The 288358-nt window shown below is 45.3% G+C and overlaps 4 protein-coding genes across 4 annotated transcripts in view; 3 read left to right on the top strand and 1 right to left on the bottom strand.

Moving 5' to 3' along the window:
- LOC119396832 (uncharacterized) overlaps positions 1-2652 on the top strand; it is a 4013-nt gene extending 1361 nt beyond the window's left edge. The window contains exons 2-3 of the mRNA XM_049416638.1: positions 1-1433; positions 2506-2652. The exon at positions 1-1433 is cut by the window's left edge and continues 638 nt beyond it. Of these exons, the coding sequence (XP_049272595.1) occupies positions 1-1433; positions 2506-2507 (1435 nt within the window). The 3' untranslated portion in view covers positions 2508-2652. The remainder of the gene's footprint in view (positions 1434-2505) is intronic.
- A 29178-nt stretch (positions 2653-31830) lies between these two features.
- Positions 31831-57614, bottom strand: LOC119396833 (caveolin-3). The gene is made up of 2 exons (XM_037664169.2): positions 56601-57614; positions 31831-35708 (listed from the first exon to the last, which is right to left on the bottom strand). The coding sequence occupies exons 1-2, from the start codon at positions 56787-56789 to the stop codon at positions 35343-35345; spliced, it is 555 nt and encodes a 184-aa protein (XP_037520097.1). The 5' UTR covers positions 56790-57614; the 3' UTR covers positions 31831-35342.
- A 24038-nt stretch (positions 57615-81652) lies between these two features.
- LOC119396834 (voltage-dependent calcium channel subunit alpha-2/delta-1) lies at positions 81653-194445 on the top strand. Its single transcript, XM_037664171.2, has 18 exons — positions 81653-81926; positions 120786-120836; positions 176814-176895; positions 177716-177829; positions 178299-178358; positions 181442-181577; positions 184051-184182; positions 188157-188217; positions 188472-188522; positions 188979-189078; positions 189669-189737; positions 190681-190770; positions 190942-191061; positions 192190-192268; positions 192553-192602; positions 193283-193366; positions 193455-193511; positions 194335-194445. The coding sequence occupies exons 1-18, from the start codon at positions 81835-81837 to the stop codon at positions 194443-194445; spliced, it is 1539 nt and encodes a 512-aa protein (XP_037520099.2). The 5' UTR covers positions 81653-81834.
- A 76-nt stretch (positions 194446-194521) lies between these two features.
- Positions 194522-220490, top strand: LOC125756202 (voltage-dependent calcium channel subunit alpha-2/delta-1-like). The gene is made up of 21 exons (XM_049417249.1): positions 194522-194592; positions 194680-194751; positions 194838-194909; positions 195397-195458; positions 195562-195629; positions 196151-196199; positions 197490-197578; positions 199814-199907; positions 200803-200865; positions 200968-201071; positions 201842-201934; positions 203007-203104; positions 203770-203844; positions 204025-204095; positions 204344-204419; positions 204838-204896; positions 205072-205098; positions 207438-207611; positions 209897-210012; positions 211191-211267; positions 212002-220490. Exons 1-21 carry the CDS (start codon positions 194542-194544, stop codon positions 212083-212085), a joined length of 1674 nt encoding a protein of 557 aa, XP_049273206.1. The 5' UTR covers positions 194522-194541; the 3' UTR covers positions 212086-220490.
- Positions 220491-288358: the final 67868 nt, after the last annotated feature.

Here is a 288358-nt window from a genome sequence, read left to right on the forward strand (position 1 = left end):
TCCCTCCGCCTACCCAGTCTACTACAACCCTCAGCTTGCTTACAATCCGTACTACCAACCCTTCCCCTTTGCCAACGGCGGTGGTGCATCGGACTCGAAGACGGCCTACAACTTACCATACGTGCAGAGCGTGTATCAGCCTAATCAGCCGAATCAGGATAACTCGGGATACTATCAGCCATCTCCTTACTTAGGTTATGTGCCAGGATTTGGCAGGCCATCGGCATACCCGACGTCTCCAGTGTTTCCTGCCTACCACACGTCACCAGCTGCGGACACCCACCAGACTGGCTCCGCCGTGATGCCTGCTACGAACGGGCCGTCCGTTACCAAGACTACAATGGTCGGCGGTTACCAGGCTTCTCCAGTTGCTTCAATTATGTACCGTGACTCCGCTCCAGCTGTCTCGGGTGATCACGTTGCGCCTGGCGTCGCAACTGCGCACACCACTTACCAGTCTGCTCCAGGAACTGTCATGGTTCACTCCACCCCGGGAGTTACGACTGTGCACCCCCACTCCGCTCCAGTCATGGGTGCTGCCTCGCCCACCTACATGGCTGCTCCCGAAGCTGGTTCCACTCACACCGGTCAAGTTGTGGCTACCACTTACCAGGCGGTCGACCACACTGTTCCTAACATTCACCAAGTTCCCGCTGTAAACCCCTTTCACGCTGTCCCGGCGTTCCCCTCTTACCACACTGTACCCGTGGCGGCTCAAGCGGGAAAAGTCGACTCGTACCAGTCGTCTCCCGTCATTGGCGCTGTTCACCCAACCACGCCAACCGTTACCTCTGTTCACGAGGTTGCCCCTGCAGTGCCCACTCTACATTCAGCAACGCCAGCTGTTGCCACTGTTCACTCGTCCGCTCCAGCAGGAACTGCCGTTCACGAGACTGGCCCTGCCGTGGCCAGCCTTCATGCCGCTTCACCAGGAGTGACGACGACCACACTTCATGAAGCTGCACCGGCTGTTGTGACGGCACACACCTCCGCACCAGCCGTGACCGGTGTTCACGAGGTTGCTCCAGCTTTGGCTGGCGTCCATGCCGCACCAGTCGCATCGGTTTCGCCGGCTGGTGCAACGAGTGTCGGCGCACATCACTTCGTTCCAGCCGTGACCTCTTTTCCTGGTGCTAACACTGGGCTAGCCGTGCCAGGGGCTGTCCACGCGGCTCCTGCGGTAGCCACAGCGTATGGGGCTGACCCGACGGTGACGGGCGTCCAACCCGGGTATCCGTTCGCCGCAGGGTACGGTGTTGGGCCGGCATTCGACTACGTTCCTGCGTATGGTTACGGCGTTCAAGACCTCGGCTACGGCGTGGCTCCCTTCGCCGCTGGACTTAGCCACGCGTTCCCGCACTACGGGCTCAACTACGCCTATGGCCTTGGTCCCATCGACTACAACGCACTCTACCTCCGTCGTAGAAAGAAATGTAAGTAGTGCAATTATTATAGAGATAATTAACTTTCCTTTGACTGTCGAGGTACCAACACTCAAGTGTTGCGGAGGAACATGCAGTATACACCGCTGTAATATTGGCAGTTTCGCTCCAAGGGCGGTTGAAAGCGATAAAAAGGTTTAGTATTGTACTTAGGCTCTAATAATACGTCCGTTCAAGGTATTGGCGCATCGTGTGAGACAACTGCTGCTTCGCAGCAGAAGCAATGTCCTAGCAGCTGCAAGGTGTTCCTCAAAGCTGGCTTAAGTTCCATAGATAGACGTATCTGCGGATCTTATGCATGCATCACGGGGATTACACCATTCGGGGGCCGACATGTGGCCGAATGAAAACCGTCAGAACTCGTATCACAAAGTTATATTCCTTTGCGTTCGGCCCTCGGCATGCGCCACAGTGTGGTGTGTACGCAGCGACTCATTGTTTCTGATCGATAACGTTCATGGCAGTGTCTGATGGTAGAACGCTTCCCTGTCTCTGGCTGCAGAGTCGATTGAGCTGAGGGTGATGGTGCGTCCAATTGGTATCGTTCTCTTCGTTGTCTAACGCACTTCTGGAAACTTCAAGATTACCGTGCACAAGTCATACATGCGCATCGGTACCATGACAACACTACGGCGCGCGCGGCGTCAACGGCGTGATTGCCTCTGAAGTGTGTGCCTATATATATATATATATATATATATATATATATATATATATATATATATGTATGTATATATATTACTATCGCATTAGTATTGCTAAATAGTGTTCGTAAGTCTATTATTGCTAAGCTGGGTTTTGCCTCGTTATCACGACAATTGTCCACTGCATTTAAGGGAGACATCCTGAAGAAAAGGAACGCTTTTATTGTGAATTCAGGTTCATGCACGTTATGAGCCTCTTGATGGTTATGGCTGCCGTTTCTGCCATGAACACAAATAATGCAAATTAACGTTGAATTGTTCATTCAGTATTAGTAAGGCCTCCAATGCTTCTCATTCATACGTCGTAAGATACTTCGATAACCCCCTACAACTTTCCTTCTTCATATTATTTTTTACAGAAACCAAAAATGACATCTACCATCGAAGTCATCCAGATCACCCCGCATTTCACCGTACAGTCTTCAACTACGTGGAAGAAGCTCAACTACCACCGGTTATCAACCAAAACATGCTGCTATTGGCGGTTGAATAAATTTTTACCAAACGTGATTATGCAGATTTTATTTTCCCGTGAGGTTTATTAAAGGTCATTACAGCACTTGCAATATAGAAAGAAGCCAAGATGAAAAGGAAGGGAGGTTAACCATGGACGGATTCGGCATAGACGAAGGAAACACAGCGCCGACCAAAAGTAAAAATATATTCTTAAAAAAGACGTTTCGGCTCCCACACGGGAGCCTTGTTAGGCTCCCGTGTGGGAGCCGAAACGTCTTTTTAAGAATATATTTTTACTTTTGGTCAGAGCTGTGTTTCCTTCGTCTATGTCTTTCCCCGGCCAGGCGGGTTTCCGCCAAACTCTCGACTTCATGGACGGATTCGTTTGGCTATCCTATAACTGGGGAGGGGGATTGTTAAAAAAGAATATATAAGAGAAATAACAAAGTCGGCCATTGCGAAGACACTTACAGATGAACATTCGCTAATAGTTACTATGACTCGCACTATTCGGTTGCCTTCAAGAATTGCAGCAGTGTTTTTGTAACCTTGTGATTGCAAGAACTTTCAGGCCAAGGCGGGACGGATGGCACGTTTACATATGTTGTTCTTAAAATAGTTGCCGTGTATTCGGCCACAAGCAACACATCATTATCAGCAGCCATTAAAGAAATTGTTCAGTGCCACGTTGAGATCCGCTGCTTTATTTCAGCGGCCATAGAGCTCGTCTTGTCTGTTTCCTCTTCCTTTTGTTTTCATCCGCGCTGTTCCTTCACACGATGTGCAAAAAACGCTAGTGTACTTGTATCCAGGTGCGAATTAAAGAAGCCCAGGTGGCCCAAAATATTTCGGAGTTTCCACTCCAGCATGCCTAAAAATATAAAACACAATAATGGTTTCAGCAATGAAACCCCAGAATTGAATTTACGTCGAAAGCCACAGCCCACTCCTTTATCAGTTTTTCGTATTTAAGTAGATCTGTTCGCAGGCATTCCGAAGGTGTGACTCATGTTTGCTTTCAAATAATACGTTTCACCTGCCAACATTAAATAAACGGCTACGAAGTTGGGCTGCTGTGCAATGAGCTGTGAATTCGATTCGCAGTTAGGATGACCTTGTTCAGGAGGGTGGCGGAACGTAGAAGCTAAATGCAAGCGGGATGCCCCAACTCAGCACACGAAGGGCTTAAAAGGGAATAATCATGAAGTAAACACATCCCTCCTCCTGCTGAGGCGGCATGGGAACGCCGCAGTTGCATACGTCAACGTTTTCACTAGTGGTGTCACGGCGGTCGCATTTCGAGGGATGCGAAATGCTAGAGGCCCGTGTACTTAGATTTAGGTGTACGTTAAAGAACCCCAGGTTGCCATATTTCCGAAGCCCTCGACTACGGCGTCTCTTATAATCATATCGTGGTTTTAGGACGTAATTAAACCCCAACCGTTATTAATATATTATTATTTACTAGTGATGCGTTTTTCTAAGGTCGTTGGCGATGACGTTGGTGTAAAGTAGCCCTTTTGTCTAAACGTTTACATTAGAACGAGGGTTACTCGTTCTCTAGTTCTCTCACATTGATTAAGTATGGCACGGTGAGTGTATCGTGAAATCGTCCAAAGGCCAAACTGAAATCTTCAGAGAGAGAGAGATAGAGAGAGAGAGAATAAAGGATGTGCTGGCATTGTAGAGCAAATTTGAAGCTCATACGAAATTATTCTCAAGTACTTCGTTCAACTTCGAAATCGTACGTGCTGCCACAGCAACAAGAAGAATGACAAGACGAGCCCAGCGCGAACGACGGCTAATAACTTCTAGGCACGAAACGGAGCATGACGTGATGGTAAATGTGAGTCCCAGAAGGAAAAGAAAAACCCGACAAAATTGTGCAACCTTGGAAAATCGCAACCCGAATCCCAAAGCAACAAGATTTCGAATCGAGCGTATTCTCGACAAAGAAGAGCTTCTGGTACAAGCAGGATATTTATTTTCAATACTCTTGCATCCTTGTTACCAGTTGCGTGGAGTGCCGGCGCAGCCTCCGTTTTGGTCGCCGGCACTGTTGGCATCGAGCGCGAGAGAGCTTACAAGTGTCGCGTTCAAATGAACTCTCACAACCCATATAGACTTGAAAATTGATTTATGCTGTTGATTATGAGCGCACTTTGCACAAGCGTTCATAAGTGTGCAAACGTTGAAGCCCATATGTTCAGCCATTTGCTTGCTGAACACCTCGAAATTGCCGCCTGCGACGGTTGGCGTTGACGGCTAGTTCGGACTGAAAATGTTTCGATATTTACATATTAGCGACATCAGTGCAAGGCCCGTAAGCCGTACAGTGGGACTCCGGATTATTTTTAACCACTTGAGCTTCTTTAACAAGCAGCTATATTTAAGTAAACGGGTATTTCTGCGTGTCGCTCTCATTGAAATGCGCCCGCCACGATCGGGAATCGAACCCGCGCCTCGTGCTCGGCATCTCCTCATCAAAGCCGCTAAATCACCAAGGATGGGAAAAATTCTAAAACAAAAAAAGCGGTACACTTCGAGTCTTCAGAATCGCAGGCAATTTCACGAGTGTTCGACATCGAGATATGAATTACTTCTGAAAGCACAGCCGTATGCGAGGGGAAAATGCGACCACTGAAGCATTGAGAAGAGTTACAAAATGCTCCATTTCCAGCCCATCATTGTACATCGTGACGCTGGTGTTCCGCGTCTCAGTGCGAAATATTACCTCGCCTATTCAGTTCATTAAAATGCTACGTTACAAGGCTTCGTACGCGTAATTAACGATGTCGCTGGGAAAGAAGTTCGAGGGCACAAAGTAACGACGCGTTAGATTCTACATTTTTCACCGCTCTCCAGTACCTCAGTCTCAGGAACTACAGCACTTGACCTTATAGGTCATGTCCTTGGATGAGAGCAGCCTCAATAGTGCCCGAAGGATGAATATGAGTGAAGGAGAAAGAAAAAAAGAGCCGTGCATTACATTTCCACGGTTATAAATCATTGGCAAGTTGTTTCTGTGTCGGCAGCAGTGGAATTATAAAGCTTGCTCAGAAACTGGGTCATACGTGTCTACCACGCAGTCGCATCGCCATTTTTTTTTTGCAGGTGATCGAATAATGCGACCTTCTTGTGGTTTCCTTGTAGGAGTTGCGAAAAAATACGGAGGTGATTAAGGGCGTCATTTGGAATGAATGGTCGGGGAGTAGAACGCGTGTACAAATAATATACCACCCGTGAGTGTGTGTAACGGAGGTTGATCACGCGTCGATGTGTGTCTCTAGTGTAGCGATGACAAGTTATCGTGAGAAGTTGAAGTAGCTGGCGAAAACCGTCTGGATGTGTCAACTATGTCAAGTTCAGCAGTGCCAAGCTGTGTAGGCGGGGCTCATTAGCAGTCAGCGGCCTGTAGTAGTGTCACAACATTGGCGTAGCCGATGGGTGGGTTTGGGGGAGAGGTTCCAACTCCTCCTCCCTCCCACCCCCACCCCGCCTCCGAAATTCTTAAATTTTTGCATGTCTGTACTCTGTATATACACGCACACATACAAACACACGCTCGAACATAATCCCATTAGGCCTCAAACCCGCCAGGCGTTTTATTGCATCCGGCTGCTTGTGCAACTGGTCACGCTCGCACGTCCTGTCATACTCGACTAATCGTTCCCTTTATAGCAACTAGAAAGACATCATTTCTTGCTTGTTTTTTAATCCACACTGCCGCCTCCATTCGTGCTACGGCTACGTTTTCATTTTCAGTTCGTCCACTCAGTTCGCTGTTCAAGCATAGTTAAGTCAGGGTACGTAGCGTGGTAATCAGACCGGTCCTTATGTGAATTCCATCAAAGCCGCGGTGTAGAATGACTCATGCACTGATGTCGAAGCGCAAAAAGTTTGAGCTTCCACAAAAGTGTGATGTGCCCTGTAAATGACGCCGCTATGGCATTCAAAGAGAAGTGCTTTTTAAACGTTTTAGCGAAGTACACCCCAAGGCAAACTAGTATCGGGAACACCGTAGTGTTGGAATGCCTTTGCAGCAACGTTTTTCAGACAACCCCACTTGGCGAATCAGGAAACGTACAGGCGCCTGTTAGAAAAGGAGGCCGAACACGTCCGCAAACGGAACAGAACCGCGGCAGAATAGGTAGTCCCGAAGACCTCTCGGTGATGCAATAGAAAGAGCCGTTAAGCCCCGCATAATAAAGCGGTGCTTTAAAGAACATGCACAGCAGAGAAGTCCGGATGCCTCCGTTGCGTTTCACTGGCTGCTCTGGAAATATGCATAATCTGGCCGTGAACGTATGCCATTTGCATGGAGGTTGGCACTCGCTGCGCTAACCACTACAGCATTGAAAGTGCCTTCATTTTTGAAGCTATGTAGGCTAATTAGCGGATGTTGTTTGCTGATTGCTTGCCTATGGTCCCATCTACTACAAGGGGGGGGGGGACACGCTGAAGTTTGTTGAAAAACCCCAGTGACCCATCGTGAAGCCCTGACGCTACTTAGTGTTGCATATAAAGTAATTAACTGTATGATAGATTAAAGTCACGCATTACGCAATCATTTCTGCAATTGAACTAATTACGTACCAAATATTCCTGCTTCATTCGTGAGTTGGAGTTTTCCTTATAAGAGAACTTTTTGTTGGCGAGTTGTTCTACGTTCATATTTGATTTAAGGCACAAAAGAACACAATCACGAGAAAGGACAGGCGCGGTGTGCCGTGTCCTTTCTGGTTATTGTGTTCTCTTGCGCCTTAAAAGAAATTTTTCCCTGTAAGGTACAGCTATATTCTTAAGATTCAGTAGTTCCTTATTCACATCGTCTTGACAAAGAAAACTCAACTGAACGGTGCCCTCGTATGCGTTAGACACAGAAAAAAAAAGTAGAATATTTTTTCTTTTTCCTCAAAAGCGCCGGTTTTATGGTTTTAATTTAGCGTTTCATAAAATAAAAAAAAATGAACTTGTTTTTAGATCGAGGCTAATGGAAGGATCGAGGCTAATCGAACACACACAAGCGTCTTGTAGAGCTTGTGTGTGTGTTCCTTCTTGTTCCGTCCCGTCATATAAGTTCTGCACTTAACAATGAATATGTCGCACCAACACGGTCAGAAACCTGCCCTTGCCACAGGAAGCTCTTGTTATTCACATCGAGAAGTTCTCCTGATCGGCTTGTATGCAAATCTGTTTCAATGCCAATGGGGTGGCCCATCGGACTATTTCAGGCAAAGAAGACACACGTGGTACGCGGTAGTTGTGTTTTTGACGTGACTGTGACGCTGGCATTAGAACATCGTGCCGTAAATCGTCGTTTTGAACACGCAGTGCAAGATATTTCAATACGTTGAGCGAATGAAGGCAGTAAATAGGAGGCTTAATGTAACTGAGTACGTGACAAAGCAAGTGAGTATGTTTTATCCGTTGTGGACGATGGACTGTATCTTTGACACTGATAATTTCTGTGGCTTAACGTGCCAAAACCACGATATGATTATGAGGCACGCCGTAGTGGAAAGCTTCGCAAATTTTGGCCATCCGGAGTTCTTTAGCGGGCACTGATATTGCACAGTACACGGGCATCTATAGCATTTTGCCACCACCGAAATGCGACCGCCGCGACCGAGATCGAACCCGCGACTTTCGGGTCAGCAGCCGAGCACCGTAACCACTGTACCACCTCAGCGGACATCCTCGACATTCATGGCATCTAGCGGTTTTTATACAGCATTAAAAATTTTAGAGAAAAGCAAAGAAAAAAGGTTAAGCACAGGCAAAATAAGGGTGCTTCAGTTCAATCTGGCGGAAATTTTCATTACACGCATGCGCAGGATGCTGGCTATTTTCTTTTCTTATACCACAGCATAATTATGATTCCCAAATTTTTCAATGTGCGTAACGCCTTCGTGTCTAGAACTTTTCTCTATCGTTATGCTTACGTAACACACATTATTTTCTTGCCCAATTGCTATGCCAGCCGTGGAAGGGCTAGAAACGTCGTTAATGTGCGGGATATACGTTTGTCTCGAACAAAAAGTGAGCGCTGAGCGAAACGTCGATCGCATGGAATCGGCAGGCGAACACGCTATTTCCTGCCAAGGTCGTGCCGGAACCCGCTTTGTGAGTAAAATCTTTAAATCAGCGCACTGACGAGCTAGGAAAGTTGCCCGCAAAATTGCCTCGCACAAAACCATAATTTATTCACAGCACGTATACCTTCCAGGCTGATGCCATAAGTAACAACTGAGGAAAGAAAAGAAGCTGTCTGCAGAATAGTGCCATATGCCACAGATTTAAGAATGGAAATTGAGAAAGAAAGGAGGAAATACTTAATCTATCTTGATATTGGCCGTGGGAGCGAAGTTAAGCCGCTGACGGGGTTTCGGAGATTAGCATAGCTTAGCGGCGAGGCTAAACGATCAGCTTAATAGTTTGACTATCAATCGCAATGAAAGTCCTTCAAGGCTTCTTTGAAGACACTGCTATTTGTGAAGAGCACTGATTTAACTACGTCGGGTTAGCGGTGGTACGGTCCACCCGACGTAGTTGGACCAGTACACTGTTAGACTTCGTACATGAAACAAATCTGTATGTGTATTTATGACACCGAGTAGGCTAAAAGCAAGCTTTCGAAATTAAAAAAAAAGACAAAAAAAAGAAACTACGTCGAGTGTGTGCATTGTGCTTGTGCGCGCCAAACAATAACGGGCTGTGCTAAAACGAGAACTCTTGAACTCACCGAGCGCAATAGTATATATATTTCTACAATTTCATTTTATAATTAAACGCTAGTTATTGGTTATTTCTAATTATTAATTATTTATTATTGATTCCTAAAACTCAAGTGGAAAGGGGCATCTATTGCCTGAAATGGTGAGAACTAGCTTCTTCATTTATTTTCCTTACAACAAGAAATTGATTATTAGGTTGGTTAGTGCTCTTGCTGTGAACATTTAAATGGTTCTAGTAATGCGAGAGAGTGCAAGCAAATATGATCTCTCCGGCAATTTGCGTGCATGGGTGTGGGACAGAGTGCATGTTAAGACAACGTCGTTTCTGTAACATCTGGTTAGTGAGGGGACATAGGTTGCGTTCACTTGCAGCAGTCTTGCACTATACAATGGATACTGTAGAGGTGTGCCTGGTGCAACGTAACATTTCAAAATTCAAGAAGTCACAAAAGTTAGCACAACAATTTTAAATTTTATCTGAGCACACGTTTAGTTTTGTCTTGCCTCGCACGATGAAATGCACGCCGAAGGCATGCTTCAGCATTTTGTCTTGTCTACAACATCAAGAGCATCCTTCCTCATACGTATTATCGATTTGAAATTTCTCTGCCGGACAGGAATCATTTGTAGCGACACATAGCTGTTTCCTAAGCATCTGTGTAACGTACGCTGAAAGTAAGCAAGCGAGACAACTTTCAGAAAAGCACAAAGCGTACTTTCCCGGTAAATGTTCTTGCTTCATCTACGTCTCGCCAACGGAAATGGTAGACGAAGAAGAGGAAAAACTTTTAGATGACCCGGCTAAACAGGCTACTTCATATCTGCAAAAAATGCTAGTTTTTGTTAATTATTATTATTTCTAAGAAAGCTTCGTTTTTCAACATTTTATCACGCACTTAAATTTCTTCTGCAAGTTCGTGATTATTCTATTCTACAATATGCCCTATTAAGACTTGTATAAAGTTATAAAACCGACGAATTCTTGGCCAATCCCCGGCAGTGGGTGTCAGCAACAGTCTTTAGGTGAACAAGAAGAACAAGGTCGTTTGCGACGCGTCGTTGATGTCAAGACCAGGACTACCCCAACTGGAACGAAGACTTCAACAACTGAGACGAGGCTGAAGGATTTCGGGCATGCGCCTTTATGGAGCAGAGCGACGGCTGCAACTCTCTCCTTACCACTGTCACGTTGTGTCTGGTGAGATTACCGATACATTCAGGCCGAGGAAGGTCGTGCTGCCTCTTTCGTGCAGTCATTACACAACGCAGAGGTCTAGTCTTCGTTCAGTCTCACTACTTGCACAGTTTTATGGGAATATACGGAGATAAACTTAACCAGCACGTACTTCAGATGCTCTTTCCGTGTTCCTCCCTGCATAGTAAATTGTACCGCGTGAAACTAAGGAAGCATTCCTGATGGTGACGTAATCTACCCGGACAAACTTGTTCAGCTTCTAGCTTCCCATGCTATCTGTATTGGCGTCACAGCTATAGAGTTATCTCGAAGATATTTCGGGCATGAACATTTCGTTCAATCTGACACGGGTCGGCATACAAGCTATGGACTGCAGCGTATCTTAGGATAAAAGTCGCGATAGCAATGCCGTCTCTTGATTAACTTAGTAATCGACGAAATGATCACTTTTATCTCGTTTCTTCGCTATTATACGATTTCGCAGTTTTATCACTGGATGGTGATTGGCGTCATCATGGGATTCGTGTTCACCCTCACTTTGGAGCCGGAAAAGATAGGTGAGCTGATAAAAGTGATCTGACTGCTAGACATAAAGACTGAGTGTTTAATTGAATCTTCAACGAAGCGCTTTTAGACTAAGCCGAAGTTTAGCTGCTTAGTGCTCAATCACGACGCTATCGAGCTGACCACTAAGCTTTTACGCATGGGTCACTTAAATAGTTCTGACGAAACACTAAACCACATGTCTGATATATTGCAGAAAAGGAAGACTATTTCGTCTTGATACTGGGTAAGTAAAATGATCAGATGCAGTGACTGACAACGATCGTGTCGCGTACGACGTTTTCTCAGTTCACTGTTTTCTCCAGAAGGGCAACATTTCGGACACAAACTTGGGTTTCTCTGTCGACAACAGCAATAGAAGAAATGAAACATGTACTGCAGCGTGCAGTTAATCAGTCAGAGTGGCGCAGTTGTTTCGCGGTTCCACTTTCGAGGCACTAGGTCCCGGGTTCGATTTTTGGCTTTTGCCGGACGGATTTAAATGAAAATTAAATGGAGAAACTCTCCACTACTTGAATTTCATGTTCAAGCTGTTGACTTCGGAATCTCTCGTTTACGGTCTCAGTGATTTCACAGGACGTTAAAGCCTGCTAATAACTGCAGGCCTACTTCTTATGCAATCTGAGAGTATTCCTGTACGTGGGCAATGTAGACCTTCATTAAATCGGCTTTGTCTATGCAGGAAACGTCCGCAGAACAGAACATTTCAATGGCTGTAAGTACTGAATCCATGTTTAGATGTCTTGGAAGGAAATTTGGTTTTCACTTTAGACGTGCCTATAACGACAGCTTCTTTTTCTCTTGTCGCAGTCCTGTGGGGCATAGCAGTAGTAGGCCTTTCGATTCAAGCAGTCAATGTTGCTGCCACCCTCAAGGTGTTCCGCGCTGTGCACCACGTGAGTAATATCAATCACTCCGGCTTTGGAACGTCACAATGCATTTGATTAATTAAGCGTGAGACACTACAAATAACCTATATTCATGCCTACATGAGCTCCTTGAACTCAAATAGAGTCCTGTGGCCTGTGTGCAGTAGTATCTTTATAATATTAAAAGCCGCCAAAAGTTGGCTATATCCTTAGCTGTGGTTGCTACATAACTGAACTGATTCTCTCGCGCGCGGGGGCACACACACACACACACACACACACACACACACACACACACACACACACACACACACACACACACACACACACACACACACACACACACACACACACACACACACACACACACACACACACACGCACGCACTCACTCACTCACTCACTCACTCACTCACTCACTCACTCACTCACTCACTCACTCACTCACTCACTCACTCACTCACTCACTCACTCACTCACTCACTCACTCACTCACTCACTCACTCACTCACTCACTCACTCACTCACTCACTCACTCACTCACTCACTCACTCACTCACTCACTCACTCACTCACTCACTCAATCCGGCCCGTGTATACGGGCCCTGTTCAAAATAAAACAACTGCTCCTCAAAGGGTTGGTCTCAAACCGTTCATCATTTTTCCTTGCGTTTCGATTAACGCATTAGACTAACACCACACCTTGTGGTGGACGTCTCCTTGTTGCAGAATGCACCCAGAAGCATGAGCAGCGGCGCTGTCCTCCTGGCCGCATCCAACGCCTTGGAAGCCATCTTTGGGCTGGCGTTTGTGTTCATACCGCCTTTCTTGCCCAAATCGGCAAGTGACATTCCGACATCTTTATGCCCGCTGTTGCAGATTGACAAGGCAGGAGTGTATGGCATAAAGAAGTGGTCTGTCTTATTAATCGCTATTGCAATTAAACTTTCAAGAGAATATTATTTACCGCCTGAATAACAAGGGATCGTTTGCAAAGACTGATGTATAGAAAAAGAAAGCTATCATATGTATATATAGAGAACGCTCGCCTTCGAGTTCATGTCTTAATAAGCAAATGTAAATATCTCTGTACCATCTGTGACAAGATAAATGTCATTGACGACTCGTATGCCTATACAGATCTTCTTTCTTTATAGGTAAGAATTCCTACGTTAATCTGGATCTCGAAGCTCCTCATTTCCGTGAGTTCAAACTTTTCTGGATTTGTTACATTTAAGGGAAGTAGAGGGACATATGTGAATACTTTCTTTGGCGTGCGAACAACCTGTGTTGTCCGCCCGCAGTTGAGTTTGCTCAATATAGGAGCTAGAATATGTTATAGGTCGTTTTAAAAAATGTCACATCTCACAAGCGTGTTTTTTCTGTCGTTTCTGTATTGCAGACACCCCTTGCAATCAACGTACTTTACTACGCTAATTCGAAGACAGAAGAAATGGTAAGTATAGAGGAGCGTGCACTGCACGATTCACATTTTCTTGTTCCTACTGACGACCTGTATCTTACTGAGACTACTGAAATATCTTTGCGCGACAGCCACAGAGTTTTGAACGTCCGCTAATATTGGTTCTTTTGAATGAACGAACCGGAAAACGGGAAGGGGGGGGGGGGGGAGATAAATAAAACGGTCTCGCTAGTGCTAATTGCGGTTTCACAAGTAACCTTTGTGCTTTTGAACAATATCTGTGCTTTTGAACAATATCAAAGTGCACCCGCTCGTCCACCTCCGTGCGCTGATCGTACTAGATTGTGCACATGCTCAACTGGTCATGATAAACAACAGCTGCAATCAGTATTGTGTCAAGCGTTCAGCACGGTGTCTTTGTCATGGATTGACCTGTTTTGACAATGTTTGCAAAAGCCAATTAGGTCATCGTCACCATCGCCACCACCACCACCATCGTCGTCATAATCGTCAACATATTCGATACACTGATCAGTATAAAGACTGCGATAAGTATGGAAAGGGTATGCAATATTTGAATTTTTTTCAACATGACCATTGTCCTCAAGATAACTAATATCATAATAATTATTATCACACAGTTTGATGATTATGACAACGACGACGGCAGCTATTCTGAAAGCGGTTGTTTGTTGCAATTCCGCAGATGGCGTGGCTACCACGTAGCATTAGCTACTGCGTAGTACATAACACTTGCTTTTGGAAATTGTTACTTAAAGGGACACAAAGAGAAACAACGAATTGGTTTAGATCGATAAATTGTGCTCTCAGAACTCTAATGGCGTTAATTTCGCCATTATAGGTTTATTAATAGAAGAGAAAATCAAGTTCAAAGTTTCGTTTTTAAATTACGCGCTGAAATCTCCCCGCGTGACGTCATGGATTTCAAAATGTATCGTATTTTGGCGCCATTGGCTCAACAAAATTACCCCAAACTTGGTATGTTAAGTCTATGGCCCCCTCAGAGGACAATGTACTCCATTTTTACCGATTAGGAACTACGTTGTCCCTAGTAGGCGCCGTCAAAACATGTGACGTCACGGCGAATGGTGCGGAAACTTCAAGGTGGCGTCGCCACCCACATTTTGTTCTTGCGCGTTTTCTCGCTTACTAAGCGTCTTCTCGCAGCAAGCGTGGTGTTTTTGGTATCGTGAAAGAGTACTCTACTAATATAAGAAAAATCGTTTTGCTCTTTAGTGTCCCTTTAATTCGTGCACCATTGTGTCCAGTAGAATCGCGCAACAACAAATTATTAACAAACAAGCAAACAAACAAACAAAAAGACACGGACAATAGAGAAGAAGACGCACCCAGCGCAAGTTTTCGACTCACTGTTGCGCTCATACTCACTGTTACGCTCATACTGAAATAGTATGAACTGCGCATGCGTGTACATAGAATAAAAATAGCAAGATTTATGAGCTAACGCATTGGGTGATAGGTGCTTTAGTTCCCGTTGACTGGCCTCACCGACAAAGAACTGACCTTATTAGCGGTGGAATCTTTTAAGTCGTAACGGTTGTTATCTTGATTTCATGCACACGCATGCGCAGACCATACTGCTTTAATATATAAACGGATTCTGTGGCACAATAAATTAGGTTGACAGTTTTGCTCTGGGTGTGTCTTCTTCTGTGTTGTCCGCGTCTTTTTTAAGAGCAAATCTGTTTAAGCCGGGGGTTAGGCCGTTCGGTGTGCGCTGCAAAATCTCGCGATGACATCACCATGCATCGCCGAGCAACGCGTTGCAGGAAGGCAAGGAGGAGGACAGGAGAGGAGAAGTGGATAAGAGAAGAAGAAATAAATAAAACAAAATAACATTCCTTAGCGAGACGGGTTTAGAACCCGGGTACCAACGGTCCGAAGGCGAGCTTCGTAACCACTCGGCTATCCAGGCACGCTAGAAGAAGAAGCATTAATAATAATAATATCTGGGGTTTAACGTCCCAAAACCACGATATGATTATGAGGGACGCCGTAGTGGAGGGCTCCGGAAATTTCGACCACCTGGGGTTCTTTAACGTGCACCTAAATCTAAGCACACGGGCCTCAGACATTTTCGCCTCCACCGAAAATGCAGCCGCCGCGGCCGGGATTCGATCCCGCGACCTTCGGGAAGAAGAAGCATTTATGGGAACCATATGATTGCATTGCTATCGACGAGAGAACGAGAAAAAGAAAGACAGAAGGAAAGACAGATAATAATCGTTGGGCTTTAACGTCCCAAAACCACGATATGATTATGAGAGACGCCGTAGTGGAGGGCTCCGGAAATTTATACCACCTGGGGTTCTTTGACGTGAACCTAAATCTAAGCACACGGGCCTCACATTTTCGCCTCCATCGAAAATGCAGCCGCCGCGGCCGGGATTCGATCCCGCGACCTTCGGGTCAGCAGTCGAGCGCCATAACCACTAGAGAAGGAAAGAAAGAAAGAGAAACAGAGATAGAAAAAGAAACAGAAAGAAAGAAATAAAGAAAGAAATAAGAAAGAAAGGAAGAAATAAATAGACAGAGGGAGAATGAAAGAGAAAGAAAGAAATAGAGTGAAAGGGAGACTCAACTTGACTTTCTTAGGCTCAACTTAGCTTTCCCAAGCTTAACGGCCTCTCTCTATGCTCATGTGGCTAAATCTAGGCTTAACTGACTATCTCTTGGCTGGGCTTGGCTTGTATGCTAAGGAAGGCCGCCCTGCAGCTCCGCTGTTCCTTCACGCTTGGCACCACCAGCGCGAAGCAGCCCTAAATTATGTTGTTGTTGTGGCGCAGTTGTACTGAAGTAATGGATTACCAACTCGCCCAGGATGCTACTCTCATTAAGACATTTGTGCTCTTTCTACAGAGAGCGGAGGAGGAGAGAGAACGTGTCCTGGCGACCGACTATCCTCTGGTGTACCTTCATCCGGACGACGCGAAGAAAGATACCACGGTGCTTGTTGGACTTCCGGTGCACACAGCTCGAACAATGACTCTCGAGTCGACGTTGTCGGACGCTGACGACGATCGGCAAGGCCAGCCTGACAAGATGGCTCCGGAGTCGAAAGCCATTGAGCAGGCAAAGAGAAAGAAGCCGCGTGGCAAGACTACGCTTACTGCAGCGTAGTTCAGGAAGAGGGTGCCACTTGTGGGACGCCATGTCGGGATAGTGGCGTAAAGCGCGTGAAGCGAATGTCGTAGCGTTGATTTTTACTTCTAAGATTTAGTTAAACAGAACGCACTTATGAAGTGTGTACTGTCTGTGTCGGCTGTTGCTTTCGTTTAAGTGTTTACCGCGTGCGATTTCTACAAATCTTCAAATTATGTTGCAATGCCGCAGCTGTGTTTATATTACGTTGTTTTTTGTTTTAGATGCGAAGTATCTCTTGCTCGGGGGTATGTAACGCGGCGTGCTCATCCGCACGCAGCGTTGTAGTCCGCACTCACACTACGCATGCGCGATTCTCCTCCTTCCCTCTCTCCAACAGCTGCGCGTTACTCTCTTCACTTCTCTACCAGCACCTGCTTGCGCTTCTCATGCGTTCTCGCTTCCGCACTCACGGCGCATACGCTACTCTCCTCCTCTAGTCTCCTCTCCTTGAAATGGCAGAGCGCTGCGCGCGTTCAGTCCAGCGCTGGCCTCGGTTGGCTCCTCTGAAATGCGGGCTCGACATGCCGAAATTATCTCCTGCGCAGCGCCGCGATGAGGGCCAGCGCATGCGCGTCCCTCCCCTGCTCTCTCCTCTCCTACGCTGCCTCTCTCTCACGCGCCTGTCGACGTTCCCCGCACGCCCTGTGAGAATTAACGGCCAGGCTAGAGGGAAGAAACGACGCGCGTAGTGTTCCTCCTCGCGTTCCACGACGCGAGGTCGGTAGCATGTCCAGCGAACGCCAACAGAACGCGATCGTGCAAGTGCTCCGGCTTCGCATCGCCTCATGGTCCCCTTTAGCGGGAGAAGGTGAAATTTTTAGGGGGCGAAGCTCCTTAAGGCGGCACCCGTTCGTCCCTCGTAGTCGTAGTCGTAGTCGTAGTAGTCGTAGTGCGTAACCAGTCTTACGCTTTGACCTCCAAGGTAGTGCCGGTGGGAGATTTTTCCTGTGCGTTGTTGAACAATGAAAAATTCGCAGCGTTAGCTAAAAGCCGACTTCTTCTGTCTCTCATTCCCAATAGCAGCCATTCTTTACCTCTAAGGTAGTGCCTGGTGAGATTTCTCCTGTGCGTGATTAAACAATAAAAATTTTGTTCAAAACGCCGTTGATTGATGAAATAAACCAACGAAAGACGCCAGATGTTTTGTAAAAGCAAAACGAAAGAACGCCAGATGTTTCTAACGCAAAACGAAAAGACGCCAGCTGCTTAACGAAAGACGCCAGATGTTTTCTAAAGCAATGGTTTTCTAAACAATGAAAATTCACAGCGTACATGTAAAATTAAAGTGAGCTGCAAGTCGTCATAACTCATCGAACCTTTAGTATAAACGCGCCCGATCTCGCGTCGGTGATGATGTACTGGGCAGAATTCACGGAAGATTCACGGTTTACCGATGAACCTCCGCAGCTTCGCCCACTCATCATCATTCACTCCGTGGATATGCTGTGATTTTTTTTTTTTGTAACACGCATTGTGCTGATAGCTACCTGCGAATAAAGGTAATTTTGTGTACTTCTGACGTCGACGTTCCCGTTAATCCCGATTATTCATTAAAATCTTTTTCAATTATTGGTTGCGTTTGTCCAGAAATCGTAAATTGTTTTATTGGACCAGTGGTGAATAATAGGACTTGCACAATTTCTGTGGCACACACGCGCTAGGAGTTTTCGCGCACAGAGGGCGGGCCAATTTTGGCTTCACATAGCCATGTACAGCTACGCCGTAAAATATCGTGTTTTTGACATTAACGTCAAAGGGACCACAGGGAGGCGTAAAGATGAGGGTCACTACACTCGTCATCAAATTAGCTGTAGCCGTCCCTATTCTACGCAGCAGCAAGAAGCACGCGGAGGTGTGCGCGCAAAAAAAAAAAAGAAAAAAGAAAGAAAGAAGGGAGTATGTGCCAAGATCTAGGCGACAAGACAAGACAAGCGCGTCAAATGACGACAGGGACATTTATGCGGCCTCAGTTAACTCTATAAAGAAAATGAAGTGACAAGAACACCTTTCTCGGTCGCGATTCTTTTATTCGAGTCCATACTTTTTGCGGAGCACAAGGACGTGCCATATGCATTAGCCTGTGGTCCATTTCTGCGGCTGGAAACGGATTTCCTGCTTGCGGAATGCAGACAGTTGCTCATTAATATCGCTCAGTGAGACGGTGTCCGCCAGAGACCGACCCCGCCCAGGCTGGATTCGCGATGTCCGCTGGTGTATTGTGCCCGGTATGCAAGTTTTCTTCTTTGACTCTCCGCAGTGTGGCGCATGATTGAGGACGACGCTGCGAGGCATTACTTTTGCGAGGTGTCCGTGGGCGGTCGTACGCTTGCCCCAACCACCACCCTACTCTGGACGTGTAGTGCACTGACTTCCTTGTCATCTTTTTTTCTTTTTTCAGTTGTATACCAAGCTGCACATTAGTCAGGCAAGAATGTGGGTTAGGGCTGCATCTTGGATGGGTTTCTCGTGCGTAGCGAGACAGGGCAAAAGACGACGCACAAGGACGCAGAGGACAGCAGACGCGACCTCGGGGTCTGTTTCGTCGTCCATTTCCCTGGCGTGTAGTTGTACCATTAATAAGAGCGCGACGAAAGACATTTGCTCACACTATGCAAACAATACTGAACACGTGGAACCAGAGGCGTTCGTGTTCAGAGTCAATTACGAATGACGGCTGCTCACGAGGGTCAGTGCTGCCCCCTACATTTGTTAATTTTTGTGTTGTTTGTCTGTGTGCAAGGACGAAGTCGCGTTTGTAGAAAGGAAACGCAGGGACGTTGTAAAGTTCTTTAGTGGTACACTAGAAAAAATATTACGTTAATACATAGGGCTTAGAATCGGTATAGACGCATCTAGTAGCGTTGATGAGAGATGATTTATATGAAAAAGTTACGCGACTCCCGTCAACGGAACTTTTTCTTACAGTTTGTTTCTTTGCCATCTGATGGCCTTCATTTTGCTCACGTATTTCCGTGACGGAAATACGTCATGAAAGCCTTGGTGGACCCCGGCATAAAACACTTTCGTGTTAAAAATCGCGTTGTTGTTTGCAAAAGGGGGATTTTTGACAACTTTATTGCACTTTCAACAGTATCGTTGGACATATGATGAGGGTCGCTGTTTATGTTAGCCACGCAGCCTAACATGGTCATGCCACTCATTTAACCAATGAACTAACAAAAATTAATGCGTCAGTGAATGCTTATCATTCATTATACCAGTGCTTATTAGGAGAAAAAACCAAACAAGAACAGAATAACCATTTTCATGGAGAGCCGATGAAGTAGCTAGTTCGTGTTTCTTAAAAGTGTCTCACACTACTAAAGGACGCTGTAAGAAATAAGAACAAAATTTGGGACCCTCTAGTTCGAAACACTTCGAATCGATATCTCAGCGCAGTTAAATTACGTGAATAAAAAGGTTGGTGTAGCGACGATAAAAATAAAAATAGCATCCAATTTGAAAATTGCTACGAAGCAACGTATCCTTTTTGCCATGGCTAATTTAATATGACTCAGCGTCCAAGCTTTTACAGTTGATGTCTGTATTTTTCTTTGCCACTCAACACTTGTATTTTGCTTTTCTTTATCGCTATATAATCTTAGCCACCACACTAAGGCCGAATATAATAAGCCATGAAAGACAATGTGGTGCCTGGCTTGGCGTTTCGCCTTCGAAGTCAATTTACATGTTCGATCGAAGGCACATCTCTGCAAAAACCTTACACGAGTAAACCGGTCCGGTTCCAACCGCTCAGAACCGTGTCATGAGTAAATGGGCACGGGGCGCGCGCCGGACAGCACAGGGCGTCGATGGTGTGCGGGGAATGGAAAAATACCCGATGGTGTGCACCCCCGCCACGTCGACGCAAGCCATTGGCCGGCGAAAGGCGCGTGCCACGCCACCCGAACTGAGGTGCGGAACCCCAGAGGAAGGAGCAGGCATTGTTCGGTGGAGTCGCCGAGGAGCAAGGTGGTGGAAGCCAACGTCGCGTCCGCGACGGGAACGGCAGGGCTGAGTTCTGGAGGCAGCGTTGTGCATGCCCCGGGAGGGTGGCCATCGACCTCGGGGTCTACCGAGCGAGGCGTCCTGGGCTTGCGGCAGCCTCAGCACGCAGTTCTCGTGGCACCTGCAGCACTACCACAGCTCGGCAAGATGACGGCGACCCACCAGCAATCACCGGAGAGCCACGTCGACAGTTCGACCCGGTGGCACCAAGGGGAGGCCAGGAGTTAGGCCTAACTGGACGAGACGGATGTTCTCGACGAAGGGCCGGAGGATCGACGACGAGGAAGACTAGCGACGCAGCGGATCGACGACGACGACCCCAAGACGTCGACAGCAGCGGCGACGACTGGGCAGGGCGTCGATCTTCGCATCGAATCGAGGCGACGGGCAACACGAACCGTAAGAACGTTCGATTCGCGTAGCGAGACTGAGGCGCCATAGTGGCCAGACTTTGGAGTGTGTAGAAGTCAAGCATAGCTTGTAGGCGTTGGAATTTGTTAGAGATTGCGCGCTAGAGCGTCATGTTTTCTAACGTTACTTTTTGATGTAAATTTTTTTTTTGGTGTTAACTTCTTGTTTGCAGTGTTGTGTTCTATAAAGTTTGTTTGTCGTGACGCAACGGTTTCCCGCCTCGTTCACTCTCCCAACTCCATTCCTCGTTGCAAGCGCTCCCGAGATACGTGACATAATAAGTGGCGAGCCTGCCAGGATTTTTCCAGCGTTTGGCCCAGTTACGTATCGTCGGGGGTTGCAAGGATGGATTGGGAGAAGTTGGCGGCCGTGGCCAAAGACGTAGGGATGGATAAGGAGGAGACGAAGAGGTTTTTTGAGGTCGCTCAGAAAGAGCATGACAAGGAGCTCGCGCTGCAAGAACGGGCACGCGAAGCGGAGTACGAGCGCGAGAAGGAGCGTGCGCGTGAACAATACGAGCGCGAAAAAGAACGTGCGCGTGAACAGCACGAGCGCGAGAAGGAGATCCTCGAGCTTAAGCTGAAGCTGGCCGAGGTGAACGCTTGTCCGCGCAGCGTCCCAAGTAACGCGAGTACTCCCACGTCAGCGTCGGCCAACTCGCCTATTCCCAGGCCTAGGCAAATTTGCCCGCGTAAACTGATGGCGCCCTTCGATGAGCGAAGGGACGACCTCGATGCCTATTTGCATCGGTTTGAGAGAATCGCCGTAGGGCAAGGCTGGGAGAGAAGCGAGTGGGCAAATGCCTTGAGTCTGTGTCTCGTGGGAGAGGCCTTGAGTGTGTTTGGTCGCATGCCAGCCCAAGAGTCTCTAGACTATGACATAGTAAAGAAGACTTTATTGGAGAGGTTTCGGCTAACTGCCGAAGGTTTCCGGGACAAGTTCCGAACATGTAAGCCCGAGAATTCAGAAACGGGCAAGCAGTTTGCATGTCGCCTATCCAACTACTTCGATCGTTGGATAGAATTGTCCGAGACGGAAAAAACGTACGAAGGGGTGCGCGACAGGATGGTTGGCGAACAGTTCCTAAACCGGTGCAGCAGTCAATTGGCGGTATTTTTGAAAGAAAGGAACTTGCACACGGTGGAGGAGATGGCCAAGCAGGCTGATCAGTTCATGGAGGCACAAGGGTTAAGGAATTTGGAAAAAGACAAAGACAACAGTAAGGAAGAAGGGAGCAACAGTGAGGCCCCAATGGGTAAACAAAGGGCACAGCAGCGGTGTTTCTTGTGCGACAGAATAGGGCACATAGCCATGAACTGCCGCACAAGCACTAGTCGACAAGAATCCCACGTGATATGCCAATTGTGCCAGAAAAGGGGGCACAAAGCAAACGAGTGCAGGAATAAACCGTTAGAGAATACTGCATGTGCAGTAAGGTCAGAAGAGAAGGAAGAGGTAGTCAGTGCTGTGATAGATAGGTCGGAAGGTGTTAATATGCCAGTGGTGGAAGGGAAAGTAAACGGCAAAAGGGCAACGGTATTGAGGGACTCAGGAGCAGATACGGTGTTAGTGAGGAGAAGCTTGGTGAATGAACGAGATTTCACGGGGAGAGTAGGAACAGTGGTTTTTGCAGATGGGTCCAAGGTGAGACTACCAGAGGCCAAGATACGGCTGGATACCCCTTACTTCGTAGGAGAAATTACGGCAAAGTGTATGGAGGATCCAATTTATGACGTGATCTTAGGAAATAGGCCAGGGGTAAGAAGGGTGGATGACCCAGTACAGCGAGCGAAATATGCTAAACAAAGGAAACAGGTAACTGGAAGCCCCGAGAGCATTGAAGCTAGTAGGGGAAGTGGGAATAGCGAGGCACGAGGCAAGGATAAAGTGCCAATGTTGGAGTGGGTAGGTGTAACCTCTGAGGAGTTCTCAAATGAACAGAGGAGGGACAGAACTCTGAGGCACGCGATAGATAGAATTGGCCGTGAACCAACAAGAGAGGGATGTATAGACGGAGTGTCCTACGAATCACTCAAGGAGTTAATTTTCCGTAAGTTTTGGAAAAGAGGGACACTAATTAGACAACTGATGGTGCCCGCACGTTATAGACAGGTCATTTTAGAGCATTGCTATGCGAATGGGTTCAGAGATACACAGAACCTGCGTAGGGAAGTGACGAAGGAGGCATTTTGGCCAGGTATGCAGAAAGATGTCAAACACTTTGTGAAGAGTCACCAATGAAGCGATCGATTGTGACATTGTGTAGTATCGCACCTGGTAGATTATAGTGTTCTGGACAATGAACATGTGGTGTGTAGGTCTAATGATAGTGGTGTTGTATGAACTATGTGCGGTGAAGTAAAGTGTGAGTGAAAGTGCGTGACAAAGTGGGGAAGTGAAGGTGTGCATAGGTCAAGCATGGAAAGAGGAGCACAAGCTACAAGACACTATCAGAAGAGCAGAGGGCCATAACCCTGAAGAGGAGGACCAAAGCAGTTTTTTAAGAAAAAACTCTTCAAAAGGGGGCCCAATGTCATGAGTAAATGGGCACGGGGCGCGCGCCGGACAGCACAGGGCGTCGATGGTGTGCGGGGAATGGAAAAATACCCGATGGTGTGCACCCCCGCCACGTCGACGCAAGCCATTGGCCGGCGAAAGGCGCGTGCCACGCCACCCGAACTGAGGTGCGGAACCCCAGAGGAAGGAGCAGGCATTGTTCGGTGGAGTCGCCGAGGAGCAAGGTGGTGGAAGCCAACGTCGCGTCCGCGACGGGAACGGCAGGGCTGAGTTCTGGAGGCAGCGTTGTGCATGCCCCGGGAGGGTGGCCGTCGACCTCGGGGTCTACCGAGCGAGGCGTCCTGGGCTTGCGGCAGCCTCAGCACGCAGTTCTCGTGGCACCTGCAGCACTACCACAGCTCGGCAAGATGACGGCGACCCACCAGCAATCACCGGAGAGCCACGTCGACAGTTCGACCCGGTGGCACCAAGGGGAGGCCAGGAGTTAGGCCTAACTGGACGAGACGGATGTTCTCGACGAAGGGCCGGAGGATCGACGACGAGGAAGACTAGCGACGCAGCGGATCGACGACGACGACCCCAAGACGTCGACAGCAGCGGCGACGACTGGGCAGGGCGTCGATCTTCGCATCGAATCGAGGCGACGGGCAACACGAACCGTAAGAACGTTCGATTCGCGTAGCGAGACTGAGGCGCCATAGTGGCCAGACTTTGGAGTGTGTAGAAGTCAAGCATAGCTTGTAGGCGTTGGAATTTGTTAGAGATTGCGCGCTAGAGCGTCATGTTTTCTAACGTTACTTTTTGATGTAAATTTTTTTTTTTGGTGTTAACTTCTTGTTTGCAGTGTTGTGTTCTATAAAGTTTGTTTGTCGTGACGCCACGGTCTCCCGCCTCGTTCACTCTCCCAACTCCATTCCTCGTTGCAAGCGCTCCCGAGATACGTGACAAACCGGCTGAAAAGACTTAGCGTTACTTTGATGACAGACTGAAAAGAAAACACAAGCTACGCCAAGATGCGAAGACGGGCCCGCGAAGCGAAGCGCACTTGATCCGACTCAATAAAAGAGAGAATCTGAGTGTCGGAGTGCCAGTCGGCTGTCCTTGCCCGCGAATGTTTGAGGCACACTATTCGCGAAACGTTGGATGGAGCAGTGCTGCACGTGTCATGCCTCAGCCCGGAACGTGAAGTGAATGCATTAACAGATCTTTCTTCGGCAAAAAGAAGATTAGGGTCTATATTTTGCCCCCAGCCGGCCTATTTTATCGCTTGCCCTACCGGTCTATGTGGCTTAGGAATGCAATAATTGGTAGACGCTAAGGAAGCATGCATATTCAGCCGAGAACAGCGGCATTACATACTTTATGGAGATGCCAGTGTTCATACTAAGCATTCTTATAGAGCATTGATAATGTTTTAGCTAAAGACAACCAATCAGATAAGGAATTCATGTACACGTCACGCCAGAGAATAGAGAAAAAACAAAAAAAAGCAAACAAAAAACTGCTCAATAAACACGGACTAGTGAGAGAACGCGCAATCCAAACGCTGTTTAAAGCGTGCACTCTATCAGCTATTCCGATCTAATACGTGGTTCAACTGCCAAGTTGAGTGAGCTTGACTCTAGTCAATACGACAACGCTTACCAGCCATGTTTGAAAGCAGTGCCTGTTTTCACAAGGTCTACTTATTTATAAAATGTATACACCGCAAGTAAACAATTCGTACGTATATTCGTGGCTCGCATAGTGTGCCAAAGAAAGGCTACACGAGAGTGCACGCCTATAAACTGTCTAAAAACAACATATGGACTTGCGACCTTAGATTCTGTCTATCAGTGCTAATGAACAAACGCATCAATTTTCTACAACCATGACCCCTATACGAGTAAAGTACTCTCTGAGATTTTTGAAAAATTTCAGACTTCGACATTGGCTTTTATAGAGATTACCCTCCGCGCTCGACTGCTGACCCGAAGGTCGCGGGATCGAATATCGGCCGCAGCGGCTGCATTTTCGATGGAGGCGAAAATGTTTGAGGCCCGTGTACTTCGATTTAGGTGCACGTTAAAAAAAAACCTCAGGTGGTCGAAATTTCCCGAGCCCTTCACTACGGCGTCCCTCATAATCATATCGTGGTTTTGAGACGTTAAACCCCAGATATTATTTAGAGATTACCCTCCACCTTTGTACAATGTTTCACCGCCATCTTGTACAAGGTTACCGCGGAAACGTATTTACTGCAGCCATCGAGAAGTTCGGCAACCCTGAGGGGTTTTTATATTGAGGTGGGGCATAGAAGAAGCAATCAAGCAGAGTGCAGCTCGTAGAAATCATCAGCCGTGGCACCCGTCCCTTCGCTTTTCTACAGCAAAGCAGTCTACCCTGCGCCATCGTCGTCGTCGTAGTATTAGTAGTAGTAGTAGCAGTAGTAGTAGTAGTATTAGTATTAGTATTAGTAGTAGTAGTAGTAGTAGTAGTAGTAGCAGTGGTATTTAATAATAATAATAATAATAATAATAATAATAATAATAATAATAATAATAATAATAATAATAATAATAATAATAATTATTATTATTATTATTAGTAGTAGTAGTAGTAGTAGTAGTCGTCTTCACGCAGGTCGCGTGACCAGAGGGAGGAGTGGATAAATAAATAAAACGAAATGATGATGATGATAACGATGGTGATGCGCGCGATCTCGCCAGCCAATCACATACACTCGCGCGCTTAGAGCTTCACTGTCCGACGGCTTTCGCGGCGTGGAACTGGCTGTTCTTTTTTTCGTTTTTTTTTTCTGGCAGTCGTGGTGGAGTCAAGTGACCCGCCCTTGCATTTCTCGTCTTGCGACCCCGTCACCGACTCCGGAGATACGAGAATAAACGGTCGCAGTTTTTTGCTATCTCCGCATGCACGTCACCCCTGTTTTATTTGAACCGGATCTGCAGACTTGCCCATTCAAGGTCGTCTGACAAAGATATGATCGATAGCATTGATTTGTCACTCTTTCCTTCCCCCTTCCCCCTCCCCCAGTGCAGGGTAGCCTACCGGGCTCAGCCCTGGTTAACCTCCCCGCCTTTCTTTTATTCTTATTCTCTCTCTCTCTCTTGTTTGAGTGTATACGTTTTTTTTTTTTTCTAAACGAGCAAATGCACATAGGCGTTCCAGCTTTGAGGTCGTACTCTGCGAACCCGACGCGACAGGATCCCCCGATGCTATAAATACAGGAACCCCTTTCGTCCTTATCGTCTTTTGCTCGCTTTGTTTCTTTTTGTAGCCAGTAAGTGACCAGGTCGCATGCTTTTCGAAGTGGCTTGCGATACTACATCCAGGCCGACCGGATATATACGGTCATGGCCAGGCGTTAAAGTAAAGATGCACATTCAGCATGACTCACTGCCTATTTTGTTTTCAAATCGATTCAGGCGCAACACACACGCACGTAAGCAAAAGTATGCAGGCCATGCGGTCAGAAATAAAGCTCCGTGTTTGTAATGAAAACGCACAAATTGACGGATGCATTGGGAAGTTCGCGCTGCAAATCTTAGTACACAATTTTCAACTTCAGGTTACAAAAGGGTTTTCACCTGGGCTTGTTGGTTCATTAGGACGAGCAGTGTAGCGCATAGGACGGGACAAATGTAAGAACAGATGACACACAAAGAGCGCAGAGCACACACACACACACACACTCACGCTGTGTGTGTGTTATCGCGTACTTTCTTTTGTCTCGTCCTGTGCGCAACACTACTCGTTCAAGTTACAGTCTTAGGTGGAGGAACAGAAACTGCTTTATCGTGCAATGACTTATCGTCAGTCTTTTTTTTTTTCGAAATGAAAAACAAATTCCTTACTAAAAATTCTTCTGGGACTTAATAGTGTGCGCCACCACTCTTTTTTCTAACGACCAAAATAATTCCTGTAGCCACTGCTACTCAGCCGGAGCGAATGCTACATATACTTCGGAACTGTGAGGAACAAAAAATGCAGACGTATTGGTGATATGGCCGCGGGACAGCAACACGAAGCAACAATAATAAAAGTTTGAAGTGGTAATGTCCGCATCACATCACAAATATTGGAAGTCCTGATTGGACAGTGAATCAATCGCCTCTTCTAATGATGCCTTTACAATGAAATAACGTGCTTTTTTGTTAAGCAAGAGCAAATGACAACAGCGGCGAAAAAGTGTAGCACGTTACAGAAATCGATTTAGTCAGCTCCAATGGCAACATGTGTTTGATAAACCGCATTCGGCTGCGTTCAGCGGACGTGCAATCGCACCAAAATCACAAGCAGGCTATCTTGTCGATCTCGAAAAGTGTGATGTCCTAATAATAGTATTTTCTTTCGGAGACGTGCCTCATCACAAGTCCTCACTACCCGCAAACTCACACAGCCTTTCTTCAATGAGCTACACACTAGGCTATGCTCAAGCCAAGTGAGTATCGTACCGCAGTTCCCAAACTTCGGAACCTCGTGGCGTCCTCACTCCATTTGCGGATGCCCCACATGCCCTATGATTGAAAGGCACCGTCGAGAGAGAGGGAAACGGAAAGCCGTGGCTGAGAGCAGGCGCAGAGTGGCAACTAACGAGCCTGAAGCACGTACAGGGCGTACCTGCGGCAAATGAAATTGCCCAGGTAATGCTCTGCCTGGTGGGGGCAATAAACCGGAGCGCTTTCTGAACTTTCCTAAAGAAAGAAATACACGTCGAATGAGTCCCGAGTTTTGCCCGGCTTTAGCTTTTACGTGCGTCCGTGCATGATAATTACAGATACATCTTCGTTCGTTGCGTGCCATGGCTCCCGGTGGTCGGTGACTGCCACGCTGGAAGCCAGCGACCCCGTTCCATAGCCTTTTTGTGCTTGTTTCACTAGCGCAAAAGCTTCCCCGTTCTCACAGCACGCGTTCTTGCATTATTGACCCAGTGGTGCTCCGCAGGTAGTGTACGACAATGAGACGATTTGCGCTTACTATATTTTACTAGTGCCTGAACATGAGCAATAGTACGATGCGGTGCATAGTTCTGTACGTGGTCTGATAGTTCCGGCACAGTTGACTTCACAGGTATTCGGTTTGGGTAAAGGCAAGACTTGAGTCCTTGCCGGTATTGACACAGTATTCAGTACGCATACTTACGGGCTCTCTTGGAATGTAGTGCATCGCAGTATTTGTGTGCGCGATTAACCGTAGCCCAGAAAAGAAGACCCCTTCCTGGATTCAACTTTCCAACAAGTACATACGCCGTAGTGGGGCGTATTTTTGACCACATATGGTGTCGTAACATGCGCCTAAGTCTAAGTAAATGTGCATTTTACTATTCTGGTCCCGTAGAAATGAAGCCGCTTAAGGCAAGGTCGAACTACCAGCTTACGCACAGCAGCTCAGTAAGAGGACCGTAACCACGCTACCAATGCTGGCTTCTCTTGTACACTAAATTTTCATTGCTTCAAGTGCTCATTCCCACGTGAAGCCATCACTTTTATCGCAAGCTTTGCAACTTAGTTGACAATGTTTATCAAATTATCTAATCAAGTAACCAGTTAACATTGTAAATTTAATTTCGTATTCAGAGACATATGAGGGGGTAGTCTCTGACGAGTTACCTTTTCATTTTAGGTCCGGAAACCAAGCCAAACGCGGCGTGAACACGTGTACTTCTTGTTCAAGTAACGAGCTTACTATACGGAAAAAAGCATCAAGGAAAAACATGGTTGATCCCTCTGTCATAGGCGTCGGCATAGCACGAAAGTGAAACTCCGGCAACGCGCCGTTGCTAGTGTTGCTCAGGCCGTTCCATTCGCACGGGGTGAGCGTAATCAGAGAAAGCGGTGTGTCAGTCAGAAGAGCGTCGCTGACTGGAATGGTACAGAATTAACATAAAGATCACACAACGGCCGGGATAGAAATATCTAGAAATGCGAAGGGAAACGCGGCGCGCGTCGTGTCTCCCCTCTAACCTGGCCGTGATTTCTCACAGGGCGAGCGAGGAACGCGGTGTGACAGCCAGGCTATAGTCAGGTGAGCCTCGGAGAGCAATTCCTTTAATATGGATGGATGCTATGAACGAGGCTTGGGCTAAAGCCACCATCTCGCGGTGTGTTAAGGCGTTGACAAAATTACACTTCTCATTTTGGAAACGCACCGAATGGAACAGCCGTAGCAATGGCGCGTTGACGGAGCTTATAGCGGTGGCCACGCATTGCTTCACTGTACCGCTTTCAGGTGGTGACACCGCCCCGCGAACCAAGAGCACTGTGAGAGGAAAGTGTGAGAGATAAAAGGTGCGTTCGTGTAGCATCCTTCGTATGCTCGACGGCAGCCTAATGGGTTAAGCACCCGCCAGCCGTCGTCGCGAACCGAGAGGTCGTGGGTGTTCGACTCCCGTCAACGGAACCTTTTCCTCCAGCTTTTTTTTTCTTTGCCATCTGATCGCGTGCATTTTTCTGACGTATTTCCATATATGTCATGAAAGTCTTGGTGGAACCCGGCATAAAACACTTTCGTGTTAAAAGGAAATGCGACGGCACACCTGCCGAAGAGACCACCAGCACTAGCAGTCACCAGTGCTCTTGACCAATTAAGTAAAACGTTGCATTATCGGATCTGTTTTCGACGTCATTTTATCAGTTACAGCTAGAGGGCTGGTTGTTGAGATGAAGAAGCTCGGTCGTTGTTGTTGTTGTTGTTGTCCTCTGTGCATAGCACGTGCCCATTGGAGGGGATTGGCCAAATAATGGGTTAATTTTTCTAATATTTTCTGTATTGTATAATTCCTATATGCGCTAGTTAATTACTCATTGATTTGAAGTGCCAATTATCAGCCCCAACACTCTTAGGTGCATTAGGTAATATCTGCGCACTTTTTTGAAACGTAACTGCTTAGGGTTATTGGAAACCTTGATGACCATGTTCGTATAGCGTGTGAAAAAAAAAAGGAAAACTGCAGGCAAGGTGGCGGAAATTGATAATATGGAAATGCGGATGTAGACAACATAAATGCCGCGTTCATACTGATCGTTACCTTTTACTTGCATACGTGTCTGCGTGCCCGTCTGCTTCGATTGCACTTTCTTTTCTTTAGTAGCACACATCTGACGACAATTTGCGGTTAACGGCGACGGGCAATTTAACGGTGCATGACGGGAAGAATAAGAAAAGAAAAAGTAGTTGTTCCGACCACCTGGTTTTCTTTTTCCTTTATTTCTGTCGTTCCGTCCTCGAGCATGCTTCTCGCCTTCTTAGAAGCCTGCTATGAACAGTCCAGTGAAAGGGAAAGGCAGTTGGTTAATTATTGTCGACTAATTGTTGGCGGTAAAAGGGATAAATGGGACGGCGAATCGTGGACGTACCAAATGGGTGTTCTTTGATCGCCACACCAAAAAAGAAAGAAAGCGGGAAGGAAAGAGAAGGAAGAAGAAGACTGGAGCCACCCTACTGGAAAGTCCCCCAGTGTGGGTATGAGCCATCCTATGGGAACATCATCATCATATATTCTCACCAGGCACGTAGCCAGGATTTTTTTTCGGGGGAAGGGGGGCAAGGCCTAATTGTTCGAAAGAAAGTCTTTCCATGGCAAAAAAGAAAAAAAAAAGTTGCCCGGGAATATAGAAGGCTGGACGAATTTCGGGGGCGGGGGGCCCGGGCCCCCCTGGCCCACCTTGCCTACGTGCCTGATCCTCACCATCATCACTATCATCATCATCATCATCATCATCATCATCATCATCATCACCACCACATTTTAGTCTGTTATTTGTGAAGCTCCTACGTCTGCCTTTTCTTTTTTCATTTTTAACAGCGGAGATGTTAAAGCCGGGCGTAGGGTGTGATTCGTGGACTGGAAAAAGAACAGTTGCAGGTATGCGCAACAGGAATTGGGCAAGCCCCACTACAGAACACAAGCATTTATGGGAACCATATGAATGCGCTGCTGGTGGGAACGGGAAGTGAGGATGAGGAGGAGGGAAAAGAGGAGGGGAGAGTGCAAAGCATAGCATGTCCTTGTATAGTATAGTACAGCAAGGGGGTGGGAAAGAGAGGTAACGGTGAGGATGAGTCATGTGAGGGTGAGGAGGAGAGAAAAGATGAGGGGAGAGGGTGAAGCATAGCATAGCCTTGTATAGTATAGTATAGCAAAGGGGTGGGAAAGGGAAGGGAGGGTGAGGAGGAGGGAAGAAAGAAGGGGAACGCCACCAGCTACGCTGTTTCCTCACTCTTCGCACCTCTAGCGCGTAGCTGCCCCAATTTTATTTCTTTTGCTATGATCGTTTTGTCGACTTGTGGAGCGATCAAGAAACTTGGCGAAATTGCACAGTAATGGCGAATATATAGGTAAAAAGGAAATATTTAGGGTGTCAAACAGGAAGCGTTTCATTTAGATATAACATCCATCTTTATTACAGTACAAATCGCGGCGTGACGGGGTATTTGTTGCAGCAGTATGAAACATGAAGGAAATGGCGACGCAGCTCTGTACACGTTTCACGTACCACACAACGATTATTCTCAAGATTTCTCTTTGTCTTAGACTTCTAATGACACTGACAAGGTAAGTTATCACTCGGTTGAAATTTGGCTTCGTTGGTACATGATCTCTGTGTAGAATAAACGACGGGCGAACATCAACAAAAGAATAACACACAGCGACATTAACGCCGTGTGTCGCTGTGTGTTCTTGTGCCACTGCGCGCCCAGCGCTACTCTCTATGAAAATAATTCTAGAGATTCAAAACATTGTAGAAACGGAAGGTTAAACGAATGGATGGGGTGATTGCACCAAACATTTTTTTAGCGCACCGCTATACCTGTTGAAGGAAGTATATGGGTGTTTGATAATAATACGGAATGAATATAAAGTGCCCTAGTGAACGCGTGTTTGAAATATCTCTGCGCAGAACTCAAAGCAAAAGCGGCTCGCGACTTCTCTTTTTTTATTCAACGGATGTGGGCTCCTTTCCCGAGCGAAACACCCGTGAAGAAAGCCTAGCGCCAGGTTGGGCTTGTGCACATCTGAGAACCAGCGGGTGCCCGGCGGGAATCGAATCGTCGACCCCCCCGCCGCCAAGGCTGACGTTACATTTCAAGACTACAGCTCTAGTTAGTCAAATTGCCAGTTTAACGAAAACGGCTTTGGATTTAGTTGTCTTAAAGAAAAGGAAAGGCAGTCAAATTTTTTGTTACGGCGGCCAATGTGACGCTGTGTTTAAATACTATTAACAACCTACATGAACCCGGCGGATAATAGGGCCAAGAAGATCTCAGGCGGCACTAAATGTAGTTTTTCGTTCATTCCACGGAGAGCGTTTCGACTCCGGTATGTTCGATGCCTTGAGGGAGCATGCGAGGATTCATTGGTCCCCTCCCAGATTGTAAGGTTCCCTTAATACGCGAAGCCATCGGACAAAAGGAATGTTCTGCATTCGGCGCCATGGCTACGAGCGGCGCGGACTAACACTTCCAGGATTGCACGTAGATACACATCATCAGCATCAGCAGCCTGACTATGCACAATGCAAGGCAGATACATCTACCTGTTTCTCCAATTAGCCCAGTCCTGCGCTCGCGGCGGACACGTTATCCCCGCAAATTTCTTAATCTCATCTGCCCACCTAACTTTCGACTGGGGAAGAGGCGCTGTCGTAGCACAATTGGTAGTGCTCTACACGCGTCGTGCGGAGGTTGTCGGTTCGTATCCCACCAGCGGCACATTGCTTCTTCGTACACTTTCGTTTTGCTTCGTGTCACAATTACCACAACTCAATTAAAAAAGAACTACAAACAACGACAGCTGCGATTTTCTTGGTCTCTTGATCTGTCGCTGTGTCCAGCAAAAACTGGCCCATCGATCAATTCCGTTTAGTGCGTTCATCGACACCTGAACACACACAAACCAGGAGCCACGCGAATGCATGCACGTAGCCTTTGGGAAATGCTTCTCCAAATATACATGTATTCTACATTGCAGGGACGGGGCCACGCTTCATAAAGCAGATAGCATTCTCTAAGCTATCATTTGAAGGAGGAATTCGCGCGGGTGCTACATTGAATAATTGATTAGAGGCGCCTGAGGTTCTCATGATACAAGGGAACAGTTTGTGAAGAATGAAGCGACACGCACGCGGTTATACAAATGCTTGGATATGAGACACATCCGCACACAACTGATCACAGGCACATTGACTATATAAACAAAACTAGACACCTGTTCGGGAAAAGACAAATATTTCATAAAAGAAGAAACAACCGTAGATGTGCGGACTTAACCCTGGACGTTTACTTATCTTCGTGCAATTTTGTCTGCGTAGGGCACTTCGACAGGACTACGACTCCTGATTGCGTGATTTTGTGTCGATAACATGAAATATATGTGTTTGCGTTATAAACTTCATACCTGATGTGATAAGAAACGTGACAATGCCCGACAGAAATTTTCTTTCAGCTGCTTCCATCGCAGCAAATTTCGAAGGACATTGCTGCTAAAAATATATAATGTCGAGACAAAACTCAATATGGTTTCATAAAAAAAAAAAAACGCTCTATAGATGATTGTGTTCGCTAGAACTGATGCGGCGACGAACTAATGCTGCTCAGTCCTGGTGCTATTATGTTTGGTCCCAGTGTATAAAACATCTCAGTGCCGTATACTGATTGGTTATCCACGTCAACTCGAAGAGTAGTATGAACGACGACAGTTAACAAAGTGACGACGATACATACTGGCTGCGTTCTGTTTCTGCGTCGGTGAGACTGAAGGCTTAGATACGATGTAGACCGATTTTGTGGCGTAGGAAAGGGCAGCTTGATGACTCTGCATGTGTTGAGGTTGAGAGCATGGATGAATACGGATTTTCAGATGCGCTAATCTTATCCTGAAGCCACTTAGCTGTGTGAAGTGAGGATGTACTTGATTCATTTTTTTTTGCCGAACAGCTATCAGGGGACCTGAACTTGGTATGTTCATTTTGCTTGTAGGAGGATTAGCGACATTCATTTGTTGGGTGTGAACTTCTGCGGACTTTGTGAGTGCAGCTTCTTCAGATTTATAATTAAGCATAGACATGCCTCAACTATGAAATATGGCTCTCCATTCAATTGATGCGCTTACTAGAGCCGAATAATCTGGGAGAAAGAACAGTGTTCTTTCTGTAAACTCAGCAAAGTGTTTCGCCACTGAATTCAGTCAGCTGATTTGTCTATATGCAGCAACAGGGCTGATTTTGCAGTGATGCGGCCGTATCCTGTAGGTAGAATACTGAAATAAAATCATCAGAGTTGTTCCTTCTTTTGTGTACCAGTAAAACAGGTTGGCTGTATCCATATCTACTGGCTTTTCTTGGTATGTACTTGGACAATGCAAGAGAACACGGGAGTCAGAAGGATGATACTGCGACATATCGGCCTCGTCTTCACCTACGCTAAAACTCAACACAGATGGTAGATGGGATTCATGCTGGCGGCGCGAAGTACAGTACAGTCAACACGCTTTCTGATGTTAAGTCCAACAAGACAGGGAATATTTAATTAGAATTCTAAAGCTAAAACAAGCCCTTCAACGAAGTTGTTTGGTCCAAAAAGCTTTCACTGACTTGCGTTAAATGAACACTCTAATTTCAAGGGCAAAGCTTATCTTCCAACAACGTTAGGAAAGCAGCGGGTTAAAAACATGACGTCAGTGACGCCAAGTGGTGCCCGTAGCACAGCTTCGATTATATTGGGCAGCAATGATTGACCTAACGCTAATTGGCTGGTCCCTGTCATGTCGAACAGCGGGGGCGTGTACGCTAGCGTGACTTCCTGGCCAGCACGCGTCTTATACGGAGCCAGCCTAGATGGACTCCATGTGATGCCTATCCCCATTTTGAAGGTGCAGCACGCGGATCCTGCTGAGCACCAGGCCCATCTCGGAGAAGCAGGGCGCGCAGCACGACTCGAGTATGATGCGCATGTACTGGCGCACCACGTGACAGTTGACGCGGCAGTGGCGGATGGCCGGCCCGATGCACCAGATGTGCTGGAAGGACAGGCAGGCGAAGCTGATGCCCACGATCAGCGCCAGGGGCACGGCGCACAAGAGGCTCAATGCCCGGTAGCAGATGTTCTTGGTGTGCGTGAAGGTGACCGTGGCCGCCTTCCACACGCCGTCCAGAGAGTACGTGCCTTCCGGTTCGGCGAACACGTCGTCGAACTCCACCTGCGCGTGGTGGTGGGGATATGTTACGATACCTGAACACTGCATCAAAACTCGTATTCACAAAAACGTCTTGCGATGGAGCTGTTCGTAAGAAAAACTAAGCCAATCATGATGCTGTACATATACCCAGAGGAGCCAGCAAGCCACCGACAAAGAACACTTGCCACACGGCTTTGCGAACTTGGCTCCAGACGTAAAGGCCGGTATCCACAGAGAGCTCTTACGCTAGTTTCTAGGAGCAAATTTCAGCCACTCCTGATGATCGACATATCATTAGTGAATGTGCCCAGCCAATTGGAAAGGTGCCTTACGAATAAATAGCTGCGTGGATTCAGCCCCAGGAGTGCTAAACCAAGGATCACCTCTTCGGCGACTGCCAGGCAGGACAAGGACAAGAGGCCACCACAACACTGTCAAGCCGGATGACCAAACAGAACTCGTCGCTCGCGTAGGTCAGCACATAGCACAGACATGTAACATGGTCTTTCCAATGGAGCGTTAGTTCGTATAAGGTTTCATTACGATATTAATTGCTATAGGCTGCAACGGATCACCTTGTAAGAGAGAGAGAGTGAGTAAGAGAATGAGACACAAAGTACAGGCTGAAATACAAAAGCAAAAATCCTACAATTGTTTGCTCATTGAGGAAAGAAGTACACCAGCAAATATATATGTTAACCTGACTGTTATCGAATTAAATCACATGCAGACTATATGCTTTCCAAGCTCCTAAACGATGTAGCTGTTGGTGTAACAAATAAAAGCATTAAAAAATCTGCTTAAATGTGGCACCACATTTGTTTCAACTTTGGAGTGAACCAACAAGGAGGATCCTTGTTCCTCACGCTTTATCGGTATCCAACATTAACATCTATTGTATAACCAAACATTAAGACAGATGAAACCATTATCAGCAATACCTTAAGTTCGTTGAGAAGACTTTGTTGCGAAAAAAAGTTTCAAGCGGGACAAATATAAAATAACTAAAAGCGACTTGCATGACTGCTAGATAACCGTGTATCGATTCTTTCTGACGGCGAAGTGATAAAAAAAATATGAAGACATCAAAATTTGTCATCACGGGCACGCAGGAATATTGAAACCAATGAAATAACATACACTGCTGGGCGAGCTCTTCATTGTGATATATATTTTCATGGAAACAAGTGACGCCACATGTCACAATCTACATACACATCCACGAGGTCATCCTGCATTATTGATATAAAAGAACTCGTTACAATCTGATACAAAGTGCTTTATTGCGACAGCTTATTGACGGGACTGTGGTAGAATCGACGAGAGCAGCTGCAGAACGAACAAATCGTGACTCGAATGCTATGGAAAAGATTCACGCCGAGGCTACATTACAAATGCGGTCTCGGCACGAAGGTCTTGAGACATTGTGCATACGTTCAGCGTTGCAGCGGATTACGTTTGAAGCGCCGCTTCTTCGCATTTCGTCTCGTTCTTCTGGGTCCTCTCCTTGAAAGATTTATAGAATGAGGGGAAACACACCGTCTGCATGCATTCCACTGCTGACATTCTTTTGAATAACCTCTGCAATGCACGGTGACTTACTCACTCTCTTAATATTCATTCTGGTAATTGCACTCGTAAACGGCACTGGCGCGGGATCTTGTTTCGTGGAAGGACTCGGGAAATAAGGCAGACTCCGTATCGTGATTGGTGACCTCAAGATTCATTAGAATACGGAAAAAGGGCGTTGTCGACTTTTCAGCGGCGCAAGTTACGTACACGGCTTACGACGCGAAAGTGGTGAGACAAAAGAACGCTGTTCTAAACTCAGATGGGGTAAGTCTTCAGAAAATTTTATGAAAATCGACACGCAGTATTGCGTTATCTATAATATTGCATATATTACGAAAGCAAAATCACCATGAAATAGCAATAAGGAAGTACTGGAATCGTAACGAAACCGTACGGACTCTCTTTTTTTCTTCGCTGATTGAGTAGCCGGGAGACCAAGCAGTAAAGGGAGAGAAAATAATCAAGACGAAGTGCTAAATTTCTATGCCTAAAGTAATGTCTGTGGGTGACCAAATGCGAAGAGAATGTGGTATTACTTGTAATCAAGCATCAGTTCCTGGAGTGAGCCATCGACACGTGCGCTTGATATTTTTCAATGCCTACAGGACGGGACAGACTGTGACGCCATAGCGTTTGTTAAAGGACATGACTATTTCAACTGTGGGCGTTAGTTTTAGTGTGGTTTACGCAACCATGGGCGTGGCCAGAATTTTTCTTCGGGGGTGCGGGGAGGGGATCGACCACTCTTTATGTATGTTCCCTCGTGTGTTTGTATGCGTGCGCGTATATATACGCATACAAAATGATACTGTTTTTTTTTTGGGGGGGGGGGGAGGCATTGACTACTTTAAGGGGAGCATTTCACGTAGAAATAGATTATTGTACGATGCAGCAGAAACCTTGCGCTCATCATGCCCAATCATCTTAAACATAATCGCCATCTTCGGTGACAGCGAAAAGGTTTTTATCCAAGTACAGCTCACTGAGACTTGCTTTTTCAGACGACAGTGAGTGTTGGCTTCTACTTTATTGAAGTTCTGCACCTTCAATAGGACAAAGGGCACAACTGTAAAACACTACACCATGAATATGCGCACTTGATTTAATATAGATATTCTCGTGGTGTATATATATCTAGCCAATATGGATGCAAAATAAAAATAAAAGAAGCAACTGTAGGCCTTTTTTTTCTATCCTTGGAGGAAGAAGCCAACCATTTAGTGAACCGCATTGCTCAGGGCTTCGCGCAGGGGCTTATTCGGCCCACGTGAATCCCCAAGACTGCCGAAGCCTTAAACGCGCGGAAATATCCTGTCTTGTATATAAGATCTCCTGGTTATTAAATTACTTATTGCGATGATACATTCAGGCACGGATGAACTCAGCATGGCACTTAAGAGTTCTGCTGATGAGGGATAAAACTAGGAAGAACCAAGGAGCTTGATTCTGTTAGTTCCGGCGGCATGAATCAAACAGCCAAGGAATGCAAGGATATTATAACTGTTTATATTCAGTATGCTGCTAATCGAAAAAAAATTAGCACGCTTCTGATCCACTGCGTAACAAAAATTGCCTAATCCTTTTAACAACTTCTCCGATCTGACGTGGTCACTTCATAAACGCCTACACTGCCTTTTCGTTGCCCCACTCATGTACTACGTAGAACTTGCATAATGACTTAAATTATGCCGTTGAATTATGAGGACTGTAATACCTTGATTTAACTAGCTTAGCGCGTATTTAAAGGAAGAATTGCTGTTCACCTGTCTGAGCGCTAGACTGTCCCAGAGATTCGCTAAATACTGACAGCACATGATATCAACCCCCCCAAAAAATGCTCAGCAATAAAGGTATTTTGCACGCATGGTGGCTCGTAGCTAAAGTTTTTCCTCAATACTCACTGCAGTTTCACATTGCAAGATATTTTCTGAACGCAAACTTCCCCTTGTTAGCAAAATCGTAGAGCTATAGACATAATTGTGCTCGTTTCGCATGATTACATACCTGCTTCCTAACGTGTTTAACATTCTCTCTCTTTCCCAGTTTATGCTCAGAGCATAAAATTAGCTGATAAACAAGAAATGCTCATATACAAAATTAGGCTTTCTTATAAGCTTGCAAACATCGATGTGTACGTAGCTCGCTGCAGCTCAACCACAACATCTTCGTTATCTGGCGCTCTCTTCCTTTTCTAGCGTTAGCTACACTTGCCTAGCCGGAGCCGATTTCGTGTGGAGCGTCATGAGCCGTGCTGCGCATGCGCGAGGATCAGTGATGTCACACAGCTGAGTCACCGGAGCTGGCATTTCACGCGCTCTCCGACACCGCCGCGCGCGGCTCGCCGCTGCTGGTCTGCGCCGCATTCGAGACCAGTGACGTCGTAGACACAGTGGCGCCAGCGCGCGCGCAGCTATTCGCCTTCGCTGTGCAGTCGCCGTCTGACACTGCGCTGAGGCCGCTGATAGTGCCTCTGACTGGCGTTTGCAGGTGGGTAACGCCATGGAGAAGGAGAGCGCAAATGCTGCTCGACGGCGCAGAAGAGCCGAGAAGCTTATCTCATCGCATCCCGAAGTAGTTGCCTGGCAATTAGCGGTTCAGCGTACGAAGAATGAACAGAAGAAGGCTAATAATCCTAGACAATCTGGAAAGCTAAGAATCATCAGCTGAACCTTTGCTAACGCTACGTATATCCTGGCATAGCCGAGCTGAGCCACTGCACATTTTTTTTTGGCCTCGCTAGAAGCTCCCCGAACGCTTCTCTCCTTAAGTATGTCTCTTACTCCTGCCACGACCGCTCGATGAAAAACACACGTTCTTCATCGAGCGGCCGTGCTCCTGCAATCCTAGCGTAACTTTGCTGATCAAGCCGACCTTGCACAGCCTCGTACACCCTATCGCCCACATAAAAAAAAAAAAATAGTGCTTCGCTAAGCTGCTGTAAGCGACGTCGACATGTTTCCGTCAACAGACCTGTCCCTGAGACTGGCATTCAACTTTCCAAGTAAACACCAATGTAGTTCACTGTGATCAATATTATTCTGACACCACGCTCGCGATAAGCGCTTCCCCAAAGCTAGAAATAAAAAAAAAGCTGTGCATAGGTGGCCTGTATCTTGTACATTCTATGATTACATTGTTTTTCGTTGCGTGACTATGAACCAGCCGTATAATGTCGCAAGAACCGTATCAAGCCGACTGCGGCTATAGATATATGGTCACTCTGGCGAGCACATGAGCCCAACGCTCGACGATGCTTGGTTGGCTAGCTGCGTCTAATATCGACGCTTCACTTACGCGATCTTCTATATCTTGTTCGCATGTCTGCGATTTTTCCCGCCGTTTCCCGTATGTCCTAATGCGTTCGTAATGAAGTATCGTCTCTAATAAACGTAAAGTACGTGCCTTCAGAACACGGCTTATTGATTCGACCACAGATAAGGATGACACAGCCTGCAAGAACCACTGCGCGACTAATCGAAACGAACGAAATGACGAATTAAAAATGAGAAAGAAAAGTCGTATAAGAACAGAGGCACAGCACGCGAATAACTGTCAAATATTTTTTATTTTTCTTCAAGTACGAGGCTATCGCGCAATACACGCTACGCAGGCAACCGTACGTGAGCTTCCGTCCCAGCGATGAACATACACACCTTCGCAACACGACCGCATATCCCGAGCAGATAATAGGCTAGAGCTACATGCGGCCAAGCACTAAAACGCAATACAAGATCCAAATATTGCTATAAAGTAGGTCACGCAGAACTGCGAAATCATGTGCTCGCGGAGGGGGCTTCTTTTTATTTCACTCAGGTAAAAAGCAACGTATGCTGGTGGCCTTTCACGTATGTGGAGGTAGTCTAATAAGACCTCTCCTCTCCCACTGCTCCCACCTATGAAGACTTTAGGATTAGTTCCCTTTCCATTCTCCAGCAACACACACTCTCGCCCAAATGAGGTACAAGGCCTCCTGTAAGCGGGCAGCTGGTTACGGGTCACAAAGCCCGCACGGGTGTTACACTCAAAAAGCAGCGGAAACAGCGAGTGTGCTGCCAACAGCTAATACGCAGAAAAGCGCAGCACATCGCTCGTCGTACAGCGCCGATCGATAGAACGGTACGGGTTGGTACACGCTCCAAGAACGACGACGCTTCAAGGGAGTCATTATCCGCAGAATTGCCGCTTTTTGGAACACGGCACGTTTGTTGTGGCCTCGTGTAAGAAATGATATAATACACAGAAGAATCGCACAGAAGAAGAGAATAGAAAGAAGATCTTTATCGCGCTATACGGGCTGTTTTCTGCATTTTGTTTCGTTTCAGCATGGAGGGCATGCGAGAGTAGTGGTTTGTTTACATGTTTTCGTTCGTTGTTTTGCCGATGAATACATACATGGGCGGCCTTCTCAGGTTGGTGCCGGCGCCTGCGGTAGGTAGGCGTCAGGTTCGTCCTTAATTACATGGGCGCTGCAAGAGAGCTATGTCATTAAGTATACCTCTTATCGGGGAGTTTATAGCGCAACAAAATGAACGCATTTTCCCCGCCTCCATTCGAATCTATTGCCCCAGCAGGAGCTTATATATTCTGCACAGAGTACATCTCAGCGTACTTATAACGCCCACCGGCTTGTCGTCAGACTTACTTGACATTTTAGCAAGGTTGGGTCAGAAATTTCGTACATATACGCAAGCAAGAACGTAATTACACCTTCCCATTAATGTTGCTGCCATCCGCACACTATTCATCTTTTGCTCTGTCTACACACGGTTAGCGTGTCGTGTACACTTTGCTTAGACACGTCATGTACGTCGGCGCACACGTCAGGGTATGGGTCGCGAGCCGATACACATGCGCACGGCATCGATTTGACGTTCGAGAGCACTGCACACAACACCGTTATTCCGAGTATAGTATACCAGTCGAAGCTTTTTTGTAAATTGTCGCAGTACCGTGCATAAAACCGGTCTTTATACTTTTCAGTTTCAGCACTCCAAGATACAGCTATATCATGTGTGCTTTACTGCAGCGGCACCTCAAGACAACCGGCGCAATGGGTGACTGGCGGTTTGTGCTGGGAACGCGTTAATGTAGCAGGAGCTATTTTAAGTAACGAGAACAACCATGTAATGTAGACAAATATGTTTAATAAAATTAGGCGAAGAGAGACACAGCATCCCTTCACATAAGCTCGAGCGCATTGGGGTGTGACAAAGTTGACGCACGTGTTTGAAATCACCTACTGCGGGCGCTCAATAATACATAATCTCGCTTGGAAGGGGGGCGGGGCTTTCTGCGTTCACTGGCCCGATGAGAGAAATTCCGTTAAAAGGTCGCATTTGAGCGGGAGCGCAGCGCAGCTTTAAAAAAAGAAACAAAAAGCATATCTACGCACCCAGAGCACACGTCTTCTTTGTGCCCACAGAAGCGCAGAATCGGCAGTTATTTGCTGAACGGCTCATTGTTCTACGTATAATGGCATCAGTGGCGTTTCTAATTTTTTATTTGTACAAGCCGGAACTGTGAAAGCGAACCTCTAAGTGGATTCGCTTTGTTACAGAAGAGTTCACGGTGGGATTCAAAGCCGAGACGAATGAAGTTGGGCTTTGAACTGTTTCTAAGGCGAGTCGGCTGGAAAATAACTTTATATTCTCTAAGGAGGGAGTACATCGGATTGTACTGGACGTAATGAATGGATATAACAATCAATAGTCCTGTCGTTTTACGTGAATAGTTAAGTAATGCTTTTCGTATGAAGTGACGGTGTATTCTGGAAGGCAGGAAGTGCAAAGACTGATACGAAAACGCTCACCACGATATCGAGACCCTTTTCCCGCCTAATCCACAATAGCCTCATCCCCTATAATCCTCTAATCCCCCAACGCCTAATCCCCAAAGTCGTAATCCCCTAATCACAACGTTAAAATTAATTGTTTAATTAACTAATGTTCGTGGCCAGTGTTAGTAGAATGTCTATTTTCGAGTGCCATATATATCCAACAGAACTATATAAGACTGACTTCAGCTTGCTCTGCACCAGGCATCTACTGCGATGTGCGATGTTCATATGTGAGTGCGTGTGATCTATGTGCTATAAGTTTCCTTTTAAGTCTATTTTGCCGTTTTGTGTTCATTTAAGATAGAATGATCCATAGAACGGCGGCGTAAATTCGTGTAAAATGTGTCTTGAGCGTAAACTGAAACACAAACGGGACATCGTTGCTCAAAACACCAGTTACCTACACTTACAGACATTTGCGACGCATAATCGCCCTCTTTGCAGCCCGTTTCTCAGCCCGCAAGGATCTTAAGGGGACGTTTTTAAAATCTAAATTAAGTCACCGTTGCAAATACAAGCCAGTACAGAAAGAAAGAAAAAAAACGCATAGGAGAGATGCCGGAAATGTTTCCTTCGCATATTGTGCTGTGCTAGGCGCTCATGTGAATTTTTTGTTCACTGTGTGCACGCATAAAATGTCTTCCAACCGTAGTTTGCATATTGTTCTCTTTAATAAAGTGAACGCCTCAGATTCCTCATCAAACACGAAAATTTACTGTCGGCGCCAACACGAGTGATGCAAAAAATTATCATCATGTGATGAAGTCACCCTGTGATGTCGTCATGAAGGCACAGATCGACAGAATGTGTGACGTCATAGTTATTGTGCCACATAACATCGACGCTTGGTCATAGGTGGGCCGATCGCGGAGGCACGTGGGGTGCAGGAAGCTTTCGGGGCGGACGGATCAATGCAATCGAATGAAAAGAAAAAAGTCACAGTTTTGCTGCAAGGGTGAAGCAATGAATGCGTTAGCAAGAAAAGCGGCCCGTGATGAACGCGCTGCTACGCTGCAGAAACATCTAACCCCACCCCCCCCCGGCAGCAAATACCGAGCGAGCAAACAGCGGAAGGGCAAGGTTCTCCCTGCGCAAATAGTAGAAGAAGCGAGCGAGCTGGCCGACGACTTTTAAATGCGCTCGTTGCGCTCCTCGCGCCATCTCGCTGGTAATGAAAAAAAGCTTATAAGCGCCTGCCGTCTCCGAGTCCTGCCAGCGGTAAAGGGTGTGTATATAACGCTCGCCGTTAGCTACCTGAAGGATCTGCGCTTTGTGGCGTAGCGGTTAGCGCCACGCGCTGCGGAGCGAGAAGTCGCTGGTTCGATTCCGCGCTTCGGAAGCATTTTTCTGAATTATTTTTCTTTGGGACTTTTATATACATATATATATATATATATATATATATATATATATATATATATATATATATATACGGTGCATGACGGCGGCGGAAAAAACTAGCCGAGACTGTCCATATAATTGCTATCGCAATAAAAGAAAAATACGATGCATTTCGCCTTTGAGTCAACTTAGGCATAAGGGACCCTGTGAGTTTTTGCGCAATATTCAATCGTATTGCACAATATTTATTAAAACTAGCTTGTACTTGCTGTTATTTCTTGCTTCGCAAAGCTGAATTGTGTAGATGTCACGACGTCGTTTGACGACTCCTATCCACGCGTTTGTATAAAATCAATGCAGCCTCTGTGTAGCAGCTTAACAATGTGAACCTGCGGATAAATAAGCAGGATGTTCATATTCAAAGCGCCAGAGTTCGGTGTCAAGGAAAGAGCACTGCTCCTCCCAGACAACACAATGCGTTCAATAACTTCCACAGTGTTCGTTACCCGGGTCCGTAATGAGGAGCAGGTGCAGAGCGGCGCTAGCTCTTTCACTGCACGGCAGAATCGTTAGGGGAATACAATGAAGCCAATTAGCCTCCGCCCAACCCACAGCGTCTCTTCCCTGCCTCCCTTTCCTAACCCGGATCCCAAGCGTTCAATTAACTGGCCGCACGCGCGAACTCTGGAGCGGCGCATAAAAGGAGCTGAGAGAAAGACCGGCGCCGCCGTCTGCAGTGTTTGTCATATATAAAACAAACAGGAGTACTTCGCGAATGTTTTTAACACGTCGAAATGCTCGAGATTTAGCAAAGCGATTGACGATGAGACGCAGTCTAACGCCTATACAACGAAATTACCGGTATAATGAATGATTCCATAAGATCACGACTCTATCGCGAACGCCATTATAGAACGAACTTTCAGGGGCCTGCATAAAAAGCACTTCGAAAGTCCCAAGTACTTTGCTGCCAAGTCGCTTAAAGGGACCGACAGCTGGTCACAACGTGTGATTAGATCGTCGTAAAAGTGAAAAGACAGCGAAATATAATGACAGACTCCAGCATCATTTTCGCGTTGTCAGTAGAATTTATATTTTTAAATCGTGTTTAAAAGTAACAAAAACCGGTATGTCGCGCAGCCTAGCGGAAGAGCCTTGAAGTTGTATTATGGAGTCGATCACATTTTGCTGCACGTAGTCACGTAGTCTCATGCTGTCATGCGCGCCATAATTAGTCCTGAAAATTAGAGTATGTATATTATTATCTATCCCCGCTCTATCTCGTCCTGCTTACGAGGTAAAAGGAGTTGCCCGGTGAGAAGCGGCGCTGCCTTCGCGGCAACCAGTGCAACTTGTCGAGCCGCGGCGCATGCGCGCGGCGTGTACGCATGCGCAGCAAACCGCCTTGCTCGAACACGAACCGCTCTCGCGCTCACTGTTTGCAGCATGTGTTGTCGCTTGTGTTTACGATTCATATCCGCCGCAGATAGAAAAATTCTGATTACAAATGTTTCACGGCGTTTTCCACGTTACCGTTCTGTGATTAGACACTCTCACCGGTAAGCTTTCCGTTGCGCTAAAGAAAACAGGCACCATAAAAATTGGTTCTCGGTCCCTTTAAATTTGTATATCACACAGCTGTAACGCCACCCATTTCTTTAGTAACCGTTTATTTGCTTACGGTGACACCAGCTTTCCAACCGACACAATCCAACTCTCCAACGCGTTATGCTGATGACGTTCAAAGGGAAATACCCAGCAACAACTCACGATGACGAAGTACCGTTAATCTTTAGTTTCTTGCGTAACTAAGCACAAAGCGCGAGGTACAGCGAGTCAGAAATGTCCACGTACGAATATTTACCCGCGCTTGGAAGAATACATAGAAACGCGTGGTATATTATCCTGATCTTATCAACGAAGCTGAGGCCAAATTCAAGGACGTTTTCGTCCTTAAGTGCTATACACCATTGGCTGGCCGCCTTTGCTGACGCATGTCCAGCATCAGGATTGACCGAAATGCTCTATTACGGAGGATTCTAACGTAAGAACACTTTGTGAATACAGATCCTTGTCAGCGGTGACATGCGTCTTAAGAAAAGGGCTGTATTCGCCTAGATATTCGTTCCTAAAAGTCCATCTTCTCAAACGCTTTGCATAAGCAATGAATATCTTTAACCTCCAGATGAATTTGAAGCTGTTGCTGGTTTAAGGAACGGCAGCTGATCTTCACGTCTTACATGCGCTATATGGCTGAGAAGCTGTTGCACTTAATAAAATAGGCAACACTTTAAAATAGTTTAACGTTGAGCGAGTTGGTGTCTTGACATTAAATTCATCATAAATAGCGCTACGAAACGGGACAACAGAAAGGAAGCCGAACGCAGGCGCAGACTTGCAACTGATTTTATTGAAGGCTGATCCACAGGTTTATATATCAAAAAGCGACGCAGATACACCGTTTCAACGAACAATAGATATAATACAAGAAATTACCAAACCAGGCGTGAAAGAAATTTCACTTCTGCATTGCACAGCCCTATCGATATGTCGATAACGAACTCCTGGAAAGTTTTTCTGATAAAAAATACCTCTGAAGTTTCCCGAGCCGTTCCTTTTCTTTTCTTTTTTTTTTGCTTACTTCGTCCAAGAATTTGCGCCTGTGTTCGCCATCCTTCCTGTTGTCCCGCTTCGTTGCGCTATTTACGATGGATTTAAAGGCAACACTGGAATAGATGAATTCAGTATAATCAAATCAATACGGTTATCAATACAGTACGCTGTGCATATTGTATCAGCTTCAATTCTCTGCATTTACGTTTATTCCGAACTCTCATCCAGGAACTGCAGACGAATGATTGTACCAGGTGCCCCGTGTTCAGAATTCCCCCTTTCTTAGCCTTCGAGTGGTTCGAAACGGGCAGAGTTACTCGGATATGCGCGCCACTACTCCGGTTTCGTTTCGGAAAATGACCGACCACGCGCGTCCACGACTCTGAACGATCGGCAAATGACCCACAGCGGGCTCATAGTGCGTTGGACCTTCTTCCGTTATCGACTGCCGCCGTATGCCCCAATCCGAAGGAAGCAGCCTGTTGCTGGTGGTCACATTACGCGGATTTTTCTAACCTGTTTATGTCACACGCGTACAGAGTCCTACGACGTGAGTAGTGAAACAGCTTTTAGCAAGGTGTTTAAAAAAGCTTTGAGAAAGATGAAAAGGTATACGATACAGCGTAAACAGTGGCAAATCCAAAAAGAAAAAGGGAAAGATAGCGTGAAGAAAAGTAGGTAATAGCACGAGCCCTATTGTATGATTCACCTTCTGAGCGTTGCTAGCGCGAAGCTGCCTCGCGTACACAAAATAAAAACAAGCAAACAAAAATAACACGTTGACTGTGTGGAGAAAGCAAGGTCGGCAACAAGAATCAGGCGAAGACGGCGCATGCGCATTGGGGTCGTCAGCTGGACGCTGATCGATTTGTCAATGCGTGTGTTTGTGTGGCGACGTGCTGCTGCGTGGGGCACGTGGTACGCCTTCCAAGAGAGCGCACTCGTGGTGTACATACGGGCGTTCCAGAAAATGGCGCGCAGCACGTGAGCGGCCAATCCCATTACAGGCAAAGCCTTACACCATACGCTGCACACGCACCTTTCACTCTATTGCGGGTGAGGGTTGACGGCGGGTGGAAAGAGGCGTGTGATGTCCTTGGTCCACGTGTGGGTTCACGGTGTGGTTAGTGCACTTTACTGCGGGAGATGGCCGCGTTATTTGCTGAAAGATATTTTGGTATCAAAGCGCATTCGCCGCTGTTGATGCGATGACCTCTATGCTGCGTAAACACCAATAGGCACGCGAGGTCCGAGGTAGGGACAAGGACGCCGCACGTCGTTCTTTCTGAAAAGGAACGTGAAAAGCAACTACGCCGATTGCGGTGGAGGAGGAGGAGGAGGAGGAGGGGGAGCTTGGAAACACTAAGCGGTAAACATTGACAAACGTATATTATACTGCAAATAACTGCGCTTTAGAAGCAACCACTCGCTGTTTGTGCCCTAGGAGATATCGCACCTGCCGCAGTGGTCTAGTTTATATGTTTGTACCCTAGCAGGATGTCGCACCTGCCACGGTGGTTTATTGGCTATGGTGCTAGACTGCTGACACGAAGGCTGCGGGATCGAAACCCGGCCTCGGTGGCCGCATTTTGATGCAGGCGATATGCTAGAGGTCCGTGTGCTTAGACTTAGGTGCACGTTATACGAACGGCGGCTGCGAGCGCGCCGACCGTATAGAAGAAGAGAGCGATGAACGATGGCGCGCTCACAGCTCGCGATCAGCAGCCGCTGGCAGCGGGCAGTCGCGGCCGAGGCTTGGACGAGTAAAGATGTGTCCCTTTGTGCCCCGGCCTCGTCTCTAAAGGGTTCAGGGCTAACCGCAGCCGCAAAACCCTACAACGTTAAAGAACACCACGTGGTCGAAATTTCCGGAGCCTTCCACTACAGCGGCTCTCAGTTATGTCCATAATCATATCATGGCTTTAGGACGCAAAACTGCAACAATTATTATCAGTAGATACTGCAATAATGACGTTCTCGTTCGCTTTCTTTTTTTTAAACCAAGTTGTGCCGTTGCGCAAAGCTCATTCGTTATGGAATACGTCCAACTAAATAAAGTATGATTAAGAGGTTCTCAGGGCTAGGACCATGTTCTGATTACGAATATTGAGATAGCACGGGCATCCGGATTAATTTTGTCCTCCTGAGTCTCTTCAACGTGAGCCTAAATCTAAGTGCATGTGGTTTTCACTTCGCCCACCATTGAAAAGATACAGCCGTGGCTGAGACTGAAGCCGTGAACTTGTTGCGGTCAGCAACCAAACTCTGTACATGTCTTCGATGATTGACTCGGTACACGATGCGCGTGACAGGCAAAAGCCGGCCTGTGCACACGCAGCAACAGGCACGTGGTCTTGCGAAGTATTAGTTATGAAGTGAGATGGCAATTGACATATTTTAATGTCTGGTCTAACCTGTGGTGCCTCTACAGACTCGTCCGTTCTTTCATTCTTCCGCATTCTCTTTCCCCTTCAAAGTTCAGGGTAGCTATCCGGATACTGCCCCTGGTTGTACTCCCCCTTCCTCCTTGCCCCCCCCCCCCCCTTTCCAATCTTTTTCTCTCTGTATAGTCTGAAAATGTACATGCTGGCGTATCACAGGTGTTACAGATTATCAGCATAAGCATGATTACTTTTTAAAAATGACGCTGCAATTAGGAAAAAAAAAATGTTAGAGTTGTTAAATAGTGAGAAGTGTGAAATAATGTTAACTGAGATCCCTATTTCGGTATTGCGGACAAAAAAGATACACTTAGCCAGAAATCTGCCTTCCTCTAAAGCGTTCCTCATAATCATATCGCGGTCTTGGGACGTAAAATCTCAATAAATATATATAACTCTTGTAGCTACTTAGTGTTGGGAATGGGGTTGCGTGGCCGGAGCGCGCACGAGTGGGTATCGCACCCGAAGCAGTCATCAAGACAAGTTGAAGCAAGGAAATCTTTATGTACAGTATTTACATAGTTCCGATCTCTGTGAACAGGCGCCGGCGCACTTTAGTGCGCCAGAATAAATAACATCGCTACAGGGTCGGGGCAACAGCCCTGGCAGGGTCTACAGGTGGAGAGAAAGAAAGAGATAGAATAATGCTACGCTAACGCGACAGGCAGGACGAAAAGAAGAGGAGGACGAAGAGCGCTTGGCTTGCGAGTATCGGTGCCAGGCGGCAGCCATTCAGCCCCTTTTGCCCATCAGCCCATCTTCAAATAAACATCTTTCATCATAACAGTTTGGTGAGAGGTGCGGGGTACGATAACGGCGCTCCCTACGAACGACGACGCACCGACTGAAGAGACGCAGTACGTCGTGATTCGCCGAAGTAGACGAATTGCTGGTCTGCCGCCAGAGATGGATCCCGAAACGGACAACGAGCATCTGGCACCCGCTTCCGGTCTCCCGACACCGGCCGCCTCAGGTCACCCATGGCAACCCTACATCGAGCCACGAACCTTCGCAGGAAAAGCCGGTGAGGATGTGGACGCTTGGCTGAGCTTCTACCAACGGGCAAGTCGGTTCAATGGTTGGAATGCCACCGGTCAGCTTACCAATGTCGGCCTCTTCCTTAAGGGAACCGCGTCTGTGTGGTATGAAAACCACGAGGAGAGCTTGACAACGTGGCCGAAGTTCGTCGACGAGATTAGGAAGTGCTTCGGAGATCCAGCGGCCAAAAAGAATCGTGCCGAGCAAACGCTGATGCAACGCGCTCAGGTTCCTGGGGAAACCTGCACAACGTACATTGAGGAAGTGCTCAAGTTGTGCAAGGTCCTGGACCCTCGGATGACCGAAGAGGACAAAGTGGGTCACCTTCTGAAAGGAATTGCAGAGGACGTCTATCAGTACCTCATCGCGACGGAGAATCTAGAGTCCGTGAGTAACGTCATCCTTCACTGCCGCACATTTGAAGCCTTGAGAGCTCAGCGCATCACACCGAAGTTCGGCCGCTTGTCCAACGTAACGACTGTCGCCAGCGTTGACGTCGCTCCAGCCCCGTCTGACCTCGCGTCAATTATCCGCCAAGTGGTGCGGGAAGAGCTCGACCGACGTGAAGCGGCGTCTGTTCCCTCTCCTCGGGCTCGGGGGCCGGCCTCTTCCTTCGTGCGATCCGAGTGTGACGTCCATCAACGCTGCTTCCGTTGATGCATACAACTTCGCACCGCGTCCAATGGTACCAAGCCCTGCAGTGAACGCCCATCTCGGTTACGAGGGCCACGACGGCTTCGTACGCGGCCCATCTGCAGTTTCTCAAACGTGGGACGGCGGCGCCATGTATCCTCCCGCTGGCAATTTCAGCATGTCTCGTGAGCGCCCCATTTGCTTCCAATGTGGCGTCCGCGGCCACGTCGCCCGATTTTGTCCTCAGCGACGTCGCATGTCAGCCCCATCAACTGAGCGACCACGCACTTTCTATCGGCGCAACAATCACCCTGGTGACAGAGCCAACTGGCCTCCCGGCCCTGATAGCAGGACGCCCTATCGGCTGAATTACCTCAGCGACTCGCCAGCTTCCGTGCGGAGCTTGAGGCCACCGCCTGGACGGCAACACAGGTCGCCGTCTCCTCTACGACGTCTCACGTCCCCACCGCCGGGAAACTAGGCGGCGCGACCGATGGAGGTGAGGTCGCCGGTCATCATCAGCCACATTCCCCTATGCCTCCGCCAGTCACCATGCATCACAACAAGATTAGTGTTTTAGTGGACAATGTTGCTACGTCAGCCTTAGTAGACACGGGAGCGAGTGTATCTGTCATCAGTCTGGATTTCAAAACCAAACTCGGTCGTAAAGTAATGTTTCACTGGGACAACGCTAACACATTTCGTGCTGTAAGTGGACAATTGCTCCGACCCCTTGGTGTGTGCACTGTGAACGTTTATTTCTCCGACAAGTTATATCAAGCCGAATTTGCAGTTCTTGCTCAGTCTACACATGATGTAATTCTTGGCCTCGACTTCTTACAGCAGTGCGGTGCCACGCTTGACTGTGGGACCGGCGAGCTTTTCCTGCCCCCTCTTGCCGACCGACCTTCTACCTGTTCGCGCACCCTCGCCGTCCTTGAAGATGTCGTCCTCCCGGCATATTCCGTATCCAGAGTTCGAGTAGCTGCTGATAGTGTTGACAGTGATGCACTTGCTGCTATTGCCGAACCGGTGTCTTCGATCATAACGAAGAAAAGTGCGTTCATACCTCGATGCGTCATCTCTTTGGCCCGCGGAACAACCACACTTTGGGTGTCAAACGTATCTGACGAGTCTGTTGTGCTACCCAAGGGTATGAGGCTTGCATCGTTTGAAGTGGATACCAGCATCGATATAGCAGCTTTAAATAATGACACATCGCGCGAAGAAGCCCGAGCAACTGATATTAGCCCTGGTGTTCCTCAAGACTCATCACTTTTCCTGAATATGGTTAACAAGTCACTGACCTCCGAGAAGCGTCAAGTGCTGGTCAGTGTCCTCAGGAAGCATGCATCGCTGTTTGATTTTAGCCAGGAAGCTAAGGAAGTGCGCATTCCCAACACACGGGCTCGTCACAGGATCGACACCGGGTTAGCGCATCCAATAAGGCAGAAGCCTTACCGCGTGTCCGCGTCGGAGCGTAAGGTTATCGCTGACCAGGTGGATGACATGCTGGCCAAGGGCGTCATTCAAGATTCTTCTAGCCCTTGGGCGGCACCGGTCATACTTGTGAGAAAGAAAGACGGATCCTGGAGGTTTTGCGTCGACTACCGGCGCCTCAATTCCGTGACGAAAAAGGATGTGTATCCGCTTCCCCGTATCGACGACGTCATTGACTGTCTCCACTCGGCGTCCTACTTTTCATCTGTGGACCTCCGATCGGGCTATTGGCAAATACCGATGCATTCCACTGACAAAGAGAAAACAGCTTTTGTGACACCAGACGGCTTGTTTGAATTCAACGTTATGCCGTTTGGTTTGTGCAACGCGCCCGCGACGTTCGAAAGGTTCACGGACACGGTTCTGCGTGGCCTAAAATGGGAGATTTGTTTATGCTATCTAGATGACGTCGTAATTTTCGGTCGCACTTTTGCAGAACACAACCAGCGACTTGACGTTGTTTTGACGTGCCTCGAACAGGCTGCCCTTACCCTCAACTCAAAGAAATGCCAGTTTGGCCAAAGAGAGGCGCTAGTACTCGGACATCTAGTGGACAAGCACGGCGTACGGCCAGACCCACAGAAGGTTGCCGCAGTGAGCAATTTTAAGCAACCGCAGTCGCAACGCGAGTTAAGAAATTTCTTAGGTCTTTGCTCGTACTTTCGACGTTTTGTGCCCAATTTTGCCGAAACTGCGTACCCTCTGACCTCATTGCTACGCAAGGACACGCCTTTCACCTGGACAACGGATTGCGACTCTTCGTTTCGGCAGCTAAAGTTCCTGCTCTCTTCCGGACCCATACTCCACCATTTTGACCCTTCTGCCACAACGGAAGTGCACACCGACGCAAGTGGAATTGGCCTCGGTGCCGTCCTCATCCAGCGTTTTGGTGACGCCGAGCATGCCGTTGCGTACGCCAGCCGTTCGTTGAGCAAGGCTGAACAGAATTACACCGTAACGGAGCAAGAGTGTCTCGCTGTAGTTTTTGCTGTCCAGAAGTTCCGCCCGTATCTCTACGGCCATCACTTCACGATTGTTACCGATCATCATTCGCTATGTTGGTTAGTTGGTCTCCGTGACCCGTCTAGTCGCCTTGCTCGGTGGGCGCTACGCTTGCAGGAATTTGACTTTACGGTCCGTTACAAGAGTGGCCGCCAGCATGCCAACGCCGACTGTCTTTCGCGGCTCCCGCTACCCACAACTGCTTGTGACGCCGACAATTTTGATGAATTCCTAGCCGCCATTGACGATACACGTTTTCCCGACCTCGCCACCTTCAGGAAAGAACAGCGTGACGACCGGCACTTGGATGCCCTTTTCGACTCAGCTGCTCAGCCGACAAACAACAATGGCTTTGTTATGCAAGATGACCTGCTCTATAAAAAGAATTACGCGGCTGATGGTGCACGCTTACTATTAGTGGTCCCCACCAAGTTGCGACGAGACGTGCCCCATGCTATGCACGATGACGGGACCGCTGGACACATGGGTTTCGCCAAAACGTATCACCGCGTTCAAGGTAGATTCTACTGGCCTAGAATGAGAAGGACTATAGAAAAGTATGTGGCCAGTTGTGACGAATGCCAACAATTCAAGCGCCCGAACACTGCCCCGGTCGGACTCCTTCACCCTTTGACACCACCCTCAACACCTTTCGAAATGGTCGGAGTGGATCTTGTCGGCCCTTTCCCGCGCTCATCAAACAACAACCGTTGGGTCATCGTTTGTGTTGACCACCTGACGCGTTATGCGGAGATCGCAGCAATACCAACAGCCACGGCAATCGATGTTTCGAGTTTCCTCCTGTCTACAGTCATACTTCGCCATGGACCACCTCGCATTATTGTGAGTGATCGTGGACGCCAGTTCGTTGCCGACGTGGTCGAAGAACTCTTGCGTCTCTGTGATTGTCGATTTCGCCACGCGACCCCTTATCACCCGCAGACAAATGGTCTCGTCGAGCGCACGAACAGAACGCTCACCAATATGATTTCTATGTACGTCAATTCAAGGCATAAGAATTGGGATGACATCCTCCCCTTTATTACGTACGCCTACAACACGGCGAGGCATGAAGCCACTGCCTACAGCCCCTTCTATCTTCTTTACGTTCGTCCACCTCGACTCTTCCTTGACACCATTCTGCCATTTCATACTCATGTGGACCTTTCCATTGCCCAGACTCTCTGCCGCGCAGAGGAGGCACGGCGTGTAGCTCAGCTTCGTACGCTGGCATCCCAGGACCGTTCCAAGATCACCTACGATTCACGGCACAAGGACGTATCTTACGACAAAGGCGACATAGTTTGGCTCTGGACGCCGCTTCGCAAGCGTGGCCTGTGTCGAAAGTTTCTGGCACGTTACACCGGCCCTTTCGTCATCGTCGATCGCCTCAGTGACCTCACGTACTCGATAGCTCGTCTCCTAAACCACGGCTACCGTTCTCGGCAGACGCAACTTGTTCACGTCGCGCGCCTAAAGCGCTGTCGTCCGCGCGACTCCGCGTTCACGTAGCCGTTACTCGCGCGGCGGGCTTCGTCTGTGGAGGGAGGAGTGCTACGCTAACGCGACAGGCAGGACGAAAAGAAGAGGAGGACGAAGAGCGCTTGGCTTGCGAGTATCGGTGCCAGGCGGCAGCCATTCAGCCCCTTTTGCCCATCAGCCCATCTTCAAATAAACATCTTTCATCATAACAATAAGAATAATAATGATTAGGGTTTTAGGTCCCAAAACCACGATATAATTATCAGGGGCTCCGTAGTGAAGTGCTCAGGAAATTTCGACCCCCTGGGATTCTTTAACGTGCACTTAAATCTAAGTATACGGGCATCCAGCATTTTCGCGTAGAGAGACACAGAAAGATAACCACAATGGGACCAGCTCAGACGTTAGGACTTCAAGACCCGGTTTACTACGTTGCGATTGAAGATGAGAATAACGGAGGATAAAGCCAGATGACGAGAAAGTACAAGACCATCAAGAAGACAGCAATACATACGCGATATGAATTACATGGTAAAGTGTACTCTCCTTCGCACAAGCTGAAGTTAGCGCACTACTTTCTGGTTTGGTAATCAGTGCGGCCATTTTTTTTTTTTTGAGCACGGAGCGATGATGGTAGTTTTGGGAGCGTTCCCCAACTCAAGAAATGCCATCACAGGTGAAGGCGGTGCGAAAGAGCACGGGGCGTTTCCTAAGTGTGTCACAGGAACTTGGGGCGTCTTGTGGTCGGGTAAAAGCTCGCCCCTGTTTAAATTCCCGTTTTGCTGGAAGCTGAAAACTGATTCTGCAAAATCTCAGAAGTCAGATGGCATATTTTTCAGCCTGTTTAAAATTCCCGTCCCGTGAACAGCTAACGGTGAGCTTCTGTATAACCTATGTTACCCCTCAGACGCAGCTGCATGCTCTGGTGCATGCCTTATAGCCCCATAATGGCAACTTACACTGATACAGACGTTACCGGTGCGATACGATGTGTTATGCTACTAAATATGTTATATCAAGCATAACTTAGAAGAACTTCTTGTTGGGCGATGATAAATTTCTTGCGCAGGTATTGCTTGACATGAGGTGGGCATGAATTCTTTGCATTTTCTCCTTAACCTCTTTGCTTCTGACGTTTGAAGAAGCTTATATGAGCTCTTTCAAGAACGAATAAATCAGTTGATAGTTTGCGCTCCTTCTGTCTACATCGCTTTTCCTGTGTTCGTCCGAGCTTTGCGCACATATCCTACAATAAATCAAGCATAACCAAGAGCAATTACTCGAAGGTTGCTGCTCTGAATGTTCTTGCTGAGAATGACAGGACATGATGAAAAATGCACTAGACGGTTGCGCAAAACCTATTCTGCTAATCTAAAGAATGCTAAGAGCGAGTCCGTTCGCAGTAACGCCGACTTTGCGACATAGGGAGCACGCTCTTTAACCACCACCGCTCACCTGCAGGTACTCGCTGAGTACGTTCGGGTCCCTCTCGCTACCTGCTCCCCGCATCATCGTCGTCGAGGGTCCCCCAGCACCGGCGCGCCTCGCGCCCGCCGCGTCCACCACCATCACACCTCCGGCGTTGGTCGTGGAAGAAGGCGGCGCGGGTCCGGTGCCGACCAGGGTGGCCGCGCTGCCCAGCATCACCTCGGGACGCACCGAGGCCGTGCGCTTCTTGCCGACGGCGGCCGCGACGACGCCGGCGTCGAGCGCGAGCGTGGTGGTCGCGTGCACCGCAGCCGAGAGCCGCTTCTTGGTGGAGCGAGCCGCCGCCGCCGCTCCCACTCCCGTCGGAGGCCCGGAGACCGAGTGGCGCGCTCTGGCTTCGGCCGCCGGTGCCACGGCCAACACTGCCGCCGCCGCGGGCGCCCTGGCCCGCGCGTCCTGACGACGCGACGCGGCCGCCAGCGCGGCCCAGCCGCGGGCCGACGCCCCTCGTTGGCCGTCCGTCACCCCGCCCTTCCTTGATTCCCTTTTTGCCTTCCTTTTCAGCCGCCTCTTCTTCCTTTATTCATAACCTCCCCCGCCGCGGCCGATTAGGGATCACGCACGGGCGCGAAACCTCCAAGACTGTCCCCGACGCACGCACGCACACACGCCAGACCACGTGGGGGGAAAGGCAGGTGGAGCTGAGACGACGACAACGACGGGCGAGCGACGGCTCGAGGCGGCGACCGTGGGGAAAGCCCTTTCCGGCGCTTCCCCCTTTTTCACAGGCACGCAAACACGCTCTCCTTCCTTTCGTTTATCCTCGTGTTGATTCCTCCTTTCGCCCCTACGTCGCTATTCCCTAGGACGCGTCCGTCGGCACACCGTCTGTCTGTCTCCTGGGGTGGGAAAGTGCGAAGCTTATCTCCGACCTCCTCCGCACACTGGGATCCTCCTCGCCGAATGAAATGTGTCCCGGCCGGGTCTCGTTGCAGAGTCGTGACCGCCGGTGTGGTGGCTAGCTGCACGAGCCGTAGTCCGGTTCTTTTCTGCCGGACCCGCCCGTCTTCCCGCTCGCCACATCCGGCTTGTCCAGCCGAGTCGCCCCCGCAACTGAACAGAGCGATGTCCGTGCTCGTGCACCAGACCAGAGTCCTAGCCTCGATTGAAAGTGGAAAAAGAAAAATGCGCCGGCGACCTGGTTGGCAACGGTGTCGCCGCCGCCGCAGCCATTTGCTAAACCTTTTCTCCCCCCTTTACCATCGCTTTTCATACGCACACGGTTGCAGTATATATATGGGAAGGGGGTCACCAGGGGTCCTCCATTTCGCTTGATAATGTTGTTCCACTTGCTTTAAGCTGTTTTACTCTTTCATTTAGGTTTCATCCTTCCTGTGCCGACAGGGTTACCTTCGCTTCTTGTTAGGTGCATGCTTTTTTGACGATTACCTACCTGCCCTCGTGGGTTTATGGATGGTTCGTGGGATCGGCGCGGGGAACGCATAAATAGAACAATAACGGCGGTTCGCTTGCGAAAAAATGGGGCCTTCCGCTTTTTTCTATTGGCACGCTACGAACAAAGCTGTTTTTTGGTCGTCGCTCTTTGCCAATACTTGCCTGAAAACGATAGACAGATGACCCTCATCAAAATTCATTCCGCAAACAGGGGGGACACGGGCGTGGGGGAAGGCGCCGCTGGAAACGAGAGGCGGTTAGCGTTTCATTTTTATTAGCGATATTCATCTTCTCGTCGCGATATGAAACTATGCAAAAAGTTAAAAGAGGGGTATGCCTGTCGTAAATCAGCAATCAGCGCTACTGTCATCAATGTTCGAAATTTCTTATTTTGCGCACCAGGGTACAAGCTCTGTGTGGTGTGGCGACGGGCGCCGTTTATAGGCGAAGGTTTTTGGGTGACCTGTCCCGCGAATTAGGGAGGCGTGCCACCACCGCTGCCATGGAAACAGGGCGATCATGGCTGGCGTCATTGTTTCGCTTTTTTTCGTAACTTGGAAAATTTCGGTGCCTTAATTCTTTATCGTGTGCGAACACGATATATCCGCGAAAGAAAAAAGAAAACGTTGAACGGCATTTTGGAATGCCATCCTGGGGGCTAACACGACACGCCTCGGCCAATTGTGGTCTTAAAAAATCTTATGAACGCAACAAAGTAATATATTAGTATACCGTAAACATCAAAGGAAATCTAATGTACGGTATCCAGTTGCACAAACGCACTCAGTAAGCTCACGGTTTAGACCAAACCCAACCTAAACAAAACTTGTCTTCTTTTCTGCGCAACAAGGCAACAAGGGAAGTTCTTGAAGCATTTGGTATCCACTAGGGGTGTGCGAATATCAAATTTTTCGAATACGAATCGAATACGAATATCCACCTTCGAATATCGAATCGAATATCGAATATCAAAGGAAAAATGCCTCCACAGTAACAATATTTTATTTAACATGTAGCTATTTGAAAAAAAAGAAGCATTAACAGCCTGACTGGCAACACAACATACACTGCTATCTCCAGAACACAATGTCCAGGCTAGCACAATGCACATCACAGCACAAGCAAATATCACGGCACAATGAAAGTGATGACTACATGTTATCATGAAGAAATATGAGTTGCTCCATATGATCAGGCAGCAGGCGCTCCCTTGTAACAGAGACACCCCCCCCCCCCCCCCCCCTGCCACTGAAAAGGCACGCTCGCTTGGAACACAAGTGGCTGGTATAGGTAGTTACACGGGGCAAAGCTTTGCCAGACTGGGGTATCTGAAGGTGCCTACAGTCCGCCACCAGTCACGTGGGTCACTGTCTTTCTTCAGAAGTGGTCCCGCATAGTGAACGAGTGGTAGTGCGGCACGTTACGGCCGCATAATATTGAAAATGTACGGTTACATGATCGCCAACAGCGCTGCACGTCGGAGATGCACCAGCAATAAATCATACGTATTGGGGCGCTCGTCGCAGGCAGATGTCGTGCCTCCGTGTACTTACGATGTTTATCGCTCCTCTCGGCAACCTTTTTAGCGATACGAACGCAGCAGAAATGTGGAAGACGAGTTATTTTATGCATGATAATCGAATCGCACATTCGAATTTTTCGGATATTCGAAGTTATCGAATATTCGAAACTTTTCGAATACACAATTTTCGAATCGAATACGAATATTTCGAATGTAATATTCGACGAATATTCGAAACTTTCGAATATTCGCACACCCCTAGTATCCACATAAATGCTTCTACTTACTAAACAGTGAGTTGGCCCATATTCAGAAATCTATCGCGCTGTGAAGTACGGTGGGGGCTAGGGCTGGTTGCTGTCATGGAGGAAGGTTGATGTCGGTGATCCGTAACTTCGTTTGTGCGCCAAATCAAATTGGAGAAGGACACAGAAAGACGAAGCAGAAAAACGCACGTTTCCTCAATCTTTCTCCTTGACCACTTTCACTTTGGCGTATAAATGAAGTCACGGAGCTGCAAAGTATATTAGCGGCTGTAACATACATGACCGCCTTGACCAGCTATCACCTCCGTTTTGGATCCATCATACCCCAAAGTTATAAAAATTGTTGGGGTTTGACGTCCCAAAACCACGATATGTTTATGAGGGACGCCGTAGTGGAGGCCACCGGAAATTTCGACCACATGGGGTTCTTTAACGTGCACACAAATATAAGTAGACGGACCTCAATGATTTTCGCCTCCATCGAAAATGCGGCCGCCACGACCAGGATTCGATCCCGCGACCTTCAAGACTGCCATCGAATAGGCCAAAGTCCTTTTGCTTTTTTTTGTGTTCTGGTTTTAATCAATGAGACGGCATATTTTTGTGTTTGTTTGCTAAGATTTCGCTCACGCACACGCTCTCGTGTAATGTTTACCTGTTTATTGAAAGAGAAAACGTGGCGGGTTTCTGAGAATAACTTTTTGTTTGAAGTGAGCACTCGTCCTGTCTGGCTCACCGTTATTGTGTGTGTGTGTGTGTGTGTGTGTGTGTGTGTGTGTGTGTGTGTGTGTGCGTGCGTGCGTGCGTGCGTACGTGCGTGCGTGCGTGTGTGTGTGTGTGTGTGTGTGTGTGCGCGTGTGTGTGTGTGCGCGTGTGTGTGTGTGCGCGTTCGTGTGTGTGTGTGTGTGTGTGTGTGTGTGTGTGTGTGTGTGTGTGTGTGCGTGTGTGTGTGTGTGTGTGTGTGTGTGTGTGTGTGTGTGTGTGTGGTGTGTGTGTGTGTGTGTGTGTGTGCGTGTGTGTGTGTGTGTGTGTGTGTGTGTGTGTGTGTGTGTGTGTTATTGCGCTTCGAGGTACGTTCATAGATAAAGGAAAAAAGAAACAACTAAACGCATCTTAGAAGACGTATACGAACAGTGGCCAAGTCAGACATTTAATGTACCGGTCACTCGAATCAATCACGCGCGTACAAATGAATTTCTGCCCCACTCACAGAACAGATCGAAGCTGGTCACGAGAGAACAGTATTGAGTCGTCGAAGGATAAATGCGTCCACAATGGAAATTATGTGCTTCTGAATAATTTCTCCTGCATCATTACTTTAGCTTCGTGAAGCGACGTACTTATGCCTTAGTACTCTACGGAGCCTGTTTTTTATAGCTATATGCAACACTACAGAGTAGTTCGGGCAGCCGACGACACGGTAAAGCTTGAACAGCGACATGAAATCAGGTTGTGCCGGTCGACAGTTCAGAGACCCTAACAGATATAGTGTGCAGTAGAGCATGATGTTTTTTTGAAGTGCGGAGCACTTTAGGGGCCCGGCCTGTCGTATTCTGTCAACGTATGCTGTCGTAGCTTGGCGTAACGCAGGCAAAACCACGAATAGCATAGTCATCTGTAGCATATTGAGCACGCGCTCGCGCCAAGGAGAAGACTTCTTCCCCTTGTTCTTCGAACGCCTTGATGATGATAAATGCCTATCGCTTTAGGAGTCCGGGCTGTCGTATGGTATCGTATGCTGTCGTCGCTTGGCGCAACGCAGGCAAAACCACGTATGAAAATAGAAAAAAAAGGAAGCAAGCGAGAAATAGAAAGAGAGAGAAAGAAAGGGAAAAAATAGTAATCAAAATAGAAAGAGCAAGAAAGAGAAAGAAATAGACAAGGAGAGGGGAAGAAATAAATAGAAGTAAAGAGAAAAAGTACAGAAAAAGAGAAAAAGAAAGAAAAAGAGGAGGAAAGAAACAAAGAAGGCTGCCCAGTTCCGAACTTAGTTCAGGCTTGGTACCCCCATGCGAAGCTGCCTTATTATTTTTTTTTTTCAGATGTTCCTCTTATCGTAGCATATGAACTCTAACATGTATGAAGCCAAGGAATGAATACAGGAAGTGTCTGTTCTTTTAAATAAAGCGTAGAAAGTCATTAAAGACATGAAATTGATCAGATGACAACTTTGAATCGATGGGAGTGAAACCCAATTACTCTTCATGACACGTGCATTGCTCCATACCAACTGGTAATACTAAATGGTTGTTAAATATTTAAGTAAATATATGTGAAAGGTGTAAAGGAAATGGGAAATTTGTACTCATGGCCACACTGTAACTACATAGCTCGAGCAGCTGACACCTGTACGGTGGGCATCAGAGAATTCATTGAGGAAGGAGTAAGAAAGAGGGAGAGAGAGATGCGTTTAAATCGGGGTAAAAAGATTTAAACAAGTGAAGAAAGAAGATAACAAGACAGATGGGGTGATGGCTATTTGCACATAAAGTTCCTTGAGCATTCTTGACAGCGTATAAGGTCCATCACTGAGCATGTTAGCCGGTGCCATTCATGGCCTCTGCGATGGAGGTTACATATTATTTTTGATCACTATCGTCGCTTCAGTATACGTGACAATTGGGAGCAGGTAGCTGACTGATAAAACCATGATTCTTTATGCAATTCCTTATGCAACTTATGCATAATGAATTGGTTCCTTATGCAAATCCGCTGTGCAATTAACGCGAAGAAGGGAGTCTGATGGGTCAAGTTTTAAAGGCTCTTCCACCAAGTTTATGTAACGCGGTATGATGTCCGATAATGATAATGTCTGACCGAATCCAGCAATGGCGTTTACTCGCATAATACCGCCCTTTATTTATGGTGGGTAGTGTTCAAATTAGCCCCGCCTGGTTGAAATCACACCCCGCCAAGAAAATTTATTTTGTTTTAATAATTTATTTCTGGGAGCTCTTGCCGACGCACAGGAAAACTACGAGGAACGCTGGCCACATACTGCTTCACCGTAAAAAAAAAACAAAACAAAAAACAACTTGATGCTTTCTGATGGTACATTAAGCTTACGCACCTCCCGGCGCGGTAGCTTAGCACGTTAAGCGTCGCGCTGCAAAGCTCGAGGGCGCAAGTTCGACTCCCGGCCACGGCGGCCGCAGTTCGATGAGGGCCAAAAGCAGAGAACACCCGGTTGCTTAGATTTAGGCGCACGTTAAAGAACTCCAGGTGGTCGACATTAATCCGCAGTCTTCATCCCTACGACATGCCTCATAATCATATGGCAGTTTTGGCACGTAAAACCCCAGAAATTATTATTAAGCTTACACGCCAACATTCAACACGTAGAAACACGAGGCACACGTACGCTTTCTTCCGTACGAGGACCCAGAAATAATTCTACACTGCACTTCCTTTACCTAGGTTATTCACGCCCATATGTTTTTCTTTTATTACTAAAATGCGCGTCATGAGTGTCGAAAGGTGTGGACTAGTAACAGCACATAAAATGACTGCGTGCAGAACAAGTACATGTGCATGTAAATACATCTTTTTTTGGACCTAGCGTACCAGCAACATTTTCTTCACTTCCACCAAGAAAGGCCGTGTTAACATCCTCTTTTTATGCAACATTGCTCAGCACTGCGCGACAACATGGCGTAGCCAGATGGTGGCACACGGGGCCCATACCCCCCCCCCCCTTCCCCCGACGATTTTTTTCTGCAACAGGATGCAGAGCGCAAAATGACAATCGACCATACTTACCTGCCCGGACCCCATGCCAGATCAAGGACGCCCCCCCCCCCCCCCCCCCCGGAAACAAATTTCTGCCCACGCCACTGCGCGACAAAATAGTAAAACAGTACGAACGGTCGAACGAGGCGTATGAAATTCACTGCAAGAAATGTCCCACGGAAGAAGAGGACCTTGCAACCCATTCGACGTGATGAATGGTCTTATTGACTATACCATACTCCGCTTCCCAGTATCTTTAGGCGGAGACAAAAAAAATACTAGCAACGCATATCGGTTGACACGCACAATGAAGACATTTTCGATCCATCAATCTAGGCACAGAATATGCGTGCGTTTTCTTAGCGGCACGGAAAGCGAGGAAGAAATAAACGAAACAAGCAAAAAACACCCACAAAATTTTCTATGCGTTGAAGACAAAACCTCAAGAGTCATTTCCACCCGCCGCAAGAAACAAAACATTCGAGCCTAACGCTTCACTACGCGGTGATAAGAAAAATTATCATCACAACCGAGGGCACCACTTTGTCGCTTGCCATATATCGAGCCGAGTCGCCATCGAAGAACGGTTTGTCGTCGACTGACACAACGGACCGTTTTTCTGCGGCGCTCGGGTTGGGCGGTCATGTAGCACGTCCCACGCATCGACGGTGGGTAGGGAAAATTAATCTCGGGGGATTCTTTTATGGTGCTCCCTATCCTCCTCACAGTCCACGACCCTTTCCCAATCTCCCCATCAGAGGCAGGTGTTCGCACGTGGAAGTTAGTCCATTTTCCCTACGCTCTATATTGTTCTTTTTCTTTTTTTTCATCTTACGCCCCACTCTAAACGCCTCTGCCTAGGTGAAACAAAAGCGATACAAAAAGAAACGTAAGACACGCAGGCAGCGTTTCCAAGCGTTTTACTCCGATGTGCGCCCACGCCCTGACACTACGAATGAAACGAATGGCGGGAGACGCGGCTGAATTGGAATAAACAGTGTGCAAAATAAAGTGATGCGTTGAACGACTAGTACAAATGCATACTGATAAATTTGAACTGAAGCATGATGCGTGGACAACTATATTGTAGTACTGTGATTAGAAATGCGAATGTCCATTCATGCGTAAATTTTGTATTGTTTTAAAGTTATTGACAACTTCACGATGCAAACTATTGTATAAGAGAAGAGAAGTAGCCGGAGGTACACCTATACGGCAGCAACCTCTCTTTAAACACATTAAAAAGTTTACGATAGACATCTCCGAGGTTCTGTTGGAAAACGTTTAGAAACCGTCAAACCTAAAGGATAATCTGCAGTAAAATTCTGCGTTGGATGTTGCATTCACAATATCGTTACTGCACGTTAAAAGGAAATGTTGCGCAAGCAGACAACTTGAGGTACGCTGTATCTGTTTGCCGTGAGGGATGACATGTGACCATTCAAGTGCACACACTGGAATCCGCCCTTCATAAAAAATTTACCCAGAGATAAACGCTGCCACAAATTACACAAGACTGGAGTTTATCTAGTAGCACAATAGGATTGAGAGAATCGAGAGCCTTAGTGAAGTGCAAATGCAAGCATATCTGTGTTCTGCACGACCTATCCTGCAATTGAAAGCAAAGCTGTTCCTGTTGATTTGTATTTCCTACACTTGTACTAGGCATTTGTTATGGCATCTAATTTGTCAAAAATTATGTCAATACGACTGCACACTAATATCGCAGTCCGTTAGAAAATGTCGGTAGTACTGGAATCGGCCCGTAACTGCTTGTCGAAGATTCGACTGCATCACTTGAAGATTGTCGAAACTCTGGTGTGCTTCATTGCATGAGGAAAAACAAAACAAAACAAATGAAGAGCTAAGTTCAGTACGTGCGCGAAGAGATGGGGCAATGAATGGCAGATAATGTTTTGTCGTTCGCAACGGTAAATTGTTGACGACGAGTGGCTTATTGCTCTTCAGCTCCTTAAACGTGTTGAAGACTTCATGTTTGTAAGTGTAGGCGGAAATAATTACTATCTTTAATAATAATATTAAGGTTCTTCTGGCTGTTGCGTGGAGGGCAGAAAGTGGAACGCCTGCGCTAACGAAGCGTTGGTTAAAATGTTAGATATTATGCAGCTGATTTCAACATCATTATACAATATGCGCATTGGACAGCGGCGAAGCCAGATATCCTTCATCAGGGAAGGAGGGTCCGACCCCCTTTTATGCGTGCGTGTGCTTTTGTATACATACACGAAACATGGGGCGGGGGTTGAACCTCCCAAACCACCCCCTGGCTACGTCACTGGCTTTGGAGCACTTACTATTTATCGAAGCCTTAAACGTTATTGACCGTTATCCATTACGTATGTAGTAATTTGCCGTATACAGTAATGTTTATCTATGGAGTATGTAGAAGTAACGTTTGGAAAAAAGCTGCCCATTATTCGCACGTTTAGGACGTCTTAAGCTCGGCATTTAATTGATTTCTGCAAACCTTCAGGTGCAATTCAAAACGCAGAATTATTTAATACCTTTTTTTCGCAGCCAGGGTGCATTCCACTGTCCTGCTGCAGTATTTTATTAAGGCGAAAGCCTTAGATTCCTCATCAAAGGCAAAAATTGACCCTCGGTGTCGGCGGCGTCAGCGTGAACACGAGTGATGCAAAAATCGCCATCACGTCATGACGTCACATCGTCACGTCATCTTGAAGGCACAAATCGTGAAAATTTGAGGCGTCATCATGACGTCACCATGACGACGTATAACGTGACGTCACGTGATAACGTCATCACATGACATCCTCGCTTGTACAAAGGTGGGTTGATCTCAGAGGCAGAGCGAAACCAGGTGAGGTGCAGAAATCTCGCCATGCCTCCGATCCAGGAGGCAATGTAAAAGCACGTTAAGTGCCGAAAGCTCTAACGGGAAAAGTACCGCATTCGTTTTCTCTTCGCCGCCGCGCCCTTTCGGCTGCTTCGCCACATAAACGGTCCAGCTTGCTCGCCTCGCTAGTGTCTCCCGGCCGCCGACGCACGGCGCTTTAGCGTGCAGGAACATTACGGCATCCTGTATCGTTTTGACGCTTTATCGCAAGCCTGTTGAGGCATCGAAAAATGCCTGGGTACTGCGCTTTTGGGTGCAGCAACCGGCGGGAAACGGGCAAAGCCCTCTTTGCTATTCCTAGCGGGAAAAAGAATGTCAAGCGACGGGCTGTGTGGCTGCACGGAATACGGCGGGAAAAATTTGATCCCACGACGTTTTATTGAATATTCGCGAATGTTGTTTCGGAGAACGTTTGAATCTCCCTTGCACTAGTGCAGCTTGTTTCGCGTGGTTGCCGCAGACGGTTCATGCACAATAACATTGCCGGGCAGCTCTTATTTATGTTTGGCGTAAAACTGACGCCTTCTGGCTCACATATAAGGATTAGCGTGCCATGAAAACCGACTGCTACAGATTGGTAATGCGTGACGCGACTGTATGACGAACATAAATAACAGGTGGTAACATGAAAATAATGGCACGCATGTCATATAAGGCATAATTTACATGTTACCACCTGTCACTAAAGTTCGTCATACAGAAATATCTCGTCATATCAGTTTTGGTGTAAATGCATTTCATTAAACGACCGCGAGCACCCCGAGGCCATGTCATGTAAATCATGTTTTACATGGCATGCCTGTCATGATTTGCACGTTATACCAGCAACTTATGTTAGATAGATAGATAGATAGATAGATAGATAGATAGATAGATAGATAGATAGATAGATAGATAGATAGATAGATAGATAGATAGATAGATAGATAGATAGATAGATAGATAGATAGATAGATAGATAGATAGATAGATAGATAGATAGATAGATAGATAGATAGATAGATAGATACGTTCAAAGTAGCAGAAGTTTGCTAAGAAATCCTTCGTATTTAATAAATGCCGACAGCCGAGCGCGTAAATGCCGCGCAGTTCGCATTTCTTTATCGCGTTAGTACGCGTGCGTTGTTGTGCCAGAGCACCCGCGCTGTTCGGGGAACGTGGAGGGAAGTCAGCACCCGCCTGGAGAGGACACATCACAATAGACTGGTACCTGATTTAAGGCCGTGCCGGTCCGTTGTTAGGGAGTCGCCCAGCCGACTTGGTCATGCTGGCAGTCTCTGTATTGCTATAACCTGCTATACCTGCTATAAACGTTGTTACTGTTTTGCAAACGTTTTGCCTCCTTGATCTGATCCTAAGCTAAAGTCCGATCTTCAGCTTCACCGGCTTGCCAGCCTCCCGGCTTACAACGACACGCAACCCCCATAACAGTGGTGGTTAACACTGGTGGCAGCGGTGGGATACCACGACCCCGTATCTCGAGCGGCGCACCCGAGAGACTCACCCAAACAGCATGCGCGTGTAGGCAAGTGAAAACTGCCGCTATTTCTTTGCTAATCAGTTAGAGAACAGTGGTATGCTTCATTCGGGGCTTCAAAAGCGCACGCAATGCGTAAAACATGCGTTACTCCGTGTGAAATCAACACCACGCCGCTTCGGCCGCGCTGGACCAAATATGGCGGCGCGCAGGACAGTCGCGGTACTTTTCCCGTTCCAGTGACTTTAGATACATCGACTGAGAAGAACAAGAAAAGGAAGGTGGCTTGCGCCTTCGAGTCGCATTGGCGAATGCATAAGGGACCCTATGAGCTTTTTTTTCTTTTGTCAACTTTCAAACGCCTGTTATCGAGTTTTCGTAGCGCTTCTAAGTCTTTGTCGCGCTTTTTCGATCACTGATGAAGCTTTTTCGATATATGATGAAGCCATGAGTGACACTTAGTTTAAGGGTTTGTTGCTGGTAACGTTGATAAATCGAAATGAAGCATATGTTGGCAGAGATTCTTGGTTATCATAAGGAAATTCGTTATGTAAGTCTTCAAATACCAGTGTCTCATCCGCGCTCTAATGATATGAAAATCAACCAGCTTTTGAATTTCACTCAGCGCCGTTATATTTTACGGTTTCGTTTGCATGATGAGTTGCATCATAACGGATACATACCGTCGTTACTTTTACATTCGTTAGGGACAGCTGTATACAGTTCTCCCATATGTAGAGTACATAGTGGTTTAAATATCTCACCGTTTGTTCCGAACACACAGGTAATCAGAAACCGTAAAAGTCGGGATGGCTTACCCCTCTCCTATAGGCACCCTGCAATGCAGTTTCCGAGATACGATGGTAGCGCCAGAAAACACAGCCTAGCGAGTGGACGCAGCAAAATCGAGTGTCTATCCTCCGCATGCCCTATGTTCAGAAACGCTCCTTGACTTGAACGTGACTTGCCATCGCCTCAATGCAGTGAGTTTGAAACGCGTTTGTAGCGTTTCTGCTGCCTTGGCACAGCCTGAAAAGAGCGCGTTCTAAACGCGTTTGTGCTGCATTGAAGGCGGTGGCAACATCCCTGAGGTGATTACGAACGCACGTAGGAAGCGTTCGTTGAAAGAGGCGCCCAGAAGGGAGACACTTGAGCGCGTCGATGTGTCCAGCGAGCGTTTCATTTTCTTGGTATCCCTGGCGGCTGGTGCCCTCAACACTCAGGCGTTCGATAAGAGCTCCATCGCGCCCTCTGGTCAGTGACGGGTGCCTATGTCAGAGTGCGTAGTACTCCAAATAATTCCTATTTGTGCTAAAAGAACACACAAGCTTTAAGGCGAATGCGCTGAATGTGTATGTTCTAATGCCGTAATGCAGAAAATATGGCCCAGAAAAAAAGTGAGCGTGCCCGCTACGCGAGTTCATCGTCCACTTCTTCTTTGCGGCGTCGCGTGAGTAAAAAAAAAAAAAAAATTAGCGCAGCTTGCACTAAGTCGCGCAAGGCTAGGTCACAGTGCAGCTGGTGGGCTGCTAGCTGGTCATGACTTGTTTTACCCTCTCACCTCTCCTACGCCACCCCTTGCTATACTGTACTATACAGGCTATGCTTGCTCTCTTCTTTTTGTCTCTGATTATTTTTATTTCTTTCTGTCTCTAGTTACTTCTTTATCTTTCTCGCTCTTTCCAACACCTTCTCTCTTTCTTCCCTTTCTCTCTCTCTCTCTCTCTCTCTCTTTTTCTCGTTACCTCTTTTTTTTCTATCTCCTTCTTTATCTCTCTATTTCTTTCTCTTTCTTTACTTGATTCTCTCTCTTTCTCTTTCTTCCCTTTCCATCTCTCTATTTCTCTCGCTTTCACTCTATGCTGTGCTTTACTCTCCACCCTCCTCCTCACCCTCAATTCTCTTTCCCACCCCTTGCTATACTATACTACACAAGGCTATGCTATGCTCTGCTAGCGTGTCTGGATAGACGAGTGGTTACGACGCTCGGCTTCGGATCGTGGGTACGCGGGTTCGAATCTCGCTTCGCCAAGAAATTTTTTTTGTCAAGACTTTGTCTCTTTCTCTTTGTTTCTTTCTCTCTCTCTGTACTCGTTCTCTCGCCTATCATAGCTAATGCATCCCACGCCGAACAAATTGGCGCACGTGTTCTGGAAGCGAAGCAGAAGAGGACGAAGATGAAGAAGATGATGAAGAGAGCGCGTGCCAGTTAATGATAATTTTTTAACGGCAAACGTCGAGTATAACAGCTCTGCTTTAAAATACACAAGGACCCTTATGCATTTGCCTGAGACGACTCGACGGTCAAAGCCATCTTGTTCTTTTTATTCTTAGTTGCCCACGTACCCCAAAGCTTTGTAAGCGTAGCGTAGTTTTGCACAGCCTCCGAGACTGGAGGCATCGCAAGCTTTCTGTCCCTCACGTGCCTCCGGGGTCGGCCCAACTACGACCAAGTGACGACGTCGCGTGATCACGCCATCATGTGACGTCACGTTACGTGGAGTCACAATGATGTCACAAATTATGGCGATCTTTGAAGTCATGATTTAATCTGGTGACGTCATCACGTGATGATAATTTTGTGCATCACTCTTGTTGACGACTACGGTCACTTTTCATATTTGATGAGGCAGCGTTGCGGCAACAGTGCGTTGATACATGAGCGTAGGACAAAAAATAACGCTAGGAGTGGTTTCTTTCTCAAGCCAAGTAAGAAATAAAACACTACTTGCACGACTCTAGCGCGCACTTTTGTTCTTCTAAACGTTACCCTCAAATTTGTGTGACTTACAGTCGGGCTCAAAAGCGAAATTAGCATCAAGTTATTTTTTTTCTCAATGTGAAACTACCTGCGCGTTAAAATCTGAGGCACGATAGAATCGTACAAATACTGCATATGGGGGAAAGATCTACCCTAACGTTATGGGTGTGCCATGCCTTTCACCGTCTCTTCGCTTTGGTTGTAGCGCTATCTACTTCACGAGCAGACAATCGTAATGTATGGGTCGCACTTGGCTTGCCGCGTGTGCTGTATTCGATTATTCAGCAACTAGTATTACACGGTCTACAAGCTTTATTTCATGACTCACATACGGGAGGGATGTGGAAGAAAGCAAGCATCGTGTGGCGGCATGCTTTACAAGATAGGATCAGCGCCTGTCCTGTGTCGTTCTTCGTGGCGTGTCGCCGTCTTTTAACAGCGAGCTGTCGGTCACTTGTGCTCCGTCGTAAAACACTATCATCATCATAAACCGGCACGCGCTCTCTTCATTCTCTTTACAGTGAAGCTGTTTAAGCTATCGGCAACTTGTGCTCCATCGTGCAAAACTCCTTAGGTGGGTATGCGCCAAAGGAATAGGGCAAGCCCCACTACCGCGCAGAGCAGCTGCGAGTGTCAAACGAAAACGAACTCGTGAAAAGGAGACAGAGAGAGAGAGAGAGAAAGAGAGAGAAAAAAAAGAGAGAGAGAAAAAGAGAGAAAGCAATAGAAAGAAAGAGGAAGAGAAACTAGAGAGAACTTTATTTATTTATTTATCTTTATTTATTTATTTATTTATTTATTTATTTATTTATTTATTTATTTATTTGTTTGTTTGTTTATTTATTTAACAATACCGCCAATCTCTCCAGAGATTATACCAGGGAAGACACAAGTAAAATACTGTTTGTTTGCACAGAATCATACATGATTAACATTATTAGAAGAACACAATGTTATAACAATTTTAGTAACAAAAAATTAATGGACGAGATTATTGCTGAAAACAACCACAAAAAGATAAAGTATATACTTGTAACATGGCACAGGACGAGCAATTACACATTACTATTGAAAGAACACATTATAATTTTTTTTAGAACAACAAAGTAGTTTAACAATATGTCACTTAAAACAATAAAACCGTAAAAATAGAAAGAAATGTGCGTTAGTAACTTGGCAGACTCATAAGTCATGAAATAAGACTCATAGAAATAAAGGGAATAAATACATAAAAATATAGAAAGACGAAGAAAGACATAGAAAGAGAGAGAAAGAGAAAGAGAAAGAAACATATACAAAAAGAGATATAAGAAACAGAGAGAAAGAGAAAGAAACAGAAGAAAGAAACAGAAAAAAAAAATCACAGCATATCCACGGAGTGAATGATGATGAGTGGGCGAAGCTGCGGAGGTTCATCGGTAAACCGTGAATCTTCCGTGAATTCTGCCCAGTACATCATCACCGACGTGAGATCGGGCGCGTTTATACTAAAGGTTCGATGAGTTATGACGACTTGCAGCTCACTTTAATTTTACATGTACGCTGTGAATTTTCATTGTTTAGAAAACCATTGCTTTAGAAAACATCTGGCGTCTTTCGTTAAGCAGCTGGCGTCTTTTCCTCTTGCTTTAGAAACATCTGGCGTTCTTCCGTTTTGCTTTTACAAAACATCTGGCGTCTTTCGTTGGTTTATTTCATCAATCAACAGCGTTTTGAACAAAATTTTTATTGTTTAATCACGCACAGGAGAAATCTCACCAGGCACTACCTTGGAGGTAAACAATGGCTGCTAATGGGAATGAGAGACAGAAGAAGTCGGCTTTTAGCTAACACTTACACTTCTACTTCTACTAACGTTTCCTACTGGAACATGCCAATGGCTGCTAATGGGGAATGACAGACAGAAGATTTCGGCTTTTAGTTAACGCGCACGCTGCGAATTTTTTATTGTTCAACAACGCACAGGAAAAATCTCCCACCGGCACCACCTCGGAGGTCATGATCTGGTACTAGCGTTACGAGTAGTTACGCACTACTACGACTACGAGGGACGAACGGGTGCCGCCTTAAGGAGCTTCGCCCCTAAAATTCTGTAGTGGAAGATCACGCAACGCCTAGCCAGCCAAAGTGAAGCCAGCTTTTGCTCACCAAAGAGCTCGGAAACATGCTATTTTCTGGTGGTACCTACTAAGAGATCAGATTGCTTTGATCTGTTAGTGTAAATACTACGGGTCGATTCCACGAAAGATCGAAAAAGGGTGTATATTTGATGTTTCCGATTTTCCTGATAATTTTGTATGTTGTGCACATATGACTGCACAGCACGAAATCGCAGTTCGTTTTCAAATAAATTTTTTTTTCAACACAGGAAAATTCGACAAGTGTCGCCGGTTGACGACGACCATTTTACGAAGAGTGCGTTTTCGTAAATTCGCAATCATGCTGGCAGCCACTGAAGCTATATATTACAAATATCTTTCTTTTTGGCGGAAGTAGAAGTAAAGAGGAAATAGCTCTTATCATTTCATGGAATTCTGAGTAAATTATGTATTTTTAAAAATTCACGAAAAACGCTGCGTTTTTGAAAATCAGTCAAATTTGGGACGCTATGGCTACTTCTGTGAACATCTTAGCTTGTTCATATTTGCAGTATGAATAGGCCTTTATGTGAATAATGAACCTCTGCATTTGTATTTCTCTAATAATTTTCAAAGTAGTAAATTTTCATGCTCGAAACACCAAAAAGAGAAAAGTGCTCCTCCATTCAAAAATCTATAATAAAAAAAAACCCAATCTCAATTTTGTTCAAAGTCCCCCAAAATGTTCTCAAAGGACTGCAGAATGATATTATGAAAAAACATGTTGCATCATTTTTATTACAACAAAAGCAGAAAATGTCAAACATTGTGTTTCCAGAGCGTGGTGGCTCCTGCGCAAAGGACATCTCTAGTAACAAGAAGATACAGTAACACGTCTTTTTTTCTTTTCTGAGCTACGCTAAACCGCAGTAATGATCTATGGTCGGAAATTGGGAACTGTTTTGTAAAGAAAAAGACCGTTCCAATTAAATGCATTCGCGTGGTTTGCGACTTCACGCCAGTGTTAGACATCCCTCAGTCCACAGTATGCACTTTCAGTTGTAGCCCCCTTTTCTTGCATCTATTTCAGTTGAGTATAATTCATATCTTGAGTGCTAAAGAACGCATTCCCTCCATGCGTTTCTTATGATGATGTGCTGTGCCAGAATTGAGAGATTGGTATAAAAGCCAAGGTCTCTTCATGAATGGAAATGAATTTCTGGAGAGCGGTCGCCAAGAGGTGTGGTTTTTGTTGGCCCAAATGTGTACGTTGTCAAACTTTATGTGATCAATTCAGAGTTTAAAAAGAATCGATTACGTGAAGATTGGTGGCAGCAGTTCTGGCCACGGACAAAACACGTTTTGTTTGCATTGCATCTGCTTTGTTTTGCATATCCTTCTTTCTCTTGAAGGAGTGCTGGCAGATCTGGTTTCCCTCTTGAATTGAGCGCGCATCCTGCTTCATGACCCTCCGCAAAAGAGTCTCGATCCGATATCTTCTACGTAACGAAAATTCTCCTGCAGCGGAATTTTCTTTTTGTGCACCATGAGGCAGTCCGTACAAAATGTCGGCCATGGCTATAACGCCTACCCATATCCACCTTCAGAGCGTAGGATAGTGATCGCATCAAAGTGAAGCACAATTTGGATGCTTAACTTCTATCTCAGGTGGTGTTTGGCTGACTGGCACAGCCGTACTCATTGCTGTCGTCTGCTCAGGCGGGCGTCCATCGCGCCGCCCTTTGCACCTGTCCGCCTAACGCATGCTACTCCGTTTACACGAGTGCTTGTAGCGCGGGCCACACGATCCGCACGGTGCGGATCCAGAGACCGGGCGGGAGAGCGACGAGCGGTGAAAAATGTATCGTGTAACCAACGCAATCGACACCCCAGCTTTTTCTCGTGCATAGCGACAAAGCCTGGCAAGCAATGTGTGGCTGCTGTGCTTAGGTTGCACTGCGGTACTCGCCGTTCACCACTGCCGCCATTTGCGATTTCTCACATTCTTACAATGCATGATCGACTCAGCTACACATATTTCGCGTTTAGCTTCGTTACTTTTATATAAGCGCATTTACTAAAAAAAATTATCCACAGGAATGAAAATGTCCGTGCTGCCCGTCGACGAGGAATGTAAGTGGTGTCGCAAATGCATTTAATTGGAACAATCTTTTTTTCTTTACAAAACAGTTCCCACTTTCCAACAATAGATCATTACTGCTGTTTAGCGAAGCTCAGAGAAGAAAAAAGACGTGTTACTGTATTTTCTTGTTACTAGAGATGCCCTTTACGCAGTGGCCACCACGCTCTGGAAACACAATGTTTGACATTTTCTGCTTTTGTTCTAATAAAATGATGCAACGTGTTTTTTCATAATATCATTCTGCAGTCCTTTGAGAACATTTCGGGGACTTTGAACAAAATTGAGATTGGGTTTTTTTTATTATAGATTTTTGAATGGAGGAGCACTTTTCTCTTTTTGGTGTTTCGAGCATGAAAATTTACTACTTTGAAAATTATTAGAGAAATACAAATGCAGAGGTTCATTACTCACATAAAGGCCTATTCATACTGCAAATATGAACAAGCTAAGATGTTCACAGAAGTAGCCATAGCGTCCCAAATTTGACTGATTTTCAAAAACGCAGCGTTTTGCGTGAATTTTTAAAAATACATAATTTACTCAGAATTCTATGAAATGATAAGAGCTATTTCCTCGTTACTTCTACTTCCGCCAAAAAGAAAGATATTTGTAATATATAGCTTGAGTAGCTGCCAGCATGGTTCCGAAGTTACGAAAACGCATTCTTCGTAAAATGGTCGTCGTCAACCGGCGACACTTGTCGAATTTTGCTGTGTTGAAAAAAATTTTTATTTGAAAACGAACTGCGATTTCGTGCTGTGCAATCATATGTGCACAACATACAAAATTATCAGGAAAATCGGAAACATCAAATATACACCCTTTTTCGATCTTTCGTGGAATCGACCTACGTTAACTATAAAATAAAAGATCATTGTTGCCGACAAAAGTAACCCGTGGAGAGGAGTATCGGCGATTTATCTAAACTAAAATTTGCCATGACTTTGAGGCTTATTTAAGAAAACTAGTAACACAAAGACACACCCGGAGCAGTATCTGACCCGTAAAAGTTGCCATATTAAACTCGTCTGGCGTGCGAGGAAAGCGCTCGCTTTCCTTCGCCAAACGCTGATGGTTTATTATGCCCCTACTAAGATGGCGGGCGCAGCCGCCATCTTTTGGTGGGCACGGCTTCACTCTTGCGCAATAATCGCCACTCCAGCAATTTTTTGTTTAACCCATAGAGTTTCCTACAATACTTACTAGAGGGAACTCTGGCGCTAGTGTCTATGGGAGCTGCAACGCATGACGCTTCAGCCAGCATGGGAATGATGGGTAGTACACAAATTTGTCTGAACTTCGTACTTTCGGCTTCGTTTGGCTCTGCGTCGGCTGCAGCCGCTTTGTCGCAAAACGAATTTCAGTAAAAGTCAGCAGTTTCACTTCGCCACTTTATCTTCTTTAGGCTCAGCGATTCAAATCTGGTCACGAAGTTCACAACGATCCATTCTTTTATCCGAAAGAAAACCAAAACAGAGCAATAAACAAAGCCACAAGTACGTTTGAAGCCGTAAGCACGAAGACTAGGCAAATTTGTGTACTACCCATCATTCCCATGGTAGCTGAACGATCGCAGCGCCAGAGTCCCCTCTAGTTAATTTTAGGAAACTCTATGGTTTAACCTCCTTGGCCAGAACGCATGGTTTTGTCTGCGTTACGCCAAGCTAGGACAGCATACGGCAGCCCGGGCCCCTAAAGTGCTTTGCACGTATCATCATCAAGGCGGTCGAAGAACAAGAGAAGGCTTCTATTGGCGCGAGCGCGCGCTCAGATGGCTATGCTAGGTGGTAGAAAGCGGACGGTCGCTAATGAAACAACGAATACAGCCCCGAGCAAAAGCTGCTTCGCATCTAAATGTTAACGGACTAACACTTAGGCTAAAGTTGGCTGCTGCTATTGCTGTCCTGATGGTGGTGCTAGTGGCGAATATAACCAGCATGGTGACAAGCGTCTATTACAGTATCACTGGAGAATTTGCCGCACGTTCAGTAAAGCAGTCCCTTTAATATTGAAAACCGGTAGTTTTCCCAGAGGTGAAGAACTGATTGGAACGTTGCGCTGATGGATGAAGGAAAAAAAAAAGGCCAGGAGGTTTTTCTCTTTCTTTTCTTTTTAAAGCCAAGTAAGAAGTAAAATGCCATATTTGCACGATTCTAACGCGCACTTTTTTTTCGCAATATGTTACCCTTAAATTTGTGCGCACTTTGCAATCGCCCTCAAAAGCGGAATCGGCGTCAAGTTTTTTTTTTTTTTCAATTTACTTAATGTAAAATTACGTTCGCGTTACAACCTGAGGCACGCTAGAATCGCGAAAATACGGTATATGAGGAAAAGATCGACTCCTACGTGCAGGCAAGCCGTGCCTTGTGCAATCTCTTCGCTTTGGTTGTGGCGCGATCTATTTCACAAGCAGACAATGGTAACGTATGGGTCGCAAAGCGCACAAGACTTGCCGCGAGCGCTGCATTTGATTATTAAACACATATTACATTGTCTACAAGCGTTCTTTGTGACACACATAAGGGAGTGATGTGAGAGAAACCAAGCTTCATAAGGGGACATGTTTTACCTACGCTACAGAAACTCAGTCTGCAGATGCCGTGGCGCCACCTCGCACAGAGCACGCGAAGAATGGTGGGATATCGATTGCTCGACGCAGTCGGCAAAGAAGCGCCCTCTCATCAAACGATTCGCAAGCTCAGCGCATGTTTCCCGAACTTGACGCTGTGGGACGCTCGTGACTTCAGTCTTCTTGTACTTCCCTAATCCCTCAGTGTAGAGGTAGCGAACCATAAATATTTCGGGTTAGCCTCTCTGTTTTCTGCCTTCCATCCTTCTTCAACATAATCAGAATTTGGTGATAATTTGCTCTACAGTTACATAATATAAGCAGGAAAGCTTCATGTTCTTCGCTGGAAACATTCATAAACAATTCTATTCTTATTGTACAACTTTGAGTTTTATACTAATTTCACGACTTCCGCCGAGCCTGTTGTGAAGTAATAAATCCAAAAGAAGCTAACTATGCAAAATATATTAAAAGTATTATAATTTTAAAGGAAAATATTCAAGAAACACATTCTGTTTAACATTAATAAATTACGCGGCTACAGGGATCCGCAAGAAATTAAGCAGGAAAAAAAAACAACAAAGTTCGATATTATTTTGAAAAGGCCTGTGTTTTTAATACTGATAGGCTACAATAAATAAATAGAGAGAGAGAGAGAGAGAGAGAGAGAGAGAGAGAGAGAGAGAGAGAGAGAGAGAGAATCGTGGCAAGGATCTTTGGCCAAATTTATGCGCCAGTATGGTGCCCTGAAGTGTGTTTTAAGCTGCGGCCCCGTGAAGATCGCGCTTCATTTCATTTAAAGGCAAGAAGGTTATTCTTTTCAAAGGCAAGAAGGCTATCCACTTTCATTAAGCTCTGTATGCTATCTAAAATAATACATATATATTTACTACAATCAATGCGCTGTATCATATTACTTCGCTCGTGACTTCAGTCTCTTTAAATAGGCAGTATTTTTATAGTCCGAGGATATCTCGAGTTCCCAGGATCTATAATGACGTTAATCAACGCACACGCATTTGATGTGTGCGTTTGTATCCATGTTCCGGGTATACAAACCATCACACGATCGTGCCCTAATTAGAGAAGGTGGTAGCTTGCGAGCGAAATGCGTGCTCGTAGTGGTAGTGTTGGCGTGCTGCGTCAGTGATCTCGGAGTCCATAATAAAGAAGGTAGCGCAATGATACCGAGACACAAGCCAGGATCATATACACGAGACGAGCGCTAACTTCAAACTATATGATCCTGGCTTATGTCTTCATGTTTTTGCGCTACCTGCTGTATTATGCATTCTTACAAACTCGCCCAGATTTCCGTTCTCGTAATCTCAGAGTCAATAGAATAGCAGGTGTACTTCTTCTCCTTGTCGACAGATGTCCGGCTAAGTCTACCTGAAGCAGAGGCACCGGGGAAGCGTGATCCTCGCGGCAGTTCGTCAGTTCGGCAGTTTAAATTGCCAAAGGAGCGAACTATCGCTTTGTAGATGGATTTCATGGCCAGGTCTCGCGGTTTCACAGGACATCAAAGTATGCGGGCTTATATCAAAAGTAGTACCGCGTTTATGCAATACACTAATAAAGAAAGAGAAGCCTACATTCTGCATCCTTAAGGACAGGTTTACGAAACGTTTGCTTACGTAACGCGTTCTATTGGTCAGGTCATTTGGCCGCAACATCTTTATAGTGCACAGTACAAAGCCTGAGGCTTAGAGGTCAGACGTTTGCTCTTGTTACCTAAACTTTTCTGGAATTTCTGGCACTGTTCTATTTGGGGGTTGTCCTAGAAAAATACGCGAGTTACTTTATCCTTTTGCAGGAGGGGTTTGAGGTGGCACGATGCACGAGTGCGGGCTTTTGAACTGAAACGTATGAGGCTACTGAACGAGACGCAAACGTAAGGAAATGACACAAGAACGCGTTATTGCTTCCAGTCAGTCGCGGAGTGAACGTAAGACTCTATAGGTCAAATTTCACCACAAGCCTATGTGAACGTAGAGCCTATAGCGTTGCTGTGTATCACATTACAGCTGCTTTGGTGCACATTGCTTCAAAAAGAAACGCGGAAACACGAAGGCTTCAAACAAACAAACAAACAAACAGACAAACAAACAAACAAACAAACAAACAAACAAACAAACAAACAAACAAACAAACAAACAAACAAACAAACAAACAAACAAACAAACAAACAAACAAACAAACAAACAAACAAACAAACAAACAAACAAACAAACAAACAAACAAACAAACAAACAAACAAGCAAGCAAACAAAAATATGAATAAAGCAATCAAACAAATATTTCTTTACGATAAAAATTCTGCGTTGTAAGCCCACCTTTACAGACAGAAAAAAATGGATAAAAAATGTAATCGTTGAGATTAGAATCAATATGCCTTGCTCCACTAATGGTGCAAAAGCGTTCAAGCAAGGCAAATAAACGTATTGATTCAGTTCGTCCTTTCCACGTGGCGCACTTCCTGCCGTAAAGCTTGTTATAAACGGAACCCTATTAATAACCTTTGGAAGCGACCATGTGTCCAGGCAGTCGAGGCCACGGAGATGTATACAACATGATCCTTCGCGGGTTCGGGCCGTAAATACGGGGCCTCGCATGCCTAGTGCCCCGTGTTTCGTCGGCACGTTGTAGCGCAAGCTTGCGGGGTAGAAATAAAAAAAAAGACAGAACGGCTCATGAGGGAGTGGAAGCTTAAGCGATCAGCAAAATTAGAAAAAGGAATGTCGCTTAACTCAATCTGCCCTGACGGAGACATATCTATCTGTCGTAACCTTGTCTTCGGCTAACTTTCTTGTTACGATTTCTGCGAAGCCCACACGTCAGATGACGTCAAATATTGTCAAAAGTATCTCGTTAATCATTATTCCACAGGATTTTTCATGATCTGCACTTGAAAGAGGACTTTTTTGAGAGCCATCTTAACTGTATTATTCTAATCACTGTCATAGAGTTGAAGCCCCTTTTTGTCACAGTAATAGGTTTTTCTCATTTATTGATCCAGGAGACAGACAAGGAATGGAACCACCTGCCCACCCATGCCGTCACTATTGTAGGTGGTTCTACATTTAAATCTGCTATCGATTTGTTTTCACTCACTGCTCCTTTCCTTAACGCCCGCTATACGTTGGGTAAATTAGTGCCTAAAACTCCCTCAAAGCAGCTTCAGACACGTTCTATTCCATAAGAACGTGAAATAAGTTCCCTTCGTCATGACTCAAGAAATGTTAATCTCGACGTGCCATTTCTTGCAAATGACAGGGGTTGCTGGTGCATCTGGAGATGACTATCCGGGAAAATGTGAAGGCGTAATAGGTTTACTAAGGTTGTATTTACAAACACCATTCCCCGAAGATTGGTGCGTCAGTATATGATTGAAGATACGCCGTTCAGTTAGGAAAAAGGCCTTAATAATCGTCTATGTCTCCAGCACAGGTAAGCGAGAGCAGAATAGTCCTATGTATCAAGTGCAGCCAGTCGTATTTCGATTACGCTGTCCACTGACAGGCCCTCTGCAGCTCAAGTTAATTGCATTGTAGCTGGGTTACTTAATGGTACAGCATCCAACATTTAGCTAGTGCGCTAACCTTAAGCGCGCTTTTCCGGTATGTAGGAGTACTCCTCAAAGGCTTGACAGGCCAAAGATTATTTTGTAGAATTAAGAAAGAATTGTTATATCACAGTGACCGATGTAACCATACCTGCGGTATACAAAAACAAAGATCATCATAGCTGCGAAAAATTGCCCAATATCACAGAATTCGAAACATTCGACAAACCGGTGTTGATAATACGACAACTATGCGAACATTTACACTGCGCGGTTTAGACGTTAGAGAGACGGCTACATGCGGTGAAACTCAGGACTTAAGTTGCCCATTATGCGAAAACCGATCATAAAATAAACCTTGGTCACGTTCTTGCATAGAGAACTGTTCACGATGCAATACGGAAGGTAGTCCGAATGCGTGACTTCATATTTTGCTCGTTTCATAATACGACTAACCGGCTGCATTAAAATCAGTTCAGAGGCCTGTTAAGGCGATTACTTATGCCACTTCTATGCTGCCTTCGATAAAAGAAAGTGGTAACTGGATCGAGGTTAACGATTTCTTCCTTTCGCGCCTCTGCTTCCCTCCCCTCGTTAAGCCTGGTTAGTGCCGGCACCTGGTGGTGGTATCAAGAACGAGCTTCGCGCGCAGCCGCAAAAAGAAAAAAAGACCGATGGCGGCAGCGCCACGGCGCCGTTGCGGCCGGCGAGGGCGTCACGAGCCCGCCGCCCCGAGCTTGGACAGGCCTGGCGTCGAGAGTTCGAAGCGCGCGTGCGCCTGGTGCCGAGAGTAAAAAGCGGCCGTCTGGTATGGCGAGATGGCGAGTCTCTCTGGACGACGGTTTGTTCTCTGGGCGATTTTCTGGAGCACGTCGACTCTGGCCGACTTGGATTTCCCCAAAAAAGATTTGTAAGTACACGCCACTCTCGCTGTCCGCATTTTGGGAGGCCTGTTACGCGCGCGTTGTCACACCCTTTCTCGTTTGTCGTGCGGGGCTCGAGAAGCTTTAGCGAGTGCTCGGTGTGTAGACGTTGGGATCCCCGTTCGTACGCCGTTAGTTTCCGCGCGGTACGGGCAAGGGCGAGCCCGATCCCCGTACGGTGGCGCTTTAGGTGCCGCGAAGTTACGAACGCGCTATAGTTGAGAACGGCTCGAAAAATTCAGACCTCTTGGGGTGTGACAGTGTGTCTTGGGAACAGCTTGCTCGTTTAATATGCGTTGTTTCGGAAGTCAGCTGCCCGATAGAAAGCGAAACAAGAGACTATCCGCGAAACGAAGAATTCCGAAAATTTTACTGGTGCGCGTCACCTGCAAAGAGCCGTAACTTTTGATCTTTGTTACCGTTACAATTCTTTTGATACATTGGCAAGTCTGGTGCTATACTAAGCGAGAAACGAAACTGCATTTTCTCGTAAAACGATGCGTCCCAGAAACCGCTGACTCTAAACATGAATCTTATTAGCGTTCTTGGAAGGCGACGGTGGTTGCGTGGAGTACGAGGCACGATCTTCTGCAAAGTGTTTGTTAAATTTAGGCGCCTTAAATTTTACTGTCGCAGTGGACAAGCGCTTTAATTGGGCCTTCATAAGCGTGAAAAGAGCTAAAAAAAGATTTGTTCCTGTAAAGCGTGCTGCGCTGCAAGCATATCCTTATTGCGGGAAAGGCAGCTTACCGTGCGTTCTGGTGTCTGATATTGGACGGATACAATAATGACGGTCGCTCCAAAGAGCTATGGCGTGATCTAGCAAAAAGAGAAAGCGTGGGATAAGGAAATTATACGTGTGAAAAAGAATTAAGGAAGGAAAATGCAGCAATAGATGTCATCTGCCTTTACCGAAAGTTTGAATGGTTCTCTGACAGAGAAGCTGCGACAAAATGTTCTAAATATAAAGGAGTTTCAACATAACTTGCGTTACTTATGTGTTACTGTACTTGTCATAACTTTTTCATGGTGCATACTTTACACTTACGAGTCAGCTGACTGCTCTTACATGGTAGAGTACACATTGAACTCAGAGTCATTAATCTTTTGTTCTGAGCACATCCTTTTCTGAGGAGTTGAACAGTAGGAACAGCTTATCACTTTTCCGTAGCAGAGTGCATGCTTCGCTAATTTTTTTTTATTTTCTAGACACATCGTTATGGCTTCAATGGCAACGCAACTGGGATGCAAAATCAAATTTAGGCACGCTGTTTTCCTCGGTACTGAAATTTGTGACGAACTCACTCAGGTGCAACAATGTGTAGCGAGTAGTTCTGTTGAGAGCACCATCATTGAATGACCTGTGCGAATATGATTTTGGAATGTTTTTCATTTATAAGAAAATTATCTGACCGACAAAGCGAAGGGGGTTGAACGATCTAAGTTGAACGTTTATGATAGCGTCGTCAATGTCAGCTTAGTAAGTGTACGAGATTTTCTGGTAACGTCACCTGAAGTTCTTTGTATGGCGTCTGTGGTTGTGATACCGAGACGGTGTCACAAATTCAAGTTGTGTCTAGAATTAAGATATTTGTCAGGCTGAAGTGCTACGTTCACGCGAAAAGTTGTGTTCGCATGACGAATCAGATGAGGTGGCGATTGAGATGAGGCCAAAAATTATATCCCCAAGGCCTGCTGGGATGAAGAGACACTAGCCACAGGTGGCGACACTGAGCCCGTCTGAAAAGAAGGCACGGAGTTGAGATCGCGAAGGTCGCAGTCGTTTTGAGGCCTTCAAAGCATGCGACATGTTGTACCTTCTTGATTCTTTTTCGTTATTAGTTTATTGTTTATTGGCGAGCGACTTGGCACCGAACGCAGGTACTTTGCAGAACTTGTATTTAGTGATTTAATACAGGCCGTTGAAACCAGAGGTAAGAGATTGCTGCTGCCAGAAAATACCTCGTGACCACTACTTTTTTATTCTTTCCCACATCCTTTAGTTCTGGTTACCTCGCAGGGAATCTGTTCAAGGGCGCTGCATAAAGGCGCGTCTTGCACTGTAGTCCAGTAGCACATCCTATGTTTCGCAGGCTTTATCGGCCAGCAAAAATTAGCAAGCAGTTATTACTTGAATTAGATATCCCTTGGATAGTAAAGACAGTAATTATCGAGTTAGATAATGAATAATAATATAATCAAGGAAATGTTATTAACTATGATAATTATCGGAGAATGCACCAGTGTGCTGTCAACAAAATGCACTATGTCATGGAGCAGTGCACTGCCGTTGCGGAGAGTTGGCGCGGCGCGCAGATGCCCTGTAGTGCGCCTTACAGGTTTTTTTCGCGTAACGGAATCCTCCCTCTTTAAATCTTAACGGATGATAGCTGAGGCAAGAAGTATATTTTTAAACGCAATGTCTTCAACCGCGTCCAATTAAAGATCGAACGCTAGACACAGACGGATCTCTTTTTTGAAAAAATTGTGAAATTTCCTTTCTGATTGATTGCTTTGTAAGCATGTCGCGATTTCAAAAATAAAAACAATAAATACTTGAAGTCTGTGCTCATATAACGAGCGTCCACGGAAATACATATGTTGAGATATCTATCACCAAAAGAGGGTGGTGGTGCTTGCGGAATTACACTTGCTATTTTTTTGAAAGCTTTTCCCGTGTAGGTGTGACAAATAAATTACGGATTACAGCAGTGCGTGCTGTGTAACGTACCGACTACAAATACTTAGAAGACAGTAATTTTGCTCGGTATTTCTGCGATTAAACATATGCACCGACTTTGTTTTCAACAATGTTTGCAATGTGTTCGTTGAATGTTACATAAAAAAGAAAAAAAAAATAGCGAAATATGTTATTCGGGCCGGTAACACCTCACTGATGTAAACCGCCGCTGGTCGCTGGAGAAAGAAAAATATTTTTTTATTTATTAAATGGTTCCTTGGTCCGAGTTGTGACTGCATGTGGATGAAAACCAGCTATATTTATGCTATGACCGCACAAGGCACTGTTATAGCAGATGGCATCCCACTGTAGTAGTCAGGAAAATTACGGCGTGCTGAATAAATAGAGAGTGAACTCAAATACACGAAATCACAGAAAATCTGCTACGAAGGTTTAACCGAATGGTAAGAACACAATAACTGCAGTGTTGAACCTCACAGGACAATGACGGATGACTGTCCGCAGAGACACTTCTATTGCGTTGCGCCGAATGTCTTGCAGTGATTCATTTTTTTAAATTCATAGATTTAGAGCGATTTCATATAGCTGTTTGTAAACTCTCCGACTCACTTGTTCCTCGCGAGACACACGCTACTCTGCCGATATCTATAAATGCATGTTTAAACCTTCATTATCTTTCACGTAACGAATGGTAGATATTAGAAAGCAGGTGACGGCTATGTAGTTCTAAGCTTGCGTACCTTTTCCTATGAACTCTGAGATAACGTAGCATTTTTAGCAAATAATGTCGAAACACGTTAGAGTGGATCTTGTAAGCGTTATTTTGTTTCCTACTACCTGTCACGCACAAAGACACTGATATTTTATTCGTACATCGGCAGGAAAGCCGAGGAATGCAAATTTACAGGTTGGTGCGCAGAGAAAATTGGCAACAAATACTTGAGTACTAGTATTTTGCGGTAGTTTCGCTCGCTCAATAACTGCTACGCTACTGATTCAGCGCCCTTAAATCACCCCTGCTAACTCAAAATATTTGCATAAGCAGGTAATTTCCAGCGAACACATTGTATGTGACAATCACATCTACCTTTGTCGCACGTTCCTGTATGAAAATAGCGCCCCCTCAATAAATGAAAATGGACGCGTACGTGATTTGTCAAAACTCGCCACACGGCTTCCGGTTATAAGGTTTCTAGAATGGCGGGGAGATTAGGACGGCTGCTTAAAAGTACGGGAGATCAATATAGACTAACACGCAAAGGAAATGAAGGAAAGAAGGGGAAATTTTAAGGGCTCGTTTTTATTTGTTATACACAATATTAATGAGCGCAAATGTGAAATTTGCTTTCTGATTGATTGCTTTGTAAGCATGTCACGATTTCAAAGATTAAAACAATAAATACTTGAAGTCTGTGCTCATATAACTAGCGTCCACGGAAATACATATGTTGAGGAAATAAATCTTCAAGGCAGGCTACAGAAAGTAAAACAAAAATTTTGATTGTGTTGACAGCATGTGTAGTCGGCATTCGACGTCGCCCAAAAGCGCGCCCTTGATTAGAATGCCTCCTCAGGCGTCGTTTTTGATTAAGGGAAACGTCACTTTCTTGATAGTGAGTGCAGTGAGTGGCGCTTCCGCGTCTAAACCCACGCTTCTAATTGGTTTTCACGAGGAGCGGCTCCCTGTTATATACGACTCGCCATTTCCACGCGTACGTTTGTAGGCACAGAGCTAGCGGAGAAATATTCTTTGCATATGGCTTCGCCAGTGTTGTCCACAGTATATTTGGTCGTTTTAGTGCTTTTATGCTTCAGTTACTTTACGTTCATCTTGAAGAGGCGTAAGTAAGAAATGGACGTCGCGACCAGAGAAGGCATTCTATTAGTGCTGACATAGGGGGCAGAAACGGAGGATAACAAAGAAACAATAACTGTTGGGGGTTTTTCGTCCCAAAACCATGATATAGTTATGAGAGATGCCGTAGTGGAGGGCTCCGGAAATTTCGACCACCTGGCGTTCTTTAAAGGGACACTAAAGGCAAATATTAAGTCGACGTTGATTGTTGAAACAGCGGTCCAGAAACGTCGTAATGCTACTTTTGAGCCAAGGAAGTGCTGATTTTGAAATAAAATCACGTTTTAGTGGTCCGCATCGCGTTAGCGCCCTTCAAATCACCCGCCTGAAATCAGTCTTTCACACGTCACTGCTGCCGTGCCCAACGTTGCCCGCCTTTACTGCGCGGCGGCGTGTACTGGCGGCGTGCACCATTCGGGCATCCGGTAACATCACATGCATGCGGCATTTTGTCGAACTTTCTGTCAGAGCGACTTTCACGAGCGCGCAAAATACACGCGGCAGTACGTGATACCGAAACGCGACCGCGTGAGCGAAGCAGGGTGCCGGGCGAAGTGCAGTTCGGCGAAAACGAAACCTTTGAACCACGCGCGCCGTTCCCCGTGGCAACGCCAAAGAGGTTCTTTTTTCCATGAATCAAACAGAAACGAACAAACAGCATTTTATTACGTCTCTTGATACACGGAAGGTTCTTTTTTTATTGCTGCTAGTTTGATTACTAGTGATTAATTGTAGACAGACTCTTATACGTCATCGGGATCATTTTGAAAATTTGCCGCTCGTGGCGCTCATCGTGTGATAGATTTAGCTTAATTTCTCGGTAAGTAGGCCACTGCTGTCGATAATATTGCCGTTTTAGACGTTTTCATACATTGCGCTTTCACTCTGACATAAATTGTTATTTGCCTTTAGTGTCCCTTTAACGTGCACCTAAATCTACATCCTCGGGTGTACATGTGCCTCATAACCATATTGCGGTTCTAGCACCTAAAAACCCAGATATTATCGTTTATATTCACGCCTACCTTCTTTCATCGCGAATCCGTACCAACTAGTTCTGTTTTCTGTTGTTCTAAACTTCTCCGGCAGAGGGACAGCAAGAAAAAAAAAAACCGTGGCACTGCATACGCTTTGTGGACAGATGTTTTGAAAGCGAGACGTTGAGTGGACGAGGTCCCTTTCGCGAAGAAGGAACAAACATTCACCCGAGACACGTAGACGCACCGAAACAACTCTGACGTATACACAGCGAGTGTAGCGCACCATGAAAGCGGTGGAGAGCGCGTGGTCTTAGCGGAGAATGGCGGTTATATCCAACTCCGTCGCATTTCTCTTTTTTTTTTCTTCACGTTGTGTCGGCAGCGCCTCTCACACTCCAGCAAAGCGGACACGCAATTTTTTATTCTACGTTCCGTGCAAGACGGCCGCGAGGGGGTCTACTACTACAACGCTCATCGTCAAAGCGACTGAGGTGCGCTCGAAACATAACCACCATCTCGATGGACGCTTTGCTGGATGTACTGAAAGAAATAAAAAATAAACGCAGAGTAACGTCGAAGGAAAAAGCGACGCGCCGTTCGATCGATGAAAGTGTACCGGTATGGATGTGGAAAGGGGATACGGCCTGCGTTCTTACCGATTAAAAAACAAAGAAAAGCGCGCGAAAAAGAACTACGACAATAATAATCAGTCTGTCCTCAAATTTGGTTCACGGATGTGCGGGTTTCCGGAGGGTCCCCCACATTTCGTTTTCCACTTTACGGAAAACAAAGCAAATGAAAATAAAAAAAGGATGCCTAGAGTTTTCGCGAGACCCGGAAGCAAAATCGAGTACACAGTTCTCGGGCGAAATGGAACACGCCAGTGGTGACAGGTGGCAGGAGTACACAAAACTTTCTTTATCATTTACTAGAACTTTGCTTTTATCTTTTTTTTTGGTCGGCTGATGGACGTTGTGTCCGTCCACTTCTGGGTCGTCGGTTCCTGTGTTTGCACCTGTCGCGACAACAGCAGCCAATAGTTAAAAAAAGAATATAAACGAAAAGAGGCGTCTAAGACTTGGTGAGTGGGAAACGCACACATACAGACGTACACGCCAGAAACGAAAGGATAAAAGACGAATGCAATTTGTCGATCGACGCAAATGCGGCGACACAATCCCGGTGCAGCGATTAGAAAAAATAAAATACCGCGGCGACGCTGCTCATCGGGAGATCAATTACGATGGGCGGGCGTTGAGGTATGAGACTATACAGAGTTTCTGAGTGCTTTTGGAAGACGTGTACAATCAACGGCGCAAGCGAATTTATAGAGCAGCTGGAAGCGTAAAAACAAAACGATGACCTTCCGGGACGTTTTGCGAGATTAAAACGAAGACTGCGGACGTGTCATCACCAACATCGTCCTCATCATTAACAACAAAAACGACAGTTGTGCTCTGAAAGCACGGCAACCATAGGTGCACCCCTCAATGTAGAGAGAGGAGTGACCCCGATTCAACGCACACACATTGGGTAGCGTGAAAACGCCGGAAAGAGGAGAATTCGATGTTTTCATTTAATGATGCATCGTTTAAGAAATATACCAGGAATGCAATTTTTTTCTCAAGATATGAGAAAGGAGGGAATACAGCAGACATGAAAGATTTGTTTCTCGTACGACGGGACAAAATTATCTTTATGAAATGCTCGAAATAGCAGATTTCGTAGCAGGGCAATTTTTGTTTCATCGAGAGCGAGCGAGCGAAAAAGAGAAAAGCGAGAGAGAGAGAGAGAGAGAGAGAGAGAGAGAGAGAGAGAGAGAGAGAGAGAGAGAGAGAGAGAGAGAGAGAGAGAGAGTAGAGTCATGATCTAAGTAATGATTCTAATGAACCATAGCTAACGAACCAACTGGCTAATGAACCAACCATTTCTCCAGTAATGAACCAACCAGCTCAGCAACAAGCCCTTTTGAGAGAGAAATAACGTTACAGGAAAGTCAGGATGTTAATTAGAAGAAGCGATATGCCTCGTATTTTGTTTCTTTTTCTGTAGTTGTTTCAATCATCGCTATAATTTCTTCCCTATGTGAGACAAAAGTAGCCCGACAACAATTGCTTCTGGAGGCTAACTGAACTTTGTGCAGCTTGCTACAACACACGTGACGAGAGTAATGGATGCAACGTCGTACGAGCGCCTCTAAAGCACTTGAAGGCGACAGACTGAAGTGCCACTCTCTTGATACGCTTTTACTCTCCTGATACGCTCTCCTGATACGCTGAGACTGATTTAAACTAAGTATCCTTTACTCTCTCTTGCTTCTTGCAAAAAGGAAGGAGGAAGGAAGGAAGGAAGGAACAAGCGGAAAGACAGGGAGGTTAGCCAGTTCTCAGGCCGGCTGACTATCTTGTGCTGGGGGAAGGGGTAAGGGGGATAAAAGATGAAAGAAGAGAGATGTTACAAAAAAAGACAGAAAGAACCTATTGAAAATGAACTGCTGCCATCGCAAATAATAGGCCTGATATGAGTCTTGGCAGGCATCAGTTCATTCAAGCATTTCTAACGTAGTAACGTTTATGTGAATACCGCCGCATATATTTAGTATATTGCTACCTTAATATCGCTGGTTATCTCGCTTAATCAAGTTACGCTTAAAATTCGAGGACGCTACGCGATGGAGTAATTACGTAGAACTTCTTGAGCATTATTTGTATTATTATCTTAATTATTTTGGTACTGATGTTTCGACGTAATCATTTGCGTTCTTTTCTTTGAGCCGCTGTTAATGGAGGCAAGCTCATTGTTCGATCTGTCGAACGACCGCCTTTATTTGTCATTTCGCAGTTTGTCTAGTATACCAATAGAAAACTACTGTTAATTTCATTGGTTCTAATGAAGGGAAGCCAGCTGAGCTATCGCACGTGAAAATTTCACTGATGTGAGTTTCCAGGAAGGCTTCATCTTCATCGGATAAATTTGTGACGTGGTTTGTCTCTGTCACCGCAACCAAAGAATCACCTACCCTACACAACGAAGCTCGCCGGTGGCCCAGTTTTTCATTCGGTCTTTTTTAGAAGGTCAAGGACTCGCTGTCGCAATGAGACAGACAGACGTGCGACAAGTGCATTTGCATGATTAAAATTCTTTTTTTTTACTTCACGTGAAAAGCTCTCGGGGGAGAGAACGCGGTCAGTCGTAGATTCCGGTAATTTCGGCTTATTATCGCGCGTTAAGAAATTACAAGGCCGGAGCATCTACATGCCCTGTATGCAGAACCGCAACGAGAAGAACAACGGTTGATCTGCATAACGGTATTTGTGAAACGTTGGCGCGACGTTGTCGGGCTAGCACTTTGATTAATTTGCTTTGGTCTGTCTCCACGGAGACGAGGTTTGGAAAACGCGCCCCGACAGGGCTGGTTGGTACGAGATATCGAATGCGAATAATTGCAGCGGTCTAAAAAAAAGAAAATAAAAGCTACGGCAACGTACGCCACTTTTTTAAATTGATATATGAAAAACAAGGGAAGGTAGGATAGGTTAGAGCCAATCATCCCATCAACATGGTGTTAATATTGACCTCTGCGACCAACTTCGTCGCGCGACCGGCGCTAGTCGCAGGTGTGAACGAGCCTTTAATGAACATATCTGATAGTCATGTTATATGCAAGTGCAGAAAATATTATTTGTACAGACTCCATTCGCGGTAATCTATGTGATCACCCTGCATGCATTAGACTTCGCCCTTTTTCTCATTGTCTTTTCATTATACAGCTATTGAAGGTCTATAGTAGATCCCCTGTTTTGCTCGTTTCTCTTAGGAGACTGAATGCCAATGTCATTCATTCATTCATTCATTCATTCATTCATTCATTCATTCATTCATTCATTCATTCATTCATTCATTCATTCATTCATTCATTCATTCATTCATTCATTCATTCGGTTGACGCCACAACAATATGCATGATTTTAATGTTTAAAGGCCAACTCCGGCGATTTTTTGGCCATGTCAAAGTAATGGTGCTTTTATGTTCCTGAGACGCTCCTGTTACGGGTCCGATAGCAGAAATACTCGACAAATTGGAGAATAATTTTAAATAAGCAAAAAAGCACAACACCGAAACCGAAACCCAACCGAGTGTACTGTCTACGTATGACGTAGACGTTGTTACGAACGAACCGGAAGTCGTGCAAGGCATTCCGGTCACGCCGGCGCGGAGTATGAAAACTGTGACAGCCGGGATGACCAGCGAAGCGACGGCCAAACCAACGCTGTCTGTCGCCTTGTGCACAGCAGACGCTCGCTGTAGCGGCCTAAACGCCGAAGTTAGCGGTGCCCTCGGCTGCGTCACTTCCGCCGCCTTGCCAACACCGATGTCACAGACGCAATGTTGCCAATAATTGTGGGAAGCCAGGAGGGCGTTTGCAGACAATCTTTAAAATTCATTTGTAAACAATCTGCGCATGTCTCAAGCCTGTAATTTGGCATAAATGACGGAAACGTGCAAAGGAACGTACCCAGCGAATTTCACTGAGATCCATCGATTTCGAAAAATCGCCGGAGTTGGCCTTTAAAGACCTCTGCGCTTGTCCGTTCGTTTCAAACGCGCCAAGAAATTCCCGCGAGGTGGAAAACAATCCTACTCGGAAATGTCGGGAGAAGCAAGCAATCTGAAATTGTAGAAGCGCCCGCTTCCTGCGTCGCGATTATTTCGTATGCACTTGGGATGGAGCCCCGAATGAAAGGAGATTCCTCGAAAAGAAAGGGCTGACGTTTCAGTGCGCATGCACCGTCTTTACCGCAAGGAATTTTCGAGAAAGGTTTTCTTCTTACGAGCGGCTAAATGTCAAACGTTGTTGTCTTCTCAACAATACTCGCTTTGCGTAGCGAAGCTGAAGGAGTGCAGCCGCGAGCAGAGACGTGAAATTTCGCGAAAAAAAAGTATAGTATTCCACACAAAAGAGAGAGAGAGAGAAACGGCACTCTTACGGTAATCTTACAAAAGGGACGCCTTTTATTGTGATTACGAAAAAGCCCGAGTCGCGTTGCGTTTGCATACTCCTCTGGTGTACCTTCATCCGGACGACGTGAAGAAAGATACCACGGTGCTTGTTGGACTTCCGGTGCACACGGCTCGAACAATGACTCTCGAGTCGACGTTGTCGGACGCTGACGACGATCGGCAAGGCCAGTCTGACAAGATGGCTCCGGAGTCGAAAGCCATTGAGCAGGCAAAGAGAAAGAAGCCGCGTGGCAAGACTACGCTTACTGCAGCGTAGTTCAGGAAGAGGGTGCCACTTGTGGGACGCCATGTCGGGATAGTGGCGTAAAGCGCGTGAAGAAACACGGTTTGATGATTATGGTCGTAGCGTTGATTTTTACTTCTCAGGTTTAATCAAACAGAACGCAATTATTTGACCATGAAGTGTGTACTGTCTGTGTCGGCTGTTGCTTTCGTTTAAGTGTTTACCGCGTGCGATTTCTACAAATCTTCAAATTATGTTGCAATGCCGCAGCTCTGTTTATATTACGTTGTTTTTTGTTTTAGATGCGAAGTATCTCGTGCTCGGGAGTATCTAACGCGGCGTGGTGATCCGCACGCAGCGTTGTAGTCCGCACTCACACTACGCATGCGCGACTCTCCTCCTTCCCTCTCTCCAACAACTGCGCGTTACTCTCTTCACTTCTCTACCAGCACCTGCTTGCGCTTCTCCCGCGTTCTCGCTGTTGCACTCACGGTGCATACGCTACTCTCCTCCTCTAGTCTCCTCTCCTTCAAATGGCAGAGCGCTGCGCGCGTTCAGTTCAGCGCTTGCCTCGGTTGGCTCCTCTGAAATGCGGGCTCGACATGCCGAAATACTCTCCTGCGCAGCGCCGCGATGAGGGCCAGCGCATGCGCGTCCCTCCCCTTCTCTCTCCTCTCCTACGCTGCCTCTCTCTCGCGCGCCTGTCGACCGCGTTCCCCGATCGCCCTGTTAGAATTAACGGCCAGGCTAGAGGGAAGACACGACGCACGTAGCTTTCCTCCTCGCGTTCCACGACGCGAGGTCGGTAGCATGCCCAGCGAACGCCAACGGAACGCGATCGTGCAAGTGCTCCGGCTTCGCATCGCCTCATGGTCCCCTTTAGTGGGAGATGGTGTAATTTTTTTATTCTGTCGTGTTTGGATTACAACAACAACAACAACAACAACAACAACAACAACAACAACAACAACAACAACAACAACAACAACAACAACAACAACAACAACAACAACAAAACCTTTGGGAAGTATACCAATGTTATCCTCTAGCATGTAACAGAGTAACGAATAGCTGATGAGGACGATGATGATGATAATGATGATGACGGTGGCAGTGGTAAATGTCGCGGTGGTGGTGTCGTAGGATGATGATCTCACCCGCAAAAGCCACGAACTCCCTCATATTTGGAGATTTCCTGGAACCCTTGTTTGCATGCAGGCTCTGTCGTTTCAAGAGGTAATTATGAAGCATTAACTGCTCGAAAACGTCTAGTTACATTGAGCGGCGCTATTTATAAATTCTGTTTGCCATGCCAATGTCTAGCTCCGAATATATATAGCGTTAGCCGTAGTGAAGGGTTGGGCCAATAGGTGCGTTTTAGCTGTTACGAATCTAGCGAACACGAAGCACACCACACACACAAAAAAGAAAATCAAGCCACACACCGTCGGCGTGTTTTGTCCTGTTTTGTACGTTTTACCGTTGAGTTTCCAATCGCTAATAATAACTGCGTTGCTATGAGCTGTCTGCGCGCCGACAGCTCGTAGCAACGCTTCGTATTTGCGGCGTTCGCGTGACTAAAAAATAAATAAATGAAAAGCGGCGTTTGCGGGATATAAATTGCACGGTAAAATTGTCACACCGGATGGCTTTACCTTTCAAGTCGTCTTAGGCGAATGCATGAGAGATCATGGGAGTTTCTTTGTTCTTTTTCTTTGTGCTTGCAAACGTGACAAGTGCCTTACATGACGCTAAAGCTATGATTTGAACAGCAAAATCACTCACCTGTACGCTTGTCTATCTTTCAGTAAAATATGCACTTATTATCAGCTAGAGGTTTACGGTATAATGGCCGACCGTTTTCTGTTACATCATACGAAACTGCGCACTTTCAAGCGTGACGTTAAGGGTTACAGTCCACTCGTTAATCACGCTCCCGCCCATGCGAGTCAATGTCGGGCGACCTTTAACGAGTTTCCGTTAATTATGCACGCAGCATGTCGTCGACAAAGCACGCGTCCACTGCTGCTCTACAAATACACGTTGACACTGCGCCAGGGCTTAGAATGGGGGCTCCGCATTTGCATATTGAACACGCGCCGTTCTCTGAAGCAGGTCTTGCACGCAGGTTGAACCCCACGTTCAAGTCTGTACCTTCATCGAGGATGGTGATAAAATTGATCGCGCTACGCAATACCATATAGCGATCGTCTTAGCGTCTTTTAGTATTTTTGTAACCACTGCGGTGACAACCTAAGCTAGTGGTAAGCCGCAGTGCGCAACGGGAGACGATTATTTAGTAATGGAGGCCATTGGTTAGACTATATATAGGCGTTTGTCGGGCGTTCACAGCGTTATCGCGAACATGCCGTGCGAACTATTTTGTCAACGCACTGCTCGTTTCATGAACGCGCCTGTTATACAGTTCCTCTGCCGCAGCACGGTGATTGTGTGTGTTTGGAAGGGACAAGAAGAAGTTGTGAAGTCGTTAAATTGATGTTAACCACACTCAAGATTAATGCTAATTTAGAAGTACTTGTTGCTGGTTACTTGGTTCATCGTAATAAGGGAAAAAACTAGACGCCTAAAACACCATAAGAAGGACGAAGGACACTCTTTCCCTGCGCTTCTTCGTCCTTCTTACGGTGTTTTAGGCGTCTAGTATTTTCCCTCATTAATGCTAATTGTTGGGTTTTGCATCCCAAAAACCATGATATGAGTGTGAAAGACGCCGTATTGGAGTGCTCCGGAAAATTTCGACTACCCGGGGTTTAACCTGCAATTAAATCTAAGCACATGGGCCTCTAGCATTTTTTTCTGCGTCGAAATGCGGCCACCGTGGCCAGGATTCAATGCCGCGACCTGCGGGTCAGCAGTCGAGCACCATGACCACTAGACCACCGCGGCGGGTGAGAGTCGTTGTTTCTGTGCACAGCTCTTTATCTGTCAATAATGGCGTTCAAATGAAAATGTAATGACGCTGCAAGGCTGTTTCATTGACGTTCTTGAGCTAATATTGCCGGTGAATGCAAAGCGTTGCTTTCTGTTATAGTGTGCGCTAGTTACAGTGCATCGAAATAGTTGAAGAAGTAAGGGTTATAGATGCGTGAGGCGACTAAGCTGTCTACATAGTGGGTCCTCGTTATGTGGAAAATTGATTTGTTTTAAGTACACGTTAAGGATAGTGATAGTAAATATGATAGTAATATAGAAACGATGGCATACAGCTAGAAAGCGACAAGAAGCTAGATCAAAACAGGAACGGATACTATTTGCATAGATACAAGTTAGCAAGGTGAACATTTTGTTTTTGCAAGTATGGACGACCTTTCGTGCTTTTAGGGGCGAAGCTCCTTAAGGCGGCACCCGTTCGTCCCTCGTAGTCGTAGTCGTAGTGCGTAACCAGTCTTACGCTTTGACCTCCAAGGTGGTGCCGGTGGGAGATTTTTCCTGTGCGTTGTTGAACAATAAAAAATTCGCAGCGTTAGCTAAAAGCCGACTTCTTCTGTCTCTCATTCCCATTAGCAGCCATTCTTTACCTCCAAGGTAGTGCCTGGTGAGATTTCTCCTGTGCGTGATTAAACAATAAAAATTTTGTTCAAAACGCCGTTGATTGATGAAATAAACCAACGAAAGACGCCAGATGTTTTGTAAAAGCGAAACGAAAGAACGCCAGATGTTTCTAAAGCAAAACGAAAGAACGCCAGCTGCTTAACGAAAGACGCCAGATGTTTTCCAAAGCAATGGTTTTCTAAACAATGAAAATTCACAGCGTACATGTAAAATTAAAGTGAGCTGCAAGTCGTCATAACTCATCGAACCTTTAGTATAAACGCGCCCGATCTCACGTCGGTGATGATGTACTGGGCAGAATTCACGGAAGATTCACGGTTTACCGATGAACCTCCGCAGCTTCGCCCACTCATCATCATTCACTCCGTGGATATGCTGTGATTTTTCTTTTTCTTCTTTGCCAACGGACCTTGGTGCTCTGCTATAAAGAGCGAACCACGAATATATAATCACTTCAGAGGAGCACGCCCAGCGAAAACAGTATACGTCTTGTAAAAACGAGGCGGTGCTACTGTAGCCGGGTTCGAGTTTGCCGCCAGCAGGTCTGTCTCAAGCAGTTCTTGACCGCTGAGGAGGAACGCTTAAAAAAAAAATCGAAAGCAAAACTAAAAAACAGGCAGTGTGCGGAGAGGCCATCCAGACCATGGCCAAGGCCGCGGTCGAAAGAATAACAATAACAAACCGCGTACAGCAAGCTGCTGTTTCTCTCGACGTCCAGTCTGCGCACATGGCCCGAGGAAAAACACTCGTGTCGAAGTTTCTCATTTCCTCGCGCCCCCACAGAGCCTGACGAGAAGGAAATGGGTTGAGCGGCCGCTGCCGTGTTGTTGTTGTTTGGCTCTGCCTGTTTTGCCGGTGCCTTGCGAGTTTAAAGCTTCCGTTCGTTCCTTTAACTTTGGCATCCGCGTCAGCGATGACTCTATCTGAATTGCAGTCGTTATTCGTCAGAAGAAGCTACAAAAGCTAAATTGGTATTTCTAGAGCTGTTCGAACTTGTAACGGCGCGCCGTCTTTTGGTCCGTAGTGTGATTCTTCCTGGATTATCACAGCAGCATAAAAGTGCTGTAGTCGCCGCAGCCGTTTGTTCTTTCACGCCGTGGTCGGAGGCGTGTTATTCGAACAGCTAGTCGCATATTGTCACATTCGAACTGTCTCATACTACAGTTCAAATGTGACAATATGGGACAGCAGTCATTGTTCACGAGAAAAGCTCTGAAAGCTGCAATGGCATTTGTAAAGCTATTAGAACTTGAAACTTCGAGCCATCTTTTGATCGAATGTGCGATTTTTCCTGGATTATCACAGCGGTATGAAACCGCTGGGATCGCTGCGCCCGTTTGATAATGGCTGTAAGTGTATTATACATACTTTCACATATCGTCGTATTGGAATTTTCACATAATATCACCGCGAGTCGAAGGGTTTGTACTGGGGACACTATTTTGAAGCAGCGAGAGGGAAACGGGGCAGAAAAATGTACAGCGCGACTAGCGTTTGCTAACAAATAAATTCTATCGAAAAAAGCACGAGTTCTTTCTAAGTCACACTCGGGAGAACAAGCACAACCATACGTCACGACAGGCATTCGGCATACGTGACGCTTCAGTTACAAGAAAAAAAAAAGAACAAGAAGAGAGGAGGATGGTTTTCACAGTGACTGTCGAGCATTCGTATTGTGTCATCCGTCTATATCTTTCACGTGTCTTTTCACTTTACGGGAGACATCATACCTACGCAGCTAAAACTGTTTAATCATTTATCCAGAAATGGCGTATCTTATACTGATTCGAATAATAAAAACGACGACACGCTGACTCATTTATATTTGTCTTGCATCGTATACATTGGAGATGCACAATTTCTCTTTCGATATCGTCTCAACATTGATCTAAGATGTGGTTTCAGTGTGGTCGCATTTGCAAACGGACAATAATGTGGACGGCTTCTCTATGTCCTCGTTTTCCAACAAAAAAGCAGTAAAATGCTTCAACAAGAAGCAGTAAAAGTAAAAAGCAGTAAACAGCAGATGTTCTACATTACCTAGGGGGTCCAGTAGAGTTTTGGAGGCTCCTCCGAGATTTTTCAAGCTGCTTGTCTGAAATTTCTGCTTGATTTGCTCAGGATTCAGGAGAAATTGAAGCTGAGGCATGCTAAATAAAACAAAAAATAAATTGAGGGCGGAAGAAGAGAAGTGGAAATTTAATTAAGCTATATAGCGCGACTCCAAGGAGCATAAGAAGACTCGCACGACCACGTTCGCTAAAGAAAAGAAAGAAGAAAGAACGAGCGTCTCGGGCACAGGGTTCATTCTGGAGAAATCCCAGGAGTGAACCAAAATGGCGCCTAGGCCTGGAACTTTATATTACAGGTACGGGAACGATACGCGGTTTTGCGGATTTTGTTACGTCTAAAGCATTTGCAAGTTCGGGTTTCGTTTTTGCTATGGTCCTCGTAGAATCGCGAATTCGATGTCTTAGGTGTGTACGTGTGCTTCGAGACTGCGTATGTACCGAAAAGGGCGGCGAAGAGGTAATGCGAATCCGTGTCGAAAGCTTTTCTAATAAGCCGAGAGTCGACGGAGCCTTTTTTTTGTGGAGCTAATTTTGGAGAGGCAAAGAATGGAAGCCGCCAAAGTGAAATTGTATATATGCAAATGAAAGCTAAAAAAAAGAAGCATCACAGAAAAACGTGTAAGCCATTTCCCGTGAATGTGGTGCAGATTTTCTCTCCAGTAAAAAAGCGTTTTTTTATTTAAAAGAGATAGAAATGTGCCGTTCACCGTGTTCAGCGAAAGGAGAGACGCGATGGGAGCCGGCGCCTTTAGAAATATAAACGCAACGAATTCGGGAAATGCGCGTAAATCCGCAGATTATAGTTGGTAATCGGATAAGGTTTGTGTACATTGATTTGTTATTTTTTTTTGCTTGTTCGCTTGCACGGGTAAGCAGACGGCGTGAAGGTCGCGCGGTGAGCTGTAAATACCTCGAAATAGAATGGATAATACGAAATCTTTGCATAGGTACTGCGCAACCATTGTCCCATCGGTTGAAAAAAAGACAAAAAAGAAAAGAGAAAGGAAAAAAATACTGTAAGATCTACGTGCGGCGGTAGGCGGAGTGTGAAATTGAGTTAACAGTTGACGTCACTTGCTGTTTCAGATTTTTTGTTTTCGAATGCACAGTATTTACTGCCTGGTCCAGTGCATGTACGCTTTCCTTTTCGTTTCCTTTTCGAGTAGATGTTTTTCCATTAAACTGTTGTTAGTCCCAGTGTGCGTGGTCCTCTTTCTTCTCTTCTTGTGTACGTGTCTGTTGAAGTCTGGGTTCCTCGTTTTCAAGCATGTACGCTGTCCCTTTGATACTGATCAGCAAACTTCTATACGTTGTGTGAGTAAACCAAGAGACAGACTCGAAATGATCTTGACACTATTTTAGGAGAAAAACAAAAACCCTGTCTTTATATTAAGGTACGCGTAAAATAATAGATGGTTAAAATAATGCAGTGTCCCTCACCGTAGCATGCCTCATATCGTATCGTGGTTTTTGCACCTAAAAAGCCTATAATTAAAAAAATACTATGCGGAAATAAACATGGCTCTTAAACTGTATTTGTCAGTTCGTGCCTTCCCTTCGTCCCCGTCCTTGTTTCGCCATACCCATTTTTCTCAAGTAATGAGCCAACTAGCTCAGCAACAAGCCCTGTTATTGCTCTACAAACGCCCATCAACAAGCCATTTTGAAGCCCTTAAAATGGCTCTACAAACGTAGGCCAATTTTAAGCACATATTAGGTTAAAGCCAGAGACCGAAAGGCTGCTCGAAGCCGTATAATTAAGTGCAGTACTGGCGATTAAATGCATCGGCGAGAGACATTGCACAGCTCGAGGTTTCTGTCTAGTATACCTATTAGCGAAACTTCACGTATATCGACAACGTTGTTCTCAATGCGAAGCCCGCTTATGACGAAGTGGGACTAACAAAGCACGTAGAGACCAAAATTAGAGAACGAAACAAGTGCTTCCCATATCCAGAGAATAAAGCCGGGAAAATGTGCGGAACACTGAGTGGCGGAAATGGGAACAGAACTAAAGGTCTCGCCTCTCTAATAAGCGCTCACGCCCGTTTCATCAACGCGCCGGCCTCGCTTGCGCACCGTGCATATAGATCGGATTTCACCGATCGCTACAGATCCAGCCCGCCTGTGCTTCGATCCAGTCGAGCAGCCGAGCCAAGTTGAGCCAGATTCAATTTGGCGAAATGCTGCGAGGCGTCATATTGGCGGGAAAGCACGCTGCTGTGGGAGGGCAGTCACCTCGAGTCGCACGAGTACAACCCTTTCACGCCGTACGACGAGAGCTCACGCGCACGCACGTGCTGACGCACGCACACCGTTCACACGCACACCGTTCACACGCACGCATACGCACGCAGTAGCCGCACGCACGCACGTATAACGTCTGGAGCAAATGGTTTCGATCCTCATTGTGCGCTTGCGTCGAGCGGCTCCTTCGGCAGCGCATTAGCTTTTAGCGACAGTGTGCAACCTTTGTACTAAGCCTCGGGCATTGTTCGGTGGAAGCGGCACTGGTTTGAAGCTGTTACGGTAAGCGGGGCTGCCAGACGCCTCTGCGCTGGCTTAATTGTGCGAGTATGAACGAGCGGCGATAGAGAGTTCGTTGCTATCTGCGTGGAGGACGTTTGTTTCAGGCGGGGCTTATTTCGATATTCCGAACGCGTTGTGCGCCGATGGACGCTCCTGCGCAAGCGCTGGATAAGATTTGCCTTCTTTTTCTTGCGCTCTCTACGTGACAGATGCTGATGAGAAGTGCTAGTCCTTGCCAAATCATTGAAATTCGTCCTATGAACATACGAATTCATCTAAAACCATAAAAGGCAGGACGGGGGCTTGTTCGTTTTTCCAACATTCATGCTTTCAGTTCACCAATCTCATAGCCTGGTCAGATTGAGTTATACGCTTTGACGGTGAGATAAAGAAACTGAAAAAAAAGAAGAATGAAGAAGGAAAGGAGTCAAGGCTGAAGAACAGGCTTTCGCCAACTGTCGCAACGTCTTTGGGAACGGCGTATATCACGGGAAATGACCACCGGTCGACTGTACTTGAATTGCGCAGCGTGCATTTGTTCGTGACACGCCGGAGCCACCAAATGTCGGTAATAAGCACTCGCAGGCACGCCTGACAGCCTTGACGTAAAACGCATTCAAACAAGATAGCGTATCGCAAAATGTTTCTTTTTTTCTTGGAAATAGAACTGTACACGGTGCTGTTTTAACTATTATCTTGGCAGTGGTAGGTGATAAAAAGAAAAATGATGGATGGAACCTTGCGATAGAGATGTACAGCGACACAAGTTATGAACCAATTGTATGCGAGCAGTAGACTCAATCTCTGCGTCATTTTCTAGATCGCGGTCTTTAGCATAATAAATAAAAATTGAGTAAAAATTGTCGTAGCTGTTTTTAAGAAGGATAACTGAATTTTGAAAACCGGCGACACATTGCCCGCTACCTTGCCTTGCTCCATCTATAGTCCTTCCTTAAATGTTTCCCAAGGACACCACCGATTACATTAACTTCTAATGAGACCGTTGTGCTGGATATGATGGTATATTCTTCGGGCTCACCGCAAGAAATAACAAAAAACAAGAGAAGAAAGCGCTGAGGATATGCCGTGGGTAACACAGCGGTCGATCTTATCTCTTAATCACGTATACCGACATCCATGAGTGAAAGAGAAACAAAAACACAACACACGCCCTGCAGGAATGCCTAAGCCCACTTTAAGCAGACATAGAGAGTCTGATGGAGTATGCAGTAAGCAATGAAGAATACAGTGTGAAAAAAGCAGCCACGAATAAACGCAGCGCTGAACAGAAAGCCTCACACAGTGCATAGCAGGCAGAAGAGCGTCGCCTTCACTGAACGCGAAGAAAAATAAACTAACAAAAAATAACGAAGAGGAAGAACGGGATATAGAAAAAGCTGGTTCGCCAGAGCGGAAGGCAGAAGCGGCTATAACGGATATAGCGCACCTGTTTTATGTTGGCCCGCGCTTGTTCTCAATGTTGCTGCCGCGTTTCGTTCTTTTATTTCTCGTCTTCCCAACCAAGCCGTCTTTTTCTGTTTTTGTTTTTGCGTGGTTCAGGCAGGGACCCTCTTACATGCGCTCTCTCTCAGTGGCGAGCGAGATGATCCCTCGGCAACAAGCGTGTGCACGACGAAACGCCGACAATGTCTGCGGGGCCGCATTACGGGGCGACGTGCATCGCTCCGGCAGCCAGCGCCGCAACACGGGGGAACAAGACAACATTAAACGACAACAGCCAAGAAAGCTAAGGACGGGTTGCTAGAAAAAGACAGGTTGGCCAAAAAGAAGGAAAGAGGAAAGGCAGCAGGGACCGAGAAATCCCGTGCAGTGAAACGAGGCGTAAGAGTGCGCGCACCGCTGACGTAAGAAACGACAAGATAGATAGATAGATAGATAGATAGATAGATAGATAGATAGATAGATAGATAGATAGATAGATAGATAGATAGATAGATAGATAGATAGATAGATAGATAGATAGATAGATAGATAGATAGATAGATAGATAGATAGATAGATAGATAGATAGATAGATAGATAGATAGATAGATAGATAGATAGATAGATAGATAGATAGATTAGGTGGAATGTACTGAGACGAACGAACAAGAACAGATATAAGAAAATAATAGAAGAAGCCCATTCGCTGGTAGATTCCACCGATAGATATGATGAACCTATTCATACAGCAAACAACGTTATTGAAGCTAAATAGCTATACAGACAGATCGATTTATAGATAGTCTCGCAGTCAAAATGGGACTCAAAGACAGAAAAGTGGATCGCTAGAGAGAAAGAGAAGAATAAAATAGGAGGAAATGAAAACAACGATAGAGGGATCTGTTCCCTTTCGATGCCAGCGTCAATAAAACGTTACCATCTCTGCCGGGCGGCCAAAGCCGAGGCGTACATATACACGGGGCAGAACTGCGCAAAGCCGGCGGCCATACGAGAGGCGGATAACTCGAAGCATCGGCAGGGTTCCTTCGAAGCGAGAGCTGCCGAATACCTCGGCCAAACTTACACCCGTTCCATGGTATCTATAGGAGGCGAAAAGGCGCATTACCTCTGCTGCTGCGTAGGACGTTGCCATCGAAAGAGAAGTTTTGTGCCCGCATTCTGTAAAAGGCGGGGCGAAAACAGGAGAAGGCTTGAATCGCATTTCTTTCTATGTTTCTATGTCGAAGCGATAGAGTTAACTGCAAAAGGGAGAGAAAGAGAAAGAACGCTAGGCCTAAGGCCTCGCGTATAGAAGGCGGCCTATCTTCAGCCTGTACGGCCGCAAACGTCCCGGACCGAAGAAAATGAAAGAACACCCACCGGTCGTACTTCAAGGGGAGGCCCCCTTCTTTACTGCGTAGCCCGGTCTCAGTCATTGATGGTGGAACGCCAGTAAATAAGCGAAAGCGCCGTGGCTATTTCCTTACCGCCCTTTTGTGATTCTCGTGGGAAAGAAAAAAAGGGGAAGTTTCGTGGAAATGGTAAAATGGCGTCTCGGTTAGACGTCACCGTTCGGCTGGTCACGTGCGGACGGGCGTTATGATATCCAGGAGGCCAGCACGAATGTACGTTTCGATGCCTTCGGGCCTTGTATAATTGCCATTTCTTCACCGTAAATTAGAGAGGATTCATTCGTGCGTTGCGTGAACTGAGAGCAGTGCCCAGGCACACGTGGCTCACTGCACGTTGCCTTCGATTCGTGCTGGCAAATCGAAGATTATACTTGTTCACACGCACAAACGGTAAAGCGTTTAGAGATTAGATAGATAGATAGATAGATAGATAGATAGATAGATAGATAGATAGATAGATAGATAGATAGATAGATAGATAGATAGATAGATAGATAGATAGATAGATAGATAGATAGATAGATAGATAGATAGATAGATAGATAGATAGATAGATAGATAGATAGATAGATAGATAGATATTCTACAAGCGAATCATTTCTCCTAACGCACAAGAGAAGAGTGCGAACGGAAGTAAATGAAAGAAAACAAAGATGCAGAGAAGATTATTATTAGGAATCTTGGTACTCATAATCAAACATATCTGCGACGTAAATTATGGACAAATGAAACTCTTTGGTACGAATAGCTGTTACAGCTTACAGCGAGAGATATAACAATGCTATAAGTAAAAATCAATGCGAGGCATGTAAAGTCAAGTTCAGGTTATAACCAAACTATACGTTATAAGTAGTAACCCGCTTTTTACTGTGGCTCATGCGCACTGCTTGTTGTCGTTCTGATTCTGTTGGGCACGCACGTAAATTCGGAGCAAATACCTAAAGGCAAGGCAATGTCCTCTATCCGGCCGGCTGCTCACACCGCAGGAATAAAAGTAAGGGAGAACACCCACGCATGCAACGCAGAACGTAACGGTTCTGCCCCGCCTTGCTACGCAGCTGTAGTTCTGGGCGCTGCTCCGATGGAGTAGATTATTCAGGAACAACCCGCGGTCCTGACTCTTCTTGTTTTCTCGCCGCAGCGCAGGCAATATCTGCACTGCCGGTGTTCGATATCTCAGGGCGTACGCGCGCCCGTCCGTGCTCATTGCTACGAGATTCACAAAAAAGGACAAAAATAGAGCGTGGTGGGAAACTTTATTATATATATATATATATATATATATATGTTCGTGCCGTCTACGTGAATTTTTGTCATGCGTCTGCGCTTGCATTTGTAGGAGTGATCCATCGCTCTAACGAGACGCACGAAACCACATGCAACTGACGCACATTTATGACGACTCATCGCATGAAGAAAGGAGACGTTCTTCAAACTTTGAAGGCCCGCATCAACATGTATCATTCTGTTTAATTTTCTCGTTTTCTTTTTTGCCTGCTCTGTGAGGGTATGATGGATGCCATGGCCATCTTCATCGCCAACGCCCATCACTTATATTGATCTGTTATCGGACAAGCCGATAACAGATCAATATAATAGCAGAAAAAGAATGCTTAAGCAAAATACGATCCCCTCGTTCAATAAATAAATAAATGAAAACAGGCTACAAGGTACAGTTGTAGACGCAAAGGCCCATCTCACGAGATGAACATTCAGGCGTAATCGCGATCACTAATCCGGAGATGCGGTATTGTGAGTGGATCGCGAAAGAGGGAGAAGAGGAAGGACCCCATTACGAGGAACGCTTGTAGCAGTCTGTTATTCGTGCTAAGCGAACCGATCAGCCAGAAAGGTTTCCGCCTAATTAGATTGCTCTCGGATGTGGGGTGGTGCCGCACTTGTAGGTCGTCCTCGTGTTCTTACGGAGTATACAAGGGGTGGCCAGCAGGAAAGGACGCAGCTGTGTGCGCAGAAAACGCAATTCTCCGGTCACGCTGTCAGTGGCGATCTCGGGAGAAACGGAACGCCTCGCTTGGCTGTCGACCGGCGTTACCTGGTCTCACGCTCCTCGCAGTGTTCTACTCCGTTTTGACACAATGACACGTCCAAAGACACTACAGGTGACAGAAAGGCGTCGCGAGGAATTTCGGTTGTGTCAGTGGCGAAGCACTCCTACAGCGTCGTGTCTGCACGCGTTACACTCCAAAAAACCGTTTGCAGTTTGCGCCTTGCTAGCGTTTCCTTTCTTGAACACTCAGCGCTCACCCCTTTTCTTGTCAAGAATATTATGCCACGCCGATAGCGCGTTGGTTATTCGACGCTGGAAATACCGGACGCGCGGCAATAATGCAAGGAAAGGTACGCGAGATATATAATGATCACCGTTGTGCGACAAAAATACGCCATTTTTTTCTGACTGAAAACAGGTTTACTCCGACGTAACACAAAAATTATTAGCAACAAAATGATGCAGACGTCTGGCCACACATGCAGGCGGCATGCAGGTACATGCCACCCATTCAGGTGGAATATTCGGCATACACTAGCACGGATGAGCGGGGGTCGACCAGTTCACTACTCACACACGTCCTTGCAAACACCCGGTAGGAGGCAGCAGTTGATGTAGCACGCCATTGCGACACGACGGATGAACCAAGATTCAAGGAGTTTTCGTTAGAGTTTACCGCGTTCACTGGGTACATTTTCTTTCTCAACTATATGTTCTTATCACATTGAAGTGTGAACTATCGTACGACAATCTAATCCGTAATTATACGAGCTTGTTCTTTTATTTGTTACAGCGTGTAAGATCTATCGATTATCGAAACTCTGCACTTAGTTCTTTATTTCTTTGCTTCGAGGAGTCTACCACAGCACAGCCAAACCAGGTATTGGGCAGCGCAGTCAATGAAATGAGGATCTCAAATACTCTCGTTGTATCTTCTGCCTTTTTTGTTATTATTTTTTTAGTCAAGACAATTCCGGCGCTCCCATTCCGTGCTGTCACGGGAGTTCGACAAGGCGGCCGAAATGACAGCCGCGGAGGAGAACTGATTGAACAGTCTTGCAAGCTCAGCCAATTGGGAAAACCGAGTTTTATGCAGACACGTTTCGTTTCATTTTACCGACTTTGGGTTTTGCCGATTCGTTACACTCCGTTGTAGGCCCTACCTCGCTGCTTAAGTCTAATTTCTATGCGACGTGTTTAGAAACGGAAACATCCAAAGAGAAAGAAAAGACAAAGAAAGTACGACGAAAAGCATAAAAAATACAGGATACATTACTATAGCGATGCCTTTAATGTCAGGAAGAGGGCGATTCATCTTGAACCACGCAGGAATTGTTTGCTCGTTTTCATCTTCAAAGAAAAACACCGAGGGAAAATAAATCTTTCCAGAATTTACATTTCCTTTTGAGGAAATAGAAAAAAGAAACAAAGCATCAGAAGCCTACATATTGCCTTAGAGCTGCGGAACTTTCTCGTCACGCACTAAAAAACTTGGAAGGCTTTCTAATCATTCATTCAAAGTTCAATCATCCAGAGACGAGGTACGTGTGTTTTCACATAGCATTGTCCATACTATAATTTTCTCCCTGTTAGTTGCCTTCACTTCCTTCCATTTGTTTCTGTAGTGTTTTATGCAACATTGAAAACGAGGATTGGTCTAGCTTTATTCATCAGTCTCATAAATAGGCTTGTTATGCGTCTTCTGGCTTGGCTATCCTCTTCTAAAAAATAAGTGCAACAAATAAACAAGGACGAAGATTCCAGACATAAAAAAGGTAGCGACTACGTATTTAATACCTGGGACAAAAGATAAATTACAGGAACGCGAACAACCTGGCAATAATAAGCAACTGGTAAAATTCACTATGTCATAAGGGCAATACGAGATTAACTGAAAAATGAGGCGCACGTAACATATCATGTTGCAATTCCTATGTATGAACACAAGGTATATTGAGGGCAGCAAAAGTTCAACAGAAAGGCAACATAACTTCTAAGAATTTTCGTAAGGGTAGCGAAGGTCTGTAGAGACGTTTACTGACTTATTGTGATTATCTAAAGCGCGTCTTTCGAGCTGCACTGGTCTTCACTTTTTATCGATACACTCCCGGGACCGAAATTATGATCACGAGATGAGCAGTGCAACCGTATAGTCAATGGGTCAGCACAGCGGGTGAAAGTAATTCACAACGTAGCATCTTCTTTTCTTGCTTTGAGTGCGACACGAATGCGGCTCCTCGGTGCATATACTTCATTTTTAACGCGATAGTGTTAAAGAGCTCGTTCCGCAGAAATTCCGGTGTCGGCGTCGGTGCGGCGCCGTTGGTTGTGAGCAAGAAAACCATCATATTGTATTAAAAATAATAGAAAAATCTTAGGTTCGAGTTAGAATCGAACCCAGGCCGCCTGCTTGGCAAGCAGGAATTCTATCACAGAGCCACTCCATTTTTTTTCTTTATTACCGGTTGTACATCACATAAATGGGGACAACAAAATTATGTTACAAGACACCACAAACAAGTAGGCACACATCTACCGTCAACCACTGGATAAAAAACATTGTGATTTAAAATTCCTTCATAGTAACCAGGGGTTCTACCCTAGCCAACCATGAAGGAACGCATTCTTTTGTTTTTTTTTACTTCAAGAAACCGGGCAATACTTTCTTGAAAATACTGTCTTGCTGGTCTTCTATCCGGATCACAGTAATATCCAGCCATTCGTGAGCGCCATATACTGTGCAAGCCAGTCATCATGATTAGGTCAAAAGGTAGTCCGTCCTCATTGTCTATTGCTAAATACCGAATTCCATGAGGGTCTAACAGAAATTCTTTTTTTATTGTCCTCTGCAACACGTCCCAAAAGTACACCCCCTCCCAACAGTGCAGAAAGACGTGGTCAATTGTTTCAGGTTGGTTACATATTAAGCAATCGGAGCCCCATGGCATGTAGAAACCTCGCTCCTCTAAAAAGGTTTTTACCGGTAGTGTTCCTGTGTGCAATTTGAAGAAGAAAGATTTTGCATTTGGAGGTGCTTCCATTTTTTTGACTCGCTTAAGTACATTCTGACCCTTGCCAGCAGCATATAGCGCTCTGTACATTGGGATGGGCAACACAAGGTCACGTACATCCTTATAAAGCTTTTTCTTTCCAAAAGAAAAAAGGTACTCGTTTGAAAAGCGGACGCTCAAAAAACGCACACTTGCCACAACTTCCTTCATATAGCCTTGTACTGCACCTTTCATCGTTTGAGTGCTGACAAAAAACTCGGGCAACAGTCGACCAAGCCTTATTTGGCACACTGTTAACAGGAAGGGGTCGCTTGCCTCACGGAAAAAGAAAAACCTATTTACCAACTGTTTTATGAACAGATGCGCCAGTCCAAGGCCACCACTCTTTACCCGTCTAAACAAATTTGTACGACTGCACCTTTCCCAGTTGGACCCCTACACAAATGTCGCAAACACCCTATGCATTTTCTGCACGTTGACCCCTGAACAGTACATCACTTGCATCACGTACCACAGCTTAGACACAAAAAACCACTTGCAGACGGTAGCCCTAGCAAACATAGACAGATAATTTGTCCTCCACCTACTCGCTTTTTCACTTATTTCTTTTGTTTGCTGCTTCCAATAGTCATCAGTACTTATGTATAACTCCAGCGGAACTCCGAGATACTTTACTGGCGTTTTGGTCCACTTAATGTTAGCAAAAAAATCAGGGGTTGTAGGCCACGCGCCATGCCAAAACCCCAGGCACTTTCCCCAGTTTATGTGACTTCCTGTAATATCAGCGAAAGATTTAGAAACGTTTAGTGATTCTTCAATGCCTTCATAAGAAGTACTATAATAAAAGACACAGAGCCACTACATTGCTTGGAACTGCACTTAAATTAACTTTAACGCTTCACAAACATACGCGTCCTGTGTACAGGTGCCACAGTACGAGATGTAAAATCGCAGTAAAACGGTGTACAAGCGTATATTGCAATCGGGCGTCACACCATGTGAACTGCATAACGCATTGGTGGTTTTAAGTCGGCCGGCCACCGATTACAAAAGGCACACACATTACTGCGCGTGTACCCTTACGAACACGTAGTGGGTGCATCGCAACTTCGAACAAGTATCACGCGCGTAATTGCCGCTGGTTTAAAGCATGCCACCCATTACAAAGGGCATACACATTAGTGCGCCCCTTCTCTTACACGCACGTAGTGGGTACACTGTTGTCATAAAAGTGCTGTTGAAGAGGGCGGAAACCTTTACCTTTACTATAGGTATGTCGAGTGTGTGTGTGTGTGTGTGTGTGTGTGTGTGTGTGTGTGTGTGTGTGTGTGTGTGTGTGTGTGTGTGTGTGTGTGTGTGTGTGTGTGTGTGTGTGTGTGTGTGTGTGTGTGTGTGTGTGTGTGTGTGTGTGTGTGTGCGCGTGTGTGTGTGTGTGTGTGTGTGTGTGTGCGCGCGAGTGTTTGAGACCGGGCGACTGAACATAATGACAATCGAAACAGAGCACGATGAGGATGGGGCCGGATATCGCTATCGCGTTCAACTCTTAAAGGCGTAGCTTAAGCGTCCCCCAATTTTTTTTGCACTTTGATATATGAATGCGTCTTTCTTCCTGGGCGAATACGCTGGCACTCGATGGCAAAACACGCCCACCGAACCAAATATTCCAGCATCTAAGCGTGCGTACAGCCGCAAAGGAAACCGAGCAAGAAGTCGGCCTCTCTTCTTGCCCTGATTGTCGCTGAGAGAGAGAAAGAAGGAACGAGGGAGCAAAGCAATTTGTCGCAGATTCCGCTTGCTCTTCCAGGCGCCCCCCTCCTCAATCTGTGCGTTTTTTTTTTTCGTTTCTACGGTCTTCATTCTTCGTTGGGAGGGTAACACGTTCCTTATTTCCTGCTCCTCTTCGTCTTTCAACGATTTTCCTTTACAGTCGCTCGCTTCAGAAGGCTGGAAAATGAAATCCAGAAGCACGCGCCGGAGGGTTTCCGTTCTTTTGGATTGCTCGCGATAACAGCAAACGGGATGGAGAAGAAGACGATGCGAACTAACGAAATAAATGAAAAGAAAGCACGAAAGAGGAATTCGGAAAGCAAATGGAGACACTTGGTTCGGCGAAGAGCACGCCACGGATGCTCTCTGAAACTATGCATCTCTATCGTGAACAACTGCGGCGCCAGGGTCGGGAGATCGGTCGAGAGCTGCATAAAGTGGCGGTTGAGGTGAAGGGTTACGCTCGAGTGTAATTGAAAACAAACAAACATGCCGGCTTGAAGATGGCGTCTGGCGTTAAAGGGCGAGTGAACGCAACAACGATATGGAAATAGCTTTGCTGCCAAGAAAACCCTCTACGTCGATCCCTGCAGAAAAGAGAGCTGGAAAGCGCGGCCTTGCTTTGATCATTTGAGGTTCTGCGCAGAGTTAGATAAAAGGTTCGTGCCAGGCCAAGATGCTTAAGGAGAACTCAGAATGTAAATAGGGCGCGCGTTGATACTATATGCTATGAAATTTAAAAAGTAGATAGGAAATGTATTTCCGGAGTGCGTGCATGGCGGGCGCAGAGTAAGTATATCAATGTAGATGGGACGTTTAGCATCAAGTTCATTCATTACACTTTGTTTAACTGCAGGAACTCTGTAATACAATTATTGTTGCGGTCTAACGACCAAAACCACGATATGATTATGAGAGACGCCGTAGTGAAGGGTTCTAGAAATTTCGACTACCTGGGGTTCTTTAACGTGCACCCAAGTCTAAGCACGCGGGCCTCGAGCATTTGCGCCTCCATCAAAAATGCGGCCGCCGCTGCCGGTATTCGATACCACGACCTGCGGGTCAGCAGTCGAGCAGCTTAAACACTAAACCACCGTGGCGGGTGCTGCAGGAACTGTCGAATTCGTTTTAGGACAGGAGATGCCGGTTCGCATGAGCTAGGCAGCACTTTGTTTTATTTTAAATGTTTCGTAATCAGCTACACGCGCATTTATTTCAGCATTAGGACTTTTCATATCGAAATACCTTAAATATGGCTCCTATTGCGTTCATCGTGTTACTGTAGATCTCTCATGAAGATTCTCCTCTTGAAAACTGCTTGTTGACTGACTGCACGCAACAGGGAAAATTTTATTTCTCACCAACAACGAGTAAAAACATTGGAAACCAGGGGCGCTTAAAGATAAGAAATAGCACTCACTCACTCACTCACTCACTCACTCACTCACTCACTCACTCACTCACTCACTCACTCACTCACTCACTCACTCACTCACTCACTCACTCACTCACTCACTCACTCACTCACTCACTCACTCACTCACTCACTCACTCACTCACTCACTCACTCACTCACTCACTCACTCACTCACTCACTCACTCACTCACTCACTCACTCACTCACTCACTCACTCACTCACTCACTCACTCACTCACTCACTCACTCACTCACTCACTCACTCACTCACTAAATAAATAAATAAATAAATAAATAAATAAATAAATAAATAAATAAATAAATAAATAAAAAATGCTTCTCCACTTTCACCGTGAAGCGAAATACTCTCAGAGCCCCGTTCTCAGCTTCGGGGTCAAACGTCAGACTGCGCGGAATGCATTACATCTATTATATGCCCGATGTGCGTGGAAGCGGAGACTGCGTACGCGTGGCCGCGCCCACTGTTAGTTATGAACGCTAGGTGCGCATTAATGGCTCTTCCTGAAGCAAAAGTTTGTTCATGGACGTGTTTTACTTAGACTTTTATTCAAAAATATTTGGTCGTTTAAGCATTTCAAACTTCTCATATTTCTTTATCTCCATCTTTCTTTCTTTGGCCTTTAGTTGCCACCATTCTTAAGCAGTGTAAGGTTAGCCAAAGTGCGCTTTTTATTTCAAGCGCACATTTCCTCAGTCAGAGCCAGTGGCTGGAAAGAAATTCGCAGAGACCACAGACAATCAGACTGAAGAACAGAAGGTCTTTCCAAAATCGTGTCTTCATTGAGTTTATAACGTTATTCTTGTTCGTGTCAAGCAGTACTACATATTTTGCCGTACTTCCACTTATAATGTACGTAGACTATCTGCTTACATGAAACAAGAAAAAAAGGCTCACGGTAACTCATGAACTTTGCCGGGGAACAGGTTTCTATGGCTGTGTCTTTCGTGTAAAGCACCTTGCGACAAGCAGGCGCCATACCACGCCCAGCGAACATAGCGAGTGTTTTTACGCATTCTTTTTATTTTTCTTTAATACTGCAGCCTTTCAAACGATCCTTGGTGTTGCTAGTATCTTTGTTTCGTTATTTTGTTTTGCGGGCAGGTAACCCTTCGCACTGAAAAGAGAAAACAAGAGGCTTGTTGCGAAGTAAGAGTGGTGTTGCGAAATCAACGTCGGCTCCCTGTAGCCACTCCTTTAATCAGTGGCTTCTCATTAACGACGGCCCTCTCCAGGGCACTGATCCGTTGCTGCTACTCGCAAGCGTACACCGTCCGTGTGCCTACAGAATGGCGTTTTTTGCTGTTGCACCGTGCATAAAGGGGTGGTCACTCGGGCGCGCAGAGGAGGCCTATATACGTGACATGGAGCGTCGGCATCACAGTGCGCACGCGTCGATGGACTAACGTGAATACATCTTCTTTTTTTTTCATATTGGAGTGTTTCGAATTGGGAATGGAAAGCTCAGCTTCCACTTGTTCTACGAACCGCGCCGCAAACTGGAGAAATTTGGGTGCGTCACTAGAATTACGGAAGCTTCGATTACCTAAGTTCCGTCGAGAATAGGCTATTTTATCAGTTTGTTGTAGACCTGCTTTTGCATTGTGGCTGTTTTATAAAAAGTATGTACACATCTTTGCCCGTTTATTCGTATTACAGGGCGCGCTTGTTCCGAATAACTGGCTGAAGAACCAACTGTGGATTATGTGGGGGCGCAAAGCCACCTCACGGCTTATAACATTAAAAGGCGTACGGAGCCTTTCCTCTTATTAACTCTGAAATATGATATCATTGGTCTCCAAAGTGATTAGGCTAGTATGCATTCTCAGTCAGGAGATAACTACAAGAAAAAAAGAAGTAAAACATGGTAAAACTCATTGGAATCGAGACACCTTTGCTTAAAACTTTGTTAAGTATTGCCGCGTTTCCTAGACGAAGAATGGTATGCTTCATAACCAGTCACGTTTCTGATGAATAAACGGCTACATCAAATGCCAATTAAACAAAAGCGAGACAGAAAGACAGAAGTTGTTTTTTGAATGCTTCCTTGTCCAAGACGTCGCTGTTGTGGTATAGTTGGGTCCCCGATCTTGGTGCAGTTTCGGTTTGTAAGTGTACATGTCGTCGTCCCCCCCCTTTTTTTTCTTTTTTTTTGAAAAAAAAGGGGGGGAGGGGGGGCTGCCAATATTGCACGAAGTGTAAGCGTATTTCTTTATGATGAATAGTCGAGCTCCCACATCATGGAAAATGGTTCACAGAGTGGGATATGTCTGAGCGTCTTATTTAGGGCATTTCCAACAAGTACGGGGCCACTGGAAAGGAGCAGATATTTTTCGTACAACGCAGAAAAAGAAATCCTTGAAAAGCTTTGGAGGAGCCAGCGCCTTATTTGCGTGCCAACGTCTTCTCAGATAATAATATAAAAGAAGGCACACTGTAAGCTCATGTTGTGAGAACGCCTTCGTAAAGATAACATATTCGAGTGCAGATCAGTATACAAGAATGAAACAAACTCTCATCCCTCTTTACGCAGGAAGAGAGAGAGAAAATATTAGAGAAGGAAATGCAGGGGGGTTAACCAGTTTAGGAAAACTGGTTAACGCCGCCCTGTTCCCCTGCTACCCTACACAGGGGAACAGGGCGGGGGAATTAAAGATGGAGAGGAAAGAGAGAGCGAGAAAGTTAGCACATGACACAGCACAAACACAGGAAGAATTTACCATGGACAATCCGTACAAATTCTGCCACCAGACATTACAGCGAAAGCTCCAGTTACGTTATTAGTGCGGCATAAGTTAAAAAAAAAACGTGAAGTAAGATTAGTTCATATCTACGTAAAAATGTAGGTACGTGGCGGGAACACTATTGCATTGATTCAACATGGCCTGCAGGGCTACGAAACTGCTAAGGCTGCCTCATTATAAGAAGTATAGCGTGCCGCGGGTCGTTGGCTTCCTGTAATGCAGCGGAACATTGAATACGAACGAAGTCAACTGAAATAATAAGTTGAAAAAGGGACACCTACGTGGACCGGAATTGAAGGTCTCTCGTAAGCACTGCTCTCGCTCGCCACTAGAGCGCCCTTCCTTTTTGTCAGGAAGGTCCTGCATATATTATACATAAGGGCCAGGCCTAGTATCGGGTAAAAAGAACAAAAAACAAGCGAACAAACAGCGCCTGGCGTCACCCGAGAACGGCAGAAGCAAAAACAAAACCAAGACGGGAAAAGAGTAAAAACAGCGCGCGCCACTAAGCACGCGCGCACGGCCTATAGACCACACAGGCGTGCCTCTGAGCGTGACAGGTGGAAATGCGCTGTCCGGCAGATAGCTTTTAGTCCGGCCAGGCGTGACTGATCGCCGGCGCGAAGTAGTGACCGTGCGTCGGGCATCTCCTCTCACGCGACGCCAACCCTCTGTCGCCGATGCGACTCGAAACTGGAGGCGGACCGCGCATGCCCCGTTGAGCTAGACGCGAAGCCCTTGTCGTCCTTCACAACCGTGGCCTGCGGGACACGGCACATAGAAATTGAATTGCAAGTGGTAGGTCTATTTGAGACACGGGAATGAACTGTGTTGGATATGAAGGGAGACGAGGATGGTCGGGTGGGGACATTAAAGAAGCACCACCAGGAAGAGGTCGTCATCATCATAGCCATAATCAGTTGACGTCCATGCATCGGTAGCATCGCTTCTCTGTGTTCTATGTGCAACAAACTGTAGGGCCGAGGACTGTAGAATGGTCCTACTGACAGCGCTCAGTTCGATTCGTAATCACTTTTGCGGAACTGTCATTTCAGTCGTTATGAAGAAGAACAACTCAAGTGAGAAACTTTGTTTACCTAAACGTCGAAGGATGATCGCGCACTTATATCAGGAATCAATCAGGAGAAAGGAATCAATAATGTTGGCCTGCTTAACGCAGACATAGTGAGATACAGAATACAGGTTTAATCTTATGAATAACAAAAGAAGGAACGTTTTTTTTTCTCCGCACAAGCTCAGTTTCAGTTCAGTAATAATTGGCCTTAAGTAAAAGAAAAAAAAAAAAAGGTCGCAATTAACCTTACACAAACTCTGAATTGAACGCTGAAATCCTTTTTGTGAAGTATAAAGCTCGTGTCTATGAATCAAAATCGTGAAATACTTTGCATGTTTTCAGACGAGTCACATATAATATCTAGGGTCTAACGTGCTAAAACCACGGTATGATTATGAGGCACGCCGTAGCGCAGGGCTCCGAAAATATTGTCCATCTTGCGTTCTTTAACTTGCACTGATGTCGTACGGTACACGGGCCTCTAGTATTCCACCTCCATCGAAATGTGACCGCCGCGGTCGCGACTGAACCCACGACTTTCGGATGAGCATCCCAGCATCCCAGTATCCCAGCACCGTAACCACTAAAACACGGTGGCGGACCACGAATCGAACCGCTTCAATACATGACTTCGCGTAGAGAGCAAACTTGGTATGGTTAGTCATTAGAAACGTGTACTTTTCGGAAAGTAGCTTTCACTTACAACTCAACTCGGAGCGTCGCATCCTCCTACCCTTTCCAAATGCGCGTTTGTACTTATGTACGCATGCACGCACAAGAAGGCAATAATTACTCGCCGCGTGACGTGTCCACTAGAAGCGTCAGTGAGGCGTACCAGGCTGCTCGTTCGAGCGTTGGGCCACCAGGTCGCGAAAAATCGATCTTCCAAGGTTATTCTCTCAGCCGCGACTGCTTTTCGATGTTCTTGATTCTGAACAAAGCTCGCCCGAACATGCGCGCGCTATTTTTGAGCTGGGGCACTTAGGAACACTCGCACGCACCGGAGGGGCACACGTGCTGCATTTCTTTTTGGTTTCTCCGGGGTTATCATTCTTGAAAGCTCTCATCGAAACTTTTTCAGAGACATTGTTTCGCCATGACAGCGGCGGCACGTAGGAGGTATAGGTAGCATTTTAATACTTCATCTAACTTGCAGTGAAAAACAAACAAACAAACAAACAAACAAACAAACAAACAAACAAACAAACAAACAAACAAACAAACAAACAAACAAACAAACAAACAAACAAACAAACAAACAAACAAACAAACAAACAAACAAACAAACAAACAATTTTTTCACTGAACATAAATCGCAGGTTTAATTCCTGGCAGCAACAGTCGCGTTTTGACAGGGCTATGCATGAAACAAATACACCCGTAAAGGTGCTTGCCATTGGAGTAGCAAGGGGGTGGGGGGAGGGCTGGTTGATAGTGGCGTTCAAACCCTTCGAAATTTTCAAATTTTGCACGTGTAAACACACTCGCGCAAACACGCACACGTACAAACACACGCACGAACATGCACAAAGTAAGCTGAAACATACTGGGTTAGATATCTTACGTGGACATTTAATATGGTGCTCGGGACCTGCAAGTTCTCTTCCTTGCACGTATTCTCTTTCAGTGGCAGAGCAGCCTTAGCAGGAGCAGCAACGAGATGAAATTTCCAGTGCGACATTTCCACATGGACGTTTCAAATAGCTTCGGCAGCGCTACGGGGACAGCGTAAACGAGCAACTGCTATCGCCTGCTTCTCTCGCCCTTCACAGAGTTAGCTAACAGCGTGCGCAGTAGCACTCACCAGACTAGCCATGGCGTGACGCGAATACGAACGAAGAACCCCCTTTTTGTATGTTTGCCCTAGTTTCAACACTCTCCGCGCTTGCTACAGAACTCCTTTCTAATTTTCTATCAATGTTACTTGCCTACTGCAGCATTAGTGCGTCTATCCACTCATTGCGGCACTCAGGCAGTCTCCGTAGCCAAGCGCTCATTTCTCTTTTTTTTTGTTCCCGCTTGAGTACACTCTCATCGCTGAAGCTAGTGGCCTCGATCTACTGACAGCTTGCAGTTCCTATTACGCTTTCGTAACTTCTTTTTGTCAGCAACTGTCTCGCCTTGTCTTTTTAAGCTGCAGCTTATCTATTCCGGAGACGGGAAAGCCTGTTAAGACTGCTACTCTTCCGAGAATCTGCGAACACTGAAACTTCAAAAACCTGCCCCGAAAGTGTTTGTTGCTTTAGTAAGAGGCTGAATCTTCAGTAATATCGAAGAAAGTTCTCGGGAATCACGTAGTTAGCGAACGAGCCACATCTTTCGTAGCTTTTCTTTGTATTTGAGTCTTTTTTTTATTGTCCCTCGTATGAGCTAATCTTGACTTGTGTCGGTTAAGTTATGGCTAATATCGGTTAGCGTTGACCAATGTTGCCTAAGTGATAGTCACCTTTGGCTAATTCTGGCTAAATGATCGCGAATGTTGGCTAGCGTTCGATTATCATTGGCTAATGTCATCTAATGGTGGCAATCTGCTGTCATAGCGGTAGCATACTACTCTTCAGTGAATCTCATTTCAGCGGTGCCCTTTCACGGAGACAGACAACAACCAGAGTCGGTTGTACCTTGAACTCGACTTTATAAAAAAACCATGTACGCGTCGCGCGAAGATTGTCTCGTTTCAATACAGGGGCCCCGTTGTCTCTATTTTTAATTTGTGTCCCGTTGTTATACTTTCCACCTTTCTTTTTTCAATGGCGTGCTTCTTTCGGAGAACCAAGCGAGTGCCACTGGTTCAGGCGATGGCGTTGCAGCCACTCCGGTCTCAAGGAACCCAAGGGCGTATTCCCTGGGAAGCAGTTGACGCAAGTTTCCGGACGACCAAGGGAGATGCGCGGGACTCGAGCGCCGTCATCATTGCCATTGCTTCTTTTTTCCTTTGCCTTCTTCTCTCCCTCACACGCTTGGCCTGCTGTCATTGTCTGCACGACCTGTTCTTTCCTTCAGCCTTTATCGGCTTGCCCTTCGGGTCCTCTTATCTCCTGGCCTGTTCCCTCTCTCCAACGCGCGGTGCGCGCGTGTGCGGTCTCTAGAACGGGCGCCCCGCAATAATGGCTCCGACATGGAACGAATGGCATAACCACGTCTGCTCTCTCGCAACAAGGGCCTCAGTGGCAGGCCTACATTTCTTTGTTTTCGACTTGCCTCTGGCTGTTCTGTTGGGTCTGCTGGCCTGCCTTTTATTCTTCCTTTCTTTACGTGTTGTTACTGAGTACCCAATTTTTATCGTTACTTGCTTTTCTTTTTGCGTCAGGGAAATGACTTGCCTTTTGATCTGCTTTGTTGCAATGGACGCCGCAAGGAGCGAAGAAGCAATCGCATCGCTGGAATCGTATTTACTTTTAGGGAAGCGATTGGAATAGCGCATTGTATTTTATTATTTGTTAGTAAGGGCGTCCAGGTGTAGGCGTAGCCATTGATGGTTTTTCGTAACTGAGCAACAACAACAACAACAACAACAACAACAACAACAACAACAACAACAACAACAACAACAACAACAATAATAATAATAATAATAATAATAATAATAATAATAATAATAATAATAATAATAATAATAATAATAATAATAATAATAATAATGGATGGGAAGATAATGATCAAAATCGGTTATATACGGTACAACTGCGCTTCAGATGCACAATACCACAGCTCACGAAGCATCGTATGACTGTTTCTTTAATCACGAAATTCCATTCAGGATTCTCGACTAATGAGATGCGCTACTGATGCTCGCCGCAACGCGCAAAATGGCCTCCTTTTAGTTTCTTTTTATTTATTGCTGCCATGAACAGTGTGATGTTTTGATGACTGTTCGACAGTAATTTTATTTCGGAATCAATTTTATAGGCGTTTCGTAAGGTGGACAACATTAGGTGATTTATTAGTGCAAGGCCTGCTGCTATTTATGTGTGTTTGCTTTAGTCCAGTTGCTTTAGAGCACAGACAACAAGGTGACAATATGCCGATGGCCTTCCTTCATGCACTCTTTGTCATCACGAAAGAATTTAAAGTAGCGTGTAAGCAGCTGTATGGCGTATTCTATGACTAATATAGTGAACAGCGAATAAATGCGCAAAACCTTAATAATTACATGACAACAAGCTGAAGAGTCCATCAGAGGAAGGAAGAAAACAGGGAGGTTAACCAGAAAGAATGTCCGGTGGGCTACCTACCCTACGCTGGGGGATTAGGGGGTAGGTAACTTTACTTTCATCAAAAGAAAGTAAAGTTTGTATGGTGATCTTACGTACATATATTGGCAATTACTGGCAATTACAATGTATTTTCGATTCAATGTAGTGTCGTCACGTTTTCTAAAAGGGATGCCCGAATCTCATTTTCAAACCACATACTCAAATTGTTGCCTCCAGGAAGCATGCGCAGAACGAAAAAAAGATTATTGTCACTGATAACAACATGGCGTGTAAATTACAAAATGAGTCGCCCACCATAACGTCTTCACTAATGTGATGACGTAAGCCAGAACACTGCAGTCTTAAGAAAACTGAGTTCACACTTGGTAAGACCACGGTTCAGTTGCCCCTCCGCTTGATTTATAATTTTTCTCCCAAGTATTATTAAACTGTTGGACGAAATAAAGAAAGAGAATCGGCGTACAAAAATGTACTCACTGTGAATGAAGCGGATGAGGCTGACAGGTCCTGTCCATTACACCAGTGGAAATAAGACAACCGAAAAACAGCGCAGCCGAGGAGAAGACTTCAAAGAAAAGCCAACACAGTGTATGTATATGCGGATAGCTTGTAGCAACAAGAATAAATAGGCGTAGGGAATTGTTGGTAGTCTTGCTGATCGGGGCTGTGTACGCCACGGCTTACTGCGGGTTTTGTGTACAGTGTAGTGGTACATGCGTAGCGGCGTAGTGTTGATGAGCGTGCGGTGCGTTGCTCTAACTGTTGGTTCTGCTCCAGGCGCAGCAGCTCTGGCCGGGACTGGCAGAGGGTGTCTAGCGGAAGCCCAAGGTCAGGCGGCGACAGCCCGCACAAGACCTAAGCACGGCTCTGTACACGCTTCGCTCGCTGCAATTTGCATCTTCTCACTTTACTACGTCCACGAGAGGATGCCAGCGTTTTAGTCCGTTTCTTTTTTCTTTCGCAATAATTGAAAAGTGTTAACTCGCTTCACTACGCTTATCTAAAATACCACGGCCGAATTGTAACACCTGCACGTGGGAAGAAACTTAATGAATAGGAGAGGGATAAAGATTAGATAGATAGATAGATAGATAGATAGATAGATAGATAGATAGATAGATAGATAGATAGATAGATAGATAGATAGATAGATAGATAGATAGATAGATAGATAGATAGATAGATAGATAGATAGATAGATAGATAGATAGATAGATAGATAGATAGATAGATAGATAGAGAAGGCTTTCATTTAAAGCGCCTCGTACGGGTACACACAACCTGAAGTTTGTACGTACGTATATAATCAGCTTAGCCATAGATTCTACGTAGCCGGAGGAGCAATTTACCAGCCAGTCCTTCAGGTCAAACAGGCCTACGGTTGGGCGCGAGATTGGCCAGGCTCATTTGGATGGCGGTGGCGCTCTCTAGAGGAATGTAAGAAGATCCCGAAAAGCTGCCGCATGCCATGGAATCACGTTTTACAGGCAAAGTAGTCATCCAGAGCACTATTAGTGAATGCGCCTCCCCCTTAACTGTCTGCCCAGATGGCAAACGTAATCCAGCTATTAGCAAACCCCTTAACCAGGCAACCAGCGCAGACGGAAACAAGCGCGTTGAGAAAAGATTGCGAGAAAGCCGTAATCATCGCACTTTCACTCAGCCGCGAAGTCTACGGTAAACTTATGCAAACAAGACAGAATACGAGAAGGAATACCAGAGAAATCTGGCATAGTGTAAACATGACGGAAATAGCGGCTAACTTTAAATAATTATTTTCAGTGAGCTTCTTTGAAGTTATTTGCCTTGCTGCGAGTTTGACCAGTGGATTAACTTCCGATTGCAAAAGCGTGGCGAAGAACAAAAAAAAAAAAAAAAGCTTAGCTTAACCAAAGAGCGTTCATTTTTAGCCCATATAATCGAGCTCATCGCTGACCTTGAGCGCTTTGTAGCTGCCGTTAACTAGGCACGCTAATATTAAAACAAAAAACAGCATATACATAAGATAATTACGTTTTATTTTGTCCAAAGAGGTTTTGAAACAAACGCATACAATAGTACTGCACTCCGAAGAGAAAGTAACAACGGTACTTTTGCAGCTGTAGACAAACTATAAAGCGAGGAAGTTTCAGAAAATTTAGGATGCTTAATTCCGCCACCACAGCTTGAGTGAGAAACCTTACACATATCAGTGTTCTAGACGTGCAGTTCTAGTAAGTTCGCATACAGATAGTGCATGGTTTGCTGCCAAAGTTACGAATGCCCAAAAACAGATGCCGGCCAGAGACTACGCTCGTATTTTTGTGTAAGTACCCTTTACTGCGTGAATCTTTGTCATCAGCTTCTCAAACTTCTTTTTATAAGCTTATGAAGCAACGAAGTTATACTTAAATTTCGGCCATGAAAATTGATAAGACGTATCCGTCAACATGATAACATCGACACGGCCAACCTCTGTTAGCGTAGTGAACCATTTTATTTCCCTTCTTTCGCCTAAAAGCTGGCATCCTCTGTGGCCGTTTAACAAAAGCCGCTGCCTGAATGAAGCTGGCGCTGACACCTAGAATAGATACTCGCGTGCACAAGCCGTAGAGTAACAAGTGTGCTTGCAAAACTTACTGCATCCTTTCAGCCACCGCAAGCAAAAAAAAAAAAAAGAACAGTCATGGATCCAAGACACTACAGTTTACGTGGGCTGCTGCAGCAAGCTGTAGGGGCAGGCATTCACGCTTCTTTAGAGTGCGCTTCGCGGTCTGTAGGACTGTTCTTTTGCCTTTACAGCCAATTACAAGAGCGCAGTTTACGCTCTGCTACTGTTCCGTTACTTCAAGGTATAACGACTCGGTTTCGTATAAACCGCTTATCGGTGATCTCAGCTATGCCGCTGTTGATCAAATGTGAAATCAGATATTGCTTTACGGTTACAATATCTCGATCCGAGTGTTCCATTCCATTATGATTATGACGACCTTCGTACTGTGCGACGACACTACGAGGATATTAATCGTCGTCAGAACGCCTAGTCATTCTGAGCCTTGCTATCGCGTTTAGGTGAATCGAAATAAATGTTATCCACAACAGTGAAAATCTGAAAATATAATAACTGCCATTACAGCAAATGGCATTCAGGAGTCGGGCGCGCTAATCACCGCACATCTGCGCGCAATACCAATGCTGAATGACCGCTGCACTGTCTCGACGTTGACTCAGACAACAGTGCCACCAGCGCCAGTATCTCTGAGGGCAGCACAGGGAATACTGTAGCGGACGTGGTTGACAAGCTAATTGCTTATAAATTGCTTCTGTTAAGATGGCAACGGGTTTGCGGACAATTGGCAGTTGTTATATGTAATAAAACAGCGTCCGCGGCAGAAAAGCGGCGAAGGTGAAGACGATGATGATGTGTTAAATATGCCGTATACCAACAAGAAATAATGTGCCAAAATTCAGGCGGTTGGTGCTAAAGAATGTTGAGAGCATCTTAACGCCAATAACGACTTTGCAGCGATGCAACTCAGTTTATGCAGTAACGTGCAGAATTCACAGCCGCGAATGACAGCACTGCGAATGTGCAAGGAAAGAAAATTGCTCGCGACCAGCAATAGTACCTTACCGACTAATGTAGAGCTAGAGGACGCGGGTTCGATCCCAGGTCACGGCGCCAGCGTGAACACGGACGTTGAATACAAGAACAACCACGAGCTTAAATTTACGCGCACGTTCAAGCAGCACAGGTAGTCAAAATTATTCCGGAACCTCCTGCCTTGGTGTGCCTCATATTCATAGGCTTTTAGCACCTAATACTTCAGGCTGTTAATTAAAAAAATATTGCTTAAGTGTTGCATGTGGTACTGTCTCATATGTATTGTGAGCTCTGTCCTCAGAGTTGATTATTCTGAGGCTGCGCCTTCGATAACACTCTTACAGCCCGAAAAACAAGGAGCCTTGAACCAATCAACTTCATCTCCGGTGGCCGAAAAAATAGCTTGTGCACATACAAAATTAAAAACAAAGGGGGAGCAAACGTTCAATTACTTATGAAAGTTATGGACCATATCAAATGTGACGTTTACGACCTGACGGGAAGGTAGCTGCTTGGACGTTATCCTAAGAAACAGAGAATGCGACTGCGTTCAAAACTTCACAATACTTGATGTCAGTATACAGCGCAACCGCACCATATTTATTTATTTGATTTGTATACATACAAGCACAAGGACACACAGAAAAGAGGGAGAGAGCAAGCTGGCAACTGCCACCAAGAGGGGCACAACGCCTGCCTGCTCTTTCGGGAGGAGGGAAGAGACAGAGGAAAGGAAGTTAGGAGGAGAAAAAGAGGAAAGGAGATAGGAAAGTGAAGAAAAAAATTGACGAAGACTTGGACAAAAATAGGTAAACACACACACACAAAAAAAGGAACGCTTATAGACGGGTGGCCAGATCTGTTTGGTCCATAAAGGTCAGCAGAGCTCGATGGGCCTGGTCGCGTCGAGATACACAACCTCTCGGAAAGAGGTAATCGTCGATGGTCGCGCATTTAAGTCCGAGGAATTTATATTCCTTAATCAGCAAAGCCCGCTGCGTAGCAAACGCGGGACAGTGTATTTATAACAAGGAAATGAAACAAAAATAGACGCGATACAGCCAGTATCAGTCTGTAAACACTGAACCACGATGAACAAAAACAAAATCGATCCTTTGGACACCTAAGACGCGAGAAAGTTTCAACTGTCAGCACCAGACCTCCCTCGGCAGTTTGCACTAATTCTTATACTCCGTCCAGGTAAGTTTTCAGCCGCTACGCTCAGATATAATACACAACAGAACCAAATGCAGTTGCTCTTTTTGGATTCGGACGCAGAGGCGCCACCAGATAGATACGTCTCCACTTACCCGTGCTACAGAAATCTGTGCGATTCTTCGCACCGAAATAATTCGGGGGAATTTCAATAGTACAATAGAAGCGCCTGCAGTTTTCACCGTGTAAGTACTTTCGTGCGCCAGCTAGCGTTGTCCCCATTCAACACTTCTCGAGTCGTTAATATTTTACACGTTGCCTTCGCTGTAATCTTTGGGTCACAGAACGGAACTTTAGACGTGAAATACTTTCAGGATCACAATAATGGGACAGACAGATCGAGAATAACACCGAACTGACTGAGGAGATCAAAGTAGCAAAATTAAGATACACCGCGCAATTTTCATTTATAGCCTCAACGATACAACGCTTATGCCGATATAGACAGGCTGCAAAGTCCGCTGAAGTATTCATTAGGAGAAAGCGAACAGCCAGAAAATGTGAATTGATCGATAGCTACTCATTTTTTGGCCTTCTTTCTGCTGACGTGTTTTCCTGGGTCGATCAGCGACACGTGGACGACGAGCGCCTCGCGTGCGAATCCGAAATATTCAGGCAGAGCAGTGAATTCAAGCTACGGGCTCCGCGCTTGGTGGAGACGAATGTGTCAACTTATCGACATCTCGCTTTTGTGAACGCTGTGGAGCATTTCTTTTTTTCACTTACCCCATTTACGAAACGCACTAACCTGTGACTAAACGAACTCATGCAAGGCAATGTCGAAACCTACACGATACAAGGATCGCTAGGAGCTAATGATGATAATAATAAAATCGTTTATTGACATCAAATAACGAGGGAACGTTGGTGACTCAGATGAGACAACCGAAAGCCCTTCGGTAGCGGTGGCCTTCGCGGCCCTGGCCACGGTTAGCCAGGTATACAGAAGCAGTAACAAGTGACTCGAGCGCAGCCTCGTCATTCGTATAGATTTGAGCTCCGTATACACCGGTCTGGGCGCGGTACTCGTACAGTGGCAGGAGACAGTTGAAAGGGTTATCGCTACGCGAGTCGCACCCTATCGCACCTGGAGTCCAACTGCAGTACCACAGAGAAGGAGTGCCTTGCCGTCGCATGGACACTTGCTCAGTTTCGACCTTACCTCTACGGCCGCCCATTCAAGGTAGTGACAGATCATCACTCGCTGTGCTGGCTGGCGAACGTAAGAGACCCTTCCGGACGACTAGCACGGTGGAGCCTACGTTTGCAGGAGTACGACGCCACTATCGTGTAGAAGTCAGGTCACGCACACGAAGATGCAGACACGTTGTCAAGCGCACCAGTTGAACTTGCCGCTGAAAATCTCGAAGACGACTGCCCTTTCCTTGGAGCCGTAAGCATGACATACTTAGCTACACGGCAGCGAGCAGATGCTGGATTGGCACCTGTAATGGAACATCTAGAGGGCCGCAACGTATCTCTGCCCCCAAATATAGCTCGCGGATTGTCATCCTTTTGTTTGCGACAATATTCTACCGATCGACCAAGCACGAACTCCCGGAGGCTACGTCCCGTCGCACTTAGTGGTCCTTGTCGTCCTTTTGTCAAGAAAGACGGTCTATATGAGTTCGTTGAAGTGCCTAGACGCTTACTCTGGTGGTTTTGCCGAGTGTACTGCACCTCTTTGATACGTCTATTTCTGAATTAGTGCTATCGAAATTTCCATAAGGTTTCATTATTTATTACTCAGTTTTTGCTGCTTTTACATCTCTTCCTGTGTACAATTTTCCGTATTCCCAGCGTAGCCAATCCGAGGCATAGATATTTAAATTCTGGGGTTTCACGTACAAGAACGAAGGTATGTTTGTGAGGCATGCTAGCGGGTGAATCTGCATCAATTATGACCCCCACCCGGCGTTCCTTGGCGTGCACTTGAACCTGTGTACAAGCGTAACTGTGCCACATTTCGCCTTCACTGAAAGAGGACCGCCGTGGCTGGGTATCGAACCCATGCGCACGATCTTAGCAGCGTGACGCCTTTGGTGCTAAGCCATCACGGCTGGCGAACGCATAGAAACAGAAATAGGGAGCAGCCTTCTTTCATTTTTGTACACATTTATTCCCTTGTAACCCCACATGTGATAATTGTAGGCGCGAGGAGACGATTGCCGATTTTGTCTTCCGATTGCCCTCGTTTCAGTGCGCAGAGAAATTACAAATGCGTTAGACATACTTGACAGCGGTACTTTATAAGAAGAAAGAATCCTAGGGCAATGGACGAAACAGCCCTCAGCGCTGAAGGCGTTGAAAGCATTGTTGCGCTTTTCACGGACTAGTAAACTTGGAGACAGACTTTGAAAGGTGTCTCATTTTCTGTCTGGTGGTGTCTTTTCCCGCCATCTTTTATTCCCCTTAATCCTCTTCGCCCAACACAGGGTAGCCAATCCGATCTAAGAACTCGCTAAGCTCCCTGTCTTTCCATTTTTTATTAGTGGCATGAGCTACGAGTGACACTCTTGTTTTTCTTCTCAGAACTTCCGGTCGAGCACTTTCTTCCGGTTTTCCGAAGATTGAAAAAAGTCTCCTAAAACATAAAACTGATACGAATGGGTCTGGTTAACGTTAACAGTTATATCGGATACGTATGATATCGGCTCATAAGTTCACTTAAGCAAGGTTCAATTAACTGTGAGGATAATTATTAGCTGGGATCGTTGCGCCACCTGGTGGAGCAAATCGCAACCACGTGCTTCTTTCCACGTGGCCTCCGAGATACGCTTCTGCAGTGCGACGAAACACAAAGTTGACCCAAGGAATACAACACAGAACACGTACGCCGACGTGTGAGTGCCACTACCAGAAACCTCAGTCAAGGATCAGGGTCGCCTACAACTTTTTAGGGGCGAAGCTCCTTATGCCGTGGGTCTGTCCATCCTCCGTTTGTTTGTAGCGTTGTAGTAGCCACCTCTAGCCCGTGAGAAGCGCGCGTTCTGGTATGCAGTAGAAGAAGAAGACAACGTTGACGAGTGACACTCTCGTGCGTGTTCGCCTTTGTGGTGTTCTTTCTTCTTTACTACGTCTCGTGTTTTCAACGACACCCGAAGACAACATTTCAGAAGTAACGCGCCATGAGGCTCCCTCTTGGCACGCTTTCTATTTAGCTCGGAGTCGCCAGATGGAAGACAAGGCTGCGGAACGGAGGGCACGGAAGGCGGCGGCAGCGCGCGCTCGCAGACAGAATCCTGAGGTGAGAGCCCGCGAGGCCGAAGCTGCACGTCAACGCCGCGAAGCAGATTCCGCCGTTCAAGCCCGCGAAGCCGAAGCTGGTCGACAAGCTGCACGGCTGCGGCGCGAAGAGCCCGCCGTTCGAGCCCGCGAAGCCGAAGCTGTTCGACAAGCTGCACGGCTGCGGCGAGAAGACCCCGCCGTTCGAGCCCGCGAGGCCCAAGCTGCTCGACAAGCTGCAGGGCTGCGGCGAGAAGGCCCCGCCGTTCGAGCCCGCGAGGCCGAAGCTGCTCGACAAGCTACACAGCTGCGGCGCGAAGACCCCGCCGTTCGAGCCCGCGAGGCCGAAGCTGCTCGACAAGCTGCACGGCTGCGGCGCGAAGACCCCGCCGTTCGAGCCCGCGAGGCCGAAACTGCACGGCTGCGGCGCGAATCGGATCTTCAAAATGTGAAGGACCGTGAAGCGGCGAGAAAGCGCGCGTACCGGCAGGCAGAGCCCGAGGCTGTGCGAGCACGTGAAGTGGCTGCAAAACGCATCAGGCGGGCTCTGCCCGAAGGCGCCGACGCGCGCTTTCAGCGGGACTTTCTTGATAACAGTTTCGGCCATAGTTGCGGTGTGTGCAACAGAGTGTGGTTCTCAAACAATCTAGTCATAATATCTTCCATCAAGAAGGACCACGCTCGCGCCAATGCCATCGCCGTGCTGCAGCGCGAGTTCGCTTCGCCCCACTCATCATCATGCACCACGTGGATATGCTGTGATTTTTTTCTATCTCCTTGTGTTGCCTTTCTTCTTTATGATTACACCGGAAGTACGAAGGACGCGGCAACCTTCGTCGGCGATAGAACCAACGGGCGCCTCGGAATTTAGTAACACACATAGGTCATCTTTTCCCCCTTGTCAGCATTGCATTGTACTCAGTCGTACTACTATACCACTCAGCATCGTTGGCACGTTAACTACTTTCATGCCGCTGTATTTGTGGATCTCGAGCGTTTACTTATTTCCGTCGCCCAATCTGGCCAGTCAGCATCTCGCACCGATCAAAGAAGATCGTCCAGCCGGGCGCCATAAATCATCCGGCGACGCAAGCACTTCCCGTCTCAGCCGCTATAATCTTGCCGACGCGCCCATTTTTGCCGCACGTACGGTTTCCCAGACTCTGATGTGTGCCGGTTTGCGCTGGTAGGCCGGTCATCTCCTCTGTGTACACCTCCCGCGGTCACAAGTCTGAAAACTTCTGCTATTGCCGTACATCCCCTTGTATAACACAAACGCGAGTAGAATACAGCTCAATAACGGTTACGTCCACGAAGTTCATGTTAGATATTAAAGAATTGTAGGCGACTCTAATCCTTGACTGAGGTGTCTGGTACCGGCACTGGCACGCCGGCGCTCGTCTGCTCTTGTGTCTTCCTTGGTTTAACCTTGTTTTTCACCCGCTGACGAAATGGATCTCAGAGGCCACGTGGAAAGATGCGCACCGTTGAGATCTGCTTCGCCAGGTGGCGTAGTAATCCTAGCTGCTCACAATCTTTTAATGAACTCGACCATATAATTTTTGTTATTTACGCTAACAGTTAATTGTCATGAAATCATATGTATCCAGTACAACCTTCAACTTGAACCAAAACCATTGATTTCTTACTTTTTAGATGACTTTTCTGAATATTCGGAAAATCGGAAGTAAGTGCTCGACCGGAAGTCTTTGGAAGAAAAACAAGTCGGTGATCTCGCCACTAAAATATCAGGCAAAATTAACTCAAGTTGTTTATGTGTGCGCCAGAGGCGTCATTTGATTGAAAGTACATCAAAATGTTACTGCCATAACTCCGATTAGCCTAACTTAGCCAATAATAGACAACAGAAATCGTCCCTAAGCCAAACCTGATTCGAAGCCAAAGCTGATCGGAGTCAAGGCCTCGGACCTTATCTGTTTACTTGATGAATGTGTATCTCTAAATGCACAGCAATAACGGCAAGCACGATATTCGATCGTCGAAGTCTGATCTATGGTTGAGGCACGTGACGTGTGCTACTTACGTACGCACTGTGCCAAACTTGCGAATAATCGATCGAGCGCGCGTACATCCCAGAACATACCTGAGCATTCGAGCCGCGCGCGCTACCTAACTAGACAGCACTATTTTGCTACGAAATCTACGAACATCTTCAAACATTTTCTGGTGCAAATAGGCATGCCTTTTGCTGATTGTCAATTACAAGCAAAGAATAATAGTATCAATAGCCTGTAGCAGAATGCTACCCTGTAGTCTAGCATTCTTTTCTACCGCACTAGACAACAAGCAAATAAGTAAAAAAATATACTGAAGCCTGTATTCTTGGTTGAGGCCAACGGAATGCATAGGCGACCACATGCTTGGGAGGCGGTGATCGTTAAAGCGGTTATCTGGGAGTGCTAGTGCACGTGCGCCTCTCCAACTGCCGGGTTCTCCCGAAACGCAAGAAATAAAAAAAAAATGCTTAGTCATCGCTGCGTCAACAGATCACGTCGAAGTTCGAGCGCCTTGTAGGTATATAACGAGGAACGTAAATAATGAATCAGTGCCATCGCTGCGCACGTTAATGCGGGAGAGACTTTGTTTGTGCAAGTGATGAGGACTGAGTGTTGGCGCGGAAAACATCTCCCCCCGTCGGCCGGCATAGTGAGGGGATTAAAAAAAAACACACGAAAATGATAAAGATATAAAAAAAGAAAGCTGGACGCCGAGCTGATGTGAACGTTGTACCGGCGCAGATTGGGAAAACACGGCGCGATTTTGCCACGCCGTGTTTGCAATGCGCAGCTTGATTTATTACTTTGTCCTCGCATCGCGAAACCGGAAATGTTGGAGGCTTTCGCTGCCGGTTTCTCGGAAAGAGTAATGTACTGATGTTTAATTACAACAAGAACATAATAATAATAAATATTCCCAGAAAAGAAAGAATGTAAAGGGAAGCGTACAATTTCACTGACAAACTGCGAAAGCTCTTTATTTTTTTGCCTGATGCTCTCGCCTTTGTTGTTTCCTGCAAAACTCAAGCTATGATTCATTACTATCTTCAGGTATAATCTGCAGAAAATAATGAAGTGAAAAAGCGTTTTAAAATCACAACGAAGTCCATGAAAGTTATTTACACAAACAATGAAATTAGCAAGAGCTTCTCACTCGAAATTCATGCAGTAATACTTCTTAGCGAGTAGCAATGAGAGAAAACGAAAAAAGTACATGATACGCCTATTGATTCCCAAGTTCACTTTAGTTTCCCTTATTATCCCGCTCATACAGCTCGTATAAATATTTTATTTCATCGATGGTACAATCTAACACCATGCTCGAGACTCTACCTGGGCAAGTTAAAAGGTCATCCGCGTTTTCCATCAGCGCAGGCATTTTTACTCTTGAAAGTAGCTCTGCAATACTTTTCCACGCAATCGTCGAATGGCTTCCTTCATTAAAGGAGTGCATCACGAATCGACTGCAACAAAAATGTTTACATTTCCTCAAGTACGAGCTGAGTTACAGGGATTCGCTGCACGCTTCAAGCGCTTTCTCTCTCCTTTCGTACCAGCAAGCGCGTTGATAGCTCAGAAGGCGGTGGGGGGGAGGGGGTATGACAAGGGGGAAAGAAGTACGTCCGTTCGTCAGCTTGCGTCACGCATGACCAGGATTTGCGGAGATATGCTCGTGCCGCCATCTCTCGTCGGTGACTGCGGTAGCCTGCCGTAAATGAATGGAAAATAAGCGAAAACAATTCTATCTGACGAAAAAAGTTAGTTGTCAAAAACGACTCCTGGTCCTATACAGTAGACACTTATTTGAACATTGTGTTAAAATTACACTGTCGCACCACAAACCGTGTGGCTTCGCAGAGTGTTTAAAATTTTACAATATGGCCCCATGTGTTTCTATTGGGCGGAGTTCAATTGTCCTGGGAAGCCACACGCTTTGTAGTGCAATACTGCAATTTTACCAAAACGTTCCAGCAGGTCTCTACTGTATGGAACCCCGAGTAGTTTGTGATAGCTTGCTTTTTTGAAGAGATATGATTTTCTTTCACCCATTTCTCATTCAGTTATGGCAGGATGCCGTTGCGACTGCCAAGAGATGGCGCCACGCACAAATGTCCCCAAATCGTGGAAATGTCCTTGAGCACTTTCTTTTCTTTTTTTCTTTGAATGCGCAGCGTATTCTCAGCGTGATAAGGAGCAAATGCGCTTAGAATGCGCGGCACGTCACGGCATCTCGCGGGGGCCGCTGTAACTATGCAGCCCACGATGCTCAAATCAGCCAGTGGTCGTTGACTTTGGGTTTATGGCGCGGAAATTTGGGTTTATGGCATCATTTGTCCAGAGAAGAGGGAACGATTTCTGGATGATTTCTGGAGAATTAATTGTTAGTTCCAGGCCGCGTGCTGCGCTATAATGTTTGGCTGGCGTGTTCTCAGGAGCCTCGGTGTATTTCTCGCGCAGTAGAAGCAGAGATAGCTGTTTCAGGACAGGCAATGACAAATCAGATTTTTTCTTGATTCCTGGTACACTGAGGTGCACTGCAGGACGAACCAAACACCAAGGTGGAATCGGTGGTTTGGATGCGGGGCTGAAGCCTGACGGCTCACCAACCACATACATATTTACACCGACGGCTCAACGACCATCCGTGATTAGTCCGGAGCAGTAGTTGTCCCAGCGAAAGGTCTAACTGTTAGCTTTAAGACGGACCACCCAACAACATCAACGGCTGCTGAACTGACAGCTCTTCGCGCTGCACTTTGTGTTATCAATCGCGAACAACCGCAGCGATGGTCACTTTTTAGTGACTCCAACGCAGCCCTACAATCTCTCTTGTCAGCCCTGCGACGTGGACCATATGAACAACTGGTATTCGAGATAAGACACCTCATTCATACGTCATTCGAGAAGGGACACCAAGTGATATTTCAATGGTTGCCAAGTCACTGCGGTGTGCTTGGCAACGAACATGCCGATAATGCTGCTCGGTCAGCTTTGCAAGGCGACAAGGAAGAGGCTATACCCCTTTCAAGGTCTGATGCTGCTGCCATGCTTCAAAGGATCGCAAAGAATATTTCGCACTCAACACTGCATGCCTCAAGAAGCCAAAACTATCGGCAGCACCACCTCAACGAGTTGTGGCGACTTCAACTACCATCTGGACTCCGCCGAAGAGAGGCCACTCTGCTATGCCGCTTGTGGCTAAGAGTGGCTTTCACGAAGTCATATTCGTTTCGAATAGGGATGGCCGACAACGCTCTTTGCGAAGCCTGCGGCACCGAGGAGACCTTGCAGCATATCTTCTGCGTCTATCCTCGCTACGATGCGCAGAGACGATCCCTCATATTCGCTCTCGCTCGTCTTCACAACAGACCGTTGACACTAGAAACAGTTCTACAATGTCATCCTGATAAGTCATCGAGAATTCAAGCAACCAACGCATTGCTCAAATTCCTAAGGACAACAGGCTTACACGAGCGGCTGTAGAGTTTTTAATGATGCCGCATACCGCACAAGACTGCCGCTCTGCGCTGTGAAGTTATGTGTGTGCGTGTGTGTTCCCCCCCTTTTCTCTCTTTCTTTACTCTTCTTTCAATCTCCCCCATCCCTTCGCCCTGTACAGGGTAGCATACCGGTTATGCCAAACTGGTTAGCATCCCTGTCTTTCCTCTCTCCCGTTTTCCTTCTCAGGAGCCTCGACTTTCGATCGGCAGCGTTTTCTGACCATACTCAAAAAGTGTTGCGGGGCCCCTTTAAGGGAGAGCCTGAATATCGATACTTTCACCTCCTTGGACACAAGCTGTTTCCTACACTAACGACGGGTAGTACAAAAAAGGATTGTAGTAGACGAATGTCAAAATGTATGCTCCATATAGTTTCATACTACAAAACCTAGATGGGAATCTCGCGCAAGTGTCTATGCGTGGCTCCTTGAGCGGCACTTGAGCGGCACGCCTTGAGCGGCCATAATGGGAATTACGGAAGTACAGGCTTCAAATTTGCTTCGGATAGATTTCGTTCTCGAGATTCGCAGCGGTTGTTTACCAGGCTTTAAACAAAAATACATGAAGTTGTGTGAATTAAAATTTGGTCCACTCTTCCATATGTCAAAATTACTGCAGAAAGTTTTCGTGACCGTAAAAACATTGAAGTCTCGGAAACCTCGACTACCGATCAACAGCGTTTAATGACCATGCTGAAGAAGTGTTGGAGGGCCCCTTCAAAATTTGCGACGATATTTGAATGAACGAATGAAGGTAAACGAAGCTTTTCGCGGCTAGGCAAACGCATAAAATTCACAAAACCAAGTTCACTCACCAGATTCACGGCACATACGCTTGGCAACGCGGCTTCCGAGACGAATAAACCGAGCTGAACATACAAACGTGGGAACGACGGGAGCACCTTGTACAAAGCACCGCGTTTGCGTATTTTCGCTTCCGTACGCGAGCAAAGTGGGTGATGTGTTGCGTCGCGGGGTGGTGCACTTGGCAACCCTCCCAAAGAGGCGCGCACTTTGTTGCGTGTTGCCATAAACGCCCTCGGGGCTACGGCTTCTCAACCGGAACACGCTTTCCAGCTCGGGTGTTTTCACTCAGACAGCGGGCGAGTTTTATGCGTTTCCCTTGCTAGTTCTACGTTAAAAAAACGGTACAGTGACGACGTGGTTACGACGCAAGCGCTCTGACTAAGTACGTTTACGATGAGACTAGACATTCTTTTTGTATTTTTGAAAAAGAGGGAAAGGTAAATCGTTTCTAAGAGTTTGAACGGCGTAACGACATATTACGTATGGTTTTGTAATCGGAAAGGAAGATCAAGGCACTGTCATATGTCAGGAAAAATGGTCTCCTTTGGTGTGTAAACATGGGAAGGTAGGCTGCCTCAGAACCGGCCATTATCCCAACATCACGATATCGATGTCTAATTAACAAACAAGCAAGGAGGGAAGCAAAAATCACCGCCCTTACATCCTGTGGCGACGGTTGATTAGCGAAGCTCCCGGTGTTTATCACAGTGGATTTGTCACGAAGCCATTGCACTCTGTGAAGGTAAATGACCAGCGAAGCTGTGTAGCACACGAATCAGACGTGACACTGAATTTTTATGAAAGGTACAGAAAGTGCCTTCTGAATGTAGCGTATGCTTCTTTAAGGTTTTCGATTTGAACAGCATTCGTCTTTTTGCCGCGACATGCGTCGTGTTTTGTCTCGCTTACCGCATGCGCTTGGCGTTTCGGGCACGATGTTGAGGAGCCATTTGAGCGGCAAGCGTACACTTTTATCGCATTCTCCGTTTCGCGACACTTTAGCGGACGTACCAGTCGTGAGAAATGGGGTTTACCCAACTTCCGCGGTACAGAAGTTTTCGCCCGTGGACACTACTTCACATTTAGTGGAGCAGTGGTGGGTAGCGGGGCCTGTCCAATACCTGTGACGCATGCCTGCGCTATAGGGACAACCTGCCCACGGACATCCGTTTCGCCTCGGCATGCACAGTTTCGCTGTAAGAAAGAAATGATGCGGCTGTCAGACATCAGGGAGTTTTAGAATGGGTTCCGAGGCCTTGCTTTACTTGGGTACGGACTCTGATTTCTAAACATAACCTGCGTACCCAAAAGTTTAGAGTGTGACGCATACGCAGTGAAATAAAACCAAGCGATTACGTACGCCAGGCTTTGGGCAGCCTATTCTAAAGCTGTGTATTGCGAGTTGGACTATACGAACGACAGACAGACAGACATAAAGAGCAGCGTTTGGTATAGCCTAATATGACATATACTATTAATTCTAAAGGTAATCTTTTACTTGATACAATTGTTGTTGTTGCTTTACAAAACAACAACAACAACAACAACAACAACAACAACAACAACAACAACAACAACAACAACAACAACAACAACAACAACAAGAGAGTAATGTAAGGTCTATTAGCCTTTACTCAGCAGAACAGCACAACTTGTTTACGCTTTCCTTCCCCTCTCTCTCTCTCTCCATCTTTCTGTTTCCTTTCCCTAGTACCCCAGTGTACAGTAGCCAACTGGAAGCTTTTCTGGTTAACCTTACTGACTTCTGCCTTTCAGTTTCCTTCCTTCCTTCCGATCTGCTGGATTGCATCTAAGAGCATTTGTCCACAACTCGTCCAGCATTGCAATACGAAGCACTGAGGCGCATCGGAAAAGATTACTGAGGGTGTTGACTGTACTTACTAAATCTCTAAAGCAAAAAAAAAAACAGTTGTCTATTTCGCTTTTGAGAGAGGGCACTAGTTGGTGCCTTGGAGAACACGTCCGCAAAAAGCGAGTTTACGCTTACAGGTAATCTCGAAATCGAGCGACCGTTAGCAGATGGCGTGGAAGAGCAAATGAAAGCTACGAGGCACAGCCGGCGTATTGCTGCGAAGCGTAAAAGCAGCCGAAAGAAACGGGGACTAATCGAAATGGCTATTAGGGCGCAGAAGAGCTTGTAATAGGAGAAAGCTGTTCGCGTGGCAAACTGAACAAGGTGTGCCGCCAGTGATGCGTAATGCCTCACGAAACCTGAAGCTCGGCGCTCCAAACCACTGCGAAGTCAATAAGTACCAGTTCTGCTGGTTGAATAGGACTAGTTTTTTCTTGGATGTGAACGCGTAGTGAAAGCTACGCACGGACACAAACACAGTGGAGCGCATTTTCTGGCCAGGACAAGACAAGGTACTCATCTGTGGGCAGGTACTCCGATGATGAGAGTGGTACGCTAGGACGGATTAGCGAGGACTAATGGTCGCAATAATGAATGAATGATCGATGGATCATTGAGTTGACGAACGAACGGATCGATGGATTAGGAGGACAGAAGGAAACATTGGTCCAGTGTATACGAGAGAAGGAGGATCTCTTCAATAAATGGTGCGGATGTTTGCCCAGTAGTAACAAACCTAGCGTTCTGATCGATACAAATGCGATGACGTGTTAAATTACAAACCCCAGCCTTTCCACACCAAAGGGGCATGTAGGGTCCAACGAATTGAAACGCCACATTTTTTGGGGGGTATAACGACTGCTATGAGCTGTTGCTCGTGATAACCGCGTCATGTCGCTGCAAATCTGACCGCTAAAAGGCTATGATGGCTCTGATGCAAGTATTTGCGTCAAATTTGCGCTGCTATGACACGAACTGCAGTACGGTCATTATTTAGCTCTAAATTTTCGCGTTTCAGACTGTAAGGACTTAAACTCGAACACATCCAAACGTAATCAAGGTATGTCGTTCAGAGCACCGATAAGCAACACACATCTAAAACAGATATGACTGTTTATAATCTTATGCGGCTGTGTATGGGGACATAACCTTTTCAGAGGTTGGCTCAGGCCCGCATTTTTATTGGAGCAGTTTCACGCTCTCTTGAGAAAAGATTGAGCAAATGGATGTCGCTAAAGCAACCTTACTGGTACGCTCATATTTATACGCCGTATTCGCTTGCTTTAGCAACGTCCAATTTCACTGACTCTGTCAATCAGGAAGCAGTTAAGCTGATAGGGAACTTGCCCCCGAGAATAGATCTCGCTCGCCTTTGATCTTGTTTTTTGAACTAAACATAGATAACACTCTTACAGTACATAATATAAGGTAAAGTGTTGGCTTCTTCGGAGGTCACCTTCTTTAACCCGTGAGCAGCTCTTCAAACATTCGATAGTTCAAACCAGACTGTCAATTTAGAGACTATGCTCACATCACATTCCGTTCGACTTCGTCACTGAATAGTTTTCGCTAAACTTTTCCGATTCCGGTATTTCATTACACGTGCGAAGGAGGGTTGAGATAACTATAGTTTTCGACTGTATGAACCGCCTATGACTTGAATGCCGATAAAGAGGTACGTCCAAGAAGAAAGTGTTTCTTTGAAGGAATGGATACCGGTGAGTGAGATGGAGGATTGAATTCACAAGCAGTTCTCTAGAACTACTCATCACTGGCTGTTTCGAAGATTTGGAGGCCGCTCCCATTGCTATAGCACTTCCGAACAAATGAAGGAAACAACAACCCTGCGACGTGGCAGCTAGATGTATGTTCCCATTCCAAGCACATCTTGTAACTGTTTCTTTTCTGAATTGCTAAGGATAACCATCACTGAAGTAAAGCCGTGATGTCGAAACGTGTAGTTGTAGGCAGGAGAGAAGCGAGTGAGCTCGAAAGAACCGGGCCTCTCGAGATAGAGGTGTCCTACGAACGGTGCGCAGCGCCGAATTTAAATGAGGACACGTGTACCATGTCTTTCTCCACTGTACATCCGAGCCGACGCATTGGCACCTTTTTGTTTTGCGTCCTTTTTCCGACTACACCGACGACACCGGTACAAACTCGCAACCCTGCCTCCTCGTTCGCGCCTTTCACGTTTTCAGCAATGTCCATAGCCGCAATCTTACAGCTGTTTCGCACTCTTCGAATGTATACTTCTACTCGCTGCCGAGATGAAGAAATGACGAAAACGGCAGGAACAGTGAAACAAAGGTAATCAAACTAGAAACGTGGATGGAAATTCAAGAAGGACGTTTCCAGAGTTTGCCACAAAAACAAAGCAAACAAAACCGACGAAAAGAGAACCGAATGTTATGACGATCGCAGCACATTACAGACGTGTTCGTCCTTGTTTTTCTGCATTTATAGCACCTCACGGCGTGTTGAAATGTATCCTAAGAGAAGCGTAAGAAGGAGAATGAAAGGAACAGCATTCAGCTTGGCAAAAAAGGTGGCTTCTCTTTTTACTCGGCTCCCGTGCTCTTCCGGGAAAGTCTTCTCTCGCCGAGTTTCCAGAGCGGTGGTTTTGTTTCAAGCCAGTCGCAGAGCGACGGAAGGGTTGGCGGGAGATTTCAGCGCCTTTTTATTCTTATAACCCTCACGGAGCGTGTACGTGTCGACTTCGAAGGTTTCTTTATTTCGCTCTTTTTTTTTCTTAACGCGTGTTTCTCCGCGAAGTCGCGACTCGTTTTCGTGTCTCGTTCGCTGCCCTGCGAGTTATGCCACGACGCCGGGATCGAGAGAAAACGAGAACGAAAGTAGTGTTGTGCCAGCGGTGTGCCTACGCACGCATGTTCGGACAGCCAGGTCGGTAAAGTATAAAGCTCGTGCCCTGCTCTGAATTTCAAATGGCCACGGACGGTGGTTCTAAGCGCGCATACGGTATACGTTCGACGCGCGCGACAGTGTGTCGTCAGATGGGAAACGGCGCGCTGCTTATACGCTGCGGCCCGCCACCCACCACCTCAGCTGCTTTCGAATTCATAAAGGAACGCCCCTTCACGCATATACGCGTATCTTTTTCGTCTCCTCGTTTCTGTTCGCGGCCGAAAACTGAGATATCTCTGCCAGGAGAGCAGTGGAATCGGACGGACGATGTCGTTTCGCGTTTGTCGCGAGCGAGAAAATATGAAAATAGGTGGAGAGCTTCTTCAAAGCGCGGCCTTATAAGCTCCGAGGACGACAGCTACCTCGACGATGAAGTTGGGAACGAAAGCGTGACGATAGTGATGACGACAACGTCGACTTTATGACGACGATGAAAACAGACTACGACGGCACGACGGCGTCGGTGGTCTGACAGTATTGAGAGCTTGAACATAAGAAGACACCGTGGGAGGGAGCATTCCGTGATAACTTTGAAGCCCAGTCGTCAAAGAAAAGCAAGGCGATAGACCCATGGGAAATAAACACTGACCACTTGACGCGCAAGCGGTAACGCATATCCGCCGAACGTGCGGATCGACTGTATGAATGTGTGTATCGGTGCGCGGATGACGACATTCTTTTGCGGTCGGGAGGAGGAGAGACTAAAGGGAAGGAAAGGCAGGGAGGTCAACGAGAATAAGCATCCGGTTTGCTACTCTACAATGGGGGTGGGTGGCGGGAAGCATTAGATAGATGAGGGTAAGACAGATAGAGGAGGGTAGACAGACAAAGAAACAAGACAGATGCACACATTCACATTTGAGGACTACACTTGTAAGTGCTACAGTCGTTTCTACAGTTTCACGCAGAAGCGGCGACTGGGCGATGACACAGCCGCAATTACCTTTTCGAAAGCAACAAAAGGTGGCGAGCTTTCTGAAAGAAAGTGAGCGCAGTTTTTCAGGATAAATCGCGCACGTACGCAAATACGCTGGGGATATGAGCAAGTTCTGCGCCACGGCGTTGTTCCTGCGGGCTCGGACAGATGAAGCCGCTGTGACAGTTGTGATCAGAAAACAATGATCTTCTTTGTCGCTGAATTCGCAGATTATCCGAGCTCCGATGAAATAACGTTTCAAATTTTAAACCGTTCAACCGGCGGATATCCCATTGCAAAGTCCGAATCCACATGCAATTCTAAGCCACCTGGAACAATGAGCTTGTTGATGGAATAAAAAGACGTGACAATACATAAACCACAGGTTTTAAACATAAGTTTGGTGCGCACTTTAAAATGATAGTTTTCGGGCCTTCTCCTAGTGCTTGTGCGGCACCGCCTATTTCGACGGCGTGAAGAAGTGAAAACACTGCGAAATTTGAAACCTTGGTCGATATAGATTTGCGAAAGCTTCCCCCTTCAACGCAGCAGCAAATGCAGACAAAAAATTCTCGGACACAATACGCCTGTGCGCCAGCTTTTCGATGGACAGAGCTGGAAACATTAGGCGTGCCGAGATGTCAGACCGAAACGCGATGTTTGTTGAATTTGTTTCGAACCCTTTGGTTATTGTCGTTTCGACGCGAACCGTACTGAATATAATCCGTGCGCCACGTTTCCAGCGCCGCGGTGTCGGCTTTCCAATGCTCGACAATATACGACTTCTGACACACAATGCTGAAAAAAAAAAGAACATATTACTGCGCACGGCATGTTGTCCTCACTACACGTTGTCCACGCCATACTCTCTGGACATTCAGTTGACCTGTTTTCCTATTCTGTTTTTCAACATCCACCTGCTTATGTCTCTGCTTACATCAAAATGGCCAATGTAGCGCCGTTTTCTGTACTTGCCCGGTGCTTTTGAGTAACATGCAGACGTGCTCATTTATGTCATATAAAGGATTTATCTTTTAATGCATTAAGCTTGTGTTCGCACTTTTGATGTATGCTTGCATACTTCATGTGTATTCATGTCTTTATCTTTCTGGTCATGTAATAATCTTCTAGTCTAATACTTTGGTATTGCAGGGTAACCTGTAACTAACTAACTAACTAACTAACTAACTAACTAACTAACTAACTAACTAACTAACTAACTAACTAACTAACTAACTAACTAACTAACTAACTAACTAACTAACTAACTAACTAACTAACTAACTAACTAACTAACTAACTAACTAACTAACTAACTAACTAACTAACTAACTAACTAACTAACTAACTAACTAACTAACTAACTAACTAACTAACTAACTAACTAACTAACTGTCATGCATCCAAAGATACCGTCCAATGATTGCGGCATCTAAACTGGAATCTGGTAAGAAACAGAACTTAAGAAAGTGCGTCGTACTTGTGAAAAAAGAAAAAAACTGGCCGCGTATCTGCGTGCTTCGCTGCAAATGTTGTCGAACGACGATAGTCTTCTGCCGGCCGTACTACATGAGTCCTGGTCTCATCTGCGGCCACCCGTGATGCTGTTCTCCCTGCGTTGTCTGGGCATGTCTTCTAGAGCGGATTGTCTTCATCAAGCGGCCATTTATGTTTTGCCTTGACTCAGACAGCGCCTCCTCTATGTTGAATCGGCCGCATCTGGCTGGCATTAATAAAATAGAGGAGGCGCCGCCTCCTCTATTTTATAGAAGTGGAGGAGGAGGAAGAAGAAGTGAATAAAAGAAGCCCGTAGCTTCATTTCGCTCTCTTAATTCAGTTATTATATTGAGCTCGGGATCTTTTTACGGTGTGTGCGGTGGGTGGACTGTCTCGAGAGTGGCAGCGAAACATCGGTGAGTCGGAATTTCACTACGCATCGAGTTCAAAATTGCCCCTTAGCGGGCCCGTGCCACATACCTGGCAAAGCCCGGGTATGGGGGACAGCGAGATGCCGCTAGGGCCAAGCGGAGCACCACTCATCCATCCTGCTCGACTTCAAGTTGCTGCAGGCCCAGCAACGATAGCGACGTCCCATACAGAGAACAGCAAGGCCTCGCAGTGTAAGAAGAGGCGTACAGAGGAGGGAGAAGAGGTTGACAACGATCACGCCACATCGACATACTCTCTCAATGACATGACACAGATGGATACAGAAGCACCCAAGGAAGACGAGGGAGCTTACACGGTGGTCACCCATCACAAGAACCGAGCTACGGGGATACCGGTGGTGTTCAGACCAATCGCCGCCGAGGACTCCTTCTGGAAGGTGAATCCAAATCGCATGGCATCTGAGATAATCTCTGCTATCAGTGAGAAAGTGACATCATCAAGAATCAACAGAGACGGAAGTTTTTGTGTTGGAGTACGGTCTTTGTACTCGGCAAACAAGTTGCTGCTGATCAAGAGTCTGGCTGGCTTGCCTGTACATGTGATGATACCCCAGTCTTACATGAAGACCCTAGCAAAGATAAGAGATGTTCCACTTGAATACAGTGACTATGACCTACTGGAGTATCTTAAAGATGTCGGAGTAATCTCAGTCACACGACAAAAGAGATGGACAAGAAATGAAGATGGAAGTGCCACAATGCAGCCTATACGTAATGTAATACTCCAGTTTAGGCATGACATGCCATTGCCAAAAAGAGTTGCTCTCGGCTTTACGGTTCACACTGTCGAGGAATACATTGAGCCGGCTGTAAGGTGCTACAACTGCCAGAGATATGGCCATATGGCTAAGAATTGCAGGGGAACCAAGAGATGCAAGATATGTGCGGGCGCACATGATTACAAAGAATGCAACTCGAAGCGTCAACCTAAGTGTGCCAACTGTGCTGGACCACATCCGGCGTCGTTTTCAGGCTGCTCTCGAAACCGTTTGGCATCGGCTGCACAAAGAGAGAGAATTGTAGAAGGGTACCATAAGATACGAAGAGGTCCAGCGCCCAATGCGGATATAGTCGAAGATGTTCCTGAGACACAAAGAAATGCAAAACAGTGGCGCCACGACTCTTACTCGGATGTATTGAAGCGCTCAGCACCAAAACATCGCGTTGGCAAAGAAGTCCGGGCCCAAGAACATGCTGAAGCGGCACCTTCTGCCGGGCCAGACACAGCCAAGGAGTCACTGACAACCAAAGGGAAGGGTCACAGCAACCTGTTGAGGAAAAATTCTTCAAGAAATGCGATCTCGGCGGAGACAGCCGGAAACGAGCAAGTCATTTTGCCAATAATCTTTGCGGCTCTTAAAGCGATTCTACGATCCCTGCCACAAGCAGGTTCTTTACCAGAAGTGAAATTGCTGCTAGATCTTGAGCATCTTATCTTGTAGTAATCATGGCTAACGGACTATCTAACTGGTACAAAAGAAGTGCAATATTCCAGTGGAACTGCAACGGTTTGCAGAATAAGAGTGGAGATTTTCGGAAATTCGTCGCTCAGCACGGGTTTCCGATTTTGTGTATTTCTGAAACAAGAGTATCCACTAACTTTCGCTTGTCTAATTATGTGGTGTACCAAGCAGAACGTCCTGCCGCAAAAAGCAGAGTGATGTTGTGTGTGAGACGCGATATTCCATCGACACTTGTGGCTACGTCAAAAACAGATGCGCCGAAATTTGTTAGATGCAAGGTGAAGTTTGGTAACGTTACTGTAACTGTAGTCAGTGTATACGTGCACCCTCAAGCAAAAGTTTCATACGCAGAGTTGGCTGCAGTGTGTAGATCTGATGATGATCCCATAATTATATGTGGTGACTTTAACGCCGACCATGAATTGTGGGGTAGTGAGCGTTGTGATGTAAGGGGTTCTGCTATAGTAAAGATATGCGAAGACCACGGTTACGCTATACTAAATGATGGTTCTCCGACGTTCCTACGGGGGCATAACTACTGCAGCGTACTAGACATCACTGTGTGCTCCTCTGAATTAGCGGCTGGAGCGGACTGGACTACAGACGCTGATACAAGAGGAAGTGACCACCTGCCAGTATTCATTTATCACCCAAAGTTGATGAAAACGAGAGATAACCGCACAGCAAGAATTACAAATTGGGCAACCTTTCGAGAGCTACAGAGACAAAATCTTGAGCCTTGTTATGACGCAGAAACGTATGCATCGAAGATAAAACATTTTCTAACAAAAGCTACTCGTGCAGTACCCATTCCAGATGGATATGCGGGTGTTGACGCTGAGTATGAGCGGTTTCGGGCAATACGACGTCGATCTGAAAGAAGATATCACAGGTCGGGAAATTTAGAAGATTTCAAGGTTGCACAGAAAGTACATTCTGCAATGCAGAACCAACTGCAGAAGCTTTCAACCAAAAGGTGGCAAGATTTATGTGCCTCACTTTCTCCATTTACCTCGGCGCCTCAACTGTGGAACATGGTACGCGCCCTCCGACAGCCAGTAGTCCACTCGAGACCACTACAGGCTCTAGCGCTGTCTCGCGGAGTTAGCGAACGTGTGATTGCCGAAGAATTTTGCGATCTTATACTGAGAACTGGAGAGGCCGTGCAAACTAGCGAATATAAATCCTCAGCAGAATCAGCTTCGGCGGTTGTAACGAAGTTCTCTGCGGTCAGTTCATCAGATCTGGATGACAGCTTCACACCAGAGGAGCTCCAATATGTGCTGTCTTCTGTAAAACGAACAAGTTCACCAGGACCAGATGGAGTCACATACGCTGCACTGGCTAATTTGTGCGAGAAAGGAAAATTACACCTGTTGGACATTTACAATAAAAGTTGGCAAGAAGAAAAGGTTCCGGAAAGTTGGAAGATATCGAAAGTAGTACCGTTGCTAAAGCCAGGGAAGAGCCCTATGCAGTTGGATTCGTTTAGGCCGGTTAGTTTGACAAGTTGTATTTCGAAAGTGATGGAGAAAATGATCAATGAACGAATTTTATGGTGGCAAGACATGAAGAAACTACTACCAGAAAGCATAGCCGGCTTCAGAAGAGGTAGATGCACAATGGACTGCATTTTGGACTTGGTCACAGATGTGGAAAACCAACGTACGGAAGGAAACATCACTGTCGCTGTATTCCTTGATGTGCAACGAGCATACGACACAGTGAGTCACGTTCACGTTCTGGAAGGCCTGGCCCTGCAGAGATTCAAGGGCAAGATACTGCGTTGGATCGCTGATTTCCTGAGGCACCGGCAAATTTTTGTAGTTACACAGGAGGGCCCGACGTCAGAACACGTCGTCAACCAAGGAGTGCCACAGGGCAGCGTGCTAAGCCCTACTCTCTTCAATGCAGTCATGGCGCAGCTCCCGCATAATCTTCCACCTAACATCAGATGTTCAGTATATGCTGATGATATAAGTATATGGACGTCTGGTCCATCGTTTTTGGATGTCCAACAAACTTTACAAGAAGGATTGGATTATGTAGACCGTTTTCTAAGAAAAAGAGGTATGGCACTGAGTCTGGCTAAAACAGCCATACTACCGTTTACATTGAAAAGACCTGGAGATTTCCAGATTAGTCTGCAAAACCAGCCTAATCAAATGGTAAAAACTCATAGATTCTTGGAAGTGATTTTAGACCGGAGACTAACATGGTCGCCTCATGTCCATGGTCCCTTGAACAAAAAGTGAATCAGGCCATTCGAATCCTCCGGCATCTCTGCGGGGCAAAATGGGGCGGTACTACAGAGTCGTTATTAGCCCTACATGTTGCGTGGATACGCCCCATCGTAAGTTACTCACTGCCGCTGCTGCACGGACTTCCAGCCTCCACCGAAAGGAGACTCCACTTGTTATTGGCAAGGAGCTTAAGGGTATGTCTGGGGTTGCCACGGTCAACTTCCAGTGCTTTAGTGTATGCAGAGGCCCGACAACCACCTTTGGCAGTACTCCGAGCTAAAGAAACATGTCGAAATTTATTTAGAATTTTCACGCAACATGAAAGTCATCCTTTATCTGGTGCACTAACACAAAGGACGGCAACGAGACTACAGGATAGTGTATCATCATTTCAAGCAGTAGTACCAGGATTTAAACGATGGAAACCTTCAAAACCACCTTGGACGCTGCCGCTTCTCAACGTTATCTATGAAATAGATGGCATACGGAAGAAAGCAGACATGGCGCCTCTAGTAGCCGCACAGATGGTACTTCATCATTTTCATATAACGCATAATGACAAAACGAAGATATATACAGATGGATCATGCACTGAAGAAGCGTCAGCCTGTGCGGTTCTTATACCCGAAATACAGGAAAAGAGAATGTACAAATTATCCCACAAATCTTCATCGACGGCAGCAGAATTGGTGGCTATCTTTGAAGCAGTTAAGCTTATCTGCGAGAATTATGAGCCACGAAAGTGGGTGATATGCACGGATAGCAAACCTGCCCTTCAGCTAATCAGAAATGCGAGATCACTTTACAAAAATGGTGAAATAGCACAATGTATTGCAGAAACGGTGGAATATGCCTCAGCGCAGGGTCACAACATCGTATTCCAATGGATACCCAGTCACACTGGAATAAAGGGAAATGAAGAGGCTGACAGCCTCGCGAAGAAAGCATTGAACGAAGGACGGGACTGCGCAATCCCTGTGTCTGGGGCGGATATTCGACATTTTATAACGCAAGGAGCTAACCATTGTTCGATGGAGAAGTGGTTTAATAGCCCTAAATCAAAGGAATCAGTACTTTATGAAGTTGATCCACACAGAAAATTTTTCATAGTGACAGATCTCCCACGACACTTAGAGACTTTAATCCACAGACTTCGATTGGAAGTAGCCTACACAAACAGCTTCCTGCACAAGATACATCGATCCAACTCCCCGGAATGCCATTGTGGTCAAGCAGAAGAAAATGTTCGCCATATTCTTTTGGAGTGCGTTAAATACACGAATAAAGAGAAAAATTAAAGAAAAAATTAGCAAGTTTGGACAGACGGCCCCTCACAATAAAGGAATTACTTGGACCATGGCCTGAGATGCATCTTCAGAAAAAGGCGAACATCTTCCTGACAGATTTTTTATTGGAGACCGGACTGGATAAGCGCCTGTGATAGACAGCCAGGGATTGATTTATATGACATGTGTTAGTGCATATACTGTTAGTAGAAAAGGAAGGTGTGCGGGTGAACAGCTGATGACAGTGTGAACTGCTGCAAGCAAACTGTGTATTGGTATGATTTTTTTTTCGGATTGTTCATGTTTAGGTACCGTTCAGTATTATTCTTTTTTTTTTCGCTGCATAACTTCGTGATATGGAGTAGCCGAGGCAATATGGACCTCAACCTCTCCACAGCAAAACAGTTAGAACAGAACAGAACAGAACAGGAGGCGCTGCGTGAGATATGGACGCCATCTGGCAGTGGCGTCGGGAAACATGAGCTTGGGCAGAACCCAGGCAACCCAGGGCCACTGCCAGGTGGCAGCACCATATCGTCGGCAGAGGGCTTTTTCGTGCATATCGTCGCATTTTCAGCGCAGCCCAAGAAACACTAGGGTCTTTAGAATTACGTATCTATGTGTTTTCTAGTAAAGGAACACACCACCTAATACCTACGTATTGATGTTGCGCCTCAGATATGCGTAATATTTGCTTCTTGATCGACAATGTTCACAAGTATGAACGCAGCTACCAGTTCAAGATGGCTGGGCGTTCAGCAAGTGCTGAAACTTTGGCCGGGTGGCTGAATCGCGTGACAGACAGACAGACAGACAGACAGACAGACAGACAGACAGACAGACAGACAGACCAAAACTTCTGCGTTCAAGTATAACAAGAAAGACTATCGTCATTAAAAAAGTACGTCATGTGCCAGAGTTTTATCACGGCCTAAGGTAGCTTTATTAAGCATTAACCAGTTTCAACCAGTTATATTCAAGGTAATCTCGGGCCTCGTGTAAGCCCAATCGCGTGGTAGCGGACGTGAACATGAGGCTAACTTGCATGCAGATAACGATTGCTCATGTTTTCGCGTGCTGGGCCATCGCTTACTGCTCGCTTCATGAATCACTGCTGTTTGAAGTGGCGGTTGCATCACCTTTTTTCGAAAATTCAGCGTATGTCGGAATCGGTGTTAGCGGAAGCTGTTTTCGATGTTTTCGAAAACGTTAAATTGCGTGTTACGCAAACGTAACGATGAATGCGGAAACGTCTGAAATTATGCAGATGACATGTATATGTACGCAAATGTAACGTTTATGACGCAAGAGGAACGCTACATTCTCGAAGGATTTCCATCGCTTCTATTTTCTTCAATCCTCCGCTGCTAAGTTGCCGCCTCCTTGGTCACTCCTTCGTAGCTTCTTCAAGTTTTGTTTTGTGGATGTAAGTCTATGTACGACTCTGGTGTTGCTTGAACATCCGGGCACACAGACAGTGTCGTATTCTTAGTGGTAGGCACCCTCAATGGCTAAAGTTGTGAATTCAGGCAATATAGCCCGTAACAAAAGCACAGTTTTCTGTAACGTAGAAGACGAAACCCGCAAAGCGAGAGTGCGATGTGGAGTAAATCTTTGCTGCGAAAGTTTCCCGCGGCGCGTTTCACTAATGCTATTCGTTTCATCTTTGATATATGACTTTGTTCCGTTGTCCTGTCAGGGCACGTGACAAAAAAAAAAAGAGTCACAGCGCGTTCTTACCAGATATAAAAAAACGTGTAGATAATGATAGTCCGAAATTTTAACTTATAACTTTACTGCTTACTATGCGTGGTGTAATCGGACAGCAGGCTACCGTATCAATATTCTGTATTAATACTATTTAATACTAATTTTTTCGTCATGCTGCGCTGCATATGATTTCCGTTTTGGCGGCTACGGCCTTTCGCAGGCAAATTGATCGTCTTCAGCCATATTGCCTTAGGCTATCTGTAAGTCTCGAAGATCAAATGAACAAAAAAAAAACTGTCGTTCGCATCTTCCTTAAACATCTCAAGCGAATAAACCAAGCCTAACGACTACACACACCCTAGCGTTTTTTTTTTTCAGATCAGTCAATGAATAAACCTCTTTCGCCGTCTTTACAGATATGTGCGTGGATGCGGCTAACTTTGTGTTTAGTTATAAATGGGTTCATGTGGACATGTTGAGACAAGGAAGCACCCGCGATAATTCATTTCTCCGTTTCGTGCAGAGAAAAAGATGATGGCGCTGAAATAAACAAATAAATTAATAAATAGGAAATTGCAACAAATAAAGAAAACTACATGGCAATGGAAAATTCACTGCTGAATGTCCACGCTTCATTGAAAAATTCACGAACATTCTCTTCGGTCCTGATTGTTTCCACAGTTGAAATCATAAGATGACAGTTCATGGCTGCTTATCACAAGGGCTTGTGTAATCGTATGTCCGCTGATAAGTAGTTTAAGAAAGTGTTTTCTGCTGCCGATTAACTGTTGCTGCCGATTAGCTTCTGGGGCGAGTACTCTCGAATGAGCCTTGCTGCCCCGGCAATGGGACCCACCTTTCAGCACCAATTTTCTCTTTCAGCAGAGGGGAAGTTTAAAAAAACATTTGACTTCGACTTCCAAACGGGTCTGATAGCCTTCCAGTCACTTGGATGTACAGTGAAAAAAAAAAAAAACGAACACGTACCCGCTTAGAAACTAAGGATATAGAAACATGGCTTCAACAAAAACGTCTTGCAACGACCTTTGCGCTTTCACATTTAGCTTCGTAGCACGGGTGTTCTCCGGATAAAGATTCGCGATGCACGTCACGCTCGCGCAGTGCTCGTCCGGAAAGCCCAATCACCGTCCTTAGCGCGTAAAAACAGAGGATGCCTCTCGCGCCACCTATGCGCTCCCCGCGTTGCTCGTGACCTGAATCGCACAGTCCTGTATGGCGGTTCGGACTCTGAGCACCACCCATGCTGCCTTTGCTTCACGGCAGAACATATCAACAAATTAGTGAACCAAAGAAAACTGCAAGTACCAATCGTGTGTACGGCGCTAGATTTTACGTTTCCGGTATTGCTTTGTCCGATGTACAGAGGGCATGGAAAGAAACGCGAGCAGCGCGGCGCGCTGTTTTCATCACGCTCTGACCTTGGTGCCAATGAAAAGATGCTAGGTGGTTCTTGATTCTATCAAGGATGACTCTAGTGGCTTTTCATCACCATCCAGGGTACAACCGCTTAAAGATAAATGCGAAACAGCAAATAATCTAGATGCCGCATGTTCGCGTTTCTTTCCATCCCCACTGTACGTAACGTGCTGCATTCAGTGCCTTGACCACTGCTGACTGGAAGCCACACTGGGGAACGTGTTCGTAAGAGCATACATCTTACGCTATAATTGTTCGTAAGAGAAAATTTCCACCAATACGGTAGCTGGGCATATCATTAACCAAGTCGTCTGGTAAATGGCAAAATAGCACTTACGAACTGAAAGGTGCGTGAATTTAGCCCCTGTGCTGTCTCTATAGATATTTAAATGCCAGAGTCCAGTCCACTCAGTGTGGTTTGTAAGGAGACGCGCGTGATGTCGTATCGAGCACACGGGCAGAGATATATGCTGGATAGTTTCTTCAGGTTCACGCACGTAGCGCACTAATCTGTGGGCCATTTTTTGCACTTTCTGAAACGAAAATGATTGGACCCTGACCACATATGCTGATGGCACAGAAACGGTCCCTGCCTTCATGGAGCTATTGAGGAATGCCACCGTAAGTGACCGGTATTAGGTCCGCTGTGAGCGCTTGTGTGTAATGCTCCGGCTCTTCCTCTTTGCATTCTCCGTTCCTTTACGCATAATGTAGGATAGCGAACTTGACGGTCCTTTTGGTTTGTCTTCCTACCTTTCCATTTCTTACTCTTACTCTCTTTAAAAAAATTCAGCACGCACTGTACTTATCACCATCGAAAGCTACGAAGCACAGGACGTTAAAAAAAGTCAGTTTCGCCGCAAGGGCGAAGCAATGAATGCGATAGCAAGAAAAGCGGCCTGTGACGCGCTGCTACGCTGCAGAAACATCTACCCCCCTGCAACAACTAACGCGCGAGCAGACAGCGGAAGGGCAAGGTTCTCCCGGCGCAAATATTGGAAGAAGCGAGCGAGCTGGCCGATGACTTTTAAATGCGCCCGTTGCGCTCCTCGCGCCATCTCGCTAGTAATGAAGAAACGCTTATAAGCGCCTGACGTCTATGAGTCCTGCCAGCGGTAAAGGGTGCGTATAGTACGCTCGCCGTTAGCTACCTGAAGGATCTGCGTTTTGTGGGCTAGTGGTTAGTGCCACGCGCTGCGGAGCGAGAGGTCGCTGGTTCGATTTCGCGCTTCGGAAGCATTTTTATGAATTAGTTTTCTTTGGGACTTTGATATATATATATATATATATATATATATATATATATATATATATATATACTTATACATATACAGTGCATCACGGTGGTGACGGCGACGGCAAAAACCAGCCGAGACTGTCCATATAATTGCTATCGCAATAAAAAGACCAGATATATAAGTAATTGAGAAAACAGCCTCGGCCACGAAAGGCAAATATCATTCATTCAGCATTAGCACGAAGTTACAAGGCCAGCCCATACGGGTTTCGCGGGAATTCCACCTGGCAAGTTTCCTGGTCTGAGAACTGATTTTTTTTCATTCCATTTAGTAGAATTAATTAGGGTACCGCATAGAGGCCTTCATCGATTTCGTCACCGTCAACAGATGCGTTGTTGGCCTGAGTCAACGCGAAAACAATTACCATCCGGTGCTCCACTTTCTTACCGCTTCAAACGTGGCTAAATACACGTACAAGTCATCGCAAGGCAGTAGCGTGCATCGGACACAAAGGCCAACAAACAAACAACCAAACAAACAAACAAACAGGCAGACCTTTGCTCCATGTTTATCCTCGAAGAGCCATATTGCAAGGTGGACACTTTTTTTTCGTGTCAGTTCTGCCAAGAGAAACGCGCGCACAGACGCGGAATGCGCTGCCACACAGTCCATCAGGCGCGAAGTTCCAGGAGACGCGATTGATTTTGGACATTGCCACGGGGAGCATCCATCAACGTCAGTGACAGTTGGGAATTTGACGCGGGCAAACGATACATTCTCTTGCGCTTCTGCTTTGCGGCTGACCCACGGAACGAAGACGGATAGTCACGAATTGGCGACAGACAAAAAAAAAAAAAAGAAGCTAGAGACGCCATCTGTGGGAAAGAACTTGCTCACTTTGACTCATTTTTGTCTTGTGGCTATCAACGCAAGCCTGCGGCTACAGAAACGCTACATAAAACGGCATCGTGGAGTTGGGTGCAGTCATGCATCAGCGTGCTGGTTAAGAAAGGATTTACGTTCAGCAACAAAGTTAGTGAATGCCCGCGATCTTGAGGAGGAATCTTTATTGTGATAGCAATTATATGGACACTCTCCGCGGATTTTTGCCGTCGCCGTCATGCCACGTATATGTATGTGTATGTATATATAAATAAAAGCCACAAATAAAGATAATTCATAAGAAAAAAATTCCGATGTGCACGACTGGGGAATGGAACCTGCGACCCCTTGCTCCGCAGCGCACTGCCTTAGACATTTACGCCATACGTCTTTTTTAATTTTTTATTTATTACCGGTTTATTAAGCGCCATTCGTTCTCCAGGATACTAACGTCACAATACAAACGCATGCGGCGTTGGGTGAAACGCACGGGATGCCACAAGTGGGGAAATGAAAAATATGGGAGACGCGGGTCATGCTGCATCGTTGCCCGCGCTGAGTTTGCGTCGTATCGCTGGCGACCCACACTAGTTTTCCATTTTGGGGTTAGTGTGCCTCGATGCGTGCGCGCAAGAAAACGCGCATCAAGGCACCCTATTTGGGGTGGTAGCACTGCGCCACTCGTGGCCAGTCAACCAGGAAAAAAATTGGGGGACCCTTAAGCTTCGCCTTTAAGAGTTGAACGCGATAGCGAAATCCGGCCCCTGGTGCGCACTTCAACCACTAAGTGCATACTTATTAATGTGTATTGTTACACACACACGCACACAGACACACACACGCGCGCGCGCGAGAATGGTACATACAGGTTTTTGATCTAAAGCAAGAGTCGCATGGTCTCCAAGATGCACGCCGCGCGCTTGGCATCTCGGAGGCCATGAAGAGTCTCACGATGCCTCACAGATGGCAGCACATTATCTAGCGTTCGCTGTTTGCTTGATCAACGCCTCCTCTGGAAAAGGCGGCATTGGCTTGATATGTGTTCCGCTAGATGGACATAGTTGTCCATTTCCTTTCTCGATTTTTCGCTCACGGATGATTTTTCGCTCACAACCAACGGTCCCCGCGGGCCCTACACCGACGACGGAATTTCTGCGACACGAGCTCTCTAACGCTATCGCGTTAAAAGAAGAGCACCCCGTCGCTTGTGGTGGCGCGAGCAAGTGGGAACGCTTTGGCTCTTGTAGGTTTATGCCACAGGAGGGAAGAAACGAGATGGCTGAACCAGCATTAAAGTTTGCAATAGAGCGAATATGGGCATGTTGGTGTAGCATAGCGAAACACACAGCGCGAAAGTACGACGTGGACACAGTTCCCTTCCTGTGTCCCCGTCGTACTTTCGCGCTGTGTGTTTCACTGAAGCAGAATCATAGTACATATATCTTACACCGTGACCAGAATCCTGAGGCTAAAAATACAGCGCAAACGCAAAAGACGCCCACGAAGAAAAGCAGCTTTATCCTTTGATACACCCATACATACATAAGCCGAAGCCAACCTTACCACACATGCGCACTCAACTGCTGACAGTATATTAGATACGCGAAGACGTAATTATAATCAGATGGGTGCAGGGACAAAGAAGTAATAATAATATCTCTGGTTTAGCGTCCCAAAACCACGATATGATTATGAGAGACGCCATAGTGGAGGGCTCCGGAAATTTCGACCACCTGGGGTTCTTTAACGTGCACCTAAATCAAAGTACACGGGCCTCAAACATTTTCGCCCCCATCGAAAATGCAGCCGCCGCGGCCAGGATTCGATCCAGTGACCTTCGGGTCAGCAGTCGAGCGCCATAACCACTAGACAACCGTGGCGGGGCGGGACGAAGAAGTAAAGAAGTAAGAAGGACAAATAAGTGCGTTTTCGCTCTAATTTTGACCTCAGGAATATGTACCAACTAGACCCAAATGAAGTGTTATTGCAGTTAGCAGAATTGACGCCCGCAGAAAACGCGAGCCGCGGCTTAACGTGCCACTGCCAAGCGCCGTCTTTATTTTCTTCTCCTGAGATCCCGCGCTCTCCGGTTTTGTTCGCTGCCCAAAGGAAGGCGCTGCAGGGTCTCGGGACAACACGAGTGCAAGAGTCCGAGAGTGGCTTGCGTTCTGCGCATTCGTCCTGGCGGCTCGCAAATTTCTTGGGTCCCCAATTCTAAAGCTCTCTAGTGTTTCGCCGGAGTTGGGATGTGCGCCTCCGACTTCTACTTTGACATACTGGGCGTGGTCGACCGTGCTCGCGCGATTATCTCTTGAGGGGGAGTTTTGTACCACTTGTGCTTTCACCGCAAGGTTTGCGTTGAAGCCATAGACCGCACGAAGGTCACTTTGCTTTTGCTAAAGGAGTGAGCTGCTAGCTAGAAGAGCCAAAGTAGGGGCTAGTTGAAGTAACAACTGTGACAGGTCGCGCTCGTCCTATGTATACCTGTGCATTCTTTTCGTGCTTCCTTCTTTTTGTTTTAGCAGCGCGCAGCAAGTTTCTAGCTGCTGCAGTTATTCCTGTGACATTCCAATTTCTTGATTTCGCATTCATTGCCTTGCCCTTGAGACGATACTGTGATTTTTTTAATTCTGTCAAAGAGAATGCATTCAAAATTTGTCATGCTGAAATATTGAGGAGTGCCTACGCTTGAGTCATAAATACTACCTTGAAACACATGTTTTCCTTTGCACAAACAAGATTATGTGGAACCGACTGTGTCCGGTGTTAATGCGGTAAACTAAAAGCAACAGTTGTAAATTGCGGTAACTATAAAATGCGGAGCTGCGGGTACAAAGGCTTGGTTTGGCAAATGTATGAGCCAACAGCCTGAACTCGTCGCGTGAGAACAGTGCCTTCCATTGCGAGGCGAGTATCGTTAAACTGCGCGGTCGATTGCGTCGCGTGTTTGGCGTGCGCATGAAACTAGCGCCTGGAACAGTGACATGCCCCGTCGCGTTACTATACCGCGTTTTCTGGTACAACACTCTTCGTCATGCAAGCGTGTTTACAACTGCTTTAACTGGTGAACATGATATAGGATCTCGTTAGCCTCGTATTTCTCATGACAAAGCCGCGTCTTTCATAACCCTCACGATAATAGTTGCTCGCCCTTTCGGCCGATTACGCCTATATTAGAGAAATGCTCGACAGAGGACGTTAACTGAAGTAGCTGCTCTATAGTCTCCGCAGTTACTGATTTCTGATTTCTGTACACAGTAGGCGCAACGTGAAAACTTCCATACTCCCATGAAATAAATAAATAAATAAATAAATAAATAAATAAATAAATAAATAAATAAATAAATAAATAAATAAATCACACGGTCCCTTAAAAATTCGCCCAAGACGACTCTAAGGCGAAAGCCATCTTCTTGTGTTTATTCTCAGTCGATTGTATTGATTCCCCCCCCCTCCCCCGAAAGCTTTCTACTCCTTACGTGGTTTTGCACTGCCTCCGGGATCGCAGGCATTGCAAGCTTTTTGCACCTCACGGGGTTTTGCAGTGCCTCCGATATAGGCGGAACTTTGACAAACGACGATGCCATTAGATGACTTCATCACGTGGCGTCATGCAGTAGGGCGTCATAGTGACGTTATGATGACGTAACAAATTTTGGTGATCCGTCACGTTGAGGTGACGTCATCACATGGTGATTACTTTTTTTGCAACACTCGTGTGGACGCCGACGCCACCACCGACGGTCGATTTTCGCGTTTGATGAGGATTCAAAGGCTTTAAACAATGCAGAAATGCAATACTTTCCCTACAAAGCTGTGAGTTGTTGGCTCGTGAGCATCGAAGTAACGCTGCAGTGCGCCAGAACGCCCCTTTTGTTGAATGATGAAGACGAAATTGCCGCATTCACAGCAGTGTTCTAAGCTACAGAGCTCACACCCAATCAAGACACGGGAAATACATTTATAACAAAGAAAAAGAAGAAGAATACGAATGAAGGCAAGAATAAAGCCGCAATATGGAGACCATAAAAGTGCTGCGTATAAGCAATATAGCGGAACGAAACTTTTCTGATAGGACATGTACACAAATGGCTGCCGGGTAAGGTATCGCCACTCGAATTATAAGTAGTGCATTCATTACGCGTCTCCGTGACAACAGCGCGACGAAATATCACGCCGAGCTAATTTTAACCTTGTAGGAAGACGACGACGTCTTGTTGCGCTATCGAACCGCAATCGATTAATCGATACAGCGACCGCAAGGTAAACACGCGATGCATTTAGTTGGGCCTTGAGACAATGCGTATGCTAAGATTCAAGCTACGTTTAAGCTCAATTTTATTACTATGATCTTTTAAAATTAGCGGCTGTCTACCAGTGAGTTGCGTTGTTTTGGCTATCAATAAAACCAACAAACTTACCTCTACAGAATTGTTCTTTAATGTTAAGGCACGCCTCACATTACCTGATTCGCTCGTTGAGAGCGAAGCAACGGAGTACAGACGCGAAACCGAGGTGGTAGAAGGCAATGTTTATTTATATGCGCACCGGCACTGCATTCGCTTTCATAATGACGTAAAGGGTAAACAAAGAATTCGCTGAAAGGAGACTAGATAATAATAATATCTGGGGTTTAACGTCCCAAAACCACGATATGATTATGAGACACCGTAGTGGAGGGCTCCGGAAATTTCGACCGCCTGGGGTTCTTTAACGTGCACCCAAATCTAAGTACACGAGCCTCAAACGTTTTCGCCTGACAGGAGACTAGAAACGACACAATTTGAAATGTTGTACTTGCAAGCTGTTTCCTAACAGATGCTGCAAATAGCGAGATAGTATCATTTCTCAAACATATCAATACTTCTATCACTGAAAAAACAGTTCCTTGCATCATTCTAAACCGCAGAGTTAAAACCTGACACAAACTCTTCACACTTGTCCTGACGGTGAGATATGTATTTACTTTGTGCCTGAACAGAGCGTAGTATTGAGTCACAGTGTACACGAGTAGCAACTATTGTTCGTGTCAACAACAACAAAAACATTTGTTTAAGTTTATCTTGCAAGCTTTTATTCTGAGACCTGCTTTCAATTTATTGAGCAGTAGCAGTTTGAAAAAAGCTGATGTTTTCCTCGTTCAACAGTTGTGCACATGTGGGAAGGCAGGCTACATTACATGCGGCTATCCTGACACATAGTTAAGGGGAACAGGGTCGTAATTGCTTAAAATGAAAAACAAGAAAAGAAAGCGAAACTCTTTATGCACACATATAGCCACCTGGGCACGACACAATGTTGGAACAACTACACAGGGATGCATCCACACGAAAAGGCGACAATCAAGTGAATACGAATCTAACTGCAAAAGATCGAGCGACAGCGATCTTATATTTTGTTTCTATTCCCCTTGAGTCCAGCTCTGCATAATTTGCCAGCTGAAATGTTACGACAACAAACCTGCCAATGTGCGTCTCGGAGAACACAGCGGATTATTCCGTACTCGTTGCCAGCGAACGTTTCGGCATAGCAGCCAGGCATCACGTAAACGTGAATGCGAAGTTGAGTTGTTGCTCGGCATTAAGGAGTGCGGGCATATGGCTTTCAAAGCGAGACTCCATTAATGCATCACACAAGCTTACTCCCCTCTCTCAGGTGCATCACGTGACATGAAATATGCAGCCGAACGGCTGCAGCTCTGGCTCCCATCGGCTTCTGCGTTGCTTAGCGCATCCCCTTTTAGACCCCCACCCACCCCTAACAGGCCTTGGCTTCTGCCCTCCGTGGCTTCGTGCGTTGTCGACGCCATTCGCCGGAGCCGTCGAGTTAACCTCGCAAACGCGCGCCACTTGGCCAGAGAAGCTGTAATTACGGGAGACCCACCCCGAAAGCTGCTGCCCTCCGGAGGATTCTCCCGCGCGCCGTGCAGAGAAGCTCGCTTTCAGTGCGCGGGGATGATGCTCTGCAGACGAGAGGTGAACGCAGTGTTGTTCTGTTCGGCTGTTCCCGAAAGGGGAGGCGGGCGCGTTCGGTGTGCACGCTTTTGGTGCATGCCTCGTTTGACTCCGCAGTGAACTTCGCCGCCACTATACTACGGCGTGGCTTGTGCGCACAGGAGCGAGCACTTTTGCAGCGTGCGCGGGGCGTGAGCGGAATTGTTTGTCTTTGCTGCTGAGAGCATTGATGCGGAAGAACGCGCCCATGGTTGGGAAATTAGATGTCAGTGGCATCAGGGAGGGTTAGCTTACATCCAAAATTTTTTTGTCTCTCGCTTCCCTAAGGGAGCGCGGAGAATCGCTAATAGAGGTGCGCACTGCTCCCTGCCGACTTGAGAGGGGTTCCAGTGGTCTGTATCTGTTTTCCTGAAGCAGTAGTTAGTCAAATACGGTATAGTTCCCGGTAATGGTGCTTGAACGCAAATGGCGGTTCAGATAGGAAAAAAAGCAAACGTGGAGACTTTCAGACTGGTTTCTCCAGTGCAGTTGAAAGAACTACGAGTGGTATATTCGAAACCGTGAGCTGCTCAACTCAAATGTCTCGAGTAAGTCGTCGTGGGGCACGTAACAAGCTGTGCAAAAAAGATAAGATACTGGGGAGAGAAACACAAAACAAAATCTTGTCTATTAAGCATCGCCTGTATATGTGTGTGTAAAGAACAAAAGCAGAATTGCGCGTTTACTTTCGGTTTATTTGACCAATAGGTAAACCGAAGATAACCACAAAGGTATGTTACGTTTGGCCTACTGAACAATTTCGCTATTTTATATATCATAGCCGATTTAGTTGCTATGCTTGCCACCGTGGTGGTTCTGCGCTTACGGTACTCGGTTGCTGACCCGAAAGCCGTGGATTTGATTCCGGCTTCGGAGGTTGCATTTCGATGCAGGTGAAATGCTAGATGCCCGTGTACTGTCATTTAGATTCACGTTAAGGAAACCCATGTGGTGGAAATCTCCGGAGCCCTCTACTACGGCGTGCTTCATAATCATATCGTGGTTTTGGCACGTAAAACCACATAAATTGTATTGAGATGCTTGAAATAAAAATGAGCCCACTCAAGCTTCTGTCAAGATGACCGTTAATTAACTGCAGCGTCGAAACACACGATAAAGTCGCAGCAACCACTCTGTTGTCATTTTTTTAGTCAACATTGAATAAACGTTCAGAATGCCTAACGTTCAATGTGCACTGCCTAGGAGACTGCGCAATCCCGGAAAGTCGTTTTAAGCCAAGTTCAGCCTCGTTACAGCCAAGTTCTGCCTAAATAAAGCCAAGTTCAAGCTCGTTACAGCAATAAATAAGCATGACACCGATCAGCTTCGCTGTGTACGAGCTTTGCGTGGCTTAGCGCAAGCGTGCGATCAACTTTTTTTCCATAAAAACTTATAGCAAAATGCACAGAGCACATTCGCGTCAGCCCCCGTGTCTTTCTACGTATACAAGCTATGCATCCATTCTTCTAATGAATGGAAAGATTAAGAAGTTTTCGCTAAACAATAACAACAAACAATGACGACAGTCGACGTTGGAATTTTGGCCCGCTAATCGGCGGTTAGCACAGAGCACCATACTGCAATTTTAATGGGGGTTCAGCTAACTATACATACGAAACTTTTGCCTTATCTGACTCGCTGACCCATATTTCGGGAATCCGGCAATATATACAAACTTATGTACTTTCTTTTTTCTTCGCTGTCTTGAAGAAAAGACGGAACAGTCGTTGTCTAGACCGGAAGCGTGTGGCGTCGTGATACCGGAAGTACGGACTAGTCGTCGGGGATGACATCAGCGACGCGGGGGTCGTTTCCGGTGCGTAGCGCTCATTTCCCGGTCGCTTGCGCTGGCTCCCTCTGATATCGATCATAGTTAGGAACCATCACTAGACGGTGAAACATCATTAAGAAGACGAGCCGGCGCTGACGCAGAGTCGGATAAGCAGCGATAGCCGTACTCTGTCATAGCTGCCCTAAAGAAAACATTTAACTTTTATTTGCCCTACTTCTCATACGGACGCATTGGCACGAGCTGTCGGCACAGTTCATGAAAGCTGCGGATTGCGTATTTCTGCGTGAAGTGAACTACAGTTTTGCATTGATTAGAAGTGCCCAAGTTTCAAAGTACCAGTTTGGTTATTGCTATTCCTATCTGTACCTGAAGACATGGCTGTACATATGAGACAAGCGTGATGTATAGGCTTCTGGACACCAAATTTAAATTCTGTTTCATAACAGGCCTTAAGGTCATCAGCACATTTAAGAGACCCGAAAACAATGAATGCCAAGCCGTAGAATGGAATAGACATCGGTCGCCTAAATTTCTAATAAAATTGGGTAATTTTTCAATTGAAGCTTGTTACGAGTTTCAGATTTCGGTGGCGGTGGCGCCAAAGTACGTGAAAAAACCATTGTTGCCCCCGAAGGGGCTGCGATAACATCCGTATTTGTATGCGCCGTTTACAATAACTGATGCTGTCTCGATCGTGGGCTAGTCGGCGATGTGCTGTTTGTGATGTGGTAATATGATCTTCCGTCAAGCTGACGTCATTTCACGTTGGCCGATTTCATTGTTGCCTGGACATGAACGCACGAATGTCGTCGTTGCCTGTAGCAACTTAAATGCTGCGCGGCTGAGCGCGTGAATGATGGTCCTATTCTCGACATGAACGAAGGAAACAGTCAGGAGGGAGCATTGCGCGATGCGAAAGAAAGAAAGAAAGAAAGAAAGAAAGAAAGAAAGAAAGAAAGAAAGAAAGAAAGAAAGAAAGAAAGAAAGAAAGAAAGAAAGAAAGAAAGAAAGAAAGAAAGAAAGAAAGAAAAGTAGCATGTCTGGCACGCACACGCCACGTTTTGCTTGCCTCCATTTTCTTGATAAAGCAAGGGCTCCTGAATTTTCGTTCAAGCCAGTTCAGTGGTTTCCTTACTACAGACCGAGTGCGCCTTAACAGGTATTGAAGTGGACGGGGTATGAGCTTACCTGCAATCATTGATCTTATAACCAGATTCGTGCAATTAGAACGCAACCAAAACAGCGCGGGCGTGTTTTAGACCGTTCAACGGAACGTGACTTTTTACGTCGCCTTTATGTGCCACACGATTGTGGGCGCATGCTTGTATTCACTAACGTCCCCATACATAAATCGAGCTGCGCGGGCTCCGAAGAGCAAATAGACAAGACACGTTCCAAACAGTGTCCCCCGTTTGCAGCGCTCTAACGAGCCACGCAGGAGAACGCGTCGAGCGAGCCAACAACAGCACGTCGTTGTCGTCGCTATGTGAGCGCTACCATTGCGGAGCACGTCTGAATGAGTCCATAGCTCAAGTGGCAATGTCCCTCTTAATCATTTCCCGCGTTGCAGATCGCGCAGCACGTCTCTGAGCGTGTTGCCGCCGCTAGAGCGTGGTGCCACGTACGGCCGTCGGCAGAGTGGTCCGTAGGGACCGGTATGACGGTATACGCCTGATGTTGCATTCGGGTGCAACGCCTTTCGAGACCTAGTAATGCGTAAGCATTCCGGGGCTACTACCCACCGGAAATCGTACGTCCGTCCGTCTGTATTGCAACACGTTACATCGCCCGCCCCTTCTCCAAGAGCAATAGACGGGCTACGGTGACCGGTGCCCCGACCTATCGTTACTCGAGTATTTACTCGAGTACTTGCTAGCACCTGGCCAAGCATATTTCTCTAAGCACTTGCCAGCACCTTACCAACTAATTTCTCTAAGGAGGGTAGCAAACCGGTCGTTCTTCTGGTTAACCTCCCTGCCTTTCCTCCTCTCTCTCTCTCTCTCTCTCTCTCTCTAAGGAGAAGGATCACCTGTAGCTTTATATGTGCGTTACTTTGTTACATTGTCATAGCAACGGAGAGCCAGCATTAGGAGACATCAGCCAACTTTAGCCAGCGGCATCCACCATAATCCAATGTTGTCACTCTACGAGTAAACTGATTATTATTGACTGCAACCTTGTAATATACATTTCTACTTAATGAGAGCTTTTTTTTTGATAGTTTGAATGCCCTAGAGATTGTTTTCTATATTTTAGCTTGGAGCGCGTTTCGTTTTTATGCTGACATAGAACAAAGAATAAAAAGATGTGATTCTGAAACATACAACGACGGAAAGTTGAAATAGTTTGTTGTGATTCATCATAAATGTATGTATGGCGTGCAAATATGGACACAGGAGTAGAGAAGAGGACAACTGTGTTGTCTTGTTATCTTCTATTATGTTTTCTCTTCTCTCCTGTTGACGCATAAATAAGGCGTCGGCCACTCCTGGCAACGCCTTGACTTCTTTTATTATGAATCTTTCCGAAAGCCTCGTTTAGTTCTTATAAAATACTTCGCGTTATAAAATAAACTGGCGCAGAGAGAGAGAGAGAGTGTTAGGGCATTTCACTCAAGTTCCAAATTATTTTGAAATGAAATGCGATTCATTATTAATAGAGCGCAAAAAAAATTGGCCGCGTATCTGCGTGCTTCGCTGCAAATGTCGTCTAAAGACGATAGAAGAGGCGCTGCGTGAGATATGGACGCCATCTGGCAATACGTCGGGAAACACGGGTGCTGTGTTGCGGGCTGGTAGTCCCGGCGCAGCGGCAGGCGAAGACCGGCGGTGACCAACGCGACCGGTGGGGACGCCGGCCAGCCCGAACACGCTGTTTGGCGCGATGCGCCGAAGGAGAAGAAACGTCCGCACTCAAGGAGTACTCTCCATAAACTCTCTTACTTACACGTCGCCTGGGTAAAACAGAAATGCCAGAGCGGCGCCCCCTGTCATTCGTACAATGCAATACTGAACCGAAACCGAAACACAACATGAGCTTGTGCAGAGGGCACGGAGGACGACAAGTTTCAGCGCAGTCGCATTTTCAGCGCTCCTTAAGAAACTAGGGTTGTAGTGTTGTAGGGCGAGTAGGGCCAGAAGGACCGCCACGACGAAAACCTGCCTCCTCAGTCGTATTCGCCTGGAACGTTGGTGTGGCTTCGCGTTCCCTCCTCCGCTCCTGGCCTTTCCACAAAGCTACTGCCTAAGTACGAAGGCCCCTACCGCGTCCTACGTCAAGCATCCCCAGTTAACTATATGATTGAGCCTGTTCAATCATCTACGGACCGCCGTCGTCGCGGCCGCGAGACTGTTCACGTCGATCGACTGAAGCCGCATTATGACCCACCAGTTGTACCTGTTCCTTAGGTCGCCAGGAGGCCAGGATGGCTCCTTTTCCGCGGGGGAGTGATTTGTAACATGGTAGGGCGCAGACAAGAACGCCTGCGAAAGAAGACGACGAAGACGGTTGTTGTTGGCGCTCGCGCTTGCTCGGCTTGGACCGCTGATCGCTTCAGCTGTGGCAATCTTTTAATAAACGCGTTACTGTCTCAACGTTAAACGCATACCATCAAGGTCTTTAAAATTGCGTATCTATGTATTTTCTGTTAAAGGAACACACCGCCTAATACTTACCTAGTGATGTTGCGCCTCAGATATGCGTAATGTTTGCTTTTTGATCAACAATGTACACAAGTATGAACCTATTCAGCCGTTCACGATGGCTGGCCCTTGGGCAAGTGGTTCAACTTTGGCCGAGTGGCTGAATCGAGGGACGTGCCGACAAAGAGAAAGACAGACAGAAGGACAGACAGAAGGACAGACAGAAAGACAGACCAAAATTTCTGCGTTTAAGTTCCCCAAGAAAGACTATCGTCTTTAAAAATAATGCTGAAGATTAAACCCGAAACTACGCACTGCCACATACCCAATCTGGAACGGGGCGTAGTCCCGTAGCTTCGTGCGTATTCTTCGCCGTTGTTTTTTTTTAGCCGTAGTAATAATGAATCAATACCAACTTGCCCAATTCACCGTTATCCCGAACTGATTCAGATTTGTGTCTGCGGGGGGCTTCAGTTCACTGGAAGTGACTACAGACTGTTCGCGCGAGGTCTCGTCACGACAATACAGAGTATACGCGAGTCGAATCTGTACTTCCCTTCCCCCCCCCCCCCCTCAATCTCAGCACCGCCACTCTGTGTGGCGGGCGCTTTTCTCGAAATCCACGTAAGCGCATTGCTCCGCGCGTGCTGTTTTTCCAAGATGAGGATCACGACGAGCAGCAGCGCCTAATGGAAAACGAAACGGAGGTTGCACTTTGCTTGCTTTCGTGGTTGCCAGGCGAGGCTTAAGGCTGTGTTGCGTGTGGCTGTGTGTCGAGGGGGGTGGAGAGGGGGCGTCAATTATTCCTATTGCCACTCGCAGTCTGCAGTCAGTTGTTGACGTACACTACAGGAGCGGAGAAGATCGGCACTGGCACCCGAAGATATAGACGACGTGAAGGCCCGTCACGGGAGAATCGAATTAACCCCGAATTCCAAACACACTTTTCGTTGTTGTACAGCTTCGTTCCGAACTCTGACTTTCGTTTTTAGTGTGGTTCTGCCGGGTTGGAGTCAGTGCTCAGCTTTTCTTTTTTACTTTCTTTAGTTTACCCGCCTTCGTTTAATTTCATTTCCGCCGTTCGCTCAGCACAAATTACGACACGTGCCTTGGAAGACAGCCACACAGGCAGTCGAGGAACCGAAGGGAAAATGAAGGAAAAGAAGCGGCAGAAGTAGAAAGAATTGAACGTAAGGAAATAATGTCCTCCAATGTGCGGGTAAGCGCTCAGAGTAAAAAGAAAGAAAGAAACGGGGTTTGAAAACAGGAACGTTTTTCTACTTTTATTAGAATAAGAAAGAAGGGAACGAGCAACTTGGGGCGGTGTATCTTAGGAAGCAACAGAAGAGACAACGCAGAATACGAACGGTTCCTGCACCAGCGCGCTGTCACTGTGCGAACGCTCGACTCGCTACATACATGGTCACTTTCACTGTTGCTTCGTTCCAGCGGGATTTTCTTTCAGCAGCACGTGCACTATAGGCACAGGGTGCCGTTTGCTTTTCGCCGCCGTTTGTGTCATCTGCTCGAGGCCAGTTCTTGGCGATGCCGCCTTGCAGCGCGTGCCTGTAGGCAACGGGAGCAGACGCGTGTTCACTGTTTGCGCCTATCATTAGCCGAATATCGAGGAGGTACATGTGCGCTCGTTTCTTCGTCGTCGCTTGTATTAGTCGAAGACAGCGCATTTTTGTCCAACGTGCACTCGTCCACTGGCTCGTCTGCTGTGCCTGCTTTGGTCCGAAGTACTTGCGCAGTGTACACTTCGGTAGTGTAGCAAGCGGCGTCGATAAAGTCATTTGGTGAGGGCTGCCGCAAGCTCTCTTCCGACGTGCTGTGGGCTTCTTGTATGTAGAGAGAGAGAGAGAGAGAGAGAGAGACAGAGAGAGAGAGAGAGAGAGACAAGGAATGTAGGAAAGACAGGGAGGTTAACTAGACTATGTACGTACCCATAAGACAGCCGAGCTCTTTCATTCTTCACTCAAGGTACTTGATTCATTCAGCCGTTATTGTGCCTTCTCTCACCTATTTCTTTCCCTTCCTTTATTGCCCTTTTTTTTTATTGAAATAGAAAACAAATGAAGGAGTTGTTGTCACCATTGCTTGGTGACGGCTACCCCTTTCCACATAGTTGTTAAGATAACAGAATAAATAAAAAAATATATATCTATATATATATACATATCTACAGTTGTACAAGTTCAAGAAATCAGTAGCTATCGCAAATATTATTGCCCTTATTTCCCACCTCAATTCACCACGGTGGTCTAGTGGTTATGGTGCTCAACTGTTGACCCGAAGGTAGCGCGGTGGAATCACGGCCGTGGCGGCCGCATTTTGGATGGAGGCGCGCGTACTTAGATTTAGGTGTACGTTAAAGAACCCCAGGTGGTCAAAATTTCCGGAGCCCTCCACTGCGGCGTCCCTCATAATAATATCGTGGTTTTGGGACGTTAAACCCCAACAGTTATTATTATTTCCCGCCTCTTTTTGGTTCTTATTTCTTTTTTTTTTCTTTCATGAACGCGCAGAATGAAGAGGGCGTAAAATTCACAGCCATTCCACTTTGTCAAGGTGGGCGACCTGCAAAGCTGTATGGTGTGGCACGGCGGTATCGCTGCAAGTTTAACGCCATCCTATATACAAGAAGCATCGCGCCTTCGTTTTTGGGCGGGCGTTGTCACACAGTCTGCGAAGACGTCACAGTCACGCAAAGGCGCGGGTAAATTGCAATATAGAAGCGAATACGCCTGACCTCCTTACTTTAATCAAGAAAAAGAGTTCACTCTGCGCAGATTAGCAATTGCAATATGCAGTTCAGTGCATACACTGTCTCAACCTGCTCTCGTTTTCTTTATCCTACAGAATGCTGCTCGTCCTCCTCCTCCTCCTCCTAATAATAATAATAATAATAATAATAATAATAATAATAATAATAATAATAATAATAATAATAATAATAATAATAATAATAATAATAATAATAATAATAAGTAGCCGTCAGCGTTATGTATGCATGAACGTGTGCTTACTATTTGCCTGAATTTATTTTCATTCCAATAAAAATAACACGTACAAAAAGTACACAGAATGAAATATGTACTAATCTCAGGTTTGACAGGAGAGAGAGATAACTGTTATCAACTGAGTCAAATGTCGGTGCCTGTTCTACCTGTCCAGTTTGAACAGAACTAATACCATTGATCTACATAGGCTACCGTGCTTTCACCATGGACTAGTGACGAGCCATTCAATGTGTTCTTCGCTAGGAAAAGAAGATCACGCGATGAAAGGTACTGCATATTTCCTTTAAGCGCACCGCAAAGGCGAACAGGGGCCCGGCGGGGCAGGTTAGAACAGGCGTATACCTTCTACGAAACAAGAGAGGCGCCTCTCGGGTTAAGCGAAGTTTCGAGCACGACTTCTGATCAGCTTATTGCATTAGGGGTAATTCCCTCTGAGCGCGCTCGAATAAGCCGGTAGAGCCTACCTCAAAGAACCTACTGCGGGGTTGTTAAGTCTTGCTTAGTCTTTTTTTCAGCAGCCAATGAATTCGAGGTTCGTAGTTCTACGAAAGCGGTGACAACCGTATTAAATGCGCAAACATGCCTCATTTTCTCGGAACCCGCATACTTGGACATCGAGTATTTAATATGCGTTGTGTAATTCATTACCGAACCTTCAAAGCAAGCCTTTTCTGGAAGTCTTCACATTCGCACACGAATCACGCCATACCTAAACAAATATTTTATTTCTCTCTCTCTATTGTGAACCTATACGAACTTGGTGAGCGCGGGGCCCCATTCAAGTGCATAGCATACTACTTCAGCTCGCAATCTTGAGAGAAATATATTAGGCACAGGCACCTGTTAATTACATGGCGTATGAACGGCGTAGGTGTACGCTCGTACAGACAAACACATTGAACTTCGTGAACATAAGAAGACTACAGATGTCAGTACGCATTGTCTTCGTTTCATACTCAATGGAACCGTCCGAGAAGTTTCAAGTTGGTTTGGTCGCTATGTACGTTGCCCGCATTGAGGCTCCTTACGTATTATCATAATATTGATAACTAAGCACTGTGTGCAGTGTTCCCGCCTTCGTGGATTGCGTTTATTCTTATTTGGAACAGTAGTCAACTAGTTTCTGAGCAATCACTGCCCCTAAAAAATATTGACTGAGCTTTAACTCTGCTGAATATATTTATCGCGAGCGAAAGGTATGTTTAGCTTGGTTTTGCAAAAGGTTATATAAACCTACGTCCGGTCAGTGGTACCGCAGCGGCAAGCGCAGCTGTGACTTCTTTCCAAATCGAATCACTGGCGTGACGTCACTCCTGCCGCACTTGCGCGTCGGCAGCTCAAGGTCATTGCGACGAGATGAATGACCTTGGGAGACAGCTCTCGCCTTTAAAACAGTTTTCTCTTTGCAATATTTCGTGCATTCGCGCACTGCAGCAAAGGAAAATGAGATCGCCTTTTTTATTAGGGTTTATTGATGACAATGCAGTCTTGCAGTAACTTTTTCAAGATATCTCATGCGTCAGTACGAACAATTTGTTTCGTATATCAGCTTAGAAAAAATGTGCTGATGGCGCCGATTTGTGCAGCGAAGTTCTTGGTTCAAATAAATAAATGCTTGTGTGTGTGTGTGTGTTTGCGCGCGCGCGCGCTTGTGTGTGTGTGTGTGTGCGTGCGTGCGTGCGTGCGTGCGCGCGCGCGCGCGCGCGCGCGTGTGTGTGTGTGTGTGTGTGTGTGTGTGTGTGTGTGTGTGTGTGTGTGTGTGTGTGTGTGTGTCTGTGTGTGTGTGTGTGTGTGTGTGTTTGAAGGTCCGGTTTACCGGACCTGTTGAATTACGCACCGTGAAAATGGTAGGGCATTCTGTGAGCGACAGCTTAAGCTTTTGCTATATGAACCGCCCGTTTGACGCCGGGAACAATTAAGAAATATCGATGACGGCAAGACACGCACCACCGGTTATCGAAGCTCTTAATAACGTCAGAACGATGCACTTATCAGAGCGTTGACATGTTCATGTTGTCTGCGCTCAGCAATGAGGATCCACAGGGCCCTCCAAACCGGACACTACACTGCAAACGCAAACTAGCCTAATTGGGCGTTTTAAGGGCTACAATCCTCCTTAATACTACCTTCATCTGGACAGTACTACCTTAGGGTGTAATGAGGTGGGTGTAATAAAGTTCTGCGTCCTCAATTTTACTTCGTTAAGAAATTATGTGGAAGAAAGGAGGTAAATTCACTATCTGACGCCATTCGTCGAATGGAGTTCAAGAACCAAAAAACTCCCATCTCATTTCCTCTGGCGTGTTTTCTCTTTTTTTTTTTTTTTTTCGAAGCTTTCCATAATGCCTTCAGTGCTGGCGGGCATGCATGCAGCTGTGCGGGGGAAAGAAGTAAAAGAAAGAGGCGGCATGCTTAAATAGAAAAAATCTACGCTTTACTTTAACAATTAGATTTTAAAAACTATCCGGTTCTTGGCCAATCCCCCAGCGTGGGTGTGTGCCATAGTTATAGGATCTACTACTCTATTCAGCGCACTAAAAATCCCTTGCACAGATAGCCCAGAGAAAGAGATATACGAGACCCTCCGAACGGCTGGAGAGGAAACGAGGAAGCCCTTTGGCCTTGGCAGGGGCCCACCCCCGCCAGGTCAAAAGCAAGCCAGACGAGGCGCTATTGAAGTGAAATGGGACAAAGCTTCGCGCCGCATGCGCGCGCGAAGAAAAAAAAGCAGAAAAAAAGAAAGAAACGTGTGGAGGGAGTCGTTCCCGCGGCGGCGCGATCGTCGTAGCAGCGCCTCGTCGTAGCTATTCCGGTTAGGCCTTGTGAACGCCACTTCTCAAGTGATCAGCTGTGTCGGTCGTGTGTGCGCGTTTTGTGCCTGCAGCCTCACTGTGTTCTCGCCGCTGGATGTGATATGCGTGGTTTGACGACAGTGCGACATGCTGCGCTGCGAGTGCGATAATCGCGACGGCCTGTCGACTCAAGCGAGCGTGCCGCTGTGCATTACCAAGCAGATGATGGGCACTCTGCGTGCTCGGCACAGTCAGGAACAAAAATGGTAAGTAATACTGATGTTCTCTCTCTTTGCGAGCCCTTATCGTCGCTTATGCACCTGTAGATGACCTTCTGCACATTGCGTCGATTGAAAAGTGCAATGAAAAGCAAAAAAAAAAGAAAGAGAAGAAAATCGGCATGTCAAGCTTGCGAAATGCCCGCCAGCGCACCATGAGCGTGGCATGTGACCCATGCCGTACATTACACGCATGTCATTCATTGTTTCCATGTTACCAGCCGTCATTTATGTACGTCATACAGTCACGTCACGCTATACCAATCTTGGTATGATATCAAGTTAGAGAACCGGACGTGAGTGCACCAGGCTCCATGCCGTAAATGACATACATGTCGTTATTTTCATGTTACTATATGTCATTTATGTTCGTCGCACAATCACGTCACGCTATATCAATTTAGGTGTATGTCAAGCTAGCGAACCGGCCGCGAGCGCACCATGAGCGTGGCGTGTGTACATGACATGCATGTCATTATTTTCATGTTGCCAGCTGTCATTTATGTTGGACGTACAGTCACACTGCACAATACCAATTTTGGTGTATATGAAGCAGGCTGAACGGCCACTAGCACCCCCGAGTCCATGTTGTCAAAATAACGCCATACATGACAAGCGTGTCATGATTTGCATGTTAGAAACTGTTGTTTATGTGCGTCATACACTCTTGTGACGCCATACCTATTTTGGTAAATATCAAGTTAACGAAACAGTCGCAAGAGAACCAAGAGAGTGACGTGTAAATCATGTCGTTAATGAAATGCATATCATGATTTTCAGCTTGAGACCCATCATTCATGTTCTTCATGCAGTCGTGTCATGCCACACGAATTTTGGCATACATCCCATTAACGAAACACCCACACGAGCTATGAGTCGTAGGCGGCTAGATAGATAGGTAGATAGATCCGTTCAAAGTTGTAGAAGTGTTTAACAAATGCTTCGCATTTAAGTCGTTAAACTCAGATAGCAATGATGTGTGATGCACGTTTTGGAACTTCTGTGAATATCACTCATGCTTCATACGACCAGTCAATCGACCCAGGAGTGTGCCCTGATAAAGTTGTTTGCACGATATAATTTTCTTGCCTGCGATAAAGCATGAATAAGGCATGATGCTTTCAGGGAATATACATTACAGCAAAAGGCCACGGTTATCACATTGTCACATGATGGAATGTGCATAAAGGACAACTTTGTTTTCGATTTATTCTTTTCTCCAACTTCATTTGTTTGTTTTAATCCTTCGTCATCGTGTCAATTTGCACACATTGACATGTGACAAGACCGTGCGCTCTCATTTTGCAGCATCTACCTTGGATGCAGTCAACTACCCTGGACATCTTTCTCCCGCCATGCAACTGTGAGAACCCACCGAAGCAGAGATTGTCAGGAAGTGAAAAGATTTTTCGGCAACAATTTTGCATTGCGCACTCTGCCCGTCTCCTGAAATAGCATATTAAGGTACATAAGCACTGTACCTTCATACATATGCATCAAGGAACAGTGAAATAGCATATCAAGGTACATTAACATCATTAGCTTGGATTCATTTAACTAGAACGAATAAATCATGTTAAAGCTATACAATGACGGCCATATCATGTGACAGACATCTGCTAAGTGCAGTGTGTATTGTGAAGCACATGCGTTTTATGGTATTGAATGAATGGATAAATGTTTATTCCAGCAAAATACAGGAAATGGGCCTCAAGTGAAAAGCGACAATGGTAGCTTGAGAAGTGTACAAGGCCCAGTAGAGCAAAAAGAGAGACAGAGCAGCGGAAACGTGTGCACGTTCAAAGGCAAAACATATACGCATACAAAAAGAAACAGGAAAGACAAAGCAGAAGAAACGTGCACATTCAAAGGCAAAACACCTACGCCATCTGCAAAGTGACAAAATAAAAAAGGGTGAACATTTACGCTAGTGAAAACAATGAAAATCAGAAAACAGTGAAAACAGAAAAGAAGGAACGGCCATTCAACGGCATGGAAGGAATGCAACTTCATTGGTCACGTATCAACAGTGGAATTTACATGTGCATATTCTTAGCCATTAGGAGATGTGCAAGGCTAATTTAATCGCATTGATATAAGTCAGCTGTTGAGTCTGTTGAACCAGATTGTTGAATCATCTTGTTTATTCCCTCTCGTTAATTTGCTGTTTTGCATATGTTGCCATAGTTTTCAAGGTCAATACATAGTATCATGACTGTTGACACAATTTGACAAGGTGAAAGCGCTGTTATTGTGCCCAGGCCTTAGTTTATCCTCACTAGAAGTGCGCTGTTTATTTTTGCCATGGTTCAGTGCCAAGTTGCCCAATCTTCACTCCTAAGCAGAGTAGGTGCGGTTAATCAAGACCTTGCTAATATTCACAACCCTTTTAAAGTGTACTTATAATGATAACTTTACTGACATCAAAAACTACCCACATAATGGTAAACATGGCGAGAGTACACTTCTGGTGGCGTTTCGCATTTTTTTTACATCCGTTTGTTTTTCGCCCTGTGCACACGAAGTGAAACGCTCACAAGGAAATACTTAGCAGCATCTCAATGTTGTATTTATTTCGTGTTTTGACAAAATGTCTGCGATAAGGATAGTCAAGTGCGAATCTTGGGTAAGACATTCATTTTTATGTGTACAGAAATCTTAGTGGACTTCTTTTTTTGTAATTTTCAGGAATACACTTCTGGCAAAGCAGCAAGTGTTGCTTGCCCACCAGTCTGTGTTCAAGACAAGTGTATTGTGGGCATGAGTGTCGGCAGGATTTTGTCTTGGGGGTGCAAGGCGGCGTAACGTGTCGGCCTGATGAGCAGGAGAGCATTGGTGTAGCTTGCGTGGGGTCAAGTGCTGGTGTGTCTTGATGGCGGCAGGTGCCCTTTGTGCAAACCCCTGCCGACACCCATGATTGTGGGAACACCCTGATGTGCCTCACTTTACACTATGTCGAACAGCTCGTACATCTTACCACATTTAGGCCAACACTGGTATTGATGCAGAGTGTTATGCGCAATGCTGCGTGAAACGTTTCTGATATCTTGTGCATTTGAAAATTTCGCATTGTTTAAAAAGACGCTGAGTGGACCCAGTGTTATTCAGCAAACATAAGTCTTAACAGGGGCAGTTGGGTGAGTTGGTGTATATTCATAGTTAAAGAGGGTGCAAAAAAAATAACAGCACAGAGAAATCAAGGGGACAGGATGACGCGCTACTAGCAACTGGAGTTTAATCGAAACCACAGAAAGATGTAAACACACAGTACGAAAAAATTACAAGACTAAACAATCACACATTCACAGAGGAATGAAGGGGGCAGACAGGACAATGCGCTACTAGTAACTGAAGTGTAATCAAAACCACAGAAAGATATAAACACACATGACTAAAAAAGCCGAAACATGTTCAACTTCAGTTGTTAGTAGTGTGTCGTTCCGTCCCCTTTGTTGCTATGTGTTCGGATTTCGTTTTCACGTTTTCCTTACCTACGAACTGAACTCCTGACTGTTTCACAGTCTCTATATATGTGAGGTCAATATTTATTCATCCTCATGGCATATCAAGTCCTAGGATCCAATGTGCAAAGCGACCAGTCACTATTTACAGAAATTTTTTTATTAAGTGCTTGTGATTGCCTAATTGCAAGTTGACGTCGCAGCCATGGTGCTTGGATTATTTTCAATATGGTAATTATGCGTAAGCCATCAAGTCAGGAATTAAGGATGAACTTTTGAGTTACAGGTGTTACAGATGGCACTAGCTGGCATAAAAACATTGAAGCATGGCTGTACTTGTTATGCATATTAGAAGTATTGGTACATTGCAGTCATGTGATTATGCCGACAAGTTCCCAAGCACACTTCCAGAAATTTACGATGGCTTCCAGGTATCTGTGACTAAATATGTACAGCAACATATAAAGGCAACCTTGTAATTTTGTGGGCATTGCTGAATGCTTTTATGCACCTTGGTATGTGGACCTACAGTCAACACCACAGGTCTATTTTGGGCTTTTTTGTAGGAAACTCAACTCCAAAATCATGTGCGACATGTTTTGATGTCATAGGGCAAACTAATGCAATAAAAACTGTACAACTGCCTGTCTACACGGTTTCATATTTCCCAAAAGTGATGCTAGCCTTATTGTACTAATTTAATTAGTTGCCTTCGTGTGTAGGCTAACACCAAGTTCCTTGGGTAGCTTATTTTTTTGGATTGTACTTACATACTGGCACGGTGAAGTGCACACGTTAGTGCGCATCATGATGAGATTTTACACCCTACTTTCGTATTGCTTTACTGCTGTGAATTATGTATAGTGCTTAGGCTGTACAGTATATGTTGTTCCACGTATTCAGTTTTTGGAGTAGGTTCTGTGCATGACGATGGAAATATATACCTATATCCTTACATTGACACGAGAACTGCTGCTGTTTTGATTCCAATAAAATGTTGCAACAACTGGTTCTTGTATCAATTGAAGTATGACTACTTGCCTTGCATGCAAATTGAAGAAATGAATTTGTGCTTGCAAAACAAATTGCTGAAACACTGCCTGCTCAATGTAACTGCTTGTGTTTTATTACCAAACACATTGAACAGATGATTCACAGATTAGGACACATTGTAGAAGATAGGCAACAGAAAGTTAGCCAGAAAGTTATCACTGTGTTCTAACGTAGATTGGGTGATCTTTTATCAATAGTAGCATAATTGAAGGTTGCTGTTGTATATATAAAGTTTAATGTAGTGTGCAGGTGGACGAGGGAGTGCACATATGATAGTTTTTCCAGTTTTCTGCATATTTGCTACAGTCCTCGTGTTTCTGTGTTACGACTGTGAAATTCTGAATTGCAAACAAGCCAACCTCTCTGCTGCTGTGGTGAAGTAATTCAACAGAACCATATTTTCTCAAGAACAGCTGTTCCATTGAGGAAGAGGGTAATGCTTTTTTTTAATGAATACTGCATCATCTGTCTGAGGGGAGGGCCAAGTACACATGGACGTTCACAAGCAGGGGCATAGCCAAGGGGGGGAAGGAGGGTTCAAGCCCCCCCCGAAATTTTTCTGTTTTGCTTGCTCATATAGGCACACACACATACAAACGCCCGCATGAACATACATAGAGTATGGTTGAACCCCCCCCCCCCCCCCGAAAAAAATTTCTGGCTACGCCCCTGTTCACAAGAGAGAAGTGCAAGTACATTTTTTTGTGTTGTGGGAGACCTGTCACTGGTAAACTGGGGAGGTTGTCTTTGACCTTGGGGCACGCGTTAGGCATTCGCTTTAACGCGGTGGCGTGATGCTTACCAATAAAAGCTAATTAGTAAGAAATGTAGGTAGTATCCGAGTATGAAAGCAAATAAATACTGAATATGCGTTATAGAGAAGCACTGAATGCCGTGCCAAAGCGTGCATTGCGAATAAGCGCTAATTGCGGAAATGATAAGCGTTCAGCTGCTCAGAAGGCGCTGCTGCCCCTATAGCTGCGTGCAGCTGGCGGCTGTACGCGCGCATTCAACCTGCATTCAACGCACTTTGTGTGGGCGCGTTACAATGTCCTTGTAACTCTCGAATTTTCTGCGTGTGTAATTTTCATATGCAAACGCAGGCGGTCCACACTAAAGGGTGCATTGCGAATAAGCGCTAATTGCGGAAACAGATTTTTGTTCAGCTGCTCAGAGAGCTCAGAGCGCGCTGCTGCCCCTGGGTGCAGCTCGCGGCAGTACGCGCGCATTAAATGCACTTAATGTAGGCGCGTTACAATGTTCTTCTAAGTCGGGCATCTGCGTGTGTAACTTTCATATGAGAACGCAGGCGGTCTTCGAACCGCTCATAACAGCTGCCGCATCTGGACGCGCGCAGTTCGCGGCTGCAGAAATAACGAAAATTGCTCCACAGCATACGCTCATGGAATGCACATACGTTCGCTCATCTGAAGATACCTTTGTCACGCTGGTATTCACGAATTTAGCGCGAGCGAAGAGGGCACACGTTTATCATTTTTCTAGCGGCACGACACGGTGAACCGGAGAATTCGGAGCCGAGGGTGTTTACGTCGATCGGCTCGGCTTGCATGACGCCCCACAAATTATGTATTGACCTTCCGCAAGAGCAAACACACGCCGATGGTACAAGAACAGAAGTTCGAAGTTGTGCCGACGGGTTACCAGCCGCTTTGTACATACATTGGTACATATATAAGCCCACGAAAAAAGCAAGCTTTCTAGTGGTGGCGCTGTGGTGTAATGGTTATAGTGCTTGCTTTGAGTGCGTGTGGTCGCGAGTTCGATTCCTGTGTCGTGCGTACTTGTATGCAAATGTCATGTTTGTGCATGAATACTTTGGTGTCCGTTTTCTATTATGTCCTAGTGATGAATAGTAACGGAAATTGGCCGGTAAACGTAATATAGTGCCTAAAATATACTTTTTTTTTTTCATTTCGCGACCGCTCTAGGGCCTCGTATAAAAGGAGGTTTTAACAGCTCTCAAAAGAAGGAGAAAAACTCTCAATGCGCTCTGTTCAAGCGCCCAAAATGGCTTACATAAAAACACCAACTTTACCTCCAAAAGGAGGCTTTAAAAGCTCTCAAAAGAACCAGAAAAACTTCCACTGCGCTCCGTTCAAGCCCTCAAAATGAGTTCAATAAAAACACAAATTTACCTCCTTAGTTCCGTCTAATCACTGCCTTAAAGGATGTAAATAAAACCTCCTTTTGAACCTCTTTTCGAAGGGGGTTTTGCGTAGTACCTTTTGGATGCACGTTATGCGTCGAGCCCGAAACTCCCTAAAAGGCTCAAACCCGTTTGCAGTGTAGCAAACCGGCGTTTTAATCCTACGCTCTTTCCTGTCTCCTCCCCTTTCTTTCTCTTTCCCTCGGCTGACGTGTGCAGCCGATGGTGAAGAGCAGCAGTTGCCTGGTCGTCGATGTGTGCATATTGCTTTTCAGTGTGCACATGTTAAGTCCTGACGACGTTCTCATACACGATATTCGATTGCCCTGTTTGCAGGATATACCGATGGGCGAACGAGCTGGATACGACCTTGGTGACGAGGTTAACTTCGATATCGGGCATCGAGACGCTACGAAATGTGAGCACACTCTGTATACGATTTAGTAACTATTTATCGTATGTCTTCACATAAGTACGTTAAACAGCAGCAACACAAGGAGGCAGTGAAGTAGACAGATTCACTTTTTCTGTGAAATGTAAACATGCAAGGCTTATCAAAGAAAAGCTAGGATAAGAACAAGAGATTCCTTAAATAGAAGCAATATCATTCGTATGGCCTTAAGCTGTACGAGGGGCACTGATATGAAGCATAATGCAAACAGATTACACTTCTGCGTATTAAGCGAGCTCTGAACTGTCGTCGTCATAAAATAACACAAATAATATTGTGGTGTTGCGTAGGATTCACGCCGATGACATCTGTTACACTTCTTTCTGGGGAAGATGGACACGCTTCAAGAATTTAGAGCTTTGGACAAGCGTGATAATATACGGTAGCGCTAACAGCTTTACAGCAAAAGAGTTTGAACTGTTTCGTTGCACGTCACCAGCCGGATGTAAGTTCAAAAACATGCCAAGTCATAGACAACATTGGACAAGCTCAAAAGCATTATTAACAAAACTGACTAAAAGAATGCCAAGAAGAACACTGCACCTTACAAGTTATAAGTTAGCAAGGGTTGAATAAATGTAAGGATGACGAACAACTTAACTGTAAAAACACACATACGAAAAGTCACAACAAAACTTCACTCGCTTAATTTCGATTTTTAATGAGAGAACCCATGCACATGGCGTTTGACATATAAGAGCATTTTGTTTTCTCTCTCTCTCTCTCTCGTTTCTAATACGAGCAATGCTCTTCTATCATAACTCTCCGCTTATTGTGACACACACAGAGCTACGAGAATGCCGACAAGTTGAGCCTTGTGGAAGTGAACGGCACGGAGCTGCTGCTGAAAATGACCTTGGAGATGGAGAAGAACTTGCAGCGCAAGAAAAACGCACTCAAGGTGAGCAACGGCAAATAACCTAAGATACAGCAGCCAGTGATCAAAGGTTACCCACTAAAAAAACAAAAGTCGTTTAGAAAGAGATCCCTATAACATAGACAGCGTTACAATATAGAGATTCGCCTGTCTAAACGGCTGCTGTATTTGTGATAACATAGTATACACTAAAAAGTACGTTTTCTCGTTTTATTATAAGTCTTTTCTTATTACTGCACCATAGAACACCTGCTAGTGCGACTAATTAATAGAATTAATTATTTTAAGGCCAATTAGCAGGGCAAACTGGATTGCATTCATTCCAACTACAATTGTGGGGCAGCGTCTGGCCTGTCGTTCTCGTTACATTATTACGTTCTATAGTAATGTTTAATTAATTAATTAACTGATTCATTCGTTGTTTCATTTAACGGTCCATCTCATACGCAGTCAGCTTAACTGTGCTCTATTTCTCTATTCCTATGCATCGCAGCGTTTGGTGAAAAAGGCGGAGGAGGCAGTGGTGAAGCACAAATACGCGTCCGATCTCACGGTAAGCCAACCTAATGTTCACGCCCACCTTTTTTTATCTGGGGGAGTCCGAAAGCCCCCAACTTTGCCATTAGAGAATTTTAACCAGCCGCGGTTCACGTGGCGTATACGTCACCTGCAACTCTAATGGTACTAGTCTGCAAATCGAAGCTTTCTTGGGCTTTTTCTTCGACTTCATGGGTGGGGACTTCCGTTTGGTCCTGTGGTCTCTACTCTAGTAGACGTAGAGCGTAGTAAAGTCTCCTACTATGATAGGTTTGACCGTAGTATCACTTTATTGTATCACGAGAATTCGTGAACACGAGGTGTCGCTTCACACGGTGTCGTTAGTGACACCCCATGTTCACGAATTGGCTCCAGCGACACCCTGGGTTCATGAGCTCTCGTCTCCTCAAGCTTCCATCATCCCCTGAACTTCTGGCTTTTTGGCATTTTTACTGTTTCATAGCATTTAGCATGTAGCGCATGCCATAGCCTGATCAGTTCTACTTTAGTATCGCAACACTGATCTCTGCTATTGTATCGATAAAATGCCAGCGGCTTGCAGAGTGGACATGCGAGCAGTTACCGTTGCCAACTGTAATGCTACTCACTAGGGGTTACCTCAGTAACCATTGATCTTACCCCTGACTAGGTAGCGCCGCATTGGTGCTGCGGTTTTCTACGTCTTGAAAGCGGTGCAGCTGGGCCTCCTGCCTGTTATGCTCACAGGGGTTGCAGCAGGCATTAAATGTTGGTCGCGCATACGAGTTACACAACAATTTCAAATTCCACGTGTTCTTCTGAACTCCGAACGTGTTCCTCTTCTACATCTGGAAACTCTATCTAGGAGCTCTTGTGGAAAAGCCGCGTTTCTTTTTTGTTCTTTTTTTCTTTTTTTTTTCGCTCACCAGTCTAGCTCATTTATCTTTGTCCTTGATCGCCTTAAAACAATTCCAGACTTCGAAAAGAGAAAAAGGAAATACCAGGAAGCAACACCTTTTTACGGGAGCTTATATTACATTACCGAGTAGTATATTACATTCGCAAAACACCCTTCATTTGGCAACTTGCAACAAAACTTGACCACAAACTTGTTGAAGTCTCCGCCGTAAATCTGACCCTGGTAGCAATTAGCACGAAATAAACTTACACAAGAGTGAGACGCTTCCCGCAAGTGACTGTTAGTTAATAAAAAAACATGTAGAACGACAAAGAAATGCTGGTAAGGAACACATTACATCCGTTATTCAGCGGGTCACTATGCGACATAGTTATTGTCCCCTGAGCACAGCTTCTCCTCCAGGAGTAAACTCACCCACGAGAAAAATGGCTTTCCACAAACCAGCCCCAGCTTTCTTCACTCCAACTTATTCCGTAGGCAGGGGCCTAGAAAGAGAAATAGGGAGGAAACACGTTGCGAGCGTAGTACTCCTATCGTGAACGCGCTTCGAGAGTTCTGTTAGGTTGTACACTTCAAAGGTAGTGACTCCTTAGAGCTTGCCACGAAAAAGAAGAAAGAAAAAATGATATTGAAAGGTGGAGGTCGTCTATCATATTCTTCCTGTGGCACGCATGCTTCCGCTCGGAGGAACTCGATAGCGCGGGTCAACCTGCATCGGCCACCAGAGAAGCTCCGCTTTCTGTGGTTCGGTAACTTCGGTACCGTTTCTTTCGTCTTGCCCAGCTTAGTTTGTTTCTGTCTTTTCGTTACATTCTCCGGTTCGCAGGCATAGCAAAAAAATAAGTGTAATCCCTCGTCATGGCTTCTCTAGGCCATTCATCATGGCGGGCCTCTTTGGTATCGGCACCAACAGGACAGGGCTTTTCATTTCATCGCGCATCTTCTCAGAAGAAAAAAGAAGCGACGAAAACAAGAAAGGATGAGGCCAACGCCACGGAGGCCAACGAAAGGGTTCTCGTTCAGGCTGCTCGTCGGCTATACCGCCTCGGGCTGATGTATGGCGCCGCCCGAACCAATGACCACCCGTGGAGTGAGAACTGCAGAAATAGAGCACGCAGGCATGCGTCCGCGCAAGCGAAGCTGCGGACGCTTATCACCGGAGATGAAGGGGGAAGTCGCGAAAGTGCGTCTTCGCTTCGGGCCAAGCGGCCGAGTCCACGATGACTTCCCATCTCATCCGACTCCCTGTGCTACGCGTCTCACTAACACCGCTCGACGTTAGTTCAACCGTCATCAGCGAGCCAAGCAGCCGAACTTTGACACTGTTTCTTAGAGGCACTGTATTCTGAATAGACGACAGTTTATTGCTCACTTATAATGTGTGAGGAGCACGAGGAGGCTTTGGCAAGAGGAACCGCTGGCAAGGGCCCCAAGGTATTTTCGTTGAAGCGCTTCACAGTATTATGGACACGAAGAGAAGATGCGAATTGAACGGAGACAACGTACTGGGCTAATTCAGAAATAAACTTTGCTAAAACTGCTGCTTGGGCGAGTTGGTTCATGATTAAGATAATTTACACACACACAGCGCTGAGTGTGTGTGTCCTTCCTAAATGTTCCGTCTTTTTTTGCGCTGGTAAATCTATCTTAATTCGGAAGCTTTGGTGTTGGACGTGTACGGAATAGAGACGTCAGTAAGCACGAGGCTACGCAAGTTGTCACGATTTTAACTCCCACTCTGTGTGGTTCAGAGAGGATAATCTACCAGGTACGACTTCGTTTCTCTCCTTACCTTTGTTGTCACTATTCGTATGATGCGGGCCGGTACAGAGCTAAACACAAATGTGGAGCTAAAGCAGCCATCGAACAAGCTAACTGGTAAATGGAATCAAAGGCTTCGGTTAAGCTTCAGCATAATTATTCTTCCACGTTTCCCAGCGTATTCAGTTTTACAAAGCAATTGCTTTCTTTGCTTCATAAAACACAAAGTGCGAGAACAGGTACGAAAGGAAACCCCTTGTGGAAGGCATAAATTAATAAACGTGGATGGTCAGACGGAGGATTTTTAAATGTTCGCTTTAGAAAACAGTGACGACGGATCTCGGAACTCTGATCTAGAAACTGTGAGCAGGATAGAACGATAACATGACTTCACGTCGCATGTTGTAACCTGGACATTGCCTTTCCTCTGCCCCTTTCAGCGGGACGAAGTGGGCGCCGTCTTGATGAAAGAACTCACGGAAGGCGACGGCATGCTTCGCTACAGCGAAAAGTTCCACCGCTTCGTGAACGAGACGTATTCCGGCGTACACGTCCCGCTGGAGATCTTCGACGAAGGTGAGCCTCCTTCAATCAATCAATCAATCAATCAATCAATCAATCAATCAATCAATCAATCAATCAATCAATCAATCAATCAATCAATCAATCAATCAATCAATCAATCAATCAATCAATCAATCAATCAATGCCAGTTACAACAATTAACAGATACGTTAGCAATGATTAATTATAAACAGGCTGGCTGATCATGAAAGTTCTAATCAATTAGATATATTTATTGGCTATCTAATAATAGGCATCAGTTAATACGCACGAGTTCAACACTTACGACGATGGATATGCCCAATCACTAATACATGTGTGGCGCACATGGTTATAGTGACGTACAGAAACAGTAAGATTAGTAATAAATGGGTTGAGTGCGTTTAATTGCATTTTCACAACACATCAAGCGCACTGATTAGCAAAGAACGCACGAAAGTGCCAGTCTTGGTTCAAACTCTCTGATCCACGGTATCTTATAGAACTAAAAGCTGGCTTTTGCTTTTGCTAATGCGGCCTTATTTGGTACATGATGCAGAGTATAGATGGCACATTGACTCCAGAGTTGCTTCGTGAAATGAGTTTTCGAAGCCAAGCGACTTCGTAAGCGCGCATTCATAAGCCCTACTAGGCTATACTTTTTATAGTTGGCGTCGTTTCGTAAGGCGCATTTGCGGCAAGTGCGCCTAAGGAACGTCGACTGTTTTTAATGGCTGTACAAAGAATAAGAAACTGACTGCAACGCGCGGGGCGACGACCTTTAAAGCGCGCCATTCGAGCCTTTTCGCGCCATCTCACTAGTGATAACGAAAACATGCTGAAGTACCACCGATTTCTGAGTACCGCCACCGGCAAATGGTGTATATAAATAGCTCACCGTTTGATTAGTGAAGAACGTGCCGTCTACGGCCAAGTCGTTTCGTGCCACGCGTTGCCGAGCGAGAGGTCGTAAGTTCGACTCCCGGTGATCTTCTAGTTGTTTCTTTGCCATCTGCTAGTCTATATATTTCACCACGTCATATCCGTGATGGAAATACGTCAGTGGAGCCGTAGTGGACCCCGACATAAAACACTTTCGTGTTTAAATGATGATTGCTATTCAAAATAAATACCACACTTCGTGGGGCTTAGACTGTATGTCAGATGGGAACTTAAGAGCAACAGGGTGGCTACTTGGGCTGGTTGGTACTGCATTCTAAAAGGAAAAATACGTTCTTTGTGCGCAAAACGTTTCAGAAAAGAAGACAGATAGGAAAGAGCGCACTCCTATCTGACGTATTTTTCCTTTTAGAACTTAAGAGATTGCGTCAAATATCTTGTTCGACTCTCTATGCGGTACAGTGAACGTCTGACCATGGGACTGTTTAAAATATTGATCTTTTGAGACATTCTCGTGCTCGAGTGCAGCAGCCGTACCTGCCGATCGCCTTTTGCATATACAAAACATAAAGAAAACGTTCTGCCACGTGTCTATCCAATTTAGCAATAGCGGCAAGAGTGGAGCGTGGTATGACCTATTCAGAAAGTGAATACGCCAATGACAGCGCGAGACTAATACGCTCTATGCCTTAACAGGACGGTGTCTCGTTATTTGCACCGTATGCGCACGAAAGATTTCCTCATTTAGTGTACCTTTGCCCGGAAATTATCCTATCTTGTCTTTTTTTTTGTATTATACTACCATTGAGAACGGGCCTAGCAGAGAAAGACTTTCATTCGGAACGCTCTTTTTCCATTAGCGAACAACCGTCGCTAATGACACGAACGAGTCTCGGTTGGCCTACGTATCTCCTCTAACGTACAATGCTATACCGTAAAAGGTCCTTTTCGGCAATAGATTTTTCGGAATAAGGAGGCTTAATGTCTTTGATGTCTAAACCGATGAAAGAGATATTGATTAAGCATTTTCAATACTTTTCAATTAGCTCACGGAGGCTTTTGATGTTGTCTAATGAGCTCAAGCGAAGCGCTATGCAACATACATTATGCTTTCTTTTTAAGTTAACGAAATGGCCGCCAGAGCACTACGACCGTGACATGTAAATCATGCCGTACGTGACACAAATGTCGTGATTCTAATGTTTGGACTCGTCATTTATGTTCGCCATAAACTCATGTCAGATCCTACCAATTTTGGTATATATCCAATCCAGTTAACGAAACGGTCACGAGCGCATAAAATCGTGGATAGATAGATAGATAGATAGATAGATAGATAGATAGATAGATAGATAGATAGATAGATAGATAGATAGATAGATAGATAGATAGATAGATAGATAGATAGATAGATAGATAGATAGATAGATAGATAGATAGATAGATAGATGGGAGAATTCGGACATGTGGAGAAAGCATTCGAAATTCGTTTCCCCCAGTGCCGCTTCGGAAGTTCATTTCGGTGTGTCAGCTTATCGGCTGACACGAACAGGAAAAGTACACGTGATGCTAGGGCCGCCAGCCAAACGTGTTGTCTTACTCGCAGACGCTGAGGTACTGAACGGACTCAAGTGGTCGCAGGCCTTGGACGCAGCCTTTCGACAGAATGCCGAGAAGGACCCGGATCTCCTGTGGCAGTACTTCGGAAGCAAAGTGGGATACATGCGGATGTTCCCAGGTACGTGAAAAAACGTCTGTAGAGTACGTATGCCGCATATGGATTGAAAGGGTCCCTGACGAAACCATATCAGAGAATCAATGCGAAAATTAAGAGTTTTGTTTCTAAACTGAATATCGACCTAGGTGCACATGCTGTGTATAAAGACAGCTTCTCTCCTTTCGACGAGCGGTTGCCTTCGACCGTTAGGATGCAATGTGACAGCGACACGCTCGGAGGATCTAAAAGGTAGACGAAATAAAGTATGGTTACTTCTGAGGGAAGCTCGTTAGATGGATTTAGAGATAAGTAGTATTATTTATGTGGTCGAGCGTTAGAAATGAAAATACAAGTTTAGTTTGTATGCCCTCCAGCTCCTTATCTTTATAGTGGTTCTTGAAAAAGAAGAATGAATGACGTTATCTTCTACAATCCTAGCGGAAGCACGGCTCAGTGCCATATCATTGCGATAGCAATTATATGGACAGTCTCGGCTGGAAAATGTCCGTCCCCGTCGCCGTCATTCACCGTATATGTATAAGTATGTATATATATAGAAAGGCCACAAAGAAAAATATTTATTCTTTCCGACGCGCGGAATCGAACGGACGACCTCTCGCTTTGCAGCCCGCCGCGTTAGACGTTAGGCCACGACAGCACCGTCTCTCAGCCTTCTAACGGCGAGCTATTTATATACACCATGCAATTCAGCATGCTTTCTTAGTGGCCACATAGATGGCGCGACGTGCGCGCGTGTTGCGCGCTTTAAAGATCGTCGCCCCGCCCCTGCGAACGCCGTTGCTGTTCGCTCTACAGGGCGTCGTCGCTTTCGTGCGCTTATCTCAAGGAAAGAAGGGGCGGCCGGTGGGGTGCTTCGCTTCGCTCGCTTACGCTCGCTGCAGCGACCGCGTTTGCGAAAGGAGCGCGCTGTTCAAACAGAAATAAGTAACAACTGTGACAATTAGTTCGCGCTCGTCTTGCGTGTACCTGTTCGTTTGTTTCGTGCGTCCTGCTTTATGGTTGAGCAGTGCGCTTCAAGTGTCGAACTGTGACGCATTAGTTCGCGCTCGTCCTGTGTGCGTTCTTTTCGTGCGTCCTTTGGGCTCGAGCGATGCGCCGGCAATTTCGAGCTGCTTTCCGTTCTTCGCGTTACATTACAATTTATTGCTATCGCAATCATTGCTTCGCCGTTGCGGCGAAACTGTGACTTTTTTATTCATCTCACGGTCGCTGTATATCTGTCGAGGTTCTCAAAAGAATGGCTTAAGATAGAACGAGCGGGCGACGACGAGTCAAACCTGTCGATATTATTATTTTTTTTTTACGTTTTCGCTAAGCGTACCTATCTGCGCACCAAAGGTCAGGTAAGGCTCACGCGCTTTGGCCTTCGCGCCACAAATGGGCCAAGTGCAGCCTAATGCATGCGTCGGGGCTACAATATGCCAGGAACAAATGCCGGCCGGTAATGACAGAGAGGGTGCTACATTAACGTTTTGAAGGACGTCAGAAATATTAGGTGCCTTTTGCCAGACTAGGAAGAGAAAAAAAGAAAGAAAGAAAGAAAGAGAAAGAAAGAAAGAAAGAAAGAAAGAAAGAAAGAAAGAAAGAAAGAAAGAAAGAAAGAAAGAAAGAAAGAAAGAAAGAAAGAAAGAAAGAAAGAAAGAAAGAAAGAAAGAAAGAAAGAAAGAAAGAAAGGAAAAAAGGATCACGATATCGTCGCTGTCTCTGTGGCTGCACTGATAGTGGGGACGGTGCCTCCGCTACATGCCTCTGCGGCCGCGCAACTTTTTCCTTTGTGTGGCTTGGCTGAGCGTGGAGAAAGGTCGGCCGCCAAAAGTAGTCGTGTGGCGGCCTGGTTTCCAATCGAAGCTGGTCGGCGCCCAGCACAGCGGAGCACCGTGTCAGCCTGATCGATTTTGTCTCTGGAGCCAAGCTGCACGAAGAGAGGAGGAAGGGGAAATGGAAACAAGCTTTGATATAGAAGCCTCTCGCACTTTCTTCGCCTCTCTTTCTCCCCATATGAAGCGAAGGTTAAACCTGCGCTGCAGGCTCAGGTGGAAGCAACGTGAGGACAGCACAATGCAGAGGCGAAGAGCACATGGAAATCATCACGGTCTAGCGTCATTGCTGGGAATCCTTGCGATGGGACGTGCAGGAAAAATGGTTTACTTGAACGAACGGTTTCTTTTCGTTACTATTTGTGCAAATAAACGTGCGTCCTAGCATGTTCCGGTTCGTTCCACAAGTTTTTTTACAGTTATTTTCACAATGTAAAGAAAAGAAATTGATGACGGGCAATTCATCGGCAGGCTATTCCGAAATCCAGAGAGCGCTACTCGGATGAGGAAAACGAAACGAAACGGTGTAAAAAAATCACCGCATCTCCTTTTACGCCTATTTAGAGCACACAACGCGATTGCCACACTTTTCTAGACCCATGACTGATTATTAAGCCTATAAGCTCTAATACGGCCAATGGAATGTAATGAGAGGGGTGTAAGGGTGTTCCGGAAAAAAAACATTTTGACAAGCTAAGGGAGCTTAACTTGCAAAAAGCTCTACTCCAACATTCAGAATCGTTTCTTCAACATTCAACATTCAGCACCGCGCTTTGTCCCGTTTAACTCTGCCCGTCTTTGCGTCTCCATCGTCGTTAATGTTTAAAAGAGCGCATATCCAAGACTTCGACATGAATCAACTAGCCCCAGTCAACACCTTACTAACATTCAGAATTCAACATCCAGAATCGTTTCTGATTTACTTCAACCCTAGGGGCGTAGCCAGAAAGTTTTTTTGAGGGAGAGGGGGTGGTGGTGTTAACCAATATTCACGTATGTTCGTGAATGTGTTTTTATGGGCACGTGTATACACACATGCAAAATTGAAAAATTTCCGGGGGTGTTCAATTCCCCCCCCCCCTCCCCATGTACGCCAATGTTCGACTCGTAATATTGCCTAACGCCACCGATGGAGTGCGGACGTGCCGCACCTGATAATCGAATATGAGACTTCATGCGAAGAGGCTGAACGCCTTAGTCGATGATACACAGCACTGCGAATGCATCCGAATAAACGAAAAACGAATTAATAAGGTGGTGCGCGAAGTGTACAATACAGAAGAACAAGAATGAGAAAAGATGGGCGCGGGAACGTTAGAAAGGCGGAGACATCTTGGGCGCCCAAAAAAGCGCACGGATCGGCTCCTGCGGGCGCGTTAATGTTCCCTTCAATCATCAGTCTCCTCCAGAGCTCAACGGCGCCTTGGTTCATGGAGTGGAACCGCCGAGCCGCCGCCGAAGAAAGTGCGCACGCATGGAAAGTCACCAATGCAGGCAGCGCACGTGTGTAGCTTTTCCGGCATCGACATTCGCCATTACTCATGTGACAATATGCGATGCATCAAGCGAATTTGAGGGTTGCTTCATTTTCGATACCCCGTACAGCTTCTTTTTTGCCGCTCATATATCACTATCGGGACGTTAATTCAGTTTCCCGTTTTACTCATTCCGCGCAGGAGAATCCTGTAGGCAAGAATGTATTTTCTTTTGTTTTTGCTTACGATGTAGATTATCGACGGACGTGGTGGTGGTTGTGCTAAAAAGAGGCATACCATCTCGTAGAACAATAAAACAGGACGTTAGAAGATCTTAAGAAGTGTTAGATAAGAGGCCGTAAATATTTTTCGCTATCAGACTTTGTACATCGCCCCCTAATACTTTTCGTCAAGCTTCTTGTTAAAAATGAAATAAATGAAAAGGAAACAGCTCACGAATGACCCATAAACATCATGAAGGAGAGATGCTCAGGATATGTCTAAACCAACGTGAGAACTTGCTAATTGTGTCTTTTTGCGGGCGTATTATTTTTTTTCTACAGAATATTACGATGACTGTGTACTAAATAGTACACGACGACATCCACCACAAGAAGTCAGTAGTGACTAACAAAGACAATGATAGGTTCTGCCTCTATCTTTCTTTTTTTTTGCATTTCAGCAAATCGTTGGAAGGTCGCCCCTGGAAAGCCCGACCTGTTCGACGTCCGGATGAGACCTTGGTAAGTGAACCTAAATGCAATGCAGGAATATTTATGATTAGTATTGTTTCGATGCACCTATTGGTGACCATTTAAGAAAATCGAGTAAAAATCTGGTTACTATTGACAGGGCTGTAGCTAACGACAAAACGAAACAGCTTTCTTTGAAAGAAACATAACTAAACTTTTAGGAATAAAGACTCACTCTATGCGATTTAAAAGTACCTAGCTGCTATATCAACAAAAATTTTATTCAATACATTTTTGTTTTGTAGGTTTATAGACGGTTCCAGTTCACCGAAGGATGTCATCGTATTGATGGACACGTAAGTTATTCTCCCCGCATGTGCTGCACAGTGAACTGAAGCAGGGGCGTAATGTAAGGGTATGGCATTATGAGAACGAAGGTTATCTGTGAACTTACTGTCTCGACCCCTCAGCTTAAAATATCCCGCTCTAATGTGACCAATTGAACAATAACCTTTAAAACGCGAGATGTGAAATGTGAAGTCATAACGAATAAGCATCATTCCTGCTGCTTGACTAAATTGCAGCTTAGAACATCAATACTCAACGCTGTCATGCTCACAAAATCCGGTTTTCGGAAAATTATTAGCCCGAAAACAAAACTATAGAGTTTAGGCGAGGAGTCAGATTTTGTCATGTCAATGACAGTTCAATAGAAAATGTTAATAGTGGTCTGACAAAGAAATATTGGCGGTTGTGTCTTCTGCGAAGGACGAAATGAGAGGCATTAAACCTGCTCCTTCTCGCGTTTTCAGGAGCGGAAGCATGCATGGGCCGTCTATGGAGATCATGAAGTTGTCTGTGAAGTCGCTGTTGAAGACCTTTGAAGAAAATGATTTCGTCAATGTGGCCTCGGTATGATTCATCGCTTTCATTTCGTTTCCGCAAGACGCAAGTCAGCGAGGAAGGCTCACTCGCGTAGCTGAAACGTGATTTCTAATAACACCCATCTATGAGTCTGTCAAGGGGTAAAATCTCTCGATGCTTGGTCTCCGTGCACTTACATCTTGGTACGATGCAGTTTCATGAAAAATAAACATAAATGCGTTAGCTTGTTTTTCTCCGCATGGTTTGAGACGTATTTCTGTTGCGACTATATGTGCCGAGTGATATATGAATGCTTTTATGAAGAGGCTTCTGTAGAGAAAACAAAATTCACAATTTACATAACGCTGTTCTAATGGCGCATTCCCCATCTGCAAGAAAGAGAGAAACAGATAGAGAGCGATGAATGATCACGTGACAGTAAAAAAAACTAAATCATCAGGTCGTATGGATTACTAACAACATTTGCATGTCAAGTTCTAAGAAAAAAAATGTCCTTCACATACGTACGATGTTTTTATATAAAATTGGTTGAGACAATTATACAATCTTGTGCGCTTCGCTGTACATTATTGCTGTAACACTATTTACTGTGCCCCTAACCCTTCTTTGTTTCTCAGTTCGCAGGCGAAGTTCGATGGGTATCCTGCTTCGACACATTGGTGCAAGCCAACAGGCGCAACAAAAGGGTAAGGCAATCCTAGCGTACTTCGGCCTTCACGATGTAGCACAGCGTATAAAGACGTGCTACACCGCGATGTTTTGTGGAAAGCTAGTGTGAAGTATCGTGGGAGCAGCACCTCACAAGTTTCGAACATTCTCCCTCATCACGAGAGCGAAACTTCCAAACGTAATCAGTCTAACAAAGATAAAAAAAATGGCTGAGGTTTAACAATTTAAGCCTTGCTATCACGAGCGAAAGGTATGACTGGCTTGGTTTTGCATCGTAAGGCCTCGTCACGTGGTACCGCAACGGCGAGGCTCCGAGCTAGCCCAGCGGATCACGCGGCGTGACGTCACGCCTGCAACACTCGCGCTCCGGCGGCTCAAGGTCATTGCGACGCTATGAATGACCTTGGGAAACAGTGATGGAGCGCTTTCGCTCTAAAAAGAACACGGCAAAACACTATCGAAGACAACGTCTTCGATAGCGATATCCGATTTCTGACAAATATATGGGCCAATCCCGAAGACATTGCTGAGTAACAAAGCGTCTTAGTGAGTCACGTGACTCAAATTAACGTATTAATTTGCGTACTATCAGAATTCGCTAGCGTCGACTAATGTCGGCTTATGTTGGGTAGAATGTGCTTATTGTCTGCTAGTGATTAGCCTGGTAATTAAAGGCCAAATGATTGCTAATCTTCGTTAATGTTGGCTATTAGCTCTCATAAGGCTGGCATTGTCACTATTCAGCCTCATGCCAATGAGTGAGTAACATAAAACACTTTGATTATTTTTTTCCTGAAGTCCGCTTTGGGGCTGTTGATCGTTGTCCTGTCGCGTGTAACTTCACAAGCTCTAAAAGTTGATGTCTGTACGTGTTCATTCTAGAAATTCATGTTTTCTCATACGCGGCGCTTGCTTTACGCCGCACTCGTACATTTCGAACTTTCACTCTCTCCCTAACAGATTCTTTCCAAGAGTATCGATCGGGTTACCGACGGCGGCACGGCGAGCTTGTCGCACGCACTCGACTTCGCCTTCCGCACGATGGCCGATGTAAGTACCAAACAACCGTACGCGACATTCAAGCGCTAACTGCCGCTACTCTAGTCGCCCCTTCACTGCCAAGGCACACATTCTTGCAAGCTACCGTGGTACAACCATATCGTGTTTGTGTTTCGGAGCGGATGCCCCGTGACTCGCTCTTAAATGAGCTTTTATTTGCAGTTCCAAGAAAACAAGACAGGCCACGCAGGTGCGGAGTGTATTCAAATGATCATGATCTTCACGGACGGTGGAACTGAGGACCCCACGCCTTTAGTAGAAAAGCTGAACGCTGATCTCAAGGTAAGTACAGTAACGAGCGTCTCACGGGAGAATTCATCCGGTCAAATGTGGTCACTATATGTCAGTTACAAATGTCGTCACTGACCAATACATGACGTCATATGTCGGTCAGTGACAAGGGAACAAGGAAGAAAACAAAAGGGAGGTTAACCAGAAACATGTGCGACTGGCTACCCTACGCTGGGGGAATGGGAAGGGGAATGGGGGAGGGAAAGATGACAAATAGAGGAGGGAAGGAAAGAAAGAAATGAGCAATAAATGCGCTGACGCGTACGCGTTGGTTGCACAATACTATAGTCATAGGCGTTCACACAGGCCCGTAGGCCTCAAAAAGCACAAAAGTGCTTTAACTTCCTTGTGGGCCGACGAGCGACGGGGACGGTGCTCCAGCAGCATCTGCACGGAGAGCGGCCAACCGTCCAATCGCCGGAACGGGTCAGAAAGTGTTCGTCTTTCAGAGGCAGTTGAGGGCAGCGGCATAGCAAACGATCGATGTCTTCTTCCGTGCCGAAGACCTTGCATGCCGCACTGTCGGTCACTCCAGTTAATGTGTATTTTTTCGTGAAGGCAACCCCCCACCAAAGCCCACAAAGACGCGAAGCTTCACGTCGGCTTAGGGTTTAAGTGGTGGAGTCTCGTATGTATTGCAACAAGTTTTGTAATTATCATACAAGGTAGATGTGTATATCATGCGAACAAGAAATTCAGAGAAAAAAAAAAAAAACATGCGTGGGCCTGTGCTTCAGGGAGAGGTTTGACACACTTCCCCCGTAAGGCGTAAGAAGATAACCATAATCAGTCGTATAACGAAGGGGTTTGCGACGGGAGTACTTAGATATAACGTGGAACACGTGCTTACGCTTGTTTAGACTTCTATATAGTTGTCAATGAAAGAAACATTGAAGTTCACTGTCGGCAAACCTCGACCATAACCACTCTGCTGTAAAAATGCCGTGTGTCGTAGATAGAAAATTATCATCATCATGAACCGGCATTGGCTCAATGACCGCCCAAGCATTCTGTACAGATGGTTAACAAGTGAAGCTGAAACGTGGCCACGATCTCTGCTGTGAGCCTGTGACCCAGTATTATAGGACTTATTGCAAGCTGCGCTAACTTTATTCGCAGATTCGTATCTTCACCTACGTGGTCGGTCCACACCCGATACCGTACGCTACACTCAAGGCTCTCGCTTGCAAAAATCGAGGTAAGGTCTACGTAACGATTGTGTTTTTACGACTGTTTGATGCGCGAAACGCAAAGTTGCACACTTTCTCCATGCAGGAAATGGCATAGCAACCACATATTTTTATGCGAATGTGGAACTGGCGTCTCGGGGTATTTGACGGTTAAAGGATGCATTGCTGAAATTTAGAAAAGAAAAACAAAGGAGACAGACTGGCTCATATTTGTTAATTGTTTTTTTTTTTGCATAATGCGCACGTATTGCATCTACAACGCTCTTTTGCTTGTTATTTTTTGCCGCTGCAGGTTACTTTACTGCCATCACGTCGTTTGGTGCGAGCAGGTACAAAGTACAGGTAAGCAGGAGTATTATTCTGACTCCAGAAGTGGTCGCTTTGAAAAAAGAAATTGCAGTGTTGATCTCTCGCTATAATATTGACGCAAGAGAGACATGTTCAAACTAAGCGCGCAGGTTCGTGCGCCCCCCGAGAGAACAGCGGCCCGATGCTAAAACAAGAAAAGGCCGTGATGGCACGCGACTTCACAGCGCGTGTTGCGATGAAGAAGAAGTGACGCGCCGCTCGAGGACCTCTCGGAGATCGATTCTTTTTTTTTTTTCGATCTCCGAGAGGTCCTCGAGCGGCGCGTCACTTCTTCATCGCATCACGCGCTGTGAAATCGCGTGCCATCACGGCCATTTCTTGTTTCAGCATCGGGCCGCTGTTCTCTCGGGGGGCGCACGAACCTGCGCGCTTAGTTTGAACATGCCTCTCTTGCGTCAATATAGATAAAAAATACTGAATCATAGAGCAACATACCACTTATTTTTTAAAGTAACAACGACATAGTGCTTCTATAACACAGTATAGATTGATGAATCTGCTAGTTACAAGGGAACTAGCGAGAGAGATGGAGACAGATAAACAGAAAGAAAAAACATACTCGAGCGAACTATGTTTTAGGAACCGGAACAGACATAAAAACGACATTTTGTTTATAAAGGTAGATTTTAAAGAAAGTTTCTGTTTTCTTGCAGGAATACTTAAAGGTGCTCAGTCGGCCAATGGTGCTCTCTGGGGACAAACAATTCACGTGGACAAACTTTTATCAAGACTCCGGGGTGCGAATATCTTTTTCATGCAGCATTTATGATTTCATCAGAGCGTAAAGAAGTTTCTAACGAGTTGTTCTTTGTTTTTATTTCCCAGGGGATAGGTCTGCTAACAACAGTGACACTGCCAGTCTATAACAAGACACACGGAACGGTTAGTGACTTATGTCTTTGAATTAAGACTGAAAAATACGACTAGTTGGATTTGAATATTTTTCTGTTGACTTTGGACCGAGTCTTGTTTGTTAGGACGCTACGTATTCCAAATATGACAGTGGTTCTTGCGCTAGATGCAAGGAAAAAATCTGAATACGCGCTAGAAGCAAATATTTGTTTGCGCTGAGTTGTAAAAAAGAGCAGGAAATGTTAAGCTGCCAGTTCAGCGCCTACACTGTTATTGAGCTTATTTTGTTGGCAAGGACGCGAATATTGTGCTGAGTTTCGCTGCTCTTTTATAACATTCACAAATATGTTCTATTCTAAATTTTTAATTCAGAAGAGCTCGTTTATGAAGTTATAACACAAATGCGGCCAAGTCCGCTATACGCGACAAGCCTTCGATTAGAACTTGCTCTATGATTTAAACAGAGCCTAATATTGTGCGGACCTCATAGAATCGCGAACAATTAAATATAGTCTACCAGCATAGCTTGTCGTTAGTGGTGGAAACTTAATTAGAAGTAATTTATACCATTTCGTAAGCTTTCCAAGATCGGCGAAATCAGTTTAATTGCGTCACTGCTCCAATATCTTGTTATATGCACAATTAGCAGATGCATTTTGCGGACGAAGCTGTTAAAAATAACTGAACACAACAAAACACAATACGCTACTTACAGTCATACTTAATGTGATAAATTTAGTTAAAAATAACAATCTATCTTCCCACCATCCGATTCACTCGTGCTTGGTTGCCCAGTGCGTTCATCTGTGTGTAGTACTGGAGTACATTTTCAGACCTTGCCACAATTTCACAGAAGGACCAAACCATTGTAGGAGTGATGGGAGTTGATGTCTCTCTCGAAGAGCTGAAGGATCACGAACCCACGTACAAGGCATGTGCCTTAGATATTACCACCATATCATAATGACTGTGCAGGAAGCGCAGTCTGAACGTTCTTACAATATCCTGGTTTGCTCTTTTCTTGTGTCACCGACAGATTGGTCCATCAGGCTATTCATTCATGGTCAACCGAAACGGTTACGTCATGTATCATCCCGACATTAAGCTACAGGTATGCGTCGCATTAGCGATTTTGAAACAACAGCGCCAGAATTTGAGTGCTTATGAATGAATATCTTTTTTCTCACGTCTACTTCAGCTGGGCTCTCTAGAAGAACCATTAGACATAGACTTTTTGGATGTTGAAATCGAAAACCCTATGAAAGAGAAGGTGCGTTTCGTCCAGTGAAAGGTTACGCATTTCTTCAGACTTTTCGTTGTGATTTTGATAGATATCGCTTATTTTATTACGCTTAGATTCGCAGAAGGATGATCGACGGGCATTCTGGGCACGAGACGGTGGTCAGTCTGATGAGGATGCCAGACGAGGTGAGTGGGGAGAGTGAAACTAAAGGCTAACGCCTCTACAACGAAGTATCGTGCATACGAAGGATTTGTTACTTCTCGCTGATATTACGAGCGTTATGGTACGCGAGATTTAAAACGGAGATACACGTACGACGATGTTTTTATAAGGACTGAGTGTTGGGCGAGTTGGTACTCCTTTACTACGAAAAACTGCGCAAAATAAACAGGGACAAGTGAGACACACGCACAAGCGCAGACTAGCAACTGGAAGTTTATTGAAGGAAGCACAAAAATATAAGTAACAAGAAAAACCACGTGAACGATTAGAGGTTGGCGGTTAGACAGTTTATCTCTAGTTTGTGTAACGTAAGCGAAGGCCTTGCAACGGCCTTGCAAATGTTTTTATGGTGTCTCGAAAGCCTCGGGCGTTTGACTGTATCGCTTGCTCCTAGGGTGGAGCGGTCAACATCCCTGACGTCGCTTGTGCTTCGGTCTTTGCCTTTTTCAGAAGCATCTTGTGCCGCACAATATGGTCTATTACTACAGGCACATGAACGACTCGGAATTCGGGTAAGTTTAGCCCTTGCGCACGTAAGTAACGCAAAGAATTATTTTAAGGCCTTGTAAGAACGGAGTAATTTCAGCGTAATTATGCACAATGTTCTTTCATCAGCGTTGCTCTGGCATTCCCAGAGAAGAGGAAGTTGTACGTGCGTGTGGAAGGGATGCGCGCTGATGACGGTAAGTGCATTTCGTTATAGTAGGTACCTCTTTATAACTGAGTTTAATGCTTGGATCAGGGCTTTGATATATTGCAGTTCATGCTACCGACACGGTAACAAAACACGTGAAGGAGAAGTCCAGCATTTTAGAGTGTTCTATTCAATACGTATTAAATGCCAACAAGGAAGCCTAAGTAAAGACTCATCCTGCACGGCCGCGATATTCTGTAAAGATAGCAAGGAAGCATACATTTGAGCACTGTATTAAGTTAGCACCTTTAGATTACGTGTCAATGTGTGTTTAAGTACATATGAAAGGAAAAAAATACAACTGTAGGGACCAGTTTCCACAATGCTATACAGTTGATGCCTCATAGCAAAACATGCGTGCAGGTTAAACGACAAAGCTGGAATATACATCAATATGTCTCATGAAAATAAAATATTTAGGCAAAACGTAAGAGCAACACAGGCTCAGAATTCAGCCATATTCAGAAGTCATAGATCAAAATTGCTGTTTCTATCATTTATGTCTGACAGGTTTCAAGCCAGAGACAGAGAAAGGGGATGGTGTCCTTTTGGCTCCGTGGTGAGTGTAACCCTTAAAGGTCAAGCGCAAGTTTAAGGCATTTTCGTAAAGTACCATTAGACCACCCATATCCGTTGCAATGAAACAAGGAGGAGGCTATTTGTTGTTGGTTTTAGCCTGTTCGGAGGGTACGCCTTTGACGTGTAGATGTTCTCTGAATGACTTTCAGGCAGGGTTTATACGCTTTATCTATGAAGGACGTTGGACAGTCGTTCATTAATACTGATCAGTACGCCACTCATTTAAGCATGTCGCCGTGCGACTAATAGCGCGGTGTACCTACTCCTTACTGATAGCAAACAAAGATCGGACTGGTAGCTTACCAATGTCGTTATGGCAATCATTAAAAGCACGTCCCTAATTCTGCTGTCGATCTAGTGCAACGGGAACACGCTTTTGACGGGAAACACGTGCCTAATGGTGTTGTTTTCTTTCGCTGCAATAACGTAGACACCATTAAGGGCCCCTATCGGTGTAGCTCGCGATAACCACAACGAAGGAGTACGCTAATGCCTTTTAAGAAAACGCCGTTTTATCGACCTGTGTAGCGTATTTAAGGGAAACAAGGATTCGTCTACGCGATCATTAGTTATTAACGATGTTGCTACTTACATACCTGGATCATAGATAAATAAACAAGATATATGCTTTTGAAGTAGGTATTGCCTATTGTGATTCAAGATACCTTATGAAGCTCCCGATAAAAGCGAAGAGATTACTGGAAGTATGTAGATCATGTAAATTGACAATACGGGTAGCAGAAATCACTTTGGCGACTTATTCGAGCTCGATAGTTTATGTATAGCGATAGGTAACCTGCAACTCTCCTGGCGACACATTGGACGATAACTACAAAGAAACCGTCTCAGGGCTTTCTACGTTATTCTGATCACCCATAAAGGCCTATTTTATGCACTAAACGCGAAACCTGTAGGTCACAGGGTCGTAAACCAGTGACGTCATGGCAAGCAGAGGTCACCTCTTGTTCTAGCGGCCCGAAGTTGAGGAGATGCCACAAGGGACGCAGAACTATGCGTTCTCCACGTTTGAGTATTTCGTGTTTCAGCTAAGACGTCAAACATCAGAGTTCGATCTGATAATATGACACTAATAATAATTTTAACATGCTGAAATCGCGCTATATCTAGTTAGGCGTTCTGAAAAAAAAAAAAAAAAACATGATATGCAAGCTGAAGTCGTGATCGCACTTTCACCACATGTTAAAGAACTGCAAAAATTGTGACCGATTCACAACACAGCTAGTAATTATCCTGAATTTCGTTTTCATAGGCGCTACTGCAAGAACATTCCGCGCCCCAAGGGACTCACGGGCAACATCAGCCAAGTCCTGGAAGCGTATCGGGCAGACCATCGTCAGTGTAAGTGGACGTGCTCTTCAAACGGCGCTCTACGTGTGACGCTTTCCGGGTTTTACTGACCATGGGTACTTTTGAGTGCCGCTGCCTCATAGAATAGGTCTCACTTATAAATAATGATAAAAAATTGTATCAAGTCAAATTCGTCCATACCTAACTTCCGTTACTCCACTTCCAGTAGGCCAAATGACTTTCGGGTAATCACTTCCGGTGAAACGTTCCCTTTTCTGCTTGCAGTACCCGTTTGTTAAGTACACTTAATCCCCGTTTTCACTTTCCGTCTGCGCCTAATATCCTCCAGGATAACTCCTCACTTCCGGTTATAGTCTCTATGTTTAAGGGAGGGCTCTGAGACAAATTCGGTCAGAAATGATCGATGACGTCACACCGCGTTTCAAAAAGTGGGTGGTTACAAAAAGTGTCTAGGAAGAGATGGTTACGAACAGAGCAGTATAAGACAGTTACAGCTAGGTGTCCGCAGCAGCTCTGCTCACGAAGGCTGCCATTGGAAATGGCTGCCAGCCTGCTTCCGCAGAGCTGCTGCGGACACCTAGCTAAAGCTGTCTGTAAACATGGACAAGAAAGGACATAGATAGCGTTAGTACTGTGTCCCTAATTGTCCGTGTCTAAACTGCTTTAACTAAGGATACGTACCAACTGGCTCGCATTCAGACGCTATTAAACAAGACACATAGCCCCGTGCGCATCTGAGTATTGGGTGAGAAACGAAGGTGCGAAGGAGCTTCGCTCTATACAGCGTACAACAAGGCAAGTTGGATCGACTGCAAGATTTGTTCGTAAGGGTTTACTAAAATAGTTTCTTCAGTCGCAGCCAATAGTTACCATCACAGCTGAAGCCTCCACTTTTACCACGGCAAACTGCCTCACTATAGCTGGAGGCCGGTGACAGTTCAATCGTTCTTGCTCTGATTTACGTATATCTTAGACTACTTGGAAGATAGAAGATTATTGTTCAGGAATAAAGTATTGAAATGGGCTTAATAGTGCGCTCATGATCACTGATACAATTTGCCAATACATGTTCAAGTTAGACCTCGAAAACCAGCAACATAAACAGACGCACTGAGTAGTAGGGACCCGCTACCATTTTCATCTACGTCCGCGTACAGGCTCCTTTGGCCAGGGAACTCCGTCGTTCTTTTCGATGTACGAATAGTTTACACTTGACCGGGACAGCTCCATGCACCTCTCCCATAGCAAATTACTCTAAATGGACGCTCTTAAGCGGACACTTGTCCACTTGAAATAGTCTAACCGACGCAGCGGCCAGAACATCGAGATTCGTTTTCAGGCGAAGCTTGTATTGATTGACCTGTCAAACTGGTGATGGTGGCGTTCCAAAAAGCCCACCTCAACCACAAAGCCCTCCTCATCCATAGCTTCCACGCACCAAAGAAATAACAATAAAATAATAGACTTTCTTTCTTGGGCTCGGGTTTGAACACGGGACCCCCCGGTACGAAAGCGAGTGCACTGACCACTAGGCCACGCGCCAATGCTTGCGCAATGTCAGCTGAAGTAAAGCATACGAGCGCGTTTTACCGACGATGCAAAAAAAAAAAAAAAAAACAATTGGGAAGCAGTACACTTGCTATGGACGCTTCATTGAAATACTTCGTGTTGGCGGAGTCAAAGCGATCTGCTGGGTATAACGCGAAAGGCCGATTTCAGGAATTGCACATTTCGGAAAAATCCCGACTTCGAGAAAATTGAATTCCTAACCAACGTTTCCGTGATCGCGTGATGGTCCTTTCGTTGGGCCGTTCCAGAGGCTGACGAACGCTGAAAAGGACATGAAAGACGCCATGCCGATACAGCCCGAAAACAGCGCTCAGGAGAGAGCCGCGTTGTATAATAAAACTAGACGCTTACGTTAGGAGGGAACAAGAAAAAAAAAAAGAAAGAAAGAAAGAAAGAAAGAAAGAAAGAAAGAAAGAAAGAAAGAAAGAAAGAAAGAAAGAAAGAAAGAAAGAAAGAAAGAAAGAAAGAAAGAAAGAAAGAAAGAAAGAAAGGAATGGAGTAGGCCAGGCACGCTCACGCCAGTTTTCTTCTCAGTTACAGATGTATTCTTCAGCCAGGAATGAATTTTTCGGCGCGGCTGTTCTTAGAGTCAAGTACGAAGTGCAGTTTTTTTTTCTAAACAATACGGAGGTCAGGCTCAACGTTCAGGAAAATCATAAAATTTTTTGCCCTCCTGCACGGAATTCTTTCTTCCAGGTGATCCTCTACTCATGCAGCGACTGCTCTGGGACATCGAGAACACGCGAGCTGTGGTCAGCAATTGGACGAGCGACGCCTTCGCCGAGGAAAGGTTCGTTCACTTGAGATTTTTATCACAGCGTTTTACAATTTCATTTGCTTGGAGATGTAGATACGGCCGGGCAACGTAGGTGCCTTATACAGCATGAATTCACGCGCTTGGATGAATATTTTTAGCCCAGAATCATTTTTAACTTAACTCAGTGACAGCCTTATCAGCTATGTGTTAACCTAACGAACCGATACGTGGCCTAATGCATCCTTGATAACGCCTGCAATATCTCAGGCTTGTCATATCACGACGCTGGGCTGGCATCTGTGTGACAAACGCTTAGTGTTCACTAGGGTAAGGCTTCGTACGCGGCGAGAAGAGAAAATTGTAAGTTGCCATAACGCAGCTGACTGTGACGGCAACGTAGTTGACAATGTACAATAGCGCGTTTGATGTAGATTGTTATTTATTATCTGACGAGATCTTGAGACCAAAGGATACCAAAGGGCCAGCTGTCACAGTCATGAAAAGATAAACCCCAGCGCATGAATAATAAAAAAACAACAAAAGCAAAACGAGAAGAAACGTAAGACTGCTGAGGAAACAAACACTACAGCTTAGCGGCATTCTGCACTATGAGGTATTGAGAACGCGTTGTATTGCAAGCACGCTGACATTTTATACATGTTTTTTTTGTATTTCCACAAGGTTGTGCCTCAATGCGAGGCAAACAGTTTTCGTAAGTACACAAGACCAGGCACGTAGCCAGGATTTTTTTTCGGGGGGGGGCCCAAGGCGTAATTGTTCGAAAGACAGTCTATCCATGGCAAAAACAAAAAAAAGTTGCCTGGGAATATAGAGGGCTGGAAAAATTTCGGGGGGGCCCCCCCCCCCCCTTGCCTACGTGCCTGCACAAGACCATAAACGAAATGCATTGCGTTTTCTTTCTGCCTAGGGATGGAATCCTGGGGACTTTCGTGGGAACAGAAGGCGGACTGATACGCTACCACCCCGATTCGTAAGGCCACCCATGGTCATAAATGTTATTCATCTTCGAACAATGTGACACACGTTTTTATGATGAAATTACTTTGTATTTTACTTTGTCTATTATTGGCAGGATTGCGGAGTACCTGGAGCCAGAGGCAAATCCTCAAAAAGCGTCCTACTTTAGGAGAGCGTTGTACGCTGAAGACTTCGTCTTCCTCATCAGTGACGTGAAACGTAAGCAACTCGCAAAGAAAAGCCATTCACCGAGCTCTGGATATGTCAGCCCACTTGACCAATTCATTTGTTAACAACAGATTTTAAAGAATTTCTCCTGTTTTGTGGAGGAGCGCTGAGCATTCCACGTACTTGAACAGGATACGAGGCCTGCACTTGAGTTATCGTATACTAGCATTTATTTGGATTTGTGGGTTGCGTGACTGAGTTCCTGTAATTTCTTTTTTTTTGTAATTTTAAATATTTGTGCATTGCTTTAATTTGCTTTCGATCGGAGGCACCGATATGAACTCCATGTTGGTTTATCCTATCGATTGTTACATAATATCGTTCCTCAATCAGTGCCGGTAAGCTTTTTGTTCAAATTTCAATTATTCTTACCTTTTATTGGCTAACGAGGCAAGCAATAGTCAAAATTACTTCAGGTTTTTTGGCATGGATGAAAAATGCAGAGCTCATCATCACAAAAGCGTTTGCAATATAGTTTTCCGTATATGAAAATTCAAACAGATATTGATGCTGAAGATGTAATAAGTAAAAGTGACCGTCCAACGATGAATATCTCTTGCAAAAGAGAGTATGCGAACTTGGCCCCGGTGCGCTACTCGTTATCTATATAATGCCCAATTTTATTGTATACCAAAGTCACAACGCAAAGGTAAAATTAAGAATTTATATAAAGTTGTAGGTGCGGCTGTGCATGTCAAGGAATAAGATTTGTCATTTTAGTTTATAAAAATGATTGTACTAATGTGTTTCATTTTATTCAGGAACATATGGACCAAACGCAACCAGAGAAAGCGTTATCATGGCAGCCAAGGCAGTTGACATCTACATTAAGAAATCAGAGCTAACGCCAGCAGGTAAGCAATCAGAAAGAAAAAAAGAACAGAGCTAACACCGGCAGGTAAGGAATCAGAAAGAAAAAAAAATGAGCGTTTCATGAAGAAAGCAAGTAGACAAAAGCGATGTTTGAGGAATGCTTCTCCGCTCAGCTTAGTAACGTGTTAACTCGCATAGAGGCTAGCATAAAGCGAATTAGTTGCCTAACTAGTGGTCCGCAACATGTCGAAATCAATCAATCAATCAATCAATCAATCAATCAATCAATCAATCAATCAATCAATCAATCAATCAATCAATCAATCAATCAATCAATCAATCAATCAATCAATCAATCAATCAATCAATCAATCAATCAATCAATCAATTTTCTTTGTTTACATAATACAATATAGGTAAAAATGCAGCAGGAGGTCCCAAGGATGCAAATCGCAAGCGGGACTTCGTCGGGTGCCTTCACGAATTACTGGCAGCCGTAATGTGCACCAAACCGGCCGATCAAGGTTGCGAAGGTCTCTGCATTGCAGCACACTCAGGAAAGGTTGCAGTGCTTTTAACGCAGCAGAGTTAGAGTAACTGACGCCGTATAACGACACTGAGAGATGCAGTTCCACTTGCGAAAAAATCTATGGTTGCAATAAAGTATTGTACACTTCTAGATATTTATAAAAATATGTTGTGTTTTATGGTGGTTTCGTGTTCCCTTTGGCTCTGTGATTAAATATTTCTGTCTGCTCAGCGTTCTTACATTAACATGTGTTTTCATTCTAACTGTTCTGTTCAAGACCATGATGTGGCTGAGAACGACGTAAGGCTGAGATGAGTGGTAGGGATTTATCGTAGAGTAAAAAGCAAGGCGTGCGAACGCGCACTCAAGAGATGAGAGCCGGACAAAACAAACACCTTGCTGTGTTGATGTTTGTGCTGTCTTGTTTTCATCTCTTGTGCCCGAGTATGCGCAAGATTACTTTTTCCCACCGCCACGTGGACCTTATCTTTTGGGCTTTAATAGTTAGCTAGTCTTGTTACGGTGTAGTAAGCTTGCGTGGTTTCGGTATATGCTGAGCGGAGTTTCTCATAATGCCATTTCAGTCGTCGGTCTCATCGTGGAAGAGCGCGTTATCCACGCCTCCCTCATGACAATGTCTGCCAACGGAAGTTCAGGCGAGCACCTCCGTTGTGCGGACGAGGTGAGAGACAAAAACTTTTATATTTCTTTTTAGGACCTATAGGTAGTGATTCCTGAACTTGGACGCTGATGACCGTCGCTGGCAAACAGTCCACGTCAAAAGAAACACCCATGATCGAAACTGGCACCAGGATGTGCGATCAGCCTTTTCTTTTCCCGCATAAGCCACCATAGTTCGAAGCACCGAAGATTAGATAGATAGATAGATAGATAGATAGATAGATAGATAGATAGATAGATAGATAGATAGATAGATAGATAGATAGATAGATAGATAGATAGATAGATAGATAGACAGACAGACAGACAGACAGACAGACAGACAGACAGACAGACAGATAGATAGATAGATAGATAGATAGATAGATAGATAGATAGATAGATAGATAGATAGATAGATAGATAGATAGATAGATAGATAGATAGATAGATAGATAGATAGATAGATAGATAGATAGATAGATAGATAGATACGCACATGGTCGGGCGAATTTGTCAGAATATAAATAGAAATTATGTAGTGTTGAATGCTCGTGCAGAAATTGGCGAAGCGTTTTTTATTTGTAGGCCTTCAACAAGCATTATTCGGAACCTTTGGAATTTGTATCTTTTTTTTTTCCTCCAAATTATGTAGACCAAAGGGTGGTGCTTTTTTTTTTTTTGCAGGACTTTGTCGTCTGCTACCTTCTGGACGAGGGAGGTTTCATTCTCACCTCCAGTACGGATGACCACTCTGAAAATGTACGTTTTATCCAATAATTCTTGCAGGAGCCTTTAGACTGTGAGTTTTCTTATTACATTACCAAGCAGTTCTTCCGCAGATGTAGAACTAGGTGTACATTATAACCCACATTCTCACTGGTAACTGCGAGAAACTTTGTTGCTGAGAAATATAAGGAATATTTTGCGCTATTACCGTAGGTCGGGAAGTTCGTGGGAGCTGTCGATCCGGAACTGATGGATGATATGCTGAAGAAATCGGTCTATTTCAAGTAAGTGTGTGATAAGCACATTTTGGTTATCCGATTTGATCATTAGAACAGCTAGTGTTTCATCCTTACGCTGTTACTAATTATGAATTTTCGTGGGTGCATTCGTGCAACATTGAATTCAACTAAATGTTACCTTGATATACGAAATTTGGTTGTTAATAGCGTGGCCTTGACGACGTCCGTACGCGTATGGCTGCGAAATTCAATGCAATAAATATCAAGAAAGCGCTGCTTTTTTATTTCCTCAGGGTGGAAGAACTGCATACAGAATCTCGGTGTCCCAGAATGCGCCGTTACACAGCAGGTGCCCGATCGTCGATTATGGTAAGTCGATCAACAATCTCTACAAAACGCGTTTCAATTTTTGGCCTTATGTGCCCGCTAATAATTTTAACACTATGTTTTTTCGGTGTATAAATCTTGCCCCAATGGGTAAGACGAAATGTGTGTATATCACGACAGCAATGGCAGGATCAGTTCTGTCTTTCGGCGAATCGACAACATTTGCATGTTAGTAATGTCAAACATTTTCAAGGGTTTGTCGCACTATGCCACCGCTCTGAAGACATGCCTTCTATGGCGTGTAAATAGAATTCGTAGTAAGTTTTTTTGAAGTATATTTTATATATCATTTATGTAACTTTTTCTCTTGCTCATAAGGCTGTTTAACCTAGAATTCATTAGATCGATCTATAAGTGGACATTGTAAATGTAGTATTGTATTGACTCTCTATCAATGCAGCCCCTTGAAAGCCTTATCAGAGCATTCGACATCAGCTGGATCTTCGATGCATCGTCCTGGTAAGTGTTCCATATTTTTTTACTTTGCAGTTCAGTTTGCATAAAAGGCATCACTCGGTTGGCTAATTCCTGTTCTTTATTCCTATGGTTCTTAATACAGTTTGTACTATATTGATATTTTATATAATTAGAAACTCAGTGCACTAATTTCTCATGTATTTCTTTTGTATTTCAGGCAATTAATCAAGATGTGGCTGTACGCGTAAGTATTTGCACTCACCATTTCTACGATTCACTACGCCAATAGATATCTGTTGTCGTTGCCAGTGTTACCAGCTTCTTGCATTTTTTGACAGAGAAGAAAGGTGGGTAGTTGGTATTATAGCTGAGATTAAAACGAAGAATTGCTGTTGGGCAGGTATTGCAAGGCGCATAGTCGATTAGGTTTGTAGAGCGATGCCAATAGAACAAAAAATTCGGCAGATCCCACGTACCGTGGGAGTCGATGTTATGCGAAGCATGCGGTGGTTAGGTGACTGTGGCGTAACTTTTTTTACTGAACGACTCGTTACAAAATGGCGCTAAGATTTGTATAAATTTTATATGCACACATATATATGTTGAAGAGCCGCATATGTGTTATATAGCCAGTTGTTTACGGTTGGGTAACGCTGCCAATGGAAACGTGGGTATTACCAACACCAGAAGCGGTAAGCTGATATGTAGTGCTTATACGTGTCCCGAGAACGCACGCACGTTTCACGAACCCGTGTGCATGTGTGCAAGAAGTTCTTGATAGTTCTTGAACAAGGGCATCATCACCGTGATCAGTGAGCACCAGCAGCTGGTCATGACTTAATATAGGATCCTGTCGTGATCGTGGTGACGAGGGGTCCATGTGTAGTGAAGTATGTCATATAGTAGAGGTGTTGGAATTCGTGGATGCCTCGGTGATTTCGTCGACAAATTGTCTGTCGACAGAGCCGGCGACATGTCGGAACCTGAAGCCACCCTTCGCGTTGGTGAGGTATAGGCCGTCGAGGGTAGTAGGCCTGGATAGTGCTACGTAGACCAACATCAGTGGATGGTGTTTGTCGTATTCGTAGACTACCAGGGCGTATGTGGCCTACGTAGCCTAGTCTACAAAGCGGCTGTCGATCAATCTGGCATCATCCTCGGTCAGCATGAGGCCATCGCCCAGCCTCGTAAGAAATGAAGAGGACACTGCGTCGTTCTGGTGGACGAAGTGCACTTTACGGTGCGGTGATGTGGATCTCACATGTAACTTTCGTTAATGTATTCCTCCGGGGTCGAGCAGTGCTTCAATATAGCTTGCTGAGTCATAGGAATACAAACGTAATGTTTATTAGACTGCTATAAAAGCGGAGCCAACACTGGAACTACAGACGTTAATCTCATATGACGCCAGTATCGTAGGAGTACACATCGTAGGAGTATCATGTAGTGTTTATTGCTTTCTTGTAAAATTAGATAGCCAGCACCACAACCACAATTGACGTTGCACCGATATTACGCCTGCGTAGGCTGTTTTTCCATACCAGTTTATAGACCTGGCGTGGCTCAGTGGTAGAATACCTGATTGCCACGCAGAATGCTTGGGTTCGATTCCTGGTGGGATCCTAATTTTTATTCTTTCCATTCGTTGAGTCAACGCTGCCGATGTTGGTTTTCCTTAACGCTCTAGCATTTAAGTTACCAATGTCTGTTCTCGCCGTTCCTGCGTAGATATAAACTGTCTATCACCTGTGGCTCATACCCGTACACCGCGGCCCGTGGTCAACGGGTATGTGCCACACGTGTCTAGTGGAAAGGGTTTGACGACGTACGCGACAAGATTTTAACGTTATTCATGTCATGACCCGGCAACCATATTCGTCAAATCCTCTTACCCTCCCATGCAAATTTTGGTCTACACCAAGTTAAGGAGGCCATCATGAGAGCACCCAGACGTAGGCGGCTAGATAGATAGATAGATAGATAGATAGATATAGATAGATAGATACGTAGATAGAAACGCCCAAAGTGCCAGAGGTTCGCTAAGAAATGCTTCGCATTTAAAACAAAAAGCCCAGGATGACCCCAGATGATCATCTGGTGTGGCGGAATTGTGGAATTCGAAAGAATAAAGTGAATTAGGCCTACGCGAAGGATCGGCGATTGGAGAACATAAGGTGAGGCCATTTACATGGCGCTACAGGCTGCTGTTGAGATACTTTTGTTGTAACATTGTAAGCCAAAATGGGCGTAATTTTGTCCTGAGGGTGCAAGAAAATGCGCTAATTAATCATCTGCCGTACACGAGTATAATCAATAAACTCGAGAAACCGATGTTTCAATTCACCACTCTTAGAGTATGCCGAATTAATGGGATGTTGGTCTCTCTGGACTGCACATTGTTTTCTTGTACTCGGCGCCTAATAAATGATGAATGCTCACTTATAAATTAGCCGCAGAAGCCTACGATGGTAACGAATTCATAATGATCTTTCTTGACATTCACTTATGGATCAACCAATATATACATGTAGATTAGCTCAAAACACGCGAGATAGCTGCGACCGCTGCCGTGCTGTGACGCAGTTGGCTGCCGAGCTTGGGCGGCGGCGGTGGCTGGGGCGCGGAGTCGGCGTCGTCGGAGCGCGTCCGCTACATTCCGGACGAGTACCGCGTCTGCACAACCCGCGAGGCCCTGTACCACTTTGGAAACCGGAGCAGCTACTTCATGAGCAGCCTGGACTGCGGGAACTGCTCCAGGTACGCATTGTGCAATGTTTGTTGCGGATTTACGTTGCACCGGTGTGTTGTCGAGGTACATGTTCAGGAGAACATAGAGGCTCGAAGAGATGCAAAAATCCTTGAACAGGTGGTGTGGCTGGGACCATTGTTTTGACAAGTGGTCTTGTCTTTTTAAAGGCAGCAACAAGGCAGTTGCTGCGTTGAAGAAGACAAGACCACTTCTCAAAACGCGGGCTCCAGTGACGCGCCTGCTCATTTTCATCTGTGTTCGGAAAACTTGACAGAAAATCTATAGTTACCTTTTTAGTATGTTGGATGGCAGCATGGCCCGTTGTTTGCTCAGCAAATAATTACTAATTCATTACTATATACGCAGCAGCTTTAAGTAAAATGACACTTCACTGGTTTTGTACAACCCCCTTGGTCACCTTCCTTGGGCGGGAATTCAGGTGAGCTCGTAGTTCAAACTATTCATGGTGCAGAACTGCATTCGCGCATTAGAGGGTTAGAATGAAAACCGTCTTCACAGCAACAGCTCACAGATACTTGCTTGAATCGTGGATGGATATGTAAATTCGCACCCTCTTGTAATACTATAGACGTGTTTGAGTTTATTTACCGCCATGTATGGCAAACCCCAATTCATGTGAAGGAAGTAAATTGATATAAAAATAAGAAGCAAATATAGACTGCGTAACTTCATTTCGATGCAAATTTCGTATTGCGCACCTCTATAAAGGAGATTTGTGCGGGAAGACGTCGTCTAATTTTACGCAAGTAATTATGCGCTTCCGCTTTCTTGGCCTTACGGAAAAATCGAAGGCAGCCGTATAAGAATCTTTGAAGATGAAAAATATGTTTAGATGAAAAATGGACTTGAATATTTGGCGTCAGTAAAGGCGAGAACCCAGCGTCCGAGGCTTTTCTATTAGGGAGCTGCCTCACATATGTGCCAAATTATTAACGATGTCTGCATTTAATACGACGAAGAAAAATACCTTAACTTCGACCAAAATATTGAACGGGCTCAAAAGTTGTACCCAGCAACCGAGCGATCGCTGAAATTCCTAGTGGAACGGCCTGGTCTTTTTTATTATTTTGAAGTTTGTGCCTTTTACTGCAGTGACCGCCGCAGGGCAAAATAACGATAAGTGAATGTTTGTGTAATTGTTGAAATCATGTCTGGCGTAAATAACAAAAAAAGGTACATTGTATCTCGATAGAAGTGAAGTCTTCCTGATATAGTAGTGTCGGTTTTATGTTATAATGCCAGCAGACTTGTTTTTGAAAGGATAATGAATTCCACGTATGACGATTTGTTGTAAATATTACTTCGGACCAATCACTTTTAAAAATGTTTGCAAAATATTTCTCCTTATACGCGAGGCCCAAGAAGAGCGAGATTAAAAGGGTATGTTGTACTGTGTTCAACAGAAATAAATTTTACAAAAATCACGAGAAAACAACTCTTCCACCTTATGCCGGCGCTCGTGCAAAGTGGCGCTGTTTTTGGCCATGTGCAGCAATATTGGCATTTGGAGTAGTTAGTACGGTTACGTGATTGAAAGAAGGCAGCTCGAAAAAATGAAGACGAAGAAATAGACGGTACAATATTCTCGAAATTGTGTAACAATTTTTTCACAAGAGTACGGTTTTTTTTTTTGCTTACGCACAAGAATGGCTTAGCACGGAGAAGTATGGAGATGGGTCTTCACAACGAATTCCCCAGAAGCTTGTATCAGCATGCTTTAATAATCGAGAGTTTTAGAATAGGGTAGGTAGACATAGCGTTCGTTGAGTACGATATTTTCGACACTTAACGTGGGTACACAATACAATAGCGTAGGGCGCATGCCCAGAGGCGACTAACGCTAGCGGAAATGTTTGCGTACCCTACATATTCTATAATAGCCTTCTGGGGTTTTACGTGCCAAAACTAAGATATGATTATGAGGCACGCCGTATAGTGGAGGACTTCGGAAATTTCGCCACCTGGTGCACTGACATCGGACAGCACACGGGCTTCTAGCAATTCGTCTCTATCGAAATGCGTCTGCCGCGGCCGGAATCGAACCTGCGACCTTTGCGCCAGCAGCCAAGTACCGTAGCTACTGTATCAGCGTGTTTTGGTGGTTTCATTGCAATCCGAGAAAAAATACCTTCATCTTCGTGCTACCTTCTTTGTCATTGTTGCCTGTGTAACTGAACAATAGCGATGCTGGTTTTCGCGCGAGTAATTTTCACTGGAGAGTCCCGCGGCTGCCTACGATAACTTCTCCTTCCATCGCGCGCAACCCCAACAGGCAGTACGGCGTGGGACGCGTGGGCTACACCAACGTGATCCTGGTGATATCGACCGTGCCCTGCGCGCCCGTGTTCTGCGACCCGCCGCCGACGCCGCTACAGGCGCCAATCGAAGGTTGGTGGGCAAACACTGTCTGCCGTCCCGTCATCGCATGACCTACTTCCTTATACCACCCTCTGTTCGTAAAAGTGATTATAATCAGTATTATTTTGAGACAGCTCATATCGGATGGAGTAAATGGACGTCTGAGCAACAACATTTAGATTTTGCTTTCTCGTCTGATATACTTCACAGTGTCGAAACTTAGCCTCAAAGTCAATATCGGCGAACATGCGTGTAAAGGTACACTCAAGCGTAACGGCAAGATCGTCATCTTAATAACGCCTACGCAGAGTGGTACTTTATGAAAGAGAACAGGCCTGGCCGATCCTCTTTCTTGGAATGGCGGCAAGTAGGAAGCAAGAGGGAAAATGTTAGCTTTTGGCGTAATCTATTGGTGGCCGATATAACTAACAACTATCGATGGACGAGTGTCTGCTAGATGCGCTCTCCCGCCAGATAATTGTTCTGACTGCCCATACATTGCGCGAAAAGCGGACGTATTTCCTATTTGTTTGCAGTTGCTAGCGCTCTTATCAGCCGCCACAGACGAATCGTTCTACGTGCTCCCTTTCATAAAGGAGCACCCTGTACATCTATATTAGTCGTTGGTTTGTATATCATGCTGCTTCTATTTTGTGGTGACGTATAAAAGAGCTGCCATCTCCTCTTCTTTGCAAGCACAGGAGCACTTACTTCTAATCATAACTGCAACAAAGTGAACATCAGTTCATATTTTAGTTTTCGTAACCCCACGTGTTATACGTAACGTTCAGAACAGGGGTATTCAAGGTCATGAAATCGGTGTTAAAGTTACATTGCATTAAAATGCTGTTTCTTTTTCAACTGCGTAAGGGGGAATTTCAGGGATGGACACGCTTAGTTAACACACATGCCTAAAGAGAGGGCATTTTCGTTAGGCATAATCTTCAGCTCTACCATACATGGTAGAGGTTATGCCACGTACAAGAAAAATAACAAATACGTCGTAGCGTTGCATTTCGCCCTCTCAAGAGATGACACTTCTTTCGATGATTAAGTATAGCGGTTCGCTGTAGCTAACATTATTATAAGTGTCTAAGATGTGACGTTGCGGGAACAGCGCAGTGATCTATCGATTGGGAACTTAAATGCGAAACACGATCGACAGGCAATCCGAGGTAACAACGACTCTGACGTCACTTTGCTCGCAGTTGAAGACCCCGCCCCATGTGACCATCCACTCAGGTACAGGCGTCGTCCAGACAAATGCTATGCTGACCATGACAAAGTGAGTATTTTATCTTTTTGGTCGCGATTTATGCACTGGAGTAATTCCTTGAGAAAGTACACAGAGGAGAAGGGGATTGTGTGTAACTTCGAAAATCACCTCTAAAATTGAACTTTTCCCGTGGTATGTTTGTATCATCCCAAATGTAGCGCGTGTGTGCGAGAGAGAAGCAAATAACGACGTGAAGCAGACATAAATTTTCACAAATTCATGAACAGAGGCGGTGAGTTTCACGAACTTCTTCGAAACGCTAAAACTGCATTGCAAAGTCAATTTCTTCACTTACAAATAAGCTCCTGTGAAACATTTGCACGCAAGAAAATAAGCGTACATTGGTGCTCGACAGTCCAAATTTGCCTGATTTCACAGCGCTTGGACATCCCGGCTTCTAAAATTTCAGTCGTCTCTGGTCCATTTCGAAGCTGTCCTTTGCTGACCCAGGTGAAAAACAGAAAGGGAGGTGTTTATTGTGGCAGTCCGAACAGCAACAAGGTGTCTGCTTGGTACAACATACTTGACAAAGAAAACTTTTTTTAGCGCGCAGAATGCTTTAAGAAAAAGAGAGGACAAGGACAGAGAGATGTCCTATCCTGTCCTTTCTTTTCTTCAAGCATTCTGCGCGCTAAAGGTGTTTCTTGTCAAGTAAATCAGAACAGCTGATTCGCAAGCCCGTAACAATTAGGTTCTGCATTGCTTTTTCGACCAAGATAAAATAGTTCAATATGGGATTGCAGGAGGACTACCACGTGTGCGGTGGAAGCGCCCAGCTCACAGCAAGCTCGGTGCTTCAGCTTTGGCGTCGGCGCTGGCGCTGGTGACCCTGGCCATTGTGACTAGACCGTAAGACTGTAGATTTCACGGCCCATGCCACAAGGTGGGCACGGCGCCGCACCCTTAGCCATGTACTGGCCAAACATTCCGTCAAAAGATGGCGCTGCCTGGGTGGCAGGAAGAGGACCATCGACTGCCACCGATTTTACTCTCGGCAACTTGAAAAGAAGAGAAGCATTCCACGTAACTAAGATAACGGAAGGGTCACGAGGCCTTCCTTGGTGCAGTGGTGTTGTGTCTGACTTGCCACGAGGCAATCGGTGAAAGTGAGTGTGCCGTGAAGACATGCTCGTCTGACCAAGAGCAAGAAAGAGACGGACCTTTCCCCCCTCCCTCAATTCCCGAAGTGCACCGCGCTGACTGACGCTACGTGTGCACATGACTTAAGGTGTGGTTTTTTAAAGTGACCCTCCCGTCTGAGCTTTGCGACCATGTCATCCTCCTCGCCTAGCCAGAGCGATGATTATTAAACACGGGCGCCGAATGGCATCTTCTGTAAAAAGCAACAACAATATAAATGTTACGGCTAGAAACACGGCCGCACGTCTTTAACGGTCGCTGCTGTGTTGTGTAGGGTAATGACGAAGCGTAACTCAGATTAATTTTTTTCTACATACAAGGTTTCACAACTAAAATTTGTGAGGAACTCGAGTAACTGTAGTTAAAGTGTCGACATCTTCATCCAGACAAGGATTTGGGACCAAAATTTACATATTGTGACGTGGTAAAGGAAAATCTACGAAGTGGGCAAATTGCCTGGAGGCAAAATAGGACGAGAAAAAATTAAATACGCTATTATCGAAAGTCACATAACTTACTGTTTATTGGAATCCTGTCTAACTGCATAAAACACACGGCGTGAAATTATACCAAACGTGCAAGGTGATGCGGATGACATGGGCGTCTCGACGGCTAAGAGAGCCTCCAATGGAAGGCGCCTACACTTCTGACTGAAACCGTCGTCCAGTGAGACCCACTAAAGGAACAAGAGAGTGATGAAAATAGCGCAGCTAACGAGGCTGCCCGTTCATGTCCGTCACGTCACGCCGCCTGGTGGTCGTCGTCGTGCTGCGTGTATGTGTATTCGTGAGTGTCTGTGAGTGTCTATCACGTAATGCTGCCAGCGGTGTCAAGAGGAGCACAGGGAATCATTCCGCGAAAAGCCACCGTGAAAGTGTGATGAAAGACTCGTCCGCATCACTGGAAAAAAAGTGCTTGGAGCTCACACACACCGCCGGCGAGTGACGAGAAGTTGGTGTTTCGAAAATTTTCCGCAGAAATACGCATTTTCTGGATGAGTGTCGGGGCATGCTCGCCGCCTTCTCGCACTCTCCGTGAATGCTTTTTCCCCCTTCATTGTGCGTGCATAGCGTACGAACGCTTACATTGTTTGAGTAGCGAATGAGTTTGTACGTTGAAGCTTCGGTATTCATTTATTTTTCGGCTGGAAACGTGCGACGACAGCAGTCGTCTTTTTCCATTCTCGCTCGTTTTACGTATAGTGTAAAGAGTAGGAATTAGCGGGTTTCTGACGTGGTTTCATCTTTGTACGCCGGTGTGTTGGCGTACGCGTAGTGTTCAGTCTGACCGGTCGTGCTCCGTGTTACATATTATAGATGCGAATCTGTAAATTGCATTTCCTTGACTCTTGCGCGCCGCGGTGGCGTTTGCTTCTACCACGGCGGTATACTCTCGAACAGATGCATTAACATTAGTCCCGACGGTTGCACGTGGATAAGCATTTACAAGCGTACTCGCCACTAAGCTTAAAAAAAAAGGAACATTCCGCTTCGCACTGTGCTTGCGTGTGCGACGAGTGGTGCACGTGTAGGCTCGCTTGATACCTTTAATCCGCCTTAATCCACGTAAAGATCCTCCAGCCAGATATGTATACACGAAAGCGCAAACAATAGCGATGACCTCCACCCAAGAAGCAACCACTTACAAGAATCCACAGCTGGCGCGTATCTCAGAGCTAAAAACAGACAAAAACAAAGAGGTAAAAGGAAAACAGTAAGAAACGGTTGAATGAGATGCCTTCCAAGGCTTTTGGTCTAAATCTCAGGTGGTAATATCTCGCAAAATAGCTTAAAAACACAGCTTAAATATGTATTTTTGGTTTCCTTCATGTGCCTGAATGTCGTACGTATGTGTGTGAATCAAACAAAAATGTGCTCCCAGGTATACAAAATGTCATGCGCGCAAAGCAGGAGTTTTTATACGCACCAGGTTGTGGTGAGATTGCGCGCAAAGAGCATGCTAGTTGTAGCTTTCACTGTTCATAGGGGCGATGTTGAGGGAACGCAACCTCCACCAAAGGGATCATCGATCACATTTCAAAAGCGTGCAGCAGCCTTGGAAAAATATTCTCCGCGGGTAACTCTTTAGATTATTATAATGTACTGAGCTATTACGACAATGCACTCGACCACACTTTACGGTGTCCTCAGCTTCAAGAGTGTCCAGATTGCAGTAGTGTTGAATCGGAACTGCAGAAACAAATGAACTCAGTGCATCTAGCGCAGTTGAATTTTAAAAAAGAAGGACAGCCTGAAGAGTCTTGGTGAACCGTAGTTCCCTCGCCAGCGTTCCGTTAAGCCTGACAGATATTGCACGCTTGCTAATGGAACAATCACGCCGTTAGTGTCTCCGTACTTAACCTATGATTATTATTTTATGCTAGTATACGCATACAGAATCGTCTAGTTTATTGAAATGGCAGTAAACACTTGGTTGTGCGTTTTTTTCATGTATTAGAAACGTACGGTTTCTTTCTTAGATACACGTAATTGCTTGCTGCTGATTTTCGCGAATGCGCACTTGAGTAACAAAGATTGCGCAACGCGCTAGTCATGTCCGTGTGTTATAATATTTTGATTGGTGAATATTTATGCGTGTACCTCTTTGCTGGGAAATTCATTGTTCCCCTTCCCCCGATAGCCAATAGCTATCGGAGCATTTTCAAAGTCTTGTCATTTCGAAAGAATACATTTGGCGCTCGCGGTGCACTCTTATGTAAACCAAAATTTATCTTTATTTTATTTTCAACACTTTACGCCGGCGTCAAAGAACCATGTGTTATTAATGCATAATATACTTTCAGTGTGCTGTCATTTAAAAACTGTCAGGCTAATTTGTCGAATAATGAAATACTCTCAATCCCACCGGACCAGGGTGGTTATAGCTCTGAGCTGTTTTCTTCGAATATCATGATTAAGTTTGAACGTGCTGCATAACACTCATGTACAAGCTGCAGTTTTGAAAAGCATAGCAATTTACATTAAGGAATAAGTGTCGGTTTGCTCATTTTTATCCATGAACACTGCTGTTCCTCATGTCTGCTTGCAGCAAATAGTATGTTCTCATTTTTTGAATTTTGTTTCTTGACATGGGGAACCTAGAAACGAAAGCTAAGAAGGCATATTTGAAAGTTGTTATTATATCGTACGAGCGATTATAAAATTATTAATGAAGAACCACTAATATTGCTCCGAAACAGTGTTTTATGAATAAGCTGTACCTTCAAATTAAGTGTTCGGACTAACAGGATCACGATTGCAGCTTTTATTCGAGGTATTAAAGCATTTCGGCCATTATATGTCACCGAGCTATAGAATAGTTATGTAGATGTCTTGAAATGAAGGAAAATTTGTTGGCAGTCAACACTGTCATGCTAGATATAACATTTACACATAAATATGGTGATGAAATAGGAACGGAAACACAGTACTTAGGCACATATGACTAAGTAATAATATGCATGATGCAGTAGATGAGTTTAGGTGTGAAATATGCTCAACAAAAAAGAAACAGAAAATTGGCTGCTCAGTGTTTACTGTTATTGCAGATCTTAGTGAACGACAGAATATAGGCGACACATGTAGCCAGCGAAGATAATGGCCTCCAAGATTTATTTCTGTCCCTATGAAGAAGCCGTCAGCGTGAACTGGATATGGACGTCACCTACCACCGATTAAGCCATCATTACTTAAAGTACTAATTACTTAAAACATGTAATCACCCACGCGACGAAAAAAAAAGTGTTGACGCTATAAACACATTCAAGCGAAACCTTTATGTAAGACTAAAATGTGCCGTTATTATAAGAAACAACGTGTATCGCTATGTGGAAGTGTGCTAAGCTGTCTGCAACGCAAGTACACCCCGCTTAAAAGCTTTGCAAAACATTGGCTTTTCCAACTGACAACAAACATTTTTGTGTTCAATAGAGTTTGTGCAGTTTTTGTAGACAAAGCAAAAGCATGGTGTCTCACGTGCCAGGATAGACACGTTGATATTTTTAACGAAGTAGCGAACACTTCGAAAAAATTTTTCGGCCAGCTGTGGGCATTCCGCTTTTCAGCCCCGTTTGCCAGCGCGTAGCTTCTTGTAGCAGTCGCATGTCCTTCAACAACAAACGGAATGCGATTTTCCACTCTTCAAACCAAACGAGAGTTATATACATATATAAATATAAGTATATATAAGGAACGTGTATACCCTATCTATACTTGGTCTTGTGTGTGTGCGCGAGTGAGTGTATATGTATTGTGCGCATGGGGAAGGGATGAATGCAAATCGACAGGCTGCCAGTTGATGTCCTCGTGTTAGTGTAACACGACACAATGAACACACGCACACACCCACCTGCGACTCAGAAACCCGGCACACTTTGAACACAGCACAGACACGTTTGTCAAACTCTTTCTCGGGCTTCCAGAACACTCCGGCAGAAACACAAGTATGTACTCCCGTCACCACCTCCCAGTTACCCTCACCGTGCGAGCGTACTTTGAATCTTCCGTACCATCCCCGAGCTTAACGCCTTGGCTTTCGACTTTCAGTTTAAGTTGTTCGTGCGAAAAAATAAAATGCCAGCTTTTCATCGACGGTATAAAAAAACAAATGAACAGAGAGCTTTAGAATGGAATACTTAGGACTTGGGAACTCGGTTAAATTCCGTGAGCGCGCCGTAGACAGTTCAGAATAGGTTTCGTGCTCCGTAAACACAAACCGAACTGAATCGAGCTCTGATATTCACGAGAACAACACAAAAGAAGCATTGGTTGAGGCTAGGGTGCGCAATTTTCTAAAATATGACGGCCGGAACGCTAAGTGCGGTCAGAGTATGACGTATGCGCAGTGACAACCCCGTACAACTGCGTGCGCAAAGCTCCGGGTTCCCTAATCTAAATCTCTCCATTGACTCCTGACGCTGGATTCCACGCTTTATTAATGCTTTCGTGATAACGAATCACAAGGCCACCCTTAAAAACTTGCTGTGTTTTTTAAGGTAATTATCTGAAGCGCAAAATTACACGTCAGGGCTAAGGCGAGTGTGGTGAATATTTCCTTTATGTTCATCTATGTTTCCATCCCTATCCTCACACGTGTAGCACACCAAGTACACCAGACATACCGTCGAAGCAAAGTTTAAAAGTGTATGTGGACCATGAAATCTTATTTTTGGACAGTGATGGTCAACAGCTTCAGTTGTTCTCACTTTTGCTAACGTGTCTACAGTGATCTCTTTATTTATGTAAAGCAAATATTTTACAATAAGTAAGAATATCTCCGTGCAACAAAGCACTAAATGAGTTCACTATATTTAATGCTACTTTAAGGCCGCTTGGGTCTCCATTACGAAGAACAAGCGGCTAAAGAGAAATCTTGAAGCCTTCGATCGACTCTTGACACCAAAGGCACTAAAACTAAGGGCTTAGGAACGCATTGTTGTGTGAAGAGAGTCTGCGAGAAAACATTCGGTGACCAAAGCTTACTAACGAACTTTTTTTAGAATCCTGGATAAATGAGAAAGCATACGAACAGTTAACTTCTGCATGAAACTGATACCGAGGAATACGATGCCAGTGAATCAGATCAAATGTGTACTCAGGTGAACAACTGTAAAAATACGACGAAATAAGAGTGCAGACGCTAGTGTGTTTTCAAGCAGAGATAGTCAAAACACGAACACCGCCGAAAAAAACTTGCCGCGTTAGTCCGAGCAGCCAAAGTATTTTGGCAGCACTGGTCCTGAGGAAAACAGCGATGAGCCTCTCGCTTGTATTTTGTACTAGCAACACAGACCTATGCTCAGGATTTCTTGTTCATTATGTTTGAGAAAAAAAAAAGCTATTTTGTTGGGTGTATAGTGCAGGTGGGCTTTATATTTGAGTACTCAGGTTCTCTTCGCTGACGGAGAGTGCGTGAGCACTATGCGTCAGCGCGAAAATTCCAGATTTTTAATCTCGTCGCCAGTGTGTACGTTTTCGTGAGTCCGTTGACGTTTTTCTTCGTGCCACGTTGCCATACCACCATGTTCGCTATCACGCAGCTTCAGAAAGGAAGCCCCTCGCAGCTGGTTTACTAGCGACAAGGAATATGAAAGTTCTTAAACGCAAAGCCGTTACGTTTCATATTAAATGTTGAAGCTCTCAGCCCAGTCTTGTTTCAGGGGCTATATAAGTAAAGATGGCGCTAAAAATGTAAACCAGTTTCGGCAATCCAGAATCTCAGATGGTAGTTTAAAGGAAATGATTCAAGATTTCGGAAGAAAACATATACAAGGGCTTTAATTACGTCGTGAGCTCTGACGTTTCGACAGTAATTCAGTAGCGTGACAGTCACTCGTTACTGTTCTGTTTTGTTCAGCCTCTTCTATCAACGTATTTCGAACAAGCGTACTCCCGCCAACGTGTGAAAATTCAATCCTCCCTAGGCCGAGCCGGGTTAAATGTGATGTACAGTTCCCCCATAACCAACATATTCCGCCATAACTTAATACGCAAGTACACGCGCTCTTCAGCCAGTTTGTGTGCGTTGCCACGCCGCTTAATTATTCCGTTTCTCGTTCTTCTGTTGTGATCACGACGCGACGAGCGGCGTCCTCGCCGAAAAAGCCACATTCCGCTGACTTTTATTGACCGCATTAAGCAGTCGTTAACCGTGGCTGTCCGGCATCTGCCAGACCAGCGGACCGTTAATGTATAGAAAGCTCGATGTTGTGCCCTTAGCGAAGATTTGTTGTTTTTTGTTTTCGCCTCTGAGTCAGCCAGTGTCGTGGCGATGAGATCGTACCCTTCAAAGCCGACTCTACATAGTCACGGGGGTTGTCCTGTATCTGCTGTATTTTGGACCTCCGAAATACTTCGTGTACATAGTGTTTACGCTGTATGTCATACCGAGTGTTTCAGCTTGGACGAAGTGAACAAAGCAAAGCACAAAAAATGTTTTCTGTGAGAGATATCAACAAGAATATAACAAGGTAATGAAAAAAAAAAGCAAACATACTACGCCCGTTCCTCGCAACAGTTACACAGATGTGAGCGCTTATTGCCCCCAAAGTAAATACCACGCGTCAGCTACGCCTCTGTAAGTTCACTGTGAACAAGTTTGTTCTTACGAACACTAAAAGCTAAAGTGAGCCCTTAAGTTTGAAAAAGAGGTGCGACACGAATTGATCAAGAAGGCTTGAAGCTCTGACGCTTGTCAAGCAGAGACTAATTTCTTTGCGAAGTCAGCATAGAACAAGTTATCACGATTGCTGAAGCGGTGATATTATTCCACAACGTTAGGCACGCCCGGCAGGTGTAGCCAGGAGTTGGCATTGGCTGTTTCTCCGATCTTACAGAATGTTCGCCACCATTGTTTTTGTGCAATTTCCCCACCAGAACAGGTGTGTTCGTTACGTATCACAGTTGCTGGTACTCTCGTGACTGACGTGTTGTTTAGGACCCGGAAACAGGGGCGCCCCCTACCAAATTTTGTTCTTCTACCTACGTTAGGTTACGTTTGCCCTAAATATGAACAAATGTAGTAAGTATAACTATAAGCAAGTAACATCGGCTTTCCTGAATGGTTTCTTTGTTTTGAGATTTGCTGGTGCTGTTCATACGTGAATGCGTGAGCTATTAATTGTAGCAGCCACAAGTATTTTCGATTGATCATGCTTTGCGAGAAGTGTACCGCTCCATGGCGAAACACAAGTTGCTGCTTTCTTGACAAAAACAGAAACGTTACAAGGACTAAGGGATAAGCGTAGTGTGAAATGTTGCTGATATTGGATGCGTCGTGTCATTACCGCAGATGTGTCGCGTTACAAACCCGTGGTGACGACGCTGTTTTGTGCATGTTATCTAATTCCTGCAGTGTTGCACCCAAACTTTTTAATGTTGTCTCGGTTTGTTCGAAAATCAACTGACAACACGTTCTTTCGTTTCCCCACAAATGTAGCGTCTGTGAACTTTGTTGTTAAGCGAATGCGTCGTGTCGGTCTGTGCGATGACGTGTTTTTTGCCTCGGCGATTGCTCCTTTCAGTTGAATGCCTTGAACCCCGAAGTTATATGTTACTGCGGAATGGGGGAACAATAAAAAAAGTTTAGAAATGTATTGTGCCCTTTCTGTTTAACCGTGCCATAACTACTGAAACGTTTTTATCGTAAGCCAGCTGTTCCAGTGTGAAAGCAAAACGGCCAAACCACGCAATAGCGGAGCCGTGACGCTGCGGTGAGTTTCATTTTTGTTCTAGTGGGGCGACCGTTCTAGAAATTGCACTTGAAAATGAAGCTACAAACATTCGTGTTCGCGTCTCCTTCATTCTTGAAAAGCTGTAGCTAACTTTCAAAATTTTGAGGAGCTCAAATAAAACGCCATTTCTGTAGAGTAGCCTATTCAAAGCGGCTAGATATGATTAGACCTTTGCCCACACTATTCAGAAAACGAGGATCGCTGTGTTTTAACTATTTTATACAAATTATAGGAAAAAATTTTGGTGAATGCAGCATCTACTAAGAAGACAGTTATGAATTAAATAACGAGATATTTTATTCTCCGCGAATTTGGCTGTAATTATAAAAATCAATCGTTGAAAATAACCTCTTGAAATAGCTACAGTTGCTTTTAATATCGTTGTCATATCGCTGTTACCTGGCTGGTCATATCGCTGCTACCTGGCGTTTACCAAATAATGCACTTTAACCTTAAATAAGTTTGTCAGGAAGCTTCTGGTTTCCACAGAATAAGTCTTTCTTTTTTACTGCCATGGTTCATATATCGTGGTTAGTAGTGCATAGATGTTGCCACCTTCAATGGTACCGGCAACTTCTTTTTGTATGCTCAAAACGAAAAAAAAGCAAAAAAAAAAAGAAAAGAAAACGAATGACACAGTAAAGATAAAAAAATAGAAGCTCAGGAGTCATTTACATAACAAAAGCATTTTCTTAGTTTTGCACGAAAGCAAAACACGACACAGAAAAGAGTAAAAGAACACTGTGAGACTTCTGTAATCAAGTTGAAATACATAGAAGTGTCTTAAAATGCGCATACAACGTCGGCGGATATATACAAAACAAAACACACAAACACAACAAAATAAAATAAACACATGGAGAATTGAGATACACGCGCAAACTATATGGCATTCGAGAAAGTAACAGTCCTCAACCGCGAACATTTATTATGTGCTTATAGATGTTTATCTGCGTTCATTTGACTGCGTTGTCGTTCCTGTTAACTGTGCTTATCTAAACGTCAGACAGGTGCATCTGGCGCGTAATTTGACATGATCTAGCTCTGTTCATCAGATCGCAATCTCGACGCTTTTGTCCACGACACTGGCTCCGGAAATCACTTCCACGCGGTACAGATTGCCTCGCTCACATCCGAAATGAGGTTCACTACGACACGACAGTACGGGCCTGTCTCCGACAACAGAACTGTCTGGAACATGCCGGTTTCCTCTCGAGGTACAATGCATCCCGCAGTGAGTCATGATTCGATGAATGTGTGCATTTTTTTTGTCTGGCTGGGTTATGCCATTCGCATTGCTATAAAAATAATATATTTCTCGTTCTCTGCTTCTTAATAAAGTTCATTCCTCCTCCTATATATTGCGCTCAGCTTTCATGGAGATTTCAGAGTATGTAGGACCACTGTTTTGCCGCCGAGTGTTATTGTTTCCTTAATACTCTAATGCAATAATTGAAAAATAAAACCAGTTGAATTCAGACGTTCGACGTAATCGTTTAGATCAAACGCGGTAAGTATGATATTACTGCCAACACCGCTCTTTTGTGAGAACACAGAGTGGAGTGGTCTTATGACAAAAGCTGCGATCCTACAAAGTTGTGCTCGTTTTGTTTTTTTAAAGCTCTTTAAGCTTTTTATCCTTATTAGATTAGTGATGTAATCTCTCATTCCTTTATCTCGAACTGTGCTTTTAGAAAAAAAGTATTAAAATATATAAGCAATTGACGAGCTGCGTTCTAAAGAAGAGCGTATAGGTGGCCTTACGCAAGAGGCGCGTCGAAGAATAAGCGTGCCCGTAAGCATTCTTCAATCGCGTAGGCTTTAGGAAGACAAATTTTCATCAACTTGCTCGACCTTCGTGATTTTGTCGTTCCTCTTCGTGATTACAGCAGAAGCAGCCGTGACATACCAGCAATGATAAAATAACGAGCTACCCCTCCCCACCCCAGCCCTTAAAATTAGGGAAAGAAAAGGCAGAGAAAAAAATCGGAGATCCGAGGAGAGTAATGGACTCTGAGGCAGACTCCATCGACGCGCTATCATGCACAGCCAGGCAGTGATCCTAAGCCGCACGGGGACTGCGACAAGGATTAAGCGAGAACTGACGGCACACGCCCGACCTTATCTTTTTTTCCTAATCCCACGGGTGTCTTTGTAAAATAATGTTACCCGTCTTTTCGTACTGAAGAGTTCAACATCACTCTTATAGCCGGCTCTAAAGACCCAGGAAACGTTTCGAAATCCTGGAATGGCGCCATTCCAGCCTTGGTAATAAAACCAGCAGATCCTATATAGGCTCATCTCCTTCCTAATCTCCTTTCTTCTATTCTATCCTTGCGAAGCTCCTAGTGCAGACATTCTCTAAATAGGGCTACAAAGATGCGCTAATGGTGTAGCCTTTTAGCTAGATACTTAAGCAAACAAAGGGCTACAAAGAAGGGGCAGTGGGGTAGCCTTTTGGGTGTCTAAGTAAACAAATATGTTCTCTATTCGGTAACAAATAAATTTTTGTCAAATTTTTGCCGCTTCCTGACCGAAGCTGAGTAACAACTCACTGAAGCTGAGTATGTGATTTACGTGCACAAAATGCTTGCGTATATATAGTAATACTAATACTAATACTAATACTAATACTAATACTAATACTAATACTGACTTTGTAGGTACTGTATAAGTTCACTGCCGGCGGAAATTCAATACGCATAGGTTGCTACTATGCTGCAAATACTACGCTACGTCCCTTTGTCACAAGATACAGCGTACACGGAGCTCACGGCGAGCTCCGTGTGCGTGGAGGCGATACTCCCTCGGTTTATTTTCGGTAGTGGCGGATTATCGATTTCTGGTTGCCTCCTGAGGCATGCCGAGTACTTGGCCGTCCCCTAGATCGGCTATAATTAGCTCTCACTCGGTCGGAGTCGAAGCCTTACGACACAACAGCCACGCAGGAGTCCGTGAAGAGCGAAACGCAGTACAATATAGCCAGCGAATTTTCTGCCCTGCTGCCGGGAGCAACGGTCCGCGTGCGTGGGACTCTCTCAGTTATATATATATATATATATATATATATATATATATATATATATACTTTTTTTTATACCTAAACAACTTACATGAAGCAACAAATTCAGCTTGTTGCACGCCATGAAAACCTTCGGACAGCGAAGCTGTACGCACGCGATTGGTTAGTTGTAATTAATCTATTTAATCAAATTAATTTAATTAATGAATGTGGGAATCCCTTTCCCGGTACACTGTACCAAAAGTCATCATCACGATCATCATCACTTCGAGCACCATCGTAGTAATTTCGTTTCATTAACTTGATTACGTTAAAAAGCATTATCATTAGCGAGTTTTAGTATAGCGGGAAACGCTTACGTTAGCGTTAGCGTGCGTCTCAACGCTAACGCTAAACCGGAACGCTCTGCGTGTCAACTGGTGGTCTTTTAGTACAGCGGAAGGCATTCCCGTTAACGCTAACGCAACCACATGCAGTGCCATTTAGACATAAAACCACTAAATGCATTGTAGAATCCACAAAAGCGCCACCAAGTCGAGCTGATCCAAAGTCACCACTGTTGCGTCTCCATGTCGCGTTTGCACAAGTGTTGAGTTCTGACACATTGGTTTCTGTCGACATGCCGCGTTCGAGAATTCTTCAAGACCCCTATTACCTGGCCTTGTTAAGCTGGGACGCATCACGCGTCACATTCATGCACTGCCGCGAAAGGCATGAAGGGAGACGACGCCTGACATGTATGTACTTGACTTGTGGCCGTATCTTGGAAAGAGGCGACTAAAGACAGCGTCGCCATCTCTGCGCTGCTACAGAAAACATGAGCGAACCTTGCAAACAAATCTTGCTAAGCCTTCTGCAGCGCAAATCCACTTTGTATCTCAAAAACGGAGCTATTTTATCGGCGGTACACGGTTGGCGAAGCCTCATTACTCAAATCTAAATCAAAAACGAACATTATTAGGGAATGAATAAGTTTAATAATGCAGGACGACGGCTACAAAGATTCGAAGTGGACGGCTCTCGCTTCAACAGGCACCGCCATCTTGCCCTACGTACGGGATCTCTTGCGTGCGTTAGCGTTGAACGCTATATTCCAGAAATAGCGTTCGTACGTAAGAGCTCGGGCTACGTTTACGTTCTGCTCATGCGCAGTTAGGAGCACGCAACGCTAACGCTAACGCTAAATCCTTGCGTTTGCTGTTATCCGCTATACTAAAACTCGCTATTATCATTTCGTTTTACTTCTTTATTCCCTCCGTCCTCTGGTCACGTGACATGCGTGACGCCTGCTACTACTACTAATACTACTACGACGACGACAACGACAACGACGACGACACAGGGTAGACTAAGATGGCTCCGCTGTAAAATCATTCTGTAGCTTACAATCGGAGATCTGTTATGCATTGCTAAAACTGCACGTAGTCACAACGATTATTCGCTGTAATCGGGCACAACTTTAGAAGTCTGCGGCATTTCCTCCCCAAAGGCGGATGCGCACAAGCCTGCACGAATGGGCGCGCACTCAAGAATGACGTCATGAGCCGGACGTGCCGGCGACTGCCCCTTCGGCGAACATTGCCGAGTGCATGCGCGGGACTATATTTTTAGATGCGAAGCAGCTTTTGCGCTGGGCTTTGTCCGCAGTTCCATTGGCGACCGTCCGCTTTCTAAAACCTACCACAGCCATCTGTAACATATTGAGCGCGCGCTCGCGCTAAGGAGAAGTCTTCTTCGTCTTGTTCTTCGACCGCCTTGACGATGATACGTGCAGAGCACTTTAGGGGCCCTGGCTGCCGTATGCTGTCCTAGCTTGGCGTAACGCAGACAAAACCACGTGTGCTGGCACGCGCTAGCGCGTTCGGGCCTGTGTAAGGGGCTGGGTAAGACGCTGTGGCCTCTTCCCCTTACACTCTCTCAGCAATCATGTGCAACGTTACTAGAACAAACTCAGTTTAAAAGCTCCGCCGGAGAGGTGGTCCGCGTGGCGGTCGTGAGAACTAGTGGCGCTGCAGTCACGTCTAGCTTTAGTCTAGCTCTCCCGCGGCTGGCGCTTGTTGTGATCGGCGCCGCCGATGTACGAGCGGACGTGGGTTACAGCGTCGTCTGCGCTTTGTTAGCTCGTCATTTTTGCGACTGTTCTTGACCAAGCTTAGCGTCTTGTACGAAGACACGTGCATGATGTACGAAGCGTAACGAGGGCGAACAGATTCACAGTGCGGTATGCCGACTTGCTTTGCGCCGCAACGACGACTCCGCTTCACGACACTTCTTCGGACCTCCAAAAGACCCTACGCCATTCAAGCTTTGCATCGCAAAGCTGGAAAGCTTGCTGCGAAATGCAAGGTCTGTGATGTTCATTTTGAGGGTGACGACATTGTAAAGCACTATCGTCGTGTCGTTGCGGGACAAGAAGTTTTGATCGCACGTGAAAAGTGGGAACTCGCGCCCGGTGCCGTGCCGCGCTTGTTTCCAGCACTTCCACCCCAGATTTCAAAGCCAAAATGTTCGGGGTTTAGGCGCAAATCCCCCCCAAAACGCACGGCGTCCCGCGAAAGCTCAGTGCCTAGTTTGGAGGAGCCGCCAGAATTAGAACAGCAAAACGAAAGGCAGGCGATTACCTATATAGGCTACCGAGACCGAGAGTTGCATCACACTGACATTCGATTAGTTCTCAGCTGTCGCTATGCCTTCAAAGCAGTAGATTTTCGAGAGATTTTACGACGAGGTATCGAACAAGATGTGCGGAATATTTTACACTCGCCGTCTCGGGAACGGGCTGCTCAGCGCAAAAATTTGACACGGTACACATAGAAAAGGCGAGGACCAGCGCTGGTCCTCGTCTTTTCTATCTGTACCGTGTCAAATTTTTTTGCGCTGAGCAGTTTAATAATTTAATACCAACTAGCCCAATGCCACACGTTGCTTCGGGAACGGAGACTTACTTGTGCGAAAGATAATTGTAGTTGATGAGCATTTTAACTGCGTAGTGAACGGCGACAGCACGAAACGCAAACGGCTGTCGTACAGTGTAAGAAGCGCTGCGGGCATGGAACATCTGCTCGGTGAAGTTGAAAAATCACAGCATATCCACGGAGTGAATTATGATGAGTGGGCGAAGCTGCGGAGGTTCATCGGTAAACCGTGAATCTTCCGTGAATTCTGCCCAGTACATCATCACCGACGTGAGATCGGGCGCGTTTATACTAAAGGTTCGATGAGAATTATGACGATTTGCAGCTCACTTTAATTTTACATGTACGCTGTGAATTTTCATTGTTTAATCACGCACAGGAGCAATCGCACACACGCACTACCTTGGAGGTCAAAATCCAGTGCCTATTTATGCGGGGTGGTCAGTGAACGGTTGTGCAGCGCGAGCGGTCGGTTTTTTCAATCAAGACGCTGCCGCGACGCTGCCTGCGTCGGCGCCGCAGCGCCGCGAGGCAAGATAGGGGCGGGGGGGGGGGGACCGTAGGAGGACCATGAGGCGATGCGAAGCCGGAGCACCTCCACGATCGCGTTCCGTTGGCGTTCGTTGGGCATGCTATACTCGCGGACAACTTTTCTTGGCAATGAAGCGAAGGCTACAGAGCCACAATGCACGTATCCTAACGCTAATGAATGTAGTCCCACAATTGCGTCCGTATTTTCTGCGTGGGATATATAAAATACTCCTTCATTTTCTACATGTAGCTTTTTGAGGGGGAACGCAGTGCACACAAGCGAGATATTTGTATTTCTTTTAATTTATACGTTGTCACTTTGCGTTTTCACATGCGTAAAAACCGTGAATCTTCCGTGAATTCTGCCCAGTACATCATCACCGACGTGAGATCGGGCGCGTTTATACTAAAGGTTCGATGAGTTATGACGACTTGCAGCTCACTTTAATTTTACATGTACGCTGTGAATTTTCATTGTTTAGAAAACCATTGCTTTAGAAAACACCTTGCGTCTTTCGTTAAGCAGCTGGCGTCTTTTTCGTTTTGCTTTAGAAACATCTGGCGTTCTTTCGTTTTGTTTTTACAAAACATCTGGCGTCTTTCGTTGGTTTATTTCATCAATCAACGGCGTTTTGAACAAAATTTTTATTGTTTAATCACGCACAGGAGAAATCTCACCAGGCACTACCTTGGAGGTAAACAATGGCTGCTAATGGGAATGAGAGACAGAAGAAGTCGGCTTTTAGCTAACACTTACACTTCTACAGAGACAGAAGAATTCGGCTTTTAGTTAACGCGCACGCTGCGAATTTTTTATTGTTCAACAACGCACAGGAGAAATCTCCCACCGGCACCACCTTGGAGGTCAAAGGGTAAGACTTGTTACTCACTACTACGAGCACGACGAGGGACGAACGGGTGCCGCCTTAAGGAGCTTCGCCCCTAAAACTGAAGTTGAAAACTGACGACTCTTCTAGCGACAGAGTACGCGCGAATAACTGCTCGGTGCTCACACGACGGCCGATCTGTTCGAATTGTTTAAGGCACCGTAGAAGGAGGCGACGTAGAAAGATGAGGCACCGAAAATACAACTATCCGCTGAAAAAATTGCTCAGAGACGACATCTATTTGATGTAATCGCACATTGAGATTTCATTTACCGAGTTCTCGTATAATTTTCCGATTTAGGGTCAGTATCTCTTTAGCCGTCGCGAAAACGTGTTTTGTAAACATTGCAAAGCATTGGTGATGTTTTTCGAGAAAGTTTTTTTCAATAAATTGTAGACGACATGAGTATACTGTTTTTCTAGGACGTTTTTGTATCTCGATTAATTACGCTCCTATGCTTGGAAGTTAAGCGCAATGTAGACAGCTCAAATATTGTCACAGGGTCATGACGTCGACGAAGGCAGCAGTCAGCAGGTCTGAGATGAAACTCTTTATGTGGCCGGGAAACTGAAAGTCAAACTACAGTAATACACTGATAGCGGCGAACAGAGCGTCTACCGTCGATCAACTGACAAGCGGTCAAGCGCGTCGGCTTTTATACAGGCGCTGTTGAACTTTCCAGCGATATCGCAGGTGGCGGCGTTATCTCTCGACAAAGCTGGAACATTCGCGTGCAGCGCGCAATCTTACCAAAACGATCTACTACAATCGCGAAGCTTCTCAAACACTGCTTCGCGAACAGCGTCGAGCGTTGATAACCGTCCTTGCTGGTCAAACCCGAATACATCAAAATAAAACAAGAAGTGGGCGTGGCAATATAGACCGCACATCGATTCTTAGCCAATCAATGAACAACGCACGCGGGCCAATGCGTGCAGATGACCTCATGCATATCCACCTAAGTATCCACCTAACTAGTACAATAAGAAAGTTGCCGCGCAGTTGCCGCGAGCAACTGCGCGGCGACCGCAGCGTTATGCCGTGGCAGCAGACGACGCGCCGATAGTAGCGCAAGACGGAACTGCAGCGCCGCTAGTTCTCGCGACCGCCGTTCGGACCACCCTCCTCCGCTGGCGGAGATACGGAGCTTTGAAACTGAGTTTGTTCTAGTAACGTTGATCATGTGATGGCATCGGCGAACGAGATTCTGCAGACGCGCGATGAACCCGCGTGGCGTGCTCCAACAAGAGTTCGGGACGAGTAACAGCAACAGCAACTACAGTGAATTCATGGTGTGCTCCACTTGCAAGGACGCGTTAACATCGGGCAAGGTGCCCGTGATGAACCCAACTTTAAGTCGACCCACGCGCTCCTTCGCATCCCCACATGGTTCCCTTTAGTGGGAGATGGTGAAATTTTTTAACGCGGCAACGTTAAAGAGCTCGTTTCACAGCAATTCAGGTGTCGGCGGCGGCGGCGGCGGCGGCGGCGGCGGCGTCTTCAGTTGTGAGCGAAAAAGGAGCGTCGGCTGTGAGCGAAAATTCGAGGTAGATGCAAATAAACATAGGAGCCGGAGGACGCTTGCACTTTGTCTTTCCTTGCGGCACAGTTTAGGTCTCTGCCGAGAAGCGAAGGCATGCTAGCGATTGGGAAGACGAGAGAGAGAGAGAGTGAGTGAGGGAGTGAGGCAGTGACTGAGTGTGTGTGTGTGTGTGTGTGTGTGTGTGTGTGTGTGTGTGTGTGTGTGTGTGTGTGTGTGTGTGTGTGTGTGTGTGTGTGTGTGTGTGTGTGTGTGTGTGTGTGTGTGTGTGTGTGTGTGTGTGCGAGGAGGTGATGGGCTGCCACGCTTTCGTCAATCTGGGCGGGGCTTCTTCGGATTTGTAGTCGACTATACATAGATTTAACAAATTTCCGGCACATGACACCAAACCAGACTTTTCTTCTGGGAAATCCTCTGCTTATGCTTTGTTCTGTTCAAGAGAGTTTCTTTTCTTTGAATTAGTAGATATTACATGGGTAATAATAATAATAATAATATCTGAAGTTTTACGCGCCAACACTAAGATATGAATATGGGGCACGCCGTAGTGGAGGGCCTCGGAAATTTTGACCATCTGGTGTAATTAGTGCCAAAACGCTAATTAGACCACGTTTAGAGCACGCCGATCTCATCTGGAGTCCCCATCAAAAACACCTCATTAGTAAAACTGAACGAATACAAAAACTGGCAATGAGATTCGTATATTCAGATTTCGCGAGGCGGTCCAGCACTACAAGCTTGCTCGCAAGGGCGAACACAAAACCCCTTTCGCAACGCACAAAAATCTCACGGCTAAAATTCCTTTACCAATTATACCATGGCCACTTGCACATATCCCATTTTAATTACCTGCAAGATCGGCCTAAGCACTCACTGCGACTAAAATCATTCTAAAACAATCTGCAAACCTTTTAGTCGTGTTAACGCTCACAAGCATTCCCCTTTTCCGTCAGCTGTATCCCACTGGAATACCTTATCTAATGAAATTGTTTGTTGTAATACCATTGACTCAATCATGAACCTTATGTGATGTGTCCAATTTGCACCATGAACTTTTGACAGTGTATGTATGTTCATGTATTCATGTACCCACTCCTGCATGGGCCGTGAAGGGCCTGCAGTACATACAAATAAAAAAAAAAATAACGTGCACTGACATCGCACCATACACGAGCCTCTATAATTTCACCACCATCGAAATGCGACCGCCACGGCCGAGATCGAACCCGGGAGCTTCATGAAGTAAGTCTTCTTCAGAAACAGGGATTCTCCCTTCGTTGTTATTTGCTAAAAAGCGAGTATTCTAGGTGTGCACTGCACATGGCGTTCGAGAAACAATAGTAAAAATAAATAATAAGTTCAGAGCATTCAGGGAAAGTCATTAATCATATTTATCTGCATTGGGTCCTCGTTAGGACTTTCTTTCCAACATCCTCGACAACCAGCAACAAAGAGGCATTGCCGTGTTCAGGGCGATTGAAAGCAAAAGCCTTGTGTCTCACAGCAAGGCATCCAGCACTTATGCATGCGGAAACGTAACTCTCTTTTCTTATTATATTTTTTTCAACTTTCAGTGGCGACACGTTGGAGTGCGCAACCACTCAGGACGAGTTCCTTACAATGTCCTCTCAGCACATGAGTCGATGCGATTGGCCGTTACAATGGAAACGCATTTCGTGCTCGAGAGCTGTTGAACATTCGCCCCGAAATCGCCTGCCTTGTACCGCTACCTAGCTCAGACGCTTTCAGGTGCTGCGGCCGTTTCTAACTACTTAGGCGCCTGCATATTTAATTGTACAACCGGCAAAAGACCGCTGCTAATTGCGACTTTATTACATTAGCAGACTTAATTATCGCTCTTTTCGCGCAGTGAACTTTATTCTTTTCTTACGGAGTGGCAAAATCGAACGCGTGAGTTAACTTAAACCGATTTGCATATTTGTACGTATGTGTGCTGTTGTTACCCTCTTGAGGGTTGGTTATGTGAGCTTCGTAAATTTGAAGAATAACGAGTTTATTGTGAATAAATTTGTTGAATTATGCCCATTTGGGCGAGTTGGTTATCGTGGAATTTTTCAAGGAACAGCGCCGAAGTAAAACGAAGACAAAATGAGAAGGAAACAGAAGACGAGCGCTGACTATCAACTGAAAATTTTATGAAAGGAACAACATACAAGCAAATAACCTACTTGGAACTCATTCGCAAACATGAACAACAAAGGTTCTTTGCGTATATGTTGTTTTTTCAATAAAATTTTCAGTTGATAGTCAGCGCTCGTCTTATGTTTCCTCCTCATTTTGTTTTCGTTTTACTTCAGGGCTGTTCCTTGACAATATGTAATGAATTTGTTATCTGTTCCCTCAGCTTAACAGTACAAGGGCACAGCGTACCTCGACTGGAATAATAATAATAATAATAATAATAATAATAATAATATAATAATAATAATAATAATAATAATAATAATAATAATAATAATAATAATAATAATAATGAGAAGAAGAAGAAGACAACACCGATAAGAACTCGGCGCGTAAACATGCGGAAACAAACATTGTCGATCATGCGTTTTTGGGAGTGCGCCTTGCAACCATCTTTTCACATCTCGCTTTGTGATTATTCTTTGGCTGCTCCTGTGTCGATGTCTTACAATACAGTGAAAAACGGTGAGCTGAAAATTTCCATGAACAACATTCAGGTCAACGGTCACCTTCACGTCACGCCAAACTCTAGAAACTTCACCACTATAAAAATCTTTTGCCGTCCAAACTGAAAAGATCCAGGTACCATTCTAGTGATCCCATATGTTTCCATACGGAACCCACATATTTTCAATATATTTTCGATATACACATATTTGCCATATATTCCCTTAAGCAATTTACTGAAACACATGGATTTATCGGAATGGCAAACGGAACGTTTGAGTAGGGATACGATAAGATAGTGATCTTTATGTGTTTAAATGCTCTTTTGTTAGCTTCCTTCGGTACATTAGTGTTACAAGTGCCGTATGTTTATGAGTGCATATGCACACGATACCAGAAGACTACTGTCACAAGCTAACTAGTGCGGAATGTCTATATATAGAAGGAAGCTTCTAATCCATTCTGCAGTTATTTGTAACAAGTTTTAAGGCGAAAGCCTTACATGCCTCATCGAACGCGGAAGATTGACCGGCGTCCCCCGCCGGCGGCGTCGACACGAGTGACGCAAAAAACCATCATCACATGATGTCGTCACCATATGAAGTGATCATGACGTCAGAGATAGCCAAAATTTGTGACGTCCTCATGACATCATTGTGATGGCGCATAACGTGACGTCCCGTGGTGACGTCATCAGATGAAATCATTGCTTGGTCAAAGGTGGACTAATCACGGAGGCAGTGCAAAACCACTCGAGGTGCCTCCGATCCTGGAGGCAGTGCAGAACCACGTTAGGTGCAGAAAGCTTTCAGAGGGTGGCGGGGAAGGATCGACGTATCGACTGAGAAGGAAAAGAAGGAAGATTTTGCCTTTGAGTCATCTTAGGTGAATGCATAAAAGAACCTATAAATTTCTTTCTTTTTTTGCGTCCCCGAAGGGAACGCTCTACTGCATATATTAGTCACCTATTCTCAATACCAACGTGCTACCGCAAGGACAATTTATAATCTTTTCATACTGCCCATTCTTGGGCGAGGTAGTATTTCTTACTAGTGAGGTTGCGCTGTTCAAGATAGGCACTAAGTAAAGCACAAAGGAAGCAAACAACGTTCGTTGTTCCGCGTGCATTGCTTTGCCCTCGTCCTCGAAAGCGCGACGTTACTGGTGCATAACGTTTTACGATACGTATTGATTGGTAGCTTATAGGCAAGTCAGCAGGAGCGTCGCACGTAAGGGCGATGGGCGTTTCCCGGCATGCCTAAAGGGACACGCCTGTTGCCGATCGCTCGTTGCAAGACACGCAGGCTTCCACAACGTACTTTGTCCCGAAAAACATGTGGTGAGAGCGCCCAGCCACACCTTAATCGCCGTAGACGAACTAGCGCTTTCAATTACGCGTTGCACCCGCATGAATATGCAATTCTGAACGCTAGCTGATCGTTAGGGAACGCAGAACTAGAGACGAAGATAGAGCTGCCGTGTTCAATCCTTACAGAAAAAAAATCTTTGAAGATTTTCTTATGGAAATATTAAAAAGCACTGTGCTTTCTAAAGCAACGGTGGACGTGGTTTCCTAATGCAAGCGGAAACAATCTCAATGCAGGGTATGCATGTCATACGGATGCCTCAAGTTTTTGTTCCAGGGTCGCGCTTCATGGTCAGACGGAACGACTTGGTTTCCTGATGGGTTCTTTTCATGAAATTATGATAGTAGTGAAGCTTGCAATACATGCGATACTATATAAAATTATCAGTAATTAACGATATTGAAGCTAATTGCCGATCAATTTCGCGATAATTGCCTACGACTGCACATCATCCGTTACTTACTGGTAAGCAAAGTTCTATTTTACTGCGAATCTCTTTTTAAAAATGTCAATTCTCCTTTAATATGAATCATGACCGACTGCAGCACCAAAGACATTTCCCTCGCAGGAACATTGACAATACTGCGCTCTATCAACGTACTAGGGCTTTTATAAATGCCACTTTAAAAGTCGTGGTCATGTAGTAACACAAGCTTCCTTTCTTAACGAGGTATGCGCGCAACGAGCAAGATCGTCTTATACTAGAAGAGGTGATTCGTCATGGAGTGTAACAACATTGTGTCTTCACGACTTAACAAGAACATAGGTGCAAAGCTTAAAAACATAATATAGCGGAACAAAAACAAGGACAGCGGTCGTCCTGTGTGCTTCTTTCTCTGTCCTTGTTTTTGTTCCGCTATATTATGTTTTTAAGTCAAGACCAACTAGCCCAAATTTCAGCTTTAGGTGCAAAGCCCATTTCCCAGTAGTGCCTAACGTCCCCACGTTGCCTTCTTTACCAATCACACTCTCTCGCTGCAAACTTAACGTTAGAATGAAAAATTAGGCCTAGGGAAGGGATCTGGCGTGACTGCACTAATTCGTTTTTACGTAGCGTGAGTAGCGTTAGGTTGTGTGGATCAATCATGACCCAGGAAAAGTAGGGCAAGAACGGTGATATAATTAGAAAGAGGTTCAGAGAGCTACAGGAGCCTGTGTATTTCACTGCCTCGTTTATTTCTTGACGCACAATGCATATAAAAAGGCACGACAGATATCTATCATAATCAATAAAAAATAAAAGAAAGAAAGAAAGAAAGAAAGAAAGAAAGAAAGAAAGAAAGAAAGAAAGAAAGAAAGAAAGAAAGAAAGAAAGAAAGAAAGAAAGAAAGAAAGAAAGAAAGAAAGAAAGAAAGAAAGAAAGAAAGAAAGAAAGAGGAGCACCTCCTTCCACTAACGCTTCAAATGCTGCTGGCATGAGCAGATGCGGCGGCAACTGCCCCGAGGGCAATTGTCCGCCTATATATAAACAGCTTGGTAGATCCGGGTCTCGCCAAATGAGCGCCGAGCACGCCACATATTCCAACGCGCCGAGTGTAAAGGCACACGAGGGCAGTGCAGCGTGCGCTTCTTCCAGCACGTGCTGACAAAGGCAGTAAGGAAACGGCGCGTTGCTTACGGAGCCCGTTTGCGCCTTTGTGCAGGTAACGGTGGTAAAGAGTGGGCTGGGTGGGAAGAAGGCTGTTAGGCGGTGCGCTGAGATGGGCGAGGGGGCGTGAGCCCAGCACGAGACGAGCGTCGTTAAGCTCCCGACGTCGACGCTTAAACGCCGCGATGTATTCAGCGACGAAGGAAGTAAACGACGTGAGAGCTGTTTGCGGGAACGTAGGCGCTTGTTACGAGGTTGTTGGCTATCCATTTCTTCTATTTTGTAGGCTTTACGTTAGGTTAACTTAGGTTAAAAAAGAACGTCAATTGTCTTTATCTCGCGTTGCCGCAAATATGTTTTTTCCCGTCGCCGCCAACGTTGTAGACGCCAGTGAGGCAGCTGAGAGGAAAGGTAGATCGGTGCACAAAGACCGGCGCTCATTTGGTGGTGGCTGAACAACACCACGTGACGTGGAACGAGTCCTTGCCTGATGTCTTACAAAGCGTACATTTGCAAACATAGATAACCAAAGTTGTCCTAGCCAAACGCGCGATACTACATATCTACCTAAATAATATCAATTGTTGGGGTTTAATGTCCAAAAACCGCGATACGATTATGAGGGACACCGTAGTGGAGGGCTCCGAAAATTTAGGCCACCTGGGGTTCTTTAACGTGCACCTAAATCTAAGTACGCGGCCTCAAGCATTTTTGTCTCCATCGAAAATGCGGCCGCCGCGGCCGGGATTCAATCCCGCGACCTTCGGGTCAGCAATCGAGCACCACAACCACTAGTTTATGTATACCAGCCTAAATGCTGTTACAAATCAGAGCGCTATGTTAAAATTATTTCTGCCACTCAAAGGCTCCGAAGTCGGCTGTGAATACAGCGCTAACCTTGATCTCGCCAAACATGTATGACTTCGGGCTCCGTTAGTATTATGCATATTTTTCTTCAGCGGGTGCAGCTTCGGCAGAGCAGCATCTGGCGAAGCTTTTTTCACTGTATAGTTGAAGAGGCACCGCTGCATTATATCTACCTACTCAAATATGCCTGTTTTGCTAGAGTAACTACAATTTCCTTCAGGCTGTCCTACTGGTTATTCTGAAAAGTCCATACATTTGCCTTGATGCTCCGAATTCGTCATTTTTCGTAACCAGTGGAGAGAGGAGGAACGACCTTTAATCGTAATGATGTATACGTGCAATAACTAGCGCTGAGTGTTAGTGGCGATGATCGTAAGGTAGAACTAAACAAGAGACGTTCATAGTCTCCCTGTCAAGCGAGCTTAGAATTTTTAATACGATATAACCTCAATTCTGAAGACAGAGCGACAGAGAGAGAGAGAGAAGGAATGTAGAAAAGGCAGGGAGGTTAACTAGACTAGGCGTCCAGTTTGCTACCCTACACATTGGTAGGGGGAATAGAGGAGTAAAAGAGAGAGAGAGAAGGATAGACACATGTCACATCACACACACAGTGCTGAGTTTCACAGGCGGTCGCTCAATGAAGTTGTTTTCAAGTACCGCAGGAGGGCTCGTGTGGCTTTCTGGGCTGATGTGCTGCGCGACCAGGCTCCTAAGATCTTTGCTTCATTAAAGGGCCGGTCATCGAGTCTATTCAAGGTACACTGGAGAGTCCGGCGATCTTCATCAAATTGGGCACAGTGGCACAAGAGATGTTCAATAGTCTCTATACAATTGCAGCTTTCGCACACGGATGAATCTGCCATGCCAATGCGATGGCTGAATGAGTAAGATTCCTTGACTGCCACAGGTGTCGACACGAGAATAAAAAAAACATGGTATGATCGAAGGTGTGAACGAAAAGACCCTGATAATGCTACCGCGTTACAATGACTCAGGTATAATTCACATAAAAAACAGCGCTAAGAAACGGTTTTATCACAAATTGCCTTATCACAAATAGAAATTGATTTTCTTCAGAACGCTTGCACACGTGAGGCTCATGGCGCGCTATCACGATGATTATGTTCCATAGGTTTTCACTGTTTTATCTTTTTATTGTTCTTCCTATATTTGTCAGATATAGGGCAAGTATATATTGCGCGGTGCTAGCAAATAAATCTTGTAAGTCAGCGCCGCCGTCTTTGTCCTTCTTTCTCTTGTCCGCCGTTTTTTAGCGCTGTTTTTTATGTGAAGTATGACGTACAAACTCGCCCAAGCAACCACTTCCGGTGTAATGTTAAGAAGGGGCTCGCCTTTTTCTTATAATTAATTTGCTATAAATTTATTGGAGATGATTTCATTAAATATCCATTTTATGCAAGCGCCCATTGGTTGTGCTTTGAAATATTTGTTTTTGCGTTAAGGAAGGTAGTTGTGAGACAGAACTAGTGCTTGCGTCCCTTCTTTGCCTCTGTGTTCATCCTTTTCGCGCTGAACCATTCAGCATGTTTAAGCGCTCCTTGGGTGACCCACAATGCATATGACGACGCACATTTCGACGATAACAGCGTTCGCTTGCAGTTAATTTCTACGTATATACCACACGCCTCGATATAGCGAAAAGACACGATAGCAACACTACGTCGATACAGTTTCTCGCACCACCACGTATTTTCTTCCATTTCGGGTCGTCGTTGTGTGAATCGAAAGCGAATTAGGATAATTAGCGCCACGTATCCCCGACACGAGATGGGAAATGACGGGGAAAAGACGTTTTATCTCGCAGACTGGCGTAAGTAAAGCGTATGGGTCTCTTTCTTCATTTCTATTGAATTTCGTTCCCTTCTTTATCGCTATGAACTGCGCCGCTCCTTTGGCAAAGGCGAGGACGTTGCTTCATCTAGAAAAGAAGATACGCTGACATTAAAAAGCGAGAAGAAGATACACGGCTGAAGAAAGGGTCGGCCAGCTGACGAGAAAGGGAAAAAACAAAACAAAAAACAAACTTCACGGTTAAGAACGAGAGTCGATCTAAACGATTTTCTAGAGCGCTGTGTTCCTTATTTCGCGCAAATTGCGGGGGCGTACATTATTCCGGGGTCTGAACGTAAAAAGTTTCGCCCTCGTCCGACCTCGCCTTTCAGGAGCAGATGAAAGATTACAGCCAGTGGTGTCTGCCGCGCCACCTTAGTGTAGTTTTTATTTGATTTTGATAATTTTGCGGGCATTTTAAGTCATCGCGCACAGCGGCTTCTGACTCTGCTTCTGTGATCAGCTGGGCATATTGTTAGAGCATCGGGTGTTTTTTTAAGTATAAAAAGAGCACGTAAAAGAAATCAGTTGGCATAGCCTTAAGCTCAGTGCCTTATTACAAAATCTATTTGGCTCGGGTAGAAGGAAATGCCGATATCAGTAACCTAGATGCGTGAAGGAGGAGGGTGAGCAGGAAGGAAAGGAAAGGCAGGAAGGTCAACCAGACGCGCGGCCGGTTTGCTACCCTACACTGGGGGAAAGGGATGAAGGGATCGAAAGAAAGAAGAGATAGGAAAGTGCTACAGGCAGGGAGAGTTGTGGCAAAATATAGTCTTGAGAGCTGATGCTTCTGGCATGTCGCTGACATAGCTAAACAAGACTTCATCATACGTTTCTCGTATATGGGTAAGCCGTACCAGAAATGCAAAATACTAATTACGCACTGTATGACGTTGTATGGCTTAACCCAAAAATCACATCATTGTGCATTGTACTTGCCACTTACAAGCAGAAAGATTCCTAGGGATGTAGAAAGCAGATACTTTTTTTTTAGAGTTAGGGCTGCAGAGAACGTACAGAGTCATTTTTGAGCGTAAGCTTGGCGGATTGTCCGGGCTTAAGGGCTTTAGGACGACATGAAGAAGGCAAAAGTGTAGGCCAAGCAAATAAGGGAACTCAGTGGACGAGAAAGGCTGAAATAAAGTGAACCCTGAAAACTCTGTGCACGCATTTTCTGAAGATTAAAGATGCACAACTGAGAAACAGTGTGAGCATTAAGAAAGGATGTGGGAATTTACCACGCAAGCACACATACTCAACGCTAGATCGCTGATATATGAACTGCTGACGAGATGCAACGTAAAAACATTACAAAAATTAGTTTTAATCACATGAAAATAAAATTATAGATATCGTCGAGAAATGTAAATTAACGCACGAAAGATTGGAGACCATGGTATCAAAAAATTACTCTTTTTTAGCACCTCTCCACAGCGCGCAATGGCTTCAATACCTCGAATTTTTCTAACACGCGCACGTGTGGACTACGCCACTTATTTCAATCGACGTGCCCCAGCACAAAATACGGCAAACACACAAACAAAGCAACGCCGCTGGCTTCTATGCATTTGGCTCGCGACTTTGCATCTCTGTTACGGTTATTGTAGATGACAATGTTATCTACAAAGGGTCATTGAATGTTGCTGTATATCATATGGACACTAAACGACTGAAATCATTTTTATTCATATTTTGCAGATTATGAACCCCGCAACATCATTTAAGTGCAGTGCATTATGTCGATAATGCCACAGCATAATCTTTTTCTTTAGGAAGAAAGATTCGTGAAACTAATGGGATATTCATTGTCACAACGCTAGTTGTCACAAACTCCGCCATGTAGCTCCTTCAAGAATGAACAGATAGCAGGGTCTTAGGCTCTTTTCGACCTTCATGCAAAACCTGCCAATGCATCTACTTGTAAAGATGTAAAAACGCGTAGAAAGATCTACAAAGAGTCGACTGAGGAGGTAACAAAAATCCCCAGTCGCACAGCTGACGGACTCATGCTGAAGCCTGTAATCTACTAATGGTCTTTCATACTGTTACAACAGAGAGGAAACATAACAAAATCGCAGAGGAAACAAAAAGTAAAAAAAAGTAAAACACGAACATGGCGCGTAAGAGTCTCGCAGGCAAGCAGTACTTTGGCCATTTTGTTCGACAGAACTGGACTGAAGCGCATGTGATGAGCAGTGATGTGCAGCTATATATGAAGCGAATGACACAATGCAGCGCTAAAAACACACACACCACAAAGTAAGGAACACAAACCGACGGGTGCCTGTCCCGTCGGTTTGTGTTCCTTACTTTGCGGTGTGTTTTTAGCGCTGCATTATGTGATTCAGCAAGCACCAACTCGCCCAACAACACGTTCTTCTGCTATATATGAAGCGATGTGTCATTCCGTCTACATAAGGTAGAACTTGGACAGAAATGTGTGCATGCGAACGTTCTGCTGCTAAGTGAACTCCTATAAGCGATCTGTTCACTGACACGTTATTTTTTTGTTTCATTTTGGGGTGTGTAATTCTTTACTTTTTCATTTTTGTGCTTGGGTAACCATTTATTCTTTTCTTTTCTTTTTACGCGGAAGAACGTATAGAAATGGAATAGCCTAATACAAACCTCAACCTCTCCACAGCAGGCAAGTTAGAACAGAACAGAAACCATTCATTATTGCTGAGCGACTCGGAACACGCAGGGCAGTGCTTCCTCAAGAAAGAAACCGAATCACGCGAGTAAGTGTTCTCTGGAATCGAACAAAGAACGCAGGGGCGAGGAGACTGAAGAGGAGCGAAGGAAAAGTACGACAATGATGATGCAACTGTCTGTATGCAGTCAACAAAAAAAAAGGAAAGAAAAAAAAACCATCGAAGATACAGTATAGAACCGAGCTTAGGCCCAAAATAAAACGTTCTTTGGTGAGAGAGGCGGTGCTGTGTAGAGAACGGCCCAGAAAGGAGTTGCAGTTGTGCGGCAAGGCAATGTCCGCGTGTGAACCAGTCGTTTCAGCTGCACTTGGAAACAGATGGCGCACCATTTAAGCGGGAAACTACGTGATGCCAGCCGTACAACCATTATAAGGCCTTATTCGCACATTATAAGTCCTTCTTCGCGCATTTTCTTTTGCTGAAGAAAATGTGCTTTTTTTTTCTCGTCTCTATTCTCTCTCTGCAATGGCAGTCAGGTGTTAGCTGTCATTGTTCTTACTTCTGTTTTTTCTGTCGTTGTGCGTGGAAAGTAATATCTTTGCTGGTACTATAATATATGGGAAGGCTGAGTTTCCGCAATTCTGAAGGAAAATCAGGATAAGTGTTCCTATTGAAGTAGAGCTTTTGTTCTAGTTTGCTCTCCTCTCCGCTTTCCTTTCAATCTTTCTTTCCTTTTGCCCCTCCCCTTAGCGTAGGGTAGCTAACCGGATGCTAGAATACTTGTTGACCTCCTGCCTTTATCTCATTTTATTATCTCTCTCTCTCTCAGGCTAAGACAAAATTTAAAAAGCTTTTCATTCACAGGTCATTTTTTTAAGTGGCCAGCTGCTTTCTATACACCTTCACACGGGGCGGCGGTAGCTAAGAGTTGATAGCAAGCGGTTATTTTTGGAACCAACCTTGACTTTGTCTTTAATAACTAGAAAAAATTTTAATATCGTATCTGGCTATCGGATCAATCGCATCAACGACTTTTGTTGGTTGGGCTATGTTCAAAAACTGCCCTTCATTCTGTCTCAGGCGAGCGGAAGACCGAGATTACTTCAAGATAGTGAAATATTATTCACAATATCGTCCAAAGAAGGTAAAAAGGGATAGCCTGCAGGAAAAATTTTCGGCGGTGCTGCGAAGGGCGCAGCGTCAATTTCTTCTAACTATCGAGTGGTAAGGAAAGAGGCATTGCACACATTGTCCACTTCGCGGCTTAAGTAGTCAATGTATTCCTTTAATCAGAGTGAAATCTGATGAGACGACAGTGGCTCACTTACTTCAAACCCACCGCGTACTTTTAGGGAGATCTAGTAAAAATAAAAAAAAATAAAGAATGTTAAGGAAAAGCTGCTAATTGATTTCCAAACTGCGGAGGCTGCTGCAAAGTAAGATTAATCGAAACCCAAGCCTCCGAAGTTGGAAGCCCCGAATGTAAACTTCACAGCGATCCCGCGGACCACTCAAGCGGCAGCGGCAAAGTAGAAAGCGGCTCTAGATTTACCGCGTGCTCCGCGTTCCGATGGCTGGAAAACAGTCTACGACATTGCCCGCTACTTTCTCGCGGTCGGCGTGCACCTATACACCTTGTGCGGCTTACGGTTAGAAGGTAACTTCGTTGCTCAACAGGAGTTTCCACTCAGGCGGAGAATAGAAAAGAGTCCTAGGAATTCCGGCTCAGATTATTGGATGGGAGGGAAACCGGAGTTCTAACGCTACAAGCGCTACTTCCTTTCGATTGCTGAGCTCCATTTAGAAAATGGTGTCGAAAGTCTGCAGACATGGGTGATCGAAGCATCTTTATTTTATTTTTATTTTCTTCTGCCAAGCCACTCTGCAGCCAGATTTGGTGAATGAAACTGTCACAGCGGCTTTTACAGAACGAAAGAATATAATGACGCAGACGAAAAGATACTGGGTCTGAATTCACAAAATCTCTCTCTTTCTCATCTCTTATCTTTTTCGTAAGTGCGTTTTCCCATTGGCTAGCCGGCTTCGCTAATGATAAGTCCGGCATTGTGATTGGCTGAAATAATCTCTTACGAAAATTTTTAGCGTAAGGCGTTTTTGTGAGTACGGGTACTGGTGATATCATAGAAGTTTGCGCATTTGCGTGGTGTGAATGAACGAATTCGATAATTTTATTTAAAATCGGAACCATAAAAAAGGAGAGACTCAAAGCAGCATAACCTTACGAAGGCTCATAAAACAGCTAGGCGTGAAGAAATATGCATCATGCGAATATGATAGCAATATATAAAACACGAAGAAGGCAATGGCGAATGACTGTAAGAACTACGCTCTTTCAGCATTCTGTAAACTTGTTAGAACGGCTGACACCGCCCGCGTTCGTGCCAGTTATGCTACAGCACTACGTGCGCTAGAGTCATGGCGATGGAAAGGTGGGTACCCCGATGAGTATAAAAAAATTTCAGTTTCTTGTTCAACGTTTATAAGAAAAGTATTCAGCTAACTATGACGCTGCTGCTGTTAGAACGACTTATCTAAGAAAAAAGAAGGCAGTGAACTGATTGCCAGAAACACAGATAAACACAGAGGAAAGTGTCCTCGCATCTCTTCTGGCGGTATTTCACCGGAAACAAGGACTGATATTAGTTTCTGTCTTGGCTTTCATTCATCCACCTGTGTGACTTTTTTTTTGGTTTCATTGTACGACTTCACAATTCGTTACTTCAACCACGATCGGTGTCCCGTCTTCTTAGTCCCTGGTTGGCTAGTTTTATCACTGTGGCTACATTTATCGCTCTTATCACACCTCGAAGAATCCCACAAATGCTTTCTCTCATTACTGAGCCCAACCGAGATCATTTCCTCGATATCTTCGAGCCTTCCGGGAGACCTGAAACACTATTTCCCGTGAACAAGTGAGGACTGCGTCTTCAGACCGACTCCCTTCGCTACCATTCCAGCAGCGTGCATTCCTCCTTAGATCCACAGTACTTTTTTTATCTTGGGATTCTCTCTTTATGGTTTCGTTACCTCGTGACGCCCGATTACCACAGCCCCCTGAGCGAAAGCCACATACACACAAACAAAAGGCGATCGTCCTGATAGGCTGCGCCCCTTTCATTTCTAAGGCGAAGTGTGTCCGGTGGACAAGGCAAACACTGGCGCCACTCACAAATTACAAAGTAAGAGAGAGTCACCTAGATTACCGTTGGCCACAGGGCCGTTAAGGAAAGATCAGTCCTTTGCCGAACGACGCTCCGAATGGTTGAACGCTTTGGAAGTGGCGGTAATCGTTTGCACATAGAGGACCGCAAGCGATCTTTTCGCGGACTGTGTCCGCACTCGAACGGCTTCAAGCAATCTCTTGGTGCGCTCGATTAAGCTCACGTATACTTCTGCGTTGCTCACAAGATTGGTGGTCGTCTGTTCGTTTGTGGTTGGGGCACCACACACTTCGATAGCGCAAGTAGCATTAATATATTTCACGCTCACTGAATATTATAAGGTTTAATTTCACTTAGTATGAAAAATATTTTAGCAGTATCCTAAAAAAAGGGTTCTTGTTGTCCATAGGAATGCAGTGGTGCCTGTCGACCCCCAGAATTCATCAACTTCGACAGCGGGAGTGTGCTTGAATTGCTGATGTGTACAAGGAGATTTTCAAACAACTGGGCATATAACGAAACAACGAGTACAAAGGAAATCTTTGTTCTTACAGCCGGGAGACCGGTACTTCATTATTTCCCACTTACTAGACGCATTTGCTGACAGTCGGACGCGGCAACTGACTGCTAACGCAGAATTGTAATCGAACGCGGCCTGTTTGTGGTGCGCCAACTGCCAGCTTTAACTTTTTCGTTCTTGTCATTCTGGCGATTTTCGATGCCCCAAACACTAAAACTAAAGAAAGAAGCAAGAAGACGCGTGGTTGCTCTGAGCTTGATTGGGCTAAATAAATGCTAAGCAAAAGTAACGACGAAGAAAAAGAAAGAAATAAATGAAACAAGTAACGGAAGGCCATCAGCCCTGTCGGTTGAGTGGCGCGCGAGACAACCTCTGACGCCTGATCCTCTGGCAATCCTCCGAAGCGAGCCCAATCTCCAGAGATTTAGGCTTAGTTTCCACAGCGCAGCCTTTCCTGTCTTGTTTTTTCCCCTTTCTTGTACTGTCGGCCGCGCATTACCATCAAGGGTTGTATTATTGTTGTTTCATTGTTTTTGTCTTCCTTAACGCCTTCGTTCTGCATATTTTGCTGCCGTCTTTCATGACACGAATGGTTTTCTTTTGCACCAGAAAACCGTTCTTCGTCGTTGTCGACGGCTGCTATTTTGCTGTACAGATGATAAATACTACATACACCTGATGCACTATATATCAGAAACTAAATACATTTAACAAAGAGCTGCGGTGGGTGTTATTGTGTTGACAGTCTTTCGATGCGAGAAAAAATACATACTAGTCGTAGTGCTGCGGATTTGTAAAAGCTCTCGTCACACCTGTTAGGGCGCTTTCTAATTACACTCGTTTTGAATTACTCACTCGCAAATGTGGCTATGCGATTATTTTTGGTTAGCCAAGAATAATGCGATTATTTTTGGTTAGCCAAGAACTCTAGTTAAACATTAAACAAACATATTTTGTCTTCATAAGGAGACACCGTAACCGAAAGGGTCAAATCAATCAATCAATCAATCAATCAATCAATCAATCAATCAATCAATCAATCAATCAATCAATCAATCAATCAATCAATCAATCAATCAATAAATAAATAAATAAATAAATAAATAAATCCATCAATCAATCAATCAATCAATCAATCAATCAATCAATCAATCAATCAATCAATCAATCAATCAATCAATCCGTTTTTATTGCTTGGGATAGAAATAACCTGTCCTTATACGAATAACAAAGAACAAAATTGAGCGATAAGCACGCTACGAACGCATTGATTGCAACATCTGCTGAATCATCTAGCTGAGACTGCCAAGTTTTGATGAATATTATATATATATATATATATATATATATAGCGAAGCGAGAAACAAGGATTCAGTGGCTGATAAATTAGTTTATAGCACGCTATAGTCAGGGAATGTAACAGAGGTCCCCTTTATCGCAGGTTGTTGCCGAAAGTAGACCATTAATTTAATCTGCAACTGCTCAACTTGCTCATTCACTTATTAAATAAGCCATCCTGTTGAATAATTTCTGTCTATCGCATCAATCAGAGCTGCTATTATGGTAATTACGCAAAATTAATTAGCGACGTTATCACATTAGAACACCTCACTCCATGGTTACTTACCTTACCTTACTCATCATTTTCTTTCTCCGCACTGCTCTGTTATCAGATTACAGACGCCATTCATCAGTGGCCTTCGCGCATTAACGTTGATAAGCGATAAAACTTGGGTTTCGTGCCGATGGGCCTCAAGCGGCGTAATGAAAAACAATCACCACTTGATGTTTTTTATGTACGTTTACATTTCTCGCGTCAAACAATTAGCAGAAGTCTGCGCGTTCATTTATCAAACGGGCCCATCCCGACCGCCATATAGTGATTATTTAAGCGTAGAAATGTTTCTCGCCAAACTAAGCTATTCCCTATGCCTGTCGGTCCTCTAAGTATTTGTATGTTTTTAGATGTGAAGCATCTTATAGCGGAGTTCAATGCGGTGGTGGTGGTGGTGGTGGTGGTGTGCGGCGTGACCACCATTACTGCGCATGCGCAAACCCTCTCCACTTTCCCTCTCCACTCCCCTCTCCCCTCTCCTCCCCTCCCCTCTCCACTTCTCCTCTCCGCTCCCATCCGCCTTTCCCCCTCTCCACATCACCTCTCCCCTACCCTTTCCCATCCCCTCTCCACATCACCCCCTTTCCCCTCCCCCTCTCCTTTCTCACTCTCACTTCCCCTCTCCCTTTTCCCCCTCACCACTCCACCTCTGAAACGCGGGCTTTACATGCCGAAACACTGCTTCGCATCGCCTCATGGTCCGCTTTAGCGGGAGATGGTGTGATTTTCGCATGTCGAACATATAGGCGAAATGTTGAAAAGTTATTCTACTCTGGTGAGAGAAAACCTTAATCCGCGAAATAGAGATAGAGATAAAGTTAAAGCGAAAGGCAGGGAGGGTAACTAGAAGTTGAACATCCGGTTTGCTACACCGCACTAGAGAAGGAGTAAGGGGAACATCAGTGAGAATGTTTTTTTTCCCGAAAGCTCCCATTTACGGAAGTGACCGATCGTTCAGCAACTGACGCGCATACGAATCTATCTACTATTTCTTAGCAGTTTCGGATAACTTGGTGGAGTCGTGAAGAGGTGGCGTCAGCCGCTATTGTTTGCTTACTTGATTTCTTAATGCTTGACTTACTTATTTACTCAATACTGCCGTTAATATATGATGTTTTGAAACTAAGATATCATAATTTAACTGCAGATTTTTTGCGCGAAGAAACGTAGATATAGTAGTAATTAAAAAAACGGGAAACAAGCCCGCCGCAACAAGAGTTAGTATAAAGAAGCTACTCGCGCATCCATCCTTTAATGGCGCTCTGGTGCAAATATTCAATTAATAAGTACGATCTTGAGTCTCGGCGGTTGCATTACCACTTCACCTGGAAGCAAGCACGTTCGAGAAATAAGATATAAACCTACGTTTGAGGAATTTTAGGGGTCAAATTCTGCCCACTTAGGTGTTAATGCGGCGCTTCATGCCCTCTACAACAACTATTACGGTGAGTCATCAAAGAGAGTGACACAAGCCATTCCACCTTGCGAAACACACACTAGTTCACGTACTCAGTGCCTGGGTCTTGGTGCTAAAGCGTCGGTCGGAGCGCGCAGTAAAATAAACATAAAAGTCTTCAGAGAGCGCAGCTCATGAAGAGCTAGGTATGTAGCCAAGCCAATGTTTCCTGTCAGCCTGGCTCCACCGGCCATTTGGTAGAAGCCATGAACGAACCAAGGACTGGGAGAGGCTAATCTTCACAAAAGAGAGTGGCTGGTAAGAATTTTCTGTGAGAATATATATAACAGAAGAAAAACATGGCGGTAAATAAGGTACGGTCATTTTGTGGTCCACCGTAAAAGTAGCCGGTGGACAGAGACTAATCGAAACCGCTATTAGCCGTCGGGAAGAAATTGCGGGAAGGCACTGCTGCGCCCCACTCTGGCTCAATGGAGGTTGCACATCGAGGCTGTAAAAGGAAGAAAGCGCGGGAAAAGTTGAGAGCTAGCGAATAAGATGAGGCTGCAGCCGCACTTACTGAGCTGATGGGTAAACTTCGCCCACTCCACAGGTGATGGAATTCTAAGAAGGAAGCCCACAAGAGCGAAGGTGGCAAAAAAGAAAGAAAACGAAGAAGAAGAAAATGAGATCAAGTGGCAAAGATAGATAATCGAGACACTGCCGCAGCTGCTGCAACATTCTAGGAGGATACTAAAAGGTAGGCAGTACAGACCGAGGAAGTGGAGTCGCCTTGGAAAAAAGTATTTAATATCCGGGGGGCTTTACGTGCCAAAACCGCGATAGGAATATGAGGCACGCCGTAGAGGAGGGCTCCGGGAATTTATACCATAAGACGTTCTACAACGTGCACTGACATCACACAGCACACGGATTTCTAGCATTTTGCCTCCATCGAAACAGGACCGCTGCGGCCGGGATCGAACCCGCGACCTTCGGGTCATCAGCCGAAAACCGCAACCACTGTCCCACCGAGGCTGACGTCAACACGCACTTAGGGACTGGTGATATTGTTAGATTACGATGCTCAAGCGAAATGATTACCTTTAGTTCTATACATATTTCACCACTGTGTTGTATCAGTATTCGTTAGGAAAGGGAGAATATAAATATGCTGATCTGAAAGGACCGTGAACCTAGACTAAAAACACGCTAAACTTTACAAAAGACATGAGGCTTTCCGTCGTTTAAATAAACGGTGCATTTGTACCTGAAAGAATGGTGACAGATTCATGGGCTTGGGTGTCTTGGTTATATTTTATTAGCAGAGAAGACATTATACTGATGTTCCGAGAAGTTTCATGGAAGCGTGGAATTATTTTAAGCCTCGGGGACATGTAATATTTGTTGGCACATAACACCCGTTGTGGCAGTTTACCTAGGCTTTAATGTAAGCAGCACGGCACCTATTGCCTGTACAATGCGAAAACGTATATCTGCATGAATGTCGCTGTATTTATGGGACGTGGGAAGTACTAAATGTTCGAAATGTGCAACAGCGGGATGCAAATGAGATAATTGCGAGAAACGCAACAGCGACAATTGATACGATTTTTTATTCAGTACTTTGTTTTGCAGACCATATAAGTAAGGCTGTCTTTCTGTCGCCTGGAAGTCAGTGTTTCGTTTGTAATTGGTGCCCAATTCTATTGCGACATTCCAAGTGGAAGATAGTGACCATGCATGTCGACCGGCATGAGCTTTTTTTTTTTTTTAAACAAAGACGCCGTGCTTCTCGCATGCGCCTGTTTTCAAATGCATGCAGACTAAATAAAGGTTTAGGAAAGAGACGGTGCACTTGTAACGTGCAAGCAATGTGTAACCGTGTACTGTGTGACAGCGTAACTTTGAAAGGAGCCTAAAATGATGTCAATAAACATTTTTACTTGATACATAATTAGGGCGTTTCTACTTACGTACGTAAACGGACGCTACTTATTTCGGTTCCCTGTTTCAGTGACGCTGTCTTCAAATATTAGTATTTTTATTTTCGCCGGGAAGTATGGTTACTGGCTATCACGTTGATGGGGATAGTATTGAGGAAATGCACAGCTACATGAGAGAGTTCGACGTGGCCCAGAAAGATATAAACAGGACAATGGGGAGGGGGGGGGGGCACTTCTACACGAGGAGTTTACCGAGGAACGAGCACAATAAAGCTGGCTTCGCAGCCGGTTACGACATAGCCCAAAGTTTCGAGTTAGCCGCTAGAGCTCTTGTGCCACGGTAGGAGCGCCGAATGGCTCCTGTCGTAAAGCCTGACAATACGCCACATTACGTTTTGTCTGACTCTGACGCAACGTTGCTGTGGCGAGCAAGCGCACGCCCGCGTTCCGCTATAAAGTGTATACCAGATTGTTTATCAGCTACAGCTAGACCCCCTATGACTAAGAATGCTTTCGGCCATCCTTTTCGCCCCCATTTAGAAAATACCTTTTCTCGAAGGTGACCAACAATAGGCGCTATTACAATAGGTGACCCGCGACTCTCTGCGAGCCAAGCAAGTCTGTTCAGTGGTGCACGGTCCCCGCTGGCCCGGCAGACAATATACGTAACCGAGCTTTTGGCTTTACGCACGTGGCAACCGCAGCTCCCAATCCCAATTGAAAAACACGTACCACAATTTAGTCAACTCTGTCAGCTTGATACACAAAGAAGGTGAAAGGGAGTCATCAGCAAGGGGACGTTATCAAACGCGCATTGTTGATCAATTTCAGGTAGTTTGTGTCGTACGCATATATGTGCAGATTAAAACGCAGCATTTTTTAAAACATTTAGTTTTAACGGCGATTAAAGCCCTCCTTACAGCTGTCAATGTTTGATCAACGTTGAGAACGCTACCAGAGGGCCAATGCTCCATTTGAAGGAACAGGGCTCTGCGATCGCATACGAATGCGCGGAGAACGCTGTTGTGTGTGTTGTTACAGGCGCAGAGTTGAAGCGCTTCTCCGTGTTCTATTCCTATCTCCTTGATGCAATTTCGCGCTTAAACTCTTCTCGACACGTCGTTGTAGCAACTGTTGTCTTTTCGCAACAGCATACGCTGCTCTCGGTTGCTGCGGTGGTGCAAGTTACTAAGCATCATACCAGTCCTTGATCACGTATCGAGCCGCCTCTTTTGATGCGTTAGTTTTATCGCTGTTACGTTACATTGTAATTCTTTCCTTTCTCCGTGGGTTTGGTCATGATATTTACATCTACTGCGATCACTGAAGCCAGAGATTACACATGAACTACGGCGAAACAATGACACCAAGACGACACAAGCGTTAAATAACCCATAACGAATGAATTCATCAAGTAGTTACCGCACTCTGGACGTAGCGTCGCGAGGGCTTCATTATGCCTTAATTATGCCTTCACAACTGGCATAATAAAAGAACTCTCCACACAACGAACGATGTCACCCGCGATGGCCACACCTTTTGACAAGGGAGGATTCATTTGCCGCGGTACTAAGCGGATGGGCTTGCAGGTATCAATCACCATTACAATCCGCCATTAGAACCACGAAATCGATACTTGGACAGCAGAACCGAGACTGTACAGCTTGGTGGCTAGGTGGGGTCCGGAACATTTACATCGGCCCGTTAGAAAAATCACCTCTCAGAAAGCGAGTATGACACTAAACTAGTTTGCACGGTGACTAAGATGGCTTGCTGCTTTCGCAAGTGGGAATATAACTTTTCGAATGTGACAAGGTTGCGAATTAATTTTGATTACCTAGAGTTCTTTAGCATGCGCCAACAGCAGGCCACGCGAGCGCTCCTGTAACACGAGAATCCCCTCCCACGTAGGCCACTCATTTCGTTGCCGTAGCAATGCACTGATTCAGCTCCAGCGAAGACAGCAACTGAATTATTGAACAACTCCGAGCTTGTAAGCGTTTATACATTCACTTTTGGTGTCAGTTTTCCTACGAGCTGTTCAGTCAAACTTAAAGGTGATCGGCAATATTGAGCCAGTGATCCATTTTTTACGCAGTCAGCGCTGTAGGCATAGGCCTACTTCTTAAAAAAATAAGTGTCCATGTTGGAGAGGTTGGGATGGTGTGTTTGCCCGCTGTTCCTTCTCTCTTAAGCAAATGGAGCGTTTATTTCAGGACTCAGATGGATCGCGCTTTTGACCTGATCCCTGTGTGGTTGTTTGAGTAATAATATTTGCCTACTGCAAAGGATTACTGATAAGCTTAGCCTGTAAGCGTGTTTACGCCCGCACTTTGATGTGTCCTAATGACGCACAGAAGACGATTGATGCGACATATCTTTTGGCAAATTGCCACAGACAAAAAAATATTGCCGTGTTCAATACAGTGACAAAACGAATGGCACGTAGAAAAAATAAAACTTTAGTTAGGCCAAAATATCTAGAAGCGACATGTCTGATGAGGAAGTAATACTCATGTCACACATGTCCTTTATTTTTAACGCGAGAGCGTTAAAAAGCTCGTTTCGCAGAAATTACGGTGTCGGCGTCGGCGTCGGCGTCGTTGGCTGTGAGCGAAAAATCATCTTGTCCATGACCAAAAAATCGAGGAAGATGCAAATAAAATAAAAATAACGAAAAACTTCGGTTCGAGTGAGGATCGAACACAGGCCGTCTGCGTGGAAAGCAGCTGCTCTAACATAGAGCCACGCTAGTACTTTTTTTCTCTTGAATTCATGGAAAGATGACTTGTTATTGCTGTGAACCGCGCACTACATAATTCGTCACATTAGAATTACCTTAACATACACAACACCCACGTTGTTCCCTACAATAGGAGGCATTTCAAAAGTCAGGCAAACACACACAAGCGTACAGAAGTACAAGCCACTCCGGGACGGGCTCAAAAGTCTCAAAAACACTGCGCAGTTGAGCAGCTTCTTCTCGGAAGACAGACCTCGTCGATCGTGGTGGTTCGGCGTGCCTGTCGATCGTGCGGCTCTTCCATAGCGAATAAAGTGCTAATAAGATGAATAAATCATACGGTGTATTATTGGTGGGGCTGTTTTTGAAAGGGAGGAAACTAACACCCTGAAACTGCTTCGGAATAAAAAAACACTATATGAATGTCATGTAGTGGAAGGAGTCTCCATAACGCATGTAATATTGCGTGGCAGAAGGGTAGAATCGCGCCAGCGGTCAAAAGATGTGAATTGTGCAACGAGTGGGTGTTTTAAAGGCCCACCCATTACAAAGCGCTCAGACGTATTCAATCATTGCATCAAGTGCATCGACAAAGTGAACAGCTTTATACGTGCGCGTATTGCCTTACGGACGTGTAGTGGGCCCTTCACTGATTTGCAAAAGGAAGAATTATGTCGTAGTGGGCACTGCGCAACTGTACTTGCAGTAGGCATTCTAGGATAGTTTGAAACGACCAATGTTACGTGCACAGACGTTTGTTTCTTCGCGGCCCGGCTGAGGCATGGACCGAGAATTGAAGCCGGGCTAGCAATTGAGAAGTCGATGCGTACGGGGCCCGATTACGCTATCGCGTTATACTCTTGAAGGCGAAGCTCAAGCATCCTCCAAGTTCTTTTTTTTTTGCTTGCGTAGTTGCTGTGAAGCACTACAATAACATGAGCCAAACCGAAGAATGGCACACGCGTACACACATGTAACAATACTCCAGCATGTTTAACCATGTTCAGACTTTTAAGGAACAGATTTTCTTTGCCTACATCGATCTAAAAAAAGCAATTATATACGTATGCAGAACCATTCCAACCACCAAAATAAAAGAGAGAAACAAATTGCTAATGCGTTTTGGTCTCTCATGAAGCTGTAAAACGCGTGTGGCCGTGCCATCGCTCTGTTAGATTCGAGACAAAAATCACTGAACTGCGAACCAGTAAATGGCTTTGTACACGCTTTGATGCGCCAGGAGTTGCGCGACGCAGAACGGTCGAATCAATGAACACGCGTTCAGAATCAGTGAGACACTGCGCGTCGAGAGCCCCGCGCTGTTTTCACGTACAGACCATTTAGGAATCGTTGGGCTGGGCCTCGAAATAGCCTTTAGGTCTTTAATGCTGCTCGGCAATCGCCAGATATTTCTATTGCTGTTCACTTAAGCACCTGATTGGTTGAGTGTGCTTTGTCTGGTTAGTGAGCAACAAAGAAGTTCAACCGCGGGCTGGTGTTTTTTCTTTGTCTAGTTTTTGAGAACTGGCGCATTAAGGTTAGAAACAGATAGTCACGTTCTTATGACGTGTGGCACATTTAAAACAGCTTCGTGCATGGTGTGCTAATTACTGAAAACACTAAGGCCCATACACGTGCTTCGTTCACGGTTTGACAAGAATCTGATCCTTACTCGTTTACCTCTCGAAATCAGTTTGTGCATTAATTAATTCGTTATAGAACAGCTACCGCAGGTATTTGAAGGTATGATTTCCGAGTGGGCCAGGGTTGAGATTGCCCAATTCTTTTCCCCGTGTTTCTGTCGAAACACAACACTTTAAAGGAAGGAGGTGAACACCTACATATGCGTTATTGTATCTTAAGATAACAATGAATATTAGTGATAACGCCTCATCCATGAAATTAAGTGCTTTGACTGCACATTCTTCATTAGAGCGCGTTCACGATAAGCGCTAACATATTACCGCAATATAAACAAGAAAATGGATGTGGCGAACACTGGCAATGCTGTAGCGACACTTCTTTCTATCGTTTATTTCCTTCCTCTTTCATTTTCTTCATGTTAGCCTGCTTTCCCGTAAATGGGCATAATTGTTCGCCTCTTTCTGAGCGGATAATCGTGACCCCGCAAAGTGCACTTCCTTTTGTGTAAGACTGAACATAACGTAGGCTTTTTTTTTATTCTTCACCGAAGGCGATCTGACTATAGCTCGTCTCAGCTACTGCGGTTGCAGTGACAGTTAGTGCTATACCATCGGTGGTGTCCTCTGCCACAACTCTCTGATGATAACTGCCATGTTTCAGATCAAGATATTGAGTTGAGCAAAAAGCTCCCGTTTCCCACTGACTTCATGTCGGAATACAGACACGCATTCTCTTTGTGCGTCAGATGAATATTCTTGAACAGGGGATGTCGCTGGAGCCAACGTTCCGACAAGTGGTATTGTCTTCTCCAAGGCAGCCTTGCTGCCTTGAAGAAAACAAGACCACTTTTTTGCGGTTTAACATATTTTGCAATAAGGCTCATTGGTCATTATTCCATGGCACCTTAATTCCTACGGACATATACGTTAGAGCCGTGCACGGGCCGCATTTCCGAGCCCGAGCCCGACTCGAGCCAGCTGGCTGTATCGGAGGCCCACCCAAGCCCGACGCTATACGGTTGCGAGCCCGCCCAGTCCGGCCCGACGTAGAATAACGAAATCCTGAGCCCGGCCCTGCCAGGCCTGACATTATGAAGATTGTCTAAGGAGACAAGATGTCGTTTTCCAATAATATGGCATGTTATTCAACATAACAGAGTGAAACATAAGCAAACGACACGTGACAGTCACTATATATTCAGATTATAAGTTGTCGTGTAAAAATAACAAGTCCAATGAATCGGGCTACTGTGAAGTGCGGCGCTCCGTCATCACATACCCCGCCGAACTGAAGTTCTGTTCGCTGTTCGCACTGCCGGAATTGGCACTATATTTTTCGCAAGCATAGCAAGCTTGGGATATTTAGACTGCTGCTTCTTCCGGAAGTTTAGTACCTCGTATGCAGGACAGGAGGACGATTCAATGGATAGATAATCACAAAGCTCGTCTTGCCATCGTCGCTCCACTCACTGAATAATTCCGTTACCCGCAGGGAAACAATTCCGGCACAACGTCTACATTTGGGCTTGATTGGGGCTTTGCACCTGGCCCCTGCCCGCCTGATAACAAAGTAGCCCGAGATGAGAAGACATTGGCTAGCTACCCGAGCGCTGCCCGTGGGCCGGGCCGGGCTCGGGCTTGCGGGCTATCCGGAGCCCTTGCACAACTCTAATATACGTGATGTTTACAAGTGATGAACTATATGCATAAACGACGCGGCACAAAGGACGCGGACAGATGATTTGGACGCGTGAATTACGCATGAAAACCTGAGCCCTCGAAACTCTGATATCCTTCTAAAAAGACGGGGCGTGCAAACACGGACACAAGGAAGAAGTCAGGACACCACAAACGGCGTTTGTGGTGTCCTGACTTCTTTCTTGTGTCCTTGTTTGCACGCCCTGTGTTTTTAGAATGAATACTTACCAACTAGCTCAGCTCTCTGTTATTCTAATATCCTGCTTCGCATCCAATCGCTTTCTTTTTTCTTAAAAATGAGCTCTCTGTATAACATTCTCAGCACTAAACTTGTTTGATCTCAAAACGGAGTGAAAGAGGCGCTGAAGAAGAAAAACACTTTTGGTCCAGAATAATGACCGACAAACGAAGTCACATTTTCTCGTTTTGTCGACTGCCCTAATTTCATCAGCACGAGGGAGGAATTTCACTTCCCCCAAATGAAATCAACCTGTCCAATGCAGATCACTGTAAAGGGAGGCCGATGGGTTCTTGAAAATGAGCGCTCGAGAACCCCTTACATATGCAAATAAGCCGTAGTTTCTTTCGCCGCAGAAGAAAGAAAATAAAAAAAGAAAGACGTCAGAGTCCCTTGAGAGCAGGCTTCGAATCTCACTCAAGAGGCATTTTTCTTTTCGTGCAACAGTCGACCGATTTCACTTTTATTGAATGCTTACCACGTTTGCAATTTGTCTACAATGAAATGAAAGTGTTCGGAGCTTTCGGGATTCTGGCGCTCCGGGGAAAACTTGTTTCTCCTTCTTTCGTGAAAGTTTATCGTAAATGAGGAAAAAGATACAAGATTGAACAATATTTACATAGACCAAGTGGTTCCTTTGCATATCAACGCAATGATTGCGGTCGATAAAACAGGTTCTTTTCGTGGGTGAAATAAGCAACGAAATATGACTAAATATCAACTACCAGGGCTGAAAGAACGCTGCGATATTGCTACAAAGACACTGTGTCAAGGAAAATTAAAGAATCGGCTAAACTTGTGTTCAGATTCAATAACCTGTTATACAGCAACCGATCCCTCATTCAAAGTGTGCTGTTTACAACGAAGCACACAAGTGAACTTACCTTTCCCGTCTGACCGCTTTGTCGCGTTACTCATGTTACTCATATCTACTTGCCTATAATTTTGAGAACGAAAGCGAAAAAAAATTGCAGTGGCTTAGCTCGACTATGCCAGGATATACGTAGCGTTAGCAAAGGTTCAGCTGATTATTCTTAGCTTTCCAGATTGTCTACGATTATTAGCCTTCTTCTGTTCCTTCTTCGTACGCTGAACCGCTAATTGCCAGGCAACTACATCGGGATCCGATGAGATAAGATTCTCGGCTCTTCTGCGCCGTTGAGCAGCATTTGCGCTCTCCTTCTCCAAGGCGTTACCAACCTGCAAACGCCAGTCAGAGGCGCTATCAAGCGGCTCCAGCGCAGTGGCAGACGGCGACTGCACAGCGAAGGCGAATAGCTGCGCGCGCGCCGGCGCCAGTGTGTCTACCATGGCTACGACGTCACTCCTCTCGAATGCACAGACCAGCGGCGGCGAGTCGCGCGCGGCGGTGGCGGAGTCTGCGCGTGCGCCGGCGCCAGCGTGTCTGCCGCGACTACGACGCCACTCCTCCCGAACGCGCAGACCAGCAGCAGCGAGTCGCGCGCGGCGGTGGCGGAGAGCGCGTGAGATGTAGGCTCCGGTGAGCCAGCTGTGTGACATCACTGATCCTCGCGCATGCGCAGCACGGCTCATGAGGATCCACGCGAAATCGGCTCCGGCTAGGCAACTGTAGCTAACGCTACAAAAAAGGATAGGTCGTTTTCCCTGACATATGGCTCCAAACCACCGGATCACATCTCGTATACAGGGATACATGGTGTGGAAAGAAACAGAAAATCAACAACATTGTATTGTGATCTGGTTTAACTTCTTTTTTGTAAAGCACGGTGTGGTACGCTCTCCTGAGCTATACGCTAAGGGGATTTTTGTCTTGTTTTGTGTGAATAACGTAATATAACCAGAATAGTAACGCAGAGCTAAGAAATCTCTGGAAGCGTTGCGAACTGTTTCCAAAGTTTCTTTTTATGATATATTGAAGCCAGCATGTCTCCTTCGAGAAACCAGCCACTTACATAGGAACGCAATATGAATATAACTGCGGTCATCTAAGAGAGTAAGCTTACGAAGGGATGAGCCACGAAGCAAAAGCCAGATTTTGTAATACTCACTAAGCCTGACAACCAACGTTCTTTAACCCACTGAACATTGATACATTGAACAAGATGGACTGCCTGTCACCCTTGGCCGATGTTCTTGCCCCAAGACTCTCGGCAGTTGCGACTTAACCAAGTACTTAGATGTCCCGCGTTTGTTTCCCCAGACTGACCGGGAGAGTTACTGTCGCATCGAATAACATTAAAAAAAAATATGGTACACAAAAAACAGGCTAAATAATTCCATCAAGTCACATAGATACGTTTTCAATGCGCCTCTTTGTACATATACTTGAAATTCATAATATTGTCTCTGGAAAACATACCAATATACGTGATTTGTAAATGCAAGGCACGTCCACCATAGCGTAGCCAAATTATTTTTTCTAAGGAGGCGGGCTGATTGTTGTGATGCCATTAGAAAATAGGAACCAGCGCGCGCGACAGGACAACACAGAGACGGAGTAAGCGCTGTCCGTATATTAGCTGATATTAGCCGATATTACTGAAGCGTGCCGTTGAGTTTACGTTAACACTTGAAATTAACGCGCCTCCAAACAAATATCGAGCTTCACCGAAACATCCATCTGCAGGAGCAGCTATAGTTACATACACCGCGAGTTGAGGACCCTGTTCACTTTTATAGCGTACAATAAGAACAAAGACAGAAAAGAACGGCGCGAGAACGACGCTGATTTCAACACGAACACTCCGTGGTCGAGTGCGTTGAACAGCCCCTGAACCCGTTTATTTTTCTTTATGTCTTCACCTTTGTAATTAACACTCGTTGTCTGCTTTCCAGTGTCGATTCAAAGTTTCAGCGACTTCATTAGGGTGTTTGCGTTAGAGGGGGGTGACGCTGATCTGCATACAGTTGCTAATGTCGTACGTAATTAGGCATCCCTGCTTTAGGTCCACAGTCGTGTACCCCTATTTACTCTGAAATCTACAAGAACACCAGGTTCTTTCATTAGAGTTTGCCTGCCAGGCGTGACGTATTAAAATTTGGGGTCCACTGACTTTAGCCCGCGCAGGTTCTACTTCTCAATGAAAAGTGAGAGAGAGAAAGAGAGAATGCTTGCTTAAACACCACGTGACGCTTTTCCTTGGTGGAAATATTTCATGCGCCTGAGCCGATGCTTTAAAGAGCTTTGCTTTGAACAATCATGTATCCTCACGCCTGAACAGTGCGCAGAACCATGTTTACAAGCTATTTTTTGTTAGTTTTGACATCAAGGAAAATCAAGTAAGCAGGGCTTTTGATTATTTCATAATTTCGTTATTCAAACTACATTATGTGCTTAATTGTAGTGAAAACACGTTTCGTGAGTACGTCGGGAAATGATAAACAAGTTAATCCTAACTGATTCACCTTTTTAGTTGCAACGTGTGCGAAGGTATCACGTGGTAAATATAACGTGCACAGAGAAAAAAAACCTGATTTACTGACAAGAAAGGTTTAGCAAAGGTAGAAAAGTAAGCAAGGACATTCGCTACGTTTGTTGACAAGAATCGCAAAGTTCTGTTCTCATTTTTGTAAGTTCTACGTGACCGGGCGCTTGCGTGCGAGTGTTGATACGTATAAAGAGAATGGTGGCTGCATGTCAGAGTGCGTAACCCTAACCTTACGGTAAACAAGAATAAGTTCTTCGTGATTATCATAGGCTGTCGCAGTGAAGGTTAATGTATAATTTTTCTTATTCCGAACAACTAAAGTCTTACAAAGCACGTCGGCGATACTTTAACCGACAAAATTGCGAAGCTTCAGGACTTTCTTCGCGTAACTAACTAGCTTCTTATCTACCTTCTTATTGAACTCAATCAGACAGCACGACGTGTACCCTGAAAACTAGCAAGCCGGTCTTTTCGGCTAGCTAACAATCGCACAGCCCTCGTTAAGGGCTACAGGGTTGGCGCCTTCCAATCAATCAGGCTGTCCTTTGTTTGCAGCCTGATTAAGCGTTATTTGCCGAAGTAGGTTTCCATTTGACAATTTAGTCGTTATGCGTTAAGCGTGTTCTAGACTAGTCACAACTTCGAAGATTGTATCGGCGCTGAAACTTGGCAGCGAGAGCAACGTTTGCTCTCCTACCAACTTCTTTGTCGTTCATCAAGGTCGTCTGGAGTTGCAGTATTGATTGAAAAGCGAATGCGATAAGTTGAATGGTGATAACAGCTACCCGCCAAACAAACGCGAAGCATTGTTAGGGGAATTTCGACGAAACGCTGCAGTTTATGTTTTTATCATTAATTGTAACTCTTACGTGAGACGCTATTGTTCTAGCAATCACGACAAACGGAGTATACCCGTTCCAAATATCGTGCTGGTGTCCAGCGCACAATAGCTTACTTGGTATTTCTCAATATTCGCACGAGCGTGCACCACGCCATCCTAATGAAATAAAGGAAGAAACCAATGACAAGGTAGTGAGATCGGCCGCGGAGGAAACGGTCCGTTATAAAATATGCAGGCAATAATGCGTAGGTTTCGAGCGAGATGCAGGTGCACGTATGTTTTGAACGAGATAAAGCTTGTCCGTTTCCTTGGTGATGTTGTCCGGCTTACTTCAGCGGTCTATTCTAGGCAGCTTGAACAATGTTTTTCGTTCTCCGCTTCAACGTGAAGCGTACTCCACTCCAGATACAAATGAAGAAAAATAGAAAAAAACAAACAAACTTGCGATCGAAATATCTTGCAACAGACTTGAGCAGCTCTAACGCTCATGTCTCGTTTTTAAGTTATCTGCATCGATTTACTAAAATACATCATCAAGGACATCCGACGGAAAAAGAAAGAAAAGTAAAAACCACAGTACTACGTGCAAGCGTAGACGATATCAGCAAAATAAGAGCTTCAATGAATGGGAAAATGAAAAACAAAACAAAACAAACTTGCAGTTTTTGCTGAGGCAATAAAATTGGCACTATCCAAGGTTGTAGAGTTTTGCACTGCAACACCGTCGCGATGAAGAAAGAAGGAGAGTAGGAGAGGGGAAGTGGGGAGAGGGAAACAAGACTGACATATGCGAGTATCGATTGCTGCGGCGAGTCTGAGCGTTTTCGCCTAAACGAAATCGGTCCGCAGAAAATGGAAAAACAAGGAGACAGCCGTGTGGCTCGGCACAGCCAATAGGGAGCAGCAAACTACAGCCACATGTACGTACAGACACCCGAGGGAGAGTTAAAGAGGTGAAAGAGAGAAGGAATGAGTTCTCGGGGAGGTAGATGTGGCAGACCTACAAAAGCGACGCGCCCCTTATGGCGGGCTTTTCGATCGATTGATTGAGTAACAGGTGGCGAGTGTGGAAGCTGGAGACGCTTCGACAAAGCCACTGAAAGGTTCCCTCGTGTTTCTTTACTTCGCTCTTGAAAGGCATCGCTGCCATGTTTTCTTTTCCGCAGAAAGAGCTGGCCTTTTCTGTTTTTTTCCTCTTAAGCGAAGCTTTTGTAGCACATAGATTTTGGCGTTGTACGCAAGAAAACCCGGCGCCCGTGAGTGCAAGGAAGTGCGGCCCTCAAAAGTGCGCCGGTCGCACGCGTATTTGCACGCGTCGTTTTCCAGTAATTGATGCTCTGTCGATCGTGGTCTTGTCGGCGATCAGCCGTCTCCGATATGGCAATCTGGACTTTTATCGAGGTGACTTGTCATTTCGTGTTGCCACATTTCATTGTTGCCTGGATATGAATGCATGACCGTCGCAGTTACCTGCAGCAAATGAAGCGTTAGCTGCTAAGTACACGGATGAAGATCATATTCCTGGCATGGAGGAAGGAAAAAAGTTAGGAGGTGGCATTGCGCAATGCGAAAGAAAGAAAGAAAGAAAGAAAGAAAGAAAGAAAGAAAGAAAGAAAGAAAGAAAGAAAGAAAGAAAGAAAGAAAGAAAGAAAGAAAGAAAGAAAGAAAGAAAGAAAGAAAGAAAGAAAAGTAGTACGTCAGGCATGATAGGGCTCCTGAACTTTTCCAATAGTTTTTCAATCTTTTTCAAAAGAACTTTTTCAATCGTCTTCAACTGTTCCGAAAGAAAGCTAGAAATTCGCAGGTACGATGCCCGTTATCGAGACGTATGTACAGTACTCACGGATTGAAACACGGAATTTTAGGGCTAAGTAAGGCACGTACTTTCGTTTCCAGCGGCTACATGCAGTTCGCGTCATATCGGCGTAATTTTGACTCGAACACTTACATCGCAGTCAACATTACCCTTATCGCTCAGATTTGCAGCGACATGACGCGGTCATCCCAAACAATTGCTCATAGCAGTAATTATACTAAAAACAACGATGTCCCGTTTCAGTCGGTAAGTACTGTACGTTCGAAATTAAAGAGATCGCACCTAAGTAACAGTCGGTTCCCCAGGTAGCCCGTCCCTGTTTTAAAGCGAGTCTACTCATTTCTATATTCTCTTTCAGTTCTTACAACTGAAGTCACAACAAAAGAAAAAGGAAGAGAGAGAACAATTGAAAAAAAAAGCGTTGTGTTTGGAAGCATGCGAGTCGATGCGCCTAGCTACACACGCGCGTGGACATAAAGTGCCTTACGGGCAACAAGAATCTGGATCAAGATTCTGAGGGCTCAACAACCCGCGCTAGAAAAGTTTGCCCTCACTTCAGCTCAGTTCTTGTGCGCGTGCGATAAGCCCGCGTTGCTGCGAGAGTCTTTCATTAATTCAAGGTTTGCCTCCGGGTTCTCCCTTTTGTGAGAAAGGGAGTAACCCGAGAGAACACAGAAAAAGCTGTGCAAAAGCAAATGACAACACAGTTATCGTCGGCGAGCATATGATACGCCAGTTTGGAACCTGCCTCTGGCAGGCGATCTACTTGAGGCAGGTTTAACACTGACGTATCATACTAAAAGGGGCGTTCGTGAGGGAGGTTCAAAACTGGTTCAAATCTGCTTGAGGCAGGTTCAGATGCTTGAGGCAGGTTCAACTGCTTGAGGGAGGTTCAAAACTGGCATGCCATACCACCGGTGCAAAACAAGCTGCCAGCTTGGATCCTGCCTCAAGTAATATGCCCAGGAAATATGCTGAGCCTATTTTCTGAGCATATTACTTGAGCATACATTCGCTGCAAAATAAACGTATTTCGGTGCTTCTTCAGCATCAATGACAGTAAATATATGACTGGGGCTAGTTGGTTCATGTCAAAATGTTTGATTATACGCTGATTGAAAGAATTACAACGAAAAAGACACTCAGATGAGATGTTAAAGGGCCAATGAGCAACTTTCAACTTCAGATATTAGTTTGGTGGTAAAAAGACAAAAGGCTGATTTTGTCTAGGCGAGGGTATCGTTTTTTATTGCTCTGATGTGTGCCTTGTACTAAATGTATACGTGAACAACGCGTGGAAATAAAACGGTTGAAAATTGTGCTTTGTCCCATTAACCTCTGTCCGTCTGTGTGTCTTCTTCGTTGTCATCTTTCGATCAGCGCATAATCGAAGCCCATAAACATAATGGCTTTAAGGTTACCTTTGAGAAATGAACGGTAGATTTACATAAAGTACTAACCATTCTTCTATAAAAAAAGGAAATGGTGAAATTGGTGATTAGACCCGCTTTACATAGACATTCTTGGATCGCGGAAAGGAAACATAGGAAAGCCAGTGTGTGGATATTGTGTGTTTCCTATTTCGTCCCCTGTTCGCGATATAAATTTTTTCGTCAGTAGGCGGCCATCGCCTCCTCAGGACCAAATAAAGTTATTCACTGAGTCAGTCAGTAGTGACTTTAATTTTGTCATTGGAGTGACATTGTTTCAAAAGGTGCGCCGCTTTAATAACTGCGCACTGACGAGACACGTCAAGATTTTATTTAACCACTTCCTTAAGCAAAAAAAGGAAAACATTTTCGCACTCGACTCCTTGGGAGAGTAAGTTGCAGAAACGTGTTTCGTGTGAATGATTTCCTCCGTGGCGAAAGACACAAAATAAAAGAAAGAAATACAATGAAAAAAAAAGAGAGAAATAATGTTTCAGTCATTCAATCCACCGCTATAGCCCCGTGTGCAGCAGAACACCATTACGCAGGGAGTGCATTAGAAGCGGGAGTGCATAGGGTTACAAACTTTTTCAAAGCCCGAAGGATTTTTGAGGGAGCTATCATCTACTGCTCTCGTTTAATGGAAAAATCGATGTCACGAACTGTTAAATTCTCGATGCTCATCGCTCAAGGGTGACGTCAACTTATGCTACATTTTTCTAGCGATTATTTTCCTCCGTGTTTTTGGCGTTACGCTTGCAATAATTTCTCAAGTTCGCTACAGTAGACCATCGTTGGTCAATTCTGACAGTTAATATATTATGGACTTTCAGGTCTCAGGATCTCATAGCTTCATGGTGCTTCTTTACGCTAAAGAAAGCGTCTCTGAAAAAAAAAGGAGCACCAATTTTATGTGTTTGGTGATGAGGAGTTTTGGTGGCTCGCTTGGATTTCTATGAAAACTCTCAGAGTCAGGTGACGCTATAGGCTGGTAAATGTCACGCACTAGCGTCTTATTTCTGAAGGGGATTCGTAGCTGCTCCAACAAAGTAGCAATAGCCAGATTTCTCTAGCACTATTCTAGAACATAGATAGAAATTCTGTATATGTAATCCATTGGATAAAGCCCTTGGCTAACATAGAATTTTAAATGGCGGACATCTCTGTAAGATCAGTCAGTCAATCATCCAATATATTTAGGTGCATGAAGGTTGCTCTTCCTTGTCTGCAGTCTTTCTCAAGATCTTTCTCACTAAGCTGTGAGCCTTGATCATTTGAAAAACTTAGATTATATTTCGCAGTACTGAATGAGAAGAGAAAAAAAATTAGGTGGCAAAATCTACAAATACAAAAATGCCAAGTCGGAAAATAAAGACGGTACATCTTAAGTTTAAATGTGTTTCCTAATTTACTGCTTTTCGTGTAGGATTACGCAACGAGTGAAGTTGCGGATTATATTCTACAAACACCTTCCATACAACGGTAAAAGCGAAGCGTTTAGATTGTGTGCAAACCTGCTGAATTCAACGCAAGGGCGGATAAAAAAAAACTCTCCCTGGCATGGTACTTACGTTTAGATACCAACCAGTGAAAGGGGCAGACTTTTTTTTTTGCTAATTTAGCCAGACTGTCTCCCTACGATGCCATCTGAAAAGATAACGATGCGCCGATAGAGAATATGTATGCAGTACACGCACCACGCTGATCTAGCATGCGCGTTCATCACCTCACCTGAAGACACACAAATCACTAAAAAAAAAAGAGGCCCTTTTATGCTCCCTGAATGAAATACTGATTCATAAACCAAACGTAATGAACCTATTTGAAGGGAATTACTCAACGGAGCTCAGACGTCCAGTAAATGTACTAGTCATGTGCCGGAGCCCTTTTGATCCAGTGCTTTTTGCTTTTTATTTCACCACATATGAAAGCACGTTCTCTCATCACGAAGAGGTAGAAACGACGTAATCACCGGCAATCAGTCAGCAACACAATTTTCCAAGAGAAATCTCATAAACGTGATACTTTGGATAGCTTCGCGTCTTTAGTTCGTTTCATACTGTTAGCGTCCAGTTAATAGAATGTTCATATTGAGAATATTAAGTAGAGGGTAAATTCAAACAATGTTGGTAACACGAAAACATCACCGCGACGCCGACGCAATTTGCTACATAAACCAGACTGCACACCAGAGTGTATATAGGTTTCACACGGTGTTTTATACCACAAAAGATGCAACTCCGTTAGAGCTAAACTAATCAAAACTACTCAGTGTATTGGCACGGAAGGATGGAGGATTCGTGACCAAAAAGCGAGCGAAAATCGAGTGGATTTTTGTGTCTACACTCACGTTTGTAACGACGACAACCGCGTCTTCTTCACCTGAGCACTCTAGTTCCGTGCAGCGACGCGACGTAAACGCCCAAACACAGGCGTCATTGTTTTGTAGATCTACGCGACAAAACACGATTTAAGTATTAATCTTGCGTACGCTGCTCACTTGCATGGTTAGCCACACACGTAGCCTTCAGCACGACTACCTTCCATCACAGTAGTCTCAATACAAAATAATAATAATAATAATAATAATAATAATAATAATAATAATAATAATAATAATAATAATAATAATAATAATAATAATAATAATAATAATAATAATAATAATAATAATAATAAATCAATCATTCAATTATTTATTTATTTAACGCGCCCAGGAACAACCAGGTCTTTGTGCAGGCGCACGAAAAAAAAAACAACAACAAAAATAAACAATACAATACAGACAGTTTTCAGAAATAAAAAAGAGCAAAAACACGTAGACAAAGAGAAATGAACACAAAAGGGGAGGAGTAAAATAAGACAACACGAGAAATATTGACGGGGAATAAAAAATTAGATTGCACATATACAACTATGCGGAAAGACGGAGAAGGGAAGACTTTGTACATTGTGTCACACTATGTCAAAACAGTGCAAAGCTCGGATAAAAACAATGATTGTGGACTATGAAAAACGTCAAGACCAGGAAAATTAACATTATAGAGACTTTGTATCCTGTGAACGGTAGAGCGGGGGAAGAAGCAGGCGGGTACATGAAACGGTCTGTTCTCTCTGGTTAACTTACGCGGAATTCGAAAATTAACACAATTGAGAAGTACAGGGCAGGATATGATACCGTGGACTAGCTTGTAAAGAAATAAGAGGTCAGAACGATTTCGTCGGCAGTGAAGTGATGGCAGTGATAATAATTCGGCAGTATTTGAACGAGATCCAGAGTCTTTTTTAGCAAAGCGATGGTTATATATGCTGAGGAATTTTTTCTGGACTCGTTCAATGGTGTTACCGCTGGATTGAGCAATGCCATTCCATATCACGGACGCATACTCAAGTTGCGGAAGACATATTGCCGTGTATAATTTGTGTAGGGCCATGGGAGACCTGAATTCTCGAGATATTCTACAAACACATCCGAGAAAACGAAGGCCCCGCATAGCAGCCCGCTTAACGTGAGCAGAAAAGTTTAACGCGCTGTCAACAACAACACCAAGATCACTGATCTCATAAACCTTGCATAAGGACACAGAATTGACAGAGTATTGAAATGACACGCTAGATGTTTTGCGAGTGATAGACATGAATTTTGTCTTCCAGGTATTCAGAGAAATGTTATTACCATTGCACCATTCGGAAAAAGAGCGCAAGTCTGACTGCAGCAAGCGACAGTCGTTAACTGAATGAATTTCCCTAAAAATCTTGTGTCATCGGCATACAAGAGGAAAGAAGAATTACGAATGGCAAAACAAACATCATTAACGTAAATTGAAAATAGGAGTGGGCCTAATACCGACCCTTGAGGGACCCAACTAGTCACTTTATACAAAGAAGACGTTTGGCCATTTACGGCTACATAACAATATCTATTGAGCAGATAGCTCTGCAGGAGATTCACAACCGACAAGTCAACATCAAAGTGTGCAAGTTTAACCATAATCAGTTTGTGGCTGACTACGTACAAAAACCTTGTTCAGGTCACAGTAAATTACGTCAACCTGTCATCTCTGAGAAATAGGTGTGGAGATCTGCGTCGTGAAACTAGCGAGATTTGCGGTAGTTGAGCGGCCAGCGAGAAAACCATGTTGATTAGGAATCAATGAGTTTTTCACACTAAAAGACAATATGTTGTGAAGAGCCAGCTCGAAGATCTTTGATGTGGCACATAGTAGAGAAATCGGGCGATAATTAGAAGCATCTGTTTTAGAGCCCGACTTAAATACTGGAAAAACACGAGCAGTTTTCCACATGCTAGGAAATGCGGAAGTGTCCAGGCAGTTATTAAATATCGTAGTCAGTACTGGGACAAATATACTACCATAAGCTTTTAGTATGGCGGAGGGGATGCCATCTGGGTCACATGATAATCATGGTTTTAAGCGCTTAATGCATTCGCAGATAAGATTTTCATCCAGCGAGAAAGCACTGGATGAGCTAACTGCCTTGGGATGTTGTCTGATATCAGTGCTAGAGTCTGAGGCCTTATAAACGGATGAGAAATGCGTGGCAAAACAGTCAGCGACGGCATGAACTTCTACCCCATTTGAGTCCAGTAGTCTGAAGGACTCTCCGCTTTTGCTAGACCGTTTACGTACATACTTCCAAAACTCAGCCGGCCTGTCATGGGCGCTTTTTTCTAAGAATTCAATATACGAACTATGATCCCGCTTATATAGGCGTTTAGAGAGAGTTCGAAAGAAGCTGAACTCTTCCTTCCACTCGCCGAATGGAGAACATTTAGATTTCCTGTGTGCGTGATCTTTACGCTTCAGTGCACTGATAAGTTCAGATGAGAACCAGTGGGGATATTTACGTTGTTTAGGTGTATATTGGGGAATAAAATTACGCATGCTGCTCAGTACAAGCTGCGTAAACCGATCAACCTGGTCATCAACATTTGGTTTGTCAGTAACCTGTGACCACTCAACGGTGGACAAGTGATGATAGAGGCCCGTGTAATCACCTCGCTTGAAGGCAAATCTCGGAGATTTGTTTACGTAACTGCTGAAGCTCGTTGTTTCGGCTGATGCGGATAATCTTACGTTAAGTGGTGGGTGGAATTTGTCAGGACGTACAAGAGAGATGTCGGAGCGGGAAACTTCAAGGGGTTGATCGTTTGACACATACACGTCTAAGACGTTGCCACTTGAATTGACGACTGAGTTATGTTGCAGTAGGGAATTAAACGCCAGAAAGTCCAAGAGCAGGCTGCAGTTTTTCTCTATGAAATGATTGTAATGAGAAAAAGTAAGCGTGCTCCAGTCAATTCCAGGTGCATTGAAATCCACAAGAACAGTAATTCTGTGCCCACTATGAGAAGATATCACAAGTTCAATGGAAGACATGACATCATGAAACGAGGCAGGGGGCATGCTGGGCGGTAAATAGAAACATCCAATCAACAATTTTTCACTGCGCTCAAGGTTGGGTTCTAGCCAAATTGATTCTTCGATAGTTTCTAGGTCTTTCCGTCTAACGGATTTCAGTGAATTCTCAATGGCAATCAGCACGCCCCCGCCTTTCTGTTTGGTTTCACTGAAATCTCGGTCACTGCGGAAGGTGGTGTAGGTCGGGGGAAAAAAGTCGGATGAGGAAATTTCAGTGCCTAGCCAGGTTTCAGAAATAGCAATAATAGGAAAACAAGACGAAAGAACATTAGAGAAAAACTCGCGTGTCTTGGTACGTAGACCACGAGCATTTTGGTAGAATATAATAATAATAATAATAATAATAATAATAATAATAATAATAATAATAATAATAATAATAATAATAATAATAATAATAATAATAATAATAATAATAATAATAATAATAATAATCAATCAATCAATCATTTATTTAACGTGCCCAGGAACAACCGTGAGGTCTTTGTGCAGGCGCACGCAAAAATAAAATCAATAAAAATAAACAATACAATACAGACAGTCTTCAGAAATAAAAAGAGCAAAAACACATAGACAAAGAGAAATGAACACTAAAGGGGAGGAGTAAAATAAGACAATATGAGAAATATTGAAGGGGAATAAAAAATTAGATTGCACATATACAACTATGCGGAAAGACGGAGAAGGGAAGACTTTGTACACTGTGCCATACTATGTCAAAACAGTGCAAAGCTCGGATAAAAACAGTGATTGTAGACTATGAAAAACGTCAAGATCAAGAAAATTAATATTATAAAGACTTTGTATTCTGTGAACGGTATAGTGTTGGAAGAAGCAGGCGGGTACATGAAACGGTCTGTTCTCTCTGGTTAACTTACGCGGAATTCGAAAATTAACACAATGGAGAAGTACAGGGCAGGATATGAAACCGTGGACTAGCTTGTAGAGAAATAAGAGATCAGAACGATTTCGTCGGCAGTGAAGTGATGGCAGTGATAATGACTCAGCAGTATTTGAACGAGATCCAGAGTCATTTTTAGCAAAACGATGGTTATATATGCTGAGGAATTTTTTCTGGACTCGTTCAATGGTGTTACCGCTGGATTGAGCAATGCCATTCCATATCACGGACGCATACTCAAGTTGCGGAAGACATATTGCCGTGTACAATTTGTGTAGGGCCATGGGAGACCTGAATTCTCGAGATATTCTACAAACACATCCGAGAGAACGAAGGCCCCGCATAGCAGCACGCTTAACGTGAGAAGAAAAGTTTAACGCGCTGTCAACAACAACACCAAGATCACTGATTTCATAAACCTTGCATAACGGCACAGAATTGACAAAGTATTGAAATGACACGCTAGATGTTTTGCGAGTGATAGACATGAATTTTGTCTTTGAGGTATTTAGAGAAAGGTTATTGCCGTTGCACCATTCGGAAAAAGAACACAAATCTGACTGCAACAAGCAACAGTCGTTAACTGAATGAATTTCCTTAAATATCTTAATGTCATCGGCATACAAGAGGAAAGAAGAATTACGAATGGCAGAAGAAACATCATTAACGTAAATTAAAAATAGGAGTGGGCCTAATACCGACCCTTGAGGGACCCCACTAGTCACTTTATACAAAGAAGAGGTTTGGCCATTTACGGCAACATAACAAGATCTATTGAGCAGATAGCTGTGCAAGAGATTCACAATCGACAAGTCAACGTCAAAGTTCGCAAGTTTAACCATAATCAGTGTGTGGCTGACTACGTCAAAAGCCTTGCTCAGGTCACAGTAGATTACGTCAACCTGTCCTCTCTGAGAAATAGGTGTGGAGATCTGCGTCATGAAACTAGCAAGATTTGTGGTAGTTGAGCGGCCAGCAAGAAAACCATGTTGATTTGGAATCAGTGAGTTTTTCACACTAAAAGACAATATTTTGTGAAGAGCCAGTTCGAAGATCTTTGATGTGGCACATAGTAGAGAAATCGGGCGATAATTAGAAACATCTGTCTTAGAGCCTGACTTAAATACTGGGAAAACACGAGCAGTTTTCCACATGCTAGGAAATGTGGAAGTGTCCAGGCAGTTATTAAGTATCGTAGTCAGTACTGGGACAAATATAGTACCATATGCTTTTAGTATGGCGGAGGGGATGCCATCTGGGCCACATGATAAGGATGGTTTTAAGCGCTTAATGCATTCGCTGATAAGATTTTCATCCAGCGACAAAGCACTGGATGAGCTAACTGCCTTGGGCTGTTGTCTGATATCAGTGCTGGAGTCTGAGGCCTTATAAACGGATGAGAAATGTGTGGCAAAACAGTCAGCGACGGCATGCACTTCTACTCCATTTGAGTCTAGTAGTCTGAAGGACTCTCCGCTTTTGCTAGACCGTATTATAATAATAATAATAATAATAATAATAATAATAATAATAATAATAATAATAATAATAATAATAATAATAATAATAATAATAATAATAATAATAATATCTGGGGTTTAACGTCCCAAAACCTCAATACAAAAGAAATCTTACAGGGTCCCTTATGCCTCCGGGATCGGAGGCACTGCAAGTTTTCTTCACATCACGTGCCTCCGTGATCAGCCTACCTTTGGACAAGCGACGATGTCACACGATGACGTCATGTGACGCTATAGTGACTTCATCATGACGTCATGATGACGGCACAAATTTTTGTGGTGTGTGACGTTATGATGTCATCATAGGGATCATGATGATTTTTTGCATCCCTCGTGCTAACCGACGCCGACGGTCAGTTTTCGTGTTTTATGAGGTATCTAAGGCTTACGCCTTAATATATTCCTGATGATTTGTGGAAGAAACGCTAAGCAGCACATCAGGACCTAAGTTAGTGCGTTGTATATAGTTCCAGGCTCAGCAATACTGCACACATTTGTCGAGGCAGGATTGATAAAGTACAGCGCGCGTCAGTGCGCCGAGTGTGCGATGGATGGTGGCAACGATGGCTTAACGCTCCCGTTGACGCTTTCGGCATGGAGAAGGCGCATCGAGCCGGAAACGCCGCTTCATATTGGAGACCAAAGAAGAGGAAACGTGGAGCCTCCGGTTCGGTAGACCGCGCTCACAACAAAAGGCTCGAGCTTGTTCGCCATCGCGATGCGTCTTCTGCGTTGCGTTGCATTATGTGAGAACAAGACACACAAGCGCGGTCCTTTATTGGTTGTCTTCCGGTTCCCCGTGTCTTTCCGGTGTTTTTGAAGCTGCTTCTGTTGGGAGATGCTTCATTTCTGAGGCGATAATGTGCGCTGGCTTCAATGCTGACGTTGATTCGGAGCTTCTGATAGGCTATGTGAGAACGTTGCTTTTCGTCGACGCGTTGTCAATCAACGAACTTTTTGTAGACGTGACGCCCTGATCGATCAATCAATCAATCTTTATTAGTAGCATAATAAGATAATACAATGCAGATAAATAAGCAGATACAGCACATTTACCTGTATTGAATAAAGCTGTATTTATTAGAGCTTACGCGGATTTATTACGAATACATTGAAGTGGTCCTCTTATCTTCCACGGTGGTACTAATCCCGTTAGCACGATTAGCGCTAAATTTAAACTTAACTTTGAAGCACACTTTTTATGTAGTTTGCCCTAAAGGACCACAATAAAGTTTTTCACTCATCCATCTATCCATCATGAAGTCGAAAGGCAATAGTAAAGGTTGTCCTCTCTTACCTTCTGTGCTCACGGCAACAGGTTGGTCACGAAAAACTAATTTCTTTTTTTCCCAGACAGGCACTTCGGAGTTCATTTACTACATGTTTCGAAGAGTAACGCATAGGTTTATTATATAGCAGCTGCAATATGCTGTCTTTGTGGAAGCCGTGGGTGCGGAAAGCGAATGCATTACATTTAGTTATATTACTATCACGAAATGTTGGTATTGCTCGCGTTAACTGTAGAACAATTACGGCAGTAACCGTTTCAGAATGTTTTCTTGAGAAGTCATCGCAGGTGAAGGCAACGAAGGCATTGCTAAATGTCTTGAAGATAACAGACTTGCACCGGCTGTTATAGATCAATAGCCATGCTGTGCCTATGAGGAGTGTGACTGTGTGTGTATGTCCTCTATCCCTTCCCCAAAGTAGGGTAGCACACCTGCTTTTCTAGGCTGGTTAACATGCCCCCGTTTCCTCTCTTGTTCCTTCCTTCTTTGTTCTGGCCATTCACCTCGAGTCAATGCCACAGCACAGGGTTTTCAGCGGATACCATCACAAACAGACGACTCAGATAATAAAGTAGCTGACGCTCTTGCGACCCGTGTACACATTCTTCACATCACAAACAATAACTTCGGCGAATTCGACTAGGCAAAACTGCGGAAACGCCTTCGCATATAACACTCGAAGGTGGATAAACGTTTCGCCAAAGGGCCGCACTCTATATCTACGCAATAAGCGATCACGCTAAAATAAGCATTTCATTACTATTTAATCATGCACCTCAGTAGCGTAACCCGAAATCTGTTTTCAAGGGGGGGGGGGAGTTCAACCGCAGTTTATGTATGTGAGTACGTGAGTACGTTTTTATGTGCGCATGTGTTATACACATGCGAAATTGAAAAATTTAGGGGAAGTCTCAACCCCCCCCCCCCTCCCCTTCTCCTTGGCTACGCCAGTGATGCGCCTGGTGTTCACATGAGTATTAGTAGCGATTCTGTAGGTCAGTAGTGCCTTGGTGCGCATTTAACACAAGGTCGTCAATATGTTTGCGCAGATGTTGAAAACAGTCTTCCGCTAGATAGATTAGTCTTCATTAAAAAGTGTTACAACAATGTTTTTAAGCTCACGGATATATGCAGTATTCGTGATTCTAGATTGCAGCATCCTAGTCGTTCTCGACTTACGTCAAAAAGAAAAAAAGAAAAACAACCAAGTTTTTCAGTTAGAGCCACCTAAACCCACACTTACTACATGGAAAACTAACACAAAGCCAACTATCCAAAAGGCTAAACGAGAGGAAATTAACAAATCAGAAGTATAAAGGCCTTTCAAATGATAACACCAAAGGCGTACGTGGTAACAGTATCGGAATGGTGTTCTCGCTTTTATGCCCTATTACCTGTTCGTAGGGCCTATGAGCTAGAACTGTTTGCTGCTCGTATCGCACTTTCGGTGATTGACTTACTTTCTGCAGCTAAGGCAAAGTATACGCTAACCGCGAACAGTGACGCCGTAGGAGCACTCTGGGATATTGCGACCTGAAGCTTATCTTGATTTGTGGCTCCGTACGTGAGCCAAACTTTTTTCTTCTTCCACGCGTTCGGCAGTTCCGAGCAAGAACAAGGTCGTTCTGTGTAGTTTATTTTTAGGCGTGGAATGTAGGTGGACCATAGAGAAACACTCACTGCTAAGGTTTGGCAGCTCGTAGCAAAATGAAGATATGTTCGCTACGAAAGGTGAAAGAAGAATTCAGAACAATGGCCAATATAGGCACTTAGAGATTTGCAGGCGCAAAACAGAGAGCATAGGACCGTAAAGAAGTGTTGTTCATTATGTATATGCAGTGATTTTTGTGAATTCACTTCGAACAGCGTAACTCAATCGTGATCTGACGCCGGCGCGGAAGTGTTATCGTGTGCGACAGAATGACGGGAAGCAGTAACCTTTTCTAGTTGATCCTGTTGTGACATGTCTAGCTTGATATTTCTACGAGAATTAACCGAGCCGCGTACTGAGTGTGGGTAGCAGTACGTGTGTATATCGCCTTGTCAATGCTTAATTATCTTTGGCATGACCAATGGCAGTGACAGAATATCGACTTCGTACATTGAAGTATTTCTACACCATAAGCGTATCCAAATGACTTTTAGCTTTAGTTAATATCAGTTGACCTGCAATTCGTCCCAGGCCGCAGTCCTGTGTAGCGATGGCCGCACAGCCTCTCTTTTTACTATAGTGGCAGAAGATTAAACCTAACGCCAAACCACGTACTTTACATTAACTTAGATTACTTGAGTAGTGGTGTCGTTCAGCTTCAAATTTTCTATAGCAACGTGCTCTAATGCAGTTTTGAAAATTTGGTTAATTTTAGTCAGGTAAACCGTGGCATCCGAAAAAATATTAAATTTCATGGCAGAAATGTTGTTAACAATGCCATATGCCATTAGGGGCGAAGTGGGCGAAGTGAGCGAAGTGGGCGAAGTTAGAGTTACTGTATATGCTACCTTTAGGTAGCAGAGTTGCGCATCTGTCTTCCAACGCCGCGAGCAACCATGCGTTGCGGAGAAGCTGACGCTCGGGCCAATTTTTCTATTTTTTGACGCCGCCGCCGCGGTGAACTGGATTGACACTTGTCATCGACAGTCAAGTTAATCACCAGTCTTCGACACGCCAAGCATGTCAATCGGCGACACGGTAGGCATGTCGCCTGCAAAAAGAGTGTGCAGCTTCGCCGCATAGCTGCGGTTGCTAGCCAGACCTATGCGCAACTCTGCTACCTGAAGGTAGCATATACAGTGACTCTAGGCGAAGTAGGCGAAGTCTCCCCATAGCGCCCCCTACCATCTATCTTTTCCCAACCCCCTCTCTTTGAGGCTGTTCAGGTCAATGGCGAGGTATTATAAAAACAGCCCCCCGCCCTCCGGTCCTACGTACGCACGCCTACGGTCCATGCAAGGTAATCTTTTCACTGCGCACTTTTCTCTAGAATTATTTACCATGAGATGCATTTTTCTCGGTACAATACGTAACTGAAAACCGCAGACGGCGAAGAAAAACACTTTCACGAGGTAGACGTTCGCGACCGAAACCAAAAACCAGCTTGGAGATGAGAGCAAGCCAGTGCATTTCTAGTATTCGTTAAACAATTAATGTCAAAATCTCAAATTTTTGTTCCTCTTTTCTTCATTGTAGACACGTGGAAGCGAAACGGTTTTTGCTCAAAGTCGATATCTGCCTCAAAGCGGCGGCGAAATCGGAAATGGCGAAAGGTCTCATTGATCGCGCGTAATCACGAATCACGGCCCGTTTTTTTCCTCAATCGGTGCCTTCTCAAGCGGAAAAATACCAAATATCAGGAAGGAACAGCAAAATTTTTCAATGTCGTACAAAGAGAAGAAAAAAAAAGAAAGATAATTGTCGAAGTAATACATTTTCCGCTGCTCAATTCTTCTTTTTATTATTTCCTAAATACATTTTTATATTATTCAAAAGTAACAATTAAGCTTTCGACGCGCATAACATTAACCTTGTTCGTTCAGAAAACTCACCTGACATTCAGCGCTAAAAATAGTCACTCTTCTTACGCATTTCAGATATCTGCTCTGCTCTGTTATAGCTTGCTTGTTGTGAAGAGATCGCGGTATTTAACATCTGTGATACTTCATTTCTCCGCGTTCTGTAGGACTGGCAATTGGGTGAGTTTGTGTCGATTCATAAGTATTAAATGGCGCCACGCTTGTGCTTCGTGTGTTCCTCAGTGATTTTGTCTTTATTTCGTGGCGCCGTTGCATAAGGATGGATATCTACCTTCCGCAGCACGTTCTGGAGCGACCGTTTCGAAAGGGGCATGAAAAAAGCAACAACGAGTGCCCTCGTCGAAACGTCGGCTACAGCTGGAAACTTCTGTTGTTTCCTCACTACTGATCGCCAATGAAAAGAAAGACTGAAAATCATGATATATAATCAACAGCACAAAAACACGGAACTTCTAATGCTGGCATTTATTCCATGTCTTAATGAGAAAAGTCAGTTTCCCGCAAGGGCGAAGCAATGAATGCGATAACAACAAATTGTAGTGTTATATGAAGTGAGGCTGGCAGCTAACTCTCTTGTATCCGATCTCGCGTAACTATAAAACGCTGGTGTAAGAGAATACGGCCTCTCCAGGAAGAGATGCTCTCCGCGTAGTCACTTCGCGTGGAGAGCGCAGCACGTAGAAGGGTATACGAGCCGCCCGCTGTGATGGCTGTCGAGATGGCGCGCGCGCCAGTGATCGCGACCGCGCCCTTAGATTCAAAGTTCAAAGTTGCTGCTCGCGCGACAACCCCCTCCCCCCACCCGAGCGAATGCACCCTCCGAGCGACGGAGGGTGCATGTGTCTTTTCATGTTCGTTAAAGAAGAGCGTGGCGTTTGCTGTCTGTTTCGACGGCGGGCCTCCCGAGCGGGGTGATGTTATCGCATGCACCCTCCGAGCGACGGAAATGGGCCGGCTCGTTTGACCTCTGCATCGGCCGCGTTCGTCAGCCCCGCTCGCGCGCTTTTACCCACGGTAGAGCATACGATGCGCTGCGGGATCTTACCAATTTGGACTTCATACGAAAGGGGCATAACGGCGACGGCGACTGCAAAAACCCGTCGAGACTGTCCATATAATTGCTATCGCAATAAAAATATATGAAGCTTCTTATAAGCTATATTTGTCCTCACTACATTTTGTTTATAGATGTTCTACACACCTATAAATTGCACACCTATAAACACACCGCTCATTTATAGGTGTTTTCACAACACGACTGTAAAAAAATGCTGTATTTTGCCAAACCACGCAATTAAACGTGTGCATAGAAAACCGTTTAAATAAATAATGAGTCAGTTGCCGCCACGGCAGTGTGTTTTAACATAAACTTTTTCATTTCCTCCTCTACGTGTTCATGTTCACCGAATACAGTTCTCAATTTCCCCCGACATGCATCCACCTTCTATTTCATTGTTTGTTTGTTTTTTCTGGCCCAGAACCAGTGCGATCACTCGAAAATGAAAGGTATTTATTTCTTTGTTTCTTATTCAATCGAAGCTTATGACACAGATTTCGGTGGCGGTGTCGTGCGCGAAAATCTCGGCGCCGGCGAGCGTACAGAAATGGGGCTTTCGAAGTTTCGCCGGTCTCATGCGCAGTTGCATGCGCCGTTTTCCAATAATTCATCCTCTGAATCATGGGCTTGTAGGCGATAAGCCGTTTATGATATGGTAGTCTGACTTTTTTTTATCGAGTTGACTTGTCATTTCACCTCGCCACATTTCATTTTTGCTTGGATATGAACACGTGACCGTCGTTGCCATAGATAGATAGAGAGAAAAGTAGTGTGTCAGCCACGCACACTCCAAGCTTCGCTTGCCCCCATTTTGCCGCTTTGGAAAGGGCTCCCGATTTCTTTGGTTAAGTCAAATGTAGTCGCGTCGTTTGATGCTGAGTTGTATTAGTACTCCTGGAAAAATGGAAATAATCTATTGTTTAAAGTTAACGCTGTGTTTCTGGGCGTTCCCTTTTTATTTCCTCTGTAACCTTGTCCTTGCCACGCTGCAACAATGTAGACGATGCCGAACTAACAAGCCCTATTACCTACCCTCATTACTGAACCGCTATGCGTGACATCGCCCGTTGCCCTGGTGTTTGTGTTTACACTGCAGCTGGTCATTAGCGTATTTTTCCATGCCTTCGCCACGGTATACCACACGAATACAGCGCCCGCTTTCTAATGCCATTTGCAGCATCTGTGCATTCTCTATTCGCTTCCATTCGGGCAGCTCGGCGGGACAACGTCCGGCACAGGGCAAACAATGACCATCCGGTGCGGAACGTGAGTGCCATAAATCACCGCGCGTAAGCCACTTCCTTTACGAACAATGATTCCCGCAGACGTGTGTTCTTTCGGTGGCCATTTTATGCCCCGCAGGAGTTTGCCGTCGCCGGCGATGTTTGTTCTTTCGCTTACCGTAGCATGTACACCGATTTTCTTCCGTTGTCATCGCTTTATACTTCCCAGGTGAACGGCTTTCCAGGGATGTTTTCATAGAGTCAGACGATGTAACATAGCCGAACACTGTAGAAGCAGAAAAACTCACAGGGTCCCTCATGCATTCGGCTAAGACGACTTGAAGGCGAAAGGCATCTTATTTTTCTCCTCCTTATTTATCTAAGTCTATTGTATTGATTCCCCCACTACCCCGTCCTTCAAAGCTTGCTGCACATAAAATGGTTTGCATTGCCTCCGGCATCTAAGGCATTGCAAGTTTTCCGCATGTTACATGGTTTGGCACACGCTCCGTGATCGGCTCGCCTTTAAAGATGTTGTGCGATGAAGTCATGCTGTGACGTCATAATGACGTCGCGATGTCATCACAGATTATGACGATCTGTGATGTCATGATGATGTCACAAGGTGACGTCAATGATGACGTCATGTTACACGTAGATCATGTGACTTTAGGTACGCCGACTGCACACACACATTTACTTGAGTATCACGCAAATTTTGACCGACCTTTATTACTCACTTATTTGTTTGCATCATTCGAGTTTACGCGACGCCGGTCTCGCGAAGTATCGTCAGGTCAAGCCGAATCGCGAAAACTTCTTGACTCATGAGACATATAACAGTTTCCCCTCAATAAAAAAACGCCAGGCCTGTGCAGAACACGCAGCACAGTCACAGCATAAGCCGTAGGAAAGGCTTTGGAGCCTAGAACTTTTGCTTGTCCCTGGTCGGTCACCTTGGCTAGTACGCTTGACATTGTACCTTTCTTCTTCCCACGTGCACGGCACTCTACTGGAAATCTGCTCTGGTTAACCTCCTTGCCTTTCCTTTACTTCTCTCGCTCTCTCTCTCTCTCTCTCTCTGAGCATAGCGAGTTCCCACAAAACGTATCTAGCACATAAGAACTGGCTTGTGAACATGGTCAAGGCGTTCAGTGGAGAGCACAGAAAAGACGCTGCTGCTCACCGTTTTGCTTACTTTGTCAGGGACATTAAGGCGAAAGCCTTAGATGCCTAATCAAACGTGAAAAGTGACCGTCGGCTTCGGCGTTACCACGGAGGATGCAAAAAGTGACGTGATCAAAGATTACTGCTCGATGGCGTCATCATGTGACGTCATAATGCCGTCACAGGTTGTCAAATATTGTGACATCATTATGCCGTCACTGATATAACATGACGTCACGCTATCACGTCATCAAACTGCATCGTCGCTTTGTCAAACGTGGGCCGATCTCGGAGACAGTGCTGCAAAACCACAGGAGGTGCAGAAAGTTGCGATGCCTTCGATTCTGAAGGCACTGCGAAGTCACGTTGGGTGCAGGAAGCTTTTGTGAGGTGAGGGAGGATCAATACGATCGACTGAAAAGAATAAGAACAGGAAGCAAAAGAAGGAAATGGCTGTCGCCTTCAAGTCGTCTTAAGTGAATGCATAAGGAACCCTTTGAGTCCTTGACTCATGGATTCCCTGGAAGGATGTCGATGCCAGCGCGGTCAGGGCTCGCTACCTGTCTATGAGCGTCGGCTACCCAAAGTAGCGTGTTCGTCTTGGCGTTCTGCCATATATAGCAATTAGCCAACGTCGACGGGTCTTTCGGTGTAACCAAATGGCGCCAGGCTTCGGAAGCAAAGATTTAGAGTGCCTAGATATTTGTGGCTCGCCAATGCGACAGTCTCAGGCCGGCCGTAAAAAGCGTCCTTACGATGACGTCACGTAATTAGTCCAAAGCACCTAACAGTGACAGGCGAGGTCGTAAAACAATTTTAATGACGCGTTTTACCGCAGTGAGGGAACGACCAAGCTTTGCTCGATTGTCTGGTAACTAATACTCGGTGGCACTTATTGCAGTACGCGAATTGCAGCCGTTGAGTTGAAAAGTAATTTGCAACTGAAACGAAATTTGAGAATAAATGTTTCGAGATAGTCATCAAAGTTTACGGCGCGATGCTGTGATAGCCCAGGTATTTTTCTGTTTCCGCGTATAAAGGGAGTCTTGTCACCACGGAAGGCCCGTCACCACGGAAGGCCCGTCCCGTGACCACCGAAACGTGTGTTTGGCATTAAACATAGAGTTTCATACAATAACCTAGAGAGTAAACTGGCGCTGCGATCGTTCAACCACCATGGGAATGATGGGATGTACAGGCTTCGGATTGGATTTCGTTAGCTAGCGAACTGTCTACGGATCTTTTTCTGCAGTTTAAGTTTCGTTCTTCGCGAGGCGTGGGCAGTGGCGCTTTTTTTTTTTAAAGCGAACATGCTCACTTTACGATTGAAAGAGAAGACACCTCATAGAAAACAAGACATCGTAAAAAACGAAAATAAAGACACCAGCGATACGAAGTGCAAAGCTGTGGGGAAGTGTTTCCGCCATTCACAGCGTAGTTGATGCGTTCTCGTTGTTCCACAGTGCCGAGGTGCTTAGAAAAAACAAACACGACACGGAACCGCAAGGTTCCGCGCCGGAGGAAGTGGCCGTATCGCTGAACTGAGCGGATCACAGGTGCTGAGCGGATCGGATCAAGTTTCCATGCCGCTTATCGCGACCGATCACTGATGCGTTGTTTATGAATTGAAGAACGCAAACGGGCGAAGTTGGGCCTGGCCGCAGGCGATGCAAAAGATTAAAGATTACGCCATGTCGGAAGCTTTGGGGCACACTGCGATATTTGAGCCGGACGTATGCTCGGCGAGCGAATGTTTAATATTGTCTTGAGGCTTCGTGTGACACGTGCTTGTGACGTCGGATCAATTACATTTGTGTGGGAGGGTGTTTACTGTTGAAGTGATTTTATAACAATGACGTAGAGGAGCGAGAAGGAGCTGCGTAGGAAGACGTGCTGTTGGCAGAAAGGATGCGGCCTGTACGCCCTTGAGGCTAAGCTCTTGGCAATGTTAATATGAATAATACACGGGGTTTCATGTGCCAAAACCACGATATGATTATAAAGCATGCCGTGGTGGAGGGCGCCGGAAGTTTTGTCCACGTGGTGTTATTTAACGTGCACTGACATCAAACAGTACACGGGCCTCTCGCGTTTTTGCCTCAATCGAAATGCGACCGCCGCGGCCGGGATCGACAACGCGACTTTCGGGTCAGTAGTCGAGCCACTGAACACCATGCGTATCAATGCAATGACTGAGAAGAAAAAGAAGATGGCTTTCGCCTTGGAGCCGTTTTAGGCGAATGCATAAGAGACCCGGCATAAGGGTCACGGGTTCGATGCCGGCCATGGCGGTCACATTTTGATGGATGCGAAATGCCAGAGGCCCACGTACTGCGCGATGTCAGTGCATGTTAAAGAACTCCAGCTGATCTCAATCTCCGGAGCCCGCCACTACGGCATGAATTATACTCATATTGTCGTTTTGGCACGTAAAACCCCAGATATTATTATTATAACGGACCCTGTGAGTTTTTATTGCTTTAATTCCTGTCAGTAAAAAAAAAAAGGAAAAAGAAACCAGCCAGTGACGCGGCGCTAATAGTGGGATTTTTTTTCATAGAGCGGGGTAAGGTTAGTGAGTGTAGCCACAACCTTCCATTACAGATTAATAAACAAGTTCAGGAACCAGCGCGTTATTCGTCGTACACCACATTAACTACGCCTTGTGAACAAGACGATTCACAGGCAACATTGGTATGGAAAACACAAGTGTGTGAAGATGTACATTTGAGACCAAGTAACTATGTCCACATAACCGAAATGGAAACCAGCAGATAATCAAGCCAAGGAATTACAGTGAAACCTCGGTGATACGAATCTCACGGGACCAGCAAAAATATTCGTATCATCCGAAATTCGTATCACCAGAAAGCATGGGAAATTAGCATGCGACAAAAGAAAGCTGGCGTGCATTTTCATTTATTGTTTTTCAGGGCCGCAGCAACGTCGGGATGAACCCTGAATGATTGTCAGTTAAGTTTTGAGATGTCGGAAATCATATCAGCACTCGTAAATATACGGCCCGTACGCGCGTCTTTAATTAATCAACCAGGTGCGTTGTGACCCGCGACAGCAGTAGCCCCTTCCAAATTTTAGTATGATTTTTTGCATAACACCGGAGTACTGCAGCAAAAGTAACAAAAGAAGCGCTTTGACACGATGGATCAAGGCCACAAAACTACAGAACCACGGTCCTGTGTTGTGATTTCGTTATCAGGGAGGTGTTGAGGATGTTTTTTGGGAGATTTACGGCTCGTGCCCGCACAAGTGCGACCTCAAAGGTCGCGCATGTTGACGTTGTGACGCATGACTCCTTCGCCAAGACCGTCCTCGCCATCTTTCAGTCCTTGCCTACCTTTCACAGGATGTCTGTTGCACGAGGCAGGTACGTGTAAACACAGTACGACAGCAGCCCGCGTCGACGCGTCGAAAAAAAGAAGCATGGCGCTAATGTCCTCTGTAATCTAAATGCGAAGGCACACGGAGGCACATAAGACCCTCAAAGATTCGCGCACACAATCTCGGAGGCCGTGACGCGTCTCTGAAGGTTTATTCTGACCGCAAAAAAAGTGTTTTTCTTACACCGTGATTCTGACGATTTGGCGGTGGTCGGCGCGCATGCCCACGCTTGCGTTCCCGCGCTCGCACGTGCTTGGCGCGTCTTCCGCGACAGCGCGGACAGCACTTGTTCGTACCTGGGCTGTAGCGTACGTTCGTATCAAACATCGCTGGGTGAAAATCGGTTCGCAACAACCGTACTCCTTCACATTGCAGGCCAATGGGCTTTGGCCGGGACCAACGAAAATTTCGTATCATCCCTAAATTCGTATGAACTGTGATCGTATCACCGAGGTTTCACTGTATACTGTTTTAAGTTTATAGTAGTAATTGGGATATAGATGTGAAGAAAGTAAAGTGGGCGAAAAGACAGCTTGCCACCGGCAGGGACCGAACCTGCAACCTTCAAAGGTAAGTGCAATTGATGCGAGAGAAAATAAAGGCGTGTTGTCCACATTGCAATTTCAATGGATAAAAAGATGCGTTTACATCGTCAAGCATCAGAAACTAAAGATGGAGATAGTCTTCTAGTGTCGTGAATGCCGGGAGTTTGAAACGCACCTCGATGAGTTCTTTTTGTAATAATATTTTTCTAATACTATAATACGCCAATTTGTATTCATGACATGGTCGAAATTCCAAACGTTCTTTCCAGTTTGGTCGTTACGCTTTGCGTGGCATTCACAGAGGAAGACAAATGGAGGTCGACGAATTGCTTAAAAATTGTACGCCTGCTCGCTCGTGCACATTCTATATTCGTGCCTGTCTCTTTTACATTTGACGCCTGCAGAGCGAACGGCGCATTGCTCGCAAAATCCAATTACGTTGTAGACCCACACATTTGTCTCACTTAGGTTCGCGGTCGAAGAAAGAACGTCGCTTCGAAGCTACAGGCTGCTGGGAGGCAATCCAGGCAGTGCTTAGAATTCAGGATCATAGGTGACGCTGACGCTTCGCATAGAATCTTGAGATTAAGACACATAGAAATAGGACTAATCGCTTAAAATTTTCAGATTTACGCATTGAAGAAGAGAAAAACGAGCGGAATTTAATTTCTCTCCTCTGTCATACGTTCAACCCTATATGTATGAACGTAAATGTGAAACGAAAGAGTCTTTCTCGTCAGTTCTACTAAGACTGTGCAACGAGCTTATTGGTTTGGCATAAGATGTGTCATGACTAAACAATGACAATAAGGAATATTTAGCGTAGTCAGGGGAGGAGGGGTGCTGGGGGGTTCAAGCACCCCCCCCTCCTCCGAAAATTTCAGTTTTGCATATGCCCATAGAGACGCGGACATACGGACGCACAAACATGCATAGAGAGTGGTTGAACCCCACCCCCCGAAAAAAAATTTGACGCCCTTGATAAGGAACAATGTCGATGCCTCATAAGAATGGAAGGCGCCAGATACTCTGGGAATTGCTCAAATGAGCTTCGTATCTTCACCTATGTCGTTTAATAATAATAATAATAATAATAATAATAATAATCAATCAAACGTTTATTTAATGTGCCCAGGAACAACCGTAAGGTCTTTGTACTGGCGCACGAAAAAAAAAACAACAAAAAAAACAAAGGCAAACATTCATAATAAAATATCAGGGATAAAAAAGGTTATAAAATTGCACATATACAACTATGCGCAGGCAGAAAAAAAATGTCAACAGTGTACGAGGCTATGTACGTACAGTGCAAAGCTCGGAGCAGAACAACGACTGGGAGCTGTGAAAAACATCGAGCTCCAAAAGGTAAGCATTGTAAAGACGTTGTATCCCGCCAGTGGTCGAATGTTCACAGAGACAGGCGGTTACATGAAAAGGTCTATTCTCTCTGGTCAGCTTACGTGGAATTCGGAAATTAAGACAGTTGAGCAGTACAGGGCAGGATATGATACCATGCACAAGCTTGTAAAGAAATAACAGATCAGCGCGATTTCGTCGGCAGCAAAGTGATGGCAATGATAATAATCCAGCAGAGTTAGAACGAGATCTAATAATAATAATAATAATAATAATAATAATAATAATAATAATAATAATAATAATAATAATAATAATAATAATAATAATAATAATAACATCTGGGGTTTCACGTCCCGAAACCACGATACGATTATGAGTGACGCCGTAGGGCCCGCGACCTTCGGGTCAGCAGTCAAGCACCACAACCACTAGACCCCTCCAAGTAGCTTTCGAAAGATGATTAGATTATAAGCTAAGAGCGGCAGAGGTATGGACGCATACCTTGCAATTTTTTCGTTATGAGGAACTAACGTAACTTTACGCAGACTGAATGGGGAATAATTCGAGAGCCCGCTGTTGCAAGGAAAATACCCGCGAAATAATAATTGTTGGGGTTTAATGTCCCAAATCACAATGCGATTATGAGGGATGCCGTAGTGGAGGGCACCGAAAATTTCGATCACCTCCGGTTCTTTAACGAACACTTAAATCTAAGTACACGAGCCTCAAGCATTTTCGCCTCCTTCGAAAATGCGGCCACCGCGGCCGGAATTCGATCCCACAGTCTAAAAGGCCCGTGAAAGCGGGCGGATTTCCAAAACGACGCATTGACACATTACGCCGCACTGCGCTGGTGCGGATAGCGGCAACGGGGTTGTATTACTTCTATACGAACCTTTTTGATACGTGGTTACCCTCACCGCTTTTTTGTCTCCTTCTTTTGTTTCTATGCAGCTTGCCGCACATGAAAGACAAAGAGAGAGGGCTATGTGTATGAAAACTCTGGCTTAAAAAATTTCACTTCGCGATGAGGCCACGTGCCGCTAGAATTATGCAAGAGCGGGAACGCATGGAATCGGTGGCGCAGTTTGAATTTCAAATATCACTGAGATGCGCCGGTGACAGCTTATATCCTCGTACGAAAGCGGACACATGAAGCTCTTTCGCAACTAGCTTTCGGAAATGACTAGCTGGGAGGTAAAAAAATTATCGCTGCCAAATTAAACATAGCGAACATTTGAAAGCAACGTAAAACAAAACATTCCACAACAGCAGCATCAATATCGTGAAACGAAATCGCCCTAGCTTAATGTAAAAATATATGGCCACAAAAATGAAGACGAAAGAAATGTGAGGGAAATATGCTAAAGGTCCTTTTTGTCATGCTGTATAGTGGCATTCTATTTTGACGCTTGATCTTGGTTGACGCAAAACACAAGGGTTCATGCTTGCATATATACACGTGACTCCTTGGTGGGATAATTGAACGTGAGATAGTTGGTTATTTGGTAATTAAGTAAATAAGTTAAACCAGTTCTAAGCGTTTCTTGTGTTGATGCCTTGGGTGGCTATAAATGCTGTTGTGCAAGGAGACACTACTTCTTTGAGTTGCATATCTATAAGCCCTTTTTTTAACAGAAAAGTGTTTTATGCCAGGGTCCACCACGGCTCCACTGACGTATTTCCGTCACTGATATGACGTAAAATATAAAAACAGATGACAAAGAAAAAGAAACGAGAAGAAAAAGTTCCGTCACCAGGAGTCGAACTTACAACCCCTCTCTCCGGAGTGCGCGGCGTGAAACGACTCGGCCACAGACGACAGGTCTTTCGCCATACTAATGGCGAGATTTTTATGTCCACTATTTGCCGGTGGCAATACTCAGAGATCGGTGGTACATCAGCGTGTTTTCGTTATTACTAACGAGATGGCGCGAAGGGCGCGAAGGGCTCTGAGGGCGTGCTTTGAAGGTCGTCGCCCCACGAGTTGCGGTGAGCGCGCCTCCACAGGGCATGGTCACTCGTGCGCGCGCACACACTTATCTCGTGATGGCGGTGGTTTGTACGTCTTGCACTCTCACCGCAAGTTTGCATTGACGTTACAGAGATCACAAATGTCACTTCGCTCACTGCAGCGGCAGCTTTTGCGAAAGGAGCACGCTGCTCACAAACAAATAAGTTACAACTGTGAGAGTTAGTTCAAGGTCGATTCAAATAGGTCGAAGCTTCGGGCGAAAAACGGTTCAGAACCTATTGCCAACGACACCAGCAAGGGGAATTATGGGTGCTGCGATTGAAGCGCGACTATGTTTGGAGGGAACGAACACTAATAGCGAAAAACTAAGTTTTATTCAAACGTAAAGCAATGTTTGTTTTACAAATTACATTTATTTCCCGAACAATATTATGTAGTTGCAATGTGCCAAGAATGTACGACAGTGTTTATTATTACGAAAAACCTTTTTCTTAGCGCTCCCTGAAGAGATGCGCACGTCATTGTCATTCAGTGCAGCCCTTGCGGTGCATGGAAAGGCGCGCTCGTAAGTTCGTCTGCGGCGACACGCCCCCTCAGGTGTTCTGGTGTTTCGCACTTGCATGCGTTCTGTGAATTAATGTGGTGAGAATTTGATTTTGGTGTGCGCAAAGTTGCGAGGTGCGTTTCATCGTTGGTGAACGTGTTGGCTACGATGTTCAACGGACAACAGCACGAGGCGGCTAACATTTCATGCCGAACGCTTTCCTCGGCACTCGCGGAAACGACGTGGTGTTCCAATGATGCAATAGCAACGCGCGTACGCCTGGCGAGCCGTCTCTTCTAGATAAGACACCGGGGCAACGGTTCGGAGTATTGTGCTTGCTGGAATTTCGTGGACCAGTATTCCTTGCCCGGTTTCCTTCGCGAACACGCGGTGCCTACTATATTTCCTGTTATCGGTGAGCAGATCGCTAAGTTATCTGTCGCGCTACAATCACTATAATTCGCATGTCTTGATAAGTTACACGTATGGTTAATTTATCGGAACAAAAGGCAAAACATAGTGTACGTAGTCTACGCACTTTTTGTACTTATTATGACATTTCTTGCTCATTGTGTAGGGTGTGTACTTTCGTTATTGTGACCATTGAATAAAACTGAAATATCATTATTTTGGCGTGACCAGGCGTCATTTCTCGTTAGAACTGAAGGACACATGCAATGCGCTCTTTAAGTCCCCTGCGCATGTGCAAAGCAAATAAGCAACGCTGCAAACATGAGAGGTACGCTGTTGCCTACTTTATTCACGCTGTGGAAGATGACACGAACGCAGAATAAAAGCTCAAAGAATAAAGTTTCCTGGTAAAACCAAGGCGAATTGCACGACGGTACACTTAAACACCGCTGTTTAGTCACGGGTCGATATTAGTTTAGCTAGCGTTGGCTTCAAGCGCATTCGCCAAGGGCTTGCTGGCTCGCCGTAGCGCGAGTCCTTAGCGATCAGGGGCTTAAGAAGAATATTTTGAGGTCAAATTTCGCGCTAGGACCAACAAAATGACGTCACTTTTTTTTTTACAGAATATTGCGTCACATCCGCTTTATTTTTTGTTCCGCCGGAAGTGTTCCCTCCTCACACAGATGGCGCTAAGCCCCATGAGCAGCTGATGAGCAGCCATTTTCTAAACGTATGGGCTTCTATGGAAGCTTCGCTACCATTTACATTTACCTTGGTTAGTTCGCGCTCATCCTGTGTATACTTGTGCACTTGTTGCGTGCGTCGTCCTTTGGGTTTGAGCAGCGCGCTTTAACTGTCGAATTGTGACAGTTGTTAGTTCGCGCTCATGCTGCGTATGTTCGTTCCGTGCGTCCTTTCTGCATGAGCTGCTTGCCGTTCATCGCGTGACATTACAATTTGTTGCTACAGCGTTCATTCCTTCGCACTTGTGGCGAAACAATGCACAAAAAACGCT

The sequence above is a fragment of the Rhipicephalus sanguineus genome, chromosome 6, assembly GCF_013339695.2.
Source record: "Rhipicephalus sanguineus isolate Rsan-2018 chromosome 6, BIME_Rsan_1.4, whole genome shotgun sequence".
In the NCBI taxonomy this organism is placed as follows: Eukaryota; Metazoa; Arthropoda; class Arachnida; order Ixodida; family Ixodidae; genus Rhipicephalus; species Rhipicephalus sanguineus.

What these genes read in the sequence shown, in the direction of transcription:
- LOC125756202 (XM_049417249.1), top strand. Translation starts at nt 194,542, where the DNA reads ATGGTCAACCGAAACGGTTACGTCATGTATCATCCCGACATTAAGCTA. An exon ending in ATCTTCGATGCATCGTCCTG is followed by an intron (nt 204,897 to 205,071) that starts GTAAGTGTTCCA and finishes TTTGTATTTCAG; the next exon opens with GCAATTAATCAAGATGTGGC. An exon ending in GCTATGCTGACCATGACAAA is followed by an intron (nt 211,268 to 212,001) that starts GTGAGTATTTTA and finishes ATGGGATTGCAG; the next exon opens with GAGGACTACCACGTGTGCGG.
- LOC119396834 (XM_037664171.2), top strand. Translation starts at nt 81,835, where the DNA reads ATGGCGAGTCTCTCTGGACGACGGTTTGTTCTCTGGGCGATTTTCTGG. An exon ending in GACGTCCGGATGAGACCTTG is followed by an intron (nt 188,218 to 188,471) that starts GTAAGTGAACCT and finishes TTTGTTTTGTAG; the next exon opens with GTTTATAGACGGTTCCAGTT. An exon ending in AGCTGAACGCTGATCTCAAG is followed by an intron (nt 191,062 to 192,189) that starts GTAAGTACAGTA and finishes CTTTATTCGCAG; the next exon opens with ATTCGTATCTTCACCTACGT.
- LOC119396833 (XM_037664169.2), bottom strand. Translation starts at nt 56,789, where the DNA reads ATGCTGGGCAGCGCGGCCACCCTGGTCGGCACCGGACCCGCGCCGCCT. An exon ending in TACTCAGCGAGTACCTGCAG is followed by an intron (nt 35,709 to 56,600) that starts GTGAGCGGTGGT and finishes CACCACGCGCAG; the next exon opens with GTGGAGTTCGACGACGTGTT.